At 55.1% G+C, this 248,503-nt stretch overlaps 1 protein-coding gene across 4 annotated transcripts; it reads right to left on the bottom strand.

Moving 5' to 3' along the window:
- Nucleotides 1-6,131: 6,131 nt before the first annotated feature.
- Nucleotides 6,132-165,070, bottom strand: LOC105473140 (castor zinc finger 1). 4 transcript variants are annotated; one of them, XM_071100883.1, is made up of 22 exons: nt 164,911-165,070; nt 129,048-129,204; nt 73,606-73,658; nt 61,131-61,169; nt 32,136-32,624; nt 27,081-27,915; nt 25,873-25,941; nt 23,850-23,940; nt 22,856-23,020; nt 21,648-21,820; nt 20,606-21,447; nt 18,202-18,337; nt 17,954-18,017; nt 16,540-16,694; nt 16,327-16,449; nt 15,026-15,364; nt 13,341-13,539; nt 12,118-12,289; nt 10,364-10,515; nt 10,043-10,184; nt 9,195-9,494; nt 6,132-7,248 (listed from the first exon to the last, which is right to left on the bottom strand). In XM_071100883.1, exons 4-22 carry the CDS (start codon nt 61,144-61,146, stop codon nt 6,137-6,139), a joined length of 5,574 nt encoding a protein of 1,857 aa, XP_070956984.1. In that variant the 5' UTR covers nt 61,147-61,169; nt 73,606-73,658; nt 129,048-129,204; nt 164,911-165,070; the 3' UTR covers nt 6,132-6,136. The 4 variants fall into 4 exon arrangements, with proteins under 4 accessions (XP_070956984.1, XP_070956993.1, XP_070956981.1 ...); XM_071100892.1 differs by lacking the exon at nt 9,195-9,494 and having other exon boundaries at nt 164,911-165,069; XM_071100880.1 differs by lacking the exons at nt 73,606-73,658; nt 129,048-129,204; nt 164,911-165,070 and adding an exon at nt 61,554-61,771.
- Between the last annotated feature and the right edge of the window lie 83,433 nt (nt 165,071-248,503).

The raw sequence follows: 248,503 nt of genomic DNA, 5'->3' as shown, positions 1-248,503 counted from the left end.
CTCCTCCGGTGACTCGCTGGTTCTGCCTTGGGCAGGGACATCTAGTTTGGGAAGGACAGGGGGCTTCCCGTGGTGTTTGCGACACGCAGGACCAGGCCAGGAGGCGGGGTAGTTGCCTTCGGGAGATGGTAGGGCCTCTGCCCCCCTGGGGCTGCCCCGTCCTTCAAAAGCCAGGGCTCCTGGAGCCAGTCCCATCCCAGGACCCCAGCTGGGACAGGGAGCACCTGGGTCAGGGGAAGGGGCTGCTGAGTTTGTGCCCGCAGGTGGGGTGTGTAGCAAAGCCAATCCACAGAGAAGGGGACGGAGATGTGAGAATGTGCCACCCACCCATCGGCTCCCTGTGTGCCCAGAGTCTCTTTCCTTCTTTCTTTTTCTTTATTTTTAATAAACGCATCTGAGCAAGCTGTGTTCATCTTTCGGGGCCCTCACACCCAGGTAGAGGTGGAAGAGTTTTCTAGAAGGTTTCGCTTCCGCCCTCCTGGTGGCCCAGCCAGGAGCATGGAGGCGCTGGGTCTCTGGCCTGGCCCCAGACCCCTCCCTCTCCAGTTGACCACCCTGTCCCTGCCCCAGAGCCCAGGAGGGAGGGGGAGAGCAAGCAGGGGTCATTCTTCAAGGGTCAGACATCTCGTTCCCCAGGATTTCACTTAATTTGTCTGTTTGTTTAAACTGGTTTCTGCCAAGGCACCCAAAGAAGAGGTCAGAGACTCCAGACAGGGCAGGCGCGAAGGCACCAATGAGACCTGCATGCAGGTGGGAGCTCCAGCCTCAGATGAGGTGCACACCTGAGGTGTAGCACCCAGGTAGACCTGGAGGGCCTGGCCGCTCTTCCTGCCCCTGCTCCTTTGCTGTGTACAGGGGCTTCCCACCCAGGGACAGGCCACCGCCTGGCCAGGGGGAGCCACGCCCAAGCTGGCACATGCTGACATGCATGTGCACATGTGTGTGGCACCCTCACACTCACGCAGGGCCCAGTGGGTCCTGATCCTTTTGGAGAGGTCCCCCTGTCCTCCCCCGACACCTGCCCACGCAGACCACCGCTCAGACCACAGCCTTGGCACTGTCTTTAATGCAAAACGGGTCTGAAATCTTGCCTGGCACTGAGGGATGACTACCTGAATCATGAGTAAACCTTAATAACTTACTGTCATTGAGCACGTTAAAGTTTGTGTTCTCCTAGAAGAAGAAAGAAGATGTGTGATATGTTCATGAGAGGGATGCCTGAAACCTTTCCTTGCTCCATGACAGATACTGGAAGGACCTTCTTTAAAGTGACCGGGTCATGGCTTTAAACACCACCGTGACACTCGGGGTCCAGATGCGTTATAGACCCGGGGCGAGGAGCCAGCCTCAGGGAGACTCCAGGCAGGGAGGTTCTTTCTTGAGGATCCCTGCCTCCTTCCAGTGGTGCGGGGCACAGGGCTTACTGGAGCCAAGCCACTGGGTCCGGCTGCTCCAGCGCTGGCTGTGGGCCTCCTGGGAGCCACTGATTTCTCCCTGACCTGCTCCAGAGGGTGCAGAGGCACCTCCCAGCAAGGATGGCCGGGGCCTGGCTGCTTCGTTCTCAGACAAGGCTCTGGGATTCCAGCCTTTCAGAGGCCACTGCTGCCTCTGGGGCCGGGGCCACCTCCCGTGACAGTGGATGGGCAGCTGGCCTTTGCCCAGTGGCCTGGTATGCTGCCCAGAAAGGGGGCTGCCTGTCGCCGTGTCCAGGCTGGGGCAAGGCCGCTTCATGAGTGCCAAGGCCCGGTGCACACGGGTGACTCAGGTTGCTGGTGGCGCCCCTGCTGGGCCAGGTCCGTGGGAGGTGGGCAGGCCCCTGAGCTCAGCCCTGAGCCTGTGCGGCCGGTTCTGGCCCTTTCCAAGAGGTTGCAAAACTCTTGAATTTGCCCCAGTTTGGGTGTAGGAGCATCACACACCACAGCTAATTAAATCCCAGAAGGAAAACATGCTTTACTGCATTTCCTACTGAGTCCAACAAGCCACAGGGAGTGCCGTGGGACCTGGGCCCATCCCGACCCGCAGCCACAGGCCCCCTCCCAGCTCTTGGGGGCGGTCTCAAGAGTGGGCACATGCCTAGTGGGGGTATGAGCTTCTCTCCACCCTCTGGGGCGGGACCTGGGATGTGGCACCACAGGCTGGCCTGAGTGCTCCGTCCTGAGGCCCTGAGATGCCTCTGAGAGGTTCCTGAGTCCCCGTGCCCCTTCCTTGGGCTGGACTCAGGGCCCTACTTGTTGTGAGGTTGGATCAGCCCTGGGTGAGGCCTTCTGAGGTCCATCCAGGCCCAGAAGACCAGGGGGCAGTTTTGGGGTCTGGCCAAGGTCGGCAAACCACCCTGAGTCCCCATCCTCCCTCCCCTGGGCCCCAGGAGTCGGTGCTGCCCCAGAGAGCTGCCCACTGTGCCAGTGCCTAGAGGGAGCCTTGTGGCCACACCACCCACCCACCGGCTGTTCAGGGCTTGGCTCCCTGCCTCGCTTCAGGCCCCACGGGAGGCCCACCAGGGCCTGGGAAGCTCCAATAATGGTTTTAATTTGTTGAACTTGTGTTTTATCCCATAAATTAGTCACTGTTTTATTTAACAGAATCAAGATATCCACAAACAATAGGCGAGTTCCAACTTGAACATTTTAATAAGACAGAAAAAAGTATATATTTTCATGTCTGTTACAAACATATTTATGTAAATAGCCTGTGGGCTGCGTTCCAGGAGGAAAGAAGAAAGGGAGTGCCTGCGCGCCGCGGCTGGGCTTGAGACGCACTTCTGCGGTGGAAAATGACACGGACCTGGGCGCTGTGGGCTGAGGCTGCTCCCCTGCCGCCCCCGGTCCCTGGTGCCTGGCCGGCTGGTGCCAGGCTCAGTGAGGGAGAAGCGTGCTGCGGTGACCAAACCTTTCCAGCCCCCAAGTCTGCCTGTTTCCTCGTCGGGCAAGTGGTTGTGACATCCCATGGCTGGGGTGTGATGAGCCAGTAAGACTCCTCAGCATGGAAGAATGTGGCAGATCCCACGCACATCCCCTCCCCAAGGTTCCAGGAAGCCCCGGCCACCTGGAGTCTGGCTCAGAGCAGGGCTGCCAAGGTCCTTCCCATGATGTGGTGTCATGAGAAGCCGGCCATCAGTTGGAAGTGTCAGGGCAAACTCCTACAGTGCCTGGGAGGCTTGCACTCCAGGCTAGGCCTGGTGGACACTCTGGCCTCCGTGCTTCCAAGGGAGCCAACCATGGTGCCACCAGGGCTGGCAGCTCAGGCTCTGGGCTGGTGGCTACAGACCCAGGAATTATCGGCCCCCTCTGGCTCTGCCACCCTGTGCTCCAGGCAGGAGCCGCGCCAGCATCCGGATTGGATCCGGGTACGCGCCGTTCCCAGCCCGGGCAGGTCCCTGCAGGAAGGAGGAAGGAGCCGAGGGAGGAGGCAGGAGGGTGGCCCTGCCAATGCCGGCCCAGCAGCCCAGCAGGAGAGGAGAAGGTTGGCTGGGGTGGGGGGTCCTGGGAGGCTGCAGAGCCTTTGTTCAACGTCCCAGGCCTTGGTGGGCTCTGCCCACAGGTGGCTCCTGAGCCCCAAGTGGGGGCTTCAGGCAGGACTGGGGAGGAGGCCACCCTTCTGGCCAGGCCAGGATTGAGGCCCCTACCTCTGTCCCCAGCAGCCCAGGGACAAAACTGGTCTGTTCCCCCTCTTTTCCTGCCAGGGTCGAAGGGCGCCCAACTCTTCCTCCCCTCACCCCACCAGTGTAGCTGAGTCATGGCCAGCCGCTTGGGGGCGATTTTAAAAATAAAAGATAACTTGATAGATTTTTTTTCCAGTTTTTATTGAGTGAAAATGTCAAACCTTGCATCAGTCATGCAAAAAAAAAAAAAAAAAATCAAATAAATAAAACACATATATTAAATTTCTAATAGCACTAAATTCAAGTGGAAAAATATTCAGTTCTTAATAACCAGGTGCCGAGGAGACCAGATTCAAGTAATCAGAGCACACGCTGTTCAGTTCGGGTTTCACGTTCTGCATTTTTTTTGTCTCAAAACCTCTCTATATATCTCTATATATCTATATATGTATATACATATAGATATATACACACACATATGTGCATACATATTATTTTATATTTATATATATACACATACATAGTTATAAAACATTAAAAAGAGCATTGGTGGATCAAGCATTGTTTTCCCCACAGAAAGAAAATAAAACAAAAATTACACGTTAAAATTCAAAATGAGCTAGCAATGGCTTGTAGTCCTAATGTGCAATATGAAGGTTACAAAAGGCTAGACTCCGCACTGTCGGCATCTTCTTTTCTTCTTCTTCTTTTTTTAAGTTTGATTTTGCTACATTGAAAAAAACGTTTTTGTGTGTGTGTATTTTTTTTCCTTTACAAAACTCCTTCCACAGACTCCCGGGCCGTGGCGGGTCACTGTCTGGGCAGATGCTCACAGCAGCATGTGGTACCCACAGAGTTCAGGAGGCTCTGGTAGGGGCTGTTTTAGAAAACAACTGATTTTCTGTTGAATCAGGTACGCTCCGTGCGACCACTCCTCCCTCCCTGCTCCCTGTCCAGTTCGGGTGGTCCTGGCTTTCTGGCTGTGGGCAGCCGAGAGGACAAAAGAAAGGAAGAAAAAAGGGAAAAGTAAACCACTGCCCCCCAGTTGAGCCAGGCTCCCCCTGGAGACCCCTGGGGAGAAGGCTTCTGAGTGACAGCCTCCCCACCAGCCTTCCATTCCCTCCTAGGCCTGTTTTCTCCCTGTGGCCCAATCTGACACCAGCTGGTGGCCTGGAGTAGGGAAGGTGGGCAGGTGTGGCCTCGGGCAGCCTGCCCTTGCAGGGGACTCGGTCCCCGGGGACCTCAGAGCCACCAGCCAGGTGTGTGCCTGCCAGGTCAGGCCCTGGCCGGGGCTTCCATGGCCTCATCATCTCCAGGAAGGGGGATGTTTTGTAAAGGGAACCCAATCTGGGTAGACTGCACCGGCAAAGAAGCATCCCAAACAAAGTAATAAAACAAACTGGAAAAAAAAAAAAAAGAAAAAAAAAAAGCCCTATAAAGCCACACGCATCACCAAGAGAGAACTCAAATGTTAAATTAACTACAAACTTGGATCAACAGTAATAGTCCTTTTTTCTTGTCTCAACAAAATTCAAGTTAAGAGTTGGAATCACGCAGCTCCCATCAGTGCTAGTGTGAAGACAGACAGCCTCAAACTGTTAAGGCCTCTACAAAAAACGCTGGACCAAATCCCACAGGAGAAACGGGACTGAGCCTCCAACCTCAGGCCGGGCCCAGGCGGGTCTGCACTCTCACCACGCCTGCTTTCGTCCTTTTTGTTCTATGTAGAATAATAACCTTTACAGGAAAAATACTGTACAACTTTCTTGTATTTTTTTCCATTTTGAATATTAAAGCCAAAACCAGGCGCGCATCTTTCCTGTTTGCACCGCCAGGGTGGCCGAGACCCTGCCCCGGCCCCCAGCGCACTGCTCTGCGTTTTGGACGCAGCCTCGGTTTCCCTGGGGCGGAGGCTGGGGCCAGGGAGTCACCAAACAGACCCGACCCAGGCTTGGGGGAGCAGCCGGGCCCTGGGGTGGGGCTGAGCTGGAGCTCCGCGGTTGCTACTCCCATGAGGCTTCCTCCACGGTCCCTGTAGTGTCACCCGTGCTGACCGCCTTCTGCCCGTCTCCCCCTGGGCAGGGGGGAGGATCCTAGCTGCATGAGGGAGGCCCCGCCAGCGGCTCCAGGAGCCACCCCGCCCTGGTGGCGCGGGTTGGGGGTCCCGGTGGCCCCCAGCGCCCGTCCCAGTCCTGAGCAATGGTCGCGGGGCCGCAGCGGCCGCGGGGAGGGGCGCCGGGACAGCGGCCGGCCGGGAGCTGCGCCCCATTCGCCCGGGACCCCTGCTCCTCGGTTCCCTACCCCGGGACAAGAGCACCTTCTGTTTCCCTGAAGAGACCCGGCCTCCCTAGAGCAAGGCCGCCGCCGCCGCCTGTGTCCTCGGCCGCGGAGCACCAGAGGGGTCCCCGCCTCTGTCCTGAGACGGACTCGGGGTCCGGAAGCACCGGCGGGGCGCGGGGCTCTGCCCAGGGGCGGCTTCGCGCAGGGTGGCGCCGCTCCCGAGACCGAGGCCGGCGCCAGGGCCACCCGCGGGCGCCGCTAGGGCGAGGAGGCGGCGGTGGGCGCGGGGCCGGGGGCGCCCAGGGCCGCCAGCGCCGCCAAGGCCGGGGTCCGCGCGCCCGCGCCCGCCGTCTCCGCCGCCGCCTCGGGCAGCGACTCCTCCGAGTCGGTGCGCAGGTCCTCGTCGTCGTCGTCCTCGTCGTCCTCGTCGTCGTCGTCCTCGTCGTCGTCCTCATCGTCGTCGTCCTCGGCCTCCTCCTCCGGCAGCTCCAGCTCCTCCTCCTCGTCCTCCTGCGAGGACTCCCCAGCGGCGGTGGCGGCGGCGGCGCCCTCGCGCGGCCCGGGGGCGGCGGCGTCGGGCGGGCCGGGGTCGCCCGCGTCGCCCAGCGCCAGGCCCAGACCGGCGGCCGCCGACTGCAGGAAGAGCAGCGAGCCCGGCTCGGCGCCCAACGACAGGGAGCCGTCTAGACTGATGGGAGGCCCGGGCGCGGGGCCCTCGGCCGCGGGCTCGCCGCGCTCCTGCTTCTCGTGCTTGCGCTTGTGCGAGTCCATCTGCGACATGCCCACCACCGTGTGACGGCAGCCCGGGAAGGTGCAGTGGAAGTGCGAGCACTTGAGCTTGTACTTGCAGTCGGGCACGGCGCAGTCGGCGCTGGAGCTGAACTGGCAGAAGCCCGCGGCGCTGATCACGTCCTGCTTGCCGTGGTGCTTGCGGTGCGCCGTGACCTTGGTGCTGTCGGTGCAGCGGAAGCGGCAGCGCAGACAGTGGAAGTGCGTGCTGGTGCCCGAGAAGGGGCAGTCGGCGAAGTGGCAGCTAAGCGAGGCCTTGAAGCGCTTGAAGTCGTCCAGCACCAGGTTGTCCACGCGGTCGTGGTGCTGCGCGTGCTTGTACATGTGCGTGCGCCCGCAGAACTTGTAGCCGCAGTTCTCACGCGTGCAGTGGTAGTGGGTGACCTTGAGCGAGAACTGGCAGGCCGCATCCTTGCAGTCCTCATAGAGGTCGAAGCGCCGGAAGCCCTCCAGCATCATGCCCTCGTCCAGCATCTTCCGGGAGGACGCTGTCTTCCGCCGCTTGCCGAAGGGCGACATGTCCTCGATGATCCAGAAGCGCTTTTTGGCCCCCGAGGCTGTCGGCATGGAGATGGTGTTCCCTGGGGAGGGGCAGGGAGGTCAGTGCCTAAGGGGGACCCACGTGGGCACCATCCCAGGGTCACACCCACACGGACCCCTGATCTGGCATGGCGCCAGAGGGCGGCATTTAGGGAGCCCTCGGCTTCCCCTGGCTCGGGAGGCCTCTCCTGCCCAGCCACCTCCCTACCCCCCCCACAGGAGGGGTCTCAGGCTTCCCCCTCCTCATCCCTGTCTGCAGAAGGGCCTCACAGGCCTCACCCCCGGAGTGGCAGCCCAACCAGCTCTGGGGGACGTGGTGGCTGCTTCCTGGCCAGTTTGGGTGGGAAGTGAGGACACGTCCTGGCGCTAATTGAAGCTGAAGGGGGAATCTAGGTCAGCAGAGTGCAATTACCCAAGTTGGACTCGTGCCAAGACGCCAGCTACGCCTGCCTCTAATGAGGGACAGGCCCGCTCCTTTCCCGCGGGCTACCCGGCTTCCCTGGCTGCGCCTGTCTGCACACGGGGAGCTGCCTACTCACAGTAGGGGTGCCAAGTGCCCCAGGGCTGTGCGGGGCTGCAACTCCCTGCCCTAAGGAGCACCTTGTCCTTGGTACCAGAAGGTTCTTTAAGGTCTTGTTGGGGTTTTCTACCCCAAGGGCTGGGAGAGGACAGCCCTACTGGAGGACTAGGCCTCAGGAAGCTCAATGCCTCTGCCCTCTGCTCAGAGCCATAATTTACCTGGGTCAGGACCAGAGCAGGGGCTCAGCCACGGGAGCTGAGCCCATTTATGTCCAGCTGGCCCAGACTGCTTCCTGGGATTTAGGATGCCCCCCTGCCAAGGCCAGGGTTGTAACCCTTTCTGGGAGGCACCTGTGCCCCTATGGCCATGGGTGAGGGGAAGCCCCAGCTCCTGCCAGAGGCACAGGCAGCTAGTCCTGGCTCCCCACGCCACCCCCACAAACAGGAAGAGCAGCTCTCTGACCAGCCCCACCAGAGCGTGGGTCGCCTCCGGGCTCCTCCCACACGGCTGACCTGCCTGGCTCTCCCAGAGCCTGCTTAGAAGGCCCAGCAGTCACTCTAGCCACCAAATGTCTGCTCTGCCCGTTTCAGGCCAGGCCCCATCGCCCACCCTGAGTGGACAAAAACGGAGAGAAACTAAGGGCTGTGACGGTGTGGGGGCACCCGGCAGAGGGCAAGGGATGGCCTCAGGCCCAAAACCTGGGTGGGTGAGGAGCTGCTTTGGGTCTGAAGTCACAGGGCCTGGTGATGCCAGAGTGGAGCTTCCAATGGCCGGAAGTCCCTGAGGTGGGGGAGGCCCGGCCCTGCCCCGGCCGTAACTCCTGGGGCCTGTACTCAGGCAGAACGTGAGGCAAGAATTAGCAGAGGAGTCAGAGCCCGGTGGTATCTACGCTCAAGGGAGGGGGCGGGCAGATGCCATCCCGGTGGGTATCAGATATGGGGGTGGGATGGGAGGTGCCTTTGCCCCTGAGCACTGCTGGGGCCTGAGTCCACAGAGATTTCCACTTACTGCTCAGCTTTGGGTATGGGCTGGGGTTCAGGCTGGAATCTGGACCCTCTGAACCTGGGCAGGTCCCAGACCCCAGCAGATCTTCCCGAAAGCATCCTCTACCTCTCCCTAGCGCCAGATCCCAGGGGGACTCCTCAGAGTAGAAGCGACAGGTCCTGCCTTGCCCCAGGCCGAGGAAGGCAGACCCCACAGGGCCTCCGGCAGGATGGGCCGTCTCTGGGACTCTGAGCAGTTGTGAACAGGGGAGAATCCCTAGCAGCAATGCTCTGGCCTGCCTAGCACTGAGCTGTCCCGGGGATGGAGACTACGCCCTCTAGTCTCGGGGATGCTTGGCTGTGAGGGGTGCAGAGCGGCCCCGTCCTTGGCCTGGCTGGCTGCAGAAAAGGGTCAGGCCCCGGAGCATGGCCTAGAGGGTGGATTGGAGTGACGGACTGCGGTGAGAAGGCATGTGCGCATTACCTGCAGCATCCTGAACTAGGGGGACGTCACTTTTTACTGGAGTTGGAGTGGCAGTGACGGGCGGGAAGCTGGGCGGGCTGCAGGTGGGATGGGCCAGGCCCCGGCCGGCTCCGAGAGTGGCACTGAGCAGAGAGTATGAGAGACAGGACGGAGAGAAGAGGCAGGGGAGGGGGGGGAGGGGCGGCCGGAGCGTGGCCGGCGAGAAGGATGGAGTCGCTGGCGGCTGCGGGGCCGCGCGGGCAGCCTCATCACCAGCGGCCGCAGGAGGAGGAAGAGGAGGAGGAGGAGGAGCCGGGCAGCCTGGAGAGGGTGGAGAAAAGCAGAAAAAAAAAAAAAAAAAAAAAAAAAAGAAACCAAAACAAAGAACAAACAAACAGAAAGAACCAAAATGAGAAACCCAATGGCAGAAGCAGGTATGGCATGAAAATGTGTGCACGGATGAGCAGAGAGAGGGAGACAAGAAGAGGGGGCAGGAGGAGAGAGAGGCAGGGCGGTGCCAGGGGTCACATGGGCAGGTGTGCCGGGCAGGACCGGCGCTGGGCCCAGGCCAGGTGGGAGGCAGCAGAGGAAGGAGGAGGCCAGGGCTGTGCTGCTCCTACTGTGGCTCATAGAGGACGGGCCCGGGGTCCTCTCCTGGAAACTGACACGGAGGGCAGCGCCGGGGAGGCGGGAGGATGGCGGGAGGGGCCTCAGTGACTCAGTCCCACAGACCAGCTGGCTCTGCTGCACACCAGCCTGTCCTCCTCAGAGGCCGTGTGCCCCGGACCTTCTGTCCCAAGCTGCACCCACCGGTGCTGGGCTTTGGGAATGGGGCTTGGCCCTGCCAGCAGCCCCTGCCTGCAGCTCACCTGCCGCAGTGCTCTCGTTACCCACGGGGGTGCTGGAGCAGCTCCGGTCCATGGTGGATGACTCAGAAGACATGGCGCCCGGGCTGCAGCCAGTGTAGTCCATGCACTCATCTGTCTCAGCATCCATCAGGCCTGGGGGGCCCTGAAAGGACACAGGGGTCTCTGAGGAAGTGGGGCTGTGGGGCATGCTGCCCACAGAGGGCAGGCCGAGGCTCCACGCAGCACAGGCCTGAGAGTGAGCATGGGACCATGATGCATTCCCGCCACCCTGGCTGGGCTCTCACCTGCGGGGGGTGGCTCTCACCTGGGGAGGGCTCTCACCTGGGAGGGGGGCACACGGTCGAAGTTCTTCCCCAGCATCCTCCGCATGTGCTTCCGTGCGTGGGAGGTCATCTGGTGCTTGAGGAGGAAGGAGAACTGGCAGCCCTCCCGGATACAGTGGAAGTGGCTGTTCACCTGGTTGTACTTGCAGCCTGTGGACATAGGCCCACCTGGCATAAGCCCCCCAGCTGGCCAGCGCTTGTGGCTTCCAGGGTCTGTCAGGCACTGTTCTAGGCATGGGGGCAGTGTGGCCAATAAGGCAGATGGCAGGGGGAAGGGCGCTGCACCAAGGTGGCACTCTTAGGAGGAAGGTCAGGAAGTCCAAAGCCACCTGGCTGTCCACACCCTGGGCCTCCTCTCCAGCCTGGCACAGAGGCAAGTGACAATGCCGGGCTGGCCCCCATCCCCTGGCCCACACGCGGGGAGGTGCACAGCTCCAGGGCAAGGGACCCTCATAGTCCCTGTACACTAGGCCAGCTACCTCTCAGCAAGTCACCTGTCCCCACATCTCTGCTGGGAAGCTCGGGGTGCTGCCGGCCCCTCTGCCCAGGCCCCAGCACCCCCTGCCTTGCTCTGGGCCGAGAACAAACAGAGCAGGCGGGACTGAAACAGCATCCCGGGGCAGGTGAGGGCTTGTCCGCTGCCATGGCGCCCAGGCTGGCCAGGTGTCTTCTGTCATCCCCCAGCTTTGTTTGGCCCCAACTATCACCAAAAACACCACAAGCTGAGTAAATAACGGCAACTGCAGGATACCCTGACATCTGTAAACTGAGCTCAGGGACAGCACAGGCCACGAGTGTTGACACTTATTGGCATGGCTACCAGCCCTCTCCCTGGCCGAGAACTCCTTTTTGAATTCATACTCGAAGGCAAGGTTTGTTTCCTTTTTCTGGCGGTTGACTTTGAATATGTCACCTTTTCACTTTTGGAAGGACCAGACTGCAGCAGCCCCCACCCCTGCTGCCACGACCACCAGGCCACAACGGGCCTCGCCTGCAGCCCAGGGGCCTCTGTCTGACGGCCTGGCTCTCGCCTGCCCTTGGGTTCTGGTCTCTTCCTAGGGAGAGTCCTGCCCCTTCCGCAGGCCGTGCACAGGGCGGGGGCTCAGCTCCCAGCAGCACGGCTACCTCTCAGGCATCGGTGGCTTCCCTTCCCAAAGCCACAGCAGCCCCTTCCTGGGTTCTGGGTCACGGATGCTCCAGCTGAGCCCATGGGGAACTTGACCGTTCCCTGCTAGATCTGAGCCGCCACCACTGTCACAACCCCCACCCCTGTGACAGCACCCAGCCTGGCACAGAGCTGTCCCTCCATAAGTAACTACAAAATGGATGAATGGATGAACAAACTGTAGCTCATTGTGGACAAAAACCTCATCATGAAAGCCATGGAAAGAGATCCCAGAGCAAAGAACTTTGAACTCCTAAGACTTCCCTGCTCGACTTCTTGATGAGAAAAGGGAAACAGAACCACGCCCAGGCCCTGGATGCTCACGACGAAGTCCCAGAGCCGCTGTCTGGGGGTGGAGGGGCGGTGCCCTGCGTGAGTCACCCCCACCCTTCTTGCTGGGCTCTGTGGGTTTGGACTGTTTCACAAGCTTGACGGTGCCTAGCCTGTGATATCTGGCACACCTTCAACAAAACATGGATCCTGCGGTGGGGACAGGACACAGGTACCAGGAGAGGCGGCCCAGGCCACAGGGGCCATGGCCTTGATGCCCACTGGAAGTCCCTGCCCGCAGCCCAGGCCCTCGGTACCTAGCCTGCCACACTCCTCGCGCTTGGTGAAGTATTTGAAGCCATTGGCTGCCCGCCGCTCCGCCTTCTCATGCTTCTTGATGTGCCAGGGGAGCTTGGTGGTGATGTTGGTCACGAAGTAGCAGCCGGTGCGGAGGCAGTGGTAGTGCCCGCGCATTCGGAACTCGCAGTGCTGCAGGGAGACATGGGACGGTCAGGACAGGCGGGTGACTTTCGTGAGCTCCTGTCTGCCCCGGGCCTGAGGCTGTGGTGGGCCCTTGGCACATGTGTTCTTCTCTCTCAGAAGCTGATGATCACAGAAACACCTTTCGCATATTAAAAAGCAGCACAGGGCTGGGCGCGGTGGCTCACGTCTGAAATCCCAGCCCTTTGGGAGGCCCGAGGTGGGCGGACTGCCTGAGCTCAGGAGTTCGAGCCCAGCCTGGGCAACACAGTGACACCCCATCTCTACTAAAATACAAAAAATTAGCCCGGTGTGGTGGCATGAGCCTGTAGTCCCAGCTACTCGGGAGGCTGAGGCAGGAGAATTGCTTGAACTTGGGAGGCAGAGGTTGCAGTGAGCCGAGATTGCACCACTGCACTCCAGCCTGGGCAACAGAGGGAGACTCCATCTCCAAAAAAAAAAAAAAAAAAAAAAAAAGCAGTGCATGCCCTTAGTCACTGCACTAAAGCATCCTAACCTGGTAACCTTGCAGTCCATCTGCAATCCCACACCTAGAGCAGACATCGTGAATCTATTTTAACAGTCTTCCCTGTATGCCTAGACCTAGGCAGACATCACTGCTCTATCCTAGCACACCTGGACCCAGGTTCCCCCTCAGGCAGCCCCTCCTGGTCTTGGGAGTCAGGCCTTTAAGGTGAATCTGATCTGACTTTCCTGTGTGGGCATGGACAATGGGCCTGTTAGAAAATTCTAGCTTTGGAGAAAGGGGGCATAAAGCTAGTTCCAGGATAGGCAAGAATGATGTCAAAGGCACAGTGACTGCCCAGCATTGAGTCACCACTCAGGTGTCAGACCTTACCAACTAGCACCAATCTGGACCCCTGCCCAGGGGCCTCCAGGGGTCTAGGGGCAGACGGTGCCCTTTCCAGAGTCTGGGAGGCCCATTTAAGCAAGATGTCAGAAATAGAACCTCTGCCAAGAGGTGCCTGTCCTGTGCCCTGAGCTAGCCCTGCACCTCCCTGCCCCCTACTTTGTCCCTGGGCTGGCCCGCCATGCTGACCTGGTTGGGACAGAGACACTGCAGAGAGTAGTACGCAAACTGGTCTCGCACGTTCACCAGGTTGTTGTTGGGGTTGATGTGGTCCAGGCAGTGGGATTCAGCCTTGCCAGATGTTTTGCAGACGTACTTGCAGTTCCCAAAGAGACAGTGGAAGTGGAACTTGTTGGCATACTTGCAGTCCGTGGCGAGGCAAGGATCGCTGGAAGGAAATCACAGCCCAGAAGGTCATTGCCATTCCCAAGCCTTCCCTGCTGGTGTCCTGACCTCGCTTGTGTTGGAGTTCACTCCCCCATGACCAGCGGTACCACCAAGAGGGATGGCCTGGCCTGCTGTCCTACTCAACAGGATGACTCAGCCAGAGACTACAGATCCCAGCATGCATTCCTGCCTCCTTTTAGGAGCTCTGCATGGTGCACAGGAATTGCAATATGCAGGGTGCCCAGAGCATTGCATGCTGGGACACGTAGTTTCCACGGCCACACCTCAGGATTATAGATAAGGATGGCTGGAATAACTTCTTGGACTGGAAAATAAGGATGGTGCTGCCAGCCCTGGCGGGGTGCCGTGAGGCCCTGGCTGGTGTGGCATGGGCGCCGCAGTGGATGTGGCTGACTGACAGACTGCAGATGGGTGCTCGGCCCCACCAGGAAGCGCTGCTGCCACAGGCCCTTAGCAAGCAGGAGTTCGTGCCTGGTGTCAGCTCCTGGGGGCTCACAGCTGCTGGGCTCCCCAGGGTCAGCTCGGGGCCCATGGTGCCCACCCACTCAGACTCCACTTGCCGGCGGAGTGGGAGAGCTGCTGGGGCAGAGGGGGTGTGCTGGCCTGCCCTGGGCCGCCTCCAGGATGCAGAGGGGTGCGGGAGGACACTGGTCCCAGACTTCCACTCTGGTTGGCAATACTGTAGTCCCCTCCCAGGGGACCCACGGTGGGCACCCTGACCAGGCCTGGGAAACCTGAGCTGCCACTCTGGGGAGGAGGAGGGGAGGGGAAGTTGGTGGGGGGAACGGAGAAGAGTGCCGGGCCCCTTCCATGCTGTGGGCCCAGCCCCAGGTGCTCAGAGAGGGAGGACAGCTGCCACTCAGGCGATATAAATAATCCAATTTATTACTTTTATTGAGAACAGGAAGCCGCACACATGACAGTACAAAGTCACCGTTCTCCCTGCAAGGAGCCACCACCATCCAGTGAGGAGGGTCCCTTCCACCCAAGAGCTCAGACCACTGTGCAGGCCAGTGACAGCCTGGAGGGGCCTGGCCCCCCCGTGCCCCACCCGTGACTTCACGTGCCCTGAAGAGATTCAGCCATGGGTGTGAGCCACAGAGGAGGCCAATACAGAGGCCTGGAGGGAGACGCAGCCCTCCATGTCAGGCTGGGAGACGTCCTCTGAGGACCACCATGCCCAGTCCACCCCAGCTGGCCCTGGCAGGATCACCACATGCCCTGCAGGAGCAGCGGCCACTGCCGCCACCATTGGCCCATGCTGGCCGGCCTGCTCTGGGACAGGCAGTGAGGTAGGAGCAGCAGCATCTTTAGCTAGAAGGACATCACCCGGTGGCCATGCCCCAGAGAAGCTGGGGACAGCAGCACCATCCGCAGTGAGGAACAGGGCCTCCTAGCGCCCTTGCTAGCACCTACTCCCGAGACGCGAGGGGAACGCGGGACTCGCGGCTCATCGAGGGACTCACTTCTCCTGGAACTGGAGGAATCCGGGTTTGACCTGGGGCTTGGCGTTCTCTAGAGAAGTCGTTGCCAAGGGCGAGGCGGGCAGGTGAGGCACTGACGCTGGGATCTGAGGCATCTGGGGTATGGCGGAAGCCAGCTGCTTCCAGGCGAGGAGGGTTGGGGTGGAGGGCACGGAGGCCGGGCTGGGAGTGGGCCCCTCCAGAGAGGACACCGTGGCCGTGGTGACAGGAGGGACTGGAGGGGATGAGGGGGCCATGGGAGGTTTGGTCTCGGCAGCTGAGGCCGGGAAGGCAGCCTCTGCGTTTCCTTTTGCTGCTCCTCCCTCTGTCCGGAAGTGGAAGCTGCGAGAGGTAGAAGAGGGGGTCTCATGGGGGGCAGTGAAGACAGGTGCGGAGGGGCACGCATGTGACCCCATCACAGGCCTGGACCCCGGTGTTCGTCCCTACTCGTCCCCATCACTCAGCTCCGGAAGTCTCCTGTGACCCCACCAGGACAGAAGGACTGGAGGGCAAACTGCCATGTCCTCTGGGTCCGAACTTGGGCTCCTGGCTTGGGCCTAACCATGCCTTCCTACTTGTGCCCTTCCTCGGTCCCCAGCTCCTCCATGTGTGTGACAGCAGGCCCTGCCCCAGGAAGTCCCTTCCTTCCAGAACCTGCTCGGAGGTCTTAAAGGTAGGATTCTCAATATTCACAGTAGGCTTCCCCGAGTGCTACAGCCAAGGGTGTCTACGCGGTTGGAAAAGCCTTGGGAGCACTGCAGATCTGTTTTAAACGATTGCAAGTTCTGAGTTCCCCCCTCCCCCCTCTCCTTTTAAACAAACAAAAATATATATAAGTGGGCGGCTAGGCTCGAAGTCTTTTAACTCAATGGGATTTACAAATTCATTTCATTATGTTTAGGTCAAAGGTAACCTAGAGATGTAATATTGTGGCTTGGAAAGGCCTTTAGCTAGGGTTCCTGCTCCAGTCACAGCCGTCTCTCCAGCTGGGCTCTGCGCCCCTCTGGCCTGCTCTGCAGGGAGCATGTGCTGGGACTGATGGCTGCCCTGGCAATGTGGGTGCAGCAGCAGCTGTTGCTCAGGGCCCCAGGCGGGGCCTGGACAGGGGCTCAGAGCCCCTGGCTGAGGGCTGCATGTGTGAAGGAGGATGGGAAGCCCACGCTTGCTGGGGCAGCACCTCTGAGAAGCCGACTCAGCTTCTGTGGTCTAGCAGGAACTGCTGTGCCGGCCCTAGCCCCACCCACCCCAGAGCCAGGCTGGGATCAGTGGGGCTGTGCTGAAATGACCCCTAGCACCCTACTCACTTTGCGTGCTTGATGGCCCCGTCCAAGGTGCTGAAGAGTGCGCCGCATTCCTCCACCACGCAGTGGAAGTGGGCCTTGTGGAGGAAGTCACACTGGCCATCACAGAAGTCCTTCGTACCAAACCTAGCCAGAGGAGCCGGCATTAGAGGAGAGCCTGGGGCTCTGGGGCGGGTGCTGCAGAAGGACGGGTGGGCGCGGCCAGCAGTCCCTCACCTGCGCAGGTACACCTTCCAGGGCTCTGCCAGCTTCTCCTGAACCAGCGCCTTCACGGCCTTGCCCAGGAAGGGTGAGGGCTCTGCAGCGGGGCTCCCCTCCGCTTCCGCCTTGATGTTCAGCAGGCTGCCCAGGCCAGGGTTGCCCTGAGACATCTGTGAGGACAGAGGCCGAGCATGGGGCTGGGGTAGCTTGGAACACAGACACGGCTGCCTGGGGAGCAACAGTCGAAGCTCTGGGCTGCTGGGACCCACTGAGCCCTCAGAGCCAGCAGAGAACGCGGCCCGCCTGCTTGGCTCTGGCTGTGGCCAGGCCCTCTCTGAACGGAGAGCCTGCTGCGCTGCCCCGACCCCAGGAGCTGTGAGGCCTCCTCAGGGCTCCTCCACATGAGCCCGTGCCGCAGGATCCATCACTCAAGCCGAGGCCGCGACTCAGGGCGCACGCTGCAGCCCATCTTTCCCCAGACTTTGCGGCTCCCTGGTTATTTTCCTGCCAGAAGGTTTTCAAAAGAAGCGCAGAAGGAGGAGGGATGGGGGAACCCCTATGAATTCCTTGAGAACAAGAGGAGGCCCACAAAGGAGAGAGAGAGAGAGGGAGGGAAGGAGGGAGGGAGTCTCACGGGTGAGACTCAGACAGGCTCCCTGCAGTGGCCGGGAGGGGGTCATTGCAAGGCTCCAAGGGAAGGGAGGGGGACGTGGGGGCAGAGGCCAAAGGAAGGGGAAGGGGAAGGAGAGCAAGAGAGCAAGTGGCCAAGGAGTGGACGCCATGGGCCAGCGAGGCTCGTTCCCCACCAAGTGCCCGGCTAGGACCCCTGCGGCGACAGGTCCAGCTCAGGCCCGGCCCCTCCTCAGGGCAGTCACTTGTGTACAGTAACCGAATTAATCTTGCTGTAGTCAAATGTATCATGTGAAGGGGAAAAATATATTTGAGATGATGTATAATTTACAAAGACCCTGCATTATTTAAAATAAATATTCCAGAGCGACCTCTCCGGAAGGCGTCCGAGACCATTACTCAACCCGAAAAGTGGAAATTGATGTTTTGCTCCCACTTTAGACCCCTCTTCCCCCTCTCCTTTTAAACAAACAAAAATATATATAAAATAAATAAATAAAATTAATAACGAGGCATGAACGAAGTTGAAGGGCTCTGGAAAAGCTTTTGGAGCCCTCCATCTGAAGGGAAAAAAGGGTGTCAGAGGCTGGAATATATTTCTTCAGCCAGTTCATTAAATTAATTTGTAAGCAGTGGCTCTGAAATTATATCCGATGAAAAATGGCCTCAAAATTTAAATGGTACAAACTCATCTTATTAGAGGCAAAACATTAAAAAACAAACACATCCCCCCACCCCCCAGCACAGCTTTAATTTCTCTGGGTGGGGGAATGGGAGGCGTGTGATGGATGGCTCTTACCTTATTCATAAGCGAGGATAAAAGAGATGAATTTGCCGGGACTGCGTGGCCATTTGATTCATTACTAGAACACATAAACCAAGGGGCTTGAGCTCAGACGGCCAGGGCCTGGGCCCTGGGGCTCACCCTCCCTGCCCGACCCTGGGGCTTCAGCCGTGCCCGCTGCAACTGCCCCGGCAGGACCACCCCGGGGCTCCAGCTTGAAGGTGCGGTTCCCGGGGCTGGCTCCCATGGGGGCCTCGCCTCACCTGGGCTCCTTCACAGTCAGGTCTAGACTGCGGTCCTGGGAAGCTTCGTGGGGGCCTGGGGCGCTGGTGCTCTCACTGGGTTCCGGCTTCACCTGGGCCGGGGGGAACCTGGCTGGGGTGACCTGCTGCCCGCTTCCTGCAGGGGAGGGGAGGGAAGATGCGTCAGAGGGGCTGAAGGCCTGGCCTGGGCACAGACAGCCGTGCTCCTGGAGGGAGGGCAGTGGGCTGGGTGGGCTCCGGCTGCTGGTCAGCGCTTCTCCCGCTGACGTGATCGCTCGAGACGCTAGCTCCTGTGTGGCAATTCTTCAAGTGATAATTATTGCAAAATTATGTCAAAGTTGTCCTGGCTCAGGGCCTCCTGGAGGAGAAGGGCGGGAGGCTGGGAGGGGGCTGGGGTGGGGGCGGGGGCCCTTCGTTTTCTCCACCAACTGTCACAGTCGATTTGTGGGGCTGCCGCTTAGGCTTTTATTAAAGACTCTGTTAATGCTGAGGGAAAGTGGCAGATCTGGACTGGGAGGGCCCCTCTGTGGTCCCCAGCCCGCGGTTGCCGGGGTGACGGCCCCCGCAAGGAGCATGCCCGGGAAGGGCCTCTGCTGTGTCAGGGTGATGGGACTGATGGCCAATCAGAGCGGCCACACCAGGCGACCTCACAGTCAAGCTGTCCGGGGCAGGGACACGAGGCCAGGCTGGGCCGAGCTGGGTCCGGAAGGGAGCTGGGCGGGTGAGGCCGCAGGAGGCCAGCAGAGCAGGGGTAAAAGAAGTTGCTGACAGGGCCGTCCAGCGAGCCTTCCCCCACATTCCCCCAGTGACGGAAATATTAATTTGCCCCAAGGCGCTGTAGCTGACAGAGAGCTGTTTCAGAGACAGCAAGTGGCATTTTATTAAAAAATAAAACAGCCCCCTCCCCTGCGCTTGACCTTTCTTTTGGGAGAAGGAGACTTTTCTAATGAAAACAAAGTACTTGACAGTCTGGCCACTGAGGCCAGGTGGCCCTGGAGTGGGCCCTGCCCCATCCATCAGGCCCCTGGCTGGAGGGGCGTGGCCAGCGAGGCCCCACCCATGCCTAGACCAAGAGGTGGTTCCTCCGCGCAGCTGCCAGGCATGAGCACCCTACTGGGCCTGCGAGAGTTTTCAGACCTGGGGACTCCACATTCCAGCAGCTCTCCAAAGTCACCTGCCCAAGGTCCCAGGGAAACATGGCCCAGCTCCCCTGCCAGGCACTGGCAGCCTCTGTGAGGTGTGGGCAGAGCCCCGGGCTGGGCCACAGGGACCCTCAGTCTCAGCTGGTTCTGAGAGGGTTTCTAATGGGAACAGGGCATCTAGGCCCAGCAGAGCCCCACTCCTGCGGGCAGCGCCTTGGTTCATCACTTCCTAGCCATGTGCCTGGGACAGACCATCCCCGACCGTCTGCTGGCTCCACGGCGTGGGGCTCTGTCTGGCATCCTGCCTGCTGTGTCCCAGCACCCAGCTCGGAGCCTGGCTCTCAGCAAGCATCAGTAGTTGTTGAATGAATAAGTGACATGAGCCACATCCCAGATGTGAACTGAACTCTCCTCAAGGATTCAACAAATAGGAACTACCCAGAGCAGGGAAACGGGGAGAGGAGTAAGGTCAACAGAAAAGCACCCCCACCCCAATCCAGAGAAAAACGGAGGGACATTTTTTTAATGGAAAATTTATGAAATTATAGGAAGGCAGGAAAGAGAGCTGCGCCCCTCAGTGAACCAGCGTGAAGAAGGAAGACGCCGCTCTGGGGCTGTGGCCCTTTTCTGTTTGACAGGGCGGGGTCGTTTAAAGGGACAATTCCGCTTCCCAGTCACAGACCCAGCTTCAAGCACCAACAGCCACAGGTGGCCGGTGGCTGCCAAGTCAGACAGTACAAAATAGAAGGCTTCCATTGTCTGGAAAGTCCTACTGGGACGGCACTCATGGAGGAGGGAGCCTGGGCCTGGAGGTGTCCAGATGTGAGGTGCAGGCCCCCTACCTCTGGGCTGGACGCAGGCCCCCCTCCAGGTCAGCTGGAGGAAACACTAGGCACGCCAGGGGCCCTGGGCCTGCCCTCATCAGGGGTGGACTTGGGATGTGGGAGGGTGAGCAGACAGGGAGGGGGGACCTGCAGTGGCCCCAGGGATGTGGCGCAGCTGAGGAGGCAGGGACCATTGCCCCCAGCTTACAAATGGGGAAACAGAAGCATGGCCCCCCTATTGTGGGAGCCAGAACCAGGGGCCCCACAGAGAAACCAACAGGATAGGGGTGAAGACCAGGCAACGAGGGGGCACTGGCAGACAGGGGCCACACGGACGCCTCTTCCAAACACCCCCTGACTCTGCTCTGCAGCCTGAGGCTAGGCGGCCACCCCAGTCCAGAAGGTGCCTGCTTTCTGGGCAGGACCCAGCCTGCTCACCTGGGTCAAAGGTGGCAGAGGGCTTGAGGGCAGCCGCAGCCAGCCTGGCCATCATGGGCGAGATGAGACCCTTGCTTGCAGAGATCCTCTCCATGATGGAGGTGGGCGGCGCTGGGACAGAGGCGGCAGCTGCGGGGACTGAGTCTCCGGCTCCCGAGGCGACCAGCGCGGGCGTGTCAGGGGTGGCTGAGGCTGCTGCCCCAGACGACACGGCACCCAGGAGGCTGGGGGTGCCCACGGGCAGGGAGGTGCTCCCACGGCCAGCCAGAATGGGGAAGTAGGGCGTGGGGGTGGGCAGGCCCGAGTTGGAGAGGGCCAGGGCCAGGGGGATCGAGCCAGGCAGGCCCTGGGGCAGCAGCCCCGAGATCTTGCTGTTGGGAGGCTTGGTGGCGCTGGGCCCAGCCTCGGTGGCGGCAGTGGCGGCAGCCAGGGATGCAGAGGACTGCTGGCTGGTAGGGGAGGCGCTCAGGCTGGAGTTCTTGCTGCTCAGGGCGGAGAAGTCGACAAGGTCGTCGTTGCTGGACTCCTCGTGCTCCGTGTCCTTGGTGCCCAGCAGCGAGGGCGGCAGCCCCAGCGCGCCCGAGGAGCGGATGTGCCGGCGCTCATGCTTGCGCTTGTGAGAGGTCATCTGGCTGGTGGAGGTGAAGGTGAAGCCGCAGCCGGTGCGGATGCAGTGGAAGTGGTTGGTAGCCTTGCTGTACACGCAGCCCTCGTACTTGCACTCCTCGTACTTGTAGAACTTCTTGAAGCCGTCCTTGGCGTAGGCATCGTCCTTGATGTGGTAGCTCTTGTGCTTCTCAATGTCACACTTGTTCTTGAAAGTGAATGTGCAGCCGGGGCGCCTGGGTGGGACATTGGGAACCTGTCATGGGACCCAGACGAGGCCCCACCCTGCTCCCACCATGGTCCTGGGAGGGACAGTCCCCGGGTGGAAGACCCAGGCTGGACACCAAGGCAGGGGCCTGGGCTGTCCCAGGAGCCTGGGTCCCTGCCTTCTCTCCCGGCTTCTGCCCAGGAAGGCCCCCGCCAGGCTCCCGCTTACCTGCAGTGGAAGTGCGTGGTCTTCTGTCCGTAGAACTGGCAGTCAGCTGTGCCGCAGTCTTCGGTGGCTCGGAAGCGCTGGAAGCCGTCGTTAATGAGCTGGGTATTCTTCTTGTGGAAGTTCTCATGGGTCATCACGTCAGACGTGCTTGTGTACACCTTGTTACAGCCCACCTGCACAGGACGGGACGGTGGTCAGGCAAACGGAGGTCGACACCACTGTGTGTGGCTGGGGTCACTGACTTCTCTGCTCAGGGAAGCTTTGGCACCTCTGACTTCAAACTGGAGGCCTCGGAAGGTGGGTGTAAGAAGCGGAGTAGAAAGCCTCCCACAGCCCCTCAGGCCCCCCCGGAGGGACCCAGTGCTGCTGGGGCCGGCTCCGTCTGTGCTGAGGGTCAGGGCATCTCCAGAGACCCAGGGCACTTTTTGGCCCAGGGGAGGGAGCTGCATTCTGCAGGAGTTGGATTTTGAGTCCCAATCCATGGCCCTACCTCCAAAACCGTCAGTGGGTGGACAGGGGCTGGACCCTGGAGGTCACCTTTAGCCCAAGGATTTGCTTAGTGGACAGTTCCTGGGCACGGGGCCCTCCCACCCCACCCCAGCCGGGCCAGGAAGGCAACGTTGCCATATTGAGTAAAAACCCGTGGAATCTGAACACTCTCGTAGGCTGGGCCGTGCCAGTGTCTGCACCATCTCAGAACCCAGAGGGTGGCCCCCCTCTCCTCGTGGCCCAGGTTGTTCACAGAGGCCATAACAACCTCTGACAAATACCGGGGGAGGCATGGGGCTGCTATTTGCAACCCAAAGTCGCTCCTCCTGGCCCTGACACCTTGAAAAAGCCCAGACTCTGCGTGGCATTAAAAGAAAGAATTAAACAAAAACCTCCTCAGGCATCATTTGCAATGCTGCTCTTGGTGTTAAAGCCTGAAAAATGTCCATCTGTATAAACAGCTCACTGAATTTCATCCACACCAAGTATGGCCATGGGGAAGGCCCCACCCTGGCCCACCAGACGCTGCCCAAGCCTGAGCCCCCAAGACCCTCCTGGCTCGCTGGCTAGCCCTGTGCTGGGCCAGGGCTCCCGATCAACTGGGGTCCCTGCCCGCGGGGCAGCCCTGCCTCTGGGAGTGGGGGCACAGAGCCGGGAGGGCCCGAGCCGGTCCTGCAGATGCTGGCAGGCGCGGGCGCAGGCGCGGGCGCGGGAGGCACCTGCATGCAGTGGTAGTGAGTGCTCTTCCCGTTGAGGTGGCAGCCGTGGTAGTAGACGCTGCAGTCGTCCAGCGGGCTGAAGCGCATGAAGCCGTGCTGTAGGGAGTTGTCGCGCTTCTTGTGCATGTTGTAGTGACGGATCACGTCCTGCTTACTCGTGAACCTCTGCCAGGAGACAGCGCCGCGTGGGCAGGAGCCTGAGCTCCCCCTCCGCCCTTCCTCCCATATGCCAAGAGCACCTGGGCCGGGTGCTGGCCTCAGGTCTCCCTAGAAAGAACCCTGCTTGGGGTCAAGGCAGCCCAGACTGTCCAAGGCCAGTGGCAGGCACACCAGTCCTGGGAGGGAACCATCCCAAAGGTTCTAGAACCACAGATTCTTCCCTGATGCTTCCCTGGGTCCCCAGTGGCCATCCCCAGGAGCCACAGACGATGCATCGGGCCAGGCCTTGAAGGCAGGGGCTCTGATGCTGATGGCTCATCCCACCCAGTGCACCTCTGGACTAAGGCAGGCTGGGATCCCTGGCAAGCCAGAGGGAGCTGCCCCAGGCAGGCTGCCCCGACTCTCCCCCCACTCGCCAGCCCTGCACTCACCAAGCTGGCAGCCTTGGGCACAGTGGCACTCTGGCTGAACCTCCATTTGATCATCTTTAAGATGGGGCAGTACTGCTAACTTTCTAAGGCCACTGCAAAGAGTCAATTAGGCAAGGCTCACAGGCTGGCTGGCATGGCCTGGACACATGGGAGGCTCTCAGTGAAAGGGGACTGGAATGATCACCACTGGGATGTCATTGGCCCCCAATGCTAGGAGCTGCTCTATCAGCAGGAATCAGGGAATGTGGGCAGGCTGGTCGTTTTGCGGGCCCTCTGCCTGTTCAAGTCAAGTTTGGGTGATGCAAGCAGCACTAAACCCCCTCCATTCCCCCACCGACTTTCTAAGTGCCTCCATGCTGCGCTGGCGGGTGGGGGAGGCGGAGTCCATCTCGATGTGGCCGTACCTGGTAGTTGCACTCGGGGTCAAGGCAGTGGTAGTGCTCGCGGTACTGGTAGGCACAGTGGATGTGGCCACAGTGCTGGCTGCCCGAGAACCTGGAGGGAGGAGGGGTGGGGTCAGGGCCCTGCTGTGAGTGACAGCCCCAGACCCACCCCCAGCCCCAGGGAGGACTCTTCAGGCCCTGTATGGGATACAGAGGGGAGGTGAAGTTGCAGAGGCCCAGGCAAGTGACTGGGTCTGGGGGGAACCCCAGGCCCACTGAGGCAAAGTGGCCTGGCCCCAAGAAGGGGGCAGGACAATGCTGAGGTGGCCAAAAGTCAAAGCAGGGGGAGACAGATGGGGCCCAAGCCCTGGGATGGAAGGGAAGGCAGGCGCCCACGCGGCTGCCCACCTCTGTTTTCTGCAGAGGCTGCCTGCCCCACTCCCAGCCCGCCCAGCTCTGGCCAGGTGCAGAGACCCTGGCTGGGCCAGCCCGGGCTCTGATGCTGAGAGGCGTTAAAGAGCTCTCTCTGTCCTGGGCTTTTCCTGACACTTGAAACAGTGCAGAGTTATGAATTTTTAAAGCACAGCATCTGTTTGGCTTCCTGCAGCAAGGAGCTCACTCTCCAGCCGCCGCCGCCGCCAGGAGCCCGTGCTGCCTCCCAGGAAACCCGTCCTCCTCCAGGCCCCACGGCCGCTGGGACGTGGCTCCCACAGCCTCGGTGACGGCCGGCCGTGGGGGGCCACTCTGGAGAGGCCACACCTTGAAGACTGTGGAGAAGGGGGTGGCTCAGCCCACCTGTCCCCCTCCAAGAGTGACGTGAGATTGCAGGAGACACAGAGAGAAACCCCACACTGTAATGGGAAAACCACGTGCAAACAAGTCTTTAAGCTGAAGCGGCCAAAAGGGCCATCTGTGGAGGCACTAATAATAATGGTAATAATAACACTATAGAGGAGGCAGCACGGGGCAGAGCTGAAGACAGAGTGGGACGGGGGGCACAGACAGTGGGACAGGGGGCAGAGCTGAAGACAGAGTGGGACAGGGGGGCAGAGACAGTGGGACGGGGGGGCAGAGCTGAAGACAGAGTGGGACAGGGGGACAGAGACAGTGGGACAGGGGGGCAGAGCTGAAGACAGAGTGGGACAGGGGGGCACAGACAATGGGACGGGGGGCAGAGGCAGTGGGACAGGGGGCAGAAACAAAGCAGGACAGGGGAGCGGAGACAGAGTGGAACATGGAGGCGGAGAGATGGAGCGGGCGGGAGGAACCTGGAAGATCTGCGGACAGACAGGCGCCGGCCGCTGTGTGCTGTCCCATCAGAGGGCAGGCGGTGGGGGGTGGGGGCGGGGGGTGTTATTTGTGTGATTTGGGGGAATCTGTTGAGGCAAAGGCTCTTCACTGCCAATCCCACTGCCTTTGGGATGGAAAGGGGTTGGTCTGGAGTCAGGTGGTGTCAGAGCCTCACTGGGGAAGTGCACTGGGCTGTGTCAGAGAGGATGACAGCCCACACCTTCTCTCTCTCTCTCTTATTTATTTATTTATTTTTTTTAAGAGATAGGGTCTCACTCTGTTGCCCAGGATGATCTCGAACTCCTGGCCTCAAGGGATCCTCCCACCTTGGCCTCCCACAGTGCTGGGAATACAGGCATGAGCCACCGCACCCGGCCTGCCTCTACCTTCCCAACCCTGACACTTGCACAGTGACCTGCACCCTCCTCAAAGCTCTGTGTGACAGCAGGACCCAGGCAAGCTGGGGGAGCTGCATTCACTTGTGGCCAGGCCCTGCGTCGGGACCCCAGCCCTACCTGGGGGTACAGGCTGCTGAGGAAATGTGTGGCCTGGACTACACAGAGCGGAAGGAGGCTCTGAGACGGGCATGTGCAGGGCAGCCCTCAGTGCGGTGGAGGGACCGAAGTGGACGGGGGTGGAAGGAGGCAGCTACCTTGGCCCTAGAGGTCAGATGTCAAATGAATGGTCTCAGAGTGCCCGGTCAGTCCTGGCCCCCCACCTTCTCTCCACGGCAGGCTCCTCCCCAGGGGCCTACCTGGCAATATATTTCTGGTAAATGTTTACATCTTCAGTGACGGCTGGTTTATCTGTGGGCAGTCCATTCCTGGCGAGAGACACACAGGGCACAGCCAGTGAGCAGATGGGGCAGCCTTGTGCCACAGGGGCATCTGGGCAGCCCCTGCCGTGAGGCCCTAGCCCCTCTGCTCTGCTCTGCAGTGTCCCAGGCACCCAGGGTGGGACTGAGGACATCCCTGGTGGAAGCTGGCCAGAGGTTCAACAAGCCCAACTCTGGGAGGGCAGGGCCATCTCATGCAGGTGGGGCTGGAGCCCCCCTCGGGCATGGGCCAGCCTGGGGTCCAATGGGGCGGAAAGCTGCGGAAGCCCGGGATCGGTGCCTGGCACTCAGGGATCATCAGGAGGTCGCTGGCTGAGGGGCACCACACCCCCCAACGGGGAGGGATTTGAGGCGGGGGCAGGCAGCTAGGCAGGGGAAGTGTATCCTCGCCCCAGGCAGCACGTGCTGCCTCGATCTGCTCCCAGCTATGCAGCCTCTCAGGGTCCGGAAGCTCCCCAGGGTGCAGGAGGAGCTCTGGGGAAGGGTCTCGCTCAGCCCCACACCATCCACCATTTGACCAACCAGGCCATTCTTCTGCTCATGGGTTCAGGCTGTAAGGGTGTATGCACCTCACCCCGGTCACTACCTTTGCTTCCTGCCTCCTCCAGGGCCCAGGCTCTGAGCCCAGGAGCCAGGGCCACCAGCATGGACCCAGTATCCCCACCCAGGGAGGCGCTTTCTCAGCCAACCACAGGCCTGCATTCGGCGCTCACAGCAGCAGGTAGAGGAAGTCCGTCATGGGCAGATGGGGGAGGCCACAGTCCCGGTGTGCATGCTAGCAAAAGGCACAGCATGCTGGTGCCTGGGAGTGTGGGCGTGTGTGGGAGGTGTGTGCGAGGTGCATGGGAGGGGTGGAGCGTGCAGGTCCCGGAGCAGGGCAGGGTGCTGCAGGAGGGCTCATGCGTGGTTCTGTGGGTGCAAGAGTGAACGTTAGCGCGGCATGCACCTGTGAGTGTGGAAGCATGTGGAGGGGAGCCTGAGTGTGCATGCGCCTGGGTGCACAGTGGATGTGTGTAAGGTGTGAGCGGCAGGTGTGTCCTCAAGCATGGGCAACCCCGGTGAGGAAGGAGGCCTCCTGTCTAGTCTGGCTCCCAGCTCTGGGCGCTGTGGGGTGGGGAGCGCCTTACTTGACAGTGGAGACGGTCCCCGTGGTGATGGAGTCTGTTTTGGAGAAGGTTGACTTCAGGTACTCGGGAGTGTTGAAGGACAGGGAGGCAGGCGGCTCCGGCCCTGGCCCAGGGGCGCTGGGAGCACTGGGCATGCTGGCAAGGGGTGCGGGAGCCAGGCTGGGGGTGGGCGGAACCTTGGCGGGGCCTGGCTTCTGGATGCCCCGGACGTCATACTTGGAGGGGCGCCCCACCTTGCCCGTCTTGAAGGCGATGGCCCCGCCCATGTCAGGGCTGCCCTCCCCAGGTTTGAAGAGGTGCAGGTACTTGACATTCTCCAGGTCGTACTTGGATGGCTTCTTGTAGGTGCTCCCGTTCTGGGGCCGCAGGTTCTCGCCGGTCTTCAGTTTTTGGATGAAGAAGTCATACTTGGAGGCCCGGGCCACCAGGTTCTGCATCTGGACACTGCTGTGCGACGGCAGGGGCAGGATGGTGGCCTTGGTCTCCAGGTGGGCCGTGCTGCTGGGCAGCCGCAGGCCGGGAAGGGGGCCCACCACCTCCTTGCCCACCCGCTCCTCAGTCTTGGCGCCGGGGGCCGGCCAGGAGAGCTGCTCGCCAGCCTTGAGCTTGCGGATGTACTCCTCGTACTTAGAGAACCGTGCCCGCTTGCTGAGGGTATCCTCGGAGGTGGGCAGCATGGAGGAGGTGGCCGCCTCTGGGGTGGAGCCTGCGTGCAGCTTCTCAAAGCTGATCTTCCTGGCCAGCTCGTCCCGCGTGTTCTGGTCGTCGTAGCCAAACATGCCAAGGAACTCCGTCATGGTGGAGGCCGCGTAGTCCCGCAGCGAGGAGGCCTCTCCTGCAGAGGAGGAGGGGGGCGCATCACCTCTGGAAGGGAGTGGGAGGGACACGAGTCCCCCCAACAGGAGCCCCCACCCATAGAGGGAGGGGGTCAGCGTGGGGAGGGGCAGAGCAGGACATGATCTATGGACATTTGGCTCACTTGTTAGGTTTTACGACTCTTAAATTAATTTGTTTTAAAAAAAAGTAATTAATACTGGGGTAAAATAAAACGAGTTCATCAATGCCAGGAAAATCAATTTCCTAAATGTTCTGGCCGATGGCTTTTCAGTACATTAAACAAAGTTTCATAAATGTCTCCGCTCTCTCGCCTTGGCCTAATATGAAAGAAGTCATTTTACTGGAAGTAAGGCCAGATCCCAACCTGCCTCCCAGGACAGGGAGTGGCAAGAACCGGAGACAGGTACGGACGTGGGCCGGTGGGCAGTTGAGCGGGAGCCCAGGGGTGAGGAAGATGCTCTGGCCGGGGTCGGGCTGGGCCTGGCTGGAGGACCTCCCTTGACCCCGCAAATAGATCCCCTGGGCGGATGAAGGGTCCACTCCAAGCCTTCCTGGGACCCGGTCTCTTGGCCTCCCCACACCTTCCCAGGTGCTGGGGGTCCCTGACAACACAGCTCAGCCAGGGGCGGGTGTGTGGCTGTGCCCCGGCCTGTGACATAGGACCTGGACGTGTCCTCCAACCCTCTGGCCTCCTCCAATCACTTGCACTCACACAAGGCTGGGCCACCCAGGGAGGGCAGGAGTCCAGGCAGGGCCTGAGTGCAGCCTCCCCACTGTGGCCACCCCTGGGCACACCAGGAAGCCTGGAGCCACCTCCCCACAGTGACATGCACGCACACTCTCACACACCAACACACAGGCACACACAGAAACCCACACACAGTCATATGCACACAATCACATACAACACATACATGCATTCTCAGACACACACCCATTACAGTCACATTCACACAATCACATACACCACACATGCATTCTCACACATACCTACACGGTCACATGCACTCACACACAACACACAGGCATTCTCAGTATGCACTCACATGCATTCTGACACACACACCCACAGTCACATGTACACAATTACACATAACACACACATACATTCTCATACACTCTTACACACACAGTCACATGCAGTCACATACAACACACATATGCATTCTCATACACTCTCACACACCCACACACAGTCACATGCACCTACATGCCATCACATACAAACTCACATAAAGCCAGTTAATTACATGCATACAATCACATACAACACACACATGCATTCTCATACACTCTCACACGCCCACATTCTCACAATCGCCAACACACACATGCATTCTCACACACCTACACGGTTACATGCACACAATCGCATACAACACACTCATGCATTCTCATACACTCACACACCTACACACAGTCACAACACACACATGCATTCTCATACACTCTCACATCCCCACACACAGTCACGTGCAATCACATAAAACACACACATACACTGGCACCCCACAACCCCCATCACATGCTCAGAATCACATACAACACACATGTGCATTCTCATACTCTCACACCCACACAGTCACGTGCATACAATCACATACAACACACATGCCTTATCACACACTCTTACCCGCACATACGTACAATCACATGCACACATATGCCATCACATACATAAACCCACACACACGGTCACATGCACACAATCACACACAACACACATGCAATCACACCCACTACACACCCAGTCATGTGCTCACAATCACACACACTCTCACATACACCCAGACACGCAGTCACATAAAACTCATGTACTCGCTCACCCCCCCCCAGTCACATGCAGACTCTCACATAAAACACACACCCAGACACAACACACACACACTCATACAGACTGACTCACACACAGACACCACACACTCACACACCTCACACACTCTTGCACGCACACTCGGGCTCCCCAGCTCCTATCCCTGGCTGCCTTCCCGCCTCTGCAGACACACAGGTACACAACTCCCGGAACCCCTGCCCCGGGTCTCTCGGAATGAGGGAGAAGGCAGTCCCAGGCTAATTCTGAGCTGTTCGTGTGGACCTGCCTCTTCTACACACGCCCCACGCCACGGCCGAGGCGTGACCCCAGTGCACACGCACACTTGCCTCTTCACTGCCCGTGTGCTACATGCCTCCCGTGTGCCTAACCCTGACGCAGGGCATGGCACATGCCCTGCGTCAGGGTTAGATGCACCCACGAGACTGATACCTGCACGGCCCCCGGGGACACCATGTTCTCTCTGCTCGTGTGCAAGGCAGCCACATGGGCACGCTCAGGGTGACAGGACCCCAGGCTGACTACACAGCCAAGGGAAGGCGTGGCTGGGGGTCTCCTCCCAGGTGAACCTGCCAGGCCTGGGATCCTCAGAGATACCTGGGATGGGGGTTTAAAGGGGCAGGGCTGGGCCTGGGGAGGGGAGCACGCCAGTGGGATGTGGAAGGAGAGGCTGTGGGAGGGCCTGGCCACCTGGCACCCAGGGTGCACAGAGGGACTCAAGAAACCAACAGACAGCTGTTCCCCTGGGGCGGGGCTGTCGGGTCAGCCACTGTCCTGACCTCAAGCTACACAGGGTTGGGGGGCCCAGCTCGGGAGGAGTGGGCTCTGGCTGCTGGATTCAGTGGCTCAGGGACCAGGGAAAGGGGCTAAAAATAGCTGGAGGCAGCTGAGCCCTCGCTATATATGGCAGAGAAACAGAAGCTTCGAAGGGCAGGCAGCTTGCGCAGGGAGGGGACCAGGCAGGGGTCCCTGAGGGGGCCCACAGGCCTGCATGGCCAAGCTCAGGGCCCAGAGAAGGTGGCCTGGGAGCCAAGCCCACGGGGGCAGCTGGGGCTCCACTGTCTGTCTCCTCCAGCGCTCACGGCTGAGCAGGCAGTCCCAGTGTCAGGGCTGAGGGGTGAGGCCTGAGTCCCCCAGGCCACGGGCAGTTCCAGGCCCGCCTCTGCCAGCCCCGCTCTCCACTCCCCTGGAGGAAGGAGGCAAGGGCTGAGGCCCACTCCGCTCCCTGCCAGCTGCGGGCAGAGCTGGCCTGGGTGGGGGTGTGGAGGGGATGGTGGCCCTTGTCGCGTCCCTCTCCTCTCCTCAGGCCCAGCACAATCACCTTGTGTCTGGCAACGGCAAGGGCTTTTCCTATCAGAGGAAACTGAAGGTCACACTTTTCCTCATTGATCTTGCAATGTTTGTTAATTACTCTGTCACTGATGTGGCGAAGGATAATTAAACAGCTCTGTTTATATCTTATATGCATAATTATGTGGCTGCGCAGGGCTCCCCGCACAGGGAGGAGATGCGCCCCTCGCTGCAGGGGAAGGGCTAGGGGAGCGGGCAGGGGAGGCGCAGGGCACCAGACACAAGGCTGGGAAGGAGGCCAGGGGCAGAGAGAAGGCCCAGACCTGGGGGCTGTGGTCCTGGCGACCCCCTTGCCTGCTGGAACCCCAGGCCTGCCCTCCCCTAAGCAGAAGGCGTGCAGGGCTGCTCTGGATCCCCAGGACGTGGAGATACCAGCAGAGCAGGGCCTCCGTGCCTCGTGGGAGAGAGGTCAGCCAGGGGACCGCGGCCGGGGCAGCTGGCTGTAAGAAGATACGGCTGGCCGGGCTGGCAATCCGTGTGGCCCTGAGACGTCCTGCTGGGAGGGCCAGGGACAGCAGTGTAGGGAAGGAAGAGGAGGCCAAGGGGAGTGGCGGGAGAACAAAGCTTGTCCTGGGCTCCTCCGAGAAAGCGCCCTAAGTAGCAGAATGCGCAGACAGCAGACTCACAAGGTTCATGCTGTTGACCACGGTGCCCCTCTTGTGCCAGGTACTGTGCCCGGTAAGCTCAGGCCTCACAGGTGTGTGTAAAGAGTCACCTACCCACCATCTGTCCAGCCATCTATCCTATCCGTCCATCTATCCAGCCACCCTCCCTTCCTCCCTCTCCACCTGTCCACCCCTCTGCCTGTGGTTTCTCAAAGACCCACCGTGTGGGGCAGCTCCAGCCCTTCCCTTCTCACCTGGGGTGCCCCTCCCTGTCCTAGTCTCTCCCACTCCAGGAGTCCTCCCTGGGTGGGACGAGGGGCAGGTATTTAGAGCAGGAGTGAGGAGTCAGGTGTGCTCACCGGACACACTGTCCCTTCCCCGATGGCCTCCCTGTCCCGGCCTTCAGCCTCCCTTCGAAGGCCAGGCACCCACCTGAAGGCTGCTTGGCACTGGGGCCGCTGTCCTCCTTGGTGGCTGCCCCGTCCGAATCCTTCTCCTCCAGGGCACCGCTGTCCTTGGAGGGCTCCTCCGCGTGGTCTTCCTCATCGCTGCACCCCTGGGGCTGCACCATGTAGACACCCTCGGGCGGTAGCTCCAGACCCTCGCGGGCAATTCGCCCCAACACGGGTGTGGGCGCCGGCTCCTCGCTGTACTCCCCGTTCACCCACTTCTCGATCACCGCCCGTCTCTTGTCTTCTTCGCTGCGGGGGGCCCGGGCTGCCCCAGACTCAGGGCCACTGCGCTCTGGGTCCCGGGGCCGCGATGGGCTGCCCTCCGCGTGGGAGCCGGCGTCAGCTCGCTTTTCCACCACCACCTGGCGGCTCAGTTTGGCGCAGATGGCGTTCAGCTTCAGGCCGCCCTTGCGCTTGGGTGCCATGGCGGGCTTGCCTGCAGGCGGGTCCGTGCACCGGGTGCCCTCAGCTGCAGGGATGGAGGAGGGCATGGAGGTCAGAGGTGTGCAAGGCCAAGCACAACCCACCCTCCCAAACAGCCCTGCATCCCCCAAGCTGCAGGCCTCCCCCATCAACCACAGTTCCATCAAACTGCCCTGAGCCTGCCTGGCACATGTCTGTCTCCCCCACTAGTCTACGAGTTCCTTGGCAGCGCTTGAGAATCACTCTACTTTCTGGGCCTGGCAGGGTGCCTGGCACAGAGCAGGTAGTTCAAGAAGTAATCTGTAAATGAACAAATGAATGAATGAATGACTCTTCAACTACAAGGGGCGCCCAGGTCCTGGAGGCATTTCCTAGGCTTGCTGGGCCCTGGGAGGGGCTGTGCCCTTTGACACACAAGGAAACTGAGGCCCAGGGAGATTAAGGAGCCGGCTATGCAGTCAGGCTTTCAAGGGACAGCATGGAGTTGCTGGCGGTCGGTTCCACTTGGGAGCATCCTGCCTCACCACACATCCCCGGGGAGAAGTCACAGAGAGCCAGGGACCAGCCTGTGCCAGCCTCTTGCCTCACTGTCCCAGCAGCACTTGGCTGGCACCTCCCACCTGAGCACGTCAGCACCTGGTAGCTCCTCTGCCAGGCCAGGTCCCTGGGCCTCACCTGACTCCAACCCTGCTCAGTAAAGAGCAGAGAGCTTTTCTCCCAGCCACTCAGGACCCTCCTGCAGGCCTCCGTGTTCCTCAATCTCCTCCTGGCCTCAGGGTCTTCCCCAGCCCTTGCCAGCCCCCCTTGGCCTCTCTGGCCATTTCCTGTTGCCGCTCCCTTCCCCCAGCCTCAGTCAGAGCCGTCCAAGCGGAGTTCCTCACAGCCCTTCCTAGGGCCACTTGTCCCTGTCCTAGGACCTGGCTCCCCAGCCTCGGCCAGCCCCTGCAGCCCCGGAAGGCCTGGCCAGCCCACTTCCCAACCCCCAGGAGCTCCAGCTGGAGCAGGGTGGGATCGCTTAGATCCCTCATGGAAAGCCCCGAAGCGCCGGTCACAGCACCTAATCCCTGAACACGACAGCCCGACACACACAGCTGGAAGCCCTAACGAGGCGACTTGAAAGCCAGCGATCTCCCTTGCGGACACACAGCCTGAACTCTGTCCCTGATAGGGCACCGAGGGTCCTGGGGGGCATATGGCAAGCCCACCCACCACACGGCCTGGGAGAGTGGACACACACACACACACACACACACACACACACACACAGTGTGGCCACATGTGGAATTGTCTGTCTGTCCATCCATCCATTTAAGTGAGCTCCTTCTGTGGGCCAGACCTTGTGGTGCGGCTGACGGCAGTGGCCACAGCAGCAGGGGCTCAGCTCACACTCATTGTGTACAAAACAAAATGTGCCTCTTCGTGGCCCTCACTGGAGACATGGGCGTGTCAGAGTCTCCACACAGGTGGGAAGGCTAAGTGAGGGCAGGGCCCCCGGCTCCAGGGTCAGAAGGGGCTTCACTCTAAGATCACCCCCTGCCAACTTTCCACACACCTGGAAACCCAATGAGAGGCCTACTCAGGCAGGAATGGCAATACCTGGGTCTACCCAGGGGCCGCATCCCTGAGGTGAACTTGACTCATATGCACAGATAACCGTCCCCCGATAGACACGGAGCCTGGCAGTCTCAGCCAGATCCTTCCCTTGTAGCCAGTGGCCAGTACGGATGGCTCACTTGCCCAGACGAGACATGGTGATTCTAGCCCGGCCAGGCCCACTGCCAGACAAGGGGCTTCTCAGCCTACTCCCAGGCCTTCCAGTCCTGTGACCCTGGCTTCAGGGCCTTAGACACTTGCCCAGGCTGATGCCCACTCTACCCAGGTTCGTCCACATCTCCAAGTCTGTGCTGCCCATACCCAAGACCCCGAGCACGATGTGGGGCCCCTCTTGAAGTTCTGAGACGGGGCCTCCTCTTCACAGCGTCCCACTAGACCTCGGAGCTGCCCAGCAGGTTCTGTGACCGGGGTTTCCTCCAACAGGCCTCCCGGGGAGCGGGCCTCACCTGGTCCCCTTGTCCCCTGCCCTGGATGGGGAAAGGAAGGGGGAGTGGGGAGCCTGCACTATTTTTACCAGGAGGTAAGCAGCCAAGTGTGGATGGCAGACGGCAAATGAATCTATAAATATTTATCCTAAGGAAGAGGGAAGCAGAAGCTCCCAGGGCTGCACTTGCTGCTGGTGACGCCCCCTCCCTGGGCCCCCACCCATCCTGGAGCCTCCCTGCACTTTGGCCCACCCAGTCCAGCCCACCTTCTCCCCATCTCGGCTGTGTGCCTGGCTCAGTCCCTGCCTGGGCCCCCACCAGCTGCGGTGCAGCTGTGTACCCAGGACCCGCCCCCAGCCCCAGGCCCCTTTGCTCCTGCCGACTCCCCCGGCACCTGCCCTCCAGCTGCTGCGCTGCCCCAGCCCACCTGCCTTCCAGATGCTGCCCTCCCTCTCCCTCTCCTGCTGGTCCCAGGGGTGGAGGTGGGAGGCGTGTAGGCCGGGGACACAGGGGCAGGAGGCAGAGGTAGGGCTTAGGTTTGTAAGTGCAAGCGCTTGCGACACTAGGCAGCGGGAACGGGGGTGCGTCGGAGCTGAGGTCTAAGCTGCCCGCCGCCTTCCGGCCCAGGGCCCTGGGATCCATAGACGATCCCCCCCACACCCCCGCCACCCCGCTGTGGTCTGACCCCAGACTCCTGTCCATGTAAACATTCCCCTGACTTTCTTCCCTAAAATATAAACGCCGTGGCCAGGCCTCAATGGAAGGAAGCCATCCGTCCCCAGCCCTGTCACTGCCCCTTTCATCTCCTTCCCGCCACCAGCCTGCCCGCTGCTCTATTTACACTGGACACTTCCTCTGGGAACAATACTGCCCAGGAGGCAGGCTTGGGCCAGAGGGTGGGAAGGCGAGGGGACTCCTGCTCTGCTTCCCCGGAGACGGAGACAGGAGAGGCAAGGGGAGGGGCCACCGAGGGGGGCTCGGCCGGGCCTGGGACCCACGCACAGCCAAAGCCCACTCTCTGCTGGTGGCGGTGCTCTTGGCCTCCAGCCTCTGGCCCCAGGGGCTCTGGCGCAGCACCAGGATATGGCCTAGCCTCTGGGGTCAGGGAGTCGTGAGCTCACGGCAGAGCTCTGCCCTGCGCTAGCTCTGGCCCTGGGCAAGATTTTTCCGTGTAGAAAGGTGACCGGCTACCAGGCGAGAGGGCACCTGTCTGTGCCAAGCACAGCGCCCGGCAGGCATGAATCTGGGAAAAGGCAGCTGAGCCCTGGGAGGGCCACCAGGCAGATTTGGTGCCACACCTGGGCTTGAGATTCCAAGGCTGAGAAACCTTACCTGGCCTGGAAGAGGCAGGGGACAGAGAAGAGGCCAGAGGTCTGGGGCAGGGGTGGGCTGGCCTCTCAGCCCCTCCTCGGATTCCCAGGTTTGGGACCTTCCCTCTCAGGGCGCCACGAGCAACAGTCCCCCAGCAGGTCTCGGACCTGAGCAGACCCTGCACAGGGTTGGGGGAAAGGGGCATGGATTGGACCATCCACCTTTCCAGGTACTAACGGATGACTCGTAACGGCCCAGCGGAGCCAGCACTGTCATTGTCCCATTTCATAGAGGAGGACACTGATCCTGGAGCTGTAGACACCCCAGAGCCCAAGCTCACCCTGGCCAGGAGCTCCCGAAGGCGGGGACTCGGCCTTATCCCCATTAGGGCTCCTGAGCCAGCCCTAGGAAATGCCAGGCCTCTCTGCAGGGACTCCTTCCCCTGCCCCGTCCCCTCCTCACCCTCACTTCCTGTTCCCATAACACAGATCCCCCTAAAGTGTTAACTGCGATGGGTAAAACGGTGCAGCAGATTGCTACAATAAATAATTTACTGATATTTATAAATATTCAAATCAGCCGGCTTCAGAAATCGAATGAAGGGAGGGCCTCGGAAGAAGCCCCATTATGGCATGAATCTCATCGCTCCCTCCACAGGCTGGGGCAGGCCAGGGTTCCTGCCGGCTCTGGGTGAGCGGGGCGTTCCTGTTGCTGCACCTGGATCCCAAGTCCCCTGGTCTCGCTGCTCTCTCGGGGTAGCCTGCTCAGGGCCAGGCCCCCTCCCACAGGCATCCTGGGTTCAAGGGGAGGAGAGGCTCCAGCGCCCACCGCCCACGGCCCTGGGTCTCAGAGCTGCTTGTCCTGCCTCGACAGTCGGTGGGGGCGGTGGTCTTTCCCAGGGGGCTGGGCAGGCCTGGCAGCCCCTCCCCACCCGTGAGTAATGTGTTTTGGGGCCGGGCTGCCTGTCAGCTCCTGGGCTCCGGGTGCTTTATGGGCTCTGCTTGGTGGCTCTGAACTCCCTGGTAGGAAATAAAGTTCTCCCTGCGCGTCCCTTCTAAACATTTCACTCAGTGGAAATGGTGTTTAAGAAAAATGAGGACATATTTCTTCCTAAGGATGCAGTATCCCCTTTGGGCGGCCTAATGCCCGCTGTATATCAGGAGGTGGGGAGGCAGGGGCCAGGAACCAGTCCCTGGGGTGGGGGTGGGCTGGGGCCCCGCCTTCCCACTGCCAGGCAGCTCAGGGGCCACTCTGGTAGCTGCCCTGCGCCATGGTGTCTGGGGCCATAGAGCAGCTGGCATCCTCTGAGCACCTCGTCTGTGCTGGGTGCCTTACGGTGCCACCTTGTTGATGCCCCCAGGAGCCCCACATGGTCGGCTGTCCTGTCCATTCCCACATAAGGAAGCAGAGGCGGCCAGGCTGGTAGCTGCCCACAGTTAGTGCTGGAGGCCAATTCCCACCAGGCTCAGATGCCCAAGGTCATAATCTTCAGCCCCACCTGTGTCCCCCACAGCCTCCCATCTAGGCATCCTGGAGTCAGCGGCGGGCAGCTGCCGGGGCTTCCACCCTGCCATTCCCCTCCGAACTTGCAGCTCACAGGCCACGAGCCCCAGTTTTTTTTTTTTTTTTTTTTTTTTTTTTTTTTTTTTTTTTTTTTTGAGACGGAGTCTGGCTCTGTCGCCTGGGCTGGAGTGCAGTGGCCGGATCTCAGCTCACTGCAAGCTCCACCTCCCAGGTTCACGCCATTCTCCTGCCTCAGCCTCCTGAGTAGCTGGGACTACAGGCGCCCACAACCGCGCCCGGCTAGTTTTTTGTATTTTTTTAGTAGAGATGGGGTTTCACCGTGTTAGCCAGGATGGTCTCGATCTCCTGACCTCGTGATCCGCCCGTCTCGGCCTCCCAAAGTGCTGGGATTACAGGCTTGAGCCACCGCGCCCGGCCGAGCCCCAGTTTTGGGGTGCTGTGCTGGCGTCCTTTCAACAACCTCTCTCTGAGCACCGTGTACAGACCAGACCCCGGGCTGACTCCTCAGGCTACGATGTGGGCACACCGGCAGCCCCGGTTCCCGCACCATGGATGCTCAGTTCAGACTTGGGAATGAACACTTCAAAGGCAGTACAAGAGCCATCTCTGTAGTGGGCATCACAGGTCCACAGGAGTGGCAGGTCTGGAGGCCAGGAAGGGCCAGGAAGGGCCCAGGCACCTACCCCTCCCGCCTCCTGTGAGGTAGATCACAGCCCATTTCTGCCTGAATGGTTCCTTCCCCATCCTTCAGCTGTGACCCCTCCCCCAGCCAGGACCCGTCCCCTCCGAGGGGGGCGTCCTTCCCTCTTGGACCCGATTCTGCCCCCAGCTCCTAATAGAAGGGCCTCCAAGTTCTGTGGGAGGAATGGTTGTTGCTCCCCAGGGGTTCAGCCAGGTCCCCTGACCCTCAACAGCTCCAACCTGGGTGGGGGGCGTGCTTGGCCACTGGGCCCTAGCTTGCCCCACTTTGTTTATTTATTTATTATGATTTTTTTAGTCCAGTTAAAAGGTTTACTATCCAGACGCGTCTAAGTGGCCTCACTTAGCGTAAGTAACTCTATAAATCAGGGGAACTGTTAGCATCCACCGCACAGGCTGGCTATCAATCTCCCCCAGGTCACAGCCAAACAGGAAGGGGAGAAAAAAGAGAGTTACCACCCAGGGGAGATTTAAAACACACACACTGAGCAAACGCGCACAGACTGCGTGCATGCCTGTGTTTGTACCATCCCGTCATATTCACACGTGCACATGGAGAATCGGGGAGTGCTGCATGTGGTCGTGGTAGCAGAACACAAACATGGCTCCTGCAGCCATGAGGGGAGACAGATCTGAGGGAGGGGGCTTCGGGTGAGCCTAGGACCCCCAGGCCCAGGCTGACTATCAGTGCCTGAGCTGCCCTGCTCCGGGCAAGTGTCTCTGGAGGGCAGTGGAGGGGATCTGATTGGTCCTCTTCCCTCTCTGTGGCCCCCACCTCTGCCAAACCCCAAGGGCCTAAGCTTTTCCCTTTCCCAGCCCCAGGTGGGCACTTGACAGGGGGGTGGAGCCTGGAAAAGGAGGCAGGAGGCTGTGAGCTGCGGGCCACCCCAGCAGGGCATGATGTCATCTCGGGTCCTCACTCCCTTTGCCCGAGGTTGGCACACCCCAGATGCGGCACTGGGCTCAGGAAGGGCAGCATCATCTAAATGGGTGGCTGACTGCCATGCGGTGCACTGGAGGGTGCGAGGCTAGGATGACGGCAGAAACACCCTACCTTTTCACGGGAGCAGGTGTGGCTGGCTGGGTGTCCACACAGCCTGGACGCCCCCGGAGAGGCCCCAGACCTACACAGCCCCACAAGCTGTGCCATGCCACAGACTGGAGTGGGGGAGGCAGCTCCTGGCATCTCCTCTGGGTCCCAGAGGTGGATGTGGGCAACGCAGCCCAAGGTGGGGGACCTGCCCAGGCCACCTCCTCTCCCTGCTTGCCCGAGAGGCCTCCCTGGCTCTCCCGCCCGCCGCATCTCCCCATGAACTCTATTTCTCTTTCCTCTCTGAAAACAACTGAGCTGTAAATACTGTTTAACCTTCTCCCCCCTTCCCCCCACCCCCTCCCCTCCGCACTATAAAAACACAAATATGCCATAACTCAGCCGCCCGGCCGCCCAGCCTCCAACATGCCCCGCGCCCGGGCCTCTCAGGAAGGTCATTACAAACGACTTTCCGATTCACTGCTCCTGAAATAATTTTGTGTATTAAAACCTGAATCTGCACTTTCTGGGGCCGAAAGCCTCGCTTAATTATGGCGGGTGTCCTTGGGACGGACAGTGATCCTTCACTCGCCAGCCCGCGCTCCAGCCCTCCGCCCGCTGGCCCGCCCCCCTCCCCGGGCCCAATCTGTTTTCAAAGTGTGTCTGTCCTTTATTAAATTGTTTTCTTTTCCACATTATCAGTTGCCATGGAGACCTCATCTCTCGGATTATTTGAATTTCATTATATCTATTGATTTGGGAGCATTTCATCTTTTTTATTGTTTTTCTGTCAATTTTCAAAACGAATAACCATCTAATTTGCGTCAGTGCTGATTATGTTTGTCCCTCAATAGAGGTCGGCAGCTGCGCTGGGGAAACAAATCAATGAAAAACCATCATAAAACTCCCCACTCCAGTCTCCAGGATGTGTGGGTGACATTCCACGCCTGCGAGAGACACACTCATCAGCTCCAACTTCGGCGACGGTGGCGGCGGCTCCGTTCCACGTCCGCCTCCTTTGGCCTTAATATTTAATTTCGCGATTTGGGGCATTATTAGTGGTGTTTTTATTAGCGCGTGTGCCTGTGAGTGTTTGGTGGTGGACTGGTGGTTCCATTAACTTGTGGGTGAGGCAGGGAAGCCCCAGAGGAGAGCAGGGCGGACGGCGTTGGGGTGCAGTGGCGAGTGGAGAAAAGAGGGGAAAAGCTCCGAGGGGGGCGGCAGCCTGGGGACCAGGAGGGCCCCGCGGAGGGGCTGGAAAAGGGGGACCGAGTGAAGGGGAGGAAAAGAGGGAATTCAAATTGCTTACTTTGTTGGTTTTTTTAAATAATTTATGCAATTTTAAGCATTTATGTATAAATTTTTTAATAAGCCACCCTGGAGCAGGATGGCCATTAACATCCCAACGTCCTTCTGTCCAATGGGCTGGCGGAGAGGATCAATTTCTGAGAGTACTTTCCCTTTTTTATGACATGATAAAATGCTTTTAAAGCAACTTACACAAATATGGAAATTTTTTTTTTCGTCCCCTCTCCCTTCGCCTAACAGCCTTCTTATCTGCCAGGGAGGGGGAGGTTGTGTGCGTGCGCACACACACGTGCGCACGCACACACACACACTCTTGCACTCTTGTGCTCACGCTGCCTCTCTCCTGCTGGGGAGGGGGCTGAGCGGGCTGGCAGGGAGACAGCCCCAGTTCTAACTGGAACTGGCCGCCTGTCCTTCTAACAAGGGCATAAACTTTCATTACCCATGCACGCAGTCAAAGACAATTTAGGGAAACGCGCTGCTTGGAAAAGGAAAACCTCAGCGATTCGTGGTCCATGCTGCTGCCACCATCTGGGGGGCTGCCACCATCTGGGGGGCTCCCACCTCCAGCTCTAGGGAACCCGGTCCCTGAACCTCTGGCCCTGCCAGCAGGAGGTCGAGTGAGGGCAGGACGGCTTCCATGTGGACCCTGTGGGCAGGAGAGCCCACACAGAGAGTAAGGGTCTCCTCCTCGGCTCGACAGGACCATCCATGCACCGGGCTGAGGCCAGGCGCCCTGGGTCTTGCCCTCCTTGCCCTCTCTGGACGGCCTGTACTAACCCCAAACAGGGCTAGACCTTGAGAGCAAGTGCAGGCCTGTGTCATCCTTGCCACCGCAGGCCTGCATCAGAGCAGAAGCTCAGCTTTGCAGATGGACGGACCGACGGACTGAATGGCGACAAAGCGGGGAAACAGGCCCTAAGGTATCCTGAGGTGCCTGCGGGGGCCCCACAGATGCTGGGGCAAGATGCCCTCCCCAGGTGCCCCTGCTCTAGAAGCAGCTCTGGTGCAGAAGTGCCTCTTCCTATAGAGTCAGGGCGTTGACCACCATCACCCCTACCTGGGCATGAGCCCCTGACTTCCCCGGAGATGGGAAGGCCTTCTAAGAGGAGGGCCAATGCCTCCAGATCTCAGGGTGACCCTGCCTCCTCTGCCTCCTCCCTCTCCTGATGAAGGCAAAGAGGAACCGAGGGATGCCCTGCCCAAGCCCCCACCAGCCGACAAGGACAGTCCTGAGTCCAGCGTAGGGTCCGAGCCTTCCCCGGCACCACCGCTGCGGGAGGGCATCCAGCCCTCTGAGGCCACCGTGGGATACCTGGGCTTTGGCAACTTCCACAGAAGATAAATCGACTCCAGAGACCTGGCCCTTTGGAAAGCTCGTCACTTCAGCATCTTCCCTGCCCTGGGCTCAGGTCCCCAACTGTAACGCAGCTACAGAGCACACAGTGCCTCCCTGATGCTCCACGGTGACTGTGGGCAGAGTCCCCTCCTCGGAGCCGGGAGCACTGCTTCCTGCCCGGTAACTGCAGGGCACTGTGGACCTGGAGTTCGACCCGTGTGGCCCTGCCCACCTCCGCCTCGGTATCTGAGAGCTGCCCTAGGCCTCCTCCTCCCATGCCCGCAAAGCTCAACTTCTTCCTGGGCCTCACCTGCCCCAGCCATCCAGGCCCGATCTGGAGCTGACCAGTGGGCAGCCCAAGAAGGTCCCCACGGGTCCCCGGGCCCTCTGTTGTGGCAGCCGGGGAGCAGACCTGGCCGCCCTAAGCCCTCCGTGGGGATGCAAAGGGAGCACCCACCCCTCCTTTTTTTCTGTGCTGAGATACCCCTCCAACCAACTGTCATTAAAATAACAAGTTTCTGTTACAATCTAAACATTCCCACATCGCATAAAGGGTTATATTACACCCGAGTCACTCCCGGCCCGTGTTTGCACAGAAAAGCTCACGGCAGGTCCCCCCTCCTGACGAAGTGACTTATTAAAGTTTAAACAGTAATTAACAGAACAATAAAAATAAAGGGATGTTTGGGGAGTCGTAGCGCACACAGGGTTTTTGGCAGTGCCAGCAGTTTTTCAGTGCCCTGCGCTGGCAGCAAAATGCGACTGTGAAGCCAGTGGGGACAGAGGACGGGCCCAGGGCTGAGCCAGGGAGACTTGAGGCCTAAAGGGCCAGAAACCCTGAGGCAAGGCTGGTGGGAAGGAATGGGGGTCCTGGGGTGGCAGGGTGGGCACAGTGCGAGCAGGCAGGGTGGTCCGGCATGGGCAGGGAACAGGCCTGGGTGGGGAGGCTTCAAGAAGGGTGAGGCCAGTGCCCAGCTGAGCCTCAGGCACTTCCGGGAGCCCAGTGCCTCGGTCACATCCGGCCAACTCCGCACCGACCTGGCTAGGGGCGGTGTCAGGTCCCCCGACACTGCGGGCATTAGGAGACCCTGCAGTTAATGATTCCTGGGGCTGGACTCCAGCCACTCGGCTCCTCTCCCAGTTGGGCAGGTACCCCTACCCCCGTCTCCAGCTCCTGTGGCCGGGGTACTGTGGGAACTCTCCTGGCCCCTATTAAGCATGGGTAAGGACTCGGGGGCCGGTCAGCCTAGCACATGACCCTCCCCTACCCACCCCCAACAAAGGGAGAAAGTGGCCAGCTTGCTGGGCCAGGTGGGACCCAGTGGGGAAGTCCTCTTTCCCCAAAGTTTGCAGGGAGCTGGCCTGGCAGGCTGGTCCGGGCCGGAGCTGCCTGGGATGGGCAGGGTTAGGCCTGTTACCTTCAGCCTTGCCTCTTCTCCCTCGAGTTCCATCCCAGGGGCTCAGACACCTGCCTGCCAGGGATGGCAGAGATGGTCAGGACGAACCAGGCACCCAACCCCGGCAGCCAGGGAGGGGTCCCAGGAAGAGGGTGGGGCTCCCCCTGGACCTAGGCTGGCTCAGAGGCTTGGGGGCCAAGGAAGGAGGGACAGCAGGAACCCCTGATGGCCACACAGAATGTGTGATCTCAGGGTGGCGACAAACCCATGCCAGCCAAGTGACAGACACCAAGGCCCTGCTGGACTAGCCCAGACACCCGCCCCCCATGCTGCTTCTCATTCCCTCTCCCAGAAGCCCTGCGCCCCCGCTGTTGTCGACCACGTTGAGGCAGGGCCCCCGCCTGTCCGCTGCTCATCCCTGTCGTTCCTCTCCAAGGAGAGCCACCGCAGAAGCAAAGCTCTCGCCCCACCACACAGCATCAGCCCTAAAAAGTGACCTTTCAATAGAACATCCCCAATGCAGGCTCTTTCCACCAGGACAAAGAAGACACCAAGGGCCCCCAGGAGGCCTCTCCACCATCCTCTGAACAAAGGAGCTCTCCTCCTGGGCTTCTCCATCTCCCTCTGTGCCTCAGTGGGCCAACCTGCCTAGGGGTACCCTGGGATCCTATTTCCACAGCAGCCTCCCACCACCTTGGTGCCTGCCCTGGACCAGCATCCAGCTCAGAAATGAGCCCCCAACCCAGGGCCAGCAGCCCCATAGTTTCCTGACGAGGGCACCTTTGCTGGTTCCTCCACATCCCAGCCACATAGGCCAGCAGGAGCCTCTATGAGGCCTGCGTGGAGGTGTGATGCTGGGCTGGGCCAGAGACTCTCTCTAACGTTCTGTCTCCCAGGATCTAGGTCGTGGTAGCTGGAGGGTATCAAGGGCATGCACTCTGTCCTGGCTGAACCCCATACTGCCTGGCTCTGCCACTGCCTCTCGCTGAGGCCCCTGTGGGCACAGCCAGCCAGGGGGTGCAGGGCCCCACAGATCTCAGTGTTGCCTGGGCTCTGGCACGTAGGACGTGAAGGAAAGCCAGCAGCTTTTCTCCCCCTCTTTCCTGGGCAGAGCCCTTTGGGGCTCCATCTCCCCCCGCCTCCAAGATGAGTGAGTCATGGTGAGGGCAGAGTGGAGGGTCGCGACAGAGAGCTCAGGAGGGGGCAGGTGACGCTTCCCAAGCCTCCAGCTGCTCTGCTCAGGCTGGAAGGAACGCCAGGAGCTCACACTCCCTCGCTGCTGGAGGAGGCAGACTGAGTCACCCAGCGCCAAAGCCTTGCTGGAGCAGGAGGGGGCAGGAGAAGGCGCCTTCAGGGTCAGGGGAACGACTGACAGAGGGCAAGGCAGAGGGTGTCTGGGTGGCACCAAGGGGGCAGGTGGGGACAGGGGCCTTCTCATGGGTACGTCTAAAATGGGCAAACAGGGAACCAGTTGCTCATCCTGACCCGCTGTTTCTAGAATCTGTGTGTGGGCCACGGCAGGGGTGTGGCAAGTGGCTCTGGCTGGACACGGAGCTAAGGAGGGCAGCCTGCACTTAGGTCCCACACACCTTGGGACAAGGGACAGCTATCAGGGTGGAGGCTGTCCTAGGTGCACAGAACTTTAGACCTGGAAGGGGACTGAGGTCCAAGAGGCTGAGAAACTTGGCAAAAGCCCAGGTCACTCACTCACGAGGACTAGACAGCTCCAGGGGCGCAGTTCCCAGTGGGGGCCCTCTCTCGCCCAGCAAATCCGATGCTACACATTTCTGTTTCAAAGCAGAACTTTCCGCAGCCTTGGAGATTGCACCAGGCCCCTTGGGCCCCAAATACCACAAGGGCCCCCTGCTGCGGAGAATTTGAGCCACACATGACCCAGTGGGCAAGGACCCCAAATGGCTCCAAACCAGCACCTGCAGGGTGCAAGGCCTGGAACCAGGCTCCCCCACCCTCTGGGGGAAGCCAAGTGGAGGCTGGTTGCGTGGCCTGGCTGACCCACCGGAAATGGGTAGGACGTGTGTGGCAGAGGGAGGGGACCTTTCTCTTGCAGTGACTGAGACACTGAGACCTTCCACTGCGTGCTGAGGGGGAGACAGGGCAGGCACTCTCTGGGGATGAGAGGAAAAGCCTGGACCAGAGAGAGACCTCGGACAGCAGGCCCAGCCCAGGGGAGGTGGCAGCGTGGGCAGCAGGTGGCAGAAGAACGCTGGGTGGCACGCCACCCGCTCTCCCTGCAGCCCGTCTCCACAATCCCCATGCTGAGGCCAGCGGCGGCGACCATGACGAGGACATGAGGGGACTAATTTAGGAGTATTTTTAAAACGGTGGCCCTGGTGGAGGGCTTGAGCAGTTGTCAGCCATCTGGAATAAGGAATTACAATCACCTCCCTAATCCTATATTCCCTAAACCCTAAAGCTGGTTACAGTGCAAGGAAGAGGCAGCAGGTGGGTGAGGGTGGGGGGGTCTGTTCCAGAAGGGGGCAGAGCCCAGGGAGGTGCCCACAGGCCAGGGCAGCACCACCCCTGGGAGGGGGCCGGGGCCCGGGCTGAAGATCCCAGTGTCCTCTGAGCCCCTCCAGCTCCCCCACCCGCTCACGAACACTCGCTCCCTGGGCCGCGCTGGCTTGCGCAGGGGCCGTCAGGTAAATTAGATCTGAAAGCTGACAATTTCTGACCATATTTCCTTGATTATTTCAAACAAATGCACAGCAGCCGCTGTAAGGAGATTAAAGTGACATAAACGTCCCGAGTGGGAGGGGGGAGGGCAGAGGATTCAGGTCACCCCCATCCGTCCCCCGCCTGACAGACGCTATATCGCTATCCAATCCAATAAAAAATCCCCCCCTTTTGCTTTAATTAATTTTACAGCTAGCTTGCTTAATTACTTTCAATCAAAATCCTCCTGCCATCGCAAAATTAGAGATGGTTGAGCTCCATTAGCCTAAATTCTTCATTTCCATATAGAAAAGAGGCTGTCTGCAGAGCCAGCCTGGGCCCCTGGCAGGACAGACGCCCGTCTGCCCGCCCGCTGCCAGCCAGCCCACCCCTGGCTTCCGCTCTCGGGCTATCTCTGGCCTATGTGTGTCCCCTCACTCTCCTCCACCACTGCTCCCTGGGCCGCAAAGAGCTGAGGTTCAGGAGGGGTACCCGTTGCCCCGACTTCCCAGGATTCAAGAGGGGACTTTGGGGCTGGCACGGAGCTCCCCACCAGGGCCTGCAGCTTTTGATGAAAGCATCGGCTGATCCTGGGAGCCTGCTGCCCTGCCAAAGGGCCCCTGCTGCCTCCAGGACAGAGCCTAGTCCCAAACCTGAGGCAGACAGGTCTTGGGCTATCCGCACCACCTGCCCCAGGAAGGGGTCCCTCTCCCAGCAGGGCGGAAACACCCCAGCCCTGGACTTAGGCCCCAGTCAGAACAGACCCCTGGAACCAATGCCACCCAGGGTTCCCTCTGCCGATTCCTGCCTGGAGTCATTGTTCACCATCAGGGCGACTCGGGCCAGCTGTCTCGATAGTGCTACCAAGCAATGTAGCAGCCCCCACATACTCTGGCATTCTCCTAGGGGCCCCCCGCAGGCCCCTCCTCCCTATCCCATAGTCCTGGTTCCCAGCCTGCAACAGCTGCACCTCCACCCCCAGCCTGGGTCGAGTGGGTGATGGGTCTGGGCTCTGTCCACATCCTGTGCCTGCACGGGTGCCCTTCTCCTCCCCTCCACCTGCCTCATCTTCACAGTCCCCAACCCCAACTCTGGAAGCTCCACTTCAGGTTTTCCATACTACAACCCCGAGTGTCACCACAGGGTCCGGCCCAACCTGGGCTCCAGCTGATTAAGGATCTGCAACAGGATGTAGGGATTACAGTAAAACCTGGCTCCGGATCTGCAGGGGCAGCAGGCCAAGTCCTGGCCCTGGGACTCCCCTCCCCTCCCCTTCCAGCATCCCTACCCACTCCCCATCCCAATCCCAGCTGCCAAGTAAGGGAGGAAGGCTGAGCCTTCGGGGACTCCTGGCTGGAGTCTGGGGGGTTCGAACTGACAAGGGGTGGCACTAAGAAGCCCAGGCCAAGTCCTGCAGAAAGGCTGGGGTGGGGTAGGCTGGGGAAGGGGAGTGATGGCTTTATGCCACCAGGCTTCCTTCTCAGGGAACCAATGTGAAGGTGGGGTGTCCTGGGCCGGACCTCTGGGCAAAGGCTGAGTAAGCAGGGAAGGAAGTGCCCTAAGGGCCAGGAGAGCCCCTTCCAGGCAGAAGGCCTTACCACGCTGCCCCATGGCTCCGGCTGGATGGCACAGGGGGCGGGAGGGGAGGGGGGGTGCGAGGCCGGCTCTGGAGGTGGAGGGAGGAGCTGAACTTGGACCTCTAGGGCCTGTCTTCTGGACACCAGGGACCACAGGTCAGTCTGCAGTCTCCTCACTGGTCCTGCTCTAAAGATGAACTCAAGTCCTCTCCTCCTGGCTTGGCTGAGCTTCTTAAATATATCCCGAGGAGCTACTGGCACTGCCCCCTCTGCCCTAGGGATCCTGGGAGGATGGTTTCGGGTCTCAGGGGGTGCAGTGTCACAGGCTCCAGCATTACTGCTTCACACCTGAGAGCACAAAGGGTAGAGCAATTTCGGGCTGGAGGAGGGTGTCCAAGAGGCCACACCCTGGCTGGGCCCTGAGGTCAGCAGGTGAAGAAGGTGAGGGGGCAGGCGGGCAGATGGACTCGCTGCTAAGCCCAGCTGGGCCCTCCTGGGCTCCGGTCCCTCCATGTAGGTCTGAAGCCTCCCTCCCACCCCCCTATCAATGAGTCACTAGCAACAGGGACTAGGAAGCGGGAACGCAGACGCAGCCCCAGTCTTTGGGGACACATGCTCACATGCTGACTTCCTGGGTGTTCCCCCTCCCACTGGGGCAGGGATGGGGCCTCATACCCATCTTTCTTTCTGTCTTTTTTTTTTTTTTTTTTTTGGAGACAGAGTCTTACTCTGTCGCCCCGGCTGGAATGCAGTGGCACGATCTCGGCTCACTGCAACCTCCACCTCCTGGATTCAAGCAATTTTCCTGCCTCAGCCTCCCAAGTCGCTGGGATTACAGGCGCCCGCCACCACACTCGGCTAATTTTTGAATTTTTAGTAGAGACGGGGTTTCACCATGTTGGCCAGGCTGGTTTCGAACTTCCAGCCTCAAGTGATCTGCCCACCTCGGCCTCCCAAAGTGCTGGGATTATAGGCAGGAGCCACTGTGCCTGGTCTTTTTTTTTTACCTTAAAGTCTTTTATCCATCACCCTCACCCCCCTCCTCACCCTGACCTCCATGCCTGGCCCAGGTGGGTCGGGGCGGTGGAAGGGTGAATGGAAGAGTATGTAAGGGGTCAGTTACTCAGAGATCAAAGGGCACAGCCCAGACCCTACTCCACCTGCCTGCCAGCCCACGTGGGGCAGCACCGGCCTCTCCCTGCCAGGCCCTCAGCATGCTGCCCCGTCAGTGGCGGAAACCGCTCCTTCAGCTCAGCGCCCTGCCACTCCTCCTCCTACACAGCCTTCACGGGTCCCAGCTGACATTTCCCTCTCTCTGGGCAGCCTCCCGGGACCGTCGTCTCCCTCTGTCCTCACTGCACCCTGTCCTAGTCTTAGCACTTTTGTAGGAACTTGTTTAATTAGCCCTCTGCCTCACCAGACTGCAAGATCCCTGGGACGAGACCATTGTTTCAGCGCGGTGTCTGGCCCAACAAATATTTACTGAGCGAATGTGGAAAATCCAGTGCTTCTCGAGCTCATGAGGGCGGCGCTAGGCCCCAGGGACGTGGCCTGGCTTCTGGACTGATCCCCTCGGGGCTCCAGGAACCTTTCCTGGAGGGGTGGGGTGGGGACTTCCTGGGTGGGACTGAGCTGAAGCCCCCTCTCTTGGGTCTCCTGCCCTCTTGAGCCCCAGGCTCACCTCCAAACGCCCTTCACAGGGCTCTGCCCAGAGAACAAAAGAGGCCCCAGTTGTTCCAACATTTCTCGGCGAGAGGAACAACTGTTGCTGGCCAGTCCCTTTCTGAATAAATCCTGCAACTGTTTGCAATGAAGTGCGACTCTCTCCCTCCACCTCCTGTCCCTGTCCCAAAAGGAGAAAAGGAGATTGAAAAAAGATGGGGGAAAATCCCATATCAAGCCCCACCATCTCCCTACACCCACTTTCAAGTTTGTCTGAAAATGTTATAAACACAACACACAGGGACAGCCACCTGCTGTCCCAGACAACTGGGACAGCCGCAGCTAAGGGTGAGGCTGTGAGATCAGGACCCAAAAACAGGAGGTGAGACAGTGAAGGCTGGAGGGAAGTGGAGGGTGTTGGGACGGGGAGAAGGGGCAACGAGAAATATCACCGTGAAGTGGGAGAGGCAGATGGCAGGGTTGTACTCAGCCCTGCAGGGGCAGAGGAAGGAGGGTCTACGGACCAAGGGCCCGGGAAGGCTCCTGGGGGCCCGGTGGAATCCAGGAGGCAGGAGTTTCCAGTGGGGCAGTGGATACCGAGAGGGGAAGGAAAGGAGGGAGAGAAGTTGAGTGGGGAAGAGGGAGTGAGGTCTATTAAAAACCTCTCAGTGCATAACACAAAATGTCAGGGTTTATAGCTTCATTCTTGGCTTTGCCGGGACTGAGAACCCTGAACAGAAATGTCACCGCTTGTCATGTTTAATCACCTGCTGTTTGTTAACACCTTCCCTGCAAGGAGCCTGTCTCAATCTGCCCCTGGGCCCCCCAGGGACCCGGAAATAGAAAACATCTCTGTCTCCTTCTCTGGGCTCTTGGCCCTGCCTAGGGGCTCTTCAGCTCCATCTGAAGGCCTCCCGAGGAGCCCCAAAGTGATCCTTCCTATCAGGGACGCCAGGGAAAGGGACCCCACATGGCGCCCTGGAGGTGTGGTGCGCTTGGTGTGGTTGGGCTGGGGCCTGCATCCCCCTGCTGCTTGTGCCTGGCTCTCCAGACCTGTCTGTCCATTCTAGCTATTCCACTCGGTCCCCTAACCCTGCGGGTACAAGAAGATAAATACAGGAGAGCCCGCTCTGATCTCTGCAGCCTGGAAGTCACCAATGTGTCTGCTTGAACAGCAACGGTCACATAACATCTAACAACCAAAGCCACCATCCTTCCAGTTACAATCGGATCACACCATCTGGGGTTCTGGCTTGACTCTCTGAGCGTGCTTTCCTGGGTTGTTTAGACTAGGAATTCTCAGCCCTACTGCCCCACGTTCCTTCCTCTGGGTTGAGGGTAGGTGTGGGGGAAGGGCAGCGCAAATCTTCCCCACCTTCTAAAGCACAGTGTGGTCTACACTGGGAAAGAAGCCGGTCCTTTTTCAGATTACAACCAAGCAAAGACCTGGGCAAACTCAATACAGCCCGCAGGCTAAAACCCCACTTGGGACAGCTGCCTGCAAAGCAGTGAGTTGATCCCGTGGAGTTCCCAAGGAAGTCCCATCACCTCTAGTAAAAGAAAGCCAGTGGGGATACCCACCGCTGAGCTGAACTGAAAATGGTCTCCCAGAGAACCAGGGGGTAAGGTCCCCATCTTCCCTTCCAGCAAGGTCTCTGCTTACACAGAAACATATCCAGCGAACATGCATCGTGAACCTGTCTCCTAGGAGAATGCCCGTTTGGTTAGACATGCTTCCTGAAGGGCTTTGCGTCCAGTCCTTTCACTTCCATTTCGCCAGAGAGACAAGTCGGAGTGCGTTCCGCCCATCTGCACCCCTCCCCTGCGGACAGACGGGAGCACTCGTTTCTGCAAAGATGGGCACTCCGGGATGCCTCTAGAAAAGGAGGCTTTCCCCCAGAAGCTCAAAATGCATCTGCATCAACAACTACAGTTTATCTTGCATCCCTGCAGCCCAGGGATGTGTTCGAAGACTACAGGCGGGGTATATACAGGGGCCACAGACATCTGGGGACGTGGGCCAGGCAGCACGGTAGATACCCATGGCTGGAAGCCTGTGTGTCCTCACTCAGTGCTGCCATTTGGAACAGTGCTCAGGGGAGCCCCGCACCAAGTCCTCTGGCATTTAGTGTTTGGGAACAAACCCAGCACTATCTCAGGGCCTCCAGCTTCCCCGCTTAGGAAATGGGACAGCTCCTTGTCTTCCTCCAAGGGAACCGATGAGGAGAGATGAGATGTTAGGTGTGGCTGTCTCGGAAGGAAGGCGCTGATAAACTTACGGTGGTGGGGGAGTGAGGGGCTGGGGGGTGGGGGTTGCCTTGTCCACATCCTCTCCAGAAGCCCCGCCTGGACTGTGATATGTTGGGGGAGAAGGCTCAGTGTTAAAGCGGTGGGATCGCAGCTGCAAGCCCTTTTTTAGGCCAGGTCAAGCTTCCAAGCAGTGCCCTGCCATGCCTTGCAGGGGGCGGGGGGGCACGAGCATGCCCACCCCAGCACATGCGCCTAGTGGAACGCAGCAGCCTGGGAACAAGTTTTGGTAGCACGAGGGGGTTTAAGTGGAGCCAGCCGCAAGTCCCCCTCCTGGACAGAGACGTAGTCCATTCAGGAGGTGCCTGGGCTCTCCAGGACCCTGAGGGTGGGACCATGTCAAGTAGCCCATCCTCCTGCCTCCAAACAGGGCTGACTAACCCTCCCAGTTTGCCCAGGACTTGGGGGATTCACACACATGGGTCTTTGCAGTTCTGGGCAAACTGGGGTGGTTGGTCATCCTATTTCGAGACACCACGAAGCTGACCACACGGTCTGAGAGCTGGAAACTCAGCCCGGAGTCTAGCTCGCATCTGCTCCTCGGGTCTCACACTCTCGGGTGTCAGAAATCCTCTCTTTCCTGGGCGAACTGATGACACAGGGCCTCTCATGCCTGTGGAGGCCAGACCTGAGCCTTTCCCATCTGTAGGTTTTGAAAAGCTGGTTCCTGTCATTGAGAGGGATGCTGAGCACACATGGAATGTGTCCTCCCAACTCAGCCGCCCATGGGGGAGCCCACAAGGAACCCCCAGCATGGGACCTGGCCCAAAGGTCCTCCTGGAATGGAGTTGTCTTGCCTGAAACCCTTGCATTTATCAGATGAGCATGGCCTCCCCGCCAGGCCCCCTGGTATAATCCTTTCATTAATTTACTATTACATGGGAAATTACTCCTTACCCAGGAATATAAGTTTTCATCTTATTTTAAGTTAGATTCTTAAAGCAATTACCAAGGCATCTGGCGATGACTTCACCGCTGCGGCCGGGCCCCGCAGGGGAGAAGGGCGGCCCTGAAGCTGCACAGGCCCTAGAGGGGAGTCTGGGGAGAACTGGGAGGGAAGTGGGGGGCACCCTGTCATCTCTGATATTTGTTGTTTGTGGAAAAACTCCTTTCCAGTGCCACCTGCCCCATGAACCCACTGGTGACAGTTGCTGAAAAACCTCGGCAGCTGGGGCCTCGGGAGCATGCTCTATTTTTAATTGTTTGATCAGAATATTCACTCATCTAGGCCCATTCCCAAGACGCATTTCCCAGCCAAAGGGTTCCCCCATTTCCCACACCTTCTTCCCTCTCTCTCTCATCAGAAATCAATTTTGAAATTAATAATCAGAGACACAGACCTCGGTGAGTTTGTCAGGAAGCATGGCGTTGGAGAGAAGGGAGGCTCCTCCCCAACCTGGGAGCCCTCAGAGTGGCCTTGACTGTTTTCTCTCTGAGCCACTGATCCTCAGCCCCCGGGCACGAAGCTGGCCCCGCATGGCCTGGCATTGCTACGCCTGTCTGAGCCCCACCCTTCCTGGCAACAGGAAGACCCCAGCCTCCCTCTGTCTACTCTGCCTCTGCTTATTCAAAAACCTCGGGGGCAGGGCAGAGGGGCTGGGGATAGCCAGGAAGCTCCTGGGAAGGACAGGGAGGGGACACTGGGAGGGAGGCATGTGCCCCCAGACTCAGAGGGGCTGGAAAGAGGCTGACTTTTCATTTCAGCTTCCATTTACTAGAGGAAGGGAGCCCACAGGGGCAGCTGCCGGCCTGTCCCCCAACCAGCAAGTCACACAACCCAGCTCCAGCTGGTGTCACTGGGGCCTGAGGCAGACCATGCTGCTAGGAAGAGGCTACTGGGGCCAACCTGACCCCGTGGCCCCCACCTGACCCCTTCCCAGGAAGGGCTCCCCACCCAGCACGGGGAGCCCATGGCTGCCTGGACGTCCTCTCCTCTCCTTATATGCCCTTGGCCGCACCACTGTACTCTTCCCTCTCAAGGTCACAGGGCCGTCCACACCAGGAATATTTACTCACCGGACTGGCCCTGTTAGCAGCACTCACCACAAATATGCTTTCTGATAAAGTTGGCAGAAAAAAAATTCTAGAGCTCACACCAATGTCAGAAATCATCCCCTGCCCCTGCCAAGGGAGCACGAGGTGGGGCCTGGAAACAGGTCACACACCAACTGTGGGGCAGCCCTGGGGGTGCTTGTATCACGCCCCCTCTCCCCTTTCTCCTTCCTGTTTTACCCGGGACAGCCTGTTGCCCAAGGGACCAAGGGCTGGGGACGGGTAAGCTGAGGACTGGGTCTTGGGGGCACTCGGACCTCTGGAGGACGAGGCGGGTAGGGTGTCACCTGGGCTGCCCCCCAGGCCGTCTCAGCTCACTGCGCCCCTCCCCGCCACCCTCTCTTGGTGCACAGGGGCTCTGCATGTTTTTATTACCTGTTTGACTCACCGCCTTATTGCTTCTCCCCTTAATGGGGCCGTAACCGTGGAAACAAGGAATAAACGGCCACCAGAAAATGAGATGATTAAACAGGTCACCCTGGCAAACAAACTCAGCTAAGGAACCTCTGGGGGTGGGGACGCTAGGCTGCCCCTCCCCCACCCGTGGCCAGAAGGCCTGGACCAGGTCCTGACCACACTGTCCCACACCTAAAAGGAGCGGGGCAGATGCTGTGGGGCGCCCCCTGCCGGGCAGTGGAGAGCCAGGTCATCCTTCTGCGAGGCAGCCCCTGGCTTCCTGTGGCCTTGGGTTCCCAGGCTGAAGGGGTGACAGAGAGGGAGGCACTAGGCTAGAGGGCGGTGAGGATCACAGCTGTGGGGAAGAGGCACTTCCCAGTGACAAAACTTGCAGGAGCCTCTCCCAGCCGGCCTCCGGGAGGCCTCCTGCTCTCCCACTGCACTAGGGTTCCCCCACCTAAAGCTCTGCCCGGCTCCTCCAGTCCCCCATTCTCACACAGCACAGTCCCTCCCAGGGCCCCCTTAGCTCACCGAAAGAGCCCCATAACAAAAGGCCAGGCGAACTTTGGGAACACCTGGTCTCTGGAAACACAAAATGTGTCTGTTTCCCAGCCCCTGCCTTCTCCTCCAAAGCCAGGCAGCGCCCTAGCCTCAGCCAGGTGGCATCAAGAGAGGGCCCTCTTGGCTTTAGGAAAGCTCTCAGCAGGTGAGTGATGACAGCACCGGCAGGGCCCAGAGGGCCAGAGGAGACCCCAGAGTCAGGCCTGTGGGACATTCTAAGAGCAGATGCCCCGGCCAGGAGTGGCCCACACACCACGCCCGGGGCAGAGGCCTGAAGCCCTGGCGCCTGGCTGGCCCTCAGTCTGGGTGTATCCCTGTCTTTCTGGTCTCACTCCCTGCCCTGGGTCTATCTAGCTGGAGGGATCCCGGAAGCAGGGAAGAGAATGAGAGATGGTAGACATGCAGAGATCTGCTCAGGAGGAGAGACAAAGGGGAGAGGGAGAGGGCAAGGGAGGAAGTGGAGAAGGGCCCGGATCACCCTGTGGCTGCAGCCCTCCTGTCCCCACTAGGCAGCAGACTGACCTCCCAGTCCCAGGCCATGGCCATGGTTAGGAGTTATTGTGGGTGCCATTCAACCATCCCACTCCCGTCTTTATCCTTACCATTCCCCTACCCCTTTCACGTCATCCCAAATCCCAGCCTCGCTCCTTCCTGTAAACCAGGCTCTAGAAAGCTCTCAAGGAGCTAAAACCCAGGTCCCAAGGGAATCGGCCAACATTTCCTGCCTTCCTCCTTCTGCCCCCACTAAGAAGCCAGGGAGGCACTTGGGGAAGAGGCACATCAATCAATCAGTTCCACCAGCACTTACAGCGGGAAGGCGTGAGCCCCGGCCCATACCAGGCCTGGGGAGGAGGTGGCGGTACACCAGCTACCAACTAATGGTCACCGTTAGGAGCAGCCGTGGCAGAGGAAAACAAGGGCTCTGCCCGATCTCCTGGGGATCAGGGCATATGAGTCAGAGTGCTGGGTCCTGGCACAGCAATGTCACAGGTGTACCCAGAGCCTCAGAGCAGCAGGCCCACAGCCAGCAGCTTCTCTCTTTTTCCAGGGCCAAGGGGGTGTGAGGCTGGAAAGGTTGCACGGGGCAAGAAAGGTAGCAGGGAGGGCCCGGCTTTAGGGAGCTGGGTGGCCTGGATGAAAAAGACAGAAAAACGTGGTTGCACAATGGGAAGCAAGAGTTCTGCTCTTGGAGGGGGAGGGAGGACAAGGCACAGAGAGAAGGGTCTGGCTAGGAGTCTAGAAAGCGTGGTGGCGGAGGGAGGTCCCTTAAGGCCATTCTTTCACAAAGCTCCCTGGGTCCTGGCCCCTGGCTCCTTGGCCTGGTGGGACAGCAGACCGCTCCTCTCCCTCCACTAGGCAGATGCTGCCAACACAGGGGCCCAGGCAGTCCTCATTTCCGTCTCTCCTGCTGCAGGAGAGCCTCCCATGCTTCCTGGGTTTCAGGCCTCGCCTCCCACATGGGTCTCTCCCCGAACAGGAGACCACACATCCTGCTGAGTTGAGGGTGTCAGGTGCTGTTCTGTGGCCAGGCAGCCAGAGGGGTATGTGCTAGACCACCAAGCTGCTGCCCTGCACAGGTGGTCCCGGTGAGGCTGCCCCCCATCCTTTGCACACCGGGGCCGTCCGCCCTCCTCCCGCTCCCAGCTTCTCTCTACTCATTGTACCCTGGCCCAGCTACCCCAGAACAGCTGCTGCTTGCCGTGGGGACCCACAGGCAGTAATTATTACAGTGCAACTTCCTTCCCCCTCTGAAGATGAGGAGGAGGAGGAGGAAAAGGAGGAAGAGGTGGTAGCAGTGGCCAGGGTGGTCAGGGTTTAAAAACCAGCTCAGGGAAGGCTGTGTTAAAAGGTGAGCCTTGGGGCCTGGGGGCATGGGGGGTGGGTCGGGTGGAGGAATGGCCGGAGCCCTGGAAGAGTGTTGGGCCAGCCCTTCTAGAGGGGGCTCATGGAGGCTGGGGCTGCACCACTGACAGGGCAGGACCCAGGAAGAAGAGAGGTTGGGGCCAAGAGCCTTTCCAAGCCCCACCCAATCCCCTGCTCAGGCAGCGGGCATGGCCTTGAGCCAGGGTAGCCACTTTCACGAGGAGATGCCGCCGCATGGCTCAGCCCTCCAAAGGTGCCTGCATTTATTTTATTTTTCCATCATAAAAACTCAAGCTGCAGCCCAGCTAGATTCCCAGGCTGTGGGGGCTGGGGGAACACCAGTAGTACCGACAAGGCCAGTAGAGAGGTCTGAGTAACACCCACACTCAGTGCCTTTCTTGGAGAGGAGAGTGAATGGGTTCTCCTCGCTGGTCCCTACCAGGGAAAAAGGGCCGGGGGTGGGGTCTCTCCAGGGAGCCTTTCGGACCTGCCCCTCTGCCTCTGCCTCCTGTTGGGGAGGAAAGGCTATGCTAGGCCTTTTGCCTCAGTTTCCTCTGATGTCTTGCAACTAGAACCAGGGCTGGTTCAAAGGGCCACTTCACAGCCCAGAGCTGCCTGTCTCCAATGCTTTCTACCAAAGAAAAGGTCCAAATAATGTGCTCCTCACCTCGTCCACTCACCCCCTACTCCCGCCCGCCAAGACTGCCCCACTGAACAAAATCAAGTTGCGAGTCAGTCAGCCAGAGATCTGAAAGGCCATCTGATGCTCAAGTCCCTCCAAATGTCACTAACCGGTGCACAGCACAAACGTCTGTTCGAATGGTACCAGGAAAACCATGACTTCTGAGACGGCCCATTCTGTCCCGGGCTCTGACAGCTCCTTTCTGCCAAGATGGCCCCAGAGCACCTACCCCCTGCAGCAGACTGGCAAAACCCATGCCCAACCTGGCTACAGGGGCTGGCCCCAGCTCAGACTGGTTGAGTGGGTGTATCTGGCCAAGTAAAGGCTGGAGGAAGGAAATTGAGAGCAATCTGCTCTGCCCTAAACCCGGCTTGGAATCTCTTCCTCCAGAACAGCACAGGAACCTTCTCAATCCCCGGTGCCTGGCAGGTCGAAGGTGTAACCAGAGCTAGTGAGGTTCCTAGAAGCCTCCACACTTGGCGAGGCTCTGGCCTTGACCTGGCGGCTCATGGAAGGTCTGATCTGAAGGCGGCTGACATTCAGGGTAGGAGGCTGAGCAGCACACACGGGGGCTGGGTTGGGAATGCCAAGTTCTTTGCTCTCTGGGCTCAGACACCATCTAGAAGAAGTCTGTGGCCTACCTCAAGACAGTATGCTCTCAAAGCATGGGGCTACTGAGAAATTCCACTCTGAGAATCAGGAAAATGAGCCAGCCTGGCCCAGCTTCTGATCCCACGCTTCCTGGCCTCCCCACAGCTGAGGCCTGGGTCATCTGCAATGGGGGGTCTGCTGGCAACACAAGGGGGTCCTGGCCTGGAGCCCCAGAAGGAGAAGGAAGTAGGCCAGGCTTCCTCCCACTGACCCACCTTGACAGCAAGGCTGCAGCCACAGCGTCGCATGGACAGCGCTGTCCCTCACCGGCTCCCCCTGCAGTCTGTGGCCATCCCTTTAAACTTGCCCTCTTGCCTCTTTGGCCCTTGACCTTGTAGAGCTTATCTTGGCTCCTCCGTGCCTTGGACAGCCCCACCCTTTCGTCTCAAGAAGAGAAGGGGCAACTATCACCAGATCCCCACAAGTCAAGGGCAAGAGCCTGCTCAGAGCTCCACCCGTGTTTCACCACCATTTTCACCCTGGCTTCTGGTTGTGTTCAGGGCCTGGGCATCAGCCTGGTGGGGCCTAACCCTGGGAGCTTCCCAACTGCAGGATGGATATACCTGTGTCTGAAAGCTTCCTCCCTTCTCCCCTCCCCCCTCCCAACTCCCTCCCCCAGGGAAATCACTCTAAAAGGGCCTAATGGAACTATGTCCTCCTCTCTTCCTCTCTCCCCTCTCTCCCTCCCTCTCTCTCTTTCCTTTTTTTTTTTATTAGCATTTGTGGAATTTATTCCCAAACTCTCCTAATCTTCCGTACACAACCATTTGATTTGCATAACCCAACCCCCTCTCATAAAAACTGGCTGCTAGTTTAATTAAAAAATGTAAATTTGCTGTCATCTCGGGGCCTGGTGAATTAGGACGACATCGGCATTTTTTATTGCTAAAGACGTCCAGATTGATCCAGCCCTTGGCTGAACTATGGTTGGGGAAAGGGGGTCCACATGGTCCCTGAGGGTCCTGAGGTCCTGTTGTCCCCTCCTGAGAAGGCTTGGCTCTCCCACCACTGGCGTCCTTATGGCTGAAGGCCTTCAGGACCTAGATGTGTCCAGGGCCGTAGGGCATGTTAACCTATGATCAGAGGTTTGGTGGGTCCATGATGCCAGCAGCCCTTCAGGGCCTGCACCCCTGGCCATGGACTGTGTCAGAGAGGCCGTCGGCTGAAGCTGCCCATGCTGCCCCCAGAGGAAGGGACCCTCACTTCACCAGCCATGAGCCCTGGCCAGAGATGAGGCCTGCGGCCCCGGCTGTGTCCCGTGTGCACTGTGAAGTTGAGGGAGCTGTTCCCAGCTCCTGAAGATGAGCATGGAGTCAGCCCAGGGACCCGCTCAGAGGGGATCTCAGCATCCTCATCTGCTTCCCTTTTTTGGTGAAGTGGGGGGAAGAGTGTTTTTCTTCTGAAGTTCTGAGATTATAAGTGAAACTTCCAAGTTCAAAGAAGAGACTGAGATGGTATCACCAGATGACTCCTCCAGGAAACAGTCAGAACTCTGCCACCCTGGGCCTCCCCTCTGGCCAGAGTCCAGGCCTGAGTCCCACTGGGAGTGCTCTACTCCAGCTACAGGAGGAACCAGCTGACCTCAGGGTCCCTTCTAGCTTCTAGGAAAAGTTTCCAGAACCTGTCCCTGGAGTCCTGGGAGAAGTCAGTCTCCCTAAGGCCCAGGAGAGACACCAGCAGAGGCTCTGCCACCTGCCTCCTACCAGGGCTGGGAGGCCCTCGTTCCAGTCAGGACACCCTAGAGAAGGGCTTTGGAGTACTGTCCCCACGACAGACTTGGAGGGACTTGTTGGTGGATGGCAGGAGGATGGACACTGGCTCCAGCTGGCACTCAGGTTAGGAGGAGACCGGCCAGAGGGCCTGCTTTCCAGCTCTGTAATGCCTGGGTCCCTTGTGCGGGCCCACAAGCAGAGGCTCGCCTGCCCCAGGTTGGGGGGGGCGTGCCTTGCCACCAGGCCCATCTCTGAGGTCTGCTTCTTGGCTGGGATGGGTGGGGCCCCATTTCCGAAGAAAGGGGGTGGGGCCTGAGAGGGAGGTAATGAGACACTGATTGGAGGTGGGGGTGGGCAGGTTCTCTGTGGGAGTGGAGAGCAGGGAGGGGCAGGGTGGTAGCCATGGCCCTAGACACCTTTACCACTTTGCCCAGCAGGGGGTGTCACACCCTTCCTGGGCACAGAGGTCCTGAGGCCCTCCACATTGGACCAGCCAAGATCACACCTGGTGTCACACAATCCTCAAACTCTGCAAATGACACCGCCCTTCCCCCTCGACAAACACAGGCTCTTCTTCACCGGCCATCGTGCCACCTATCCTCGGCCCCTCAGGGCTGCCTCCTGTCTCTCTGCCCACTCCCCTTTGACCTTAGAAGGTTAGATATCAGCTCATGGGTCCCAAGGGCCGATGCTGTGAACTTGGGCCTATTATAAACAACAACGCTAACAGCCACCAGTATCACCTATCCCATCAATGAACCAGGAGAGTTCAGAGATCAGTCTCAATGAACGATCGGGCTGTTTGTTTCTTTTAAAACATTTAAGAAGACAGCTGCTTTTGTAAGCCTCACATGTAAGGGTCCTGGTCAAAATTTGGTTTCAATAGCCAGGGCCCATGGGAAGCCCGCAAGAGCTGAAGGCAAAAACACTGGAAAGAATTAGATTAAAACCAAGAAAACACCAAAATCTCAGGATAAACTGCCCCAGGCGAGCACCAGGCCTCCTGGAACCCCTGGCCTTGTCCCACAGGAGGCCCCCAAAACCTAGATACCTAGGCTGAGTAGTCCTTCCGGTCCATCACCACCCCCCAGGGTGGGGGCTAAAGAGGTGGGTGGGAGACAGTCCAGGGCCCCTCACTTTGAACTGATAACAGCCACCTCATCCCACAGATTCTCAGGTGAAAAATACTCATTAGCCATAATAAGCAGCTTGATCATCCGACACAGCCTTGTCCCAAATAAATTAAATTCCTTTACCTTGAGACAGTCGCCCCGAAACCAGACTAACCACCTTTCCCAACAGGACGCTGCTTTCAAAAACTAAACCACCCCCCACTAAAAAAATAAAAACACACACCCCACAGCCAGACACACAAAGATCTTTGCAGAGAACAAAAAAAAAAAAAAAAAAAAAAAAAAAAGCACACACACAGAAAAAAACACGAAGCCATACAAAAAACACGGAGAACAAAAACCCCACAAAAACCCCCTAAATCCTCTCTCTGGGTGCCCCCCAGCTCCTGCTCCTCTCGGTTCTTTCATAATGACAAGCATCACATTAGTCACAGCCTCTAAGCAAGTGGCAAATAACAACAACAACAGCCTCAGAAGTCGCCGATCCCGAGGCCGGGACGCCGGGAGGCAGCCGCCCCGACCCTCCCGGCCCCCACCCGGCCCCGCCGCCACCTCATTGGGCTAAAAATAAGAACTTCCGTAAAAGAAGCGAAAGAAAAGTGAAAGAGCCGCCCCTGCGTTCCCACCGGCCGGTACCTGTTCCAAGATCCATTCTCTTCTCCTTGGTCCCAAACTCTTCGCGGAACGCCACCAGGGGAAGACCGGGAGAGAAGAAACACGGGGTTAGCGTCTCGCGGGACCCCAGCCGCCCGCCCCGCGCGCCCCCCGCCCCGCAGGAGCGGCCCGTCCCGGGCGGGCGCCGAGGCCGCGGCGGAGAAACTTTCTCCTCCGCGCCGCCCGCTTCTCACGCTCGGCCCCGCACGCGCCCGCGGCTCCGCGCAGCCCGAGTTTCTCCAACTAAGGCAGCAACTCTCGGCCGGCGCGGCCCCGGCTTGGGGGCCCGGGCCGGGGGATCCGTGAGGCCCAGAGGCGCCCCCGTCCCGCCGCCAGCGCCCCGCGCCGGGGTCGCCGCCCGAGACCGCGGCCCCCGGGCCTCCCCCGCCCGCGCCCGGTACTCACCATAGTCGGAGAGTCGAAAGCCGAATTCACTTAAATAATCAACTTTCATAATACTTAATTAATGCCTAATTGCAACTGATTACTCCCCGAATAACAAGTTGTTTTAAAGCCCTGATGTCATTGCTCCTGCCGGTAACACTCAGGGTAACAGTTTGGCAGGAGGGAGCGGGCGGGCGGGCGCGGCCGGGGGTTGCTGCCAGGAGCCGCGGTGATTGGCAGGGCGGCCGCGGCACCGCCTCCTCGGCCCGGCCCGCGCCGGCCCCGGCAGGTGAAAGAGCAGAGCGCGGCCCCGCCGCCGCCGCCACCGCCGCCGCCGCCGCCCGGTGCGCCCGCCCGCCCGCCCGCCGCCCGGTGCCGGAGTGAATGGGCTCGCGCTCGCTCGCGCCCCCCGCCGCGCGCCCCCGCCGCGCGCGCCCCCCTGCGCGCGCCCGCGCCGCACTGCCAGGGCGGCCGGCCCCATTGGCTCTGCGATTCCCCAAACCTCTGGCTCCGGGAGGAGGGGGCGGGGACTTGCGCTCAGAGCTGGCGGGAGGGGACTCGGCGCGGGTCGGGGAGCGCGGCCGGAGGACGGCGCCCGCGGGCACGCGCCCACTCTTGCCGGCCGCCGGCGGCCGCGCGCGCGCTCGCACGCTCCCAGCGGCCGCTCGGGCCCCGCGAGCGCGACCGACGGCCGCCGCGCGCGCCTGCCCTACGCCCCGCGCGGCCGCGCTAACTTTTCCGCGAGGGCGGGCGCAGGTGTGAGGCGCCGCGGGGCCGCGCCCGCCGGGCCGCGCGCTCCCCTGCCCGCTGCCTGCGGGCTCGGGGCTCCTTGGGTAGCACAGGGATTTCGTGTTCCCCTCACAGCAGTGGCGGCTCTTGGAGCTGGAGGAACAGGAGTGCGGGGCTAGGCGGGTCAGAGCGCAGTCAGGCCCGCGCGCCCTCGCATCCCGCTTGTCCCCAGCCCTGGGCCTGACGAGCGCCGGCCTGGGACACACCGGCCTGGGACACGCACTGGGGTCTCCTCCGCGTTGCTTTGGTTTTGCCCTTAAAACTGGTCCAAGTGTCCTCCCAGAGCCTCCCCGGTCTTTCGGTCTTTCTCCCCGCTCCTCCCTCAAAGTTGGGCCATCTGCCCTGCAGGCCAGACGAATGGAGATCGGCCCCCCCCTTCCCCCACAGCCCCCGACCCAGGATCCCGGCCATCACTTGGGCTTCCTCCCTGCCTTGTCCCTCTGGCCTCTGCCCTAGGAAGGGTGCTCAACAGAGCACAAGCACCCTCAACCAGGGAGTCTGAGGCACATCGCGGCTCCTCCTCCTCCCCGCGCCCCCACCCCCCACCGCGTCGGGATCTGGGGCCAGGCCCTGTCCCCTTCAACGTGGAACCTCATATCCTGCCAGCCCATGGCCAGCCAGGCGCTTTGTGCTCCCCTTGCTCCTCCTCCTTTTCTGCCAGAGAGGGCAGTTTGAGGGGTCTCCCCACCATGCACAGTGCACCATGGGACATACCCAGATGTCCCTGCTGCAGCTATATATTTTGAGAGTCCTTAAATGTTGGTGACCTAAGTGACCCATCCGGCCCAGAGGGGCTCACGGAAAGAGACGGTGGGGTGAGCAGGGCCTTGGGCAGCCTTGCTAAGGAAGGACCTGGCTCTCCGTCCCTTCTTCACCTATCCTGCTGCCCTCCTCACCTCTCCCCACGCTCATCTTTCAGGAGGGGCCACACTGCCTTCAGATGAGGGGAGGGGAGCAGGGCCCAGGCTTCCCTGGTCTTTGGACAGCATCCAGCAACATGGCGCTGGCCTATTTTTGCAATAATTTCTATTTTGCAAAGGGAGGGGCCAGGGAGGCCTTGGGGCAAAGACATCAGGGAGTTAACAATCTACTCTTTCTCCTACTTTCCCCTCATTTTTCTCCTTTTTTCCTGCTTGCTCTATAGTTCTAAATGGCCTCGAACGGAGCTGGGCATCCCTCCCCTACTCCACTGCCCTTCCCACTGCCTTCCTGGCCGTCCCCACTCCTGGCCGTCACACAGCCCCATTGGCTCTGTAATTCCCCAACCCATCCCTACATAGGAACAGCAGCTGGAGAGGCCCAGAAACCTTATTGAGCTGCCCCTGGCCCCAAAACCTCGAATAAGGGAACAAAACTACCCCAAGTCTAAGCCTGGGAGTATGACTGCCTGTACCGGGCACCCAGCACAGAGGACTGTGTGCCTCTGCTCCCCACATGGGATCTCAGAGAGGGTATCTGTGTCCAGGACCACTGGGGGGTACACACATGCCTCTGGGTGTTGCCCCTAGTGACTCCCCAAAGCAAGGAATCGTAACAACAGGCTTGCAGCTCTGGCTGGTGACAGCAAGTGATCAATCCCCACCCCAATCCTGAGCCTCTGCTGTCCTGTCTGGGCAACTGTGTGTAGGAGGAAGCCTGGAGGCAAGGGGTAGAAGAGGTGATTTCTGGGTGCATTTGAAGATGTCTGCACAGATGGGGAGCTCCTTGCATACGTGACCCACATAGCCACTGGCTGGCTCGGAATGTCCTCCTCGGCTTCAGCTGACAGTGGTCAGAGCCTGACCCCTGAGGAGGGTGTGGAGGGGAAAGGAAGCATATTCCCTCTAGCTGCCCAGGCAGAACCACCTGGATTGGCCACCCAGTAACTCTGGGGCCTCAGGTAGACAAAGGCTGTAGAGGAATGGCGGAAGAGACAGGACTCGAGAGAGCTTGGGGGACGGCAGCCAGCGGTGGAGGGAGGCGTGGGGATGCCTGGAAAACCTCCGTTCTGCCAAGTCCCTGGCCAGGTAGCCACAGGCCGAGTGGGCCCTGCCCAAGAGGAAAAGGCCTTCCTCTTGGAGGAGCAGGGGTCAGAGAAGCAAGGAACAGGCCAACTCGGAGTGCAAGGATTTATGAAGGTCAGAGAAGAAGGCGGGGGCTTCGAGGTCGTGGGGTGTGAGTCAGAGGCTGTGTCATGGAGGGGTCCCCAGATTATGCGCCCCCCCTTCTCTGTCTCTGAGTGTATCTGCTCGTACCAAGAGGAGAGGTATCTTTTGAGGCTATGGCCCATCTTTGCCTTGAGGACTCCAACATGGTGACACCTGAGACCCCAAAACCAGGCCACAGTGAGGACCTTCATGTCTGGGACTCAAGGGATGGAAATCCAATGCCATAATCTCTCCTGGTCTTGAGTCCCCAGACCCAGAGCCTCCAGCTCCTCCAGAGACAGCCCACTCGCAAGAGAAAAAGAAGAGTGGAAGTCAACCCAGCGGTCTCCCCCATCCCAGGCTCCCCACCTCAGCACCAAGGAAAGCCATCCGCCCTTCCTGTCACACTGCCATCGCTGGTTCCTTTTCCCCCCCCGCACCCCCAGGTTGCCCACTCACTCTCTCTCCCTCCCCAGCCTGGAGCCTTCTCACTCACCAGCCTGTTTACACACCAGGTATCTCATGCTTTATCTGCTCTCATTTTGAATTTGTAACTTTCACATAAACTTGAACAAAGCTCCTTTTGTTCTGGCACCCCACCCCAGGATCCCAATAAACTGGTTCCATCTGAGGCGACTGGGCCAGGGCACAGAAGCCTTGGCCAAAGGACTGCGTGTGCCTGCGAACAAGCATGTTCGCACCTGCGATGGAGTCCGTGTGTTTGCGTGTGAGCCCGCTCCGGGGCCGATGGAGGGAGGGTATCAGGAAAACTGTGAGCCAGCGAAGTGGACGGGAAGCGTGGGGTCCGAGGGAGGGCAGAGCCAAGGCACCACGGCACGGCCACGGGCACAGGAGGTCGTGGGCCACAGACAGGTGGGTGTTGGGGCAGGGGGTCAATAGGATGAGAAGGAAACAAAGGGGAGAAAGGAGCCACAGCGTGGGTGGCGGAGCGAGGGCCGCGCCGAGTGTAAGGCAGACGCAGGGATTGCATTATGGCAGGAGAGGGGCTGGCACAGCCGCACGCTCGGCCCCGTAATCCTGTTAGCCAGCAATCTCCATTCCGAAAGAGCTTCATTTCTTTGTGAATATTTGTAAACTAGATATCTAATGGAAAATTATAGGAAAATTATAGTGAAATTCATGACGGAGAAATCCGATTATCCCTAATTCAATTATGCCATCTTAGCCCACACAGCACATTTCCCATTTTTTTCCCATAAATACCGATGCCAGGGGTCCCGGTAATCAAATAAAATTGAAAATCATCTTCCCATTAAATTCAATTAGCCGCAATTTCTAAAGCCTATCAGAGATTTTAATTACTAAATTATAAAATTCTCCAATGCTAAATTGAAACCAAAAAAATTGCACATCCTTATATTTCAGAGAAAAAAAAAAGGGCCAGCAAAATCCTTGAAAAATGCCCTCTTCTCTGTGGCCGGCTCCGAAGCAGCCTCCCCACCTGAGAAGAGGCTCACCACTGCTGCCTACTTGTCCAGCTGGGGATGAAGCCAAGGGACCATGGAGGGGCCCTGGCAGGGGAGGGCTGAGGGGGACTGGCTTAACAGAGGGGCGAGCCGCACCTCCAACCCCAGCGAGCTTCTCCACACTGGCCTTCCTCTTGTGGGCTCTCCTGGCTCCTGAGAAGTCCTCAGCTCTGTCTCTTACCAGGAAGCCTCTAACTCCCAGCGTCACCTTCTTGGCCCATGAATTGGGCTCAGGCTTAGGTCACAGCTTGGCCTCGGGGCTCTGTGTGGCTCCAGGACAGCGGACAGGAGGCAGCCAGCTCTTACCCAAGCACAGGCTGTCTAGCCACTCAGCTGCCCCCTGGCCCCGCACCCATGGCCTGGCCTGGGTTGGGGGTGGGAGCAGGATGGAACCTGGGGTTGGGGGTGGACGGGTATCACAGCATGGCTCCATGGTCCAGAGGCTGCTCGCTCCAGGGTGTTCTCAGGGGCCTATGAGGCCTGGCAGTGTACCAGCCTCCAGGGAGAAGAGCTGGGGATCGACATGGCCCAAATCTGGCCTCTCCCTGCACTTCCAGCTCATCCTCCGTTCTCCTTACCCTCTCCTGGGAAGTCAACGGCCCTGAACTGGCCAGAAGGAACGCCCTTGTGCCCTGGGAGAGGCTCACACTTTCCCCCCATTTCCTTTTAGGGAAGTGCTGGCCACAACCCCAAACAGTAGCCCCTCCTCTGCCCCCACCCCCACATCCCACTTACCCTGCTCTAAAGGCTGCTCTCAGAGTCAGTAGAGCCTGGGGAGGTGGCATCGGTGGGGGCATAAAGTGACCCAAGGTCTGAAAGTCAAGGTAGGTGTTTGGGTGGGCAGCTGGCAGCCCTGGCAGATCCAGGACAGTCGGCAGAAGTCTTGCCGTCAGCCCAGCACCCAGGGAGCCGGGAGCAGGTTTAATTTGCCAGGCAGCCAGGAGTGCCAGCAGGGGAGGCACCCGCAAACAAAACAAAAACAAAAAAGTTAATTATCTTTGGCTTTTTCTTAATAAATATCCAAACTGGCCCGGCCGGATCCTCCGCTTTGGAGGGAGAGAGAAGAAGGAGGAAAAAACCCCAAACCAAAATCCAACAGGCTGATTCCCTTGTGTTTCCCTTCCCTTTTGTCTCGCCCTTGTAGGTTTCTCTTATCAGAAACAGCGATGGTTTCACATTAATTCCCAAATTTTTGTGAGTTCAAGAGTGTGGCCGCAAAAACTTTAAAAAAAAGTTTTGGGGTGGAAACGTGGAGTGTGAGAGAAGAGAGGTAGGTGGAAAGAAAAAGGTGAGAAGGAACAGAAGAGAAGCAGAGACAGAGAGAGAGAAAGAGAGCCAGAGAAAGAGAGAGAGAGAGAAAAAGAGAGACAGAGAGAGAGAGAAAGACAGAGACAGAGAGAGAGAGAGAGTATGAAGCAGGGAACTGGGCTAGTTGGGTTGCCCTGTGGGCCTGGCCCAGCCTGTGGCCCCAGCCCGGGTGGGGACCTGTTCTGGAATGTCGGGTTGGCATTTTGTCTCAGTTACAATGATCAGCTGCAGGAGATACGGGATTTCTCATTTTAAGCTCTGAAACCACTTAGGTTTCTCTGGCTACTTCAGCTACCCTGTTGCCGCTGGTTCCTGCGCCAAGCCTCCCTTCTAGGAGCAAGGCTGGGAGAAGCAGAGGGAGGGGTCCCGGGAGGGGAGGCTGGCTGTCCTTATGGGAGGTATGACGTTTTCTATGTGGAGTTGCCAGCGTACCTGGGAAGAAGACACGTGTGCTCCTGCCTGGGTCTAGGTGTTTGGATGGTGTATGTACACGCCTGAGCCTGAACTGTCAGACACACATGATAGGCACGTGTGTGTCAGGGGTGGGGTAGGGGTCAGCCAGGGCATCAAGCCATCCCTCATGGAGCACCAGCTCTGGAGTCTCAGTACCTGGGTTCACACCCCAGCTCCATCTTCCACGGGCTCTGCTCCGTGAACCCAGGCACTGACCCTCTATCTTCGCACCATGTTAAGGAAATCATCATTAGCGGAACCCTAGGTCTGCCGATGGTGGCGGATGGAGAGGGACTGCTAACGAGTACAGGGTTTCTTTCTGGGGGGATGAAAATGTTCTAAAATTAGATAGTGGTGATGATGGTACAACCTAGTGAATATACTAAAAACCATTGAATTGCACATTTTAAAAAGGTGAATTTTATGGTATATGAAGGATACCTCAATAAAGTGGTTATCAAAAAGTGGGGGAAAGACGGGGGACTCATATTGGCACTTCCTGAATAGAGTTGTTGCCACACGGCACTCAGCCCGCATACAGTCAGTGCTCAGTAAGGATTAGCTGTTAATAGGGATCAGTCCAAGGCCTGGGCTAGTGTCCATGGGTGTATACCGTTGGAGCTTACAAACGTTTACTTGGGCCCCTGATGCCAGGGCCAGCAGGTTGTCAAGCAGCTGAGCTGCCCCAGGTGTCTGGTGGGGCTCCTGAGCAGCTACTCCCTGGCAGGGAAGGGGGTGTGCGGCCCTCCTCCCGCCTCCCGCCTGAGTCCCTGGAGAGGAGGCTGCCCACCGTGGCAGGCGGGTTCCCGTGCCGCACTCTGCCCGTCTCACAGACACTCATATTCTCCGTGTGCAGCAGACCGTGAATTCACCTTCATACTAGTTACAGGGTTATTTAGCTTCTCCTGATGCTGACAATCACAAACTTTAATTCTCTGCCTGGCTTCTCCCTGCTGTGCCCTCTGCCCACCCCCAAAATCCTTGGGAGAGGATGGGAAGGACTTAGGTCTAGCTCCCTCTCGCCAAAGCTCGCCCTTCAGAGTGATGGAGTGACGGGAGGAGGGGGGCGGTCAGAAGGAGGAGATGTCGGGCAAAGGGCTGGGGGGAGAACAGTGCGGGAGAGAGGAAGTACCACTAAGGCTAATGGGAGCTTCCGTCCTGCTCCTCCAGCCTGACACTAATGTATTCAACCTGACATCCCATCTTGTCATGAATGAAGACTCGGCCGATCAGGCTGCTGGTTTGAGGGCTGGCAGCCTCGGCCGGGACAGACCGGGGCCAGGGCTCAGGCCTGGGGCTGAGCCCCTAGGACGAGGCAACTGGCAGGGGGCTGGCTTTCCTGCCTCCTGCTGAACTAACAGGTGCCCATCCAGGAGCCGACCTGAGGGAGCCCATTCCTACCAGCCTGACAAGCCAGGCCTCGGTTTCTCCTACTCCCCCAGCCCATCTCCTGTTGGGCCAAGCCGTCCTGCCTATGGAGGCTTCTCTTGGGCTTCTGGCCCCGCTGCCTCGGCGGCACCTCTCTTCCTTTGCGGGAGGCAGGTGGATCTGCTCAGAGCTACTGCCAAACATTAGACGGGAAATAAAGACTCTGAGACATCCCCTACCACACACCCAAATCACACAATCCTGAGATGAGCACGGGGGACAGGTCCCAACCCAGGTGACACATGCCCGCTTCCTTGCCTGCTGGGAGGAGCTGCTGCTGCCCGGCTCCCCCCTGGCCAGCCCTGGTGGGGTCTTCCTCCCTCTCTTGCCTTGGCTTCAGCAGATTCCCTGCTTTCTATCTGCCCTGTGCATCTGCACCCTTTCCAGGAGCAGGCCCAGCTTCCAGCAGGTCCACAGAGGCCTCCCGCTGGCTCAGAGGCCAGTGAAGGGCAGAGATCTCAGACCCCTCCTCTTATCCACCACCTGCCTCCTGAAGTGGCCACATTGTCTTTCCCCAAAGCCTCCCGGGCTAGTGAAGTGAAGGAGGAACGATTTGCTTTGAGAAGCATCTGGGTGGAACAGGGGACTCTCACCCACAAAATCCAAGCTGGCCCCATCAGTCACTTGTTAGACAGAGAGTCCCAAGGGCAGAAGGCCAAGCCAAGAGGAATCACAAAGACCAGAGGCCTGGCAATGACCCGGGCCCGGGAGCTTGGAGAGGGAGACGCAGGGCTGGAGGCAGTGCTGGGAGGAGAGGGAAGCCAAGAACCCCGTTGGTGGATCCAGGTTAGTGTCTGCCTCCTCCCAGCCCCATTCCACTGCCCCATCCCTGCCAGCGGGGGAAGTGGCCACGGTGGCCTGGGCAAGAGAGATGTCAACGGGGCCGATGGGAGAAGGGGCTTGTTGACTGCAAACTGTCCATTATGGCTTAGATTATAAGCATATTGCACAGGGCTCTCTGCACGATGCCAGGGAAATCCAATACGCTGAAAGGTTAATGCAATCAATTAGGGTGACAAGGAAGTAAAGTAAAGCCTTCCGAGTAGATGAAAAGGAGAGAGAGAGAGAGAGAGAGAGAGAGAGAGAGAGCGAGCCATGGAGTTGTAGGGGTACTATGGGTGGTGGGAAGGCAAGGAGGAAGAGGAACTAGAGGGATGCAGAGAGGAGGCCTGGAGGGGAAAGAGAGATGGACAAAAGGTCAGGAGCCTGCAAAAAGAGGACAGCAAGAGAGATGGCAGCAGACCTAGCATGAGAGGAGGCCCAGCAGACTCTGCAGCAGACCTCTGACTGCAGGCGCAGCTTCTGTCTCCTTGCCCACTCCCTGCCAGCCTTTCCCCTCAGGCTTGGAGCCTGATTCCGACCTTGGCCCACAGCAGTAGAACCGGGCCAGGGCGGCCTTGGTCCCTGATCCTGGACAGAGCTAGCACCCACTGTGTAACCTCCAGGGCCTTCTCAGCCAGACTGCAGCCTGGTCCCCCCACCCCAACCAATAGACCCAGTCTCAGACCTGGACTCCCCCCTCGGCCTGCTTGCCCCTCAGCAGCTCCCGGCAACACAGCCTTCACAGCTTCTCCCAGGCACCCCAGCCCCTCTTTGCCACAAGCCTGGGAAGCAGAGAGCAGTTTACAGATAGAGAAACTGGTGCTCAGAGGTTATGCCGCTTCCCAGAGCCCTGACACAGAAATAGAAGATCCAGGGCTGCCAGTCCACGACCTGTGGGGCTTTTTATTCCAAGGTGCTCCCTGGAATCAGGAGCCCGCCCTTCTCCATAGGGTCAGACTCCAAGGCTCCCAGGGCAGAGGGTAGGGAGCTCTGTGGAATCAGCCCAGAGATGGCTGTAGCCTCTGGAGCACAAGCAGGCGGGAACTACCTGGTGGGTACCGGGCAAGCCACTTTAAGCCACAACAACTCACTCACTTGTCCCAGCAACCCTGCAAAGTAGATATTCTCCCCTTACAAAAGAGGAAGCTGTGAGGGCTGGGCACGGTGGCTCACGCCTGTAATCCCAGCACTTTGAGAGGCCGAGGCAGGCAGATCACAACGTCAGGAGTTTGAGACCAGCCTGGCCAATATGGTGAAACCCCATCTTTCCTAAAAATATAAAAAATTTGCTGGGTGTGGTGGTGGGCGCCTGTAGTCCCAGCTACTTGGGAGGCTGAGGCAGGAAAATTGCTTGAACCTGGGGGGCAGAGGTTGCAGTGAGCCGAGATCATGCCACTGCACTCCAGCCCGGGCAACAGAGCGAGACTCCGTCTCAAAAAAAAAAAAAAAAAGAGGAAGCTGTGGATCTGAGGTGAGAGAACTTGCTAAAGACTGCAGGGCTCCCGGGATACCAGCGGCGGCAAGAGCTCCGAGGAAGCAGGGGCTGCAGAGGAGAGGAAGAGCTGAGACTTTGAGGCAGGGACTGAGCAGAGAAGGAGGCCCTAAGGAGAGCAGGGGGAGGGAGACCCCCGAACAGACCAGGACTGCAAGCAGTGCTGCAACCCGAGCACTGGGCTCCCAGACAAATGCACCCAGCCCCTCAGAGCAGTCCTGATGAAGACATGTGCACAGGGCAGGACGATGGCTGTAACAGCTTTGGAACTGAACTTAGGGCCGGGGAAATGTACACTTCAGCAGGGGTGCAATGGTAAATTTCCTGTTGTGTACATTTTACCTGTAAAAAGAGAGAGAGAGAGAGAGAGCAAAGTACAGGAGCTAGAAACTCTCAAGCAGGGGCTGGAAAACTTTTTCCCTAAAGGCCAGAGAGAAAATTATTAACCTTTTAGGCTTTGTGGGCCCAACAGTCTCTGTTGTAGCTATTCAACAATCTCTGCAAGTATAGAGTGAAAACAGCCATAGATAATACCTGAACAAATAGGCATGGCTGTGTTCCAATAAAACTTTATTTATAAAAGCAGGCTGTGGGTCAAAGGTGGCCCGTCTGCCAACTCCTGCTCCAGAGAATGGAAGCACTTGGGGCGGAATTTCAGGACACGGAATGGCTGGCTTCACCCTGCTGCCTGGGGATGGAGGTATCTATCCTGTCTGGACCTCATGGGCGGAGGTTTCTAGAGGAAGCAAGGTTCTCATAATCAGAGAGTAGAGAAAAGGAAGGGACAGAGAACAAGGGAAGCCAATATCCAGGAACTGGTGCTAGCTCGGGGCATCCTGAGGAGCCTTCCACGGCACTCAGATCCTCATGGACCATGTGAAGGCATGGAGGCTTGCAGCTCTGAAGATTCTAGAACTCTCAACTCCATGAGACAGGGGTGAGGCCATGGTTAAGAGGAGGATGAGAGTGGCCAGAAGGGAGCAAGAAGGGGCACCAGGGAGAGAAAGGCAGAGAGGACCTGGGACAGAGCTGTAACCAGGGTGGTGCTGGTGGTAAAGGGAGGAATCCACGGGCCCCAGTGAGAGCGCAGGGCGCGGGCCGGGCCTGCCCTACACCGGGCCGCCTCTGATCACGTTTTCAGGGCCACTGCCCGCCAGCGCAGACAATGCTGGGGGAGCCTTTGAAGTCCGAAAGGGATGCCGCGGTGGGAGCCGGGGAATCTCCTCCCTTCCCCGTCCTCCTTGCGGGGGAGGGGGCCGGTAGGACAAAACCCAGAGCCGGTCGGTCACAGCCGGGGCCCCGAAATGCGAGAGACAAAGGGAAAACAAACAGGTTTGGAGCCAGGCGCACGGTGCCGTGTCTGTCCCCTGCCCCGCCGAGCGGGGATGATGGATGGCTGCAGCCAGCCAGCTCGCCCGCCGGGCAGGCCCCGCTATTTACATAACACTGGCGTTCCACCGGTCACCTCTGACACAGCACTGCCTGGGGCCCGAGGCCCGGTGGCCCCGCAGTTTCTCGCGCCACCACCCGGGGAACTGACACAGCCTGCGAAGGCTGGGCCAGGCTGGGCAGCCCCGTGTGCTTGGACTTCGGGGGAGCCCCATGCCTGAGGAAAGGCAGGACATGGCAGCCTGTCCTGCCCTCGGCTGTGGCCTTCTCCCTGCCAGCCTCTTAGGGAGGACAGAGGAAGTCACTGGGGGTGGCACAGCCTCCGAGGAGCGAAAGCAGTACTGGGGTTCTGGGGCCTTCAAGTCCAGCCGTTCTTGAGGCAGAGCTTGGGCAGCGCTTCCAGGCACAGCCAGCCACTGCCATGGAGGCAATGGCACTGTGAGAGCGGGCACCTCAGGCTGGGTAACCTGAGCCCAGCCACCACAGCTGCCCCACCGCCCCACGCTGCCCTGAGCACATTCCTTCCCCAAAGTCTGCAATCCATATGTCCCCAGACCATTTCCAGCCTAAAAGCCAAACTGAGGGGATCCCACTGGCAGGAGGGCATCTTTTCCATCAGGGCGGAGTGGGCAGGGTGGCTGCAGTTCCCCATCTCCATCTTCTCATCTCTCCCTGGGTGCTCAGCAGGACTGAACCCATCCCAGGGTGACACGTGCATTAGGTGAGTGGTCACCAGTTGGGGAGAGGACGCGAGGCTCAGGGAGGGGCTCAGGCCTTACCTTGTAGCGGGTCCTAGAGCCTCCTCGGATGTAGCTGGGGGTGTCACTTCATCCTGGAGAGGCAGAGAGAGGAGCCCTGTTAGCCTTTCCAAGCCCATGACTCCCCAGTGCACGCCCACCATCCCTCCTGAGCACCCAAGGGTTCCCTGCCCCACATGGGCTGAGGGGCTGATGCTCCAGGGCCAGCCAAGAGGGCCAGAAACTCAGGCATGCCGGGTGGACTCTGATTTGGTTCATTCAGGTATATGCCAGCCACAGTTTGTGAAAAAGTCAGAAAGCGGTGGGAGCTGACTGCAGGGGCAATGTGGTCCTCAGGATCCCCCTAGCCAGGTGGAGAAGAGTCAGCCGTGCCGTGCCGTGCACACTGCTCCGTGGAGGAGGCCGGGAGTGGGGGTGCTGGTGAAGTGGTCTACATGCTTCTGTGGAGCTGTAGTGGCCTAACAGGGATGCCTGGGGACAATGACAGAATACAGCAGTAACTGCTCCTTTACTCTCTTCCCTGGGGCCCCTGAACATAAAAATGACAGATGCCAAACGGTTCGCTCTAGCAAGTTGGTGACAGAGGGGCAAGGGCTGGCCAGGGGCCAAGGCACCAGGAAGCCTCCCTCCACGCCCCAGGAGCAGGCTGCCAACAGCACCTTCCACCCCGGGCTCTACCCATGAGTCATCACAGCCCACATCCAGAGACAGTGCAGGGAGAGGGACGATGGTCTGACAACGTGGAGGCTTTAACCAACACACAGCCCAGCCTAGCGTGCCGGGCTGGGGCCCTCCTGCCCAGAGAATGAATTTGGGGAGCCAGGTTCAAAGGGGCAGCCTCTGTGCACGTAGAGAGAAAACCCAGGGAGCCCCCCAGCCTGCTGGCCGGGCCCCCCAACCCTTGCTCGAGCCAGGCCCTGCCCCTGCAGGCCTCGGAACCCTACCCAGGCTTGGGGAGGGCTGTCTGTTACGTTTTCTTCTCCTCTCTCCCTCATTTGTGGCTTATCAATGATGCAAGAGGAATAACACCAATTTCCTTAGGCTATGTAATCCCCAAATCAGATTGGGGGGATTGCGGGAGATGAGGTGACCTTGTTCAGGGCTCCCGGAATGCCACCCAGTCCTGCTGCCCGCTCTCCGGTTCCCAGGACATATTTAGACAGATAATGCTAATTGTACTTGACACGTCCTCTTAAGGAGGGCTCAGCTCTCCACCAGCTTTCGCCGCTTGTGCTGGGCTGCCCGGGCAGAGGGTGCCCACTGGGGTGGAGCCTACTCTGCCAGATACAGGGCTCTGGGAGGGCTGAGGGCCCAGTAGGCATTGAGTGGTTGGAAAGCACTGCCCCACGGGCCTCTGATGCCCATCTCATCCAGATGATGAGAGGCAGGAGGTCTGCAGAGAGCTGGGCAGACCCCTGAGACAGGGGGCGGTAGAGAGGATGGGGAGCTGGGCAAAGGGGGAATAAGGAAAAGGGAAGGATCTGGCCAGGAGAGGAGAGGATAGAGGAGGAGGCCGACAGGGAGGGTCACAGGGGCCAGGGATGGAGACCCCCAGGCCTCCACTGCCAGGCACCAGGTGGGCTCAGCCATCAGAGCTCAAGTTCTGGCTGGGCAGCACAGGGCCCTGGCTGGGTGTCATCCTCACCGTCCCATCTGTGCCACACACTCCTGGCTGAGATCTCTCAAGGCACCCTGGCCAGCCTCCTGTGGACCCCCAAAGCCCCCCAACTCCACAACTCTGGTATCTCCCTTCCACCACCTTTCCCTCCCCTCCCATCCTCCCTAGCAACTGTGCATTTATTAATTCATGAGGCACTAATTAGTTCTTTGTTTAATTTTGTGTTAAACAGACTGACCGGAATGATAACGACTTGCAGCGCGGTGTTGCCGTCCCCAACCACCCCTGTTTTCTGACAACAAGGGAGCGCAGGAGACCGGAGCGCTGAACCCAAATCCCTCAGCAGTTGCACTTCATTAAGTCAAAATGTGACAAGAAGCTTAGAGAGCAACTTGCAGATCTGATCACACAGAACAATCAGGGAGGAAACTTTCCAGGAGTTGGTCGGGGGTGGAGGAGGGAGGGGAGGGCCAGAGATGCGTACGTACAGGGACCAGGACGCGCATGGGGTCCTGTACCCCACCTGCCCAGGGCAGGTGTCCCGGCTGATGGGAGCAGGAAAGCTGTCCCTGGGTGGGATCTGGGACCCTGGGATACTGGGACCCCAGTGGGGGCCTAAGAAGTAGCCGAGAGTTCATCTTGGTCTCTTCTTCCTTCTCTGGGCGTCTTTTCTTGTCTCTCTGCCTCTCACTGTCCCCGATGTCTGCTTTGTGAGTGGCCCACATGAGTGAGTGGTCAGCACATCTGGGACCTGGTAGCTGATGTAGTTAAGGAAGGATTCTCCAAGGTCAGGGGAGAGGCACAGTACTGGGAAAACCCAGAGGACAGCAGCGGCCCTACGCTCAGCAGGACTGAAGTGAAGTGAACGCTTCCAGGCTAAGAAAGAAAAGCCATGTGCTCGGAGATCATGGCAGAAAGTGCCTAAGAAATGCTAACACACCCATTACCTGCCAGCTGTCTGTCCGCCCATCCATCCAACCATCCATCTAATGTTCCTAATCCTAAGTACTCTGGCCAAAAAACTGAGGACCCAAAGGTTCAGAGTTCTGTCCAGAGGTAGATGGCAAATCAGAAACAGAACTGGGTCCTGGAGCTTCCAGGCTGTGGGGCTGATGGTTGGTTGGTAGCTGAGCTAAAAGTGTCAACAGCCTTCTGACTTCCTTCCTCCTGTCCATGTGAAAAAGCAGGATCTTGGCCCCAGAGGCAACAGGCTGCCCATCCCACCATCTCATTGCACAAGTGAGGATGAGTGATACCAAAAGCAAACCCTGCCCCAAACTAAAGGCAGTGGCCCTGCCCACCTTTTACCCACCCCTTATCTCTGAAGACACCAGCAATGTCTTGGGTAAGAAGAAGAGCACAGAAGGGATGTGAGGAGGAGGAGAAGAAAAACAAAAGCACAGAGAAAAGTTGGCAAACGTGAGCCCTTATGTGTGCAAAGAGCCTGGTGCCTTCTTCCCACTGGCTGCTGAACCTGCGCAGGTGAGGCCCGGCCCTCCCTCCTTCTCAGCCCCGGGCCGCCCAGCCGTGAGAGTGAGCCTGGGGGCAGCCTCATCCAGCCTTTCTCCTGGCCGGTTCCGAAGCACAGTGGTCTCTCACCGAGCCGGCAGCCCTGGGCTGGCTTCTGTTAATTTGCTGTCAGGCTGCCTAAGCAAACCAATTAAAACTAATCATTAATTATAAAAGAGAGCGAGAAGAGGAGGAGAGGAGAGGAGAGGGTGAAAGACCGAGAGGGGAAGGAGGAAGAGGGAAGATGGGCTGGAGAGGGAAGACCTGGGGGCCTGCAAGGGGCTCAGAGTGGGGCCTGGTGGGCTGGGCTCTGGGAGGACGAGAGGCTCCTCCGGCACAAGGGGTGCCAGGATCGGGGGAGGGCAGGAAGGAAGCAAGGGATGGAGGAGAGGGGGCAGCCATGGGCAAGGGGCGGAGGGAATGCCACGAGAGATGGGACGGGGGAGAGTGACGGGCAGAGAAGTGGCAGCGTACCAGGACCTTCAGGGGCCTCCTCCATCTGCAGTTCCCTCTTGCTGGAGCCGCGGCCGGTCCAGGACTTGACTTTGGAGCCTCTCACCCACAGCTGCCCAGCTCTATATTTATGAGGCACCAGGCCAGGCTCCTCAGCCAGCACTCCTACCTGCTCACCAGGCCTCCGGGCCATGGGGGCTTGGGGCAGCTGTCGGGCTGCCCATCCGCCCCCCCACTCCACTGTGTCTCCTTCCCCCTGCCCCCAGCCCCATCCTCACGCACAGGCTCTCCCTGGCCGAGCCCTTTCACAGGGGCTGGGGCCATGTCAACCTGGCAGCGTGAGGAGGGGGGCGGCACAGACAACGGGGCAGCGTCATGGAAACGGGCACTTTCCCGGAGAAATATTCTGTTTGGCCTCCTTCCTGCATTGAGGAGCTGTCAGGAACCTGAGTGAGAGTCACACTACCCCGGGACCAGGCGTGACAAAACCTATTTTCTGCCTCAAATTTGATTGATTAAAAAACTTTTTAGGAAAACCATGTTAAAAGGGTGAAAAAGAAAGAGAGAGCGGGAGAGGGGGAGAGAGAGAGAGGGAGAGAGAGAAAGAGAGGAGAAAAGAAAGAGTGAAAGAAAGTGCTGTCCGGAGGACGGCTGGGGAGAGAAAGGCCCCAGGCAGGGGCTGAGCAGTGCCCCGGGCAATGCCGCAGGGGGATGCACGCCAGGGGGATCCCACGGCATAACCAGGCAAAACGGAAAGGTCAGAGGAAGCCCGGAACTTTTACACAGTGGTTAGCAGGACAATGAGGGGGCCGAGGGCCGCGCAGGCCAGCAGGTGCGGGATCGAGACAGAGGCCTCGGGAAAGGAGCCTGGGCCGGAGGCAGGGAGGGGCAGTGGGGGTGGCTGTCCAGCCCCCCGAGTCAGAGCAGGCCTCCGGATTGGCTCTGAGCTCTTTCCAGGCACAGTCTTGGTTGGACTTGGGCCAGAATCCTGAAAAATCTACATAGGGTCAAGAGGAAGGGCCCTCATCCTCTGGGGACAGGAAACGGGTTTTCCCACCTTGTTCTCCCAAGACCTGGCTTAAGAAATGTTTTTAATCACAGTAATTTTTAAAACGCAGGAGACATCAACTTGACCCTCCAGCCTGAGGCTGGCTCAGCACCAGCTTTGAGCCCGCCTTCGCCTGTCTTGGACCTTCCCCAGTCAGGCCCTCAAGTCCTTCGTGGGATGTTGCCCTATGTGGTCCCCATGCCTGGCCAGGGACTTCAATGGTGAATTTGAGGCCCTGCCTGACTCTCTCAAGGCTCCAGGAGAAAAGTTGGCCTTCCCACCCCTCCTGAGACTCCCTCAGGAGGATGCAACCCCTCCATTTCCCAGTGGCCCTTCCCGATCTTCTTGGGCAGGACCCCTAGTCTCCTCAGGAGGAAGGGTCCGAGTTGGTGGCCTAGTTTGCTCTTCTTTTCTCTAAGGGCCTTGAAGGTCAAGGTGAGGAGTGGTTCTGGCCAAGAAATCAGAAAGAAGATTTTCCCACGTGCTGGGAGGGTGCTCAGCAGTGCCCATCCAGTCTCTGCCAATGCAGGGCTCAGCGTGGTAGGCAGTGCCTCCTCTCAACAGACAGGCGTGTCGCCAACAGATGCACAGAAAGACAACACCTGCTCCAGGCCTTCCCCAGCCCCTGTGCCAGGTCAAGTGACCCTAGATCTCTCTTGTCCCTGTTTCACAGCGAGATCATCAGGCACTCACTGAGCATGTACTGCATGTATGACGCCGTGCCAGGCACGAGGAAGAGAAAACAAGACAGCTTACAAAAGGCTGGGGGCAGTGGCTCACGCCTGTAATCCCAGCACTTTGGGAGGCAGGCAGATCACCTGAGGTCAGGAGTTTGAAACCAGCCTGGCCAACATGGTGAAACCCTGTCTCTACTAAAAATGCAAATATTAGCCGGGCGTGGTGGCGCACACCTGTAATCCCAGTTACTCAGGAGGCTAAGGCATGAGAATCGCTTCAACCCGGGAGGCAGAGGTTGCAGTGAGCTGAGATTGTGCAATTGCACTCCAGCCTGGGAGACAGAGTGAGACTCCGTCTTGGGGAGGGGAAAAAAAGATAGCATACAAAAGCCGAGTTGGCGAGAGTTGGGTTTGAATCCTGCCTCTGCTGCCTCCTGCCATGCAATTGGGTACGCAGGCTGCTTAACCTCTCGAGGCCCCAGCTTCTTCCATTGAAAAGTAGGGGTCCATAAGCACCTATCTCAAAGGAAGTTCATCCCGTATTTCTTGAGCACCTACTATATGCTATTAGATACTTGTCCTAGACCTAGAGAACATTGGCAAACCAACAACTCAACCCTCAGGGAGCTTCCATTCCTGTGCTGTTGAGGACGCTCGGAAACAATGGTTAGTACAATGGGTGGCACGTAGTAAGTGCTCAATAAATATGACCTCTTATTAGTTTCCAGGGTCCCTGCCTTTAAGACGCTAGGAGAGATGGTGCAATTCCATTCCCAGGCATATACCAGAAAAAATGGAAAACAGGTACTCAAAAAAAAAAAAAAAAAAAAAACCAAACCAAAACAAACAAACAACAAAACCCTTGTGCATGAACGTTCATAGCAGCACTATTCACGGTAGTCAGATGGTAGATACAATTCAAGTGTCCATGGACTGAGGAGCGGACCCACAACATGGAGTCTGTCCATACTATGGAATGTTATTCCGCTATAAAAAAGGAGTGAAGTTCTGATACGGGCTACAATGTGGATGCACCTGGAAATGATGAGCAAGAAACGAGCTAGACGGACACAAAAGGCCACAAATTGTACGATTCCATTAATATGAAATATCTGGAACAGGCAAATCCATAGAGACAGAAAGCAGTGGTTGCCAGGGGCTGGGAGAAGGGGACAGTAGGGAGGGACTGCTAAGGGATTAAGGGTTTCTGTCTGGAGTGATGAAAAAGTTCTGGAACTAGCTCAATACTTGTGCAACTCTGCAAATGTACTTGATGCCACTGATTTGCACACTTTAAAGTAGTTACAGGCTGGGTGTGGTGGCTCATGGCTGTAATCCCAGCACTTTGGGAGGCCGAGGCAGGCAGATCACTTGAGGTCAGGCGTTGGAGACCAGCCTGGTCAACATGATGAAACCCCGTCTCTACTAAAAATACAAAAATTAGCCAGGCGTGGTGGCAGGCGCCTGTAATCCCAGCTACTCGGGAGGTTGAGGAAGGGAGAATCGCTTGAACCCAGAAGGTGGAAGTTGCAGTGAGCCACGATCACGTCATTGCACTCCAGCCTGGGAGACAAGAGCGAGACTCTGTCTCAAATAAATAAATAAAACAGTTACAGTGGTAAATTTTATGGTATGTGCATTTTTACCACCATAAAGTAAAATAAAATGATATTGCTTTAAAAAAAAAACAACTGCTAGGGAGAGAAGGAATTTGTCCCATGTGGCAGCTCAGGGCAGGTGCGGGGGAAGCCAAGTCAGGGGGGCTGGTAGGTGAGACACGGTGACTTCAAATGGGTCCTCTTTCCCCCTCTGCTTGAGAACCCATCGTCCGAGGGGGGCTCCCAGGCCTCCACAAGATGTGCTGTGTGATCACGGAGGGAGAGGACGAGGCGGAAGGGCTAGGATGGTTGCAGTGAAGGTTTGGACCTCCCCTTAGGAACCCTCTCTCAAGTGCCTGTGATTCCGCACCCCTGCGGGCTGCCGTTCCCGGCACACACAGAGAGCTGCTTCTCCTGTGCGGATCCCAATACGCACGACCCAGCCAATCCATCTCTCCGCCATGCTCCCCAGATAACTTTTGCTGCCGCTCAGCATCTTGCTGCAACAAGCGCCCCTCTGGATGGGTCTGAGTCGGTGACTTCCCCACCCACAGGGCTCCAGGGCTTCCCAAGGTCGAGGAGCTCCACCTCGAAGGGAAAGCCTGGAATAACCAGGGAGCCAGGCTCGTGGGGTAGCCCCCCCAAGCTCCTGCCCCCGCCCTCCTGCCTGTTCCAGAATGCATGTACACACATAAACCCCTGCCTTGGCCCAGGAACTGTCAGGAGATCAACAAACAAAAGCTGCTTCTTGACAGGGAGTCATTTATATTTTAGCTTCGTTCCATTATCCTAACGAATCCTTCATCAGCAGATGCAATATTAACAGCAGAAAATCAGCTCATTACATCCGGGGGGATTTCATCAAGACGGCAATCATGTGCCGCTCCCAAGCCTTCAAGAGGCCAGTGGGGCTGTTATTTATTTATTTTGTTACTTATTTATTTAATTTTTTGGGTTCTTTCCACATAATTGCACCGCATCTCAAATCTTTAATAAATAATTTGTAGGTCCTGAACTGCAGACAGCTTTGCTCTCTGCCATGAGAGCCTGCATTAGCCAAAATATTTACCACTATTTAAGAGTCATTAGAGTCAGGAGGGATGTGGGGAGGGGTACCCTGTTCTTCCGGAAACAGCCTGGTTTGGGGCTGTGGCACTTGGCCCTCACTGTAGTCCTCTAACCGGCTCTCTGGTTCTAAGGCCAGCCATCCTGGACTGGAGGCTCCCAGAAGGCAGGCCTCCATCTGTTGCCCTCAGCTCCCTTTGTTTGGGTGGGGGTTTCCTGGGAGCTCTCACAGAGGGACAAGGCCATCTCTAAGTCCCCTGCTGGGCTTCTCCAGGTTTGACGAGGACAGGTGGCTGATGGAAAGGACACACGTGGTGTGGGGACAGCCACCTCTCACATGCTTAAGCTAGCAAGCCCTGCCAGGTTGGCATTGCTGGCCGGCCCTGCGCCAGAGAACTCCGCAAGGGGAGCCTTCTCTGTCTTCCAGCAGGCCCTGGCTCAGGAGCTTCACCACCGTCTGACCCATCCCTCTTGGCTTCCCAAGGTTACACCTTCGACTTCAAAGGAAAGGAAAATTCAGTAGGTCCAGAGGCAGACTGTTCATTTTACAGATAAGAACATGAAGGTTAAGAAACTTAAGCTCTTGCCGGGCGCGGTGGCTCACGCCTGTAATCCCAGCACTTTGGGAGGCTGAGGCAAGTGGATCACCTGAGGTCAGGAGTTTGAGACCAGCCTGGCCAACATGGTGAAACCCTGTCTCTACGAAAAATACAAAAAATTAGCCAGGTTTGATGGTGCGCACCTGTAGTCCCAGCTACTCAGGAGGCTGAGGCAGGAGAATTGCTTGAACCCAGGAGGTGGAGGTTGCAGTGAGCTGAGATCGTGCCACTGCACTCCAACCTGGGCAACAGAACGAGACTCCATCTCAAAAAAAAAAAAAAAAAAAAAAAAAAAAGACAAGAAAAAAAGAAAGAAAGAAAGAAAGAAACTTCAGCTCTCTGCCTGAGGCAGCACAGCTAGGATGAGGCACAGAACTGGAACTCAGACTCAGCAGTGGCTCTGCTGAGCTGCCACACCTTCCACTAGGCCGGAGCCTTCCAACGACTGGCCCTCCCAGTGCTCCTGGCTCCGGCCCACAAGGCTGAAGTGGCCACTGGTGCTGATGGGCACCCCCCGCCGCCACCACTGGGCTGGCCATGCTTTCACAGGTTTTTCCCAGCGGGGGCTGGATTTCTGCCCAGCCAGGAATGTGCTCCCAGGATGTCAATTCTAATCTCCCCAGTGCTCTGACAGAATTAAGCTCCAGTTTGTCCGACAACATCCCAAAGTTTCAGAAATCCAGGGCAGACTCTCTAATCAGGCTGCAGGACAAAGGTCTGGCCTGACCCTGTCACTTCCATTTATTCCTCCTGTCTGTCTCCGGGCCTCGGCCTTTCTACGGTTTCCTCCACCCTCTGCCCCTTCCCTGGCCGCCCAGCCCCCACCCTCTCCTCCGAGCTGCCTTGTCTCCGCCCAGCCCAGCGTTGGCCCTCCCCAAGCAGCCGAGCCAGTCCAGTTGCTCCAGCATCTAAAGCCGAGGAATTCCTAGGAGACCCACCTGCTGCCACTCAGCCGCGGGCCTGACCTTGGTCCAGGCTCCCTTCCGTTAGCTGACTTTAGGGACCATGCTGGCTCCACCCCTCCTCTGCTCCAGGAACTAGGTGTCCAGTCCAGAGTTACTCTCCGAGTCAGCCCACCCTGGCCTCTGGTTGGCTCAACTCTGGGCTCCCTATAACTTCCCCAGAAGCATCCTCTGGCCTCAGCAACCTCCATTCTGTTTGAGGGGTTGGCTTGTGGGCCCTGAAAAGCTTTGGCCCCTCGGCCGTGTTTGGGGACAACTATGTGGGCAGAAACCACTCTTCCTCAACCAACTCCGTGAGTCACCTCTTGGTGACTGTCTACAATGGTAGAAGCAGCCCTGTATCCGGGCTAGGCAGGGTGAGGACCTAAGCCTTTGGCTCTGCTGGATTGTGGTGCCATTAGGAAGGGACAAGGAGCCTGAGAGCAGCAGGGATGCTTCCTCCGCTCCCCACAGCACCCAATCTACACCCCACAGCACCCAATCCGCTCCCCACAGCACCCAATCCGCTCCCCACAGCACCCAATCCACACCCCACAGCACCCAATCCACTCCCCACAGCACCCAATCCGCTCCCCACAGCACCCAATCCACTCCCCACAGCACCCAATCCGCTCCCCACAGCACCCAATCCGCTCCCCACAGCACCCAGTCCTCTCTCCACAGCATCCAATCCACTCCCCACAGCACCCAATCTGCATCCCACAGCACCCAATCCTCTCCCCACAGCACCCAATCCACTCCCCACAGCACCCAATCCGCTCCCCACAGCACCCAATCTGCATCCCACAGCACCCAATCCTCTCCCCACAGCACCCAATCCGCTCCCCACAGCACCCAGTCCGCTCCCCACAGCACCCAATCCGCTCCCCACAGCACCCAATCCGCTCCCCACAGCACCCAATCTGCACCCCACAGCACCCAGTCCGCTCCCCACAGCACCCAATGTGCTCCCCACAGCACCCAATCCTCTCCCCACAGCACCCAATCCACTCCCCACAGCACCCAATCCGCTCCCCACAGCACCTAATGTGTTCCCCACAGCACCCAATCCGCTCCCCACAGCACCCAATCTGCATCCCACAGCACCCAATGTGCTCCCCACAGCACCCAATCCACTCCCCACAGCACCCAATCCGCTCCCCACAGCACCCAATCCATTCCCCACAGCACCCAATCCGCTCCCCATCCACATGGCTCTCGGGTAGACACCTAGTGCTGATACCTGCCTCCATTTCCAGAGGAAGTCACATGCACAAGCCGGCTAGAAGAGCCACAGGCAGAGAGGTGTGCATGGGGACCCCGGCTTAAATCTGGCTTGCTCACATCAGAAGATTCGTGGGGAGCAGTGGGCAGAGGGAGACATATGGACCATCCGGGGGGATACTGAGGGTGGCTGTACCCAAGCATGTGCGCTGAGCGTAAAGCCAGACCCAAGGGAAGGGCTCCCCACGCGAGGGAAGGAGAACGAATCCCCCAGGGCAGAGAGAGAGAGTAAGAAGAACAGACGGAAGCGGCACTCTGCTGTTCTGCTGACCCTCTAGACAACGCAACAAATCTAGACTGGCCAGGATGGAGGGGCTCCCCAAGAGCTTCCCAGTGGCAGGTAGCACAGGAAGTCCTGGAATGCCACCAGTAGGCAGGGCCAGGCCACCGCCCTGGGCTGAGACCCAGCCCTGAGCATGGAGTCAGTCCAGTCCTCCAAAGGCTTTCTCAAGCCTTCCCCTCTCCAGCTTCCTTAGCCACATTGTACGGAGTGGAGGCCCCTTTCTTGGAGTTGCGATGACAGTGGCTCTCTCCCCGGCAGTCTCTTTTACGTTCGGTCAAACTTCTCCCCCATCTCAAGGCTGGCACTGCCTTCACCAGCACAGCCAGCCAGGGCACCAGGGCACAGACCAAGCAGAGGGCTGGGCCCCAGGGCTCCCCTAGAGAGACTCGGATGGCCTAGGCTGCTAGAGGGGCAGGAGCAGGAGGGACAGACGGCCAGCGAGGACACTGGGGAGGGTGTGTCTCCTTAACAAGCCCTTTCTCTTGAAGCGTCAAAATCATTACAGTATTTTTACCTAATGACAGAAAAATCTACAAATGCCTGCCTATTAGCACTTTCCAGAAAGCCCCTGAAGTTTCCACAGAACCCACTCACCCCACTCCCACCCTCTGCAGCTCCCCAATTCCCCAAACTTCCCACTTCGCTTCTCTGCCTTTCTGTCCGCTGCATCTTTCCTGCCTTGCTATGCTGGGGTATTGGTGAGTTGTTGGAGGTTTTTTTTTTTTTTCTTTTCTTTTTTGTTATTTATCAGCAGATTGTGTGGAGCTGAGTGGTGTGAGCCTCACCCTGCTAAATAAAGCTTTGGTATTTCTGATAAAGCCATCAAATTCCTTATCGCACTGACACAAAGTGCATTTAAAGAGACAGACGCCCTGTCCCTCCCTCCCCACCAACCCCTGCCCCCTCCACCCAGTTCAGATTTCCAGCTGCTCAGACACTTCGGGATCAGACACCAAATACGGCTCCCGAGGATGTGGATGGGGGGCAGGGGACAGGAGAGGAGGCGGAAAACCCTTGCCAACTCCCCCCCACCGATGTCAGAGCTGCCGGCACCCTGAACAGGGACTCGGTCCCAGGGCGTGGCATGGGGATTCCTGACCCAACTCTGGAAGCTGAAGGGAGCTATGAATAGAGACGCCCTGCACCGGAGGACGTCCCCATAAACAGAACAATCCTGTGTCAGGACAACAGCCATCAGTGGGAGGAAGAGTCCGGGCATGCCGGTGGGCCTTCGAGGCTGCGCAGACGCTGTGAGCACGCCTGGTCGCCTCAGCCATGGCAGTGCCAAAGTGGGTGCAGGGACGGCCCGAGGGGGCTACGGAGGCCCATTCAACACTGGGCAGACACGCGCTCAACAAAGCCCAACTTCACACAGCCCTGGGAGGTGGGTGGAACTGCCTTCCCATTTGACAGATGAGGAAACTGAGGCTGGCGCAAGGCCACAGGGCCAGGGGCAGGCCCAGCTGGGGCCCCAGCCCAGGCTTGTGGACAGCAGGGCTCGGATCTGCTGAGTGAGAGATGTTCCTCCCCCGACTGGTTCTCAGAGTCTCCCCTTCCACCCTGTTGCTGTCCACTGCCCACTTAGGATCCCACATGACAGACCTTCCTATGTCCTCGTGCCCGCTCCCACCTCCTCGGCCCTGGCTCAGCAGCCCAGGCCCTGCGCCCACACACAGCCTGTTGGTTGAGGAATCAAATTTATTATTTTTAATTATTTTGATTTATCAAAGCAGCAGCTACAATCATATTAAACCAACTTGGCTTCTTGGCATTTAACAGATACAGCTGCCGCAGGACTCCCCTAGACTCCATAAAACACCCAGCCTGTCTACCTTCTCACCGAGGAGGGCATGCCAGGCCCCTTCTCCAAGAACCCCAAATTGGAAGGCCACTAGGTCCCCACTTCTTGTTCTGCCCTGCTAGAGGTGCATGCAGCCAAAGTCACTGAGGGCCAGAGGGTGGGAAAGGAACAGGCTGGGCAGAGCTACCAGTGCCTTGGGACACAATCACCTCCATCCCTCAGCCCGGGAGACCCTGCTGGAGTCCTGACCCACTGGGGAGTGGGCAGCAGACCCAGGCCCACCAACCTCTCCACTGGCATCTGCAGGAGCCTGCTCTATCCCACAGCTGTGACTGGGCACTTAACCTGAAGGAGCCGAATTATTCTGCAGACCCTTACCCACAAGAGGAATTATTGCCTCTTTCTTTCTTTTCTTTTTGTTTTTTTTTGAGACAGGGTCTCTCTTGCTCTGCCACCCAGGCTGGAGTGCATTTGGTATTTCTGATAAAGCCATCAAATTCCTTGGTGTGATCTCGGCTCACTGCAACCCCTGTTTTCCGGGTTTAAGCAATTGTGCCTCAGTCTCCCGAGTCACTGGGATTACAGGCACTCGCCACCACACCTGGCTAATTTTTTTACTTTTAGTGGAGGTGGGGTTTCACCATGTTGGCCAGACTAGTCTCGAACTTCTGACCTCAAGCAATCTGCTCGCTTCCGGCTCCCTAAGTGCTGGGATTACAGGCCCCCTGCCCTTTTCTTGCAAGGGGAGAGCCTGAGGTTCGGAGAAGGGAGGTCTGCTGGCAGGGCACAGCTCTGAAGAACAGTAAGGCTGTTTCTCTTCTATTTGAATCAAAAGCCGTCGTTCTTTTGACCGTACCCCACTGCCTTTCCTTTAGACCTGAAAGCTGCAACCTGTCCACGCACCGTGGAGAATGGTAGCCCAAGACAAGGGACCCTGAAGTTCAAGGTGATAGCCTAAGGCTGCACACGTCATGCATTTAGAATCTGAGTGCTTGGGAGAAGGGATCCCTAAGAAGTAGTGCTGTGGGGAAGGTGGCACCAAACAAGTTTCTAAGGGACACCCGGGTCCACCTGGAGCACGAGGAGAGGCTGGCCACCTGTAGGGCATGGGGAAGGAGGGCTCAGGTGAGCAGATGCACAACTCAATTCAGCCAGGGAACTGGGCCTTGCCCTCAGGTACTGCCCAGTCCTGAAGCCCGTGGGTCCCAGAGCCTGGCATAGTGAGAAAAGAAGCAGCAGGGTATGGGAATAGAGGAACCGGGCACTTCAACATTCCAAGGAAAAACTGCACACAAAGAGCACGGGGGATCCCCACAGGCCTGGAACAGGCACCTCCGGGGTTCCAAGGCCCACAGAAGCCACTAGAGGCAGCTCCCAGCCCCTGAGAGGAGATAAATCTTGTCTTCTTGGTGTGGTGAAGAGGCCAGCAGTGCAGAGATACGGAGCCTGAACACAAGTCCTCTGACAGCACCAGGGTGCAGCGTGTTTACGCACAAAAAGAATAGTCAGCTGGGATCAAACCAGGAGCCAGACGGCTGCCGGTCCCCACTGCTCTGCCCAGAGGACCTGTGACCTGGCCACAGAGAGCTCGGATCCGGCTGCAAGTTCTGAGGTCTGGGTACCAATGGGTATGTGATCTGGCCTCTCCGAGGTTCAATTTCCTTGTCTATAAAATGCACGCAATGATCGTGCCTGTCGCAGAGGGCTGTGGTGAGGGTTTGGGGAGGCGATGAGGGTAAAGCTCCTAGCACAGTGTCTACACATTTCTATGTGGAAAACGTGGTGCCAGTCGTCATTGTGATCATTGTCATCAACATTGCTGAACACTTTTCTAACCAGGATATGGTAACTAGGAATCATGCCTTTGGGGCTGGTGATGGCAGAGACTGGGAGCACTGACCAGCCCCCACACTGTGCTCCCCAAGGAGCCTGGGGGAGCTCAGAAATGTCTAGAGGAGGCCGCCCCTGCTGCCTGCCCTGAAAACTGACTAAAGCAGCCACCAAGGCCCTGGAGCGTAAGGCTGGAGGGGCAGGTGGGAAGACTTGGGCAGTCCCATTTGCCTATCAAAAACCGTACATTCGCTTGGCTTTCCACGGGACTCATGCCCTAATATGGGCCCAGCAGCTTTCTGGGTTATTTCGAGTACATGTGATAATGACTCCAGGCATTGCTTCTGCTGCCCCCAGAAAACTTTCCATCTGGGGAGAGGGAGGACGGCTGGCAAAGAATGAGAAGGGCGCAGGGAAGCCCAAGGTCAGAGTGGGGAGGAAGTGGATGCCGGTGGGCGAGCTGAGGGAGGGAGAGTGGAAGCTGGAGGGTTAGGGCTGGTCAAGGGACCAAGGGGAGAGGCAGGCATGGGAGCCGCGTGGGCCCGGCCAAGGGCTCCAGGTTACCCCACGCCCTGCCTACCGCCCACTGTCCCAGGGAAGTTCACACTGCTCAGAGCCACAACCAGCTCTGAAGGGAGGGATTTAAGAGCAAAGCCACACAGGGCCCTCATTCTGCCTTCTCGCCTGTAACTCTGGCGGGGTTCCCTTCTGCACAGGAGCCAAGCTGGGTTCCTGAGCCTCAGGCAACTGCCCGGTGCCCAGGGGCCCCTTGACTCCTTGATTTATTTGCGTATTAATTATCTTTCTGGCCAAGCTTGGCCATCAACTCCAGACCCCACAGGGTTAACTCCAGACAGAGGGGCTGGCTGGCTTTCCTTCACTCTACCTCAATTTCTACTGCTCCTATCACCTACCTCCCCCACCCCCTGATCTTAGGGAAAAAAAAACCCATCAAAATAACTATTTTATGTCTCCAAATATGCAGATCATTTTCTTTAATGAAAGATGCTTGACGTCTCCGATCCAATTAATATGCAAATGCAGGAGAGGATTTATTTGTGACATTCTGTCTGGGTGAGAGAAAACAAAAAAGGCCTGTTAACCAAAACACTAATTGCTGTGACTGATTGTCACATATCATCATTTTCATAGGATCTCCTCCATTCCCGGCTCGCAGGGAGCTTGAAACCAGGACTGGTTCCATGCAGGCATCAAGGAGAAACAGGGCAACTGGCTACCTGCCAGCGTGGCCCCCTTGCCATCAGAGCCCATGGGGGAGCTGGACGAGGGTGGAGGGTAGGCCAGCGACCTCCCCTCCTAATCTGCACCTCGCCACTGACCTGCAGGCACTGACCTGCAAACCAGGAAGTGGACGGCCCCAGCCTCTATCGGATCTGGCAGGCCTGGGGAGGCCTCGGGCAGCTTCAGCCCAGCAGATCTCTGGGTCGTGGTGGAGGCCAACTGCCTTTTTGCTGCCTGACCTGCCTGCTAGGAAGCAGAGGCGGGACCATGCCGAGGGGAAGAAGAGGGGCCAGGGCGGCCTCTTTGGGTCCGCCCAGCTGCCACTCTCCACTGTCTTTTCCTGTGCTTCTCCTGCTGTATCTTTTACCCTGAGCACCTGTTGACAGAGGCCACCTAGGGAAACTGAGGCACAGCAGAGCTTCTGCTCCTTAAGAGGACACAGGCATCTACGGAAATTTTGGAACCAGGCATCCACTGTGTCTGGGCAGACACCTGCATCTTGGCCCCGCCCCTCCGCAACCTGCACTGAAGTGGGTCGTCAGCTGTCACAGCTGCTGTCTCCCCTGAGCAGCTCGGGAGGCCAGGAGGACTCCTCAGAGGACCATGAGGCTTCCTTTACCGCGTGTCTTTAGGGAGAGCAGGCAGGAGAGTGAGTGTTGACGGGCACCCCTATTCTCAAACGCCAAGGGGGAACTGGAGAGGAAACAACGCGTTTCCTGAAGACGCTCAGTAAAGGACGAGAAGGTTCTGGTGCCACACAGTTCCAAACTCATGGCCAAGGGGCAGAAAAAGATTCCCTAAAGCAGCCTTCCATCCCACACAGGGGCCAGCGAAAAAGGAGAGCCTATAGGGCACGGACTTAGGGCCCGAGTACCTTTGAGGGCAGATCTCTTTCCATTCAAGCTCGAATATTCTGGGTGCTCGGAGAAGGCTTCCTCTATCTTCCTATCACCTTCCCAGAACTCCTCCAAGTTTCCAAGGACATTGAAAACTGGGTGCTGGGAGCCCAGGTGGGCAAGGCCCACTCACAGGGGGGCAGCTAAAAGGCAGGTATCAAACTGGGTGCTGAGAGCCCAAGTGATCAAGGCCCACTCACAGGGGGGGCAGCAAAGCAGCAGGTATCCAGTGAGCACCAGTTCAGACTGGCCCAGGGCTCCGTGTCTGCTCCCAGCAGAGTCATGGTGATGGCCGAGGGTGGCCCCATCTCACTCGACTTCCATTTCAAACATCCCTGTCTCCTGCCCCAGCCCAGCTGCCTCCCTCTGGCATTACGGCCACAGGCCTCTAGGAAGAGCTGGCGCCAGGGCTGCATGGGGCAGACACTCTCCCCCCAAAAAGGCCTGCCCCCGCACCCCAGAAACAGGCCCAACAGGATGCCATCCGGGGGAGCTTGGAAGCCTTCCGGGAAGAGCACTGCCCTGGCACCAGTCCCGCGGGAAGGAGGTGAGCTGGGTCTGCCACTGTCTGCGATCACCTGATGTGCGCCCACGGCGGCTGAGCACCAATGGGGTGTGCGTGGGTGCAGACGGGAGGCGCGCATCATGGCGCCAGGAGCCAGAGGAGGAAGGGCAAGTGGCTGGGAGTGGCAGCAGGCTGGCTGGTCACCGAACAGTGCCCTGGCTGTAAACTGGACGTGGGAAGGCCCCACCTGCCAGTGTGGATGGTGGGTGGGGAGGGGGACAAAAGGAAGGGTTTCATCTGAACACCGAGCCCTTCTTACCCAGCCAGAGGGGACCACCTCCCCCTGACCTGTCCATCACCACTGCACAGTGAGAGGGGGCGGGCCTTGCTTCTACTTCACCTGTGCCCACACTGCAGTCACTCACAGGTACAGCCTCCTGGGGGGCTGTGGGGTGTGGGGGCTCTCACTGTGCCATGATTTAGAGCCCCTTTAAAACCAACCCATCTGTACATTAAAACCACCCATAAAACAGAGGAGCCACTGGCTGTGGCTCTGAGCAGTCTATTCAAGCCAGGCGCCAGCCTCTCACCTGCTGCCTCACTCCTGCCCCGGTGCCCAACCTACAGGCACACATGCCCCATTGGACATGGCAAATTTGGGTGGGGTTATGCCAGCTTCCTGGCACTGGGCAATGAGGTCCTGTGCTTTGCAGGTGCCTTTCTCATGGCGTAGAGGAAAGGACCCTCCAAGGTATCAAATCAGCAGCCCTGGCTGGAAGCTGCCCCCCTGTCTGAATCTGCCTTGGCCCCATCTCCCACTCTCTTTTCCCCATGGCATGGGTCCTCCAGGTCTAGATGCCCAGGAAGCACATCCAGCGGTCGCATTTCCCTCTAACTCGCCCTGCAACCTGGCTGCTCTCACGGTCAGCTTCACTCCACCCATCTCAGGTGGCCTCCCCAGTTCAGCCCTGCCTGGGTTTCATATGCCCCAGCCCCAGAGCCCACCTTCTGTTCCTTGGGGGTTCTTCCCAAGTGCGAACCATGCCAGCAGGAGGTCAACCCCAAACTCACACCCAACCGCTAGCATCTGCCCCAGCCTCCCAGATCACTTTGGATTCCTGGAGAAGACAAGTCCAGTTTCCAAACCGACCTTGGAGCCCTTTGACCACCACACACTTTGGGAGAAAGTGGAAGAGTCCTCCCCATCTTTGCCAAAAGAGGTGTCAGGCTAACATTACACCAGCTTTAAATATACCCCAGCACACGATCCACAGGGTGAGAGCAAAGGCCACGTGGTCAGAGTTGGGCTATAAATAGCCAGCAAATCATTTCCCAGAGCCACGGCCCCCTCCCCAGCACCAAGAACCTTTCTGAGGAAATCAAAGTGAACGCAACTGTTACCAAGTCACTACTAAAATATTTACCAGCCTGGCGAAGTGCCGAAGGTGCTTGGCACCGAGTGTTTGCTTATTTACAAGGCTGTTTTAAAGGGTAGAAAGCAAAATAAGGTAACCTGAGCTATTAAACCCGGGGGCCAGGTGGTACCTACCAGCTGTCAGCCGTCCCAGGCATGTCGGGAGCTAGAACAGTCCTGGTGGAGATTCCCCTGAAATGGGTCAGGAAAGCAAGGAGAGGCTTTGGAGCCCAGGAATCACCCAGCCTGCAGGGGTAGGGGCTCAGGGAGTGGGAGCAGAGAGTGTTAGGGTTAGAGAGGCACTTCTCCCCCAGCCAAACCAACCAGGGCCTAGCATGAGCCCCAAGGTTGCCCCTGGTCTTCACTCAGGGGGGCACCCCAAGGGCACTGCCCAGCCAGAGGCAGGGGCAAGGGCCCTGGGAGGGAAAGAGAGGCAAGGCGGGGAAGAGGAGGCAGAGGAAGGCAGGCAGGGGGCTGGCTGGGAGCCTCAGAGGATGACATAAGGGGGACGCAGCCAACCTGGGGAAGAGAAGGCGCTCAACTTCTCTCTTCCTCCTCTTTCTTTGAAGTTTCCTTGTGGTTTGAATTTAATTTTGATTTTCTCAACTTCAGCAGATTGAAGTTGAAATAACCTACAAATTACTTAATGTGTTGTAAATCTGGGGGAATTCAGGAGTAATTGGGACCACATGTTGGCCGGGAGGGAGCCCACAGAGGACAGAGGGAAGCAGCCCTCGAAGACCTGCAGGTGGCTGTTCTTCCCTGGAGGGAGGGGGCTTGGGCTCCCCTAGGTGCGGGTAGGATTCCCAAGTTGGCCAGGGAGCCCTGGATGGATACGGTGAGAATGTGTTAAGACCAAGGACTGACCAAGTCACTGCCCGAGGCAGCCTGGTGACCGTGGACACAAGGCGGCCAAGTAGGCTGGGTGCCAGGCGTCTGCCAGGCCCCTCCACCGCGCCAATGCCAACACCGCGGCCACCTCCCGCTGCATGCGTGTGGCTGTCAGCTGAGCTCCCCTCCCGCCCTCCCTCTCCGGCAGGCTCCTCTCAAGTACTGAGCCATATGGTTCCAGTTAAGCTCCATATTTTTCCTTGTCGATTGAAGAGACACACTTTCCTCTTTGCCAGACAGTTTGCAGATTGCTCTGTTGGCTCAATTTCTTATTGGATTTCTCAAAAAACCTGACATTTTAAATTAATTTACAGCCACAACAAAAAGAGTTCAGAATTTTAATGGTGTTGTAAGTAATTTTTAGGTAATCCACTCCAGATTTTGATATTAACCTTTGAAACTGGAGTTCATTCAGCTACTATGTTACAATCCAGTCAGACTCCAGGCCTGGGGGAGGCCGGGCTTGGGGAGGAGGTGGAAGCCAGGTTCTGGAAAGCCCTTTTTTTTTTGCTAGGAGACCCCAGAGAGGATGATGCTGGGGAACCCTGGACAGGTGAGTGACAGAGAGCGGGAGTGGGGTGGGGAGGGGATGGCAAGGGGGGCCTGAAGACGGTAGGGCAGGTGTAAGAGAGTCACTGAGGGGGCCAGAGGGCCTGCTGAATGTTCTAGAAGGACGGGCTGGACTTAGCAGGTGGCAGCATCCTCGGGATCCCTTAGTAGCAAGAGCAGGGTGAGGCTCCACCTCAGTGCACTGGGAAATAATGGTAATAGCAATAATAATGACAGCTAGCATTTGCTGAGCAGTTACTATCTGTCAGGGGCTGTACTGTCTCACTGATGCCTCCAACCACCTATGGGGTAGGGCCTATACTGTCACCACTACTACTACTACCAGTACTACTACTACTGCTGCTACTATCACCAGCACCACCATTAATTGCTAGTGTTTATGGAGGGCTGACCGCGACCCAGGCAGAGCGAAGCCGGTTTTATAAACCATCTCATTAAATGGCAACAGAAACCCTGTAGGAGGCACCAGTGTTCGTGCCCTCATTTACGGAGGAGGAAATGAGGCTTGGGGAGGTGAAACCGGGTCTCCCCAGCTTGGGGCTACTGACCAACAGCCACGCTCTGGGATGCCGCCGTCCTCAGCCCACTCCGTGTCTCCTTTCAGAAGATGTTATGAAATACTTATGGCCACCATGGTCCTCCTGGCTGGAGCTGGAGGGAGGAGGAGGGCGGTGTTGCCCTCCAGGCTGGCCAGGCTGGGGCCGGCGGAGGATGCCACTTCTTCCTCATGCTGCCTCAGGCCAAGCTGAAGGCTGCATGCCAATCCGGCCGGAGGAAACACCGGGCACGGGGAATGGAGCCCTCGCCAGCGTCTTTACTAGGCCCTGGCGCTGTGCGGCCCCTGCCTGGGTGCGGTGCCAGCTTACTACACCAGCAGATCGTTAGCATTCCTTTCCTGCAGGAGCTGCCCACAGCACCCAGGAAAGGAGACATGAAGAGGAGGCCCAGCCAAGGCTGCTCTGGTCCCCGGGGGGTCCTCGCTGCAGCAGTCACCCCAGGCCCTGAAGAGAGGCCAGTGAGAGGCTAGAATGGGGCTGCTCAGAGGCCCGGGGGTCTTCCCTGGCCTGCTCGTTGTCCTGGGGGAAATGGTTCAGGGAATGAATCAGCACCTGCCAAACCCACTGAGGTGTCAGGTAAATAGCACCATGTGGGGCTTCCTGGCCAGTGTCTCTATCACGAAAGCCAGGACGGAGGGGAGGGGGACCGGGAGAGGTGACTGGCAAGGTTTTCACTTAACCCACTCTGGAAGAGAACACAGCCTGTGAGCGAGGAGGACTGAAACGAACGCAGAGGGGGAGCCATGGGTGCCAGTGTCAAGCCCGGCGCACCAGAGAGGGTGGCATGGAAGGAGCCTGGAGAAGGAAGGGAGAAAATGGAGAGGTGGCCAGGGGTAGGGAGAGGCCCGCGATTGTCCCAGACCTGTGGGAAGCTGGGAGACCAGGGCGTCTCACAGGCAGGGGCTGCAGAGCCATGAGGCACCTGCCGTTTGAGCCCAGCCCTGGCCCCCACGCCCGGTCATCGGCCATCCAGCTCTTCATTCACAACTCTCCATGTGTGCTATTCTGGGTACCAGGTTTGCACAAGGCCTTTTATTTTTTTTTTTATTTTTTTTATTTTTGAGACGGAGTCTCACTCTGCCACCCAGGCTGGAGTGCAGTGGCCAGATCTCGGCTCACTGCAAGCTCTGCCTCCCGGGTTCACGCCATTCTCCTGCCTCAGCCTCCTGAGTAGCTGGGACTACAGGCGCCCGCCACCTCGCCCGGCTAGTTTTTTGTATTTTTTAGTAGAGACGGGGTTTCACCGTGTCAGCCAGGATGGTCTCGATCTCCTGACCTCGTGATCCGCCCGTCTCGGCCTCCCAAAGTGCTGGGATTACAGGCTTGAGCCACCGCGCCCGGCCGCACAAGGCCTTTTAAGTCCAGAAAAAAAAAAAAAAAACCCAGCCTCCCAGAAGCTCACAAACACCCCAGCTCCTCGAACCCCCGGGCCCAGGGGATTCAGCACAGCCCACCAGTGCCCCAGTGCCCACCCACTGAAAGTTGGGAAGCTTTTACGGTTCTGTCCTGAAGGACTCTCTTCTTTGGTCCCCATAGCCCCCAAGCTGGGTTTCTAGACTCCAAGAATGAGAAAACCCCTTTCCCAAGGTGCCAGGAGTTACAATAGCAACTTCCCACCACGTCCAGGAAGAAAAAGTGTCTGCACCCTAGGGTTCACGGTGCTAGGAAGCAAAAGTGGGGCCGAGAAACTGGCCTTCGCCGCCTTCCTGATCAGAGGCTCAGGAAGGCCAGGCAGCAGCTGCCAGGGCTGCCCTCAGCCTTTGCCCAGACTGTGACGACCTGGGAACCTGTGGAGCCACTGGCTAGCGGCCAGACAGCATGTATGAGTGTCAGGGGGTGAGGTGGGGGGAGAACTCAGGCTTGCCATGCCCCGGCGCCATGCCAACACGTGGAAGGTTGAACTAACCCCGGGCGTGATGCCACGTGCCCAGGAACTGGGCATCTGCTGACCCAGCAGCACGTGAAGAACGAGGGGTCCTACCACCGCCTATGCTCTGGGCTCCCCCTCAACACATCGCGGTGGGAGGTCTGCTCCTTCCCCACATGGCACTGGGAGTGGGGCCTTCCAGTGTCCCCTTGGCACCATGCCCGCCACATACTGTGGGCTATCCCCATTGGCACCAGGCCGCACACGGGAGGACTCAGACACCCTGTTGGACTTTAGCCAGGTTCTGAATGGCTCTCCCCACTGGCCTGAGGCCATCAACTGGGCACCTCTGGGTTTGGGCCCATGGAACCATCCATTTACTATAAGGGCGCATGGGACCGCCCTCATGCCCACTCTGTGCCCACAGACAACCACGAACCATCATTTTATGGACCATGGGAAAAGGTTAGAAGCCTTTGTAAAACTAGGTGCAATGTACAAACTATCTAAAAATGAAAATGAACGTCCTTCCCCTCTGGTCACCAGGACAATCCCGTCCCACTGGTTAAATTTTCATTTGTGTTCCAATCGAGGGCGCAAACCCCAGAAACTTTCTGAATTGTTTGTTTCCCCAGCTGTCTACTGGCCTCTCGCTCTCTTTCCAACTCTTTCTTTCTTGGCTTCTTTTTTTAATTATTATTATTTTATTTTTTATTTCCCCCTCTTGGTCAGGTTAAAGTGCTCCTGAGGGGTGATTGACGGGGGTTGCCATGGAGACCCCGGCTTGAAAAAAAGCCTCGTTAGTTGCCAACTCTGTGTGTTGTTGTTTTACAACTGTGACCGACCGTCACATGAGAGGGGGGACAGCTGGGGGCCGGGCCGCACAAAGGGGAATGGCTTTTTAATGGAGTGCCTGGCTGGCGCTTGAAGACTCAATAAAGAGTTGCTGGTGAGTCCCCTCGCTGGGCCAGGCCCAGCACACGGGGGCCGCAGGCCCTTTGTTCCGCAGGAGCTGGGATGGGAAAGTTGGGAAAACCAGCCCCTGAGAGGTGAAAACAAGAGGCCTTCCCCCCCCACTCTCTGGACAGCTATTTTCTGTCACTCTCACGGTGCCCGGACCGAGGGGACAAAACCGTGTCTCGGACAGGCTGCCATGCTGGGGAGGCGGTTGGGAGGCAGCTGGGGGAAGGGGAGCTGGGAGGACAGGGAAGGGGCGGGGAGGAGGGGGCGGCCAGCCTGCGGCTCCTGCCCCCAGGCCCTCGACGTTGAAGGCAGGTGGCCGATGGGAAACTAGGCCGCTGCAGGGCGGGAGGCCGGAGGGCCCAAGACAGGCCTGCGCTGGCGCTAATGGGAAGCAAGACGGCTGCTGGGGGGCTTCCTGGGGGAGGAGGACCAGGCTCTTCCAGCTGTGGGCCAGGAGAATGCCCACATCCACAGGCTGGAACTGCGCGGCAGCCGGGCCCAGGTGGCTCCTCTCCCTCTTCCCGGCCACCCCATGAGAACGCCCCCACCCGCTTAGCTATCTTTCCCATCGCAGCTCCCGGACAGTCCAGGGAGCCAGGAGGAGGTGCTGAGTGGCAGTCCACCATCAAGCCGAGAGCTCAGCCCCTTCAGATGGCGGAAGTCAAGTCCCAGAGCCCTGAGGGGCTTAGGGGAGCAGTTCGCAAAGCACGGTCTGCAGGCCTCTGGGAGTTCTCGAGACCCTCTCTGGAGGCTGTAAAGTTCCCATAATGGAACAACATTTCGACGTGCCCTGTTCAACGTGGGGACGTTACACTGACAGCGCAAAGGCAGGGGTGAGCTGAACTGGTAGACCACAGCAGTGTGCGAGAAGGCCTGCATTCCTTAGCTCAAAAAAAGCCATATTCGCTTTATTTTATTTTATTTTTTTATTTTTGAGATGGAGTCTCACTCTGTCACCCAGGCTGGAGTGCAGTGGTGCTATCTCAGCTCACTGCAACTTCCGCCTCCCAGGTTTAAGCAGTTCTCTGCCTTAGCCTCCGGAGTAGCTGGAACTACAGGCCTATGCCACCACGACTGGCTAATTTTTGTATTTTTAGTAGAGATGGGGTTTCACCATGTTGGCCAGGCTGGTCTCGAACTCCTGACCTCAAGTGACCCACTCGCCTCAGCCTCCCAAAGTGCCGGGATTACAAGCCATAGTCACTTTATTTATTTATTTATTTATTTAAAGGCAGGGTCTGGCTCTGTCACCCAGGCTGGAGTACAGTGGTGTGATCTCGGGTCACTGCAACCTCTGCCTCCCAGGTTCAAGCAAGCCTCCCGAGTAGCTGGAATTACAGGCGCCCACGAACCATGCCCGGCTAATTTTTATATTTTTAGGAGAGATGGGATTTCACCATGTTGGCCAGGCTGGTCTCGACTCCTGGCCTCAGGTGATCTGCCCACCTCAGCCTCCCAAAGTGCTGGGATTACAGGTGTGAGCCACTGTGCCCAGCCCCATATTCACTTTAAAATGTCCTTGATGAAGTTAATCATATCTGATTAACTTTTAAGAAGTCATGACCCTCGAGTATGCATCCTTTGAATATTCAGGGAGGATGAAAGGGAAGCATGCCTAGGGCCTTCAAGTCCAATGCCTGTCTGGAGGACATGGACCCGTGTGACTGAGCTGAAAGCGGAACCAGCCGCCTGCTCCAGGTAACACCATCTTTACCTGAAAGAGTGACTGACAGACAAACTGTGATTTTTCAGATTTGAGTGTTTGGCAGCTATTTTCTCAAAGGTGGACAAAGTGGGCCTGTCACTTCAAGGGGAAAAAAACCTGACAATATCTGTTGCCAATGATAAAATCTGAGCTTCCCAGTGAAAATCAGACTTTTGGAAAAGCTGTATCTGCCACTGCAACCTTGACGGCATCCTAATACTTAACAGCTTTTCTGATGAGACCAGTAATGATACTAATGACTGTGATTTTTAAAAAATATATAGGCCGGGCGCAATGGCTCACGCCTGTAATCCCAGCACTTTGGGAGGCTGAGTTGGGCGGATCATGAGGTCAGGAGTTCAAGACCAGCCTGGCCAACATGGTGAAACCCTGTCTCTACTAAAAATACAAAAATTAGCCGGGCATGATGGTGTGTGCCTGTAATCCCAGCTACTTGGGAGGCTGAGGTGGGAGAATCACTCGAACCCAGGAGGCAGAGGTTGCAGTGAGGCAACATTTCACCACTGCACTCCAGCCTGGGCGACAGAGCTAGACTCCATCTAAAAAAAAAAAAAAAAAAGAAATGTGTCAACATTCTGAAGACCTGCATTCCTCAGTGAGCCAGTATTTTCCACATAACTGATGCGTGAGGTTACAAAGTCTCACATCAGGGAATGAGTCATTCAGAGTGCTCATAGAGCAGCTTGAGCAACATAGTGAGATCCCGTCTTTACAAAATAAATAAATAAATACATTAGCTGGGCGTGGTGGCTCATGCCTGTAATCTCAGCACTTTGGGAGGCCAAAGCAGGAGGATCGCTTGAGCTCAGGAGTTTGCGACCAGCCTGGGAAACACAGTGAGACCTTATCTCTACTAAAAATCAAAAAAAGTAGCCAGGCACTGTGGCATGCGCCTGTGGTTCCAGCTACTTGGGAGGCCGAAGTGGGAGAACCTGGGAGGTTGAGGCTGCAGTGAGCTCTGATTGTGCCACTGAACTCCAGCCTGGGTGACAGAAAGAGACCCTGTCTTAAAAAGAAAAGAAACAAAAAACAAAACGAAATGCTCTTAGATCAACGGGGTTTACTGAAACAGTACACAAAGTTCACTGATGTGGTTTCAGATTCCGCCTTGTAACTAACCTGTGAGCAACCACCGCTTGTAGAGTTTGGGTTTAGTGTCAAGGAAGAAAGGCTGTGATAGGCTGCAGAGGCCCTTGAGATACTCCTCCCTTTGCCAACTACACATCTGTGTCCAGCTGGATTTTCTTCATAGACTTCAACGAAAACAACCTATCAGATAGGTTATGAAAGAAACTTGCCAAAAAATGTAAAGCAACTCCACTCTTCTCACGAAAATTTTGTTTTGGAAAATACAGTTACTCTCAAAAATATGGTCTTTATGTTAACACATCATGGACTTATTACTGTTATTTTTAAAATGAATTAATAAATAATGATTTTTAAAATTTCTCAGTGTTAATGTCTTCATAGGCTAAATACCCCTATATATAATCCACGCAGGCCAGGCATGATGGCTCATGCCTGTAATCCCAGCACTTTGGGAGAGTGAGGTGGGAGGATCACCTGAAGTCAGGAGTTCGAGACCAGCCTGGCCAACATAGTGAAACTCCGTCTCTACTAAAAATATAAAAATTAGCCAGGTGTGGTGGCACAGGCCTGTAGTCCTAGCTACTTGGGAGGCTGAGGCAGAAGAATCACTTGCACTCGGGAGGTGGAGGTTGCAGTGAGCCGAGATCATGCAACTGCACTCCAGCCTGGGTGACAGAGTGAGACTCTGTCTCTCTCTCTCTCTCTCTCTCTCCATATATATATATATATATATATATATATATATATATATACACACACACACACATATATATTCCACACAAACCAAAACTTTAAGGGCCCCAATACTTTTTAAGAGCATAAAAGATCACTGAGACCAACAGGTGTGAGAACCACTGTCCTGGGGAGCTAGGGGCAGAAAATACATGTGGTGGAGCGCAGTGGAGCGGAGATTCAGCAGTGATGATTCTTCGGCCCACAGCTGGCCTTGGAGGTGGTGAGGGCCTGCCTCACGGATGCCGCCAGGACATCCGAGGGGAATTACACCTCACAACCTAGGTGAGAGATTCAACCTGGGGCAGGATGGTGACCCTGGGATGCAGAGGCAGAGGAGGGGGAGACGGTCCTACAAGAAGTAAAAGAATCACCCGGGGAGGTGGCCCCTTCTGCCTTGGGCTTGAAAAGGGTCTGGCTCCCATGGTGGCAGCAGCAGTGCAGGGGGCGTGGGATCTAGGTGAGGTAACACTGCCCTGGGCCGCACTTGCCCCATCAGGGCATAAGGAGGAGCTGGTGGAGAGGGTGCCTAAGAATTTAGAGCCGAACAGGGAGTCTTGCCACCAGTGTGCAATTCACAGGATGCCCTGGGCCCCTTCCCAGGGACGTGTTAATTATCTTCCCCCACTGGTTCCTGGGGGTAGCCAGGCTGGAAATGAGCAAAGGCGGGCTCCAGCTCACCTTGCTCTGCTCTGCCTGGGAAAGCCCACGGTCCTCGGCTCTGGCTTGGCTCCAGAGCAGAGATGTGGAATTTTCCAGGAAAACTTCAAAATCATCACTGAGAGGGGAAGACATTTGAAAACTGATCTTAAAGAGGAGAAAGGAAAGAAAGAGGGCAGGCCAGGCTTCCCAGGGTTGCCTCCAGCACAGGGGACTGGATGTGAAAGCCAAGGCTGTATGTTTTCATTTCACATCCAAAGTCCCCAGGACAGGACCCAAACTTGACCTGGGGCCCCAGGTCGTCATTCCCCAAAGAATGTGAAGCTCAGGGACACAGCCTCTGTGGCTTCTGCTGAGAGTGGCATGTCTGACCAGCTAAATCTGTGTCCAGAGACCCTGACACCCGCCACTGCCGAGAGAAAGCTCACGGCGCAGCACCCTCCCAGGTCCACCTGCACGCCTGTCGATCCCACACACTTCCCAAGAGCTGGCTTTGTGTCAGGGACCACATTAAATGCTGGAGGTTCATCAGGGACAATGGCAAAAATGGTCCCTACTCTTAGAGGCTAGCAGAGAAGTCACCAGGCAACTATAACTCAGAGGGATGAGCACTGAGACTGTAAAGCTGTGGGAATACAGGAAGAGAGCTCTAACTCAGTCTCCACTAATCCTGGAAGGCTTTTGGGAGGAGGTGGCATCTATGATGAGACCAGGAAGATGAGCTCAGAGGAGCCAGTACAGTGTAGTCAGTACTGGGCAGCCTGGACTCTGGGGACACACCTGGCTTGGAATCCTTCCCTGCCACTTCTTAGCTCTGGGATCCCCAGCCTTGGCCCCTTCTTCTATAAAATCAGAGGTGATATTGGCACCTGCTTCACAGGGCTGCTGAGGGAGAGTCCATGAAATAATGCAGCTAAAGGGCATGACACAGCACTTGGCACATACCAAGCACTGAATAAATGTTAACTGTTACATTAATAACTAGCAAAAGTGCTAGTCTCACCCCTGACAGGTCCACCTGGCCAGGCCCCCAGGCCGACCCAACCAGGCAGGGCCACCAGCCCAGGAGGAGCGCTGGTACATCCCAGCCCTGCTCTCTCAATGTACAACAGCACACGCGGGTGGGAGGGGACAACCCCAGGGCCTGCCTGAGCAGATGACAGGCAGAGGTGGCAGCCGCCCCCCTTCCTGAGCCTGTGGAGTACTGAGCACCACTCGGTGCTGATCTCAAGGAGTGTGTCTTCCAGCACCGAAACTCCAAGTCACCTGCCTGGGACGAAGCAAGGAAAAAAAAAAAAAAAAAAAAAAAAATCTCATGGCCATGCCCTCCCTTGGAAAAAAAATAATTCTAGGAAACAAAATACAACGACATCTTTTTATTTTGTTTTTTTCGGTAATTATACTAAAGATGAAAAACTCATAATAAACATCTCCCAGTCCCCACCTGCTAACAGTAATTATAATAGACTCAACAATAAATGGTAAAGCAGGGCAGAGCTGCATCTCGGGAATTCTCTAGGGCATGTGGATTAGCTCGGAAAGCCTGAATGATTAAAATACACTAATTAAAATTTTGTGTTCCTTGGTAACTCGTCTGCCTGGGCCCCTGGTGTTGGCAAAATGGGAATTAACGTGACAAAAGCAACACAGAGGGTTTTTGTTTTAAATAAAGAAAAAAAGAGAGAGAGAAAGAGAGAGAGAGGGAGAAGGGAAGATCTATATAAACAAGTTAGACACCAGGAGAGAAGAAAGGCAATGTGGTTTTCTCTCTTTCTCTAACCAGAGCATCGCTATGTTTGGGGGAGGAAGTTGTGTGGCACAGTCCATGCCATTAAGGAGACGGCCTTTTACGCCTGCCCTGGGGTGCCACGGAGGGTCTGGGGAGCATGCATCTAGGGGTCACTGTTTAAAAACAATTACTGGAGAGAAGAGGGTGGGAGAGAGAGAAGTGGGGGGCCACAAGTGCCCACCCAGTCCGGCTTTCCAGAGGCATCCCTTGAGGGCGGCCACATACCCTCAACTCCCCGCCCCATGGCCAACGGGACCCTGGGAGGACGCAAGGGAGCTTCTACCCCATTGCAGTTGCACAAAAGAAATTGAACACTTTTGAGTTGCCCTTAGCAACCTAATTGCATCAGTACATTGCACACAGGAGCCAAAGTAACTGAATTTTGATGAAAAGACGGCGGTAATTTACGGCATCACAAAATTAGTTGTCATGGCGACGGGTTAATTACATCTCAAATTAACAATGCAAGTGTGGTGAAATTAAATATAAATCATATTTTCTGCATAAATTATAGGGGTTGATTAGACCGGGGCTCTGGGAGAGGGAAAGGTTGAGCCGCCACGGGCCCCAAGCTGCATTCTGAGCTGACGAGAGAGGCGCCTGCAAACGCGGGCGAGGCCCAGGAGCTCTGGGAGGGGACGGGGGACCGGCGGAGTCAGGCGCCAGGGCTGCCTCCCTCTGCTCCCGCTGCCACTCGCAGGTTCAGCCAGCTCCACGCAGCGCCAGGGCTGTCCCCAAAGTTTGCTTCTGTTTGGATCAAACTTTGCCTGGGGGAGGGGGTGTGCTGCAGGAAGGAGGGATGGCTGGTGGCTCTTAGCCAAGTGCCAGGAACAGAGGTTTTGCCTTTACCCATCCCAAATGACTCTCCCGGTTTCTGTGCCCCGAGTTTTCGGAGAACCCACCACAGATGGCCAGCTGAACTCTCAGTCCCTTCGGTTAAACGAGGTCAAACAGTTTCCAAGTCATGGGCATCTGCCTACCAAGGGATAGGCCCGGTGTCAGCCGACAGGCCATCAGTGCCTGGCTCTGGGCTGCACCAAGGGGACACTGGGAGTTATAGGTACCCAGGGTGCCCAGAGGCAGTGGCTTAGGATCAGGGGCAGCCCCAGGCACATCAGGTTGAAAAATGTGCTTTTTCAGCCAGCTCTGGTCAAGTAGCTGCTCTGCTCACACCACTCCCTCCTACCCAGGGGCAGGGCAGTTTGACCTCCTTAAAACACAGGGAGAAGGCAGAGCATTAAAGGCAGAGGAAACCCCAAAGATCACTCTGTCCTGCAACAGATGCCCTCCAAGTCATGAACGATGCCCCAGTGGCCACGCCCAACCCCATCCACCTGTTGCTGATGGACGGTACTGGCAGCATTTCTGGGCCCTGCCACCCAGGACCACTGTGCCAAGTTCAGCTCAGTCTCCGGGAATCCCCAAGCCAGGCAGCTTCACCAGAATGCCCAACTGATGGACGCTTCAGAATAGCACTTCCCTCACACCCCTGGTCCCCATCACTCAGGTCCTAGAGAACACACACAGAACTCTGGGCTCACGGTCAGCATCTGCCACCTGGACAAAGGGATCAGCAGGCAACGAGACAGGAGCTCCAGACCTTAGTGAGCAGCACAGCACCGAGAACCCCGAACCCGGGGAGTCCTCAGGCCCCTCCCTGGCATGTTTTGATCCCGTGAGTCTGGATGGGGCCGAGCTTGTTGTTTTTAACCTGCTCCACCCGGGATTCTCATTTGGGCAGTCCCAGGCCCACACTTAAGAAACCCTGGCAACACTGCTACTAATCCCATTTTGCAGATGGGTACATTAAGTCCAGCAAAGTGTGATCACTCCCCAAAACAAACAGGGCAGAGCGGAGATTCAAACCCAACTCTGAGTTCTCATTCATCACCTACGAGGTCCCTCTCTCAAGGATGTGTCAGGCACCATGCCAGGCCACGTGGGAAATAAGGACGAGTGAACCACCAGCTTGTCCTTGAGGAGTACACGGTCTAGTAGCGGACACAGGGCCAGGCAGACAGCCACGGCCCCACGTGTCCAATCCATCACTGAAGGACAGAGACGTGGGAGGAACGATGGGGACAAGGGGAAGGCAGGGACTGGCACGCCTGGGTGGGAGGTGCCCGGGCCTGCAGGTGCTCCTGGGGCCATGGGCTGGGCTGAGTGCCCACTGGGGCTGTGCCACACTTCACCTGGCCCAGGTGGGAGGAATTTCCTGAAAGGCTTCTGCAGAGAGGGGGAGAAGGAAGGAAGAGAAGGCCCTTGGCAGTCCCCTGACCACGGATGTGCATGTGCAGCTCATGAATATTTCAGTGGCCATTTATTTATCCCTGCTCCATCCAGCTGCTGGGGCCACAGACCAAGGTGGATAAATATAGCCACTGGGCGATCAATGAGGCATCCGCTCCCCGCCCAGCCACATCCATTAGGCCCCTCGTTCCCACAACCTGCTGGCTGGGCACCTTGTCCTGCTCAATTGGTTTCCGATTTTCATTAGCGGTGGAGGCACAGCCCCGCTTCAACCCTGGGCGTCCCCCTCACCCTCGTGGGCCCTCCCACCTCAGGCTGGGCATGGAGCCCAAGGCTGCCGTCAGCCTGGAGGGGCCCTTCAGAAGGCCCAGCCCACCACAGCAGTGAAGTGAGAGAGGGCACAGAACTCAAGGGCCAGACCTCGTGTCCTGGCTGCCCCGCTGGAGGGCAGAGAAGGGGATGGGGTTTCCCTAGGACTCCAGCCACCCACATAGGACCCGCCAGCGAGCACAATCTAGACAGAAAGCTGGGTTCTTGTTTGCGCACCCCAAAATATCTGGGGGACCTCCCAGACCTGGAAGAAGGGTGCCCAAGGGAGTTAGGTGGCTGTAAGGGTTAGGGTCTGTGGGCTGCCACGGGGGACCCTCAGCTCCATTAGCCTCTCCTACTGCCCGCAGCCGCAAGATCGGCGCAGGCCACCCGGGCCTCCCACTCACCAAGGCCAGGGCCTGGCCCCAGCCTGTTGCCCAAAGGAGCGACAGTGGGCTGTGGTGCTTGGAGGGCCATGGATCAGCCCAGAGGCCCCAGCCCACTCCAGGCCTGCTCTTCCTGCCAGGCTGAGGCCATCTCAGGAAGGCTGGGCATGGCCCTGTGGGGCGCTGGGTGCAGCCCGGCAGTGACGCTGGGGACACAGGCTCAGCCCTGGTAGGGTCCCAGTCCCCTTTAACTCATTCCACAAATAGTCATTCAACACCCACGATGTGCCTCATGTTGTCCGAGCGCCGGGGGCGGGGCCACAGACAGGACGGCCGCAGGTGCCTCCTTCGTGGAGTTTACCCTTGGCAAGGGTGGGGGTGGGGACGAGCAATTGAGCAACTAATAAATGACAACTAATGAGTTCTACGAAGACAATAAAACAAGGAGAGTGACAGGGACTGACCGAGGAGAGAGGTGGGGCTGCTTCAGCTACCTCTAAGGAGGTGGCCTTTGAACCAGAGACCCAAGGGAACAGGGCCACCTGGGCCTTCCAGGTGAGGAAGGCGGGAAGGGGGAGCCCAGAATGTCTCAGTCCAGGGACGCTGACGCAGCAGGAAACCCGGAAGGGCGCAGAGCACCCCACCCACCCCGTCCTTTTGGTGCCAGGTGGCCAAAGGCCCAGGCCAGTGGCTGGAAGGACGGGTGCCCACAGCAGGCTTGGAAGAAGTGACATGGCCAGGGGTGGGTGGGAGGGGAAGGGCCAGGGAGAGGGGAGGACAATGGCTGGTAGAGAGGCCACCTGCCTGCTGGCTGTGGACACAGGCCCCTCCTCCAGAGCCACTGCCAGGATAGGCCAGGTGGGATCCTGCCTGCACGAGGAGGCTGCAGGGCCATGGGGAGACCTGGGCCAGGGCTTTCTCCAGCCCCTCGACCCCATCCAAACCAGCTCCAGAGAGGCAGGGCCTCGACCCAACTGGCCCTTTGCAGGGAGGACACAAAGGCGGGGCTGAAGGTGAGAGGAAAAGATCAAGCATAAACCCCACAGGGAGAGGGAGAGGAGAGGGAGGCAGGCCTGTGCCTTTAAAAGAATTTTCATTTAAAGGCTCTTCTCTCTTCCACCATTTCAGTGATCTATATGCAAATATGCTAATGCATGCAAATTAAGACACCACTTTTAGTCCCAATTTAATAGAAAGCATTAAAATACCATTTTTTTTTCCAAAAAACTCCATATGCATGAAGGAAGGATTTTTTTTTTTTTTTTTTTTTACTTTTCGCTAAAGTCACATTCCGGCAGCAATTTTATGCTGTCAAAATGTTCTCAACAAGAGGAGATTTGACTGGCTTCTCTGAGAACCAGTCACAGGAAGCTTGGGCTCTGCTTCTTGTTGAGTTCTTTTTTTAAATTTTGCTGGGGGTCCAGGGGAAGAAGGGAAAAAAAGCCACAAAAACAACAACGAAAAACAAGTCACCCAGGCGTCTTTTGGAGGGTGGCTGTTCTTTTCAGGCCAGCGGCCAGCCCCTCCGGCGTACAGCGTGCGGTGACACCTGCAGCTGCGGGACGGGTGCATTCGCGAGGAGGGTGTGTGCGCCTGGGGCTCACCTCTGCTGTCTCTCTGGGTAGAGGTGCAGGTGAAGCTCACATGTGCCACTCCGTGAGTGTCACTGCAAGGGAAACCCTCCCAGGGGCCTGGGCCTAGGGTGGCCATGGTGAGGAGGAGGAGGACCACATGCTCAGGGAAGGGCATGGGGCACAGCATGTGCGTGGTCCACACAGGGGCTGTCTGTTCTCACTCGTCTTGCTGCTCGGTAATTAAGCTTGGCTGTGCGCACTCAGGCTTCCAGACCTTTCCCTGAGCCCTCCGCCCCCTGGGCCCACTCCCGGTTCTCCCAGCCTTGCTGGCTGCTTCCAGTCCCCACAGAGCCTTCAGGGGCCTTCTTGTCATGGATCTAAAAGCCCTTTGTCAAAACAACAGGGCCACCAGCCCCTCAAGAGCCCAAGCTATAGTTTGGCCCAAATGTCCCGGCCAGTGTGGCTCTATGTCAAAGACCCTGCAGCTCCTCCCTCCTGTTTCTCTGGGCCCTCTCTCTGGGGTTCTGGTTCCCGATTAAACCTTGGCCTATCCAGCACATGCCTTTTGCCAGCTCCCCCGCTGGTCCTGGCTTTTCCTTCCCCGCGGAAATGAGTTGAGGCTGAGACTTGGGAAGCCGAAAGGTGCTGGGATCCCAGACGAGTCCCCCCTGAAAGGGCAAAACTCAGTCATCCAGGGAGAAAGGGACCACAGTCAACCCACCGCACAGGTGGAGCCCACGGACAAGGTCTCCTTCCAGTGACCCAGTGTCACAGCGTGTCCTCGTTTGAGCTAGGGTGAGTGCCAATTACCATCACCTTACAGGGAAAGCACCGCCCCCCCCCCCCCCCCCGCCAGCACCAGCCCAGGGGCTTGTTGGCTTTTAGTTCACTCACTCCTCTCTGCAACCCCATAGGATACGAGCTACTGATTCTATGTCACAAATTGGAAGAGCGAGGCTCAGAGAGGCAAGGCCACTTGCCCAGTGTCTCACAGTGGCTCAGTGTCGAGGCAAGGCCTGTGTATCTTCCCCACTCCCAGAACCTGCTGGACATCAAGGGCAGTGTTTCAGGCCCCAGCTCTGCCCCATTCCAGTAAGGAACCTGAAGCCAGCACAGCCCCTCCCACTAACCCATGCGCCCCAGCCCGGGCTTCAGGTCCACATCTGTATAATGGGAGAGTGAGGTCCTGGGGATCTATGACTCCTTCTGGCTCCATCTGTTCACACCTGTGTAACAGATGAGAGAGAAATGAGGATGGGGCTGAGGGTCCTCCAAGCCAGGGCTTTGAAGCAGTGTCTCCCCAGGGCAGCCGCACCATGGTGGAGGCCCTGAAGGCAGCAGGCCGGGAGGCCAAGCAGAGCTCTGAAGAGGTGGGAGAGAAGGGTCTAGAAGCAGGAGGTGGAGGAAGAGAAACTGCAAATTGTGGGTACGAAGTACTTAGTAAAATCAGAAAAATTTCAGGGCACAATGGCTCATACCTGTCATCCCAGAACTTTGGGATGCCAAGGTGGGTGGACTGCTTGAGGTCAGGTGTTTAAGACCAGCCTGGGCAACACAGTGAGACCCTGTGTCTCCACAAAAAAAATTTTTTTTGGGGCCGGGCGCGGTGGCTCAAGCCTGTAATCCCAGCACTTTGGGAGGCCGAGACGGGCGGATCGCAAGGTCAGGAGATCGAGACCATCCTGGCTAACACAGTGAAACCCCGTCTCTACTAAAAATACAAAAAAAACTTAGCCGGGCGAGGTGGCAGGCGCCTGTAGTCCCAGCTACTCGGGAGGCTGAGGCAGGAGAATGGCGTGAACCCGGGAGGCGGAGCTTGCAGTGAGCTGAGATCCGGCCACTGCACTCCAGCCTGGGTGACAGAGCGAGACTCCGTCTCAAAAAAAAAAAAAAAAAAAAAAAAAAAAAAAAAAAAATTTTTTTTTTTTAAAATTAGCTGGACGGGGTGGTGCACACCTGTAGTTCTGGCTCCTTGGGAGGCTAAAGTGAGAGGATCACTTGAGCCCAGGAGGTGGAGGCTGCAGTGAGCTATGATCACTCCACTGCACTCCAGCCTGGGTGACAGGGTGAGACCCTGTCTGAAAAAAGAAAAAAAGAAGTCTAAAAGACACTTAGATTGGGCTTTTTTTTTTTTTTTTTTTTTTTAGAAGAGTCTTACTCTGTTGCCTAGGCTAGAGAGCAATGGCAGGATCTCAGCTCATGGCAACCTCCATTTCCTGGGTTCAAGCGATTCTCCTGCCTCAGCCTCCCAAGTAGCTGGGATTAGAGGTGTGTACCTCCACCAATTTTTGTATTTTTAGTAGAGACGGGGTTTCACCATGTTGGTCAGGCTGGTCTCCAACTCCTGACCTCAGGTGATCCACCTGCCTCAGCTTCCCAAAGTGCTGGGATTACAGGTGTTAGCCACCGCGCCTGGCTCTAGATTGGGCTTTAAAGAACATGAGGGCAGAATCCCCATTCTAGGGACTTGTTCAAGGAGGAAAACAGCAAAGCCAAGCCTGGAAAAGAGCCACCAGCAGTTGTCCTGGGGGTGGGGGCGGCAGGGCACAGGGAGCAGACACAGGTACACACAAGCTCCAGCACTGGCCCAGGCTGCGGGTCCAGGGCGGGTGCTCTGTGCAAACACCTCTCCAGTGAAGATGAGCACGGGCTGGGCTGGCATGATGAGGCTGGTCAAGCAGAGCTCACAGTGGAAAAAAGAGATTTAGATATTTACGGGAAATACATTTGTTGGTGCCAAACCCCTGGTTTTACTATCAGGAAGAAAAACAAACCCAACCACTGAAACTTGCCCTCAACTGAGAATCCACACGGAGGGAAACGATTTCCCCATCAAACCAGTTTTATTGGATATAAATATCTAATTATTCCTACTAGGCCCTGGAATGCCAGACATTTTGCAGCTTTTATAACATGTGTAGGAGTCTTTACAAATGACTTTTATATATATTTATATATATATAGTTATATATTAACAAACATGATTTGAATTTCATCTGAATTATTTTTTGCTTACTGGGCAGTTTGTGTGTATCCATGTGTTTTTTCCCCAAAAGCCAGGAGAGATCTAGAACATTTTGGTGCTATTCTAAGACCTAGTGTGCCTAACCCAGCAAGCCCCCAGACAGGGACCCCTCACCGCTTCTCACGTGCCCCCAGCCGCAACCCCACCATGACTGCTCGGTGGTTCTGAGACACACTGGCTCCCAGCACTTTGCAACCACAGGGCCCACAGCTGCAAGTCAATACCTCACACATGACATGAACGTGATGTCCCAAACAGACAGAAGTATTGACTTCTCAAACATCAAGCGCACGATTAGGCTTCACGCCACCCCGGTGTCCGCTTTTCACAAAGCAATAACCACGGAGGAGGACAAAGAGCTGGGCAGAGGGGCAGGAAGGCGGGAGGGGGCGGAGGAGAAGGGAAGTTGTCTTGCAGGGAATAATGTGGATCAGGCTGTCATCTGGAGACCCATCTTCATCTAGAATTAATGCACTAAAGTTCTTTTGTTTTTCCTCTAAATGGTTTTAAAGAGACAGTGAATTCTCGGCTCGGACACGGGGCTTGGTGTGCAGCTGGTCCAGGCCGTGGAAAGTGAAAAGGCAGAGATTCCAGCCAGGCCTGAGTCCATTCTCTCCCCCGTCCCTGGCCTGGCCCCACCTCCTGCCCATGTGCTTTCGCTCAACTTGTCACAGAAAACAAAGTTAAAAATCTCTGTCTTTCGTGGCTCCCCATACAAAGGCTGAATCTAAAAGTGAAGAACTTGAAATCCTCCAGCCAGGAGCAAGCACTTGTCTTAGCGCATTGAAAGGAAGGAGAGGAAAGGGAATGGGATGGTGAGGAGTTAGAAGCCTCTGGCCGGGTGAGGTGGCTCACGCCTGTAATCACAGCACTTGGGAAGGCCGAGGCAGGCGCATCACTTGAGGTCAGGAGTTCAAGTCCAGCCTGGGCAACATGGTGGAACCCCGTCTCTACTAAAAATACAAAAAATTAGCCAGGCGTGGTGGCACACACTTGTAATCCCAGTTACTTGGGAGGCTGAGATGGGAGAATTGCTTGAACCGGGAGGCAGAGGTTGCAGCGAGCCGAGATCACGCCACTGCACTCCAGCCCGGGCGACAGAGCGAGACTCCATCTCACAAAAAAGAAAAAAGATTAAAAAGCCTCTGAGCAAGAAGCCTGGGCCAGTTCCTGGGGGTGGAGCAGCCCCTGAAAGCAGTACTGAAACAGAACTCGGAGAGTATTGCCAAAGCCAGTTTTCCCCAAACAGGAGTCCCTGTGGTCCCTGAAGCTCAGGCAGGGCACTGGAACCCTCAGGACAGACAGACAGAGGGTGGGGGACAGGAGGAGTCTGGGGCATAAAAGGGAGAATCCCAGGGGATTCTGGAAGAAATCAGGTTCCAGTTAGCTGTCCCTTGAAGCCCAAGAGGCCAAGGGAGTCATTCAAGGGTGAGTGATATTTGGGGAGACTCTAGCTCAAGGCTGGCTGTCCCCATGGTCAGGGAGAAGGAGACTACATCTCCAAGTGCCCCCACTCAGACCCATCGGTTCATGGGGAGAAAGGGCTCAGGATGAAGGAGAGCCCTAGGCCTCCACCGAGAACCTTCTAAGTGTAGCCCTGCATCCTCCACGTAGAGACCTGCACTCAGGGGGATGGGCTGGGGGCCGGGGGAGCTGAGAACAAACAGCGGCAACAGGAACAGAGTTGAGCCATTTCAATTATTCATATGCCAGATGGATTCTTTTCCTGCCTTTTTTTTTTTTCTATAAAAATAAGGAGGGAGGGAGTAGGTCTTACGACAGTCTCCAAAATGGGGGGGGGGATGAGGTGGGGGGAGGAGAAGAGGGAAGGGGAGAAAAATAGAAATCAAGTACCCCGTTTGTGCCCCTCTCCAGCCTTGGAGACCCCCGATCCCCTGACGGGAGGGCAGGCGGGATGGGAGGTCTTTTAGGTACCAGATGAGCAGAGAGCAAGAAGCAAGGGAAATTGTTGAGGAAAGGGAGGGAGGGAGGGAGGGGGAGAGAGAGAGAGAGAGAGGAGCGGGGAGCATGGGGCGGCGGGGGGAGGCAGGCAGAAGAGGGTTCTGACCTTCTGTGAAGGATATAAAAAATCCAGCCGCCTCAGGGGACACCCAACTATCTAGCATATTGCTGTTAAAATGTCTGCAAAATTTAATACACTTGGCATACCATCTAATCAGTCCTTGGAAACTCGGGCACTCTCTCCCCCTTAGACTCAAACTGCTTCAGACCTTACGCCTAGGGCACTCCCACCCCGACGGTGCCCCCTGATTTTAGATAAAGTTGCTCTCTCCCCACCCATAAAAACAGCTGCTGTGGCTTTTAGGACACATTTAATCCTGAAACTTGCCCAAAGTCCAGAATTTAGACAGTTTCTAGGGAGCAGGTGGCATGGTAATGAGAGCCAAGGGTAGGGTCCTGGGGCCAGAACTTTGGTACCCAGACTTCTTGGGGGTGGGGTGGGGGGCATTAGCAGAAGAGAGAAAGGGTACCATGAGCAGGCGTGTCCTGAGAGGGGAATGCAGTCCCAGATGAGCGGGCAAGGACTGTCTGTCTGGGGAGCCAGTGAGAGCCATTCATCCTGACAGCTCTTATTTGAAGAGCTGCGCGGCACGCTGGAGAGCTGTGACCTCACGGGAGCGCACAGGCACCCCGGTACACGGCACACACAGACGCATGTCTGCCATGTGCTCCGTCAATCCACCCATTACCCCCTAAGACTCCACGGCCACTCCAAGTCCCCAACAACCGGTGAGGAAGTTTCCAGATGAGCCTACGAAATAGGCCACCTGACCTTCTAGCCCAGGCAGAGCAATCAAAGCCCAGTATGACCTGGATATTTTTGGCAGGTCACCATTTGCTTTGTTTGACAAAGAGAGATCCCACAGGGCTCCTAAATGGGACTGGGAGGACTGATCCCCAAAAGCTTCACCCTTTGCCCCAAGGAAACAGAGTTGTTACCAAATTTTCTTTGTCCTTTTATTTTGATTTCCTCACCCCTGACTCACATGAAGTCTCAGGTGGCCTTAATTAGGTCTGAAGTCCCCTAAGAGACTCAGGGAACCCCAGACAACCTGCATTGTGCCTATAAGACAGAGGCCAGATGGGACAGGCCAAGAATTGGGAGAATCCAGGGTATTCCCCATCTGCAGGAGTGAGCCACAGTGCCAGGCACAGGGAACACAGATGGCCCCTTGACCTTCCTTGCCCTTAGCCACATGGATTGAAACAGAGGCAAACAGGAAAAGGGGACTCAAGGGGGTGTGAGCAGGGCCAGCTTCCTGGGTGTGTAACCCACACAGCCACACAGGGTCTCATACACAAAGGGCACCTGCTGGGTTGAACGTCCTGCTGTCACTGTTGTGAAATTCTGAATCGTTTTAGAGCAAGAGGCCCTGCATTTTCATTGTGTGCTGGGCCCCACAAATGATGTCCCCACTCCTGGGTACCTGGGTGTGGATTTTGGATGAAAAGAGGACCTGGGTTTGAATCCCAATGCTCTATCCTCTCTAAGCCGAGAGAGATCAGAAAAGCCACTAATGATCTCTGGCCATAGGGCACCTATGACCCTATAGGTATAGAAAATGGGGTGATCGCACCTGCTCACACAGAAGCTGGGAGAATCGAGAGGGACAAAAACGGGAAAGAGCCTTGGGCACATGATCACGAGCTCCTATTCAAACACAAAGTGTGGATCAAGAGGGGAAAAGGAGGCCTGGTGGCGGTGGTGCTGGCTTCCTCCCACCCCAGGGGATCACCTTACTCTGCTGAGTGAGAGGTCTGCCACCAAGCAGTGCGGAGGGAAGCCTCTGGCGTGCCCGGCCCACTGGCCCCATTCACAGGTGAAGAAACTGGGACAGCGTCAACAGATGACCTGCCTGTTGTCATCACAGAGTGGCCTCGAGGCAGGGCGAGGCTGAGGACATACTGTTCCTGCCTTCCAGGCCTCTGCCTTGGCCACAGGACACTTGAGATGAGGAGAGTGACAAGGAGGCAGGATTTGGAAGAGCGGGGAGGGAAGGGCCTCATTACACTCCATCACTCACACGTGCGCGCACACACACGCATGCACGGCAAAATTAAAGCTGAGAACTCGGCCAAAAAGAAGAATCCTACCCCTGTTCCATCGAAACTTATTTTAGGGCAGGAGGTAATTGCCAAAGATCCAAATAAAAAGCCAACCACAGGCTGTAAACGGCTCCAAGTCTTTAATTAGACCCCAGGAAAAAATAGTGGCGAAAAGAAAATGAAAGTAGGAGAAGCTCCCAGAGGAAGGAGTCTGCGCGGGATCCCTTCTGCCTTCCCAGTCCCGTGGCTTCAGATGAGGGCCCCCTTGCCTGGGGCTGGCATCAGGGGTGTCTGCTAAAAAGGCTGGCAATGCCTACTGCTGGGGGCAGGCGCAGAACCAAGATAGCACCTCGCACCCCAACCGAGAGCCAGCCTGGGCCCGGGACCTTCTCCTAGAGCCGCCGTCCTAGACCCCAGCCCACGGCTGGCCTCATGTTGGGGCCACCACAGGGCAGAAGGGAGGGTGCGCTCTTTCTAGCACCCCTGGAGGTGAGAGAGCAGGGAAAAGAAAAGGCTCAGATCTGGAGTGGCCTTTGACCCACTGGAAGGTCTGCCCATCAAGCCAAAAGGCCTGGCTCCTGGGCCGTGGAGCAAAGGATGTACAAGTCACCTTCCCCACTCCCAGAAGCCGTTTTCCAGGCTCTTGCCACCTGTCCTTTCTCTAGGGCCCATGTGGGGTTGGGTAGCTCTGAGATCATGTGGGCAAGATAGATGACCCCATGGCTTCTCCCTTCATAGCCCCTGCTAACCCAGAGTGGACGCCCAGAAGTTCACAGAGTGACAAACGGCATGTGATGGCCACCCAGTTGGCAGTGGCATTCCCCTAAAGCAAGGTAAGCACACACAGACCCTTCGCCCCAGGAGGCTCCAGCCACTCCACCAGCCACCCCCATCCCCTTGGAGACATAGGCCACCTGAGACTAAGGATCGGGCTGGGAAGCAAAGGGGAAGCCGTCCTTGGGAAGGTGAGGTCTGCAGAGAGAGGCAGGGGTCTGCATACGCTCATCTTTCATAGATGCAACCCAGCAGACAAACCAGGTCCCATGGGCAGGGGAATCTTACTAAGCGCTAAATCCAGCACCTGCCAAACCGTGGCAGAGCAATGGCTGCCATTGAGGATCTAACAATGGCCAGGTCCCAGCGGCAGATGAAAGGCATTCCACCCAGATGTCAGGGAAGAACCCTGGAGTAGAACACATCTCAGCACGCCTCCAGTGAGCGAGCAGAAGCTGCAGTCCCTGTCCCGGGCTTTGCAGAGTAGGGAGAAGGTGAGGCGGGCTCAGGGTCCCTAATCAAAGCCCAGCCCACATGCAAGAAACGGGAGAGAACCCGCCTCCGCACACGTGGCATCAAAGGCTGCAGGGGCGACCACACTGAAGACCCCCCACTCTGCTGTCTCGTGGGTCACTGCAGCTGCCTGGAACTAGGGGTGTCTCATCACACCCAGCTCCCCATCCAGAATGAGTACTCACTAGGAGAGGGGACACTGTGCTCGCCTTTCAAAGGCTCCCTGTGTCCAACTCCCCTTCTAAGCCTGGCAGAGAAGGTGATTGCCAGGCCCGGCCTGTGCTTCCTGCTGCAGCAGCTACTCCTGGGCAGGGGTGGCAGGCTGAGCCCTGTGTGTATACCGTGTTCTTCACCCGTTTCATTTTCTGTTTCTCAAACAGACGTTAGCGACGACAAATTAGGAGTGGGCCTAACAGTGATAGAGGCAGCGGTGACCCCTCACTCAGTACCTACCAGGTCCCAGGTCTGGTCACAGGCATTTTAGAGAACACATCCCTGCAAAGACGATGCTATTGTGCCCATTTTACAGAGGAGGACAATGAGGCTAAGCTTGTGAAGTGACGGCCACATCTATAAAATGGTGGGTCTGAACTGCAACTCAGGTCAGCCTGGTTCCAGAGCCCATCTCTCTCTAGCGTACCTCTTTCTCTCAATCAGCTCCCCAACCTGACCACTAGTTCCAGGCAGGGGCAGGCCTGGCTGGCCCTTCCCCACTGCTTGCTCCTGGTCTGGGGTCTCTGACCACTGGTTTTATGTCTGTACAGTCACCTGAACTGTAATGTAGGTGACAATCATAAACTCCACAGTGTCTCCAATTCCCAGCCATCCACCATGCCCTGCCATGATGGCCAAGGCCCGCGTGGCCAAAGCAAGCGTGGAGGTCTTCTCGGCAGAAGCAGCAGATGCGAATCAGACCTCTAGAGGCAGCCCTAACATCGCCACGTCAGTCCGGTGAGGTCTCCCTGCCAGGTCCCCCTACTCGATTCTCTCTTTGGGGAGTGCTTGGTCAGGTTGCAGGCATCAGGATGAGACATGGGATTCCTCTTTGATGAGGAGCCCTACGGCTGCTGCGTCCCAACTTCCTTCCCAGCTTGGGAATGAGTTGGGAGAAGCAGTCCGGGGCCCTGCACAGACAGCGGGAGCCCTGCTAATTAATCAACTCTCTGTCTTCCCTGAGTGCTCATAGACACAGCCAGACGGTCTCCACGACGTGCCCTCCACCCTGTCCCCTCCTTGCAACCACATGGCAGCTTCACTTTCCACTCTCCCTCCATCTTTCCATCCTTCCCCCCGATTTTTTTTTTTTTTTTTTTTTTTTTTTTGAGACAGAGTCTCACTCTGTCGCCCAGGCTGGAGTTCGCCGGGGCCGCAATCTCGGCTCACTGCAGTCTCCACCTCCCGGGTTCAAGCAATTCTGCCTCAGCCTCCTGAGTAGCTGGGACTACAGGCATGCGCCACCATACCCAGCTAATTTTTTGTGTTTTTAGTAGAGACGGGGTTTCACCATATTGGCCAGGATAGTCTTGATCTCCTGACCACCCGCCTCAACCTCCCAAAGTGCTGGGATTACAGGTGTGAGCCACCGCGCCCGGCCTATCTTTCCCTTTAACGCTGCAAACTCCAAGACAGTCCCATTTCCCCCTTCAGCCAGGCGTGGCCCAGACAGCCCCGAATGGACCAGGCGAATAAGGAGACTCTTGTAGCAGGAAGTTCTAAGTGAGGCCTCTTAATCTAGACAAGGTTCCAGTTTCTCTTCTTACTTTCAGCCAATTCAGCTAGGGAGCTGGGGTTGTGAGAGGACCCAGGGCTGAGCATGCCTCTATTTCTCTGAAGTGTTAAAAGATGACCCTACATCTAACAAATATTAATACAAACTTAAAACCCCCAACAACCAAGGCCTGGCTGCTCCCCGCTCCCCAGGGGGGCACCGAGTAGAAGCTGCTCCAGTTGGAAGCAGAGGCTCACATGGGTCTCTGGAGCATCACAGACACGCTGCTGGCTCTCTGTTGGCACCTCTGGGTCCTAGGTGGAGTGGTGGCTTGCAAGGTGCGTAACTGTGCCCTCCGGACAGCTGACCTGTGTGCAGGCAGCTTGCCTAGACAGGGGCATCGCATGACGAAGTGGCAGGGGCCCGGGGGCAGGGAGAGTCAGGCCGGAGCCACAGCTCTGAGAAACCCTGGCACACGTGAGGCCCAGGAGCCAGGGCTGGGCCCTTCTGCAATGACTTCTGTTTCGGGGTTGACTGCACAATAACAGCAGCTCAGGGGCTGTGTGACATGAGCCCCGGCTAGTGATGCTGCTTTGCTTCAATTTTTCTTTTTTTTTTCTTCTAATTTTTAAAGAGAGAGGATCTTGTTCTGCTGCCAAGGCTGGGGTACAGTGGTGTAATCACAGCTCACTACAGCCTCAACCTCCTGGGCTCAAGTGATTCTCCCACTTCAGCCTCCCCTCCCAAATAGCCAGGACTACAGGTGCGTGCACCACCACACCTGGCTAACTTTTATTTTTTAACTTTTTTTTTTTTTAAGAGATGGGAGTCTTGAACCCCTGGCATCAAGCGATTCTCACCTCAGCCTTCCAAAATGCTGGGATTACAGGCGTGAGTTACCGTGCCCAGCCCTGCTTCACTTCTCTGGGCATCAGTTTGCCCACTTATAGAAGGAGCTGAGGCCAGGCGAGGTGGCTCACACCTGTAATCCTCTCAGTTTGGGAGGCTGACGCAGGTGGATCACATGAGGTCAGGAGTTCGAGACCAGCCTAGCCAACATGGTGAAACCCCGTCTCTACTAAAAATACAAAAATTAGCCAGGCGTGGTGGCGCACCTGTAATCACAGCTACTCGGGAGGCTGAGGCAGGAGAATCACTTGAACCTGGAAGGTGGAGGTTGCAATAAGCCAAGATGTCACCACTGCACTCCAGCCTGGGTGACAGAGCAAGACTCTGTCTCAAAAAAAAAAAATAAAATAATAATAAAATAAAAAACAAAAGGAGGCTGAGCTGGATGCTCCTGGGGTCACTGGAGGGTTTGAGAGCTGCTGTGTGTGGAGTGATCACCAAGACAGCGGTGAGCACATGGTGAATACCCGGTACATGCTGGCTGGGATTGTAACTGTCGTTGCTATTATTATTATTATTACTATTGTGAGTCTTTTTGAGTCTGTTAACCTTGTTTCAGATGCAGCTAAAAGGGAATAGGAAAGATCTTAGCTTACAACCTAGAAAAGCCCCATTTCCTAAATTATTAATCCCCAGAATCAAAACTAGTGAGGACAGGGTGACAAGGATCTGATTAGAGGCCCCAAGGGGGTCTGGCCAGGTTTTGTGAGCTCAAGTGACCCAGACCTGTCTGGCATGGAATCCAAGACACACTGACCTCAGAGTAGCCGACAGAGGGCAGAGAAGGGACCGGCGCTTCTGGCCCCATCTTCAGGGGGATGATCTTTAGGGTGAGGCATATTTATCTAGGGCAGCAAGGGTTAACACCGGGGCTGGGAGAGGCCAGGCAGCGCGGAGCACTCCCTGTTTATTAATAAGCTATTTATCACCAGCTTTGCTTTTAATGCCATTTGGGCTTAATGTTGTTAATGAAATATAAATACCCACGCTAATGATGTTGGTCAGAGGCAACACGGGCAGCAGCCGGCTCGAGAAACGGGGCCAAACCACTGGGCAGGCCGGGGAAGAGGCTGAGAGCTCGGGAAGCGGAAGAGGTTCCCACCCGTGCGGCACCCCCAGCCCCCTTCTGCTCACACCACAAGATGCCCTGGCTGGCTGTGCCGGGAAAGGCTGGGAGGAGAGCAGCCCAGGGGGCCAGGGAAGAGGAGGCCTCCCAGGGCACAGGATGCTGTTAACTCCTAGAGAACAGAGCCAGAGCGGAGAGCTCCCACCTCGGGGCACTGCCCGCCTGGCATCAGGCCCCTTGGCTGCAGGAGGCTGGACCTCCACCAGCTGGCAGCCCTAAGCTCCCTGGCCACAGGAACGGAGCCAGGATGTGAGGGGTCACCAGAGGGAGCAGTAAGGACCCCATCAAGCTTTCCACTCCAGACAGGCCCTCCCCTCCCTGCCCCAAAGTGACAGTCCAGGCAGGCCAGCCCCTGCAGGGAACACCCTCCCCAAGGAGCTAGCATGGGCTGCCCATTTGGGGTGGGTGTGGAGAGGGCAGCAGACGGGGATTCCTGCTCAGTGCCCAAAGGTCCTAGAACACAGCGGTGGCCCTGCGTAGCAGGCTGTTGTCCCTGACTTTGTGCCTGGCCTGGTCTAGCCCCTCCTACAGAGTGGGCCATCCCTGCCCACCTCTCCCTGGGCTCAGAATAGATGCCCTTAGCGGATGGCCATCCTCCCAAATTACCCCAGAAACTTCAGGCGGCCCCCTCTGGAGAAGCCCCCAGACTATTCCTAGATAGCAGCCTCACCAGGGGAGGCGTTTCTGGGAACTGCTCCCCAGCCTGGTGGCCACAGATGCCCCTGCAGGGACTTAGACTCGATTCACCCAAGGGCCCCCTGGGCCAGATACAGGCTGGGAGACTCCAGCAAGGGGCTGACATTTGCCATCACCCTCCTCTCCCTGTACTGTGGGAGTGGAGGTCATCGTGACCCCAGCCCTGCCTTGCCTGCAAAGTCCCCAGGCAGCTCCCCAGGGAGTGCTGCCTCTTCCAGAGGGGGCCCCCCAGCTGCCAGCCCTCCCTGCTCAGGGCTGCCAGAGAAAATACAGGATGCCCAGTGAAATGTGAATTTCTGATAAACAATGAATATGGCCAGGTGCCGTGGCTCATGCCTGTAATTCCAGCACTTTGGGAGGCCAAGGTGGGTGGATCACCTGAGGTGAGGAGTTCGAGACCAGCCTGGTCCACATGGTGAAACCCCAACTCTACTAAAATTACAAAAAATTAGCTGGGTGTGGTGGCGGGTACCTGTAATCCCAGCTACTAGGGAGGCTGAGGAGGGAGAATCACTTGAACCCGAGAGGTGGAGGTTGCAGTGAGCCGAGATTGTGCCATTGCACTCTAGCCTGGGCAACAAGACCAAAACTCCGTCTCAAAAAACAAACAAACAAACAAACAAACTTGTTTTCATGTAAGTATGTCCCAAACATTGCATGGAATATACTTATACTAAACATTGCATGCTATTTGTGTGAAATTTAAATGTACTAGGTATCCTGTATTTTTATTTGCTAACTCTGGCAAGCCTGTCCCAGTGACTCAGCAGGTAGCACCTGACAGGGGGGGACAGTTCCTGGGGTGTGAGCAGGACAAAGGAGGCAGTGAGGGGGAGTGGAGGTCCTTGTCCGTCTCAGGACAGCAGATTCTTTTCAAGAGGCTCTTCTCATCACTTTCCGCCCTGCCCAGCCTCCTCCCTCACCCATCACGCCTGCACTGCCCAATACCACAGCTCACCTGCGGGGGTCCCCTCTCGCTGCACCCCCCAAAGTCACCTCCACGTCCCCAAGGAGCACAGGGCTCATTTGCTGGGGCTTGGTGGAGCTCAGCTCAACGGCTAATCCCCTGGGTGGCTCCTGTCAGATTATTAATTAGCTAAAGCGGATCGGTCCTGGAACAACATGCGCTTGGACTTCAGATAAAGCAGGCCAGGGAGGCGGGTGGGGGCTGCTTAAAGTGACAAGACCCTGTTTCTGAGCGGCTCCCCAGAAAGACCGGGGGAAGGAGGCCCAGGCTAGAGCAGGGTGAGTTCCAGACAGACCTCTCTGTGCCTCCCCTGCCCGCTCCCACATGAAACATCGAGAGAGTGCCTTCAGGGAGGGAGAGCCGGGCACATATGCGACCTGTGAGAGGCGGAGCTGGTGACAGGTGGGTCTGGTTTTTTAATAAAGAGCTTGTTCCTAATCAGATCATGGCACTCAGAACTCTTCAAAAAGCTTCTTATTTCACTCTGGGTAAAAGCCAGAGTTCTCACAATGGCCTGCAAGTCCTGTGGGATCTGAGGGTCCCCCACCCTGACCCCCTCAACCTCAAATGGCATCTGCCCCTCACTCTGCTCCAGCCACACTGGCCTCCTTGCTTCTCCAACATGCCTCCAGGATCTCACACCTGCTGTTCCCCCTGGTGGGAACGCTCTTCCTACAGATATTGATTAGGTTGCCTCACTCCCCCACTTCCTTTCTGTCTTCACCCAAATGTCACCGTTGCAGTGACCCCTTCCCTGGGAGCCACATCTAAAATGACAAACTGTCCACCCACCTGCCCCTCACTCCCTATTCTGTTCTGCAAAGCGGCTCTTGTTTTCTCCTTCCCACGCGTCGCCATCCAGTACATCCTTTATTCCTTTTCCTCCTGTATCATTTGGCTCCCTCCATCCGAATGTAAACCTCACGAGGGCAGGACGTTGGCCTCCTCATTTCCAGCACCTGCAATGGCTACCCGCAGTGTCGCTGAATGGAAATGGAAAATGAATGGACAGAGGTGACAGGTCAGGACTTGGACCACCACCTCTTCCGGCTCTGAACCTCCGAGGCTGAGCCCTGGCCCAACCCAGTGGGCTCCTCAAGCACCCAGTTTCTGTCCCCTGACCCTACTGGACCCCATGCTTCCTCAGTCCTGCCCCCTAAACCAGGTGCTCCCCAAACCTTGTCCTAAGCATTTTCACTACGATCATTTCCAGGGTCTTCTGAGGGATGTCCGAGGGGACCCATCTCTGTGTCACCAGACCCCCTCCCCACAGCTGGGACTGATCCTCTCTCTGCCCAGAGAGCAGCACGGGGTGGGACTCACAGCTGCTGCCCGGGCCCAGCTCAGCTGCTGGCAAACTCCTGGGCTCGGATTGTTTTGACTTGAGTCGGTGAAGCTGAAATATTGAGTCACAACGGCCCTAAACTTCATTACCAGCTCTTAACACAGATTACTAAGGGGAAAAAAAGTTGCTTTTAATTGCTTTTCCCGATTAGCATTTCTGGAAAAGAAACTAGTGTTTAATTACACCTTTCCTCCTCTTACCCCGTTGGCCACGGGGGTCCCAACCCAGCTACCAGAGCAAGACCCAGGCTCAGAAAAGCCCCTGCTCTGGGGGAAAGCCAAGGATCCGGACCAGAGAGAAAACCTGGGTGGTGAGCGGAAGGGTAGCAACCCTCAGGCCTGAAGGGTAGAGAGCAAGCGGCAGTGGTGTGGGTGGGAACGTGGCAGCATCCAGGGGTCCTGGGGAAGGTGGGCGGCAAGGGGATCACTGGCTGCCTCGTGCCTCAGGGTGGTAGCTCTGGGCCTAAGGGCCTTCACCTGGACCAGGCTTATCCCTGGGTAGATTCCAAAACAAAAGCAGATAGGGGAACCTGGCAGGAGACTGGAGAGGAGGAGCTTGAAGGTCTACACGAGGAGACGATGCAGTCAGGACTCCAGGACTCCTCCATGTGTGAGACCTGAAGTCGCCTCTCCGATGCCAGCCTCTCTCACTCTGGGCACTCAGGGACAGAGGCAGGGCGGAGGCGCTTCTCCCCTCGTCCACTGCACAGCGTCAACCCTCCCAAATCCATGGGTCGTCCCATCCTTTGGAGCAACTGCGTCACCCGCCGAGAAGTTCCCCGAGTAGCTCCAGACAGGGCAGGTGCCCCCAGCCCTTCCCAATCCCTCTTCCCTGGGGCCCGTGCATGGCGAGACTCGGGGGTTTCCTGCACCTGCTCCGAAGGAGGGGGCATGGGGAGAACGGAGGAAGAAGGCCCAGGCTGGGGTGTCGGCACCACCAGGTGGAACGCTTGCCCAGATTAGAAATCAGGAAGATCAGTAACTCTTCCCAGACCAACTCCCAGCCACATCTCTGCTCAGCCCGAGGCAACCTTGAGGTCTACCCATCCTCTGGAGCACCAAATCACAACGGGAGGTGGGGAACCCTCCTGCTCCCGCCCCTCTGCATCCCCCACCCCAGCTGCAGGCCGTGGAGCTGCCAGCTTCACATCAGATCAAAGCCCTGGAGGATGGCATGAGAACTGTCCAGTCCAGTTAGGAGTGAAGGTCACGGATCTAGTGCAGACCATAGAGGCAGAAAGCAGAAAAACCTCCCACGCGTGCACAGATGCACACGCCTCCCACCCAGACACACCCTCCCCCAGGGTCAGCCCAGTGTTCTGAGGCCAGCAGACACGCCCAGGAAGACTGGCTGACACGCCCCTTGGAGCCAGGCAGAGGCACCAGCTGTAGGCCTGGGACAGCCCCACCACCCCCGCAAGCTGCTGCCAGCCTGCACTTCTGCTCTCTCCCATCACTGCCTCTGGAGGTCAAGCCTCCAGAGCCTCCTTACAGGGCCCGACTGCTGTGCCACACATTGCTTCCCACTTGGGACATCCCCGATGCAACCCCCACCCTCGCCCCCGCAAGACATCACTGGCCCTCCCTTCCTGTCACCCCCATGGAGGTCATGGAGGTCAGGTCTCCAGAGTGTTCCTGGAAGGCTGGGCTGGCCCATATGGCTGGGAATACGTTGCCAGCAAGGGCAAGTGCTCACGCGAGCCTGGCAGCTGGCTGTGACAGCGTCACGCGCGCCAACCAGGCCTCTGGCTTGCTCCCGGGCTACAGGGCAGTGCTCAGGGCGGCAAGGGGCCTGTCCAGGGGAGCTGGAGATCACTGCTATCACAGCGTCGATGCTGGGAATGCCCGCCCCAACCTGGCCCTCACAGATGGTGTCAGGACCCAGGAGAGTGGAGCCTCATGTCAGAGGAACTGGGAAAAGGGAGACTGGCCTGGGTTCCAGGCGAGCGGGATACCGGGGCAATTCACACCTCTGTGTGTGGTAACACTGTTAGGATCCCTGCCGATGAGCAGGGGCTGGAGGCTGAGCCGGCCCCATGGAAATGTGGGGGCCTCAGACAAGCCCATCTGCCAGCCCTCACAGCTCATGACGAGGCTCTATATGACTCGGCACATGGAAAAAGGTGTGCGGAAGCTCAGCCCTGAGCACACAGATCACATTCAAAGCCACAGAGAGAGAAACTCAGCCAACTTTTAGACCCAATCTGAGACCCAGCACAGAACCCAGGGAGCAAACACACAAAGCTGGCTTCAGTGCAGAGCCAGGGCCGAAGGGACAGTGTGTGTCCCGGCCCGCTCCCAGCCTCACTCCTGAAAACAGTGCCGGAGAGAAGCAGTTCCCTCCACAAGGAGCCCGATCCACTCAAACAAGCCTTTCTCAGCAGCCAGCATGGTTCCAAGATGGCGCTTCTCCCCTAATGCATGAGACGTTAACCCTCGTTAACCCTCTCAAAGCTGTGGGTCGTTCTTGGTACTGTCGTGTTCAGGCCGCAGGAGAGAGAGGAAAAGACACAGAGCCACAAATCGGGGGGCACAGAATGCTGGAGTCATCCTGGGGCCCTCTCTTTTCCTTGCCCCATTGAATCCACCATTGAGTCCTGCTAACTCTTCCTTTACACACACACAGACTCTGACCCCTTCCCTGCCTGTCCACCTCCTCACCCAGCCACCATCCTCTCACACCATTGGCTGCGGCAGCTGCCCCTCTGGCCTCCCAGTTTCTTCCTTTGGCAGCCCCAACTACCTTTTTAAAACAAACATTGGCTGGGCACAGTGGCTTACGCCTGTAATCCCAGCACCTTGGGAGGCTGAGGGGGGCGGATCACTTGAGGTTAGGAGTTCGAGACCAGCCTGGCCAACATGGTGAAACGCTGTCTCTACTAAAAATACAAAAATTAGCCAGGCATGGTGGCATGTACCTATAATCTCAGCTACTCAAGAGGCTGAGGCAGGAGAATCTCTTGAATCCGGGAGGCAGAGGTTGCAGTGAGCCGAGATTGCGCCACTGCACTCCAGCCTGGGCGACAGAGTGAGATTCCATCTCAAAAAAAACCAAAAACCAAAAAACCATCACATCACTTTACCTCTTGCTCAAAACCCTCCAGTGGCTTCCTATCACCTAAGCATAAAATCCCAACTTCTCCCCAGGCATACAAAGCCCTGCACCTCTTGACACCCACCCCATCCACGTCCTGGTCACTCGGCCTTTTCTTCCAGTCACTGAATGCACTGAGGGCATCCTACCTTAGGGCCGTTAGGCTAGCTGTTCTCTCTTTCTAGAATATTCTGCCTGCTCTTCACTGATCTATCTACTTCCTGTCCTTCAATGTCAGCTAAATGTCACCACGTCCTTGAGAAACCACCTCTGAGCAGCCTGCCAGGAGTGCCAAGCAGTCACTTCCCATCACCACCTCCTACTTCCATTCTCTGCTGGCATCTTCCTTTTTTGTTTTTGCGGGTTTGTTTCATGCTGCCTCCCCTACCAGACTCCATAAGAACAGGGACAGTCTTGTCACCTCTGTTTGCTGGTGAGTGACTGGCAGACCCCAGACACTCTTCTCTTTTTTTTTGGAGACAGTCTTCCTCCGTTGCCCAGGCTGGAATGCAGGGGCGCAATCTTGGCTCACTGCAACCTCCACCTTCCGGGTTCAAGTGATTCTCCTGCCTCAGCCTCCCAAGTAGCTGGGATTACAGGCATGCACCACCATACGGCTAATTTTTGTTTTTTGTTTTTTTTTTTTTTTTGAGACGGAGTCTCGCTCTGTCGCCCAGGCTGGAGTGCAGTGGCGCAATCTCGGCTCACTGCAAGCTCCGCCTCCCGGGTTCACGCCATTCTCCTGCCTCAGCCTCCCGAGTAGCTGGGACTACAGGCGCCCGCCCCTGCGCCCGGCTAATTTTTTCTGTTTTTAGTAGAGACGGGGTTTCACCATGGTCTCGATCTCCTGACCTTGTGATCCGCCCACCTCGGCCTCCCAAAGTGCTGGGATTACAGGCGTGAGCCACCACGCCCGGCCAATTTTTGTATTTTTAGTAGAGATGGGTTTTGCCATATTGGCCAGGCTGGTCTTGAACTCTTGACCTCAAGTGATCTGCCTGCCTTGGCCTCCCGAAGTGCTGGGATTACAGGTGTGAGCCACCGCGCCTGGCCCCAGACCCTCTGTAACTGCTAGATAAATGCAACCAGCTTTTTTGCAGAGGAGCCTGAGGTGGGGGAATCTGAGCCAGACAGGGCCAGGCCTGCAGATCAGACCTGCACACAGGCTTGCCCCCTGGTCTGCATTGGTGAGGCAGGACCGCTCTGAGACCATGGATCACTCCTGCCACAGAAGGCCCCTGCCTGGAGTCCAGCCTGGTCACTGGAAAGGGCTAAGTGAGAAGGGACTTGGCCATGATATTCTCTCTCAGAGCCCTTGGAGTTCCTAAGCTTCATTATCAAGTCCAAGACAGCCGATGCCAGGATGCAGGTGTCCCACCGGACCTGTGGAACCCATGCCCCATGCCAGGCACAAATCCCAGCTGGTATATGACCCCTGGGAGTCAACAGAGAGTGGAAACTTCAGAAAGGAAAAAGTGAATGGGCGTGTTTTGCCCAGGCAAAGAAGAAAACAAAAAGCCCGCCACTGAGAACAGAGGAGGCAAACATTACCCTCTCAGAGGGGAGGGGCTCCGCAGGCACTCACAGCCTCTTCATGGGCAGGGCACGGGGCAGGGCCGGGCAAGACCACCCTGAGGCTTGGATACATTTGGGCCCGCATCCCAAGATTCATGATCATCAGAGGAAGCAGAGTCTGTTAAGAACAGCCCGGGAAGGTGGCAGAGCAAACCCAGAAGACTTCAGCGCCACGAAACTCCCCCCACGGCCTTTTCCAGGTGACAGTCTGAACAGCTCCGGTGCTATCCAGGGCACAACGGCAGCACATCCTAAGTATGATGGACCAACTGCAGGGGCATGATCACATTCTGCACACCAGGAAGAAGAGTCGCAGCCACACAGTTGCCCCACCACAGCGACCCAAGGCCACTTTTGCATCTGATTTGCAAATCTCTGGGCTGTATCCAGAGCTAGTTCCCCGAGGAGGCATGGCCTGGATTCAGGCAGGTCTGCGGCTTCAAGGACCTACGAAATCCCAGTGTGCACCAAGGCACCCATCTCTGCAAGCGCTTCCTCCCTGCAAGTTCGAAGTCCAGGGCTGCTGAGCCCAGCCCCAGAGGGAGGGGCAGGACACACCTGCCCAGGGCGACCATGAGGAGGAGGAGTGCAGGCAGGTGAGCCAGGGACACAGGCTCCAGGTTGGCACACACAGGAACAGCAGCCCCCAGCCCTGCCCTCCCCAGACATCCTCTAGGCTCTCAGGCTCCGCCTCCATCCCTAGACCTTGCCCATGAACTTCACAAACACCCCATCCCTCTGGACTCGTTCCCTTGGGATCTCAAGAAAATACCGAATAATGACCAACATGCAATGAGTCACCCACTGTGTGTCAACCCCTCACCCCAAGAACTGCCACGTTTGATACCTGCAGGTAAATATCCAACAGTACCAGCTCCACAGACTACCCCTCCCTGGCATGAGTGACCTGCCTTATGCAAAGGGCTATTTCCAAGCCTGGGTCAAAAGGCACCTACAGCTTCTCCTCTATGAAGGGTCCTATTTGGGCCAGAGGACCACTGAAGAGAGCCTGATAAATCATCCCCAGGCCAGTTCCTACCACACATGAGCTCAGAGCAGAGCAGCCTCCGGAGATGGAGAAAGGTTGGAACTACTGTCCAGCCCTTCTAAGATGAAGTTCCAACCTAATGCTTAGATCTGGGAGTGGCATCTGATAGAGAATGGTCCTTGCCTACAAAGCCGGGGCACTGCTGGCACCATTCATTGTCATGCCATAGAAACACTGGGAAGATCCTTAAAAGGCCAGTTATGCTAACCTCTTTATTTCACAGGTGGGGACACCAAGATCCAGAGGGTAAGTATTGAGTCGATGACAAAGCCAAGGCCCAAATGCAGGTGCTGTGCTCCCGGGCCGGGGCTTTCTTCTCCACGCAACACTTTTTTCATTCTCACTGATAGTGCTTAAGCGACCGCCATTGGGATCAGAACCCACTGGGAATGGTGAGTCTAGGCCCTACACAGTCTGTATCCTAAGAAGCAACCCCCAAACTGGCCACCCCACACTTCCTAGTGGCATCTTGGGAACCGGAAGCAGCTACCTTTGCATCCCAAGAGGCCAGGGTTCGAAGTCCATTCCAACACGCGCCACTGGGGAGTTGCAGAAGCCCCTTGTAAAGGAGGGGTCAATGGCCGCGGCAGCTGGGAGGGTGGGTGGGATGGAGGAGTCTTTGCCTTCAGTCAGCAAGGTCTGTTTGCCTACCAAAACGAGAGAGGAAAACACAAAAGATTAGGCTACAACCGACACCCACAAACCCACCCCACACTTGGGGTGTACAATGGAGGGCAAGGTTCCGACATCTTGTGTGGTAACCAGCCAGCAAGGTAAGAGATTCTTATTCCTGCCAATCAGCAGATGGCATTGCCATGGCACATACCATGCCTGACTCTGCAACCAATGCACTCTTCGCACAATTATTAGCCAATTGCTACGCAGTTGTCGTACCTAATAAAATAAGCAAACAGGTAGAAACAATAGTAGGCCAATCAGGTGCCTCCCTGGGTAACACAGAAGGATCACACCCAAAGCTGGGCACCCAGGGTGAAAGGTCAGGCCTGAAAATGGATCAAGCCAATACCGGAAACAGATCAAACCCATGCAACCAAACCAACCCTGGGCTCCCCAGCGCCTGCCCCCTCCAGACTTTCCCTGCGCCGGCTCCCAGCTGCTCCCCTGACCCCTGGGTGACCTTCTGGGAGTCTCTATAAAAGGAATCAACAGGTGTCTCTGCAGCGACCCAGGATGGTGCATTTAGTTTCTTCTGACTTTCCTTCCCCACTTCCATTCTGGTACTGTGCCACTCAATTTCATAAAAAGAAAAGAGGGTGTGGGCCCATACCCTGAAAGCGGGTTGCTGAGATTCAGTTGCGATAGGTGTTGGGACAAAAAAAAAGTAGCCAAAGAAAGTTGGTGCCCTGCTACCGGCAACCTTTGTGTCAATTTAAACAAATATTGTGGTGTTTCTATGGTGATTCCTGTTTTGAATATCCACTACACTCACTTTTTAAAGGGCTTTTCCTGTTTGCGTTTCAACTTCAAACCTGTAAATATTTTCAGCATTTTTAGAAAAAAGGAGCTCATGTGCGTGCAAACACAAACACACAACCCGATCTCAGTGTACAACCTCCCAGTCTTGGAAGCCCGGCCTCGTGGATGTGAGGATGGGGTGCAGACAACCCAGAGGGGGTGCTCGGCCTGCTCTCCTGTCCACCCGGCCTGCAGAGCTGGCACCAGGAAGATTGCCACTGAAATCCTGGCCCTTTCCTTCCCCCTTTGCGGGAAGATCGCAGCAGCCACAGCAGCTCTGCGTTCCTGAAACGTGTGAGAGGGCTGGGCCCTGCCTCCGCAGGGTGGCATGGTGTGGGCAGCTGCCCTGCAGGTTCTCCAACTTGGCCTGGCCCTCGGAGTCCCCGGAGGCCTCGCAGGAGTGCACGAACCCCTCCCCTCCTGCTGCCCAAGGTTGGACCTGAGCGCGAGGGGGAGGTGGCTCTTGGAAGGTGACAGCTTCAGCATCAGCTCTGCCCCACCTCGGCTGCGGCAATGCCACCGAGACCAGCTCCCTTGGGGAGGCCATTGGGGTGCACAGCATCTACAGTCCAAGGCTTGGATCAGCCCAGCTCCCATCCCACCCCCCGGCGCCACACAGGGTTAACAGCGGGTTTCCTGGTTTCCATGGATTCCCGCCAGGCCCCTAATGTGAGTTTCGTGTGATTTGGGGGAAGTGGATTTCCTTTGTTTTCCAGTTTGGGAATATTTTTTTCTTTAAAAAAGAGGAAAAAACACTTTAATGGAAACTTCAGGGCCACTGGGAGACTCACTCCTCTGGGCTCTGAAACTCCCTTGCCTGTTAGTCCAGAATCCCCCAAAGCCCTGGGCAGCCCATCCACCCACAAAATCCCCCTGGGCTGGAAGAAGGCATGCCTTGGCCTACCTACACTCCTACTCCAAGAACGTCCATCTGCTGGGGGTCTCGACTCCAATATCCCATCGGAACGACCCCACCTAAAAGCGAGCAACTTGCATAGGAGGCTAACACGCCCCTCTTCCAGCTTTGTAAAACAGACATGTACATTCCCCAGAGAAAAGGTCAAGGGAAACACTTCTACCTCCCCAACTCCAGGCAAGGCACTGGCAAGACCAGGGTCTGACCACAGGCCAACGGTGAACACTCCCAGTGTTTCATGTCCTTGGCTCAGAGGGGGTTCCAGCTACGGAAGGAAAGGGGGTTCCAGGCCCTGGTGGGACCCTTGTTGGGCTTCGTCCAGCGGAGAGAGGGGCCTGCCCAGGGCAGAGGGTGCTTCTCAGCTTTGGCAGCAAGAACAACTGAATAAAGGGTGTGGCCAGGCCTCCTCCTCCTTCTCCCCCACAGTCTTCCCCATTCCTGCCATCCTCCAACCCTGCCAGGGCGTGGCCTTGCTCCAAGACTGTCCCCAACCAAGTGGCCTGACCCACTTACCAAACCAGGGCACAGGCCCCGGGGCCTTCCATGAACTGAGGCTCTCCCACAGCCCAGGCCCCGGGGGCCATGGATCCCGGTCAGAAAGTGCAGAGTGCAGAGGCCGGGTCTCTCTGACCAGCGGCTCCAGAGTGAAGAGGTGAGAAGCTGAGTGAGTGCGCTTACAGAACTCACAATGGGCTGAGAACCAGGAGACATGGGTCCGAGTCCCAGTTGTGCCCCCTGAAACCTCCACGGGCCCTTAGACAAGCCTGCTAATCTCCCTAGGTTCATTCTCCTCACCCGCCAAACAGAGACGATGCCTCGGTCTTCCCTCCTACCTCGCAGGCTGCGCGAAGGATGGACAAGGGGTGTGAAAGGGTGTTAACAAGCACTCTAGACATGCCTAGAATCACCACCACCCTCTTCTTCCAAGTCTCTTCAAGGTAACCTTCTGGAATCTACCCCGGGTGGCCCCACGCGCCCCGACTCTGCTGCTCCTACATCCTCCACCACAGCATTTACATCCACACTGGACTAAAGTAATTTGTTCACAAGTCTGTCTCCACCATTGGACTTTTAACTCCTCAAGGGCAGAGAGCGGATCTTAATGATCTGCGTGTCTCCAGCATTTAGCACAACAGCTGGGCGACCGTGGGCAGCGAAGGTGTTGGTGGAACTGAACTAGTCCCTGACTTCATGTCAGAGTCAGATGAGCCCCGCGCAGCTTGGTCCCTCTTCTCCAACCGAATGCTCCACTTGCTGTTTTCTTTTTTGAGATGGAGTCTCGCTCAGTCACTCAGGCTGGAGTGCAGTGGTGCAATCTTGGCTCACTGCAACCTCCACCTCCTGGGTTCAAGCAATTCTCCTGCCTCAGCCTCCCAAGTGGCTGGGACTATAGGCAAGTGCCACCGCACCCAGCTAATTTTTGTATTTTTAGTAGAGACAGTGTTTTACCAGATTAGCCAGACTGGTCTCAAACTCCTGACCTCAGGTGATCGAACTGCCTCGGCCTTCTAAAGTGCTGGGATTACAGGTGTGAGCCACTGCACCCAACCCTGTTGGCTCTTTTCGTGCCCATTCTGTTTAGCTCTCCCCAAGCCTCAACCTGTGCCTTGCTCTCTCCCCCTCCTCCATTAGCCCTGTGAATTAACAGCTCTCAGGTTCAAGGGAGCCCCTTAGTTACTTGATCCCCTCCAACCAATTCCAATAAGAATGAACCACGTGCCTACTGTGTGCCAGGCGTCAGGCTGGGAGTAAGGGCAGGGCACACTGATGAGTGGCCTCTGCCCCCTGCCTATAGGCCGAAGTGAGAACTCTTGGTATGAACCAATCAGATGCCTTCTATCTGCCAAGCGCTGTGCCAAGTGCCCTACGCGCATGATCTGGCCAAATCTTTACAACACAAAGGCAGAAATGGTTATGGTCCCCGTGGATAGATTAGAGAGGGCAGGCATGGAGACACGAAGTGACTTGCCGAAGATCATACCGTGCACAGGTGCCAAAGCCAGGCCTGGGCTGACAGGCTCCAAGGCCCAACTCACTTAAAAGGTCATCCTCCTCCCCTCCCTGTGATCTCAGCAGCCACCCACAACTGATGCCACTGCCCCTCCAGAATCTCAGTTCTCCTGGCCTCAAAACAGGTCTGGACCAAGTCCCCCAGAGCCACCAGGCAGCGCTCACACATCACAATGAAAGGCTCGGGTGCTTCTGGCCAGGCTGAAAAGGGGGGAAAGCGAGGCCTGTGGTAACACTCGGCGAGCAGGAGGAAGCCCTGAACACATCTTCCAAATGGGGTCTGGGCTGTGGTCATACTCATTGCAACCTGTCATCTGACAGGATGGGGACAAGGAAAGCACCTCCATGCTAAGTCAGGAGGTCCTGCTGAGACAGGACAACTTCCGTTTCTTCTCTCCAGATAAGGGGAAAGCAAAAGGGCTTTATCTTTGGGGGCATGGGTCAGAGATTTCTGCTGCCTCCCCTCCAGCGGAAGCTCCCCGCACAGTGAACGTCTGCCACGGAGACGCGCGATTGGGAAGCAGGGCCAGAGAACCCCCTGATTTTCACCTGGGGGCATGTGGGTACGGGGAGGTGCCCATCATCTCCCCAAAGGAGGGAAGACACTGGGAAGTGGTAGGGAATGATTTCTATCCGAGAGCGTATGTGGTAGAAGATCAGCCCGGGGTGGGGAGAGGACAGAGCGCTAATGAGCAGATTTCATAAACCACCCGAGTGAAAACAAAAACACAGACGCGCACATTGCCCAACTCCAGGGCTGTATGGAAAAGGGAAAAAAAAAAAAAAAAACAATAAAAAAATCCACATCTTAATACAAAAATCCTCCATGATGTGTTGCGGCACGAAAGTGTTTTTCGCTGCATTTTTCATCTGTGATCTCACACGGCCCACGACGGGTACGCCCAACGCGGCAGGTATTCGACGGTACACAAACAGGGCAGACACACACAATGAGCCAAAACAAGGAAGGCCAACATGCAAATCTGTCCAGGCTGGCATCTCACGGCTTCAGGTGGCTTCTGGCGACGGCCTCATTGGACCTGAACATGGGACCCTTTAGATTTCTGAGGGAGAGAGAGATGGGGCAAGAACGCAGCTCAAGTGCAGAGGGCTCTTCATGCTCAGAACTCCCAGCCAGGTGCTTGTGCGGCCTTTCCGCACTTAAGGTACTGTCCACTGTCCTGCTGCCGGCAGGGGACAGGGAGGGGACCCGCGCCCCAGAGGCCCTTCCTCCATATCACTCACCCCACGGTTGCTATCTGTCTCCTTTCTGTTCCACCCCTCCCCCCTTTAATTGTTGGATGAGTTTACAGAGCTGTGTGCCAAAAACAATCAACTCCAGGGAACAGAGTTATACAAAAAAGGGCGTGTCGCCAGAGGGATACGGATATCCATGGAAACCACCACCTTTTCACAGCAGCCTAGGTGAAGCTTGGGTGAGGGGATGTGTGGGGGATGGGGAGACACGCTCCACTTAGAACAGGGCCCCAGAAAATGCAGGGGCCACTGATAATCTGTCTGTAGGAGCCAAATACCGTGCGGAGGGTCAGAAAGTGGAGTCAGTCACAAAACACACATTCAGCGCGTGCACACATGCACACACACAGGAGCATGCACACACACACACATATATGCCACTCTGCCAGACCACTGGGCAACTTGCCACCATGGTTAAGCACACACACTGTGGAGCCAGACTGCTCAGGTAGGAATCCAGGCTCTGCCACTCACAAGCTGTGTGGCTCTGGGCTAACGACTTTAACCTTTCTGTGCCTCAGTTTCTCCATCAGTAAAATGGGGATAATGATAGTTCCTCTGCCTACCGTCATGAGGATTAAATGGCTTCTTATGTGTAACATGCTGAGGAAAGTACCCTCGACCAAGTTAAGTCCCCTAGAGCCAACAGACAGGGCTCAGACATCACAACCAAAGCCTCAGGTGTTTCTGGCTGGGATGAAAGGTGGGGGAAGGTGAAGCCAGTGGTAAGACCCAGGGAGTGAGTAGGTACTTCACAGCACCACAAAGTAGGTGCTGTCAAGCATTTGATAAATCGATCACAAAGCCTAAACAAAGAGAAAGAAAGGTTTCTAGACCCTGCCAGAGTAGAAGAGGAAAATGTTAATAGTTCATGTTTATTAAGCATTGTGTGCTCAGGATTTTAATATATTAATGCATATACCCATCGCAAATTAATATCTATAACCTGCAATGAAGTAGATGATTCTCTCAACCGGAGAGTGGAGGATTGAAGAACTGGGACCCAGAGAGGGATGTGACCCACCCAAGGTCACACACTGGTACAAGAGTTAACCCCAGCTGCCCGACACCTCATCACGACACAGCTTAGCAAGGTGGGTGGGGAGAAAGCAAGGGAGGGAAGGGTTTTTGGGAGCTTCTCTTTCTGGACTGGCCTTAGAGGCAGAGTGGTGGGACCTAGACTCGCTCTTCCCAAACTTAAGAAGGAAAACAGATATCCTCCACGCCTGTGATTGCTGACGGAAGGAACGAGGAGCGGGGAAAAGATGGGGCCCGGGCGTCCACATTCCTCATGAGTTCCCGCCCCAGTCCCGGCTCCAGGAGATCAGTGATGTCCTCTGACCCTTCCCTCTACTCAGGCAGGCATCTCCAGAATCAGGAAGTCCCTGGAGGGCAGACAGCAGAGCTGGGGCCCCATCTCCCAGCAATGGAGGCCCAAAGCCTGGGACAGGTCCTATTTCCAGGTCACAGCCCTGTAAACAACCTGATTTTCCGCCTTCCCAGATCCTAGGCGGATCCCTGGAGGGGACAGGGTGGGGCAATGGGAGCACAGGCCTCCCCTATTGCAAAGCCAGGCCCAGGGAGGCCGGGAAGCAGAGGGCCGGAGGAGTCAGTGGCTGCCTGCCCCGAGACGTTTGGTCCACACCTGCTTGGAGACCAAGCTTGGTGGCTCAGCCCTTTCTGCCATCGACCACCCAAAGTCATTCAGATATTTCCTCTCTCACTTGCTTTTTAAAAAAATTTTAATGTTCTCTATAATTCATCCATCCCAGAAGATAATCGATAGAGCCCGTAATGAAAATCTGAGCCATATTTTATGAACCGCTGCGAGCAGAAAGGGCCACATCAGCAGGTCCGGTTGCAGCTCCCTGTCTCTGTCTTGCCCACTGCCCCGGGGATCACTTCTCCCGCTGGCCTTGCCCACAGCCCTCGGCCCACGAGGAGGGCCACGACCCCGGCATCACCCCAGCCCCCGATGCCCACTCCAACCTAGTCACAGGAGGGTCACCCACCATTGCAAGGTCTTCCTGGAGCAGCCCCCAGACCTGGGACCCCAGACCCCACCCTAGAACCTCACTAGTGTCTTGACTGAATCAGGAGCCTTCCGGGAGCTGAAAGACTCTCACAAGGAGCGGGAGGCCTGCCCAGGATTCAGGGAGCCAGGCCAGCCTCCACCATGGTGCCTCCCATGAGGCAGGCCACCCTGATCTCGGGGGGCTCCCTGAGGGGCCTCCGGGTTTTATCTTGGACCCTCTGCTCAGGGCAGGGTGGGTCATTATTGTTCATTTGTTTGTTTGTTTTTGAGACAGAGTCTCACTCTGTCACCCAGGTTGCAGTGCAGGGGTGCAATCTTGGCTCACGGCAGCCTCCGTCTGCTGGTTTCAAGAAATTCTCCTGCCTTAGCCTCCTAAGTAGCTGGGATTACAGGTGTGCACCACCATGCCTAGCTAATTTTTGTATTTTTAGTAAAGATGGGGTTTCGCCATGTTGGCCAGGCTGGTCTCGAACTCCTGACCTCAAGTGATCTGATGGGCTCAGCCTCCCAAAGTGCTGGGATTAGAGACATGAGCCACTGCACCTGGCCTATTGTTCATTTTTACTCCCTCAACCAAGGCCCTCCTCTCCCTGGACTCCAGCCTTCTGGGGTGAAGGGTGAGGAGGAGGCATCCTGGGGGGCAGGCACTGGAGTCCTGGGGGGAGTGGCCCCTCCTGCCCAGCCAGAGCCCATTGTGAGGGAGGGGAGGCAGAGCCCTAGCATCACCACTGACAGCCAATCAGCCGACTGGGCTTGCTCCTCCCAGAATCTCTCACTGCCAGGCACCAATCAGAGAGCACCACAGGGCAGGTGTCAGGAGGCAGCAACCCCTGGAGACCAATCAGAGCCCAGAGGATGCACCAACTTCCCAGGAATGACAACTCAAGCCAAGCTAGGCGTGGTAGCACACGCTTGTAATCCCAGCACTTTGAGAGGCAGAGGCGGGCGGATCACTTGAGGCCAGGAGTTCGAGACCAGCCTGTCCAACATGGTGAAACCCCATCTCTTCTAAAAATACAAAAATTAGCCCGGCGTGGTGGCGGCGCCTGTAATCCCAGCTACTCAGGAGACTGAGGCAGGAGAATCACTTGAACCCAGGAGGCACAGGTTGCAGTGAGCCGAGATTGTGTCACTACACTCCAGCCTGGGTGACAGAGCAAGACTGTCTCAAAAAAGAAAACTCAAGCCAGTAAGAGAGTGTGATTCAGCCATGCTATGGACCACTATGCAGCCCTTAAGAGACACTCAGAAAGGTGGGAGATGGTTGGGTGAAAACACTCCAGTGGCTGTGTGCTGGAGGATGCTGTCCCACACAGCAGCCACTGGCCACATGCGGCTACTGAGCACCAGACGTGGACAATGTGACTGAGGAACTGAATTTCCAATTTTACTTTAATGAATGAAAGTTTAAAGAAGCTAGAGGCTTGGATAGCACAGGTTTAGATAGATAACTCACCAGTGTAAAAAATGTAAATGTCTATTATCCCAAGATAGTGGGAATAGTCATTATTAATGATATTAACAGAAAGAGAAATAGTTAATTTTTTTTTTTTTTGGAGATGGAGTCTTGCTCTGTTGCCCCGGCTAGAGTGCAGTCGTGTGGTCTCGGCTCACGGCAACCTCTGCCTCCCAGGTTCAAGCGATTCTCCCGCCTCAGCCTCCCGAGTAGCTGGGATTACAGGCACACGCCACAACACACAGCTAATTTTTGTATTTTTAGTAGAGATGGGGTTTCGCCATGTTGGCCAGGCTGATCTCAAACTCCTGACCTCAGGTGATCTGCCCACCTTGGCCTCCCAAAGTGCTGGGATTACAGGAGTGAGCTACCGCACCTAGCCAGAAATAATATTTAAGGGTGCTACGAGCCAGGCTCAGTGCTAAGTATTTTATATATGGATCATTACGCTAAATCAAGGACCAGCCTGAAAGATCTATGCTCTCAGTATTCCCACTTGACAGATGAGGAAACTGAGGTTTGGAAACACTGAGTAACTTACTCAAGGTCATACTGCTGGGTGGCAAAACCAGGGATTACAACCAGGTATCTCTGTCTCCCTAACGCACAAAACACATTTTTAAATTATTTTCTTTTCTCTCTCTTCTCTTTTTTCTTTTCTTTTCTTTCTTTCTTTCTTTTTTTTTTTTTTTTTTGAGACAGGGCCTGGCTCTGTCACTCAGGCTGGAGTGTGATGGCACCATCTCTGCACACTGCAGCCTCCACCTCCTGGGCTCAAGTCATCCTCCCACCTCAGCCTCCCAAGTAGCTGGGACTACAGATGTGTACCATCACCCCCACCTAATTTCTGCATTTTTTGTTGAGATGGGGTTTCGCCATGTCACCCAGCAGTTTCTTGAACTCCTGAGCTCAAGTGATCTGTCTGCTTCAGCCTCCCAAAGTGCTGGGAGTACAGGTGTGAGCCATTGAACCTGGCCTAAATTATTTTCTTTATACTTTTTTGTATTTTTCAATGCACCGCAAGCATAACTTATAATCAAGGAGAAAAAATAGATTTTTTAAAAGGCCCTAAAAGGAGGTAATTCCTTTTTTCCCAGGAGCAGAGTGTACGAGGGGTTGCTGGGGCGCCAGCCAACTGGGCCCCTAGCTGCGGGGTGGTGAAAGGAGCCAGCAGTGAGGTCATAGGCCCCCTCTGTCCTGCATGCTCCCACTGTCCAGATGCCCTCCACCTAGGAGCCCCGAGCCCACAGATGATGCTGGGCCTGCAATTTTCCTGCAGCCAGGCCACCAGTGGGACCCAGCTTCCTCCCAGCCCCACCCCCAGTCAGTTCCTGACAGGTTTCTCTGCAGTTTTGCAATCATCACCTAGGTCTACATCTTAAAGAAGGCAACAGGCCAGGGGGCCATCTGCAAAGTCAACCCACGCCTCTTTTACCTCGGATCACCCTTTTCCACTCCCTTCCAGAAGAGCCAGTGCTCTCACGATAACGAGGAACACTGGGCCAGCAACCCAGGCCTGGGTCCCACTGTCTCCCCTGGCACGCGCAAGGAGAGACGTGCTTTTCCCAGGAGGGGCAGTCAGTGCCCCTAAGCATCTCCTCCTGGGATTGCATCTAGGTTCAGAACAAGGGGGACAAAGACAGTTCCCCTGTAAGGTCAGTGACGAAGGCAGAAGCCCCAGCAAGTACTGAGCCCAGCTAGAAATGGAGGCAGGGAAAGTTCCTAGTTGCGCCTGCTTTTTCTCCATAGCACCAACCTGGGGGTGCGGGACAGGCAGCAACCGCACCACTTGGTTTGGCTTCTATGGCAGCTTGTTTTTCCCCTGAGAGGCACAGATTGTTCTGGTTTCAGGCAGGTTGGGGAGGTGGGGCGGGCGGGGGGTGGCGGCAGGATAAATGTACTTACTTAGAAGTTTTTTTTATTATTATTATGATTATAGATTTCTGTTTCCCCTCTGTCTGCAGTTCTGTGTCATTTCCAATCTACCTTCAGTTTCCTTTGGATTTATATATTTATTTTTTGGGGTTGGTTTCAGGTGCTTCTAGTTTATCAAACAATCAGCCCTGTGAGGTACGCTGGGTGTTTCCAGAAATTACATCACAAAAAATCATGCAATTAAAGTGTAAGGGAAAAAAAAACATAGCTGTTGCTTAATTTTGTATTTTAATTAGCGACTTATTGTAAACGTAGACTTTTAAAATGGAGGCGCCTAAGCAAAGCCAGTAAACAAGTTTTTCTAATGAATTAATTTCACTTCTTTCCTCCTCCTCCTCCTCCTCCTCCTCCTCCTCCTCTTCCTCCTCCTCCTCCACAGCCCAACCGTCACCCTCCAGATTTTCTCTGTCCCCTTATTTTCTATTCCACTTCTTGATCTTTGCCCAACACATACGAGAAAAAGAACATCCCTGAAATAAAACTGGGGATGCTGGTACCCAGGACTACCCCTGGAACCCGCTTCAAAGCCTTGATGGTGAGGATGCCGGCTGAGGACCCAGCATGAAGTTGCCCGCTGTTGTCCCTTGTCCCATCCCAGCCCAGTTTGCTGCTGCCGAGCCCCTCTTGGCTGGCCCCCAGGGACCTCCCCACTCCTGTCTGTGCCCTGATCTCAGCAAAGGACAGAGAGACAAACCAGGAGTGGCAATGACTGCCAAGGCAACAGGGAGAGGGTGGAGCCACGTGACACCCGGGGGGAGCCTGCAGGAACAAGGTGAGGAGACCTGGAGAGAGAGGGAGGCTTGGGCTATTGTGAAACCTAAGACACCTCTGGTTGCCTGGAAGAAGGAGGAGAAGGGGCACGGGAGGGAGGAAGAAGAGGCAGTCTGGAGCTAGGGAGAGAGAAACTGAAATTAGAAGGGTCTGCCCAGGCCACATCGCCGCTGGGAGAAAGAACACGTCCATCAGTCCCAGGCACCCCCAGAGGGCTAGACCCAGGCCGCCACTGTTGGCCACATGCCCCCATTGGTCTAGAGTTCTGCTCCTTCCCCCACAGAAACTTCCCGGCTTCAGGGGAAGAAGCAGATTGGCCTCTTTCAGCCTTGTTTCTGGTGGGGGGCTGAGGATCAGGAGCAGGGTGTCCCTGCTCTCGGCCTAGTCCTGCCATCCTCGAAAGGGTAGACACATCCCTGGATATTCTACCACAGGGAAGACACTGGGAAGCTGCCTCTGCCACACATGAAGAACGGATACCACTGGGTGTCTCCAAGTACCTGTTCACCGGGGAGCACACGGGCTCTCCTGTGATCCCAGAAGCTTGGCCAGTTGAACGAGGGCAGGGTGTCCACCTGAGTGCCAGACAGGCGCATGCCTCCTCCCTAAAGCTGTCATCTCCTAAGCCAATGCAGAGACACTGTAAAGGAACAGGTTTGCTTTACAGACTCTCTCCCAGGGCAGAACCCCACATTGGTCACTTTTACTTTGAGCATGAAAAGCTGTATAGGTGGGCTCAGCAAGGGCGGCTCCTGGCCTGCTCCCTCCCACCTCCGTACCCTCCTTCTGACTTAAAGCCCAATCTGGGACCTCCCCCTGCCATTACAGCAGGTGGCCTCATGACCACATGGTGGAGGATGGGGACTCCTGAAGGCTCTAGAACACCTGGTGTCAGAATCCTGGCCCCCACTCACTAAGATTCCCAAGGAAAGGAAGGAGGGGAGGAAGGAAGGACCACAGAGAGGAAGGGGCTGGATGCCCGTGTCATCAAGCACCGGTGGGAACCCAGACCCAAGCCCACGACAGATCCTGCTGGGTACAGCTTCAATCAGAAAGGAAAGCTCCCATCAAACATAGGCTGGGCAGGGATGTGGGCACTGAGATTAGGGATTTGGAAAACCATCTGAGGAACCTGGCCCTGGGAAGACAGCAGCAGGATTTAATACCTTATCCCAGCTGTCTGGTAAACACCCTGAACCATCCCCACACTCCGTTAGGCAGCCTCGGATCTTCAGGTGTGCCGGCAACGGGCAGGTAGAGACAGACGTGGGCAGAGACAGGAAGGGAGGGAGTGTGGGCTGGGGGAGGGGGCGGGGGTGGAGCTGGCCTGGGAGGGATCGGATGGGTGGCAGCCAAGCCAGACAGTCAGTGAGACAGCTGACAGGTGCAGGACAGTGGGACTCGGGAAGGAAACGGGCGAGCGGGGGTTCCGAATCCTCAGGGCTCTCACACACCCCGAGGGCTGAACATGGTGACAGGAGGGGTCAGAGTCTTGCAGGCAGAAGGCCTTGGCCTTCTAGCTTCTCAGGATACTTGGCTGGGGGCACGCATGGACCGGGCAACAGGCTCCCCCAAGCCAAGCAGGACAAGGCTTCCAGGGCCTGCTGTGGTCAGACCCGACAGCAGTCTGTGTGTGTGCTTGCAAATTACCCTGTCCCCAGCTCACACACACACATCCTATGTCAAAAAGAAAGCCAAATCACTCAAAATAGAGCTTCCTTCTAGGCTGGGCTGGGGCTGACATGTGTTGAGAAGAGGCCACAGGGTGGGAGCAGCCCTGTCGCTGCTCAGAGGGGCCTCACCTCTCCGGAGATGGGTTGGGGAGAGTTCAGAGCAGACGAGTAGATAAAGAAGTGTCTGAAGGTCCTAGCAGCTTCCTGGGGTGGTGCGGGGCAAACCTCCTTAGCTCAGACCCCAGCACGGAGGTGGGACCTGAGGGAGTGGGCAGGTGCCCGCACAGAGGTCAGGTGCTCCTGGGGTCCTCCACCACCAGGCCCACGAGGGGCGCTGCACTAATCCTCTTTTCCCATTTCTGTCTGCTTAGGGATGTAATTAGAGTTTTGGTTAGAAATCCACCCGGAGTGTACCCCCCGACCTGACACCGTCGCTAAATCCTTGGGTACACACGGTACATCTCCTGACTCTCGGAGAATCGGGAACCATTTCGAAACCTAAACAACGCGCCGCTTTTAAATGTTCTCAACTCTGACTGCTTTCGGCAGCACACTGTCAAATCTGCCCTGGCCTTGGCTGGGGCCAAGTTCAGGGCCTCCCTCTCTGTCCCTGAGATTAGGGATTTGGAAAAAATCCACCACCAGGGCCTCCTGCGTAGTCTACAAAGGAAAAGAAGGAGTTCCTGGCCTGTTGCGGAGCTGGGTTTAGAGTCCTTTGCCTTCTGCACATTCTTTTAGCCCCGTGATCCCAAGAAATCCCATCCACAGTCCCCCGATCCAAAAGGATCGCCAGGAGACCCAGATGGAGAATTTTTTTTGCTCCATGAATAACCACCCAGAGCGCTGGCTCCGCCACTGGAGACAGGCCTCACTCTTGGGTATCTCCAACCACCTGAGTCAACGCAGACCCCTCTCTTCCCCAAATGTGACCCTATAGGCCTAGAGGAACCACCAGGAGAGGCTGGAAGCCTAAGCCCTCCCTCCTCTGTCCCAGTGCCAAGTTCCCTGCAACCCACAAGCACAGTCCTGACACTCAGAGCTCCCATGGTCTTATAGACAAGAGAATGAATCCCCACGTGTCTCCTGCAAGCATCTCTATTCCAGCTTCTCTTCCAGACTTCTCCAGTCTCTCCACTCTGGCCCTGCCAGAATCAACAGTTTGAATCTTTGCATTAAACACGCACACAACACCCAAACAAGGGAGACAGAACACACCGAGAAAACCTCACCAGACCTAGGGTTGGGGCTGGAAACTGGCGACACCGGCTCACCATTTCCCCCGCACCAGGCAGTCGGCCAGAAAACCCTGGGCAGTACACACGGCAGACTCCGCCAGACATTAGAACACTTGTTCGGTTCCCTACCCTTTGGAAGCCGGGCCCCCAGTACATCGCTTTGGGCCATTGCTGCCGATAATTTTTCAGAGATAAACAAACCGGTTTGGATAAAACAAGATCCAACCTGAATTCTTCACCCAAAACTCAAAATGAAACTCTCCTATCACCCCTTTCGTTCCCTTCTCCGCCTACCTGTAACCATCATCCAGTTCCCTCAGATTCAGACGACTTGATTTTTTTTTTTTTTTCCCTTTTAAAACTTCAGTCCTCTAGCTTTTGGATTCATGGACACTACAATATCTGGGACCATTGGGTTCAATATAAAGGCATGCCGGGGGATTGAGAAAGTCCTGCCCCAGTTTCTCCAGGATGCCTGGGTTGGAAGGGAGAAGGAGAAGGTAGGACCTCAGCTGGGCTAGTTTCTGGCCTAGGTCTTTTTCCCTGGTTCCTTTTTGGCTCAAGGTCTCTCCTCCATGCTCCGATGATCTCTTCAATCTTCAGCCCCTTTCAAGGGGACGGGTGTGAACGGGAGCAGAGCAGTTGGTCGACTCGCCCTCTCTAGGCACAGAGCGTAGGGTTGCTCAGTTACCCTTAGGGGTTCACCAGGTTAACAGAGGCCCGATGTCAGCACAAGGAGGAGGCCAAAGGGCCAAGAGGAAAGATGAAGCCCTGAGGTCTGTGGCCATGTGTATCTCTCTGCCAGCTCTGTGTGTGACATGCCCTCCTACACCCAGACTCGTTCATGCCTGACACACTCTCAACCATCGCCCCGTCCCACCCAATCAGGCCCCCAAGTACCCTCCCGCTCCAGCCTCTCCGTGTGATACTGTCTGCTTTCTGCCCTGAGCTCGTGTGGAACCTCTGCCAGGGCTCCCGCCTCCCAAGTCCCCATCAGTGGGGTCTGCTCGGTCCCTGTAGCTAATTTACACCCGTCAGGGTTTAAAATAGCAGAGGCATAAATGAAAAGTCCAATTTCTTCAAATTTGCATTGTAAAACCATCCTTCAACTTCCTTGAAATAAATTTTACTATTTTATTAGTGCAAACAAAATGGTAATAAAACACTAATACAGCGTCTTGTATCCAGGGGAAGAGCTAAAATTAACATAGAGCGAGCAGTGTTTGCTATTACATTCAATTACCTTTTTACTTGAGATTTACATTCTCATCCCCTTAATCTCCATAGTAGTGGCTTCAAAATCATCCCTCCCAGGCTCTGCCCTTCCCAAGCCCCCACAGCTGGAAGCCAGGCCTCCTGCCCAGATGGCGCTCACCCCGGGCATGGCGCCTGCCCCTTTCTCCACAGCTGCCTCTTGTCACAGGGTCCCACTTCTCTCCCCTGCTTGTGATTGTCTCATGTCTCGGCCTCTCAGTACTCAGCAAGTTCACACCAGAGGGCTCTGACACGAGACACATCCAGACACGTAGTGATCAATAAGCAGGTGCACGGGGCATGGGTTGGGGGCACTGCCCACCGAGCCTGCAAAGGCTCTCCCTGGTACCAGCTGGGGGCGGGAGCTCCTGGGAGTCCTGGGGAAACTGGCATCTCTGGTTTGACAGGTTGTGGGCGAGGGTTGGCTGCATGGCACAGCTGCGGACTCTAGACAGTGGCAAGAAGCTCCAGCCATCCTGAAGTGGAAAGGGGTAATGGCTCCGTGGGGGCCAGCCCTCTCGCTCATTTTGGGAGGTGGCTGCCTGCCAGTGATGGAGATGGGGCTAGAAGCACCTCACCTTCTCACCATCCAGTGCTCTTTCTTCAACAGAGGCAGTCCCTAAAACCAGCCACCCTTAAACACAGCCCCACCATCTGATCCCCCAGGAGGGTCCCTTTACTTCCCACAACTAGAGGAAGCACCATTCCACGTCTGGAACTGGCCAGAGGAAGCACCATTCCACGTCTGGAACTGGCCAGCCTCACCCTGAGCCGGTGGGAAAGATGATCATGTTTCCAAATGGCTCAAAGACTGGGTCCTAGTTCCAGATCCGTCACTGACTAGCTGTAGGGCCTGCGGCGCCAAGCAACCTCCCTCTGGGCCTCAGTTTCCCCACCTGTAAACCAGGACAATAACCTGTGAGCTGCCTTCTTCACAGGAAGGGTCATGATGATGGAACAATCACACAGGTGCCTCTGAGCCCACCTGAGCCTCAGGAGCTCAGCTGGGTATCTGTTTCTGAGGACAGGACAAAGACCAAAGGGTTGGGACCCCTATGAGGACCATGGAGAGGGGCGTCCGAGTCCTGGGCCAGGCCACCTCTGACCTCTGTGACTTTACCCTTCATCCTTTCTCTTACTGGTCAAACCATCGCATCATTCCCACAAAATCCTCTGATCTCATGCAGAAGGAAGAATCGTCATTCAGCCCTGGATTTGGCCACAGCACAGTCTCACTGAGGGCAGGCCTGGGGCAGGGGACCAAGCGAAACGCGAAAAACAGATGGAAGACCCCGTTAATTTTACTCTGCCCGGCTACTACAACCAGGGGGAAAGAAGCGACACACAAAAACACAACCACACACACAAACACAATCTCATACACAACCACTTACACTCTTTTTCACACACAACCACACACCATCTCACACACAATCTCACACACACCATCTCATACAAAATCACACGCAAAACCACATACCACATTATAATCACACACAATCCCATACACACCCACTCACACAATCCACATAAACTCACACAAATCTTATATACAGCCACTCACATATTCTCACAGCCACACACAATCTCACACACACTCTCATATGCAATCACTCACGATCTCACACAATCACACAATTTCACACAAAATCTCACACACAGGCACACACAATCTTCCACACCATTTCACACTATGTCACAGCCACATACAATCTCACACACAGTTGCATACACAATCTCGCACAGTCTCATATATACTCACTCATACAATCTCACACATAATCATACAATTTCACACAAAATCTCACACACTAACACAATCTCATAGTCACACACCATCTCAATCTCACAATCACAATTTCACACAAAATCTCACACAAAGCACACACAATCTCACACACCATCTCACACTATCTTACAGTCTCACACACAACCAGACACTTTCACACACAACCACAATCACAATCTCACACACAATCACACAATCTCACACAGCATCTCCCACAAAAATCTCACAATCTCACACAACCCCACACAAAATGTCACACACAAGCACACACTCCCACACAGCCACACACAATCTCACACTCCATCTCACACAACCTCAAAAACAATCTCGTACACAATCACTCTTACAATCTCACACAATCTTATACACAATCACACACATCCTCATACAATCTCATACAGAATCACACAATCTCACATGCAGTCTCACAATCACAGTCTCAAACACAGTCACTCACACAATCTCAGACACAATCACATGCAAAACGATTTACACCCGAACACAATCTCACACACACAAAACAACACACGATCTCACACACACCCATTCCCAACTCCCCTCTCCCGGTCTTTCTTCCTGAATCTGATTCCTAAAATGTCTTCCAGTGGACACGAGGAGGAGAGAGCTCCCATCCAAACTGTTCCAAGGCAAACGTGTCCTTGCTCCTGATCCACGTGGAATTCCAAGTCCCCCTGGCAGAGAGCGGCTTCTGGGTCACTGGGAGGGAAGAATCTTCTCTAACCCCAGTGGAAGTACAAGCAAAGGGTGTTGACAGTTGGGAGTGACTGCCCAGAACACCAGGGACCTGCCTGGAGGTCTCTGCTCCCAGCCTGGCCGCTGGCTGCAGCCCCTTCTCCCTGGGCCCTGCATCCCACCTCCCATCACATCCTACCCCAGAGGTAGGCATCACGAATAGCTCTCCTGGCCTGTAAACAACAGGGCAAGACCCCTGCAAGAAGGGAAGGAATCACCTCCACGTGCTAAACGTAGGGAGTTTTCTTTGGTTCACGTTTATTTTTTCCTTCTCACTGGTGAAACAAAAGAAAGTTTGTTGGTGAGGTTCAAACATTTCTTGGGCCTTGTCCGAGTCTTACCTTGTTTTTCTTTTCCTTTCTGTCTCCCCCCGAGCTCCACCCCGTCTTCCCTGCCTCCCCACCTTGAATAAATAAAGCACCCGAAGCTGGCACCGGCTGGTGAGGAAAGTACAAACTATCTCATAATTTTATAATTTTTTTTTTTTTTAGTACACTGGCCTAGGGTTTTGGGTAAAGGACAAAAGCTATTGTTGCACAGCACAACACGAAGGCTGAGTCACCGATACGCCTCAGCTTCTCGAGATCTCATAGGTTTCTGTGGCTGGCACAGCCGGTGAGCTCAGCGCCCTGCGGGGGCCGTGGGTGCAGGCGCCCTCTCGCCTGGCGCTGCCCCGCCCCCTCCCCCTTGCCAGGGCTCCCTGCCGGGCCGACACGTTGGCTTTGTTGGTTTTTAATCATAGGGGGGGGGAATTTAAATAAAATGTTGTGAAATAAAAAACAAATCACCGTAGTCCCACCACCCTAACGCTATAATTTTCATTTTGGAGGATCACCTTTCAAGCCTTCTACAGAAGCATTTGGATTTTTATATAGTTTCTCTCGCGGCATTTACAGCACTTGGCATTTGGTATATTTTTTCACTCATATAATAAACATTTTTCCGTGTTTCGAAACCATCCTTGGGATGATAATTTGTACAGGTGACACCTTATTTATTCCGTTGTGATATTCCTGGGCAGATCCTATGAAGTCAGAAGGGGAGACCTCTCTCGGAATTGAATCATTTATCTGCAAGATTCCAGCCAAGGTGGGGGCTTTGCCTGAGTGACCCCGATCACCTGGCCCTTGGGGATCTGGCCTGGGAATGTGTACCTGGAAGATGGGCAGAGGCTCCACCAACGCCCCGCCCACCCTGAGCCGGGCCACGAGTGCCCTGGCCCTTGTGCCCAGAGAGACACGGGTTCCAGCAAGAGCCCTCACCCTCACGGTGACCTTCACTCCACACAAACTGCACTTCCTCCTTATAAAGCGCCCTGGCAGCAGAAGGCCCATGACAACGCTCTGCTCTCCGTTTTTATATCTGAATATCTCAAAGCACTTAGCAAAGACTTTCATTTTCTCATTACCCCAAGGAGAGGAGGTCATTCGGGAAAATGGCACAAATATTCCCATTTGTCAAAAGCAAGAAGGAAGTGAGTTAAAAGGAAAATTCTACCAGTTAACTGAGCAAAAGCTACCCAGGAGAGAACACTGGGGGCTCGCCTGCCTCTCCGTTCACCCAGTCTGCCTTCTCCAATGCAGTTTCAGGCACCTCATTACCGAAAAGATGGCTCGGAGCCAGAACCAGGTTTCCATTTTGCCAAGAGTCAATCCCTCCCTCGTGGTCCCAACTCAGGAGACCCTCCTACCTCGTCCAAAGTCTCAACCAAAACCATATTCTTTTATGATTATAGTTATGTAAAATACATGTTTAATAAATAGATACAGTCACCAAACGGGGGAAAAACACTAGACAGAAATACACCAGATACTAAACAACGTCGTCTCATGATAGTTAAGTTAGGGGTGCATTTTTTTCCCTTTGATCTATTTTCAAAAGCTGTTTAAAATATGGTTCTATTTTTCCAGTGCATAGGGAAAAGCGTGCATTTCAGAGTCAGATCAACCAGCGTTGGAACCCTAGCTCTCCATTAACGAGCTGGGTGAACTCAGGCAAGTGACTGAACCTCTCAGAGCCTCATTTCCTGCCAGGTACAATGGGAATCGAACCACTGCTTGCCTTGTATCTTTCAATCCCACAGAAAGTCACAGCGCAGCATCTGACACACAGTCGGCCCTCAGTAAATGTCTGTTTCCTTTCTCTTTTAATAAAATGAAAATGTAGAATCAACTCAGCTTCCTTGCTGCCCCTTAAGGACAGAGGCAAGACCCTTCTCCTGCACCCCCTCTCCAACTTCATTCACATCCTTCACCCATCTCTCCCCTCCCCTCCTCGCCTCACCCCAACAAACCCCCAGCACACAGACCTCAGGATGCTGGCCCCGGCTCTCCTGTGACTCGCCTGAAGGGCGAGGAGGGGGCTCTTGGAGGAGAGAAGCTCCTCCTCCGACCTTCTCCACTAGCACAGGCCCAGGCCAGCTCCTCCAGGCAGCACACAGGCCTCGTGCAATGACTCGGAGTACACGCAGGGAGATCCCTGGGTTTGTGGCTTCTTGGCAGCCACCCTCTGGGAACAGGTGCCAGGCTGCAAAGGCCACCTGTTCCCGGGGGAGGGCAAGGGCCACAGTCCTGTCTGCGAGGAGAGGCCAAGGAGAACCAAGATGGCACCAGTGCTTGGGAGTCAGCTCCTCCCCGGGCAGGCAGTCCAGGCCACAGCCCAGGGACTGCCACCTGAATGTCTAACAGCTCAGCCCTGGGCACTGCAAGCCTTTCCCTGCTCCCTCGAGGGCTCTGTACTGGGCAGACACGTTTGCCTTGCTATTGGCAAACATGCTGCAACAGACTTGTGGTGGCCACAGCCTCTGGGCTGCGGCTTCAGCCTGGCATTGGGGGTCTCTGGAGCTCAAACACAGGGAGCCCTCTGCCTTACTGCCTTCATGATGCCAGATGGGGAGGGTGGAGTAGAGACAGTACTAGTAGCAACAGTAGCTACCCCTTGTCACCATGTGCCAGGTGCCTTTCCAGCGTCATTTCATTTAATCTTCACAGCAACCCCATGGGATAGGTGCTATCGCAAACCCTCTTTTACAAGTGAGAAAGCTGAGGCTCCGAAGAGCCCACAATATTCCAAAGTCAGAGTCCCAATAAGGAGAGACCAGGGATTTGAGCCGAGGACTTTACCACTATCTTCCCAGCATAGCTCCCAAAACAAGCAGATTCCACCAGCCTTTTCCAGAAAGAGGCCCCTGAGGGGCCTCCCTAGCCACTGGGGGCACAGACACCCCCCAGGAGCAGCTTGTAATTCTGCCAAAACAAGGGCATCTCCGTGCCTCTTGCCCTACAGGAATAGGAAAGACGCTACCCCTCTATGGAGACAGGCTGGTCAGGCTGAAGAGTTGCTACGTCACAAATGAGGAGCATGCCTGGAGGGGTATCAGCAAAGAAGCTGTGTTTCCCTCCCTGCGGCTCCTGGGAATAATTAAGCGGGGAGGTCTAGGGACATGAGGCCATTGGCGAGAGGGCCTGGTACTAGTAAGTATCTACTGACTAATGTACTGGTGTGGACACTGTGGAATGCAGAATGATGGCGGCAGGGCCCTTGGCATCCATGAACCCTCAACACTGCAAGCCTTCCTTACCAATCAGGGATAAGACCAACTTAAAATGGTGTACTCTTTCTTTTAAAATTAAAATAGGTCTCTAAGAGCAGGCTGGACATGGGGAGGACACCAGACAAAGCCCCCACAGCATGAGCCACCGGCTCCCCAGCTGCCAGGGACAAGGTCCTGGGACCCAGCAGCAGGTCCCATAAAAGCTGGTGGAGCCCAGCAGGGTGGGGGCCGGGTGGGGGCCGGGTGGGCCAGCCGGGACAGACAGTCTCCAATCGTGCTGAGCACAGCACATCACTTCATTCAGGAACCCAGAGTAAAATGTACAGCTGGGTCTAGAGTTGATTCAGCCCTTAACTCGTTCGGGATCGCTGGCAGAGCCACCGAGGCGGCAAGGGGAGTGGGCCTGGTCACCTGGGGGAGGGGGCTGGGCCATCCCTGGGAGGGGGCAGGCTGGGGCACAACCCCTGCTGATAATGTTTGATATGTGCAAAAAGAAATCATAATTCTTTGCAAAATCCCTCTCAAAACCAAACAAGCACTGGGAGTTGAGGGAGGGATGAGGGAGTGTGTGTTGGGTGGAGGGTGGGGGAAGCTTGTTTTCTACCCACTGCCAAATTCTCATTTACTGTCAGCTCCAATCCATTTGGAACTCACTGACTCAATTGCCTTTTCACGGGGAAAGGAGCCGGCACAATGCAGGGGACTTTTCAGCTTCACATTAGCACACAGGGCGCTGGGCAATGTCCGGGAATCAACGCACACAGCCCTCCCGGGGCCACTGGCCACCCCCGCCTCCAGACAACCAGCCAGCCCTGCCAGGGCCACATCTGCTCACCCTGCTTTAATACTTTGGGTTTGACTTATTTATTTTTAACGGCTAGGCCGGTGGAGAAGTGTGTGCGTGTGTGTGTGTGTGTACGTGTGTGTACGTGTGCACGTGGGCACACTTCTATGTGTTGGGAGAGACAGAGGCTCTACCTCCCAAGAGGAAGGGCCTGGAAGAATTCATCCCACGGCAGTTCCAAGTCTTCCGTTTGCCCAAAGAAAGGAGGGTTGGAAAGAAGAAATCCAAATCAGGTCTCCAGAAGGAAAGGATATGGGGGGTGGGGGTCACTGAAACTAAATCTGGAAAGGGTCGACTATGGATAAATCCACATTTGCTGGGAGAGTGTCCTGAAGAACTCCGCAGGCCCAAACACTCTTCAATAATCTTTATGAAAATAATATTAGCCGGTTGTGGTGGCTCACACCTGTAATCCTAGTGCTTTGGGAGGGCTAGTGCTTTGGGAGTTCGAAACCAGCCTGACCAACATGGTGAAACCCCGTGTCTACTAAAAATATAAAATCAGCCCGGCGTGGTGACACACACCTGTGATCCCAGCTACTCGGGAGGCTGAGGCAGGAGAACTGCTTGAACCTGGGAGGCGGAGGTTGCAATAAGCCTAGATCGTGCCACTGCACTCCAACCTGGGTGAAAAAGCAAGACTCCTTCTCAAAAAACAAACAAAAAAATTTACAATTATAATCATCAAGATAGCAATGGTGGTCCCCATTTTTCAAGTGCTCACCCTGTGCCCTCACACTTCCAAGTGCTTTCCGCGCCACCTCCGTTAATGATCACAAGAACCAAGCGAGGCGGCACTGCTGACTGTCTGCCCAATTCCACAGGACCAGAGAGGTAAGACCCGGGCCCAAGGTCACAAAGGTCCTAAGTGGGAAAAGAAGGGCTTAAACCCCATTCTTCCTCACTCTAGACCGGCCATCTCGCCCTGCCCTGGGAGAGAGGAAACCTGTGGCAGAATCAAAAGAGATGATGTCCTGGCACCACAGAGGTCTTGGCCTTGGGAACCCTCACGACAGCTGGGTGTGCCCCCGCTCTCCATCTCTATCACTGTCCCATGGGGGCTCCTCCATTTAAGCCAAGCTTGAGGAAAGCATCCCTCGGAGGGAAGCTTCCAACAGAACTTCCTACGATGATTGAAATGACCCGTCTGAGCTGCCCAGCGCAGGAGCTCCAGCTGCACGTGGCTGTGGGGCAGCTGAAATGTGCCTCGTTCACGGAAGAACCAAATTTTAAATGTAATTTAAATTGCCATGTGGGCTAATGGCTGCTGTATGAGATGGTACAGACCCCACACCCTCCAGCTATCTCCCTACCTCCTATCCCAAGAGCTATTTTGTTTTGTTTTGTTTTTTGTTTTTTGTGAGAGCGAGTCTCGCTCTGTTGCCCAGGCTGAAGTGCAGTGGCGTGATCTCAGTTCACTGCAACCTCTGCCATCCGGGTTCAAATAATTCTCCTACCTCAGCCTCCTGAGTAGCTGGGACTACAGGCGCCCACCACCACACCCGGCTAGTTTTTTGTATTTTCAGTAGAGACGGGGTTTCACCATGTTGGCCAGGTTGGTCTTGAACTCCTGACCTCAAGTGATCCACACGCCTTGGTCTCCCAAAGTGCTGGTAGTACAAGCGTGACCCACTGCACCCGGCCCCAAGAGCTATTTTGGAAATAAAGCATCTAAAGACAGGAGCATGACCTGCCAGGAGGAGCCCCACCTCAGTCAGTAGGCCCTCTCCTCCACTCCTTCGTGGCCTTTCAAAAATTACCAGTCAGCCTCCAACTTCTCTGCCTGCCTGCCTTCTTGCCTTTCTTTCTCTTCCTTCCTTCGTTCCTTCCTTCCTTCCTTCCTTCCTTCCTTCCTTCCTTCCTTCCTTCCTTCCCTCCCTCCCTTCCTTCCTCCCTCCTTCTTTTCTTTCTTTCTTTCTTCTTTCTTTCTTTTCTTTCTTTCTTTCTTTTCTTTCTTTCTTTCTTTTTCTTTCTTTCTTTCTTTCCTTCTTTTTCTTTCTCTTCCTTCCTTTCCTTCTCTCTCTTTCTTTTTCTTCCTTCCTTCCTTCTTTCCTTCCTTCCTCCCTCCCTTCCTTCTTTCCTTCTTTTCCTCCCTTCCTCTCATTCTTTCTCTTTCTTTCTCTTTTCCTTATCCTTTTCTTCCTTTCTTTCCTTTCTTCTCATCTTTTTCCTTCCTTTCTTCCTTCTTTCCTTTCCTTTCTCTTTCCTTCCCTCCCTCCCTTTCTTCATTTCTTTCTTAGAAAAAAGCATCCATTTAATTAGATAAATCCTCCAAGCACGTGGCCTGGAGTTCGTCATGGAAATTAACCTGCTCCCAGATCTCAGATAGTGAAACAAGAACCGGAGTGTTTTGGCATAGCGCAGTGAAATGGGAGAGGCCGATGGAGTTTCATACACCTCATCTTCCATAAGTGCCCCTCGCCCCTCCAGTGCCCCCCACTTCACGGCCTCATGCCCTTGCTTCCTTAGGTCACTGCCTCCACCCCACCTCTGCCTCTTCTCCTTGCTCTGCCCTGCCTGTCTCCTGGCCCTCCACCCAGGCCGGGGCAGCACTCACCCCCAGGCCAGGTGGGAAACCTCAGCTCCATCCATGTCAGGGGCTAAAGGGACAACCGTGGTCCTCTGCCCTGTGGCTAAGCCCCGAGCCTCCGTGATTAGTTCAGGCCAAGACCAGCTGAGGCTCAGCCCACGCTGGCTGCTTCATCCTCATCCTGTGCCCCTGCTATGTGCTGCTCACTGGCTGTGTGTGTTCTGTGAAATAAAGCTCAAAGTGGAACCTCAGCAAATGTCAGCTGGGATCCTCTCATCTAATCCTCATGGTCCATGTGGCGGGAATTCCAAGTCCCATTTTACAGATGCAGAAACAAAGGATTCGAGGAATGAATCTGTCCAAGTGGGGAAACATAGTTCGCCTTCAGCTCAGCCTGGCTCCTGATCCCACGCACTGCTCCCTCTGCCAGCCACACAGCCTCCATCTGCAAGGCACCCTCATGGGCACGACTCTGGGATCGCCAACACCTAGCATTCAGCTCACACAGGCAGAGGCCACCGGCGCCTTGGGCCAGTTTCCAGGATCTGCCCTCACCCTACCCCACCTTGGTCTTCTGTCCCAAACAGCTCCCATCGTGACCCACCTCACCCCACCGAGCTCCAGGAACGCTTGGCCTGGCCAGTGTGGGAAAGAAAGAACAATGGCCCCGGCCCCACTTGAGGGGCTGACTCCACCTGTGGGCAGAGTCTTCATTCTCATCCCCTCCGGACCCAGCAGCAAAAATACCAGGAGGACCCCAGGCAGGCCAGAGAGGTAAAAGACAAAACGCAGAATTTCTATGCAATACCACGTCATCCTGCACGTGGCACAGGGGCCCAGCTCCAGACAGACAGAGAGCAAGCTCTCCTGGTTCCCCTCTCCATGGCAATCCCTGATAAGCCGCAAGTGCTTCTGTGTCCTCTCCCGTATGGGTCTGTAACACACACAGACATTTGGTCCTAACATTTCACGTCTCAGCTCCTGTAACTCTCACATCAGCCCCGCGAGGTAGGTACTGCTATGCCCATTTCACAGATGAGGCACAGGCCAGTTAAGTCACTGACGGAGGGTCACACGATTTTGATCCCCAGCTAACTCGCTCTAGAATGCACCATCTACACTACATACAGCTCCTCAAATGAACCTGTTGGCTCCAGAGGCACAAAACAGCAAAGCACACCCCATAACCTGAATGTGATCCCTCATTCTGCCTGAAAGGCAGCCCCCAAATTCAGCCCCAAGTTCCCAGTGATAACAGAACCAACCTGCAACCTGACACAAAAATGTAACCCCAGCACCACACGCGACGCCCAGGTCCATGGCTTTCTGCAATGGAATCCACAGGGGTCCCCTTTGAGACTGATACCATATGACACAAAAACTGGCTCCTCTGACCTTGGGGACACCTTGCACTTGGCGATGCCAACCATGACGAATTCTTCATTACGTTTAATTACTTTCAAAGGACTTTCATAGCTAAGAGTCCAGCCAACCATTAGGACAACCCTCTGAGGGTGGTAGGGTCAGAGGCCATTTGACAAGAGGGGAAACTGAGGCCCAGAAAGGTAAAATGACTCACCTAAGGCCACACAGTGATTTACTGCAGAGCCAGAACTAGAACAGGGTCCCCAGACGCATAGCCTATCAGGCCACGCCTCGCAAGACCTTAAGTGTGGGGCTCGCAGAAGGGTAGGAGAGTGGACAGTTAGACCTGAGTGGAGCTCGGGGCCACCCGTGTCTCACCCTGTCCCCTAAACCCCAGCCAGAGATGCTAGGGCCTGACCCATGGCCTCCCCAAGGATCAGATTTCTCCGAAGTTCCCAAAGGAGCTGTGGGGGACGAGTGGGCCCGGAAATGGCCCTCACATAGCAAGCTGCACAGCTGAGCTCCCCGGGGGCGAGGGGGGCGGGCGGAGCTGGAGACGCTGGCACAGCCCTCATGGGTACTCTGCCAGCAATTAGTGCTGGGGAAGGGTGCCAGCCTGGCAGAGCTCATTCCCCCACCCCTTCTTCTCATTTACACACGCGCACGATCACACACACACGCGCACACACACACACGCTCACCCACCCAGAGACCAGCAGCAAAGAGGCAGCGAGGCTTCCTTTCAGTAAATCTCATCAGCAAGGCACACGCAGGGCATGCAATTTGGCCATTACTGCTCTTAAACAACAGAAAAGCAGAATCCACCCGCCATTAACCCATCCCCGCTGGGCTCTCCCCTCAGGCTTCCCACGGCTCAGGCACCAGCCTTCACCTCTGACTCCCACGCATCCCCTTTAAAAGCTCCCCAGAAGTTATTTTCCAAAAGAAACAGAGAGTTTAAAAAAAAATTTTTTTTTACACTGTGATAAGTCCAACCTGAATCGTGCTATTCTCCATGCAGATGTCTCTCCACAGAGCAAACTATCCAAGGTTGGAACATGACCTTGGCTAAGACCCTTGCTCAAACATCCTAGAATCATCAGCTGGATATGGGCATGTTCTTATCCAGAACATCCCCTTATGCATGCCCAAGAGCTCTGCCATTAAGGGGATGTATCTATTACCATGGATAGGGGAACCGGAAGCTGCCTTTGGCCTGGCGTGGGGCATCACTACCTGAGCAGATGGGGTTCTTCACAGAGCAACCTGAGTGCTAGCCCCCATCCACCTATGGGGTCCCCTGGGTGACAGTTTGACAGCACTCTCCTCTCCCAGTACAGAGGCAGGCAGGTGGGAGTGGTGGTGGGGACCGATCTTGCCTCCTCTCTCCTGCCCTCCTGCCTCATCCTGGAGAATTGGAAAGAAGCCCACCAGAGCAGGGGGCCCTAGAGAGTCCTTAGACTGGGTTTATAAGATCTGCGAAACCCCTCAAAGTATAAGCAATATTTATGCTTATGAGATTTTTTTTATTAAGTGGATTCTCAAAGGGGGCACATGGATTCAAAAGAAGGGAAGAAGCACAGCCCAGAGACCCCCCCAAACCCGGGCTCAGCAGTGCCTCACACCCAGGTGGCCAAGGATGGAGCAGGCGGAGACCACAGGCAGGACTCCAGTCGTCCTGGCAGCAAGCGTCCCTGACGGCTGCCTCCTCACCCGGGAGCTGCCCTGGCCTCATCCTCGCTTTGCCTGGAAGCTGGTCACTAGGAGGGCTGGCCCGGGAGCTATGCCATGCCCTGGGCCAGCGCCCTCCCTCCTGTGCGCCAGGGCTGCCTGCCCAGCCAGCAGAGGCATCGCACAGCGGAGCCCACCAGCGGGGATGGAGGGGAAGCCAGCAGCCGCTGCAGCTCTGGAGAACCTCACAGATCCTATTAGCCACCTAGTGTCCAGAGCTGAGCTCTAGCCACCACTCTGTCCCTCCTGCTTCCCAGAGCGGCCACTTCGGGGGAGCCCAAGGGGACAGCAAGGGGAAGCCTGGGGTGGGACAAGCCTTCTCTAACCCTACCCCTACCTGGGTCTTCTCCAGGGACTTGAGGCCAGGGGACAGGAGCCAAGCCGTTTGCGGACATGACACCCAGGAGAAAGCAAAGACCCTGTGGTCCCTGCCCACACCCCCCACCCAAGGCAGGGCTGTTCCCGTCACCTCTGCTCCTTGCGCTGAGCAAGGCCCCCTATCTTTGAGATGTGTCATCTCAGACAACCCATTCCACCTGGGACATCTTGGGGTCCCCTCATCCCAGCCTCCAGACCTCCTGCTGAGCCTCCCAAACCTTGGGCCTGCCACTTCCCCAGGGCCTCTGCCCCCCGCCACCCCCTCCTCTGCTGGCTCTTTTCTCTGTGTCCTCAAGACTCCTCTCACCTTGAGAAGTGTTAGGATTACCCAGCATTTACACTCAATGCGCTTCCTTATTCCTTAAGACTTATTAAGAATGATAATGAGTTCCGAAGGAGCGACGCGTCCCTGTCTCTCTCTCTATATATCCTCTCTCTCTCTCTCTCTCTCCCCCCACCTTCACTCTCTTTCTCTACGTGTGTTTTCCGCCAAAGACACATAGGACAAATCCAGGCCAAAAGGGAAAAAAATTCCAACAATATGGAAGAAGGGCACTTGAGAATTTCTATTCAATAAACCCATCCCTCTTCTTCCTTCTCCCCGGTTGTCCTCAATTATTCCAATTAAGAAAAAAAAAAAAAAAAACCTCCCCCTTCCCTTCACACTGTCCAGGCCACCCCTCACTCTGCCGGACTTCGAACAGGGGGAACAGGAGAAGGGCCCAGCTTGCCTGCAAAACCTTGTTAACGTGCAGCTCTTAAACGCTTGATTAATTTTTGCAGAATTTACGACAGGCTTTAGCTTTTTTTCCCCAAGCTATGGCCTCAGAGCCGCAGCAACTTAACTTGGTGAACTTGAGGGGGGCCGAGGTGGGGGTGCCCCCCTCCCCCAGTGGCCTCCTGCTGCTGACACCCAAGGCAGCCCTGCAACTGAAGGGAGCCATGCAGATGCCACCGCCCAGGCAGGAGACAGACCCACTCGCAGAGCGGCGTGGCACCCAGAGGAGAGATCACCAGGCAGCCAGAACCATGGCTGACTTTTGGCCGTCTGGGACTTTTTAATTTCAAAATAAGAAAGCCAGTAGAAAGTGGGCAGAGAAGAAACCAACCTGGGGCGCTGGCGATGATGCCTCCAGCCTGCACCCTCCCAACCACGCCACGTATCCCGGGCACAGGGGCCGGCCTTATCGGTCTGCCGGGCTGCCCTTCAGAGAAAGGGAAGAACAGATCCTAATGAAATTACGGTTTTTAAAATGTCTATAAATTAAATCTCTCTCCTCTCTCTGCGAATCTCCCCCTGAGCTCCCTCTCCTCTACCAGGTTTGTTTGCCTCTCTTCGGTTCCCTCTGCTCATGTCTGTTTTTCTGATATAGACATCAAGAGGTTACGGGCTCAATTACAACTCCGCTGGAGTCTCAGCATCAGACTGGCTCGGCCTTCTCTTCTCCTCTTCAGAAACAAGATACCAAATAAATCTCTCTTCTTTATATTTTTATTTGCAATGCCAAAAGCCTAAAGATTCATTCCGTGGCCTTTTTGAACTTCGTTCAGATGGTGGGGGAATATTCTTTTTGATTGTGCCTGAGTACAACATAAACGCTTCACTCCCTATCTCGTTCCCCCCCTGTAAGGACACACACAAAAACCTTGGCTATGCATGAAATTTTAAAAAGGGGGAGAGGATAGTATAAATGTGCTTAATGTATGTCTATGAGAGGGGGCGAGCGAGCCCTGGAGAACATTAGTAGGACATCTAGCACATTCTAAAGTTTAGGGGGGACATCATGAGGATTCTTATCAGCAAAGGTCCATTTGTAAAGGGCAGATCATAAAAGGTGATTTTTTAAAAGAAAAAAAAAGTTGCTTCTATCTTCCCTAATACTGCCACGAGATACAGAAGAGGAGATGTGCCGTCTATATAATTTTACATCCGAAAAGGCCCTCTTCCCATCAAAAAAGAAAAAAAAAATCAAAGTTGAAAAATCCAAGTCTTAGTCAATCATCAGAGCTGTTGATTCCTGAGAAGAAGAAACCAGCTTTGAGTTGTAGGTCTAAGGGGAAAAGCAAAACAAAAACAAAAACCCCACTATACTTCTGGAAATATTAACCAGTGGGGATTCCAAAAGCTACTTTTCCTGGAAAAAGCACTTGAGACAAAGGTCGGAGAAAGCGGAAGCTGAAGGTGAATCAAAAAGAAAAACTTTGTCTTTCCAATTAACTAGACTGGGAAAAAGAAGGGAGGTGGGAGAACACATTACTACCAACTCATTAATTCTTTCCTGTAAACAATTTAATTAAATTCTGCTAAATACAGGAGAAATACTCATTTTGGAGTGCTTCCCCCCAACCTCAAAAGCAAATTCCTCCAGGTTCCTCCCCCCAGTGTGAACACTTCCCTTGTTTCCAAGCTACACAACCTTTCAGTGGGTTTCCAGCCCAGGCGTGGACTGCACTGCTCAGGGCTGTGAGAATGACAGCCTCATATGTCTGAAAGCTGACACTTCAGCTTTGAAAAGAAATGGGGGAAAATAAGCTGTTGACTTCTTGGTTAAAGTATTTTCTTGTTCTACTCATGTTCTTATGTCACTAGGCTAAAAAAAGAGAGAGAGAAAGAGGGAGAGAGAGAGAGGGAGAGAGAAGAGAGAGATATGACTTTCCTTGAATGATCTGTTTAACCTAAGCCAGAGGAAAAAAAAGAAAGTCATTAATTACTTATGTGAGCTATTGCTTCAGAAAGACAATAAACCTGCCCGGTCGCCATGGATATGACATATTTGCTCTGAAAACAACACAATAATTAGCAAAGGGGAAAGATACAAGGAGAATATGCAAACTCCTGAGTTTAAAGCCACAGTGCTCTTTTCTACTCGTAAGCCTCTGTTCTGTTTGCAATCCAAATCAAACAAATTTCAAAAATATAGCAAAGAGGGAAATAATAGGAATGGTTCCTCTCGCCTCTGAGCTGAGAAGCAACAACCACTCTACCTACTCCCCTCCAATATAAAATAATATAAAAGAGAACCAGGGTGGCAGAAGGAAAAAAAAAAAAAAAAACTCAAGTATTGCCTGTTTTATTTCCTATAGCAGGGGTGGAGTCAGGTTTTTTTGTTTTTTTTTTTTTAAGTGTGCTCTTATTTAGCATTGGACCTTCTGGCCAGATATAAATTTATTTATGAAAGCCAAATGCTCTGTGCATGCCCCCCCCCAACACACACACAAAGTAAATGGAAATGTGAAGGGGTGGGGTTGGGGGGGGTGTCCAGTTGAAAAAGTAAAGCAGTATATTCAGAAAGCGCCATCTCTATGGAAGGGCATCCACTCCCCCTATCTCCAAGAAAATGGAACCCCTGCCTTACTTTAATATTAAAAATGCATTAAATGGTTCTACCTACAACTTAGTCCCAAAGGATCATTAGGAAATGCAATCGCATTGTATCATATCTGTCAGCGTGATAAATATCTGAGTCAGAGTCAGTTTGCAATTTTTCAGTGTCACAAAACAAGATAATTTTTGTCTGCCTTCCTTTCTTAATTCACTGCAACGCCTCCCCGCCCCCTGCCCCAACCAGTCACAGATCTACAGAAAAATACCTGGGCAGAGGAGAAAAGGAGAAAAAGTTGATGTCTTCTCACATACCAGACAGAGGTTATTGATATCCTCCCAAAAAGCAGGCAAAATTGAACTTTAAAATATTTGGGTCACAATTTTCCCCAAAAAATAAATAAATAAAGCACTCCAGTTAAGTTTGACTAAAAACTCCTTTTCCCCTCTTCCCAGAGGCTAATTTTCCTAAAACAGATGGTCAGGATCTAAAAGAGAAGCAAATATACCTCAACCCCCACAGGCAGAGAAATCTAACTTTGAACTTCTCTTAAATTAAAAAGGGGTGGGGGGCAAGATAAACTATTAATAAGTGTGAAAAAAATTAGCTGAGCTACAAGTTTTGTTTTTCTTATTAAAATTATTTAAACACAAGGGGAGCAGATATATAAGGGAGTTTCATATTTAACTGACTTTCTTATTTTTTTAAAACAATAGCTTTTTTTTTTAAGATTGGACTCTTTGATCTTGAAAGAATTTTGCTCTTATATGATGGGGGGGGAAGGGGGTGGTGGTGAAATGATCTGTTTTAAATGATGATGCAACTTAGAGATCAAAGCCTTCGCTTTCTTCTAGCCATAATAAGCTGTACTTGCCACAAAGCGTAAGGCTCCCGGGCTGGGCTCCTCTCCTTCGTAAGAAGGAAATAAAATACGCCGAGACTCAGAGCAAGACTCCAAGTCTCGGCAAGGTGCAAAGTCTAAAAAACAAACAAATAAGGCAAGGGGAATAAAAGAGGAAGGCACTGCCCCTTTAAACGTTTTAGTGCATATGGAGTTTGATTTCTGAAAGAGATCAGTTTAACATCTCCATAGAAACCAGCAACAGATTATCATCAACAGAATAAATAACTAGTCTAATAAATTAAACAGGAGGCATAAGATCGCTGGAAACCTGATTACTGAAGTTCAACAATATTCCCCATAAACTCTCCTTAACTGCCTCTAAGGTGGCTAACAAGAAGGGGGCTGGGGGGGCGGCGATCTCTCCAATTCGCCGGACTCTAGGGACAGAGATGGTGGCTGCCGCCTGGAAAGGAGAAGTTCTCCACTCTGCCCTGGAGAGGGTCCGAGAGCTCCCGCAAGGGGCACACCCTAAAAACCGAAGTTTGGGAAGTGGAAAAGCGGCTGGGGGTCGGGGGAGGTGGCGCGGGTCTCCGGAGATTGCGCGGGTCGCGACGCCCGCCCGGGACGCACCGCCTGATCGCCACCAGGACGCAAACCCGGCGCTTTGCGCTCAGGCGCCGAACGGCCCAGCGCCCCCTCCGGGCACGTGGAGCGCAGCCCCGGCGCAGCCCCCGGGGACCAACTACCCCCCTCCCCATGCCCGGCGCAGCTGCTCCTGCTTAGCCGGGACAGCTCCCTTTAGGACGGCGACGTGTGTGTGTGCGCGTGTGTGTGAGTGTGTATGTGTGTGCGTGTGTGTATGTGTGTGTGTGTGTATACGCGCGCGCGTCGTGGGTTGGGCGGGGGGACAACAAGATTATCCGGCGATCTGCTTTCCAGTCCCCTCGTGCGCTCTCATCGCGCGCCTGTACCAGCTCGGAGACGTCCTAAATTTACTAACTTTGCCCAGCGACTACCTGGGCCTTTACCCCCTCGCCACCCCCTGAATGTACCGGGTGTCAGCGGGACAACCACGCACAGTGAGGGCCGCGCCCCCACACTCCACTCGGGTATAAACGCACACCCCGCTCCGTGGCCCGGTAATCCAGGTTTAGGGGAGCTCCATACCCAGGAGGGGCGCTACTGCCGCTTTCCCGATGGGCACGCACCCGCACCCACACCATAGCCAGCGTGGCTGGAAGGAGGTCCTCGCCGCGCCCAGAGCCGGCTTTCCAAGCTGAGGCTGGGGCAGAGGAACTTGTGTGGAGGAAGAGGACGCTCCCTGCCTCCCTCAGCGCTCCACTAGCCTCCCCCAACTCCGGACCCGGGTCGGGGATGACTTAGAAGAAGAATCTGCGCCCACCCCTTAGAGAAAAATCTATTATTATTATCTTAATCTACGCCCCCAAAGTGTCCCTCCAGCCGTGATTGACGGCGCATACACCTGTTCCCTTCGCGGAGGAGCTTCCAGCGCCGGGGACAGACATTCACCCAAACGCTCCGCAGCGGCCCAGCAACCGCCCGCCCGCCCGCGCCCGGCCAGCCCCCGCCAGCGGCCCCAGTGCGCCTCTGCCCGCACCTCACCACCCTGGCGGCCGCCCCCTCCCCTTCCAGGCCCGGCTGCCCGGCCCGCTAGCTCCCGGCAGTGCTGGCTTCGGAAAGAGAGAGAAAGAACAGAAAGCAAAACTTCCTGGCGGCCGACGGCCATCAGCTGCACATTCTGCAAATGCCACCGAGTAAAAATAAACCGGCCGCCGCTCCGCCCGGCCGGCTCACCCCGGGCGCACGAATCGGCCCCCTGCCCCGGGACCTCCCTGACTCGCTCTGGCCCAATCCCCCATTCCCGCGCGTCCCCTGAAGCCCCGCTCCCCGACGCTCCTCCGTCAGTCACCATGCTCTCCTTTGCCGTTAAGCCGGACCCCAAGTGACCGGGGAACCGGCTCTCTCCCTTTGGTGTTCCCTGCGCCCCCACAAACTACTTTTTTCTCTGTCCTTCAGAGTGCCTATTTCAGCCCTGTGCCCTTGGATTCAGGGCTCCTTCTCCCCAGTTGTTGAGCCCCGAGGTCACCCTCAGCCCACCCTGGGGGAACAGACCCCGCCCGACCCTCTCCCACGCCGCAAAGCCCCCCCGGAGCGCACCGCTCCACCAGGCTGCTAGCCCGCCAGTCCCCGGGCGCAACTTCTCTCCCGGCGCACACAACAGCCGGCAACAACTCGCCCGAACTTTCCCCGGGACCCAGGCGGGCTCCGGCCGACAGCCGGGCGGCTCTGGGCCGGCGCCCCGGTTCCCCGTGCCCTGTGTTGCCAGCCCTTCACTCTGGGAGGCAGGGGGTGGGGTGGGGAAGGGAGTGAGGAACGCCACTTGCCGCGCCTGGAGCAGCGCACTTAAGATAAACTTCCCAGGCACAGATGAAAAGGGGGGCGCCGCTCCCCCCATCTAAGAAATATCTTGCCTTCGATTTCCTATCGGGGATACCCTTTGGCACCCCGCACCTAAGCGAACACTGCCTACCTCTGCTGGCAGCACCTACACCCGGTATCCGGGCACAAGAGCCTCCTGGAGAGGTTCCCCACCCACCCCTTCCCATGGGCAAAGTCTTGCAAAGTCACCCCAGGCGCCCCTCACCCCTGCCTCCTTCTCCGCCCTGGAGAGCGCACGACCCCTCTGCTGCTGGGGGGTGGGGTGGGGTGGGGGTGTAGGGAGAAGGAGTGATTACCCTGTATTGGCGAGCACCTGCCCCCCCCCCATGAGCCCACAGCGTGGGGGGCGCCCCCACCCTATTTGCAAAGTCCTGCACTCGCGCCTGGCACCTCCCTCTCTTCTCCCCTACCCCGCCGCCCCCTCAGTTGGAGTAAGTGACCCCCAGGAGGAGCAGCCCTCCCCTCCCCAGGAGCCGCGCGCCGGGCATTTCCCTGGCCACGGCGGGCAACGCGCCGCCCCGCGCCTGGGTGCCAGCCCTCCGTGCCCCCTGCCTCCGCACGGCCGGAGTTGGGTGGCAGCCGCCGATCGCAGGCTGGCTGGTTGGCTCTCTCGCTCGCTCGCTCGCCCGCTGCCTGCTGCAAGCGGCAGCCCCGGGGGTGGGGGGGTGCACCGGGACAAGGGGAGCGACGGGGAGGCGCCCCGGGAGGCCCGCGGAGCTGGGGGGCGTGGGGGGGCCGCGGCAGAGGGAGCGCCGAGTCTCTTACCTGCACTTGGGGCGGCTTTGGGTGACTTTCCAAGTCCGGGGGAAAAATGTGTGTGTGTTTGGGATGGAGCGCCGCGGGCGCGCATGCGCTGCCCAAAGTTGCCGGATCCCGGATTTTTCGCTCCCAGTCTCCGCTCTCGCCCGCTGTGATTATGGAATTCTCCGCGGCCGGGCGGGCGACTGGGTGGCATGCAAAACCCGGGCCGGATCTCGGGGCCGGGCTCCGCTCCACCCTCACACCCCCAGACCTGCCCCTCCCGGATCCTTCCCACCCACCGCCCGGGCTGAGGTCAGCGTGCGCGTGCGGCGAGTCGCTGCCTGCGGAGTAGCATCTGAGCGCTCGGCCACCTTTTGCAGCTCCAGAGGCTTCTACACCCCCTAACTAAGTTGAGTTGAGGCTAGGGGAAAAGAGAGAAGGGATGATGGGAGGGGGGGGCGTTACTTTCCACCTGTTCTGAATCTGGAGAGAGCCCGAGTTTGGTTCCCACTTTCCGCAGAAGAACTGGCTCTTTCTTGCAAGTTAGAGTGTTAGACTGTGGAACCCAAAGGAACGAAATGTTCTCACTGTTTGATATCTGCTTTGCACTTATTCTTTGCAAGGGAGTTTTTCATTCAATCTACTGTGCAAGAAATATATCTTAAGTGAGCAACATAGGCCGTGCAGAATGAACCTTACATGGAGGGGCTGGGGGGCAGATTAACACATTAAAACAAGTGGATAATGTTATTTCAGAGAGTGAAAGTATCCATGAAGAAAATAAAGCAAGGCAATAAGTTAAGGAGTGTCTTGAGGGCCAGCGTCGTGGTTTACAACTGTAATCCCAGCACTTAGGGAGGCCGGGGCAGGAGGATCCGTTGAGCCCAGGTGTTCGAGACCAGCTTGGGCAACATAGCCAGACCTAGTCTCTGACAAAACAAAACAAAACAAAACAGTGTCTTGGGATAGCTAATCCCCCTGCCCCCAGATGATGGGGGAAGAGTCTTTTGAGGGGCACTTTCATACTTTATTGAAGAAACCCCCTTTTCTCCCATACCCAGCTTTCCCTTTTCCCAATTGGTTTCAAGTGGCCACACCAGCTGAGCCTAGTGGTCAGCTTCAGTGCTAGGGCCCTGTAGCTCTGGTCTTGCCTTTCTCAGCAAGCACACCCCTCATTCCAGGCCTGAGCTACTTTTCCCTTTAGCATAAAGGTGGGATGGAAATGTTGAGAGGCATGAAAGAAAGTGAAAACACCCAGATGATGAGATAGGTGAGAAACTGACCGTAACAGTAAATGAAATAGATCAATGATTGGTGGAATAAATGAATATAAATTCAAAGTATGACCCACAGCTTCAAGCCCTGCTCAACAGAATGCATTAAACTAAGAGGCAATGCCGCAGGCTGGTAAACATTGTTACAGGCTGGTAGTCTTTGGAGCCTAATCTGCAAGGTGTCAGGAAAGCCTCTCAGGACCAGAGAAATGACCCAAAGCCCTGTATGATGATTGTCCAAGACAAGCATCTTCCGGGATGCATTCCATGTCCTGCCTTAAACTGGAAGTTAATTGTCCAGAAGCATATGGACACAGACTGGAGACATGATGGCCCTCTGGCCCTGAGGAGGCCAGGATTTGCCCTCTGCCCTAATAAAGCCAACAAATTTGGGAGAGGAGGCTGAGCCATCCCACACTCCTTAGATACTCAGTGATATTTGCTTGTGTTAGATGGACTGGAGAAGAAACCTCCTCGAAAAGCCAGCTCCTCACTTCCTGGGGGTCCCTTCTGGATCTGTCCACACAGGAAGGCCAGATTTAGGCATTAGACACACCTTTTGGGGTCATTTTGTCCCCTCCCCCCACTTATCCCAATACTTAACTGGAGGCAGCAACACATCGATAATTAACATTCCTCAAAGACCACTGATTGGTTACTCTCCATTGCCACCCCCACCATCCAAGGCATTCTCAGCTTTCAGGAATTGGGTGCTCACCCACCATCTCTAAGACCCTTGTGCCTGGTGACTCAGCAGGATGCACAGCCCCAGAGATCTCAAGCCCAATCCTGTCATCCTACAGAAGGAGAAACTGAGGCACAGCGAGGGACAGTAACCTGAGAAGAGGCAAGGTAGCTCTTCTAACTTTTTGGCTCAGGGCTGAGTGCACTCCTGGGGCAGTGTAAAGAAGGGGTTAGCAACTTGGGCTTGGAGTTCAGACCCTACCACTCCCCGGCTGGGTGACCCTGAGGAAGGCATTTGACCCTTCTGTGCCTCAGTTGCCCCCACAGTAAAATGGGGATAATAATAGTACCTACTGCCTAGGATTGTTGAGAGGCTAAAATGAGTTAATGCAGGAAAAGGGCCTGGGCCAAGATGTTGATCGATAAATGCCAGTAATTGTCATTGCTCCTTGGGACATCCAGTGCTCCCTTTACTTCTCATTTCTTTCCATGCTCTCTCCATTCCTTCTTCTCCTCTGTCCTTTTTTTCCCCTCCAACAATAGTCCTTCACTCATTCATTCATTTGGTAGGGATGGCTGAGCTCCGAGGAAGGGCAGATCTCCACCAGTGCTGGGGAGACAGAAATGAATGAGACAAAGCCTGCCCTTGAGGGGCTAGGGAAGAATTCACTCGTCTCTCTGTCCCACTATCAGGCCTACCCCACTTCCCACTATCAGGCTCACCCTTACCCCTTTCCCACTACACTGCCCTCCCACACACCCTTTCCCACCTCTCTCAACGTCTCCAACAGCCAAGTCACCCACCAAACTTTTATTAAAATTTGTACTCCTCCCTCCATTTTTTTCTCAAATATTTCATAATGTTCCCACCTCCCAAGAAGCCTTTCCACCTCCTCTAAAGGAACCTCATCTCAGGTAGGGAAGGCTGGAAACAGAGTCAAGTCTGGGAGGAGGGAAGAGGATTTGCAGGAGGTGGGGGATGAAAAGGGAAAGCTCTTTTGTTTCTCAACCACCACCCCCAATGTCCCCCCAAAAATTAAAGTAAGGGGCCAGGAGAGAGCGGCAACCCCAGACAGCAGCCTCTGATCGCAGCCAAACGTCTCCACGCCTTGTTCCTCCATCGCTTGTTTTTTTCACTCCCGACCCAAACTTCCCGCGCAGGGACTGAAATCAGGTGCTCTTCCCCCTCATGTTCTTCAATTTAGCATTTCCTGAGCTTCCCCTAAAATAAAATCCAAGCCTTTCCCCCATGATCACCAAGGTCCTTCAAGATCTGGCCGTCGCCTGTCCCTGGGCCTCACCTCTCTCCTTCTCTGCCTGGTTCACACAAGCTTCTTGCTGTCCTGGAAAACACCAAGCTTGTCCCCACCTCAGGGCCTCTGCACCTGCTGTTTCTTCCACCTGGAATGTCGCCTTTGCAGGCTGCTTCCTGCAAACCAAATGGCATTGTTCGAGTTTCTGCTCCTATCTCACCTCCTCAGGGGGGCTTTCTCGATAATGTAGCTCCCAGCCTTTCTTTACCACTTTGTCCTATTTGAGTGTCCACAATGATTTTGCTTCCTCCTTTGTTCCCATATTTCCTATCCGGCTGCCCCTTCTAGCATGGGAGCTTCTTGGAGACAGGAACTTTGTTCTGAGTCCCTGTGTCCTCAGCACCTTGAGCAGTGTCTGGCATAAAGCAGGCCCTCACTCTCTATGAGTCAGGCACAGAATTAAGATGAGCCAATGTGGTCCCTGCCCTCCAAGTGCCTATGCTGTGGGAAAGTGACTAGAAAGGTCCTACGAAAAAGTTTGGCGGGGGGAAGAGGAGCTGATACGAGCCAATACAACCCGGGACTTCCCAGGAATTACCAGGTTGGTGCGGTGGCCTTGATTGAGATTTTCACTCCCTGGCATTTGGCCGGGGCATCTATAGTAGGGAAATGGATGGCTCTGGCAAACTGTACCCAGCAGAGGAGGCTGCACAGGTGGGAGGGGAGGTGGATCAGCTAAGGACCCCATCAAAACATTTCTCCAGCCCCCTGCCTCCAGACAGGCTGCATGTGATCAAGAGCCTCTCCCATTGCTGTATCTTCAGGGAAGACCCCCCCCCCCCCTACACACACACACACAAACCTTTCTCACTCTGAGGACAGAGTCTGCACCTTTAACTCAGAAGCCCAGAAGCCAAGCATCGTGCCTGGCACCCAAGAGGCTCCCAATAATTGATTGTGGAACAAATAAAGTTAAGTCTGTTTCAGTTTGTGTAATTGGGAAAGCCTTGAAAGTAATCACAGCTCAACTTGCTGCCCACGGATTTTGGTTTCTGGTCCTCTACTGTGATGGAAAGCAACTGGTACATCAATCACTGATATTTATTGAGTAATTATTATGTCCCTGGCCCCATGCTAAACCTTCATGATATCTCATTAGACCCACAAAACAACCATATGAAACTGTTGAGATTATAAATATACCCATTATACAGATGAGGAAAGCAGGGCACAGAGAATAACTTTCCCAAGACTGAGGCAGGCAGTCTGACTCCCTTGGGACCAGTTGCTTGGGCAGAGAGGTAACACAACCCTCACTACTCCACTTACCCCAATGCAACAAGCATTTTTACCTTTACTCAATGTTCATAAAGAGATGAAACTTGAATGTGAATTGTATTAGGAGAGGAGAAGGGGGAAGCAGAACGAATCTGTCGATCTTATTCAATCTAATAAAAGATGAGAGGAAACAAAGAAATTACAGTACAAAGCATTGGATCTTAGGCTGGGCATGGTGGCTCATGCCTGTAATCCCAGCACTTTGGGCGGCCAAGAAGGGCGGATCACCTGAGGTCAGGAGTTCAAGACCAGACTGACCGACAAGTGGAAACCCCATCTCTACTAAAAATACAAAAATTAGCCAGGCATGGTGGCGTGTGCCTGTAATTCCAGCTACTCGGGGGGCTGAGGCAGGAAAATTGCTCAAATCCTAGAGGCGGAGGTTGCATTGAGCTGAGATCGTGCCACTGCACTCCAACCTGGGCGACAGAGTAAGACTCTGTCTCAAAAACCAAAAACAAACAACAAAAACCACAAAGCGTCAGATCTTGTATACAGTAAGCACTCAATAAATGGTAACAAAGAGTCACTATTTTTTACATTTTAAAATGGTGAATGATGTGCTGGGTTTCTTCTCCTGGACCGTTCCTTGTTTTGTGGTTCTGCTTGGGTGGGGTCCATGTTTTTCTGGCTCACTGTGCCTCGCCTGGTGCTAGCAACAAGGTAGGTGCTCAGGAGACGCTTCATGACTGAAGAGGTGAACAAGTGAGATAAGTGATTATGGTGATTACTGGGCAAGTTGTAATCTAAAAAGGGTGGGTTTTTTTTGTTTGTTCGTTTGTGTTTTTTTGAGATGGAGTCTCGCTCTGTCACTCAGGCTGGAGTGCAATGGCGCAACCTCAGCTCACTGCAACCTCTACCTCCTGGGTTCAAGCGATTCTCCTGCCTCAGCCTCCCAAGTAGCTGGGATTACAGGTGCGTGCCACCACACCCGGCCAATTTTTGTATTTTTAGTAGAGACGGGGTTTCACCATGTTGGCCAGGCTGGTCTCGAACTCCTGACCTCAGGCGATCCACCCTCCTCCGCCTCCCTAAGTGCTGGGATTACAGGCGTGAGCCACTGTGCCCGCCCTAATTAAAACTTTTTAAAAGTTGAGTTCATTCATTTTATTTACAAGTGTCTCTCTTGGGAGTCCTGGAGAGGGAGAACAAGAGGGGCTTTTCGCCAACTCTGAGCTTGGTTCCCAAATCCCATCCGGGTTGGTGAACTTGACAAGTTCTTTCACCCCGAAATTCTGTCATTCTTTTAACAAAGTAGGTAATTCTTTGTTTCTGACTAAATATATAATGTGTATTTTTTTTGTAAAAAATTCAGAAAATACAGATAAACAGGAGGAAGCAAATTTAAATTATCTGTAATCCCACCACCCATGGTTGTTAATATTCTGGTTGATGTTTTGGTGTATTTCCTTCCAGTCTGGGATTTTTATTTGTTAGTTTTTTTGATCTTGGCTTTGTCTGGTTGTATAAAATCAGAATCACACTGAACATACTGGACTGTGGGGTTTTTTTTTTTAAGCCTGACATGTGTATGTAGCATGAACACTTCGTCACGTCATTAAATGTTCTTTTCCAACATGATTTTTAATGGCCGTATTGTAGAGTTAATCATAATTTACTTCCGCAGTACTTCACTATTGGAAATTTTGGACATCGAACTTATATCTGATTCTTTTCATTATTATAAATAACTCTAATGAATATCTTTGTCCATAAATAATCATGCACATTCCTTAAAATGGAATTGTTGAGTCCAAGAGTGTGCACACGTTTCAAAGCCGTTCCTATCCATCGCCAGATTAGGTTGTGTTCATTTGCCCTTCCACCGGCGCACATCTCCCGTCTACTGTCCAACCTTTGGTGTTCTCTCTGTCTTTTTTTTTTTTTTTTTAACCCCTGCTAATTTAATGGGTGAAAGAGTCTATGATTCTAGTAATGAATCCTTATTAGAACCATGCTGGCCACAAGCAGGGGCTGTTTCAAGGTTTAAGCGGCCTTGCTCAGATCCACAGCCGCAGGCAGGGATGGAGAGAAAGGCAGTCTGGCAGTCTCCCAGGAGCTGCGGCCCAGAGCATCGCGTTGACGGGTTCTCGGCGGCCTCCAGAGCAGCTACTGAGTCCAGGCTTCTTAGGCAATGCTCAGCTGAGGGGAGAGAAGGGGTGGGGTCTGTCTCAGTCCTTCAGTCTCAACAGAGTTGAGCTCCCCACCTCCTCCTACCCCTTCACCCACACCTTCCAGAAACCTCTCTCGACAGAGAAGCCTTAGGGATTTCTATGCTATAAATACTACCTGTTTTCCGAGCTCAGGATCCACGCTTTGTACCTGCTTTCGTTTTCCCTGTCCGAGCTCTCAACTCAGCTCCAAGCAAGGGCCAGGCTCTCTTGTTCTCTGGCTCAACCCCTTCTTTCCTAGTTGGTTCTAATTAATTTGCTTTTTCAGGGGTATTTATGTTTACCTCTGCCTGGTAACTACAAGAATTGCAAGTGACTAACATTTTGCTTTTAGGAAACATTCCCTAGTCCCAGGGTCTCTGATCTCTACGACCCCTTGCAGTTTTAACATTCTCCGAACTATCTACCTCTTTTAGAAAAAAATCGCTCTAAATTTCTGGGGAAAAAAGGAGGGCAATTCACACTCACTGCAGACAATTCAGGAAACCCAGTGAAATACAAACATAAATATAATGCAGAGAATAAAAAAACACCCACCATCGGAGAGCCAGGTATTTGGGTGTGAATTGAACTTAAGAATTTAAAGGGCCGGGCGTGGTGGCTCACGCCTGTAATCCCAGCACTTTGGGAGGCCGAGACGGGTGGATCACGAGGTCAGGAGATCGAGACCATCCTGGCTAACACGGTGAAACCCCATCTCTACTAAAAAATACAAAAAAAAAACTAGCCGGGCGAGGTGGCGGGCACCTGTAGTCCCAGCTACTCCGGAGGCTGAGGCAGGAGAATGGCGTGAACCCGGGAGGCGGAGCTTGCAGTGAGCCGAGATCCGGCCACTGCACTCCAGCCTGGGCGACAGAGCGAGACTCCGTCTCAAAAAAAAAAAAAAAGAATTTAAAGAACGAATTGAAATGAAACCCTCCAGATATATCTTTTCGAGGACCCCTCAGCAGCCTGACTGGGAGATGTGTGTGGATAGGGGTGTCATTCATGCCAAGTGGTAAGGTGTGTGTGATTTTATCTGTGTGGGAGGGAGTGTGAGTGTGCACTTGTGGAGGTGCGGGACTGCATTCCCTTTAAAGAAGCGTCCTGGTGCATGTAGGTGTGGCTGTGCTGTATTTGCACACGGGAAGACTGCTTCTGCTGTCAACAGCCACCCAAATACACAGCAATCCAGCCAGGTGAGGGGCTGGCCCGATGCTGACATCACCTCTTACCCGAAGATCCCCGGGCCAACACCTTAACCCCTCCCACGCCTGCCAGGGTGGGGCAGGCCTGGCCCCAGGGCCTGTGGAACAGGGAAAACCAAGTGATGGAAAAATCGGAGGACCAGCCTCCCCACTGTCCTCAGAGCAAAGCCACACTCCCACAGCCATGCGGTCCCTGCCACGTGCCACGTGGGCCCACACAGCCCCTGCCCCTTTCTCTTCCTTCCCACCTCTCCCAGATCTGAGAGCAGAAGCCAAAGGGACTAGTCATGGTGGTGCTTTGTCTTGGGATGCGATCTTGCCTGAGATTGGCGTGGAAAGGGAACCTGCCCTGGGACTCCGGAAGTGGCTAGGCTTCCTCCCGACGGGCACCTGTGCAGGCGCCGGCTGCCACCCATAGCTGGCGTCACATGGAGGGCGGGGCTGGCCATGGAGGCAAGAAAGAGTTGTTTTGTTGATGAGCTGCCCTCCTGTCACACGGGCTGGAGTGCCCTGGATGTGGGTGGGGAGGACTGCCCTGCTGTGCCAAGCTGGCCCGGATGTGAGCGGGAGCCTGGCCTGCCTCTCCCCACTCCCCCTCACATATTCACACACCCTCTGCTCCAGCCACACAGATCTCCAACCTACCCTGCTTGCTTCCAGCTCCAGGCCTCTGTCTAGACTGTTCCTTCTGCTCTAAGGCCTTTCGCCCCCCAACTCACCCATTAAGCCCAAAACAGGTGGCACCTCCTCTGGGGGACCTTTCCTGATGTCCCCCTGCCCCAAATTGGATTAGACACCCTGTCTGTGCTCCCATAGCCCCCTTGTTTTCTTTGTCAGAACATGTATTATAACTGTCTTCTCCCTAAACCCTCCCATTAGATGGTGTGTGTGTGGTTTTAAAATCTATGTTTAAATCATCGCTGTATTTCTTTTTTTTTTTTTTTGAGACAGAGTCTCACTCTGTCACCCAGGCTGGAGTACCGTGGTGCAATCTTGGTTCACTGCAACCTTCACCTCCTGGGTTCAAGCAATTCTCCTACTTCAGCCTCCTGAGTAGCTGGGATTACAGGCACCTGCCACCATGCCTGGCTAATTTTTGTATTTTTAGTAGAGACAGGGCTTTGCCATGTTAGCCAGTCTGGTCTCGAACTCCTGACTTCAGGTGATCCCCCTGCCTCGGCCTCCCAAAGTGCTGGGATTCCAGGCATGAGCCAACACACCTGGCCTAAATCATTGCTGTAGTTCTGAATTAACCAGTTCTGGGTTCAAATCCAGCTCTGCTACTTACCAGTAGCGTGACTTTGGGCAACTCCCAACCTCTCTCAGCCTCAGTGTCCCCATCTCTAAAATGGCAAGAAAACCAGGTTCTGCCTCACAGTATTGTCAGGAGAATTAATTGAGATAATTCATGCAGGGCACTTAGCCTGGATTCACACGTAATGACTGTTGTTATGATTATTTCCAGCATCCAGCAGAGTGCTTAGAAAATGACAAGTGAACGAATAGTGTCTCTTTGCTTGATGTGCATGCATGGTGGGGGATGTGTGGCGTATGCCAGGGCATGGGGGTGGGTAGGAAACCAGGATGTTCCAGGAGGCAGGTCCCGTATGGATGTGTGTGTCCACTCTGAAGGGTAATGGACTCGTTATTTATGGTCAGGGCTTAAAGAAAAAAAAAATGAAAAAAGACAAACCAGTGTTCAGTAATGACAAAGTAATTACCTTTTTATTATTTTTTCAATAGGATTCAGAGGAGTGTGGGTCTTGGCTGCAGCTTGGCTTCCTGAGGCTCTGTGCTGTCCCCGTACTGTCTCCATGCCCACTGCCCTGCCAGGGAAGAGGCTGGGTGGGAGAGGGCTGAGCGGCGCTCCTCAACGTGGAAGGGGTCAGGGACCAGGGAGAGGGGCCACCCAGTTGACAAAACAAGAACCCCAAGCCAGGCGTGGTGGCTCACGCCTGTAATCCCAGCACTTTGGGAGGCCGAGGCAGGTGGATCACCTGAAGTCAGGAGTTTGAGACCAGCCTGGCCAACATGGCAAAACCCCGCCTCTAGTAAAAACACAAAAATTAGCTGGGGGTGGTAGCCGGTGCCTACAATCCCAACTTTTTGGGAGGCTGAGGCAAGATAATAGCTTGAACCTGGGAGATAGAGGTTGCAGTGAGCCGAGATTGTGCCATTGCACTCTAGCCTGGGCAGCAGAGTGAAACTCCATTTAAAAAAAAAAAAAAGAGAGAGAGAGACCTAGAAGTGAAGTTCTCCCAAGCTCTGGCAAGTTGTCCACGACGAAGGGGCCAGACCCACAGCCTAGAACATTTAAGAATGGTTCAGAAAGAAAAATTAAAGCCCAGAGAGAGGAAGCTGCTTGCATGCCAGTGACCCTGGTGACCATGCAGAGCTAGTGACAGAATGAGAACAGAGCCTGGGTCCTCTGGCCCCAGCCAGGGCTCTTTCCCACCTTATGACTTACTTGAAAATGGGGTCTGCCTGGCCCTGGCGTTCTGCCTCAAATTTCAACCAGGAGGGAGGCCACTGCTAGATGGTGATTTTTTTCGGAGTCCTTCAAGAAGTTGTTGAAGACATAATTTCAAGGTGCCAGGACTCCTAGGTGTTAACTAGACTACACTGTGATTGACATTAGCTATCTAGCAAGTGGCCATCCAAGGTGCCCTTTTCCACTGTCCAGGAAGGGGATGAAATCAGCTTTAGTCTCTTATGCATTTATCCATCTATCCATCCAATAATCCATCCATCCATCCACTCACCCAACCTTTAATCGATCCACCCATTTATCCATCTGTTCATTTATCTGCCCTTCCATTTTTCCATCCATCCACTCATCTATCCATCCATCCATCCTTTCATCCATCCACCCACCAATTCATCCATCCAGTCAGCCGGCCAGCTTCTATCCTTCCATTCATCCATCCACTAATCCATCTATCCATCCATCCACCCAACCTTTCATCCATCCATCCATTCATCCATCTATCCATCTATGTACCCTTCCATGCATCCAACCACCAATTCACCCATTCATCCTTCCATCCATCCAGTCACCAATTCATCCATTTATCCATCCATCCATCCATCCATCCACCCACCCAACCTTTCATCCATCCATCCATTCATCCATCTATCCATTTATGTACCTTCCATGCATCCACCCACCAATTCACCTATTCATCCTTCCATCCAGCCAGCCACCAATTCATCCATTTTTCCATCCATCCATCCATCCCTCCATCCAGCCACATATCTGACAAACATTTGATGAGTGCCCCCATGTGCCAGGCACCTTGCTAGGACCCAAAGGTCTGGGGATGTTGAGATGCACAAAACAAAAAATTGGGAACAGCCAGTGGAGAAAATCCAGCGGCATAGGCGGTGTCTCAAAGACATCTAGAGATAAGTGCAGGTAGATGAAAGCTGACTTGACAGGGAGTCAAGCCCCCTGGCTTCCAAGCCCAACCCTGTCATTAACTTGCTGGAGAGTCTTAGATATGTCCCGTCCGTGTTCTCTTTGCTATGGTTTCTTCCTCTATCACTTGAGAAGGTTGGACTAGCTCAGAGGGCAGGCAGACATTATCCAAAGAGCCCCTGGATGAGGAGTATTTTGAATGGGAGGTTGTAAAGTGCCAAGGGGACAGGGAACAAGAGTTTCTTTGGTTTTCAGGGAGAGAAGGAGGACCAGAAGATTCTGAAAGAAAAAGAAGGAAGAAATGAAGAGTGGGGGCTCTATCCCAGCTCTACACTGCTGCAGATCTTCAAACCATTCCTCTGCTCTTCTGCCCTTCTTTGTCAGTCTCTGGATCTGGGGGATCCCATTCCTGGTAACTGACAAGGCCCGTGGCCCTTTGTCCTCCCTTCCCCACCTCCCAGCCCCTGCCTCCCTGCAGCTGTGATAACCCACACGTAGCACTTTACCCTCTGGAATTTATTTTAAGGTCTTGGCTTGTTTATTTATTTTATTTAGAGATTTCTCGGCGCTTTGTGGGGAGGAAAATTCGAATGGGGTGATTATGAAATACTATTTCACCTCGCTCTTCATTCACAACAAACAAAGAGAAATGATTGGTGATTAAAAATGCATTCTCTCTGCTTGTTTTCTTTTGTTTTACCATTATGGAAATATTATAAATACTGAATACTAATCTGGACCTGCGGGGACCTCACAGACCTTCCAGAAAACGAGTCTCCTGTTCTTCCTTGGGGCAACCTCATGCTGTCCTCTGGGGCTCCAAGCTAGGGCTCAAACCCCTGCCATTGCTCTGGTCCCAGGCCAGGCGTCCCTATCACCCTGGGCAACCCCATTCAGTCTTCCCTGGACTGGGACAAGAGTCTCCTCACCTCCTTCTCCCAGTTCCCTGTCCAGCAGAACCTAGTCAAGGAGAATAGGGACGTGAATATTAAGAGCATTTGCTTAGTCCCAAAGTCACCATTCATGGAGTTTTCTTCCCAGAGTCAGGCTGCCCAAGCCCAACATCCTGCTCCACCACTTCCTGGCTGTGCAATCTTGGGCACTTTGCTTGACCTCTCTGAGCTTCTGTTTCTTCTTCTGTAAGATGGGAGTAAAAATGGTACCCACCTCATACACTTGCTTTAAGGATTAAATGGGATCATAACATCTCATCTGATCATAGCGAACAGAAGTGCTCAGTTAATGCTGGCTCCTATACTGAGTCATATACTGTCTCCCTTTCCTGGGTCTCAGTTTCTCCCTCTGGAAGGTGAGAGCTATGTTGACTGCCCTCTAAGATCCCCCCCAGCCCTGGTGGGGTGGAGTGGGAATGCCCTCACCCACCTTGACTCTCACGGAGACCTTGTTCTCCTTCCCAGGAACGCAGCCTAAGCCTGCCTCGTCGGAAGCCCTGGGCCTCCTTCTTGGATTCTACTTTCTACCATCTCCTTTTGAGCCATAAAGCTGGCGCTTTTCCATTTATTTTCATCACAAACAAATAAATAAGAGTCAAAGTGCCCGATCCAATCGCAAAGTGTTACACAGAGTCCGGATAAACAGCGAGTCCTGCGGTGTCCGCATTCCTTTTATCTTTCACTTTATTTAACCAAATTAACCACTGTCCGTGTCCCCTGCGTGTAAGTGTCTCTCTCTGTCATATAAAATACAATCACGCTTGCTTGCTACATGTTTCAGATACTTTATCATTAACATCAATTCCAGCCAAATTAGGAGTTTCTCCCAACATAATTGCCCTTCCCATTATCCAGCACTTTATTTTTTCAAAGCACTTTCCGACCATTAATTAGTTAACCCTTAGGACGCCCCAGAGCTGAAGCTCAATGTCACCCTCCCCGCCTCCTAGCTGGGAAGAGGGGATGGGGAGGGGTCAGGTGGTTTGTTGGAAGTCACCCTGGATGTGGGGGCTGGGGGCTAGGGTGGGACCTTGGAAATCCTCCCTCCAGCCTCACTTCCTGGCCTGGGGTGCCACTGACTTTAATCTAATCTGAGGCAGGTGGGGGTCCCCAACACCTTTAAATTTGATCTGAGCTGGCAGGGGTCCCCGACACTTTAAATCCTCTAAATCTGCATTCTCACTATGGTTCACCAAATGAAAAAGGGAGCAGAATAGAACATCGGCTAGATGGCGGTACCACCTTTGCTGGGCAAAGGGAGACCAAGGCACCCATCAGCCAAAGAGACAAGCAGGTGCCATGTGGGTAGCCCAAACCGTGCAAACCATGTGTTTGCCCCCACCATCCACAAGCACCCACGGAGTGCCTAAGAAGTGCCACGTGCCATGACCTCCCTCCTCCAGAATGTCATGAAGCCAAGTGCTTTTGGTGTGATGGTTATAGTTAACCAAAGTGAGGGAAGACGTGGGGGCCATCTGGAAAATGGAATCTCTCAGGCACCATTCCAGAAATGTTTGGGGCCCAGCTCGCTCTGCAGTTCTGCCAGCCCTATTCCCTTTCCTGGCTAGGTGCAGTCATGGTCTTAGTGGGTCCTGAGTTAGGTGGGCAAGTTAAAAACTTTGGAGCAGACGGCCTGGGAAGATTCAAGGGGAGCCATCTCGGGAAAACAAAATGATTCATTTCTTGGACATGGTTCTGGCTCATCAAGATGAACTCTGCCTACGGCTGCTAGGGATACACTGTCGAACCACCAATATTTTACATTTACGGCCTCTCCAGAGTCCTAACTTCTTTAATGATTTTTTTTTTCTTAAAATACATGAGCTGGCTCCCACAGGGACATTGCCAGGAACCTTCAGAGAGGTTTTCCAAGAGGCTCGTTAACTGGAGCATGGTGGGTTTTGCAAATTCATCAGTTTCAGCAGTTTACCTTCCTACCAGCTGCCTGGAAGTTGGGGCTGCACGAGCTAAGGCAGCCTTGCAGATAGAACACCAGTTACCAGCCTGGGAACTTTCCCCTGCCTCCCTCCACTCTTTCCATGCTACTATTCTGTGTGAAATCAGACTGCAGCAAGCTCTTTCAACCCAAGGAATAGACCTGCCAGGGCAACAGAGCAGAGCTGACCTTGCGGTCTCCAGAGTCAGACACCCTGGGGTCTGAATCCCAGCTCCACCACGTACTAGCTTTTTTGACCTTGAGCAAGGTGACCTCTCCAAGCCTCAGTCTGTCAACTGGAAAATGCAGCTGTTGAGAGGGCTGAGTGAGACGAAGTACGTGAAGGTCTTAGCGCGGCACCAGGCCCGTCGTGAGTGCTTAGCATGCCTGACCTATCATTTTGGTCAAGGAGCAGATTGTAGGTTTTATTGTGAATTTCATTCCTCCAACCTTCTGTTTTCATTTTGTCTCCATACCATTTCTTTCAGACTCTGGGTCTGAATATGCAAGCAGGGTGATGTGGTTAGATAACACCCTGGTTCTTAAACTCTGCATTTCATGGAGGGGAACAGACACAGAAAGGAGGAGAAATCTGGTTGGCTCCAAGTCCCCAACCTGCCGCCTGAGACAGGTTATCTTCCAGGTGGCCCTCATGCTGTGAGGTCAGCTCCCTTGGCAGTCACTGAGAGCACCGTGAGAGCAGGACAATGTCTGGCCTGTCCAGGGTTGTAACCGCAGCTCCTATCCATGCGCTTGGCTCGCAGCAGGTGCTTTACTGCTACCAGCTGAATACTTAAATTGTCCCTGAAACTGCACTCTTCTTCTGGGCTTGGATAATTTTGTGTATGTCTCTTAAACTTCTGGAACTCTGTGCAAATAACAGGTCATAGCTTGCAACTGTCAAAAACCATGGAGAACTCTTTACTCAATTGCCACTGTCTTTATAGTCTCACTTAAAAGGACAACCCTACTCATCCTCGTCTAACCAATGATATTCCTGCAATCACACGCTCATTTGTTTATTTATTCGCTCAACATATATTTACCGAGTGTCAGGTTTAGCTGAGCTGGGTTCGAATCTTGGCTCTACTGCTTACAAGCTAGAACTTAGGCAAGTGACTTAACCAGGCTGAGCCTAGTTTCTTCCTCTGTGAGAGGGTAAGAGTTGATGAGACACAGTGACTGCCCGTTGCTCAATACAGTGCCTGGCACATAGTGGGCCTTGCATACATGGTGTGTATATATATATATATTTTTTTTTGAGATAGAGTTTTGCTCTTGTTGCCCAGGCTGGAGTGCAGTGGTGTGATCTCAGCTCACTGCAACCTCTGCCTCCTGGGTTCAAGCGATTCTCCTGCCTCAGCCTCCTGAGTAGCTAGGATTACAGGTGCATGCCACCATGCCCAGATAATTTTTGTATTTTTAGTAGAAACAGGGTTTCACCATGTTGGCCAGGCTGGTCTTGAACTCCTGGCCTCAGGTGATCCACCCACCTCAGCCTCCCAAAGTGCTGGGATTATAGGCGTAAGCCACGGTGCCTGGCCTATGGCATGTATTTTTCTCATGGGCAAAAGTTAGTGCTAGGATCATAGTCGGTGCAGAGTTGAATTTGAGTCTTTTCCTGCAAAGGGTTTATAATATAGTGGGTAAAGGTTTCCATAGGACTGTTAGCCAATTTTGACTGCTAAATAACATAATTGCAGAAGCCTTATGAATGTTATCAATTTACAGAGCACTCATCTGAAGACACTGTCTGCTGCGTGATTGCTAGCCTCGTTTCACACAAGGAAATCAAAGCTCAGAGAGCTTGTGTGACTTTCTTCAGGTCACAGAGCAGAGCCAATCTAAGAACCTCAGACTCGGTTTCTAGCACCTTTCTCAAACTCCTGCCACTACCTTCATGCTCCTTTTTTTTTTTTTTTTTTTTTTTGAGACGGAGTCTCGCGCTGTCGCCCAGGCAGTGGCGTGATCTCGGCTCACTGCAAGCTCCGCCTCCCGGGTTCAAGCCATTCTCCTGCCTCAGCCTCCTCAGTAGCTGGGACTACAGGCGCCTGCCACCGCGCCCGGCTAATTTTTTGTATTTTTAGTAGAGACGGGGTTTCACCGTGGTCTCGATCTCCTGACCTTGTGATCCGCCCACCTCGGCCTCCCAAAGTGCTGGGATTACAGGCGTGAGCCACCGCGCCCGGCCTCCTTCATGCTCCTACTCTGCTGGCTCCCCCTTCGCTGCCATACCACCAAATGACATCTTTTACTTACCCAGGGGTGGCCAGGGGCCTTCAACAGCAGGCTGGAGTGGTTGCCTGGCACTCTGTGGGATTGAGATGCCCCCAGGCAGACCCACCATGGCCATGGCAAGGCGGCCACACTACTGACTCCAGCAATGCTGCTTCTGTGACAGCAACCATGGAAGCTGCCCAGTCCTGGGGCTCAGCAGTTCCTGGGCCAGAAGCACTAGGAAAAAGAGGGTCAGCGTCAACCTGGCTTTCCCTGAGGCTCCCACCACCCTGCCCCTTCTAAGGACCCATTGACACCCTCACCCCACGTCCTCGAGTCACGACACTGAGTGGGGGAGCCCTCCCAAGCGGTCCCTGTGGCCCTGCCCAGAGGCTGGCACAGCACTGGTGGCCAAGAGCTGGAGGCACCTTCCCAGACTCGTCCTGTGAGCCACGCTGGGCTGGAGGTAGGGCCCTCCTGCTGCCCCCAGCCCAGTTCTGCTGGGGCCACTGCCCCTCCTGCCATCCATAGTAAGTGCTGAGGGCTTTGACTTACAGCATCTTATTTAAGCCTCACCCTCACCCCTTTGAGACAGAGTCTGCCATCATCCCCATTTCATAGATGCTCAAAGTAAGGCTTAGAGGGGTTGAGAGACTCAACTCTGTGCTCCAGGAACCCAGCCCTGTGCTCAGCAGGTCCACAGTAAACATTTAAAAGAAGGTTGATGAATAAATAAAAACATAACCAAGAGGGTGGACGCATGAAAGGTGATAGTTCCTGTTCATCAGGGCCTGCCATGTGCCAGCCACGTTCCACAGAATTTCTACATGCTAGCTTGTTGAATCTCTGCAGGCATCCTGTGAGTGGGTGCTACCCCATCAAACCCTCCAGACGTGCACATCAAGACCCAAGGAGATGAAGAAGTGACTCCGTTGGAGGCACACAGGTAGCGGATGGTGTGGCTGGGATTGGAACCCAGGCAGTGTGGCCTCAGAGCCTGCCTGGTTACACCTCTGTGCCACAGTAAAGCTTCTGGGAGGTAAGTAAATGGGGGGAAGATGAGGGTTTGGGGGTCCAGGTGCTCTGCTCCTACAGCAGTGAATATTCTCAGCCTGTATCCAGGCAAGGGGAAGCATTTCCTCTAAGTCCTGACCGCTCTCCCCGGCACATTCCCACCGTTACCTACACAGGGAATTAAGACTCAAATCCTCGTTTGACACGATGCAGGAGGATGCTAAGTACTTAAGCGCTAATTAATTAGTGAGCTGTACCCGCTGCCACCAGCCGCCGGAGGAAACCTCAAACAGACCCCCGGAGCGCCAGCGCCCTCCCCGCCACGGGTGCCAGCCAAGCCCGGGGACAGTGAGGAGGGGATCGCATGGGCAGGCCCAGCCTCTGGTAAGAAAAGGACCCAGACCAGATCTGACCCTTGCCTTCCAGTCCTCAGGAACCTGGGAGAGGGCTGGAGTTTGGGGACCCTGCCATGACGCAGCCCTGGATGTGACTCTCTCACAATGAGCAAGCCGGGGTTTGTCTGACTTTGTGACAGGCTCTCCAAGGAAAAGCAAGATCGCAGGGGCTGCACTGAGCCCCAGTATTGGGGCCAGTTTCTGGGGCCCTTTAGACAAGAAGGAAGCATCGAATTCCCCCAGACCTACTGGTGTGTGTTTTCAGGAGCTGGACCAAGAGGTCCCCTGAAGCCAGCCACACTGACAGAGCACCAGCTTAGCGTAGGGCACTCTCCGCCTCGCTGGATCTTGATTTCACCATCCGTGTCAGGCCAAAGTCAACTTCCCAGATGGGGCAGGTGGTAACTGAAACTTAGGGCTTTGGACTCAGACTGCACTGGACTCTCTGCTCTGCCACTTCCTAGTTGCATGACTTCATGCAAGTCAGGTCCTAAGCCTCGGTTTTCTTGGCTGTAAAATGGGACTAATGAATCTCCGCAAGGCCTGTTGTGGGCGTAAGTGAGATGCTGCCTGTAAAGCTCCTCTGATGGTGCCGGGCATCTAGTGATCGCTCAATAAATGGTTAGTTGTGTTAGTATTAGTGGTTGTCGTTTTTATTATTATCATCTTCATCGTCTAAGGAATCTTCCCATTTCATTCCTTGAGGCCTGTAGAGTGAACAATCACCCCAATTTGCTCGAGATTCTACTGGTTTAGCACTGAAAGTCCCATGTCACGAGAAACTCCGCAGTCCAGCACAAGCCGGGACAGTGGATCAAACTCCCAATTGCCTCCAAGGAGGGTGGAGGGAAGGAGAAGAAACCTGACATTGTGGGCCAGATGGTCTCTACGACGCCTTCTCCCCAGGGCGGGACTCACACAGACTCCAGGCCCTGAAGCCCCTCTGCAGAGGTGGCTAGACCTGGAGGAGTGCCAACTAGGGTACCTGGAGCACTGAAGGATCTGTGGGTGGCAGAGGCCAGGGCCCTGGCCTTGGAGCTGCAACTCTGATAGTGTTCCCAGCCTGCGTCAGCTCTGAGGCCCTGCCTCCTGCAATATTTGCTTAACAATCAGCCCAGAAACAGCATTGTTCAGGACAGAAGTGAAAAACATTAGGCTGGGGCTTGTTTTTTCTTCTCTGTCCAAATTCTTCTGGGCCCTTGGGAGAGGAGACTGTATCTTGGCACCACCCCCTCAAGAACAGGCAGAGGCGGGAGTGTGAACTCCAGGTTCAGTTTCCGACCTCTACTACCCCGAGGAGCTTGGGGGCAGGTCCTCAGTTTCCCCAAGTGCTCAAGAGGGGGAACTTCAGCCTGGAAGCTTAGTAGGGCTGGAGAATCTGTGGTTCAGTTGAAATAGCTATCACCCCATGCACTCTTACTGAAGCCTCAAGACCATCCAGGGAGAAAGTCTCACTCCCATTTTACAGATGAAGATGTTGAGGCTCAGAGCACTCACCCCAACCAGCATGAACACCAAAGCCAGTCCGTGGAGGTGGAAGAGGGAGTGGCTATTTGGCATCTCAGGGGAGCCAAAGGCTTCCGAGAAATGGGCCTTGTCTGTTTTGTTTGCTAGCTAAACACCTTTATCGAGGGCTGAGGAAGTGGGCGGGAGGAAGGGGAGGAGGGGGCTTTGTACCTTTCTCCAGAGTTGACACCTACCAGCATTCTTGGGAGCCCTTAGAGAGGAGGGCTCTGTGCCCTCTGTGCCCAGTGCCCACTTTCCCTAGCCCCAGCCCAAAGGGGTAAGAGCCCTGACAGGGCCCTGCCCCTGCTCGGCTCCCAGCTCTTTCCCTGACACCCACAGGAGGGGGAGGAGACAGGCGTGCCTGGCTCACCTGCCAAGGCTGGCAGCCTGGCATGCAAATGGGTGTGGGGCAGAGACTGAAGGTGCCCAGGCAGGGGTGTGGGCACCTGGCAGGGGCCCCCACACTTCATTTCTTCTTTCTTTTTCTTTCAGGGTCACGCTGGCTGCGGGAGAGGAAGGCGGGCAGATGCTCCCAAGCCCCTCTCTGTTCCGGGCATGTAAAATGCATCACCTTATGTCCTCACAAAAACCTCAGGAGGTCGACTTGTCCTCATCGCTGTGTTCTGGGGTGGTGGGGAGGAAACTGAGGCTCGGAGAGGTGGCTTAATGGTGGAGCTTGAATTCAAACCCAAGCCTTTCTGACTCTCCACTTGACACAACTCCCATCAGCCGGATGGCATTAGAGACAGCTCTAGGGCCAGGTCTCACAGATTCAAATCCTGACTCTCACTTTACAGCCACTGCAGAAATTACATCCTGGGCCTGTGCCTCCGTTTCTTCATCTGCAAAATGGGTCACTAACACAACCTCTTCATAAGGTTATTATGAGGGCGCAATGAAATCGTGCGTGCAAAGTGCCAAGCATGTACCAGGTGCCTGGTGGGGTAGCCATTAGTATCCCTATCTATCATCCGTGGAATCACCTTACTGCTTTATGACACAGGCTGCCTCTTTGAAAACAGCAAGACTGGCAGGGGGTCCTACACTGGAACCTGGTCCCCCTGTCGCTCCCCACCCTTGTTCCTTGGAAGATACTTGTTATTCTCAGCCTCCGTTCTGGCCCATTCTAAATGCCCTGGTCTTGCCAGGACTATGCGATATCATATTTGTCTGTGGCCTGAGCAGGGATACCGTGATGGACCCTCATTCCTACAGGTGCCCACTACCCTTCCTTGTCCACGGTGGGGAAGGGGCACTTCAGTCTGAGGCCGGGGACACAGGTTTGCTCCTCAGCTCATTGTCAAACTCAAGCAAGAGACTCTCCCAGTTCTAGGCCTCTAGGCTGCTACCCTAAGTAGCTGCTGCCCTTGGTAGGGGGAGAAGGTTTGAGAACTCATGCCCTGATTGCCCTGGCTGGGGCTGACTGGGGAGCACAGTTCCTGTCTGCATCTATAAGCCCTAGGGGTCTAAGATGTAGGAGTCCCAGACTGAGCCGAAGGAGGAGGAGAGGCAATTCTGCCGCCCAGGCTCCCCTGGGATTCTGCGGCCTCCTCCTTGAGGGGTGCTGGCCCTGCCCACCTGCTGTTCGTGCAGCAGCAGACCTGAGCCCACAGTCCTCTGCTCAAAGCCCATCAGAGGCTCCCAGGGCCTGCAGGACCTGGGCCAGTTCCCTTCACATGACTCGCAAGGTCCCACCACCCTCTCTGGCTTCACCGTCTCCTCTCTTCGCCGGGTGTCTCCCTCTCCAATGCACTGGCCTGCTCTCACTTCCCCAGGCCCAGGTGGTCTAGCCCCCGGCCTTTGCCCCTGCTGTGGCTTCCCATGGAATGCTCTTCCTACCTGCTCCCTGCCCCCACCCTTCTGTTGTAAGGTCTCAAATGAGACAGCACCTTCCTGGCCCCCACCTCCCTAGCCTTGTCCCTCCTCAGTTCCCAGAGACTCTGGCTTTCCCTGCGTGTGAGACACCACCTGGTCCCTGTCTTCAGAGAAGGACATGAAGCAAGCCCACTGGTACTGGCTCCTTCATTCAGCTCATTCTTCAACCAACAAGGATTTATTGAGCACCTACTATGAATAGCTGCCAGGGCTGAGCCTGGGGTGCTTGTGCCCCTGAGGACTGGAGCCCTGAGACCCAGGGGGTGTGGGCTATTTAGAAAGGGGCTCTAGGAAGGCACATGTGATCTCCTGTCCTCCAGGCCTGAGAGTAGTCACAAGGCCAGTACCACGTGCTAATAATGTTTTACTTTTCCCCATAGAGCACAGCATTGGGCTTGGTATACAGTAGGGGCTCAACTAATGCAGGCAGAAGAGAACTGACGGATGATAAGGTTTTCTCTTTTTTTTTTTTTTTTTTTTTTTTTTTTTTTGAGATGGAGTCTTGCTCTGCCACCCAGGCTGGAGTACAGTGCTGCAGTCTCAGCTCACTGCAACCTCTGCCTCCCAGGTTCAAGCGATCCTTGCACCTCAGCCTCCCAAGGAGCTGGGATTATAGTCATCTGCCACCATGCCTGGCTCATTTTTGTATTTTTAGTAGAGGCAGGGTTTCACCACGTTGGCCAGGCTGGTCTCTAACTCCTGACCTTAGATGATCCACATGCCTCGGCCTCCCAAAGTGCTGGGATTATAGGTGTGAGCCACCGCGCTCAGCCAATGATAACCCTACACCAGGAACTTCATGAGTTCCAGGAGGGAAGGGCAGACCGGTGTGTGTTGCAGCAAGGAGGGCTTCCTGAGGGAGGTGCTGGGAACAAGGCCTTGAAGCCTGTGGAGGCTCAAAGTAGTTGGGAGGGAGGAGGGCGGATGCTTTCTAGGGATTGTGGAGACCAGGATACAGGCAGCAGGAGCAAGAAGTGTGAGTTTGAAAGCAGGTGGGAGGGGGTGGGGCGTCTGTACAAACATCGTGGGTGATGTTTAGGAGAGTGCCAGGCTGTGCATCTGGACACCACCATACCTAGGACCCCTAAGTCTTGCTCTGGCTGGGGGTGACTAGGGGCCACAGTTCTTGTCTGCAGGAAAACCAATGGCTGCAGTTAAAGACAAGGCTGCCCTCCCCCCAGCCCCGGAGCCTGGGGAGTGCCCCGGGCAGGGCTTGCCCAGACCTGGCACTCCAGCTGCACCCTCCGCCCTGGGACATCTTGTACCCAGGAGGACCTATTAAAGGGACAAAGGTCCCCATGGGGTGCAGGCACCCCAGGCTCAGCCCTGGCAGCTGGCCCAGGCTTGGGCTGCAGCAGGAACCCCCACTCTCAGCCCTGCCATCTCAAGCCTCAGGGCAGAGATGGAGGAATCTGGGTCTCAGGTCCATCTCCCTTGGGGCAGAGCCTCCCCAGTTGTGTGAGGACGGGACAGTGCTTGGCAGGTGCTCTCCCTCTGGCAGGGCACAGGCAACTGGCAGGACGCACAGCACTTCAGTCTGGATTCTGGGATCCAGCAGTCTTGAGTTCAAATCCTGATTTTGCCCCTGCCCAGCAGTGTGAACTTGGGAAAGCGACTTGACGTCTCTGAGCCTCAGTTTCCTCATCTCTGAATAAAACAGGGTTAAGAATAGCCCTGGTTATTCATGATCCAGTGAGAACCTGCCCCCAACACTGCAGAGCATGGAGCAAAGTCAGTGTTCAGTGAATGGGAGCTGCCGCTTGCCGTTCTTGGGAGAGAGGGATAGGCAGATAGGTACCACAGGAGCCCTTGGGCTCTTTCTGCAGGTCCTGGAGGAAAGCAAACAGCTTTGAGAGACGTGTAGAGATGGGAGGCTGCGACCCCTCCCTGGAAGTGCCCTGGGGAGCCAGGCAGGTGTGGGGGTAGGAGGGTGTTGGTAGAAGCCCCACTGGGTGGCAGAGTGGGAGCGGTCTCCTCCACGGAGGCCTCGGGTAGCACAGGCCATAGGCTTCTGTATTGCTGAATCAGGGTGTGGGGGCAATCAGCTGGGTGATTGTCGCTGAATGTTATTATCCTTGATAAGAAGCAGATTAAACAGGGGAGGGGGGCAGAGGGGAGAGAGGGTAGAGAGAGGGGCGGGAGGGTGAAGGAAGGAAGCAAAGTGCAGCTTCGCTTTCGCTGAGCCAGTCCTTGGCTGCTCTCGGGCTGGTCAGGGCCCAGTTAGGACCCCAGAGTCAAGCTCCTTCCAGGGGGCACTGGGAGGGGCAGGGATAGAGGGACTGGTGGGTGAGCTGCCAGGCATGGGTCAGGCTGGCCGCGGAAGGAGAGGTACGGACCTCCCACGCCAAGGGTGCCCACACAGGCCCCAGCTCTGGTCCTCGGCAGCCAGCCATCACCTAGGGCTGCCTACTGAAATGCCCCAACCAGGGACAGAAGCCGGTGACCCTGGGCAAACCAAGCCCGTGCTGCCAGCCTCGGTTTCCCCACCAGTAAGGTGTATGGATGAGTGCGCCTCCTGCAAGGCTCAGGGTGAGGAGATGAGGTGGAGGAGGCGGGGTGTCAGCCACACAGAGACACATCTCCCTCCTCCCACCGCATCTTTCCAAATAATGACTCTCTGATGCCGTCTTTGCCTGGCTTTGCCTTTGTCCCTTTCCCTCTCTTGCCATCATGGGAGCCTACCTGAGGGACCCGCTGACCCTCTGCCCCATTCTCTCCAAGCCTCCGGACACTTCCTCACCGGGGGAGGCAGGCAAGGCCCAACATTCCCATTTTACAGACAGGGAAAATGAAACCTAGAGAGGGATAATGGCTGCCCAAGACCAGAGTTGGAACCCAGGAGTTCCGGCTCTCTGTCCAGGGCACTTTCATCTTGCTTGCTGGCCAGCCTCCCCACCACTCTGACACCTGGCTGGGGCGGGGACCTGGCCTCAAGGGCACCAGACTGCTGGGGTGTTAGGCTGGTGTGACTAAAGAGCCCCCAGCCCCTGGAGGTGTCTCTGCCCAGGGGACAGGACTCCCTAGGATGGGCCCCACAGGCATTCCTGGCCATCAGGGAAGGCTATAAAAAGCAACACTTTTCAGCCCCAGAGTGTGTGACCTGTGTGACTTCACAGAATCCAGGGAAAAACACAGATAACCTTGGGGAGGCCTGACCTTCAAGAGGGGTGGGAACAGGAAGGGGGCACCCTGGGGCCGCAGCTTGGCCTGGGCTGGGAACGGGGCCTGGGGGTATGGTGTGAAATGAAGCATGGAAGCTCATTGGAATAATGACAATTGCTGCTATTATTTTATTTATTCATTTATTTTGAGACAGAGTCTCACTCTGTTGCCCAGGCTAGAGTGCAGTGGTGCAATCTCAGCTCACTGCAACCTCCGACTCCTGGGTTCAAGCAATTCTTGTGCCTCAGCTTCCCAAGTAACTGGGACTACAGGTGCTTGCCACCACACCCAGCTAATTTTTGTATTTTTAGTAGAGATGGGGGTTTCGCTACATTGGCCAGGGTGGCCTCAAACTCCTGACCTCAGATGATCCGCCCACCTTGGCCTCCTAAAATGCTGGGATTACAGTCATGAGCCACCGCACCCAGCCTGCTATTATTTATTATTCTTCTCTGAGCTACTGGTATTCAAGACTGGCCAAAGGCAGGCTCTATACATCAACTCCAGGGTCCTCCCTACTCCCGAAAGATGGTTCCTAATGTAATACCCCGTTTGACAGACCAAAGGATGGAGGCTCAGAGAGGACCAATAATCACACAGCTAGGAAAGGAAGAGGAGTTGAGTTTCACAGTCCCCCACGCGCCCCACTCAGCACACTCCATATTTCAGCCACGCCAACACTGGCTCTTCTCAGGACCCTCACACAAGCTGCTCCCTCTGACTTGGGGGCTTGTCTACTCTCTTTGCCCATTAAATGCCTCTCTATCCTTCAGAGTTCAGCTAGAACGTCATCTCTTTAGATAGGCTTTCTGGACAACCTTGCTCATTCATTCACTCATTCATTCAGCACATATTTATTGAGCACCTACTACGTGCCAAGCCTTGTGTTGGGTGCTGGTGACACAGCAGTGACCAAACTAACGAAATCCCTGGCCTTGAGAAATTAACATCCAAGTGGATCATTAATTGTGAGCTTCCCTAGCAGGCGGAGCTGGCCCCCACCCTGGAGAGATGAAGCCCTGGGATAAACTGGCACATCTTCCCAATTCATCAGTTTCTTTCTTTTATTTTGGTTGGGGGAACATTAACTTTTCTTTTTTGAGACGGAGTCCTGCTCTGTTTCTCAGGCTGGAGCGCTGTGGCACCATCTCAGCTCACTGCAACTTCCACCTACCGGGTTCAAGTGATTCTCCTGCCTCAGCCTCCTGAGTAGCTGGGATTACAGGAGCCCGCCACCATGCCTGGCTAATTTTTGTATTTTTAGTAGAGATGGGGTTTTGCCATGTTGGCCAGGCTGGTCTCAAACTCCTGACCTCAGGTGATCCACCCGCCTCGGCCTCCCAAAGCACTGGGATTATAGGCATGAGCCACCGCGCCCGGTCAACTTTTCTCTCTTTTTTTAGAGACAAGGTCTCACTCTGTCTCCCAAGCTGGAGTGCAGTGGTGTGAACACAGCTCACTGCAGCCTCGACCTCCTGGACTCAAGTGATCCTCCTGCCTCAACCTCCCTTATAGCTGGGACCACAGGAGCGTGCCACCACACCTGGCTAATTTTTAAAAGTTTTTTGTAGAGATGGCATCTCACCATGTTGCCCAAGCTGGTCTTGAACTCCTGGTCTCAAGCACTCTCCCTGCCTTGGCTTCCTAAAGTGCCGGAAGTCGGGTGTGAGCCACCACGCCTGACCTGCATTAACTTTTATTTAAGCAACACAAATCCATTATGGGATAGCACATCAAACTTGCATAAACTTTTAAGAGATACTCTAGACTGAAGGGGGCCTTTGGAGCACCCTGGGTAGTGGCCACCCTTAGTTGGGGGAGAAAGTTTGAGACCTCATGCCCCAAGTGAGCTGCCCCAGCCCGAGAAAGCCAGACCTTCAGAGGACTGGGCTAAGGGCTGAATTTCTCTGGGCTACCCTCAGAGCAGGGAAAGTCAGAAGGGTCTGAAAGCCAGGAGTTCCAGCCAGGGCTCTCACTGTGCCTGCTGTGCAACCTCGGGCAAGCCACCGCACCTCTCTGAGTCTTTGTTTTCTTGTGGGTAAAATGACCAGCATATAATAGAGCTCTGCTAGGATCCCAGCAGGCCCCACAAACCTGTCTGACTCTAAGGCCAAGCTCAGGTGGCCAGCTTTGTGCAGTTCCACACCCTCTCCCGGCCTCCTCTCCTCGTCTGTGGTCTTCCTTCTCCTTCCCTGCCTGGACAATGCCCCCACCCCATCGGTCCTACTGGTACCTCCAGCCCAAGCCCCAGCTGCAGGCAGCCACCCTGCCCCACCCCTCCCCAGGTTCCGAGGAGAGAAAAAGGAGAGGCAGAAGGAAGGTCACATTTCTCACTTGGCCCGCTGCCTGGTTTTCATTAGGCCCGCTGCCTAATTTTCCTGGGCGGCACTCGCTTTCTTGGCCAGTCTCTCCTCTTTCTTAACCATCTCAGAGCAAAGAGCTGTCTCACCCCGGCCCCCTTGCCTGGTATCATGGCCTGGAGTTCTTCCTGCCATGTCACCCCGTGCTTCTTGCTGCCTCGGTCAGCCCACGCCCCCTTTTCCGGAGTCCCCAGGGACAGAAAGACTTGGTTCATAAGAACACCAATTACGATTATGCGCATTTATTGAGCTCTTACTGTGCGCCACGGTCTGTGAACTCAGTGACTTTCCCCAGAAGCCTAATGAGGCTGAGGCCCTTCTTTATCATCCTCATCTTATAGGTAAGGAAAATAAGGCTCAGAGATGGTGAGTGGTGGAGCTGGGACCTCAAATCAACGTCTCTAACCACCATGCCACGTCGACTCAAAGAGTCTTTGAAGCCGGGTGCAGTGGCTCACGCCTGTAATCCCAGCACTTTGGGAGGCTGAGGTGGGCGGATCACTTGAGGTCAGGAGTTCGAAACCAGCCTGACCAACCTGGTAAAAATCCCACCTCTACCAAAAATACAAAAATTACCCTGGCGTGGTGGTGCACACCTGTAATCACGGCTACTCGGGAAGCTGAGGCAGGAGAATTGCTTGAACCTGGGAGGTAGAGGCTGCAGTGATACCACCACTGCACTCCATCCTGGGCAACAGAGTGGGATTCTGTATTAAAAAAAAAAAAAGAGAGAGAGAGAGAGAGTCTTGGAATGTCCTCCTCTTGGCTGAACATGCTCCCCAGCATCCCCCACCACTCCAACACACACATACTTGTCTTGTAGATCTTGCTCTGTCAGTTCCAAAATGGTGCTTTCCTTAAAAGTAGGGAGTCAACGCCCCCAAAACAATGCCCTTGAGGCAATAGGCTCTGGAGGACCCAGGCCATTTGAAAGGCGAGGGAGATGAGGCTGCCCAGGCAGGACCTTTGGGCCCCAAAGCTGGTTTCTGGGGATACCAGGGGCCAGGCAGCTTCCTGGGAGTAAGATCAGCTGCAGATGGAACCGCAGGGGCATTGAGCTGCTGGGAAAAGGGTGGAGAGAGCCAGCGTCTTCATGGGGATTCTCCACTCCCTTATCTGGGAGATGCAGGGCCAGAGAGCTGATGCTGGAAGTGAATTCGTCCCCACCGTGGACTGAACTCTCCCACGGGCAGAGATCCGTGGAGGGGAGAGGAAAAGGCTGTACTTGGAATTTGAGCTTGTTGGGGGAGACATGGGCCTAGCTTGATGGGGGAGACACACGCCCTTCCATCTTAAGGAGAAGTGAGCGTGCTGCTCCCTGCAGCCACGCTGCTCCACCCCACCCCGACCCACCCCGATTTCCTCCAGCACCCAGTCCTTGGCAGGCACCAGTGGGGCTGCCCGGCTCCTCAGGGACCAGGCCTGCGATAAAAATCCTGCAGTGGCAACTGCAGTGATCAGAGTCAAAAAAAAAAAAGAGAGAGAGAGAGAGAGAAAGAAAGAAAAGGGGAAAAAAAACCCTCTAGTGCCTGACATTCTTTTTAGGATGCCCATAAAAGATAATGTGACCTGTAAAATCTGCAAGCTGTTCCCAGCCTGTGGCGCCCGGCCCCACGCCCCACTCCCACTCCCAGCTCCACTCTCCTGCCCCCAGGCTGAGGACACTACTGTGGGTGTTCCCCGGGGTCCAGGCCTTCTAAGCATCAGGGACCCTCAAGCTGGGGGAGGCAGCTGCCCTGAGGCACCACAGTCTGGCCAGGTGGGCAGCAGTGGTGAGACCCTTCCCGACTGCCAGTGCACCCTCCTCTTCGGCACCCCCCGCCGACCGTTCCTGGGTGTTCAGGTCAGCAGGGCTGCTGCTGCCAGGCCAGGGGGTGGGAATGTGCTGGGGCAGATCCCGGCTCTCGTTCTCGGGTGAGTCACCCCGTGGGAGTGTGTTGACGAATCCGAATCCCAGTTCTTTGTTTTCAGCTACTGGGAATTCACAAATTGGGGGCAGACACTCCATCCCCTGGTCTGCCGCCAGGTAGGGTGGCAAGATGGGAGCCAGTAGGCCTGGGGTCTATTCCCAAATTCACCACCAATCGGCTGTTTGGAACCTTGATAAGTTCTGAGCAGCTTTGAGGCCTCAGTTTCTCTACCTTTAAAATGGACATAAAAGTCCCGCCCCTTGTAATTTTGCGAGAAGATAATAAAGAAAAAAAACCTATATCATAGCAAGCATAGTTCTCAGGATGATGACAATAACCATCACTTACAGAGTGCCCTACTGCGTGCCAGACACCATACTAGAAGGTTTATAGTTAATCCTCCGAACAACAGTAAGACATCTGTGAGATCACGATCTCTGTTTTAAAAGAAGGAAACTGAGACTCAGAAAGGTTAAGTAACCTGCCTGCGGCCACATGACTTACATACCCAACTACCAGGCTCGCCGGTCACCCACAGTGGAAATTAAAGACACCCCTGCAAATGCCAGGCACATGATCACGGCACTGGCCGAGCCCCTCCCCTGCTGTCCAGGAGGGTGAAGGCGGGAGTTTCCTTCCATGGCTTCCTCTCCAGATAATCCACGCCTGCCACAGGTCCTGATGGGACTCACAGCAGGACCCTCCCCAGCCATGTCCCCACCCCACCTCTGACTCAGAGAGAACTCAGAGAGGCCCTGGATCCTCCCAGCACCCTCTTGTGAGCAGACAGGGCGGAACGCTGTTTCCTAAAACCGTGAGGTGCACACGTCACAACCAGAGAGCCTTCCAGACGGGCAGATCTGCCTCGAGAAGGGCCTGGCAGCCGGGTTTCCCAATTTCCCTGACTTGACATCCTTGCCCCATCCCGGAGACCCAGCAGTTCTTTGGGGCCCCACAGCTTCCTGAGGGCAGGCCCCGGGTACACCCTTCCTTTGTAGGGTCCATATCTCCAAGCTTTGCTCCTAACTTCCTCACAGACCCTCTCCTGGGGTCCACCCGACAGTCCTCAACACTCCTGTTAGGCAATGAGGCAAGGTTTAAAATACTCCCTCCCTGGCCAGGTGCAGCGACTCACGCCTGTAATCCCAGCATTTTGGGAGGCCAAGGCAGGCAGAGCACTTGAGGCCAGAAGTTCGAGACCAGTGTTGCCAACATGGTGAAAACCCTTCTCTACTAAAGCTGCAACAATTAGCCAGGCGTGGTGGCGCACACCTGTAATCCCAGCTACTAGGGAGGCTAAGATGGGAGAATCCCTTGAACCCGGGAGGCGGAGGTTGCTGTGAGCCGAGATCCTGCCACTGCACTCCAGCCTGGGCAACAGAGCCAGACACAGACAGAGGATTACAGGCTTGACCACTGCGCCGGGCCAATAATAAATTAATTAAATAAATTTTTTAAAATAATGAAACAAAATACTCGCTCCCCGGGCAGAAACCCTCTGTCCAGTGTTCCTATTCCTCCACATTTTCCTAAGTACTCTCATTCACGTGTTCCAATCCCCAATGTGACGAGACAGCAATGGCGGTGCATGTCCCGGGCCGCGCGTGCTATGTGTGAGGTGCTGTCCTTACAGTTAGTTGCTCATTTCACCTCCCTGTACAGATGAGGAAACTGAGACTCTGGGAGGTCAGGTGGCTGGCCCAAGGTTACACATTTAGTGCATGGTAGACCCAGGATCCAAACCCACATCTCTACCGGGCACGAAGACCCTGGCTCTTAATCAGCACGTTTCCTTTCTGTCGCACCATTTGCAAGCCTTTTGCTGTCTGCACCAGAACAGCCCGGTCCATAGCTCTTAAGAGTGTCCAGTGAATGCTTCCTGGGTAGATGAACTTACTGAATGGTTTCTGAATGTGTGAAAACACAAATGAATGAATGAGTCGACAAATGGGTGCGTGAACGACTTCAACTCTCACAATAACCAGGAAAGATGTGCAGCTTCTTCCCCACGTACAGGAAATTGAGGCTGAGAGAGAGAAAGTAACATGCTTGAGGTCACACAGGGCGTTGGGGGCTGTGATGGAAAACCCAAGCCACCCAGCCATCCATGGGCCCTTGCCACCTCCCTCCTTCCCGCATGGTCCCAGCCACGCTCGGAGCCCAGCTCTGTCTCCCGTCCCCGAGGGAGGGAGGCGGCGGGCACAGCGTCTTTAAGCTGCCCTTTCAGGGACGAGCCAAGGAGGGCCTGGGGAGGGGGGCTCCACCCAGCACGCAGGGCCAGGAGCCCACACCCGTCTCTCTGAGATGGGGTCAGTGTGGGGGGTCTTTCTCTGCAAGCACTTACCGCACAATTGATGGGAGAGATGCTCATCAAACGAGGGACAAATCATAAAGTTCGGGAGATGGAAATGAGGCACGGACAAACGAACCAGGTGCAGGCGAGATTTATGGGGGAGGCTGTATTCTAGCTAATGATTTCTGCTAATGATTCTCCGAAGTGTACAGTGGCACGGGGCCCGCGCTCCGTGGGGTGACATGAACCCTGCGGGCCGATGAAGGACGTTCCTGGGGAGACGGCAATGGCGAGGGGATGGGGAAGAAGGGTGGAGGAAAGTCCCCGAATACCGGGGTCCCTGGTGGCGGGAGGGGACGGGGTTCTTGGGGTGTGAGTAGGCCCTGCCTGAAATTTATCGCTCGACCTGGCTCCTCGGTCCTTTCTCCACTCACCCTGAAAGTGCCTCCCTGCCTGGCAGCTCCGAGTGTTGGCGGGGCCTGCCCGCTGACACACACATTTTCCAAGCCCACCGCCATCTTTCATCCCAGCAGCCCCCATGACAGACGCAGGTTTCTGGCTGTAAACCGTCCCTCCCTGCCCCCTTTCTTCTCCCCTCCCCGACCCCCTCCTCTGCAAGAGCTGTCCCCTCCAAAAGGCCACTTGTGCCTCCCACCCCACTTCATAGCCCTTCTTTTCCACAGGTACGTTTCAGTGTCTCTGAGACTGCCACCTCCGGAGGCCCCAGCCAGAGACTCTCCCAGCATCTGGTCCTGAAGCGCTCAGTCTTCCCCCATTTTCCTCCATCACCAGACCCAGGGACGCTGACACTGCCGCCGGGACAGTCCCTCCCACATCTACCCTAAATCCTGCTTACAGCAGAACCAGTGGGGGCCTCCTGTTTCTGTGGCGAGGCCCTAGGGCAGTGGGAAGCCTCTGGCCTTCAGATCCATGACCAGGAAATGCTCAAAGGAGCTCATTCCCGGCGATCAAATCACCAGAAAACGACATTTGCTTTTTTTTTTTTTTTTTTTTTGAGACGGAGTCTCGCTCTGTCTCCCAGGCTGGAGTGCAGTGGCCGGATCTCAGCTCACTGCAAGCTCCGCCTCCCGGGTTTACGCCATTCTCCTGCCTCAGCCTCCGGAGTAGCTGGGACTGCAGGCGCCTGCCACCATGCCCGGCTAGTATTTTGGTTTTTTTTTTGAGTAGAGATGGGGTTTCACCGTGTTAGCCAGGATGGTCTCGATCTCCTGACTTCCTGATCCGCCCGTCTCGGCCTCCCAAAGTGCTGGGATTACAGGCTTGAGCCACCGCGCCCGGCCGACATTTGCTTATTAGAACCTTGGTGTGTTTTCTAATTTCCCTGCAATGAACGTGTGTGTGATTTTTTAAATGGGAAAATTGGCAGATGTGAGGATGAAAGAATGGAGGCAGCCGGAGAGCCCCCCACCCCATTGCCCAGGCCACCCCTGCCTCTCCTGGACAAACTCCCTTCTCTCAGCGTTGCTCAGCCCCTGCAAGTCTCCTCAAGCCCAGGACTCAGCACACTCTACCCGCAAATCAGGAGTTTTCACAGCAGCCCTGCAAAGGTTTTTTTGTTTTGTTTTGTTTTTTATCATTCCTGTTTCTCTGTTGGAAAATCAAGGTTTGTGGAGATAAGAGGTCATTCAAGCCATGCACAGTGGCTCTTGCCTGTAATCCCAGCACTTTGGGAGGCCAAGGAGGGAGGATTATTTGAGCCCAGGGGCTTGAGACCAGCTTGGGCAATATAGTGAAACCCCATTTCTATAAAAACAAAAACAAGCAAACAAAAAATTAGCCAGGCATTGGTGGTAAGCAACTGTGGTCCCACCTAGTTGGGAGGCTGGGGCGGGAGGATGGCTTGAGCCCGGGAGGCTGAGGCTGCAGTGAGCCATCATCATGTGCTGTCACTGCACTCCAGCCTGGGCAACACAGCCAGACCCTGTCTTAAAAAAAAAAAGAAAAAAAAAAGTAATTCAAGTCCTCACGCTTAGTATACAGCAAAGCTGTACTTGGAACCAATTCCCTTGAACTCACACCCATGTTTTTCCCACTGTGTTGAACCCTCCCACTCACCCAGACTAGCTGAGCTGAGACCCCCTCCGTAGACGGATCCAGAGACCGAGGAACCAGGTACTGAGATAACCTGGCAGGAGGGCCCAGGAGAGAAAAGCCGGAAAGGGGCAGCCTCGGACCACCTGGCCAGGGAGGGTCAAAAGCCGGGAACGGTGTCGATGTCCAGAGTGAAGTAATTGGTGAAATAAAGTGTGGCCCAGGGACCCTTATGTCTCCACTGAAAGCAGCTTTTAATGCATCAGCACAGACAAGTGTTCAACATACACTGTGAAGTGAGAAGGGCAGGTTTCAGAACAGTTTGAGGCACACAGCATGCCATTTGTCATAAGGGAAAAAGATCTTTGTGCAGATATATGCACAGACACTGTCACCCCTTCCCCCAGTGTTGGTGTCGAGGAAAAAAGATTTGGGGACCTTTTTCTCTGTATTGTCTGAACCCGATACAACAAACATATGTGACTTTAATCCTCAGAGGGGAGAAACCCAACAAAGCTATTTTCATTTGGAAAACAGAAAAAGAAACGACCCGAAGGGTGAGACAGTGACAATGCTGGGTGGGGGCTCTATCCTTAGATCACTCGCTCGCCGCCATCCTGGTCTCTTGTCCTCAGAGCGTTTCTCCAGGCAGCAGATACTTGTATATAGCGGGGAGGGTGTCACCTTGGAATTCACTCTCCCCAATGTCCCTGACAGCCCCATACCTCCCTGGCCCACCCGCCACCCACTCCGGGCGTGATCAAAGGCCAAAGTGAAAATGAGATCTGAAACTTCAGCCTGGAAAAGCGATGATGCACTGATGCCGGATAAGGAAAGAAGGAAGGATCACCGCTCACCAGCTGGGCGCCCCCCCACCCCGGCGCCGCCCCTTCCCCTCGGTCGCCTCCCAGCCTCCAACTCAGACCCCATTTGAGGGAGGGCGGCAGCTACCAGGGGGCATAGCCCCAGGAACCCTCTCCCACCCTCTGTCCTAGAGCAGGTTGAGGGGCCTGCCCTCTTCTCTCCCTTCTACTGGCCTCTGTTCCTTGGGATTCAGGCGGTGTCTCTAGAAGCATCTCTAACTCCTCTGATGGAGTTAGCAAGTTCCTGGAGAGAGGTAACCCATTACACAGGCTGGATGAAGTGATCAGGTCAGCAGCTGATGGGCTGGGACCCGGGAGAAGTCAATGTAATGGGAACCAAGTGGCAGCTCCTGGGGCAGGGGGCGCTGGGGGGCAAGAGAAACCCTAGGGAGTTAGGAGGGAAGCCGTGAAGACAAACTCCACAAAGCATCATGGGAAGATCATGAGCCCTGGCACCAGGGCAGCCCAGTTAGAATCCCGGGCCAGCCACCCCTCGCTCTGGAACCTTGGGCAAGCCACGCAACCTCTCTGACCCTCCTTGTAATCACCTGTGAAATGGGAATAATATAGCAACAGCTTCACCCCGCAAATGGAGGGGTTCGATTTAATGTATGCAGAGCTGCTGGTAATTGCTAAGGGCTCAATTAATGGTGGCTGTTACTATTCTTGTCAAACTTACAGAGGAAGAGACAGGCGGCCTAGTAGAACCATAGACTTTGTCTTGGATAGATGAGATTGGGGGCTGAGTAGTCACAGTGTCACTCTGGCCCACCCAATGACTGGAGGAGGGGATGAGGACAGGAAGAGGAAGGGGAAGGGGAGGCACTGGGAGATTACAGAGATAAATATATGTCATGATCTTGCCCCATCTGGGTCACTGGCTGCACCCCGGGGGTGATGACTCACCTGCTGAGAAGTTCCCCACCCAGAGACTGGTCCCACAGGCTGTGGCTCAGCCCCACAGGCACAGCAGGCACGCACTGGGGAGGCCCATGGAGCAATGCCCAGGGTTACCCATCTGCTTGAGGGCTCAGGCACCCCTCTTTGACCTCTTCACACCCCTGTCCAAGCTGCAACCTAGAGTCAGCCAGCTGACTCTCCTGATGCAGGGCAGGCCCAAAGAGATCAAGGAATTTGCTGGGGCCAGACAGCAAGTCCTGTGAGGTTTCGTCCCATTTAAACCCAGAGAGGTCAAGTCACTTGCCAAAGGTCACACAGCTTGGATGTGACAGAGTGGGGAAGTCCAACGCTTGCCTGTAGTAGCAGGCTGCCCGGAGTCTGGCTGGAGACTGGCACTGGTGTGAGCCTCAAGCCTTTTAATCCTAAGACCTAACAGCTGGGCAGCGCCCCGGAAAAGCAGCACTGTGGGCCCCGTGGGCCCTGGGGTGCTCAGAGGGGGCTTCCCAGAGGCTCCTGAGGACCAGACTCAGGGGGCGTTTTCACAGCAGGCCTTGCTCTCGCATGGGCAATCCCACCCGTCCACATGCCCTTGGGGACTGGCCTCAGTGCCGGGCTCCCCAGGGGACTCCCTTCCGCCAGGAACTCCTCCTCCTTGCGCTCCCATTAAACCCAGATTCCCATTAAACCCCTATTTTAAACCCTCTGGCCTCCTCCAGGCAGCCTACCTGCACCACTGTGCCTCCCTGAGCCATCTGGCCCTCCACCCCAGTGCCCTGAAATCAGCATCTCTGCCCTCTGTGTGGCTGGGTGACTTCTCTGGTCTTCTTTTGTCTTTTTCTTCTGTGTGTGTGAGCATCATGTTTATTTCTTTTCTTTTGTTTTCTTTTCTTTTTTCTTTTTCTTTTTTTTTTTTTTTTTTTTTGTGACAGCGACAGCATCTTGCTCTGTTGCCCAGGCTGGAGTGCAGTGCTGTGATCTTGGCTCATTGCAACCTCCGCCTCCTTGGTTCAAGCGATTCTCCTGCCTCAGCCTCCCTAGTAGCTGGGACTACAGGTGCCCGCCACCACGTCTGGCTAATTTTTGTACTTTAGTAGAGACGAGTTTTCGCCATGTTTACCAGGTTGCTCTCAAACTCCTGACTTCAAGTGATCCACCCGCCATGGCCTCCCAAAGTTCTGGGATTACAGGCGTGAGCCACATCATGGTTATTTCTTCATGGATTTATCATTATGTGTGATGTGAGCTCTAAGCTCCCCAAAGGTGACGACCATATAATCATTTCCCACCCTCACAACCTAGGACAGGACTCTGGCCACAGTGGATGGTCAGAAGATTCCAGCACACTCAAGAATAGCAGGTAAGAAGGCACCCAAGGCAGCTTTGCTGTAAGTGAAACTGACTCTTGACTTTCTAACCCAGTATACTAAGGGGTAAAATCCACTCTACAGAAAGTCTTTGCTTTAGAGAAGGATGCTCACAGGGGTTCTTTAAGCAGCCAGGTCTCTTGGTACCTGCAAGACAGATTTATTCACAGATTTCCAACTTGCCTGGCCTGCTTGGAGCATCATGGGCTGGGTCCACTGGCAAGCCCAGGAAGCCCACGTACCTGTCTGCCCTGTCCGCCTCTTTTGTGTAGCATTCAAGGCCTTTCCCAATCGAGCCCCAGCCTGCCTTTCATAACAGAAATAAAAACTGACAGTGATCCTACGGGTTAACATTGACTGAGTGCCTCATGCGTGAGGTCACCTGGCAGATGGGGTCGCTTCATTCATTCTCCAGGTAACTCTGAAATGGGGTGTCAACTGTCATCTTCACTTTAGAGAGAGTGACAGAAAATCCAGGATGTCCCAGAAAGAATCTGGGATTTGAGCCCAGGCTGACCACCTGGTCCTTTGGGGCAGCCTTCTTCTCCAGGCAGGCCAGCCAGCCTCTCTCCAGCCAACACTATCATTCTGACCATAAGCCTTTGCACACACAGTCCCCCTGCCTGTCCCTGGGCCCAGCTCCTACTTACCTTTTCAGACTCAGCTCAAACATCACTTCAACTCCACCACACAGAATTCATCCTGATGACTCTGAGTTCAGATCTCTGTGTGGCGTCAAGGACGTGGCCTTGGTATTGTCCGTGTCTGTTCCCCTTGCTGAATCAGGAGGAGTCCCGAACACTCAATCAGGATGTATTAAAATCATTCACCCAGGCCAGGCGCGGTGGCTCACACCTGTAATCCCAGCACTTTGGGAGGCCAAGGCAGGAGAATCACTTGAGCCCAGGAGTTCGAGACCAGCTGTGGCAACACAGTGAGACCCCCTTTCTATGAAAAATTTAAAACATATGCTAGCTGGATGTGGTAGTGCATGCCTGTAGTCCCACCTACTTGGGAGGCTGAGGCGAGAGGATTGCTTGAGCCTGGGAGGTCGAGGCTGCAGTGAGCCATGATCATGCCACTGCACTCTTGCCTGGGTGACTCAGCAAGACCCTGTCTCAAAAAATAAACAAATAAAGTAATTCACCTGGTCAACCGATATTTATTGAACACCTACTATTTGCCAGGCATTGGGGTAAACAAGGTGGACAAGGCCTGAGCTCGCAGGACACAAATCCAAGAGGGAGACAGCAATACCCATGTCGGCTGACACATGAGCAAGCTAATTTCAGACAGTGATAAATCGTATGAAGAAACAAAGTGAAGTTCTAGAGAGAACCTGAGCTGATAGGACTCTGGCTTTCACCAAAGCGAGTCCCTCTCCCAGCCTGACCTGGCTTTCTCTCAAGACCAGCACATTTGTTACTCACTCATTCACGCACTCATTCATCCACTCATTCACTCGCTCATTGATTCACTCATTCACTCGCTCATTCATTCACTCATTCACTCATTCACTCACTCGTTCACTCATTCACTCACTCGTTCACTCGTTCACTCATTCACTCACTCATTCATCCACTCATTCACTCGCTCATTCATTCACTCATTCACTCATTCATTCACTCATTCACTCATCCACTCATTCACTCACTCATTCACTCATTCACTCACTCATTCATCCACTCATTCACTCGCTCATTCATTCACTCATTCACTCACTCATTCACTCACTCATTCACTCATTCATTCACTCATTCACTCGTTTGCTCACTTATTCATTCACTCATTTACTCATTCATTCATTCACTCATTCACTGAGCACCCACGATGCCAGGTGCTGTCCTCCAACACCCTGGGGTCCCTGGGGAAGACAAACCTGCTCCGAGTGCCAGTGAATCCAGGGAGACTGAGGCTAGAGCAGGGAAGGAGGGGGGCAGGGGTGGCGGGGGGGGCTGCATGCTATAGAACATTTCCACCCCCTCTGATCAGTCATGCTTCCTAATTCAATAAGGTGAGAAGGAGCATAATTTGATCATATTTGTTTTGCATCACTGCAAAAACAGAAAATGAAGGGCTGCAGAACCGCACCAATTTACTTCATCCGACCTTGATTAAAAGAAAATTAATTGTCGCATCTCTCAGGATGTCACAGGCAGCAGCCAATGGCTCTCCAGGATACCACAAAGAGAGGGAAAGGGAGCGCAAGACGCCCCATGCCCTTTTCTCTAACCACTTCCAGCCCGGCTCACAGCAGAGACAGTGGAGCTGCCGAGGCCTCGAACTGCAGAGGAGGCTGGCGGCGGATGGGAGATGGGACCACTGAGCCCCACCCACTCTGAGCTGCATTTCCTCCACCCGCCACCCACTCCCCAGAGAGGGTTCTGAAGGCTGGATCCCCATCCCAGAGCCCAATACAGCTTTGCAGAAGCCCTCGGGGGCTCGCCTCCCTTTCCAGGGCTGGCAGCTGCCCTGTGGAAGAGCCCCAGAAAGATGCGCCCCAAAGATCCAGGTCCCCTCAAGTTTGCTCAACCTCACCACTGGCTCCCCCGCCCCAGCTCCGAGATAGAAGAAGGAGGGGAAGGAGGAGGCTTGGTGCTGCCCGGGTGAGCCAGGGCGGGGGGTGACAGTGGGGAGAGCAGCTCATGAAAAGTTAATGCCCCCTTGCAGGTTGTTGATTTTTGTTTGTTTTTCTCTTTTTGCCAGAAGAGAAGCCTCTTTCATTAGCCCAGACTGTCATTACCCGGCATTAAATTTTCATAGAGCGGGCGGGAGGCCGGGCAAGGGGAGGCGGGCAGGGGGGCAGGCTGGGGCCTCCCTGGGCCGGGCCTGCCGGGGGCTGAGACCAGCTCCCCTGGGCCCCCATCTGCACACTGCTAGGTCTCAATAAGAAGAACTGGCTTTCTCCATCGCCCACTATGGGCTAAGTGTGGCCCATGGACTCAAGCCTTTGATCTTATGCTTCTAAGGTGTGGGTTCTGTGATCACCCCCATTTTACAGATGAGAAACTGAGGTTCAGAGAGCTTATGTCTCATGCCCGTCACAGCCAGAAAGTGGTGGCACCACTGACTTCCAAAACATGCCCTTCTCACCAGGGCTGAGAAGCCGAGGGAGGCACAGGGGAGATGGTGGGGGCTGGAGGGGCGGGGGAGGCAGCCCCAAACAGGGAGGAGTTCGGGATGCCGTCGGGGGTGCTTTCCCCTGGGAAGCAGAAGGAGTCCGGTACCCCCAGCCCCACTCGCGGGAGGCAGTGGGCGGCTCCTCTCAGCCAGGCGGGTGAGGGTCTGTGCCGGCAGGGCATGCGACCCGCCAGGCAGGTGTCAGGGCCCTCACAATGGTGCACCTGGCGTGGGCGCCAGGCCTGCCCATTCAGCCCGGAACAATCACTGCTCGGCAGCCGCCGGCCCAGCGGCCTCCAGGGGCGGGAGGACCGAGGGCGGCAGAGCGGCAGATGGGCCGCGGGTGTCAGGTTTCCAGCCGGAGGAGGGGGCGGGTAGCCCGGGAAAGGGACGGGGAGGAATCAGGCTCCTCCCCGCCCCCACTGGCCCCTCCCAGCCTTGGGTTTCGGAGCAGGGTTGGGCAGACTGTCTGCCCACCGCCACTGCCACCTAGAGCAGACCGGAGGGGGAACAAAGGCCCCAGGCCAGGGCTGGGCTGAGGGTGAGGGGCTTGCTGTGGGCTTCTCGCCGGGCTGATGAATCCTGAGCTCGCAGCAGCTGGCAGAGCCTCTCTGGGCTTCAGTTTTCTCATCTGTGAAACGGGTGTCCATTCGCTAAATAAATACTGAGCATTTGTTCCGTGCCAGACACCGCTCTGGACACCAGAATAGTAGCAGTGAGCAAACTGGAAGCAAATCCCTGCCCTCGATGCACTCACGTCCTAGTTCAAGAGACAGACAAGAATCAAGATTAAGGAATGGGCCGGGCTCAGTGGCTCAAGCCTGTAATCCCAGCACTTTGGGAGGCCGAGGCAGGTGGATCACTTGAAGTCAGGAGTTCGAGACCAGACTGGCCAACATGGTGAAACCCTGTCTTTACTAAAAATACAAAAAAATTAGCAGGGCATTGTGGCGGGCACAAGAATCGCTTGAACTTGGGAGGTGGAGGTTGCAGTGAAATGAGATCACACCACTGCACTCCAGCCTGGGCAACAGAGTGAGACTCCATCTCAAAATAAATAAATAAATAAAATAAATAAATGGCATACATAGTCACTCAGCTAGGAGCAGCGGGGCCGCAGAAGAGGAAGTTGGGCGAAGGAGTTTCGACCTGTGATAGGAGGTCCATTCCAGAAGGAGGTGGGGAGCAAGCCAGGAAAATCTGGGGAAAAGCATTCTAGCCAGAGGGAACAGCGGTGGAAGATTAGTAGTCCTACCCTGTAGGGTTTGCCTGGGGCTAGAGGAGGGGACACAGGTGAAACATCTAGAGCTCGTCTCACCGTCATGCTCCCGATGTGAGGCAGTGACCCCAGGTCTATGGTGGTTTGTTTGTCCGTCCACCCCTGTAGCCCCTGAGCTCTTGAGAGATGGCATCATCAGCCCATCTCTGCCGGGACCTGGCGGGTGAGTAAAATGCCCCGCAGTCTGGAAATCTTCCTAGTCACTCTCAGCTGAGCTTCAAGGGACCAAGGGCCTGTGGGGACAGAAACAGGAGGATCTGAGAAGGGATGGGGGACAGTCCAACCCTCTTATGTTACCAAGAGGGAAACCAAGGCCCAGAGAAGGCCTTTGGAGAGGCAAGCCCCTGCTCATCCCCGGCTTTGGTGATTGCATCTGTGCAATGGGGGTGGGGCTCCAGCAGGTGTAGAGTGCCGGCCACTGCAGGGGTGGAAGGCATCCCCAGTCCATGGAGGGGAGGGGCCAGCCTCAGAGATCAAGTGAGCAGAGTCTCCCGAAGGGTGTGGACACATACAGACGTGCACACCGCAGGAAGGCAGACGGGGAGCAAAGAGACCAGAGCAGGCGGCTGCTTAGTTCTCAAGCTCCACTGCTACTGTCCCACTTCTGGGGGTGAATAGATGTCAAGAAGCCTGTGGGGGCCGAGCCCGGTGGCTCACGCCTATAATCCCAGCACTTTGGGAGGCTGAGGCAGGAGGATCACTTGAGCCCAGATGGTGGAGGCTGCAGTGAGCTGTGATTGCACCACTGCACTTCAGCCTGGGCAACAGAGTGAGACCTTGTCTCAAAAACAAAACAAAACAAAACAAAAAGAAGAAGAAGACGCCTGTGGGCTCTTCCCTAGACCAGGACGGGGGTAGCAGCTGGCAGGAGGTGGAACTCATGGGCCTTGGATGGGCCTTGGCATTACAGAGATCTGGGTTCAAACCCAGGCTCTGCCTCACACTAGTGTCTGACCCCAGCCATTCACATGACTTTGCCAGGCCTCAGTTTCCTCATCTATAAAATGGGGAGAATAATAGCAAGAGCCCTGGCTTCATGTAATTGTAGGGATGGGACTATACCCCAGGCCCCAGCCAGCCCAGGCACAGGGTCAGAGCTAGAGGCGGGCACTGTTGTGGGTGCTCGATGGGCTGAGAAGGAGCGTCTCACCTGCAGGAAGGGTCACAGGGAGGCAGCTGAGGCTTTAGGGGATGCACCTAAGCTCACACTGCTAGTGAGAGAAAGAGTCAGGATTTGCACTCGGGTCCTCCTCCTTCCTGGGCTCTTAGCAGCCTCTGGTGCACAGTGGTGGGAGGGAAGGCCAAGGGAAATCAGTGATGTGGCTCAGGGACACTGAGGTCACACCCAGGCCCCTCCCAGGCCCCTCCCAGGCCCTGCTGGCCCCCCAAGGGACCCCCACTGGCGGGTTCAGGGCCTGACAGTGCCCGCCTTACTCCTGTTGGCGGCACCAAAAGGCGGCAGATGAGGGATGAGGGGACCTAGCTCCCCCTTCCAGTCACTCCCAAGCTTGGCTGGGTTCCTTCTCTCCCGTCCCCCACTTGCTCTTCTAGGAACAAAGGCAGCACGGGCACATCCCCACTTCCTGGTGGTGTTGATTATCGAATTCTCTACCCCTCAATTACCACTTCCTGAAGGAGGCATTACCCTGGGAGCAGCCGCCTGCCTGGCCCAGAGGCTGCGGAGGGCGTCTGTGGTAAGGGGTCCCTATCCTTCAGGGAAGCCCACAGGGGACCAGGCTGGGCCCTGGGCACTGGCCCCTTGGAAGTGCCCCAGGAAGTGCACCAGCCTCCAGGAAATGCGCTTTCCAGTGGGACACCCCAAGGCCCTGCCCCTGCACTCCTTCAGGATCCTGGCTTCTTGGCCCAGACGGCCGCACGTTCACAGGTTCCCACACAGTCAAGGCCAAGCAAGGGCAGGCATGCGTGTGGGTGTATGTTAACCCTTGTAAGTGATTCATGCATGTGAGCCAGCATGCAAAGGTGTAAGCATATATGAATGTAGAAAACGAGAATGTGGATGTGTATATGTGACTGGGTGTGTAATGGTGCATGTGTGCAAAGCTGAATGTGGCACAAGTCTCTGCACACATGTGTGGGTCAGTAACAAAAATGACTGCATAAAGGAGTGTGCAGGTGTGTGCCGTGTGAATAGGTTTGTGTGTATTTGTGCATGGGTAAGTGTGTTTTGGACTGAAAATGATTGTGCAAGAGTGTGACTGAGTGTAAGTGTGAGTGTGGACAGGGCCAACTGAGGCCAGGGCAGGGGAAGGGGACCCCCTTATCCCAAGCACGGAGCCTGCTGGGTCTGGCAGTGCAGGAAGGACTGGGGGGATGGTGGATGGCCCCAGCCCAGCACTGCAAAGACCTCAGACCTCCAGCCAGCTTCCTGCTGAACAGGAGCTAGCACCCTTCCTGTCAAAAGGAAGGAAGTGCTCACCTATGGCAGGTGGTCCGGCTGGCAGCAGATGCAAAAAGACTGAGTGGAGATTTGCATCTTTCATTTGCATATATTTCCATAAGTCTCACTGATTGGTTACTTGAAAGTCCCCAATTCCTGTCAACCCCTGTCTGCTTGCAATGGCCCTGTGGGGTGGGAGTGGAGGTGGGGGAAGTGCAGTTGGGCTCTGCTTGGCTGAGAGCTGAGGCTAGCCCCTGAGGGCTGAGGCTAATCCACAGGCCAGGTCTGGGTGGGACTGAGGGTGCTTGCTGAGAATCAGGCCCGTAGGGGTTGCTCAGTGGCACAGAGCAGGTAACAATCCCAGGCCTCGCCTAACACAGAAAGTGCTCGGCCAGCTCTTTCTTCAATAGATGAGCAAAGCGTGGATGGGGCAAAATGAGCCAGTCTGCTCAGATCTTCAGGTGGGGTCTCAGTGATGGGGTCCTCAGCACTGCTGAGATGGCATCTGGTCCCCTGGGCCAGTGTGGCCAGCCCTGGGGGGTGGATGTCGGGGAATCTGAGAGGCTGCTGGTCAGATGCTGCCAGCTTCACCTCCTGCCTTCCCACTCCACCTGGGGGCTAGGTGCCTGGCTGTGCATTTGTGGAAGCTCTGTTTCCACAGCCACCCAGAGGGCAGGCAGCAAGAGGCTGAGGAGTTCTCAAAGAGGAGGAAAGGACTGTTAGTCCCAGGAGAGGGCTGAGTGTGTGCGCATAGCCTGTGTGCACAGCCTGTGTGCACAAGCATGCCTGTTCAAAGGTACACGTGCTTTGGTGGGTGAACACGACAGTCTTGAATACAGGGGAGATGTGCATCTTAACACAGATGTACATGGATCTGTACGTCTGTGTGCATAGGTGTGCACCTGTGGGGTGTGTGTGCTCACTCGTGTGTCAAGGAAAATCGAAGTTTTCAGTGTGAAAGGCCTCTATGGTCCCTTTCTGTTTGCCTTTTTGCTGAATTACCTGACCTCCCCCTAGAGTGAAGAGCACGGCTTGACAACAATAGGGCTTTTGAAATGTCCTTTCTTCAGAAACACATTACACACATGTATGTGGAGACATAAACATCTGTGTGACTGTATTATTGAGTGTATGCACACCTGTGTGTGCACATGTTATACATGCATGTGTAGGCCGGGCGTGGTGGCTCACACCTGTAATCCCAGCACTTTGGGAGGCTGAGGTGGGCGGACCACAAGGTCAGATCGAGACCATCCTGGCTAACACAGTGAAACCCCGTCTCTACTAAAAATACAAAAAAAATTAGCTGGGCATGGTGGCGGGCACCTGTAGTCCCAGCTACTCGGGAGACTGAGGCAGGAGAATGGCATGAACCCGGGAGGCGGAGTTTGCAATGAGCCGAGATCATGCCACTGTACTCCAGCCTGGGCGACAGAGTGAGACTCCGTCTCAAAAAATAAATAAATAAATAAAGTAAATGCACATGTACATGTACCTCCATGTGTATCAACTGTAAACATGCTCATGTTAACAACCAAGGCTATTGCATACACCAGGGCACATGTGTGTTCCCATGTATCGTTTGCCCATGGGACTCCTGTGGGACTCACATGCGAGCTGTGTGCAGGCATGCATGGGAGATCTCCCCAGCATAGCAGAGAGGTCACTGGGAGTGGGTGTCCAGAGATTCCCATGGGTACATGTGTGCCCTGAGTTGTGCCTGCACACACGTGTGAGTGTGGGGGGTGTGCGTGACTGTGCGCAGTAGGTGTGTGTACAGTACAGCATGTGTTTGCATATCGGGAGTTGGGGATGTTTAGTAATTAAATCCCTTTTCATCCTTCTGCACCTGTCTCCTTCTGAAAGCTGAGAGAACAGACGTCAAACGGGACAAGGGCTGGATTGAATACAGCCAATTCTGAAATATTTATTAGCTTGCGACTCTGCTCAATGGAGGAGAAGGAATGCCAGCTAATCCACCCAGCAGCGCTCACAGCAGGGACGCTTTTCAACAGGGACTTCTTACATTTCAGTGACTGCCCACTCTGTCCAAAAATGAGAGCGTTTTCATCTGGGTCCGTGCAGTGTTCTCCAGAACTCTGGTTCGGCATTCACGGGGCAGAATCAAACCTGAGCCTGGGGCCATGAAGGTCTCTCTTCCTCAGACTAAGACGGGTGAACCAGCAGGTCCGGTGGTGGCCTGTACCGGTCACTGTTTATAGGAGCCTTCCTGTGTTCCAGGCACCGTGTGTGGGCCTTTCCATACGTCTTCTCATCTAAATCTTCACAAAAGCCCAGTGAAATAAATGCCAAGTATGACCCCATTTAATACACTAGGGAGCTAGGAAATGCAGAAACTTTCAACGAATGAGAAACAGAGGCCCCCAGTAACGACACCACTTGTCTGAAGACATAAGCTACCTAGTGGTGGAGCCAGGATGTGAGTCTAGGGAATCAGCACCCCCAAACTCAAACTCTCACCTGCTACCCCTGCTGCCTCCTAATGGAACCGTGACAGACCTCCTACATTCTCTGTGTGGAGAATTATCAGGGTGCATCTAAGATCATTGAGAAAGAGTGGGGTGGCCCACTGTGGCAGGAGGAGATGGCTGTATATTTGATGCCCCTCAGCCCTGACCCACCCCATGCCACACCTGCTCATCACCAAGCCTGCCCTTCGCTCTGTCACCCAGGCTGGAGTATAGTGATGCAATCTTGGCTCACTGCAACCTCCGCCTCCCAGGTTCAAGCACTTCTCCTGCCTCAGCCTCCCCAGTAGCTAGAATTACAGTCACCTGCCACCACGCCCAGCTAATTTTTGTATTTTTAGTAGAGATGGGGTTTTGCCATGTTGGCCAGGCTGGTCTCAAACTCCTGACCTCAAGTAATCTGCCCTCCTCGGCCTCCCAAAGTGCTGGAATTGCAGGCATGAGCCACCGCGCCCGGCCAAGCCTGCCCTTCTTATAAGTGCAGCTCAATTCCTCTAACTGCTCAGGCCAAAACCTTTAGAGTCTTCCTTTACTTCCCTTTCTCTCTACCCCATATCCAACCCTTTGGCAAATCCTGGTGTCACTCCTTTCAGAAGATACCCAGGATGCAACCACCGCTCACCCTCCCAACTGATGCGGCCCTGTCTGAGTCTCCATCATTTCTCCCTTGGGTGATTGCAGGGGCCTCCTTATGTCTCCCTACTTCCAATCTTACCCCCTGCGGTCCAGAGTGAACCTTCTAGAACTTAACTCAGATGATCCTACTTCTCTTCTCAGGGCCCTCCGATAACTTCTGTCTCACTCAGTGTAGAAGCCAAAGCCCTTGCGTTGACCACAAAGCCCAACCTCACTGACCTCACCTCTACTCTCCCCCGAGCTCATCCGCGTCACCCTGGCTGGCCTGCTCCTCCGTGAACACAGCAGGCACGGTCTCTTTTCAGGGCAAAAATCAAATGTGAGCACTTGTTTCTGGGCTCCTGGGGCCGTGAAGTTTGCTCTTCCCCAGGTAGAGACTGGCGAGCCAGTGGGTCATCATGGTGGCTTGTACCAGTCACTGCTTATGGGCCCCTTGGAGCCCCAGGCTGCTCCCTCTGCCTGGGATCCCTTGTCCAGATCCCCACGCAGCTGGTTCCCTCGCCTCCTTCAGGCTCTGCTCAAAAGCCGCATTCTTGGAACCACCTTGTGGAAACAGTGAAAGCCCTTCCACTGGGGCCCACCATTCCACCGGGGCCCACCATTCCACCATCCCTGTGCCCTTTACCCTTTTATTTATTTATTTATTTATTTATTTATTTATTTATTTATTGAGACAGGGTCACACTCTGTAACCCAGAGGGGAGTGTAATGGCAAAATCATAGCTCATTGCAGTCTCAGCCTCTTGGGCTCAAGGGATCCTCCTGCCTCAGCCTCCTGAGTAGCTGGAACTACAGGCATGCACCACCATGCCCAGCTAGTTTTTAAAAATTTTTTTGTAGAGATGAGGTCTCACTGTGTTAGCCGGGCTGGTCTCAAACTCCTGGACCCAAGTGATCCTTCCATGTTGGCCTCCCAAAGTGCTGGGATTACAGATGTGGGGTACTACACCCAGGCTTTATCCTGTTTTATTGTTCTCCATAGTTTATAATTCACATCCTAAACACTTGTGGATTTCATTCATTTTACTATTCAACAAATATTTACTGAAAATCTGTGCCAGATGCTATTCTTTCATCACTGGTTTTCAGTAATTTGACCATGATGTGCCTGAATATGGTTTTCTTCAGATTCCTTCTGCTTTGGAGTTCATTGGGGCTTCTTGAATCTGTGGATTTGTCATTTTCATCAAGTTTGGAAAAGCTTTAGCCATCGTTTCTTCACATATCTTTCCCATCTCCACCTTTTTCTTCTGGAACTCCAATTACACATATATTAGACCTCCTGTGTTGTCCCACAGGTCGCTGAAGCTCTGATAACATTTTTCCCCTCTGCATTTCACTTTAGCTAGTTTCTACTGCTATGACTTTGAGGTCACTAATATTTTCTTCTGCAATGTCTAACTTGCTGTTAATTCCACCATTGTATTTTTCATTTCAGATGGTGGTTGCATTTTTCAACATTAGAAGTTGTTGAGTCTTTTTAGTATTTTTATTTCTCACACCATGTTCACGCTTTCCTCTATCTTCTCGAACATGAAGAGTGTATTAGTTGTAGTTGTTCTAAATATCTGCTAACTCCACCATCTGTGACATTTCTGGGTCTATCTCTGTTGATTTGTTTTTTTCCTTGTTATGGGTCATATTTCCCCCTTTCCTTGCTTGACTGGTAATTTTTATTGGATGTTGGACATTTTTAAAATAAAAATATATTTTTTGAGACAGGGTTTCGCTTTATCACCCAGGCTGGAGTGCAGTGGTGCAAACACAGCTCAGTGCAGCCTCCATTTATCTGGCTCAAGCGATCCTCCCCGCTCAGCTCCTTAAGTAGTTGGGACTGCAGGTGCACACCTGGTTAATTTTTGTATTTTTGATAGAGTCAGAGTTTCACCATGTTGCCCAAGCTGGTCTGGAACTCTTGAGCTCAAGTGATTCGCCTGCCTCAGCCTCCCAAATTGCTGTGATTACAGGCGTGAGTCACTACACCCAGCTAAAATACACTTTTAATTTTAGAATAGTTTTAGATTTATAGAAAAGTTGCAAAGATAGTACAGAGAGTTCCCATACACTCCACATCCAGTTTCCCCATCACTAACATCTTACATTGCTTTGATATATTTGTCAAAACTATGAGCCTGGGAGCTCGACGTTACAGTGAGCTATGATCTGAGCTCTGAGTGTGCCACTGCACTCCAGCCTAGGCAACAGAGCAAGACCTTGTCTCAACTAAAAACAACAAACAAAGAAACAAAAAATTATGTAACTGACATTAGCCCAGTACTGTTAACTAACTCCAAACTTTATTTGGGATTCACCAGTTTTCCCATTAATGTCCTCTTTCTATTCCAGTATCTAATCCAGAATATTATATTGCATTTAATTGTCATGACTCCCTCTGGTCTATGACAATTTCTCAGCCTTTTTTTTTTTTTTAACAGAATCTCACCCTGTCACTCAGACTGGAGTGCAGTGGCGTGATCACAGCTCACTGCAGCCTCAACTTTCCACTTCAGTCTCCCTATTAATGGGGACTACAGGTGCATGCCACCATGCCCAGCTAATTTTTTGTTCGTTTTTTTGTAGAGACCAGGTCTCTCTACATTGCCCAGTCTGGTCACGTGATCAGTGTCTTCTTGTTTTGCATGACCTTGATGATCTTGAGGCATATTGGCCAAATATTCTATAGAATGTCCCCGATCTAGGTTTGCCTGTTGTTTTTCTCATGAGTAGATTGGAATTATGGGTTTGTGGAAAGAATATCACCATGAAAGTGAAATGCCCTTCTCATCACAGCATATTGGGACATCACCAATGAGGCTAACCCTCATCACTTGATTAAGGTGCTATTGACCAGGTTTCTCCACTAGTAGTAGCAAAGGTACTATTTTTGCCTTTCCCTGCCCTCTTCTTTGGAAGCAAGTCACAAACTGAACCTCACACTCCAGGGGATGAAAACTAACCTCCACTTCCTGTCAGAAGAGAATCTACACATATTATCGAGAATTCTTCATGAGAAAGATTTATCTCTTCTCCCTCTGGTATTTATTTATTCAATTGTATATTTACATCAGTATGGACTCATGCACGTTTATTTTATACTTTGGGGTTATAACCAAATTCTACATTATTTATTTTATTGTCCAAATTTTTCTAGCTTTGGCCATCGGGAGGTCTTCAGGCTGGTTTCTGTGTCCCTTTGACATGTCCCCTCCTGTTTTTGGAGTCCTTTCTTTGCTTACCTTCTTTGCTCTTTTTTCTTTTCTTTTCTTCTTTTCTCTTTTCTTTTCTTCTTTTCTCTTTTCTTTTCTTCTTTTGACAGGGTCTCACTCTGTCACCCAGGCTGGAGTGCAGTGACATTATCACTGCTCAGTGCAGCCTCAACCTCCTGGGCTCAAGTAATCGTCCCCTCTCAGCCTCCAGAGTAGCTGGGACTACAGGTGCACGCCACCGTGCCTGACTAATTTTTGTGTTTTTTGTAGAGGCAGGGTTTTGCCATGTTGCCCAGGCTGGTCTTGAACTCCTGAGCTCAAGTGGTCTGCCTGCCTCGGTCTTCCAAAGTGCTGGGATTACAGACGTGAGCCACCATGCCTGGCCATAGAATCTCTTTTGTCTCAGGTATGAGCCACTGTGCCTGGCCTGCTCTTTCTGGTATACACGATGCTCTACCTCATCTTGTATTTTTCCAGCTCAGGTCCTGGAATCCACCATTTTCCTTTTAGTGGAGAATGGTATTAGAAGCCAAGATCTGGCTGGGAGTGCTTGCTGCTACTAGGTTGCCACTGCTGCTAGGCCCTCTCAGAAGACATAACCCATGTATCCACACATGCCTGTACTCCTTTCTGTATCCATCCATCTGTATCTACACTGAGCTAAGCATGAGTTCACACTGATGTCTCCAGCTCTAATCCACAGAGTCCATTCCAGGCTTCCCTCCTTGTTTTTCTGTAAGCTTCCTCTCCAACCACAAGAAATCTGGCTCCCACCGACCACCATCCATTTTCTTATTGTTCAATCAGCATTTAAAATATGACCTTTTTGGGTGCTAGATTTTGTTGGATTCCTTTAAATATTGCTGGCTTTGTTCTGGAACGCAGCTAAGTTATTTGGAATTGGTTTGCTGCCGTCAAGGCTTGCTTTTAAGCTTTGTTAGCACTTGTTCAGAGCAGCCTTAGTCTAGGGTGAATTCAGTCCCACTACCCAGGTAACGCCCTTCTGGGGTCTCCATCTGATGCCCCACGGAGTACAGATCTCTCCATTCTGGCCGCAGAGAGAGGGAACACCTCCTCAGGTCACCGCACCGTCTCTCTGTGCACCTCCTTCCTCTTTGGTATTTGCTGCACAAAATCTAGTCATTCTACCTCCCAGAACCCCAGATTCCATCTCCTCAACTCCGTGACTCTATTTTGCCTTTCTGTTTACTTTCCCTGGGTTCAGGCCTGGTAATTCTCCAGGAGGTAAGCTGAGACAATTGCAGGACTCATCTTTGTTTTCTTTTTTTTTTTTTTTTTTTTTGAGACGGAGTCTCACTCTGTCGCCCAGGCTGGAGTGCAGTGGCACGATCTCGGCTCACTGCAAGCTCCGCCTCCCGGGTTCACGCCATTCTCCTGCCTCAGCCTCCCGAGTAGCTGGGACTACAGGCGCCCGCCACCGCACCCGGCTAATTTTTTGTATTTTCAGTAGAGACGGGGTTTCACCGTGGTCTTGATCTCCTGACCTTGTGATCCGCCCGCCTCGGCCTCCCAAAGTGCTGGGATTACAGGCATGAGCCACCGCGCCCAGCCTGTTTTCTTTTGTTCATTTATTTATTTATTTATTTAAGACAAGTTCTCACTCTGTCTCTCGGGTTTGGAGTGTGCACTGCAGTCTCTGCCTCCCAGGTTCAAGAGATTCTCTTGCCTCAGCCTCCCAAGTAGCTGGGATCGCAGGCGTGTGCCACTACACCAGGCTAATTTTTTGTATTTTTAGTAGAGATGGGGTTTCATCATGTTGCCCAGGCTGGTCTCAAACTCCTGGGCTCAAGTGATCCGCCTGCCTCGGCCTCCCAAAGTGCTGGAATTTCAGGTGTGAGCCACCACGCCCGGACTTCTTTGTTTTCCTTTTCTTAGAGATCACCTTCCAGCGTTGCTTATTGTCCAGTGTCTGAAAACCACTGATTCATAGATTTTGTCCAGTTTTCTGGTCCTTATTTTTTAGAGTTGAGGTCTTGCTATGTTGCCCAAGCAAGACTCAAAGTCCTGGGTTCAAGTGATCCTCCCACCTCAGCCTCCCAGGTAGCTAGGACTACGACATATGCGACTATACCAGGCAGAGTTTTCTGATACTTGAATGTGGGAAAGTAAATCTGGCCCTGTTACACCATTATGTCCAGAGGCAGACGTCCAAACACCGTTCTAGACGCCAGGGCACAATAGTAAATCAACGGACCAAAAGCCCCTGCCTGTGAAGCTGGCATTCTAATGCAGGGGTCGGGCACATTCTAATGCGGGCAACCACAGACTTCTACAAAAGGCCAGATGGGCAGGGCACGCTGGCTCATGCCTATAATCCCAGCACTTTGGGAGACCAAGGTGGGCAGATCATCCGAGGTCAGGAGTTTGAGATCACCCTGGACAACATGGTGAAATCCTGTCTCTACTTAAAAATACAAACTATTAGCTAGGCCTGGTGTCATGTGCCTGTAATCCAACTACTCAGGAGGCTGAGGCAGGAGAATTGCTTAAATCTGGGAGGCGGAGGTTGCAGTGAGCCGAGACTGTACCACTGCCTTCCAGCCTGGGCAAGAGTGAGACTCTATCTCAAAAAAAAAAAAAAAAAAAAAAAGACAGATGGTAAATATTTATTCTTTGTGGGCCAGAGGTAAAAGTGAGTTAAAACCACATCACTGTGATTTGTAGTGTGCAAAGCGACGGGAGCGCCACATGCAGTCTCTGTCATGGCTGCCTGACTCCACCATCACAGTGCAAAAGTGGCCACAGGCAGCATGTAAATGAATGAGCATGGCTGTGTTCCAATAAAACTTTATTTATGGATATTGGAATTTGGATTTCATATCATTTTCACATATCACAAAGTATCATTCTTCTTTTGATGATTTTATAACTACTTAAAAATGTAAAAACCATTCTGAGCTCTCCAGCCATACACACACAGGCGGTGGGCCAGATGTGGCCTGCTGTGCTTTGCCTACCACTGATCTAGTGGAAGGGACAGAAAACAATCAAGATAAATAAGTTAAGTATGGCCAGGCATGGTGGCACATGCTGTAATCCCAGCGTTTTGGGAGACTGAGATGGGTGGATCACTTGAGCTCAGGAGTTTGAGACCAGCCTGGGCAACATGGTGAAAACCCCATCGCTACAAAAAATACAAAAATCAGCCAGGTGTGGTGGTGCACACCTGTAGTTCCAGCTACTCAGGAGGCTGAGGTAGGAGGATCACTTGAACCCAGGAGGTGGAGGCTGTAGTGAGCCGAGATCGTGCCACTGCACTCCAACCTGGGTGACAGAGAGAGACTCCATCTTAAAAAAAAAAAAAAAAAAAAAAGGCCGGGCGCGGTGGCTCACGCCTGTAATCCCAGCACTTTGGGAGGCCAAGACGGGTGGATCACGAGGTCAGGAGATCGAGACCATCCTGGCTAACACAGTGAAACCCCGTCTCTACTAAAAAATACAAAAAACTAGCCGGGTGAGGTGGCGGGCGCCTGTAGTCCCAGCTACTCGGGAGGCTGAGGCAGGAGAATGGCGTAAACCCAGGAGGCGGAGCTTGCAGTGACCCGAGATCCACCCATTGCACTCCAGCCTGGGCGACAGAGCAAGACTCCGTCTCAAATAAAAAAAAAAAAAAAAAAGGAAAAGAAAAAGAGAAACAAAAGAAAAGATAGAAGTTAAGTATATAGCATGTTAGATAATAAAAAGTGTCAAGGAGGAGGAAAAAGATAAGCAGGGAAAGGGGAAAACCTTAGACAAGGTATCCAGGGAACATCTTGCTGAGGAGGTGACTTTTGTGTCAAAATCGGAAGGAGGCGTGAAGACGAGCTCCATGCTTACAGCACGCGCGAGGCTTATTAGCTACTGGGCTCATGTCTGCCGCCCTGACCAGGCAGAACTCCCTGAGAACAAGGGCTTTGTGTCCTCAGCCCCTGAAACACTGCTGGCCTCGGTGATTGCATCTGTGCAATGGGGGTGAGGGGCCTGCTGTTGGGCTGAGCCGGGCTGTGTTTCAGGGTGTGCTGTAAACCCCACGGCTCACAGTGGGCGCTCGGTAAGAAAAAATAATTGTATTACCGGACTGACCAAATGATTCCCTGGGCAGAGGATGCCTGGCAGAGCAAGGCTAGAATCCCAGCTCAGCCGCCTTTGTACTGTGGCACCCGGGAAGGCTCCATCACCTCTCTGAGCCTGTTTCCTCCCTGGTGAAATGGAGTCTCCCCTGCCCCGGGGACTGCAGGGTTTATGAAATGGCTTATGGGGTGTGCCTGACTCCACCTGATGCTCTGTAACATTTTACCAAAAACAGGCTGAAGGGCTGCCCTGGAGTGGCCCCTGCATTGGATCTGTGAAGCCAAAGGCCTGAGCTCCCAACTCATATCCATCACCTCCTTCCCCCAAAAGCCCTGGACTCCCAAGGCCCAGGAGACAGGGACCTCCTTACCTTTCACCATAGGTAAGTGGACAGTGGGAGGAGCACTTTGCAGGAGTCCAGAGCCCCAGCTTCCAGTTCTGACTGCATCACTGCTTCTACTGAAGCCCTGGGCAGGTCATGCCCTTTGCCTGGGCAGCCACCCCTAAGAGAAGGCAAACAAACAAGGCAAGCCCTGCCATTGCCCCAGCAGGACACCCCAGGCCACAGCACAGGGACGGGAGGGGACATCCGAGTCACCAAACCTTGGCCTTAACCAGCATGCTGACCTGCTGTCACTCAACCAACCCTACCCCCCTGGAAAGGGCTGGAACTGGGGACACCGGGTTTGAGTCTTACCATTGCTGCCTCCTGGCCAAGGGAGCCCGGATTGTCAGAATCAGAGGCAGATGCTGTCCACAGACAGGGCCCCTCCTCTCTCTTGTCATTCAGCCTAATGTCACCTTCCCCATCTACATCCCCCATGGAAACTCAGGTCACTGTCACAGCACCTGCTCTTCCTGCCTTCTGGGGCTTACCACGGCCTGGTTCCCCTTCCTCCTAGTCTCCTGTCTGTAACCTCCATGGGGATTGTAACTCCACGAAGGAAGGCAGTGCCTATGTGGGTCCCATTTGTCCCCACACCCCCAGCCCCTGAAACAGTTAGGCAGGTTGTAGGTGCTCAGGGAATATTGTTAAATGGATGAAGCCAAGATCCCTTGGCAATCGTTCAGTCCAGCACCCCCCACTTCCCCGCTATTATGAAGATGGGGAGTAGGTTTGAGGACCACACGGGGTGGGGCTTGCTGAGGGTCACACAGAGGGTTTGAGGCAAAGCAGAGCCTCAACTTTGGGCTGGCTTCCCTACTGCACACAGGTCCTCTCTGAGCCTCAGTTTCCAAGTCAGGACAATGGGGAGACGGTCCCTCCTCCTTATGGTGGGCTCTCTGGGGGCATGAGGGTGCAGCAGTTAGTTCTGATGAGCTGAAGCTGGGAGGTGGTGGGGACCCCTCTTCAGAGCTACCAGGCTTGCCAAGGTGAGGATGTCGGGGCTCTGCCAGGATAAAGCACTTAGCCAGTGCCTGGCACACAGCAGGGCACAGGAAGGGCACCACTGCACTTACTCTTTTGTGTGGTTTTTTTTTTTTTCTTTTTTTAAGACTGAGGCTGGAGTGCAGTGGTGCAATCTCGGCTCACTGCAACTTCCACCTTCCAGGTTCAAGTGATTCTCCTGCCTCAGCCTCTGAGTAGCTGGGATCACAGGTGCGCACCACCATGCCCAGCTAATTATTGTATTTTGAGTAGAGACAGGATTTCACCATGTTGGCCAGGCTGGCCTCAAACTCCTGACCTTAAGTGATCTGTCTGCCTCAGCCTCCCAAAGTGCCGGGATTACAGGCATGCGCAATAATAATAATAAAGCACCCGGCCCCCGGGCTTACCGTTACTACTGCCCTGTCTACCCTTGGGCTTGTTCTGAAGCCCCATCACAGCACAGCCATGCAAGTGAGAGAGCTTCATTCTTTGTGACTGGGCAGGACAGTGCCAAATGTTAGGGCTCAATTTTATTGTTCTTACCAATCATATTGATACTCTAAGCTTGGGTTTCCACGGACTTCCTTCCAAAGGGTATAAAGTGCTTTGCCATCCTCCTCACTCACAGACAAGCCCCAGAGGTAGGCCAGCAGGGAATATGCTAATCTGATTACCCAGGACCTGGAAGGCGGGGTGACGGGTCTAAGGGATTGTAGCCAGCGACCTTGCTGCTCCGGCCCCCACCACCCATGGAGCCAGGAGCCCTTCCTCACCCGCTGCCTAGGTCTGCTGACCAAAACCCAGCCCAAGTCCCCCAAAGCTTGGCTGTCTCTTCCATGCAGACCTCGGGGGAGCCCCCAGCCCCTGGGGTGGGGGTTGAAACAAGTCAAGGTCAGACAAGGCTGATTTGGGTCTGATGCCATTAAATTCATGGTGCCTAGTCAGCCACTAGCCAGTCTCTAGGGACGGACATCAGAGCATTTAAAGGGGTTCAGCCCATAGAAGCTGCAGGATTGTTATATCCCCAGCCCCAAGCCCTCTCCTAGCCGGCCCTAAACTGGCAGCTGAGCCCGGCCTGTTCACATTCTCTCCTCTCTCCTGAGGCCCAGCCTGTGCCCACTCACGAGTTGAGTGGGGGCACCAGCTCTGGGTGGCCCACGGTCAGCAGAGGGGCCGTGAGTCAGCTAGTGACCTCAATAATCAACAAATTTGGCAATTTCAGAGCACTCCCTGAGCCAGGTCTGTGCCAGGCACCTGAGGCTGGAGGTAAAACGCAGGTCCCTGGCTGAAGTGAGCACAGAGTTTGCGGCAAAGCACAACTCCAGCTTCGGGCTTGGACTCCAACCATCACACCCTCACCAGCTCCCTTTACAGACACAGTCAGTCTAGCTGTGGAGTGAGGCAGATGACAGACTCCTGCAACATAGTATGGCCATCGCAGATGCCAGGGCTCCCCAGAGGAGGTGGGGCAACCTCATCTGAGGCTGTTCAGGGAAGCTTCTGGGAGAAGGCTACTGAGCTAGCCGGAAGGACAAACAGAGTAACTAAAGGTAAGAAAAGGAAAAAGGGCCAGGCACAGTGGCTCACGCCTGTAATCCCAGCACTTTGGGAGGCCAAGGCGGGCGGATTATAAGGTCAGGAGATTGAGACCATCCTGACTAACACGGTGAAATCCTGTCTGTACTGAAAATACGAAAAATTAGCCGGGCGTGGTGGCGGGCACCTGTAGTCCCAGCTACTTGGGAGGCTGAGGCAGGAGAATGGCGAGAACCTGGGAGACGGAGCTTGTAGTGAGCTGAGATTGCACCACTACACTCCAGCCTGGGCGACAGTGCAAAACTCTGTCTCAAAAAAAAAAAAAAAAGGAGAAAGGGGATCCCAGATGAAGTCAGTTCCTCATCAACAAAGTGAATAACAGACCTCATCTCAAAGGGCTGCTGTGTTTTAAGAGAGAATGAGGGGAAAGTTCTTTTGAAATGGAATCACAGAATGAATGGGAGGAATTATTCTTCAGGTCCTTATTAAGATGGACGGGGTTCTTGGGCTCCAAGTCCCTCTCTCAGACCCAAAGACTGACCCCAGGACCCACCCTGCTGTGGCTGATGTCCACCTGGAGAGTCCAGGCCCTGCGGGAGGCCTCTAGGTCATGAGGCCCACCCTGACACCCATGCCAGCTACGAGGCAAAAGATGACTCACCCAAGACACGTTGTCAGACTTGGATCTGAGCCCCATGACCTAACTGGTCCCTACTTTGTCCAGCACTTGATCCTTTCTGCCTTGGGCTACACTGGGGGAAATATTCCTTTTGGTTGCTTTCAGCCATCACCATGACAACCATCATCAGGATCACCACCACCACCTTGCTCACCAAGAGCACCATGAGCACCACCACTACCATCACCACCCTCACTAGTCTCCCTCCACTGGCACGAGAGCTACCACCATGAACACCGTCATCACCATGACCATGATCTCCACCACTGCCACCATTACTACCACCATCACCATCACCGCTATCACCACCACCACCACCACCACCAGACCATGATCACCACCATGATGACTATTGCTATCATCATCACCATCGATAGCCTCACTCCACACCACAGGCACCACCACTACCATCATCGCCATCATCCCTGTCACCACCACCACCAGACCATGACCACCACCATGATGACCATCACTATCATCACTACCATTGATAGCCTCACTCCACACCACAGGCACTACAACTACCACCATCGCGACTACCACCATGAACATCACCATCACTGTCATCACTACCACCATTACTACCACCATCATGATCACCATCACCACTATCACCACTATCACCACCACCACCACCAGACCATGATCACCACCATGATGATCATCGCTATCATCACTACCATTGATAGCCTCACTCCACACCACAGGCACTACAACTACCACCATCGCAACTACCACCATGAACATCACCATCACTATCATCACTACCACCATTACTACCACCATCATGATCACCATCACCACTATCACCACTATCACCACCATCACCACCAGACCATGGCCACCACCATGATGACCATCGCTATCATCACTACCACCATTACCATCACTCCTGTCACCACCACCACCAACATCATGATCATCATCACGGTGACCATCACGACTATCAGCATCATCACCACTGCCCTGATCACCATCATTACCATCTCCACAATCACTAGCCTCAGCACAGCCACCAGCACCACCACTATGATCATCACCATCACCGCCACCATCACCACCCTCATCAACACCATCAACACCACCACTATCACCACCATCGTCACTACTGCCATCATTACCACCATAATCATCACCATCACTACCACTATTGTTATCACCATCATTACCACCATTGCCACCGCCATCATAACCACCACTATCAGCATATCACACCACAACCACTACAATGACCACCACCGTCACCACCAGAATCACCACTACTACTATCCTGATCAACATCCACATCGCCACCTGCCACTACTGTGGAGTCCCAATTAGGGAAAAGGAGTTGGGCTGGCAGGAGCAGGGGAAAGCAGAAAGAAAAAGCAGTTAAGCTCTAAGTCTGCCTTCCTTCATGGTCCAGGACATGTAGCCCTCCTGAGCCCAGCTTCTCACCAGACACCTGTAAGTTAGCTCACTGCAACCTCGGCATTATCAGTACTGCACAAAGCCCTCTTCAGCACACAGCACAAGCACCATCCTATAAAATCCCCAGTAAGCCTTTGTCTCCTTGCAGTCAGTTCCTTTGTATTAGTCTGTTCTCCTGCTATAAAGAAATACCTGAGACTGGGTAATTTATAAAGGAAAGAGGTACGCCAGGCACAGTGGCTCACACCTGTAAACCCAGCACTTTGGGAGGCCGAGTCGGGCGGATCATGAGGTCAGGAGATCGAGACCATCCTGGCTAACACAGTGAAACCCTGTCTCTACTAAAAATACAAAAAATTAGCCAGGCATGGTGGTGCGCGCCTGTAGTCCCAGCTACTCAAGAGACTGAGGCAGGAGAGTCACTTGAACCCGGGAGGTGGAGGTTGCAGTGAGCTGAGACTGCACAACTGCACTCCAGCCTGGGTGACAGAGCAAAACTCTGTCTCAAAAAGAAAAAAAGCAACGAAAAAGAAAGAGATGTAATTGACTCACAGTTCAACATGGCTGAGGAGGCCTCAGGAAACTTACAAGCGTGGCAGAAGGGGAAGCAGGCACCTTCTTCACAAGGCAGCAGGAGAGAGCCGAGTGAATGAAGCAGGGACTTCCAAATACTTCTAAAATCACAAGATCTTGTGAGAACTCACTCACTATCATGAGAACAGCATGGGGGAAACCACCCCATGATCCAATCGCCTCCCACCAGGTATCTCCCTCAACATCTTGGGATTACAATTCAAAATGAGATTTGGGTGGGGACACAAAGCCTAACCATATCATCCTCTCTTGCTGGTCTGCCCATTGTACCCTTGCAGTGTATTTTCATACTTTCTCTAATATGTCTGCCTTTCTTTACCTACAATTGTCTTGGTAAAGTCTTCTTACTGCCCTTGTGATGCCGGTCTCAGATAGTCACTGCTCACCTGAGACAGCTACCATCTTCAATTCCATCATCATCATCATCCTCCTCCTCCTCCTCCTCCTCTTCTCCCTCCTCATCTTTCTCAGTCATCACCATCACCTCCTTCATCATCCTTCAACAACACCATCTTGTCCTCCTACATGACGAAAGGACCTTATAGGTTTATTTTCCCTTGGGGACCAGTTGTCACGAGGAAGATCTCTGCTCTCTGGGGTTTCTGAATTGAAGGCCAGCACTGCTGCTGGGGATAGGCACGGGGCTGGCGGGATTCTAAAGTCCTTCCTTCCCTACCACTTGTGCTGAGACTCCTGAGCTCCAGCCCAGATGACTGCAATTCCCCACGGGCTGTGTTTGCCTCTATGCCCTGCCCTGTCAGTTTCCCCTCATCACCTCCGTGGTGGACTCAAGAGTCAGCCCTCCCAGGAAGGGTTTCGACCCCAAGTCCAGGTTGAAAGCCTATCTCAGGAGCCAAGGCACCTGTGGTTCACTTGTCTTGCTACTTGTCTGTCTGCCCCACTAGAGAGTGAGCTCCTTGGGGGCAGGGCTGGGTTTCCTTCAGCTTTCTATCCCTGGCACAGTGCCAGACTCAGAGGAGGAGCTCAAGAAATATTTGTTGAACAAATGAATGCTTGTTAAATAAATGTGTAAGAAATGTTGCAAATCATGAATCAGAAAGCTTTTGGCAGGGAAGAGGAAACAGAAAGGTTCTATACTCACCAGGGTAGAGCCAAGGACGGTGAGAAGTGGGAAGCTAACTGTGGAGGGGAATGGAGTTGGGGGCTTGATAAGGCTTCCCTTGGGAGGGAAGGTCTGACTCAGATACACTCTGTCAGCCAAGGAGCCCTCTCAGTCCATAGCCTCTGGGGTGAGGTGTTTGGGGGAAGTGGGGTCAAGGGTCAACTGCCCACCGAGCTGGCACTCTCCCCTGGGACCCCCAGCCTTGGGGAGGGAGAGGAAAGTGGGTCAGCCCCCCTCGCTGCCTAGTGCACAGTGGCCTCCACTTGACCCCTTTAAGACAGCCTGGGCGGCTTCCCTTTGCTTGTTGAAACTGTTCAGTTTTCGGACAGGACAGGGGAGGGGGGCGGGGGGGAGGTCACACCTGTTGTGGAACTTGAGAGAAGGCTTATTTATAAATGTTCAGGGCTCGGGATTCTTGCGGAGCTGATGTCCGGAGGGGAAGGTCACCAAAATGCTTGTTTATAAAAGCAACAGCAACTGGGAACACCATAAACGGGCTAAACGATGAAATTAACAAGCCATCTGAGGCGGGGCATGGCGGGGCACAGCCGGGCCTCCGCTGGCCAGGGCGCTGCTGCTGGGCAGAGCCCCAGACCTGCCTCCAAGCCAGGGCCCTCCCGGGCCCCAGCCACCCTGCCTGCCCCCCAAACATGGGCCCAGCTCCAGTGCCACCCCCACCCCACGCCAGCCCTTGCCCCGTCCTCACCCAGGGGCACGTGGTTCACACAGCAGCTCCTCCAAGGCACAGTCCTCGCTGTGCCACCCCAGCAAGAGCTGGTCCTTCACCACTTCCAAGGTGGGCATTTCTGTGGGGGCCCTCACCACCACCCAAACCCCCGCAAATGTACCAGGATGGTGCTGGATTGGGAGTGTATTTTTTTTATAGCTATCGAAGGCCAAACTTGGGCCTCCAGCCTGCCTGGGAGTGGGCCCGGGGCCCTGTGGAAGTGTCACAGAGCAGGCATTTCCCCCTGCTCACCCCCTCCTGGGACTCTGTCCGATTCCCAGTTTCAGGAAAGCTGTATTTTCCTTGGGTGACTGATGGCTGAACAGGTGGCTTCTGGGTTAGAGAGTGTCAAGTGAACAGCGGCAAGGAGAAGTGGCCCTGCCATGGCTCACTTTCGCTGCCTGCCTGGCCCTGGGCTGCTGACAGCTCCCTGGCCTCCCCTGCTGAGGGCGTGTGTCTGGCCGCCCCCCACCAGACACCACCCTGGCCCTGCAGCCCACCAGCCGGGGCTGTCTGCACGCAGAGTCCTGACAGCTGAGGGGGAAACTGGGCCCTGCCCTCTTCCACACGCCACACACGTGATCACAGACACACGAGCACAGTCACATGAGGAGGCCACTCGTTCTCCTGATGGAAAGTGCCTGCCCCCCACTTTCCAATTTTCCATCGAATTCACCGAATGATGGTGAGCCTCGCAGTGTGTCTTGTGCATCGACAGTCCCAGAGTCAACACACATGGACACGGTGGACTCCAGCTGTCTCCACCTCCTGCGTTCCCGTCTCACAGGCAGAGGCCCCTGGCCCGGCACCCCACTTCTTGGCTTCAGTATCCCTCTGTGTGTCTCTGTCTCTGAGAGACTCTCTCATCATCTCTGTTTCCCTCCCGTTCTCTCCTTTCTCTTGGTCTCTGTCTCCGTCTCTCTCTCCATCTTTTGTTAGATAAATTGCTACCTCTTTTTGTCTCTCTCTCTCTTTCTCTCCATCTGCTTCCTGCCTTGGTGTCTACCTCTTTCTGTCTCTCCCCTCACTGACCCTCTTCCTCTCTCTCCAGTTCTGTCTCTGTCACAGAACCCCCCCACCCCCGCCCCCAGCACATGGCCTCCGTAACTGGAAGTCCCATCCCCTGGCATCAGCGTCATCAGATCTATTTTCTCCCTCAGCCGCACTGCTCAGAATTTCTGAGAGGAGCTACTGGCTTCAGCCTGGCCCTCACTGTGGGCCTGGTAGGTGGAACGGGCAGCTCCCTGGGGCCATGGAGGACCCACACCCAGGGACACAGGCTGGACTAGCTCAGAGACTTCCTGGCACGAGCCAGAGCCGGCTGCCAGCCTCTTGGCTCTCCTTGGCACTGGAGCCAGTGAGGCTATGCATTTGAGATCTGTGTGACCTGGTGCCCAGTGGGCCACAGCAGTGGGACCAGGGCCACAGGAGGGGGCATCACCAAAGTTTGTTCATCGGTCACTTCCTCGGCCAGTACCATTCACTCCCCGAGAGGACGCGGCCCTCTCAAAACCTGCTTAAAATGCTGGGTTCTGGCTCCCTGGTCAAGGGGAAGGGATGTAACCCTGAAAAGACCCTTAGAAGGAACAGCCGAGCTGCCCAGGAATGCTTCAGCTGCCAGGCAGTGGCGGGCCTCAGGTGCCTTGTGTGGCCTGGTGCAGCCCAAGAGGGAAGTGCCTGGGAGGGGACACTGGGGACAGTGGCCTGGAAAGCACCCTCCATTCCACACCCGTGCCCAGAGGGCGTCCCGGCTCCCCATCAGCCCTGAATCCACAGGGAGGCAGGAAAGCTCCATGCCAGCGACAGAATGGGCATAGGGCCCTGGTGAGGGCAGGGCAGGTGAGTGACAGGTGTCATTCCTGAGGCCCAAGACAGAGGGAAGGTGGGTCCAGGAGACCACCGCTGCCTGAATTCTAATCTGCATGCCCTCATCCCCCCACTTTTTTGCATGGATATCAATCAATCACTCCTTCACTGGGAAAATACGTATTGAGCACCTACTATGTGCCAGGCCTTTACCAGGCACCCCGATAAACCCACAGTATGGAGAAGGGGCAGACAATAAGCAAGAAAACAAATATCTCATCACAAGCTGGAATTAGTGAAGGAAGCAGGAGCATGTTGCAGGGTGAAGGGAGAGGGAGAAGGAGCCTCCTCTGATGGGAGGTGGCAGAAGATCCCTCCGAGGAAGAGACATTGGTGCCTCAAGACCCTCCCTCCATCCTGGAAGCACCTCCCCTCCAGGTAGGAAGTCAGGAGTCCCACACCCCAGCTCATCACAGATTGTGGGCAGACCCACCTTGCTTCAATAGTCATAAAAACTTCACCCATCACTTAACTCATTGAAGACCTATCTGTACCAAGTGCTCTGAAACTTGTTTCTGTGTATTATCTCTTTTAAAGTATAGAACAACCCAGAGGCAGGTACAAGTAAAAAAAAATACTTTTGGCCAGGCATGGTGGTTCACGCCTGTAATCCCAGCGCTTTGGGAGGCTGAGGCGGGTGGATCACCTGAGGTCAGGACCAGCCTAGCCAACATGGTGAAACCCCGTCTCAACTAAAAATACAAAAGCTAACTGGGCATGGTGTCAGGCGCCTGTAATCCCAGCTACTCGGGAGGCTGAGGCAGGAGAACTGCTTGAACCCACGAGGCGGAGGTGGCAGTGAGCCAAGATCGCGCCATTGCACTCCAGCCTGGGTGACAGAGCAAGACTTCATCTCAAAAAAAAGAAAGAAAAGAAAAAGAAAAAGAAAAAAGACTTTTGGCCAGACACAGTGGCTCACACCTGTAATCCCAGCACTTTGAGAGGCTGAGGTGGGTGAATCACTTGAGTCCAGGAGTTCGAGACTAGCACGGGCAACACGGTGAAACCCTGTCTCTACAAGAATTACCAAAAAAAAAAAAAAAAAAAAAAAAGGCATGATGGTGCTCATCTGTGCCCTTAGCTACTTGGAGGATGAGGTGGGAGGACTGCTTGAGCCCAGGAGCGGGAGGTTGCAGTGAGTGGAGATCACGCCACTGTACTCCAGCCCAGGCAACAGAGCAAGACCTTGTCAAAAAAAAAAAAAAAAAAAAAATTAAAGATGAGGAAACTGAGGCTCAGAGAGGTTCAGTGGCTTGTTTGATGTCATGCAGGTTGTAAGAGGCAGGACCAGGATTTGAGTGCCCAGTGCAACGTCCATGCACCCCAATTCGCCTTCTCTGAGAGCCGTCTCTGACCCCAGAAAAGAGGGCAGCAGCCTGCATTCTGGGGTGGGACGGGAGGAGCTGGAGGAAGAAAGGGGTTTTTCAGGCCCTTTCCAGGGCATCTGTCTCCAGTCAAGCCCCCTAGACTGGGACTCCCAGCTCCTCTCATCTTCTCTACTGTGGACTACGGACCACACAACACCTCAATGCCCCCATCTGGCTTGCAACACCAGTCCCCCAAACCCAGCGCAGACTCCCCCACCCTCAGGCACTCTGGGTACTGAGAGAGGCCCCATCCCAGTCCCCCTGTTGCCATTGTCTTCTCCAGACAACCATTAGCATATGTGCAATGCAATTACCCTTCAGCTCTCCTGGCCCGGGGCTGACACGGAGGTCCCCATCCCCAGTGATTTGGGGGGAAGGGGGGTTATTACAACTCACAAAACCTTAAATTAAGAATGAATAAGAGAAGCGTTGTATGCCATTTCTGAAAGGCTGCCAGCCCAGGCTGGGGTGGGTGACGGGTGTATTATACTCTGCGCCGATGGAGGAGCTGATGGATGTGCGTGTAGTGGGGAGGACGGAATAGCAGCTGGTACCTGTCCGCACCAGGCCCAGCGCTTTTCCAAAGCGGCTGGGTGTGGAGAGTTAATCCCTTGCTATCCCCTTATGGCTGCAGGGTTTGCAAAAGGCAGAAGTAGGACTTGATCTAGACTTGGGTGGGGAAGGGTAGGTGTGATCAGAGAGCCTCCCTGGAGAAGTCAAAACAGAGTTTGCAGGTTGCAGAGGAGTAAACCCTTCAACCCCCAGGTACAGAGCAAGGGGGCAGAGGTCTGGGTAGAGAGACCAGTGTGTGCCAAGGTCCTGGAGTGGAGGGTCATGGCGCACGGCAGGTGAAGAGCTGGAAAGGCATGGAAGTTGGCCCTGGAGGTGGGGAGCAGGGAGGAGGGTGTGACTCTGGGGAACTGGGCAGGAGTCACTCTCTGGAGAGCCTTCTTGTCCAGCGTCCGGATTCAGGATTTGGTCCTAGAAATGCCAAGAGGAGGAGTGTGCAATGTGACTGTGCTCTGTTTAAACAAAGTCCTCTGGCCATGGTGCAGGGAACAGACTGGAGCTGGCAGAGGCTCTATGGACATTCCAGGAGGCCCATGCGGTGGGCTGGGAGAGACAGTGGCAGCCTGAGCAAGGGAGATGGGGGCAAAGGAGAGAAGCAGGCACACCAGAGAGGGTCAGTTACGGGAGGATCGATCAGTCGTGGTGACCGTGGCAGGGAAGAAGGGGTGGGGGCAGGGATGAAAGCCGGATTTGGGTCATGTGCAGTTTGAGGGATGGTGGAGCCACTTATCTAGATAAGGAAATGGAATGGGGACACAGATTTGGGGTGCAGGAAGAGAAAAGGTTCAGGTGTGGGTATGAATGTCATCACCTTCCTGAGCCACGGTTTCCTCTGTCCGTAAAGTCCGACGCCACACCTGGCTCACACAGAGCTGTGGGGCAGGCCTCTGACACTCAGTTCAGCTGTCCCCCAGGTGTGAGTGTGCGTCCGCGGGCTTGTCCTTTGACCACCGTGAGTGTCCGTTTCCTCAAGGGCAGGGCCGGGTGTGAGGCTCAGAGGAGAACCAACAAAGGAAGCACATTACAACATGAAAACATTAGGGAAATAAGTGCCCGTGTGCACCTTCCCTGCCCGCTCTGCGATTCTAAGCAAGACCCTTATCCTCTCTGGACCTCAGTTTCCCCAGCTTGAGTCTGGAATCATGGCTCAAGAGGGGCCTTCTAGCTTTAATGCCCTCAGTCAGGGGCAAGACCTCAGGACTCTGGCCCACGGCCAGCCCCCAGGAAAGGGGCATCCCAGCCCAGGCCCAGGGGCTCTTGGGAAGGTTAGCCCACCCACTGCTGCTTGGCTGAGCTGGAAGGTGCCACCCATCGGCCTGCCCGCGGGAGCCTGGCTTCCTCCTCCATCAGAGCTTAGGGTCGAAGGTGGGTGTTCTGATGCCTTTCTCCTCCAAGTCCCACCCCTGGTCTGTATCTCAGGCTGCGCCCTGGGCCTCCACAGCTCTGGGGAATCAGAGCAGGTCAGGCCAGGGTCCCTGGCCCTGGGATCTGGTGCAGTCCTGGGCTCCCCCAACCTTGCACATGTCTTTCAGGCCTGCAAGTAGGCAAGGAGCTGGGAGAAGCAGCAGCTTTGAAGTCAGTGGGGATGAGGTCACGGGCAGGGGAAAGATGGGGCTGACAGCCCACCACACCCACAGGGGCAGGGTGTCAAGACGGGTCCCTCCAAAGCCCTGTGACCCCGGGATGCAGGGGAGTGGGGGGAAGGGAGGAGGCAGCAGTCCCCTTCCCCCAGCCAGGAGCCCTGGGCTGCTGCTCGTATATCTGTCCCTGGATAATGTATATCCAGCTTATGGAAAATATTCATAATGCTCCTTACACCAAACTGGCCCCCTTCCATAGTGCGTGATCTAAAATTAAATCCATTTCAAATATACAGTAGATCGAGTCAAGCTAATATAAATGAAACAAGATTAATAGGCAGAACGCTGTCCTCCTTAGCAGGACTGAGGAGGCAGGGCTGGGGCCACTCTAGCTCTCCCTCCCTACAGTCCCCAGCCCCCCAAGGCCTCCAAGCCCCTATCCTTATCCCAAACTCCCTTTCCTCTGCATCTGAAATTCCTGGAATTCACCCAATTGTGAAGGGCAAGTGTCAGGGAGCAGAGCAGTTTAAGAGCGGACTTAAGTGTCATGACAGAGCTGAGACCTAAAGCCGGTGACCTCACCTCTCTGAGCCTCAGTGTTCTCATCTATACAATGGGACGTTAACAACCCCTGCCTGGTAGGGATGTTGCGAGTGTTAAATGCAAGAATAACGCAGATTAAGTACAGAAGACCAGTCACCCGAGAAGGAGACCCTCGTCCCCAAAAGTCTGCCACCTCCACCCCCTCCTCAGTCCCCAGTGGGAGTGGGGATGTGTGCCCCCCACTGGCCCCCTGATCAGCCGGCAGAACAAGGGCCAGCCAGAATTCCTGCCATTGCAGGGATATGCTTAGTGGGTTATTTTTAGTGCGTTGGCAAGTGACTCTGTTACTGACCAAATGTTCCCACATTGGGGACAGAATCTGCTAAGAGGGCACTTGTGTGCTGAACCGAGGCATGAGGGGGTTTGAAGCCCATCTCAGGGGCTCCTCGTGTGTCCTTTTTTGCATGCACATTTGAACTTGGGCCCCGTGGCCACTGAGGGAGGGAGAGCAGAAAGAACTTGGGAGCACAGGGAAGCATACGTGCCTGGCCTGTCTCCTTCCCAGCTGGGCACTTGGGCGCCTCACACGAAAGATGCTCCTCAGTGTGGAACGAGAAACAATGTCACCCTGGGAGAGCGCTCCATGCTCCCCCCTTCAGGAAAGACCCAGGCTTCCACTGGCTGAGTGTGTGCACCTGTGGTGTGTGTGTGTGCACGCGCGTGCCTGTCTGCTCATTGCTCCCCCAGTGATGTCTTGCTGCAGGTGTGCGTGCCCCTCACTGTCCACCTGGGTCCCCAGCCTGATCCCTGGATCTTTCTGCTCACACCATCAAGGATGTTCTTCTGAACTCCTCATGTACTTGCCCCAACCTGGGCACCCCACCGTTTGTGCAGGCCCAGGAGAGTCAGGGGGGTGTCTGCCATCGTCCATCCAACAACAGCCCTCCACTGTGTCTTCTTCTCCTGGAGGGGGTGGAAGAGGAAGAGTCCCTCGGAGTGGGAGGGGGTGCTGTTGGCTTTTTCCCTGTCATTGGCCATTTGCTGCCTGCTTCACCAGGCGTGTTTTGAGCATGTTTGCATAAAGTGGATGCAGGCTGCAATTCCGTGATGAATTCTATGAATACTAATCTGCTACTACCCTTGACCTTGGGGTCACCGAAAGATCAAAACCAAACCATTTAATATTTTCCTTTTTCAGATCAATAGAAGCATAAATTCCCCCTCAATGACAAGTATAATTTCAAACAGATCTATAGAAGCCATGCATGCATTTCCAGCCGGGGACACTCACTGCCTGCTTTGCCTTTTGGGGAGCAGACGAAGAGTTTCTTGCCTTTTCTACCATTGAATTTCTTTTTGCCTTTTTTTATGGCGCTGAAATGCTATTTTCAGCAGCTGCTGTCATATAAATATCTCTTGTTTTTCTTCTCCTCTTTCCCTCCTGGTGAAAAGGGCAGAGGACCTATTGAAAATTCCGCTTTATCTCTTTCAGTCGGGTTCAAGTACAGGTCGAATAATCGATCCCTCCTCCTTCTCTTTTTTAAGTTTCCTGTCGTTCTTTTGGCCAGATCAGCAGCGGAGAGAAATCAGGAGGGCAGCTCGCTTTATGGAGATCTTCTCAGAGTGTCTATATTGCTGTATTTGTGTGCGTGTTTGCGTGTGCGCGTGTGGGATCTGCAGTTGTGTGTGTGTGTGTGTGTGCGCGCGTGCGCGCGCGTACCTTTGTGCACCCGACGATAAACACTTGCTCCCGTTCAAACTCTCGCCCAGAACTCGAGGAGACAGAAAACAGAAAATTACCAAAGAGAAAAAGTTAAGGGCTGGAGCAGGCAGTGTTAACCGTTGCAGAGGTCCCAGGCAGAGCTGGGGTGGGGCTGGGAACATCTCCCAGCTGGACCTACTGTCCTTGCTCTGAGAACCACTTCACCTCTGTGTGCATCTCCCCAAAACTCCTGAGTCTTTTCTCGAATACAGCTCTAAGAAGGGAAAAAAGATGCAAAAAGGGGAGAGAGAGAGAGAGAGAGAGAGAGAGAGAGAGAGAGAGAGAGAGAGAGAAAACAAACAAAAAAAACCGGAGGCAGACTGGGGGAAAAGCAAAAGAAAAGAGAAAAGAGAATTAAACCATTAATCTGCCTGGATTTTCCACTTCACAGAGTAATCAGTTTGGAAGAGACTGAAATAAAGTGGAATGTATGATTGCCACCACCTCCTCCCTCCAGTCCCCATTTCTTATTTACAGAAACACGAGGAGCTAGGGAGGCATCCTCTCTGCCCTACACAAAGGCCCCCAGTGTCCGCTCCAGGAGGGGACAAGGACCCCAGCCCTCGGCCAGAGCTGCCCACTGCCTGAACACCCGTGTGGCATCCACTCTGAGCTGGAGGTGCAAAGCCAAGATGATTTAATTTATAGAAAGGACAAGGATGTCGTGTAGCAGATTTAATCATCAGAGAGTTTAAAAAAAAAAAATAAGGACCAGGCTAATGTCGTAATTTACATTTCAGGATAATAAAGAGAGAAAGACAGAAAAGGAAGGGGCCTGCAGCCTGCAAGGGGAGCAGGGAGGGGAGAAGGACCAGGGGGCCAAGGGAGCCCAATAGATTTGCCTGAAACACCAATAAATTTAAAAACAAACCCAGAAAGCTAAAGACAGCCCCTGGAAAGTGCTGGGAAAATGGACCATCGATTTTAGACTTGATCTGCATTTCGTATTTTAATAATGCTCTCTCTGTCTTTCCTTTTCTCTCTCTCCCTCTCTCCCTCTCTCTCTCTCTTTTGCAAAATATAAAAGCTGATCTGATAAATATTAATTTGAACCATCATAATGTATTTGAAAATTCCAGCTAAAATGTCACCACATGGAACATTAATGTAATATTTCAAGGCCCTGAGAGCAATACTCATATTGATTGCATTTATTTCACTCTAGGGAGGAGAGATAATTCTTCAATGTGGGACACATCTGGGAGCCAAGGAGGCAGAGGCAGAGGCTGAGGGGAAAAATGTGAAATTATATATGGTCATAAAAAATACAAAACAGAAAATCCTCCCCAAAACACTCTCCTCACCCGTGGCATCCCGCACCCAAACTTGCCATTTTCATTTCCCAGAGTAGCGTGGGGCTCGCGGGAAAGGCAGAAGCCCAGGGCCCTCTGGGACCGCGGTTGCGGGATTGAGAACTGAGCAGCCTCTCCCAGGGCCCCCACTGTGTAAGCCTGCCTTGACCAGGACAGACAGAGAGACAGACAGACAGAGAGGGGCTGCCCACTGGAGCCTCAAGCTCTCCGGGTGAAAGTTTGTGAATGCCCAAGGGCTGTGAGGTCCTGGGAATGGGGAGAGAAGAAGGAAAGGAGGGGAGGGGAGAGAAGAGAGGAGAGGAGACAGCTGAGAGAGAAAGGAAAGAAAGGAAAGAAGAGGAAAGATAGCAGGACCCAAGGGAGAGGAGGGAAGAGGAAAGGAGAGAGGCAGGCAGGAGTGAAGGAGAGAGAGGCGAGAGGAACGAGGAGAGAGAGAGTGAGAATGAGAGAGGGGACATGAATCAGGAGAGAAGGAGGAAGGAAGAGTGAGCCGGGAGGGGAGAGGACAGGAGAGGCGCGGAGGCGGGGTGGGGGGCTCGGGCTGGGCCGTCTGGAGTCCCAGCTCCTCTCACTGTCATTAAGGATATTGATGTGCTCAGGCGTCAATGAGTCTTCGCACAAGTGAAAGGAAACCCGATGCTTGTGACCCTGAGCCCAAGCCCTCCACCTGCCCCCCCACTGGTCCCGGCCCTGGAGCTGAGGGCTGGGAGAAGGAGGGGCCAAGCCCCTCACCAGGGGCTGAGCTGCTCAGACTCCAGGATCCCAAGTTTCCCCAGCCCAGCGCCCCGTGCAGGAGTGGGGAGGGGCCACCTTGAACCTGACCCTTCTGATGCCCAGTCCCCAGGGCCCCAGAGCTGACTGGCTGCTGTAACCAGAAGAAGGCTGGGCAGGAACCCCATCTCATGGCCTCAGCCCGCAGCAGGGTCTCCCCAAGACTCTCCTCCCTGCTTCTCAGGATGTGTGTGGGTTTTGGGGTGCTGACTTTTACAGCACCTTTAGAAGGCCAGGGGCCAGGCAGAGAGAAACCCCAGTGGCCCAGGGACTGGCCAAGGTCAGCCCCCTCCTTGCCAGTCGGGTCTCTGCACAAATGTCACCTTCTCCCAGAAGCCTTCCCTGGCGATCCGAACAGCCTCAGCCGAGTTTTATTTTATGCAGAGCGCTCACCTGGAATTATCTTCCTTGTCTGTTTATGTGCTTTGGATCGGCACCACCCCCCCGCCCCAACCTTTGAATGTAAGTTTGAGAAGGATGGGGCCGCGCCTACCTTGTTCCCCATCACATCCCCCGCCCCTCACGCTGAGCCAATGCTCCCTCTGCCCCAGCTGACTCGGTGGAGGACGGACGGACGGACGGACGGACGGACAGACGGACGGACGGACGCTGCAGCCTCCGCCCTCCGCTCGGCAAGCCCCCCCGCCTGAGCGCTTCGGGGCCGGGTGACCCAGCCGCGCCCCCGCCTCGGGACCCCTCCCAACCCCCGCCGCCCCCGCCGCCGCTCGAGGCTGCGCGCCCCCGCCTCCCCGGAGCCGTCACTCGCAGAGCTGCCACAATATTGTGAAGGCTCCGCGCTCCCGCTCCGCGGCGCAGCCCGCAGCCCGCGCGGGGGCCGTGAGGGAGGCGCAGGCGGGCGGGCGCCCGCGATGAATAATGCATGACCAAGGCGCCCCCTACCGGCGGCCGCGGGCGGCGCGGGGACGGCCCCACCGCGCCCGAACCCGGCCGGACCCGGGACCCGCACGTGTCGCTGCCCACTCGGGAGGGAGCTCCTGCCTCTATCCCCGCCTCAACCCTGATCCGGCCAGGCCCTCCTCCCCCACTCTCCACGTCCGGGGAGCAGCCTCCTACTCACCCCAAGACCGAGGAACGAGCTTGGGGAGGCGGGGAGGCTGCACAGAGCCCAAGCCGGAACCCCTTCTTGTGCTCCCGGGTTCGTGGTGCAATGGGGACCAGGACCCCCCATTTCCCCTCACCCTCACCCCAGGGCTTCTGAACCAAGACTTGCAGCCTCAGAGAAGGACAGGCTCGGAAGGACAGAGTAGAGAAGGAGATTTCACTCGTTTATAAAAATGAGTACAAACAATTTCATAGGAGTTTCCAAGTTTCTGCAGAATATTTACAACATTGAGATATGAAGGCTTTTTTTTTTTTAAGTTCAAATGAAATACAGGAAAGCCCACTGTCTGTAGATGGGTCTCTGTGCTTTTAGAATAAGGGTCCGGGAAGTGTCTTCCTGGGGGCTTCCTGGTGGAAGGAGTGGATCTTCTTGGTTGCAGATGATCTGCTTGGATGGCAGAGGACATGGTGTGGGGAGCCATGACCAAGAGCAGACCCCTGACGGGTTTGGAGTGTCCCCTAAGATGCCTGTGATCTCTGGGGATCTGCCTGCATGCTGTCGCCTGTTCTCCAAGCCTGCCAGTCCTCCTAACAAGCAGGTAGTGAGGAGAGCAGAGGCCTCTTTCAGGCAGCTGCTTTAGCTCCCAATCACGCAGGCCACTGGGGAGCTGGGCCAGCCTCTCGGCCTCATGGCCTCTCCTCATTGAGAACAGATTCTAATGACACCCGCCCCCGTCCACCCCCCATGGTTCCTGCTGTGCCCTGACTCCCCGCCCAGCCTTAATAAGCCAGAAGGCAGAAAAGACCATCACAAGGGCCGGGAACCCAGGGCCATTTGTCGAGCATCTGCTGAGATGCTGGCTCGTGTTGAGATCTCTCATCCCAGCAACACCCTGTGCATTCGGATTGTAAGCCCCATATTACAGATGAGGAAACCAAGGCCCAGAGAGGTGCTGTCATGGGCCAAAGATCACACAGCTGCTCAGATATGAGCCCAGAGGCGTGGAACTGGGCAGAGGAACTCCATCCCCCGACCCAGATGCTGCTTTATGTCCCGGCCCCATGTCCAGGAGGTCAGATTCAAACCTTGCGCTGGGCTATAAGCCTACCACATTGGAGCAGCAGTTGGTCTGCGTCACTAAAAATGAGTTGCAAACTCGGTTGCCCTGGGCCTAGACTGGCAAGGCAAATGCATAAAGTGGACCACACATGCAAACAGATGGTTCCCCCAAGTTTCCCAAATAGTTTGGCTCTTAAGGAAACAACGATTTAAGGTGATATCTGACAACCGGTTAGCAACCTTCCCCCTGGAATCTTCCTCCTTCAGGCGAGGCCTGGATTTCAGCCCCTTTTGCTTGGCTCTGTTACCTTGACCAAAGAGTCTTACCTCTCTGTTCCTTCATCTGTAAACTGGGAGTAAAAACACTACCAGTGTCCCAGCAGGGTGCATGGGCCAGAAGAGAGGAGGGACACGTAGAGTTCTGCAGGGCGGGCCAAGATAATTCTGTCTGCTAAGATAATACTTGTTAGTAAGCTGGGGGTCTCACCCCTCCTTTATTTGGGCGTGATCCCCAAAGAAAACGGTAAGAGAGTGGGGAGGCAAAATGTAGGAAGCCGTGTCACAGGGCAGTTCCTGTGTGGGTGGCCGGTCCTCAGCTCACCTGGGGACCCTGCAGAGCCTGTGGATCTCCGCTCCAGACTCTCCCAAGAGGTGTTGGGGGGCGGGGAGGAGGTACTTATTTATCGACCAACTGTCATCTGTCATTGGTTGAAGGTCACAGGGGGCCAAGCTTGCTCCTATGGCCAGAAAGATGTCCTTGGGGAACTTGAGTTAGAGTGACAGGAACTGTCAGGAGAAGCTGCAGATGCCCTCTGTGTAGACCAGAGGATATGATGGGGGCCTAGTGCCCACTCGGGTGGTCTCACGCCTGCCAGCTACACTTGTCATCAGCAGAGCCCACCTTGGGCTGTACAGGCTCTGGAGCCAGCATCGGGCCAGATTCAGCCCCAGCTCTGTTAAAGGGGAGGGAGGAAGCTCACTCTTCCGTAGAATGCATGGAACGAATGCTGGGAGACAGGTGGGCCCCTTGCCTTTTAGGAGCCAGACACAGGAGTATTCAGTTCAGCCTGGAAGCTCAGAAGGCTTCCTGGAGGAGATGACATTTTCCTAGCAGAACTCTGAGCTGAAACTCTGTTCTCTGTGCTGGGACCTAGGGGGTCCTCACCCTCCAACTGTCCCCTGTCGCCAAAGTTCCTTCTGGCCGTGGTAACTAATGTCACACTGCTACAGCTGGAGTGGGGAGGTGTCTCTGCCTCTCTCATCATCCTGGACTCCAGGACAGCTGTCCTCCAATCCAGACTCTGTCCTGCCCCTGGTGCTCCTGGGTGCAGGGTAGACTCTTTTTCTTGAGAGGGGATTAGGGAAGAGAGAGGGTAGTTCTGAACCTAGGACCTGAGGCACTACCAGAGGTTAGCCAGCAACATTTTCAGAACTTTAAACAAGTCTGGGGAGCTTGTTTAAAATATAGACACAGATCCACTCAGATCTCTATGCCCAGAGCGTCCAGGCAGGGATTGGAACTTCCTCATTTTTAAAGCAAGCATCCAGGGCCTCCTCATGCAGTTGGGGGATTTGGGTTGGGGACCCATTCTCCTGCTCTGTGCTGAGCTACTAGTCACCTCCCCACACCTCATGGAAATCACCACAAGAGACTTTCTATGGTTGTGAGCTCCTGGGGGCAACTCCTCCTTGGTCATCCCTGTATAGTCCCTCCTTCAACACTCCTTCCTTACTGGGAGCTAGGGCCAAGCAAAGAGGGTGGCGAGGAGGACACAGCTTCCCCGGGGATCAACCTCTGAGAGCTCCACTCTGCAAAGACCCTCCCACCTCTGTTCTCTGGAGAGCATGGGGGCCCCTCCCCCACTGAATTTATGATCTCCCATTCATTCATGTGCATGGATCAAATTTTGGAAATGCAATTAATTACCTGTTGTTGTATCTGCTTGAATTATTGTCATGTTTTTTATGCACTTTATACAACTTAATAAACAGTTGAGGAAACAAGATCTTGGTGGGGCCGGGGCTCAGGAGAAGCTGCGCCCTTTCCATCATCATTCATGATCAAACCCACTCATTCCTTCTCGCGTTGGCTCATTCATTCATTCATCCAGTCAGCCATTGATTCATTCACTCAGTCCTTCATTCATTTGGATATTCATTTACTCATTCATTCATTTACTTATCCAGGGAATACTTGTTAGCATAGTCACGTGACAAGCTCCAGGACAGGTGCCAGGAAGCAGTGGTAAATAAAACAAGGTCCTTGCCTTAGAAGAGCTGACAATCTGGTGGAGAGACAGACAATAAATACTTGCAATGGTTACAGAAAAGAGCTGGGAAAGTCAGGGAGGACTTCTTGGAGAAGGCAACATTTAAATCCACTCCCTGATTTATTCATTTCTTTATTTATCCATTTAGGCAGAGCAGACTCTGTTCCTGGAGAGGGCAAGAGATGGAAGGCCCAGTGCTGAGGAGCCAAGACTCAGGGGAAGAGTCAGCCAGCAACCAAATTATTATAATGCAATGGGGAAACGTGGTGGGGAGGAAGGAACCAAGAGAGATGAGAGACCAGAGGCTGGGGAAATGGCTGGGGAGGTTTTTCTTGGGAGGAGGCACTGAGCAGGTCTTCCGGGACCTGTAGAAGGTGAGTGCTCTGAGCCTACAGAGGACAGTTCAGGGGTCATGTTCCAGCTTTTTTTCTTTTCTTTTCTTTCTTTTTTTCTTTTTTTTTTTTTTTTGATGCAGAGTCTCACTCTGTCACCCAGGCTGGAATGCAGTGCTGCAATCTCAGCTCACTACAGCCTCCACCTCCTGGGATCAAACGATTCTCCTGCCTCAGCTTCCCAAGTAGCAGGGATTACAGGTGTGCGCCACCATGCTTAGCTAATTTTTGTATTTTTAGTAGAGACGGGGTTTCACGATGTTGACCATAACTGGTTTCTAACTCCTGACCTCAGGTGATCCACCCGCCTTGGCCTCCCAAAGTGCTAGGATTACAGGCCTGAGCCACCATGCCCGGCCATGTACCAGCTGTATAAGCTAGCCATGCCTCTGCAGTCAAACCACCAGTCAATAACTTCAAGGGGGAAACAGTCAGGGCCCCAGGCCAGGGCAAGATCAGGTGGTAAGAGCCATCAGGATGACCGCTCCAGGTGGCCAGGAGTCCAGAGGAGAGGATTAGGCTCTTAGGGAAAGAAAAATTCAAAGTCAATAACACCCTAGTGTTTACCAGGTCCTTCCTCCTAGGCAGTGGCTTCCCATTCTTCATCCCATTAATAATAGTAATCACGGGAGCAACAGCCGCCTAATAACTAACACTTATTTTGTGCCAGCTTCTTTCTGTTCTAGGTGCTTTTACCCATATTAATTGCTTTAATCTTCACAACAACCCTATGAGGTGGGTACTATGATCACTGTCCCCATTTGACAGATAAAGACATGGAGGCTCGGAAGCTGAGTGGCCTCTCCAGGGAATAAGTGGCTGAACCGGAATATGCACTGAGACCTTCCTGATTCCACGGTCCGTGCCGGCTTCATTTTGCCCCACATTCCATCAAGGGAGGGGCTGGGGCAGGGGTGTGGAGCGTGGGCCGGGGGTCCCTGTGAGGAGCTGCAACCTGGAGTGGTCCTGTCCCCGTCCCCTCCCCTCAGGCTGCCTCGGGCTGCATTCCTCCTCTGCTGATTGAGGCTGGTATTTTATGAACCCAGAACCGCAGCAAGATTCTCCTATTAATTTATTGGTATTGCTAATTAAACATCATATTCGCAAATGTAAATTTCCTAATGGCCTCCCTTCCATTTCCGAAGTTTCCTAAAAGAGCCTTCTTGTTATGGTTGTCAATTGAAACCAATTACATCTCACCGGATGGGTGGGCTGCGGCTGGCTCAGGGGTCACTGGACCTGGAGAGGATCAGGGGCCTCTGGAGGGGGTCTGGCTGGAGCCCTTTTTGACCTCAGGGGAGAACAGGAACAGGGGAATGTTGGGGAAGAGAAGTAGAGGAAGCCCAGTCCGAAGCTCTTGGGTGTCAGCCTCCTTCTTCTCCCTGACACGCCCTTGTCAAGGACAGGCTTTCTCCTCTTGCCCCACTCCCCAGTCTGGTTGCTGGCCTGGGCTTGTAGCTGTTTGCAAGGCTATGTCAGGGAGGCCAGGGCTAGGATGAGGAGGCAGCGTGGAGGAGACAATACTAGAATGAGCAAATGTCAGTGTTTAGAGGGACCTTAGAGATTTTCCAGTCTAACCCCCCCATTTGAAACATGGAGAAACTAAGGCACAGTGGAGGAAGTGACTTGCCCAGGGCTACAGAGTCAATCACTAGAGGAGCTGGGACCTATATAGAGGTCACCTTCTGATCCCTTTGAAAATCTGATGAAGCCAGGAGCCATGACTGATGCCTATAATCCTGGCACTTTGGGAGGCTGGGGTGGGCAGATCACTTGAGGTCAGGAGATCGAGACCAGGCTGGCCAACATGGTGAAACCCCATCTTTACTAAAAATACAAAAATTAGCCAGGCATGGTAGCACACAGCTCTAATCCCAGCTACTCAGAAGGCTGAGGCAGGAAAATCACTTGAACCTGGGAAGCGGAGGTTGTAGTGAGCCGAGATCGTGGCACTGCACTTTAGCCTGGGTGACAGAGCGAGACCCCCTCTAAAAAAAAAAAAAAAAAGAAAGAAAGAAAACTTGATGATCTGTGCCCCCTACTCCAGACAAACGTGTTCCCTGCAGGAATTGCATAATTGCAGAGACAATGCTGTACACCATGGCAGCCTCCACCCCCATTCGGTCATTGCGTGGTGTTTGAAAGCAACAGCTCTTGGATCAGGGAAAACCACTTTTGAATCCCACATGCAGCAAGTTCTCCGCCTCTTGGGACCTCAGTTTCCTCATCTGTACAGTGAGGACAACAGTCTTTCTATCCCAGGGCTGCTTAGAGATTATTTGGCAAAGCGTGTGAGTGAGTACTCCATCACGAGTGGCCGGTATTGGGCTGGGCCTTGTGGTGTCAGAGCCCAGCCTCCTAACTCAGTAGGGCAGAGGATTCTGGCCAGTCCTGGCCAGGTTGCCAGGTGGGACCCAGGGAGGTTGGGATAGGGTGAGGCCACCCAGGCCTAGGACTTGGCCTCATCTTTGGAATAACGTTCACCATTTCCTGAGCACAGTGCTGAGACTGAGACATCACATGCATGGTCTCCACAATCCTCCCCAACCCAGTTACAGATGGGGAAGCGGAGGCCTTGGGGGTTAGTTAGTGACTTGCCTGGCCTGAGGTTTCCCAAGGGAGGGCCTCTCTGACTCCAGGGGCTGAGTTGGTACCTGCTCTGTTCTGCCTTTACTGAGCACCAGCTCGAGACGTGAGAGCAAATGTGGACTATCTGCCGGGAGTTCAAGCTCCCGCTCAGCGGCCTCTTTGCTGGGAGACCTTGAGCATGTCAGGTCTGAGCAATCAGGTCCCATGTGAGACACGTCAGAGGGGAGTGCAGGTCGCTGCTGGCCCCCCGACACCAGAATGCATGCTGATGTCAGCATTGCCAGTTCTGCTCTGATGACTGTGGGCCCGGTGTCCCTGCCCCACATCCCTAAGCGCAGCCTCCAGGGAGCAGGGCAAGAAAGGGAACCTGCTGGGTAAACTGAGTCAGAACATTGGCAAGGACCTTGAGGGTGCAGAAGACCTTCCCTGTGACTTTGTCTCTGGTACGTCTGGGGACAGCTGGAAGTGGAGCTGGCAGGCCAGGGGTGAGAGGTGACAGACACTACCCAGATACCAGGGAGCAGGCAGCCTACGTGCGTTTGTGGTAGCCCACGGGGAGAAGGGCCTCAGAAGGTCACCTCCTCCAGCCTCGGCCCTCCAAGTAGGGTCACGCATCTGAAGGACGTTCCCAGCCCTCTTCCTCCTGCCTCGAGAAGCCTGTACTTTCCAAGTTGCAGATTTGTTCTTCGGGGACCCCCATGGCCCACTCTGCTCGTGTGTCATTATCTTCAGGGAGCCAGTGGCTAATCGGAGTGTTTTGATGGCTGCTTGGGAATCTGCATTAGGGAAAGCTTTAACAATACGCTCTATCATTGTTTACTATTCATGGCAATGACACGTGAGGGCAATGATGCCCCTCAGCCCATCATCCGGGGCTTGCTATGTGCTGGGGTTGAGCAGCCGCACCAAGAGCCCTGCATGGAGTCTGGGCTGGGCTTGAGGCATGGGATGAAGCCTGGGAGTATCCAGACTTTCTCTCTCTCTCTCTCTTTTTTTTTTCTTTGAGACAGGAGCTTGCTCCAGGCTGTAGTGCAGTGGTGTTATCACAGCTCACTACAGCCTCTATCTCCCAGACTCAAGCCATCCTCCTACCTCAGCCTCCCGAGTAGCTGGGATCACAGGCGTGCACCACCACACCTGGCTCATTTTTAAATTTTTTTTGCAGGCTGGGCAAGGTGGCTCATGCCTGTAATCCCCGCACTTTGGGAGGCTGAGGCAGGTGAATCACCTGAGGTCTGGAGTTCAAGACGACCCTGACCAACATGGAGAAACCCCGTCTCTACTAAAAATGCAAAGTTAGCCAGGCATGGTGGTGCATGCCTGTAATCCCAACTACTCGGAAGGCTGAGGCACTTGAACCCTGGAGGCAGAGGTTGTGGTAAACCGAGATTGCACCATTGCACTCCAGCCTGGACAACAAGAGCGAAACTCCGTCTCAAAAAAAAAGAAAAAATTGTAGAGATGGGGTTTCTCCATGTTGCCCAGGCTGTGTCCAGACTTTAAACTTCTTTTTTATTGTGGTAACATACAGAGAACATAAAATTTACCAGTGTAAACCATTTTAAAGTGTACATTTCAGTGGCATTAAGTACGTTGACAATGTTATGCAACTATCTAATTCCAGAACTTTTTCATCATCCCAAAAGGAAACCTCATACCCATTAAGCGATCACTCCCCATTTTCCCATCCCCCGCATCCCTGACAGCCACTAATCTACTTTCTGTCTCTACGGATTTGCCTATTTTGAATATTTCATATAAATGGAATCATCTGATATGCGGTCTTTGGTTTCTGGCCTCTGCCTTTCAGCTTCATGGTTTCAGGATTCGTCCAGGTCGTGGCATGGACCCGCTGCATCCCTTGTTCTGCGTGGCTGAAGAGTATTCCGTTGCACGGATGGACCACATTTTGTTTATCCAGCCTCCCACTGATGCACATTCCGGTTGTATCCCCCTTTTGGCTGTTGTGAACAGCACTGCTGTGAGGTGTCCAGATGTCGAGCATGTGGTTCTCCAGGCTCTAGGCAGGGAGGAGATGTCTAGATTCTGGTGCACAGGTATCAAATAGTAGGCGTAAAGACACCCAGATATGCTGGGTGTGACAGTGATTAGCTTGATGCCCTCCTCAGGTAGGGGGGCTTCCATAGGCCCTTCTCCTGGTCCCAGTGCTGAGCCCCTAGGGAAGTTCTTGGTTTCTTTTTAAAGAAAACTTTTTAAAAATCTCTGTGGAGAGGGTGGGGGCTTGTTTGTTGCCCAGGCTGGTCTCGAACTCCTGGTTTCTTTCTTTCTTTTTTTTTTTTGTGTGTGTGTGTGTGACGAAGTCTCACTCTGTCACCCAGGCTGGAGTGCAATGGCACAATCTCGGCTCCCTGCAACCTCTGCCTCCCAGGTTCAAGTGATTCTCCCACCTCAGCCTCCTGAGTAGCTTTGACTACAGGCGTCTGCCACCATGCCTGGCTGATTTTTTGTGTTTTTAGTAGGGGCAGGATTTCACCCTGTTGGCCAGGCTGGTCTCGAACTCCCGACCTCAAGTGATCCTCCTGCCTCAGCCTCCTGAAGTGCTAGGATTACAGGTGTGAGCCACTGTGCCTGGCCAGTGAAGGCTTCTTGAGGTAGAAGGAGGAGGGGCTGGGAGTGCCCCTAGATGTGTGACCCTGCTTGGAGGGTGGGGGCTGGAGGAAGTGACCTTCTGAGGACCCTGCTCGCTGTGGGCTGCCACAAAGGCACAGGGCAGAACCTCTGTGCAGAGATCATAGAAGACAGAACATCAGAGAGGGCAGGCTTTGCTGCTGTTCCATTCAAGTGCCTACCCAGGGGTGTTTTAGAGATGGGGAAACTGAGGCCAGGGAAAAGAAGTGACCTCGTCATTAGCGGCGGCGTCACCAATGCCTCAATAGGTACCATTGCCCAGCACTTCCCATGTGCTTCGGGGGGTGGGCACTAGAGCATCCTTCAGCCACACAACATAGCAAGGGGCGCTGTATTGTTATCCCCATTGTACAGATGAGATCATGAAGGCCCAGAGAAGCCAACTCGTTGCATAAAATGTAGGAGAGGAACAGATGTCTCTAAAGGGAACCAGAGGTTTTACTGCTAGCTATGCACCACTGCGGCCTGGTCAAGGCCAGCACTGAGTCACCTTCTACCAGGGGGTTAGCAACCCTGCAACCTTCTGCTGGGATCGCCATCCCTCAGCCCACCCCGAAGCCAGAGGCCGGACACCTTGGGGAGGTGACATAGATTGTGGCAACAGCCCAGACAAGGGTACAAATCCCAACTCTGCCCTGTGGTAACTAACTTATTTTATGCTCCTGGGCCTCAACTGTGCCCACCTGCCAAATGAGGAGTCTTGCCAACACCCACTGCAGAGGGTTGCTTTAAAAGTCAAATGAGTCGATGCATCTCCAATGCTTACACAGAGCATGGCACACAGAAATTGCTCCTAGAATGTAGCCCAAGTGAACTCACATGGCTTCCACTCACGGCCTCACCCTGGCCTCCCACCAGGCCCTAGGTTCCGAAGAGCCGGGGTGCCTGACAGACAGGAGACTGGGGAGACTGGGGACACCCCCTGAAATCTGTAGCTACAAAGAACGGTGTTCACAGCATCCCTGGGATAATCGGAGAGGACACCACCTTAATTCCACCTCCATCAGACCTCTGCCAGAAGACGCGACCCTTTCACCTCATCAATATTCAAGAGCTTAACAAAAAAAGCTCTAACTAGGGAAGTCAGAAATAATGGAATGCAGTATTGATTATTTTATGGTGCGATTAGGGGTAATTACATCTCTCAAATTTTATTTTAATGTTACTTTCTACTACTTTTAGCCTTTTAAAATTATCCCAAACATCCCCATTTAATGGAACACCCATGCCTTCAATTTCAATGTGAAATACTTTTTTTCTGCTAAAGTGTGACCTCAATATATTTGAAAACATAAATTACACTATGTATAAACCATAAAAAATGAATGATGAATTTAATTCTGGTGAAGCGTGAGGGAACGGGGAGGCAGGCGGGCGGAGGTGCTGTTTATCCAGTGTGGAGGGGACAGTCAGAGGCAGGAGGGGGCAGTGGGAGTCAGAAGGGGTGCCTGACCTTCAGGGGCACCAGGAATAGGGCTCAGAGCTCTGGAGGACACAAGCCAGTGAGGGATCCGAGGCTGCACCTGCCCCATTGCCCTCCCTCCCTGTTGTCAAGTGAGCTCAGGCTAGTTCCTCCCTAGGAAGTGAGTTCCAAAGCACGTAAGGGCCCTAGGCTGGCTTGCGCCTCCCAGCCTAACTCTGCCTGTAATCGGTGGTGTGGTGTGGTCACGAATGCGCCGTGGCTCCATTTCATGGGTTCCATTTTGCAGATGTGCAAACTAAGGCTGAAGGGACTCGCCTAAAGTAGCTGGGCAAATAAGTGCTGCAGTACTGGGAGCCAGCTGCAGACCCAGAATGTGGGACTCTCAGCCCAAGAGCTCCTGCTGTCAAAAAGAAGAGCCTGGGCTGGGTGAAGTGGCTCATGCCTGTAGTCTCAGTACTTTTGGAGGCCCAGGCAGGCAGATCACTTGAGCCCAGGAGTTCAAGACCAACCTGGGCAACATGGAGAGACCTCATCTCTATAAATAAATAAATAAATAAATAAATAAATAAATAAATAAATAAAATAAGCAGAAAAATTAGCCGGGCATGATGGAGCACGCCTGTGGTCCCAACTACTCTAGAGGCTGAAGTGCGAGGATCACCTGAGTCTGGGGAGGTCGAGGCTACAGTGAGCAGCGATTGCACTACTGCACTCAGCCTGGGCAACAGAGTGAGACTGTCTCATAAAACAAAACAGTAGCTCACACCTGCAATCCCAGCACTTTAGGAGGCCGAGGTGGGCGGATCATGAGGTTAGGAGTTCGAGACCAGCCTGGCCAACATGATGAAACCCTGTCTCTACTTAAAAAAATAAATATACAAAAATTAACTGGGTGTGGTGATGCGTGCCTGTAATCCCAGCTACTTAGGAGGCTGAGGCAGGAGGATCACTTGAACCTAGGAGGTGGAGGTTACAGTGAGCTAAGATCGTGCCATTGCATTCCAGCCTGAGCAAGACTCCACCTCAAACAAACAAAAAGAAGAGCCTGTTATAACTACCTGTGTCACAAGTGGACATGACCGTGCCCTTGTGGACATCAGGGCAGCAAGCAGAGTAGTTAGGAACATGGACTCTAGGGACAGACAGCCCTGGGTTTGAAACCTGGCCACCTTCTAGGAGTGCCAGGAGGACTCTCTAGCACTGTAAAGCCCTGAGCAGGTTGTATTGGTTTCTCCCTGGCTTGCCACACCCCTTGCCCAGGGTGTGTGTTGGGGGTGAGGTTGGGGTTGAGGTCCCTGGGATGTGGGTTTATACAATGTGGCTGAGACCTCTTCTAAGCCCTTAGGACATGGCCTCCACACCTTCTGGCCTTCTCTGGTTTCTGCCCTCTCCTTTTCCTTTCCTCTCAGACGACTGGCAGCTCATTATTGGGAACCCTGCTGCCCCTTGGCATCATGAGCCCTGGAAGGGCAGGGGCCACATCTCCTTGTTCATTGCAGCACCTCTAGCACCTGTGCATCATAGGAGATAGAGAATGTGATGTGAATGAAACGCGCTCTGCAACCGTGACCTCAAAGCAGCTCATTCCAGTGGTCTCAGCCTCTCAGCAGTCTTTGTGGCTGGGGGCCTCTCCCT

The sequence above is a fragment of the Macaca nemestrina genome, chromosome 1 (assembly GCF_043159975.1).
Source record: "Macaca nemestrina isolate mMacNem1 chromosome 1, mMacNem.hap1, whole genome shotgun sequence".
In the NCBI taxonomy this organism is placed as follows: Eukaryota; Metazoa; Chordata; class Mammalia; order Primates; family Cercopithecidae; genus Macaca; species Macaca nemestrina.
The sequence above is the reverse complement of the archived record's forward strand: the minus strand, read 5'-3'. Positions and strand labels throughout refer to the sequence as shown.

What these genes read in the sequence shown, in the direction of transcription:
- LOC105473140 (XM_071100880.1), bottom strand. Translation starts at nt 61,602, where the DNA reads ATGAAAGTTGATTATTTAAGTGAATTCGGCTTTCGACTCTCCGACTAT. An exon ending in CTCTGCCACCTTTGACCCAG is followed by an intron (nt 18,338 to 20,605) that starts GTGAGCAGGCTG and finishes CCTCCCCTGCAG; the next exon opens with GAAGCGGGCAGCAGGTCACC. An exon ending in TAACGAGAGCACTGCGGCAG is followed by an intron (nt 9,495 to 10,042) that starts GTGAGCTGCAGG and finishes CACCCTCTCCAG; the next exon opens with GCTGCCCGGCTCCTCCTCCT.